This window comes from Ictalurus punctatus, chromosome 27, assembly GCF_001660625.3.
Source record: "Ictalurus punctatus breed USDA103 chromosome 27, Coco_2.0, whole genome shotgun sequence".
Lineage (NCBI taxonomy): Eukaryota > Metazoa > Chordata > Actinopteri > Siluriformes > Ictaluridae > Ictalurus > Ictalurus punctatus.
Genome location: NC_030442.2, coordinates 13,819,905 through 14,082,500, shown reverse-complemented (window position 1 = coordinate 14,082,500; position 262,596 = coordinate 13,819,905). Strand labels below are relative to the sequence as shown.

The following is a 262,596-nucleotide window of genomic DNA, read 5'->3' as shown; positions in this document are numbered from 1 at the left end:
GTCAGCGTGGGATTTGCGAAACGATTATTCATTAAAGACGGCGCCGTAATCACTTTATTTGGACCATCTTGCGCCTCTGCATCACAACCTGTAAGTATGTTGATTATTTATGTATATATTTTCTATGTATCTATTTTCCAGATGTGTAGTTTTTATGTTGTATATGTGTACAGCCAGTTGCTGTTAGCCCATTAGCTATATGCCTCTGCTAACCAGCAAACTCGCGTTACTGCCAAACTACATATAAACTTATCTCTGAGAAACGTCTTGTTCTCATCATGCTTGCGATGGTAAAACCGATAATGTTATTACTGAGCTGAAATTTAGATGCGGTAGTGGGCGTTTCCTTTCCGACACGTGCCGTACGAGGTAAACCAATCACAACAGACTGGGACATCTGACCAATCTGAGCAGAGTATGCTCTCTGAAAGAAGGAGTTTAGAATGAATGGATCCTTGAGCGAGTTGTTTGTGACACTGAGAAAAAGCAATGATGCTGCAACGTAAATTATGAGAAAATTAAAAATGTTTCTCAACCTTGGATGCATGCAAACCTATTGTAAGAGACCTCTAAAACAAAATTAGGCACATTTATATAGCATAATAGGTGCACTTTGATCATTTCCAGTGTGTTATTGTAAGGCATTTACATCTTGTGATCAGGAGATTTGTTTGTTTAAATATTTCTGATGCCAAGTGTGGCTACTTTTCTACTGTTTCGACTCAGAAAAATCATGTCTCCTTCTTGTCTCATTCTATTTGTCATTCTAAGGAACTTTAGGAGAAACATTTGTGTTGATACCTAAATAAAACATAATAATCACTAATAATCACTATTAAATCTCTTCAAATATGAAAGAGAAACATTTAAGCAAAGAAATTCTCTTCTGGGATGTGCCCTTAGGTGTTCCCTTCAAACAGAGATGACTTCAGACATGCCTGTGAGAGAGCTAATGGAGCAGGTCCATATCTAATGGACCAGCTCCATATCTAATGGACAAGCTCCATATCTCCCATATGTGAATTTTTTCCCCCCATATTTATTTATTTTATTTTATTTTATTTTTTTGCAGGTCTGCTGAAAACACATTTTGATGCATTTTGTCCTTTTTTGCTGCTGTTAGCAAAATATTATGATCCATTACAGTACAATGTGTAAGTAACCAGAGATTGACAAATTTTGTTGGTTAGACTCAGTGCTCTAATACATTCAATTTGAGAGGAAATGATGACTATGGAGTATAAAATGTCAGCCCTTTTCATACACAACCCTCCACACATAATACATATGACATTCTAGCACGTTTTTACTTTTTTACTTTTTTACTTTTGTACAAAACTGAACAAAAACAGGATTTTTTTAAATGGTTAATTCCTCTTGGATGGCTAATTCTTATTATATACAGCAGACAGGTTTTTGTCAAGTCAACACACCACATAGCCAGCCTACATAAAATTTTGTATTGTAAAAGACTTAATTGAAGAAGTCTTACTTTTGAGTTTAGTTGAAATTGTTACAACCCCAATTTAAAAAAAAAAAAAAAAAAAAACTTGGGAGATTGTGTTAAATGTAAATATAAACGGAATGCAATGATTTGCAAAGCATTTAAACCCTATATTTAATTAAATGTAAGAGAAAAAAAATAGAACAATGACAACATATTAACTATTGCAACCGAGAAATGTTATTGCTTTTTTTTTATTATTTGATGCCAGCAACACGTTTAAATAAAGTTGGGACAGGGGCAACTCATGCTTAAAAAAACATGGTGAACATCGCACAACTAATTAGGTTACTTGGCAACAGGTCAGTAACATGACTGGGTATAAAAAGAGCATCCCAGGGAATCTGAGTCTCTCAGATGTAAAGAGGGGAGCGGATTTCCTCTGTGAAAGACTGCGTGGGCAAGTAGTTCAACAATTTAAGCATAACATTTCTCAACGTATAATTGCAAAGAATTTGGGTATTTCAGCATCTGCGGTACGTAATATCATTAAAAGATTCCGAAAATCTGGAGAAATCTCTGTAAGCATGGGACAAGGCCAAAAACCAATACTGAATGGCTGGGATCTTCGGGCCAACAGGCAGCACTGCATTAAAAACGGACACGATTCCGTAGTGGAAATCACTGCATGGGCTCAGGAACACTTCCGAAAACTTCGGGTCCGTGAAATCAATTCGTCTCTCCAGAAAGATCCAGAAAGCAGCCGACTTCTCTTGGCCCGAGCTCAGTTAAGATGGACTGAGCCAAAGTGGAAAACTGTCCTGTGGTCTGGCTATTTATAATTCAAAATATTTTTGGAAATCATGGACTACACTGGAGCTTGTTATCAGCTGGAGTTCAAAAGCCAGCATCCGTGATGGTATGGAGGTGCATTAGTGCACATGGCATGGGTAATACTGGTTGCACATCCGTGAAGGCACCATTAATGTGGAACGATATACACTATACAGGTTTTGGAGCAACATGTGCTGCCCATCCAGACGACATATTTTTCAGGGAACGCTTTGCTTATTTCAGCAAGACATATTCTGCACATATTATGGATGGATCAGTAGAATGGATGGAACAGCACAGATCTGTAGTAAGAGTCTGGGTGCTAAACTGGCCTGCCTGCAGTCCAGACCTGTCACCCACTGAAAACTTTTGCTCTGTTATGAAACAAAACATACGACAAAGCGCTGAGAAACTAAAATCCTATATCAAGCAAGAATGGGAAAACATTTTGCTTTCAAAACTACAGAAATTGGTCTCTTCAGTTCCAAAACACTTACAGAGCGTTGTTAAAAGAAGAGGTGATGCAACACAGTGGTAAACATGCCCTGAATGGATGCTAATTTGACGTAATTTTTAAAAAAAATCTTCTTTGTCTTTGTAGGCATTAAAGAAAAGTACCATCAAAGACATTTTAACAGATTTTAGTTGATTTTACTACTGTTTTGCGGACAGTCTGTTAGCTAAATTATATATCCTGATACACATTGTATCACAGAAATGTCCTTAAGTATCGTGATATGATATTTTTGTCATAACGTCCAGCCCTATGTGTACCCCATGTTTGTATGATGCATGACGTATTCTCACCTTGCTCCCAGAGTTCCTGGGATGGACCCTGGATCCACCGCAACCCTCACCAGGATAAAGTGGTTACTGAAGATGAATGAATCAATCAATAAATCAGTGATAACACCATTGCATTAAATCCCTAGAAGGAATGAATGTATGATTCAGTCATCCACAGGAATGCTCATTTTAAGCTCACCAGCATATTTTTGCTTCATAAAATGACATACTAAATAGTTTTTGATCAATTTTGCTCTCGTGGCACTGACAGATCTTTGGTCCTTATTTTAAGATGTAGAGGCTCTTTTCTGCAGGAAGGATGCAATAACACACATGGCTAGTCAAGAAACAAATCCCCTAAAACAAGCCAACTGCGTGTAAATCGAGCTGCAATTCCTGATGGCCATACTTCCCGCTTGAATGAACAACCACAGCTTACGACATTAAATTTGTTCAAGCACCAAGCAAAAACAACTGAATCTGAGCTATGACCCAGTTACTTGCAGCCTGCATTGTAAAAAAAAAAACCTTTTGTAGAAACATGAAAACATTTTAGGGTTTGTAGAGTAATGTTCTTTTTGCCCACAAGCGCCAAAATAGAAGTTAAAACTCTGTGAAAAAAAAAAATCTGAAAGCAGCAAGCCCTTACAACAAATTGATTTGAAAATAAAGAAAGGCAGTGTGAGTGAGGGCTAAGGTGATGCCGTGGTGCCCTTAAACCGATGTTGCTTCTTTTTAAGCCCTAGAGACCTACAGTATTAAGCTGTAACAGGTCTCTGTAAGCTAATATCTGTAGCTATTTAATGGACACAACACACCTAATACTTATGTAGACAATTATGCTTTTAATGTTTTCATTTCTCCTATGGGTTCAGAGCTGTGGTTTCATTTTAGATACTCAGTGCCTGTGTGTGTTTCTTAGAAATCTTGCCTGCTGGATTATTACATAAAAGCTTCATTTCAAATGCCGGGGGGGGGGGGGGGGGGGGGGGGGGGGGATTTGCCAGATCTCTTCATCGCTTAATCAGTCACCCCTACACACTCACTGACACCTGTCCAAAATGCCTTTATTGATCTATCTCGATGACCAAGCAGGCTTTTATGTTAGGCACTGTGTGTGTTCGCACCTTAGTTCCAGGTTCTTTGCAAGCTCACCCTTATGCCAGACACATTGCAGTCATAAAAGGAGGGATGTGCTTGTCAGAGCACAGCATGTTTGAATTCTCATTGGTGAGAAGGTGTTGATTAAGTTTCTATAACAGCAGCACAGACAAGAGTCCCAGTTGAAATTCAAATCCCATTACTAATGCACTCATTCTAATAAGTTTTTGTTTCTATAGTAACAACTTCAGACACTTGTATGGTAGATGCGCCACATCATCTAAGGCTAAGAATGAACGCGTTAAAAAAATATGTTATTTAAGAATGAAAATGTATAATCGTTTATACAGTGACGCTTTCTCTAAGAAAATGTGTATTTAACATTTTATGTAGGAAGTCTCTAGTGTCAGAGCTTGGTAACAGTCAGTAAGGTTTCCCGCAAAGTCTTCAGGACAGAATTCTTTGTGTTTTTCGGTTTCTCTGTAAATCAACAAGCTGCATTTTTTTTATTATTATTATTATTAGCTTCAAGAGAGAAAAAACAGAGAGGTTGGTGACGGAAGAACTGTTTATGGATAAAAATACGACATGTCTTCAGGGGAGATCACAGTGGCTTAGTGGTTAGCACGTTTGTCTCGCACCTCCAGGGTTGGGGGCTCGAATCTTGCCTCCGGCCTGTGTGCGCAGAGCTTGCATGTTCTCCCCGTGGTTAGGGGTTTCCTTAGGGTACTCTAGATTCCTCCCCCAGTCCAAAGACATGCATTGTAGGCTGATTGGCATGTCCAAATTGTCCATAGTGTGTCAATGTGTGTGATTGTGCCCGGAGATGGGTTGGCACCCTGTCCAGGGTGGCCCCTGCCTTGTGCCCCGAGCTCCCTGGGATAGGCTCCAGAATGAAGAATGAAGTTATGAGTCATAGTACTTCAGCGGTTACTTCTAGAAAGTATTATTAAAGTAGTATTATTATTACTTAAAAATGTGAATTTACTTTGAATTAAAGGTAATATTTTCCCTGTAGCAGTTATCAAGACTTTCTACCATGCTGCGTGGGATTGAAGAAGATGCAAAAAACAGAGTAAAATCTAGAAGGAATTTAGTCAATACTCTAAAATTGTAATACCAGGGAAACGGGTATAAAACTATTCCTCTCCTCACTAAACTTGCCGCTCACTTGTGTACTAAACATAGGACCGCAGTTTTTTCTGTGGGTCATCCACACATTGGGAGGTCATAACTAATTGGACACCACCTTGGACACCAGAAGTTGAAAGAGTTGCAGAGATGCTACAAGATGTTTTCCATCAGAGTCTGGCAAACTTTGCAAGTCTTTAATGCCCCTTCACATGCCACCTAATGCATTTGACAGTCTGTGTCTTTATAACATCCACTGTTCATGTCAATATATAAATTCACTCCGGTCACTCTCAACCTCTTTCCTCGGCACACTAATGAGGGTTCATGCATTGGTGTGAGTTTAGCTTGTTATGGCGGGTGTGATTGTCTCGTTAATCCAAAAACATCCATTGCTTCCATTTTTTTTCTGCTTGTCCTCCTACATGGTTAAATGAAAGTCACTCTTCTTGAGGCTATTTTAATTGTAACGCCACATTCTAATATTATTTGTGTTGGCACTTATTTAATAGTTATTTCATAAGCTTGGTTATTTGCTTATTTAGGCCTTAATTAAGCAAGTTCAATAATCCAGTTAGATTTCTTCATGGTTCAGCTTAAAATCACTAAATAAATTGAATATACACTGGGCATAGGCTAAGTGCAACTGGACAGTTCAACCATTTTCGTGAGCCTGTAACAGAATTGGAACCGTATGTGGTCTTCAGTGTGTGACATGTTCGAATGTTTTATATGGGACACGTTTCACTTCACCATGGTTGTAAAGTGTTGTTTGAGTTTCCATACCATACCATACCATAACCAGGAGATCATCAGTTTAAAAAATATGTCTGGCACCAACAACCATGCCAGGGTCAAAGTCACAGAAATTACATTTCTCCCCATTCTTATGTTTGATGTTAACTTTAACTGAAGCTCTTGCCTTGTATTTCCATGATTTTAGGCATCCCACTGCACTGCAATGACTGGATAATTGCATGAATGAGCATGGGTAATGGAATGGATTGGTACCCTGCCTTGTCCCCGATGCTCCCTGGGATTGGCTCCAGGTTCGCTGCAACTCAGTAGGATGAGCTGTATAGAAAATGGATGGATGAAGCATGGGTACAGGTGTTCCTATTAAAGTGAATGTACATCGGTTCTGTTGAGCCAAAGCTGAATGGTCTGCATTAAAACAATTACAAGTTAGTTATCTAATGCCTGCACTGTAAATACCATTTTGATAATAATGTGCTGTAGAAGCACTGTGTGGAATTAGATAGTAGCTTCAATATTGGAAAGCCAGGCTAAATAGATGAGTTGATTATATCAGTTTAAGAATGTGGTTTTATTGCTAAAGGATAATGAAATTAAATGCTAATTGTTCTCCATTGGACACAATCTCTAGCAGATAAAATTAAAATGCAATTTCTGAGCCTTATTAAAAATTATATTTAAGCCCTTCATCACCATGCATGCATGCCTAATGCCTGGCTGGTGGGAGGTGACTGTGAAGTGAAGCAATTGATTTGAAGTGAATTAGCTTAGAGCAGAGAGGAATGTCTGATGTTACTTTTGTATAATTGCATTTTTTTTTTTAAACAAATTCTTTAAGCCAAGAGGGAACTATGACTCACTTTAGTGAAGTGCAATAGATATATTTTCCACTGCATATTGTGTGGTTCATCAGTCCTGTCAGTGTGACAGAGTCTACTTGTAGCTCAGCATCTGGCACTGTTACAATAGGGAGCAATTAAACCGACAAAGATCCGTGAATAAATGTATTTTGTTTAAAATATGGACAAAGTTCCACTTTCCTCCTGCTTTCTATGTACAGTGCGCTCCACTAATATTGGCACCCTTGGTAAATATGAGCAAAGAAGGCTGTGAAAATTTTTGTTGAAGCTTTTGATCTTTTCCTAATAAAAATTCACAAAATATACGCTGCTCTCATGGATATCAAACAATTGCAAACAAAATACAAAAGTATATCTTTGTTAAATCTAGGTGTGTAACAATTATTGGCACCCTTTTAGTCAATACTTTGTGCTATCTCTGTTTGTCAAGATAACAGCTCTGAGTCTTCTCCTATAACGTCTGATGAGGTTGCAGAATACATGGCGAGGGATCTGAGACCGTTCCTCCATACAGAATCTCTCCAGATCCTTCACATTTGGAGGTCCACGCTGGTGGACTCTCCTCTTCAGTTCACTCCACAGGTTTTCTATGGGTTTCCGGTCAGGGGACTGGGATGGCCATGGCAGGACCTTGATTTTGTGGTCAGTAAAACATGTTTGTGTTGATTTTGATGTTTTGGATTATTGTCCTGCTGGAAGATCCAACCACGGCCCATTTTAAGCTTTCTGACAGAGGCACTCAGGTTTTCATTTAATATCTGTTGATATTTGATAGAGTTCATGATGCCATGTATCCTAACAAAATGTCCAGGTCCTCTGGCAGAAAATCAGCCCCAAAACATTAAAAAGTCACCACCATATTTACCCATGGGCATGAGGTACTTTTCCATACAGCTACCTCTCTGTGTGCGCCAAAACCACCTCTGATATTTACTGCCAAAAAGCTCTTTTTTAACACACACACACACATGCTCTCTGCTTTTCCCCATAATAGGTGCAGAGGTAGCAGTGGGATTGAATTTCAAGTGAATGAACAGACATGTCGATAAATCTGACAAAAGATGCTTAGTGTATTCATTTGAGCGTGAGTCCTGCATGCACCAAAATATTGTAGCTTACAATACTATGTCATTGTCCATATCAGTTAATCAGCTAAACACTTTCCTACAACCACACTTTCACATATTGTAGGTATGGCAGATCTTTAATGATTTCTGTCATTCCTGTGTATCTATATCACATTAGATTGTACATGCAAGTGTACCAATGTTAATTTGTGAATTGTGCTCTGCCAATGCTGCTTTTATTTATTTAATTATTTATTTATTTTGTGCTGGAGTCAGTCCTCTTGAGAATCAATCCGATTCTGTTTAGCGAAGTGATGTTTATTTGCATAATGGCTGGAAACAGATGAAACGGTGTTATTGTTTCCCATTATTTTTCCCTCTAAAGCAGATGGTTTATAAATCAAATTTAGTGGCTTTTTGTACATGAGTCACTGCAAAGCCTTTCTTATTAAATCTGGATACCCATTTTGTCTCAGCAACTTCTTCTTAAGGTTTTCACTAGAAAAGGACCCATGCCAGCTGTACAAAGCCATGAAAATCTGAGAAAATCTGAGGTTGTGTTTCAGTAATGAAAAATTCTTCCACTAAGTACTGAGAAAAACTGTTCTCCACACCATATGTCTGAAGTGATAATGACTATGCACTACTCGTGTCACTCATTTTGAAGGTTCCACCCATCAAAATGAGTACTTAAAAGGGAGGGTGCAAATTACAAGACCCCTAAAACAAGTAAAGACATTGTGAAGTATCTCGGCGTTTTGTAAATTAGCTTGCCTGCTTAGCCGTGTAATTGAACTAGACTAACGATGCCTTCAAAGGTAATGAAATTAAAGGTTTCTACAATTGAAAATTAATATAAAGAGCACTAAACGGTATTAAATAAAACAAAGTCAATATTTGGTGTGATGACGCTTTGCTTAAAAAAAACCATTAGTAGTCTCGGGTATAGTTCGTTCCGTTTTATAGGGAAATTAGCTGTAAATTTTATTGAGCAACTTGCAGAATGAGCAACAGTTCTTCTGGAGACTTTGACTGTTGCACTCACTTCTTATTTTTGCAGCAAAACCAGAGCAGCCTTCATTATGTTTTCTGTCTGAAAAGTGGTCTTTTATGTAAGATGCTGCTTTCTTTACAGACATACAAACAGTTTTCAGTAACATTTCATTTTGTACTGGAAAACTAATGTTTGGAAATCTAAAATGTTTTCGTACCAATTCCATAATGTAGAAGTTCATCCATCCATCTTCTATTCCGCTTTATCCTTTTCAGGGTCACGGGGAACCTGGAGCAAATCCCAGGGAGCATGGGGCACAAGGCGGGGTACACACTGGACAGGGTGCCAATCCATCACAGGGCACAATCACATACACACTCACACACCCATTCATACACTACAGACACTTTGGACATGCCAGTCAGCCTACCATGCATGTCTTTGGACTGGTGGAGGAAACCGGAGTACTCGGAGGAAACCCCCGCAGCACACGGAGAACATGCAAACTCCGCACACACAGGGCCACGGTGGGAATCGAACCCCCGACCCTGGAGGTGTGAGGCGAACGTGCTATGTAGGAGTCATGAAATAAAAAATCTATAACAAAGTTTGTACTAAACAAATAGGGTGTCTAAGACGTTTGCACAGTGCTGTCGATATTTATATGATATAGATATTGTGATATAACAACATCAGAGAATCATTATTATTGTCAGTTCCTCAATGTAAATAACTGGAATTTTCTGCTCTGAATTTTATGTCAAATGTAAATAACAGGACACTGAAATCACTGGTCCTTTTTTCTCAATTTTTCAGTAAAGTTGTGTGTAAATATTTTCGTAGGCCAAACTGAACTAAAAACGTCCACCATATTTCAAGAACGTTTTGAATAATGGGATTATTTTTAATGTCTAATCTTATTTGTGCTTATTTATGGAAATCTTTTGGATTGCTTTCTTTCCAGTCTGTAATATTAAACAGCTGAGTTTCACAAAATGATCATTAAATGTGTGTGCAGTAAAAATAAATACATAATCTGTACATAGAATTGCAATAACTCATACTAATGATCCAATTTGAAGCCTATCATCTGCATTTCACATTTGTGACTAAGGAGACTTTGTAAATGTAAATTTACACAAAATCAGCAGCTTACCTAGGATAAGAACGTTTTCTACGTAATTGGATAATACCTCAGTAATACCCCACGATTTTTTTATCGTGACTTGAAAAAGGCGGTTTACGTGACTTGAAAGAGGCGGTTGTTAACAAGCGGCTAAATGGCACTACAGAGGTTGTCAGGGACATTAAACGTCATCACATCAAACAGGAAAACTCATCTACGACAGCCTCATTGTGTTTATACTCTCGCTCTTTCAAACTATTCCATCTCAAACCTTCCAACTTGTAGATTTAACAGTTTATAGTATTTTCCAATTGCCGTGTTGTTGTTTTTCAAATTGTAGCGCTATAGAGATTTGTGGTGGTGCCGCTGAAGTCACGCGACCATGGTGTAGTTCGTTTATAACCTAACATTAACTTTTCTTGGTCATGGAGGTTATTTTCTGCAATAATCTAAAAGCCAATGGCCAAGGGAACCGGGGTGATGCTAACTTCCGAGTTGGCCTACAAAAATACATCATCGCTGCAGCACTCTATTACGGCCAACATCCAGGATAAATGAAACATAATACACATATATAATTATAGAAAACCTTAGGAGTATTAGAAATAATTTTTTTTTAAAAACACTTAATAGTTAATTAATCCGACTACGATTGATCACCTTATTTCAGCTGTTGCCTATGATTTGATACAGAGCTGATTTTGCCACAATACATGTTGTGAAATTTCTCTGAACTCTGAACTTCAGTTGTCTTTAAAAAGAAAATGGTAAAAGGTCCTGTCAGCGCATCAGCACATGCATCTGAGTGAATAATGTGCTCAGCTACAAGGTGTGTCCATGTGTCCAAAATGCTTGGTATTTAAAGCCATGCACCTTCAAGGACCGGCTCACTTTGTCAGTGTCATTATAGTGTTTGTACTTTGTCAGTGTCACACTAATGTAGACTTTGAGGAGGACCATAGGAATTAGGGCACCATTTGGGAAAAATGGATTTCTTCTAACTGAAAAGTAATCAGTTAGAAGTACTGGTGATATCTGTGATAAAGCTTTTTAGTGATACAAAAAATGGTGGAGCGTGACTGCAATCAAAGAAAAGTCTATCAGTAGTCTATGGAGTCCTCAGATTATTAGAATCAGGAATGAAGCCACAAAAGGCTTTTGTGAATCTTAACTTGAGTTTAGCTTCTATAGGCCTTTACTCCGTCCTCTCAGTCTCTATTGTTATTCTCTCTCCTCCACTCCCTGTCTTTTTGTCCTCGCTTTTTTCACATATCTACAATGTTGATAGACTGGAGCTGCTCTTGTTCGTCTCATGCTTCAATGGGATAGCGTTATCCTCTCCTCGATTACTTTCCTTTCGAAGAGATCACTAGAGCACATACAGTACTATCAATTCAAATTGTCCTGAAGCTCAGAGTCGAGCATAGACTATTGCTGTTCTATCCAAAAAATACCCAATATTCGTGATGACATGAAGTAATAACATTTCATCATTATCGTTAATGGATTGCACTAATGCACAAGCAGCCTCTTTTGTAAAGCCTTTAGAGTGCATAATGAATTTCGACAATGAGTCGTCTTTCTTGTTTATCCTTCAGAGAAATCAATAGTGACTGCGGAAGAAAGAACAAGTTGGAGCTCCTTCTAAGGCAAGTGGAATTCAGTTAGACTGAATGATAGTAATTCAAAGAAGTCAAGCACAGAGCACAGGCTGGAAATGAAACAGCATGGATATGAATCAGTCCTGTTGTTTTTATAGCCATGGCATCCAAATTACGTCCTATTAGATTTAAAAGAGATGCATTTTGCATTGCTTTATTTTATTTTAGTTAGCAGTTTAAACTAAACTAGGTACTGTAAAACTTCAACTACATTTTCACAATCGCAGATCACCAAACTGTGAAAGAACAGTGAAAGAGGTAAAGGATATTCAAGATGCATGCTAATTAAACAATCTGCTCATTTATACAGTGCAGTGATTAATTCTTTTTTTGTGTATATCTTGGATTAAATAGTTTTAGATCTTCAAATGAAATACAACATAAAACAAAGGCAGCATGGGTAAACACACAATACAGTTTTGTTTTTGTTTTTTAATTGAAGCAAGTAAAAGTTATCCAACACCTATCACCCATGATAAAACTTAAAACCTTAAAATCGGGTTGTGCCACCTTTAGCAGCAATAACTGCAAGCAAACGCTTCTGAAACCTGGAGATCAGTCGTTCACAGCACTGTGATGGAATTTTGGCCCACTCTTCTCTGCAGAACTGCTTTAGTTCAGCCACACTGGAGGTTTTCAAGCATGAACTGCCTGTTTAAGGCCCTGACACAGAATCTCAATTGGTTAAAGTCAGGACTTTGACTAGGCCACTCCAAAACTTTAACTTAGCTTTTTTTTAGTCATTCAGAGGTGGATTTACAACTATGTGCTTTGGATCATTGTTTTGCTGCATGATCCAGTTGCGCTTGAGTTTCAACATACAGACTGAAGTCCGGACATTCTCCTTTAGGAATTTCTGGTAGAGAGCAGAATTCATGTTTCCCTCAATTATTGCAAGTTGCCCAGGCCCTGAAGCTGCAAAGCATCCCCACACCATCACACTGTCACCACCATGCTTGACCGTAGGTATGATGTTCTTTTTGTGGAATTCAGAGTTTGGTTTACGGCAGATGTAACGGGACCCCTGTCTTCCAAACAGTTCCACTTTCGACTCATCAGTCCACAGAACATTCTCCCAAAAGTTTTGAGGATCATCAAGGTGTGTTTTGGCAAAATTCAGACAAGAGTTAATGATCTTCTGGATTAGCAGTGGTTTTCACCTCACCACTCTTCCATGTATGTCATTTTTGCCCAGTGTCTTTCTGATAGTGGAGTCATGAACAGTGACCTTTATTGATGCAAGAGAGGCCTGTAGGTGCTTTGATGTTGTCCTTGGCTCCTGGATGAGTCATTGTGTGCTCTTGGAGGAATTTTAGAAGGTCAGCCACTTCTGGGAAGGTTCACTACTATGCTGAGTTTTTCCATTTGGAGATAATGGCTCTCACTGTGGTTCTTTGGAGTCCCAGAGCCTTTGAAATAGCTTTGTAACTCTTCCCAGACTGATGTATTTCAATCATCGTCTTCCTCATCATTTCTGGAATTTCTTTAAATTTTGGTATAGTGTGTTACTGGGTAAGATCTTTTAACCCCATGATCTTTTAACTCCATGCTGTTGAAAAAGTTCTATTTAAGTGTTGATTTGATGGAACAGGGTTTGCAGTAATCAGGCCGGGTTGCGTCTAGTCCAGCTGAACCCATTATGAATGCAGTTACATTTTCACACGGGCCCAGTGAAATGTCCCAGTGCGGGTATACAAAGTATAAGCACTATTGGAAATCATCCATTCAAATTAGTGGACCGGAACATAGTGTTGTATAATTAATGTTACGTCTGAGGGAGAAGTCAGTTCCTGTCGTCATTCATTTTCACTTATCACTTCATTCCCTCGCAAGCCTTTGTTTCCTCTCTCTTGAAGTTGATCAAATACAGCTTATCATGTTACTAGGAAACTGGAAAGTACAAATTCTTCTGTCCTTCTTCTGTCTTCCGAACACTTTCCTGTGGCAGGTTGTCTTATTAACGTCAAGAAAAAAAGAAAGGCTGTTTTTTTTTATAGCTTTTTTGCTAACTTGTTTTTTGCTAACTGTTACATTACGGTTTACATGTGTATTTGTTCATTTAAAGGGGAACTCTAGTTTATTTAAAGACTGTTAACTCTAGCTTGCAGTTAATTGGAATATTTTCATAAATGGATAAAAAGAAAGACATGATTTTTTAAAAGTTACATTGGCAATTTTTTAAATTTAAATTGGCAAAGTGTGTTTTAAGTTCACTAAGCACTTTGGAAGGTGTTGGTATAGGAAGCTTTTCCTACACTCTTACTTATCGCACCTTAAGTGTGTGGAAATGTTTTTGTGTTTTTCTTTTCTGATCTATTTGCCAGTAGATTTATTTATAGGCCTCTTCAATTCAGGCCCAGAGTCACTGAATACAGTGTAATGATAAAATTGGGTTAGATGCACAAAGGGTGTGTGATTTGAACATCAGCCCTCAGGTTAAGGCTTTGTTCCATTCTTTTATTTTGTTTTCTATCTGTAGGTGGATCATTAGTGAAAACTGTGTTCTTCTTTTAATTATCAGTGAAAGGCAACTTTTCCCAGCTCATATTACATTGTGTTTTTTTTCTGGCCACATCATTGTGTAGCTTGTAATCAGACTCAAATCTTTGTGTGTGTGTGTGTGAGAGAGAGAGAGAGAGAGAGAGAGAGAGAGAGAGAGAGAGAGAGAGAGAGAGATCCTCTAGCTGTATGTATTAGCTCTCTGATTGATTGATCTGGCACCAGGACATCACAAACAATAATTACACAGTCAGGTGTGACACATTGTGAGTGAGGGCAGGTGAGACAGGCAGGTGAGACAGGTCAAGGCAGACTCTGGTATAGATTGGAATCATAGCTTGATTTTATTCAGACATGGTCCTCTCACACATTCTCTGTAATCACACGAGATCCAGTTCCATTTTTAATTCCTCACACAAAGTTGTTGATTTTTGTTGATGCCTTTTGAAGTTTATTCTGGCATTTCAATTACAAAACACAGCTGTACCTGGAATTGAAAATAAAATTGTTGTTCTCTTGCTTGACGATTTATATTCAATTTCCAGCATCCTTAACTATGGGCCTGGCACCTGGAGAATAACTATCAATGATGTAAAAAAGACCAAATGCATTACATGGAATGAACAAATAATGTGTTCTAAACAGATGCAAATACAGATACGAAAAAGGGGGTACACATTTGATGCTTTGCTTTTTACTTTTTCTTTTTTTAATTTTTTTTTTTTTTATCTGATGCCAGAGCTCTCTTGGTAGAGGGATGGCATGCACTCCCTCTTGCACTCCAGTCCTATCAACCACAGCAACACTAGCCAATCGTAGGCATCTGTGATAGCACTTTCCTCTAAACGCTAACCTTTGACATGGCACGAGCAGCAGTTTGAAAAAGATGACGTAGCTGGCTTTATGTATCTCAGAGAAAACACGTGTTAGCCCTCACCCTCCCAGTTGGTAGTTGTAATATGATAGGAAGGGGTGGGAATTAGCAGGTTACCAAATTGGGGAGAAAATGAGGGAAAATGAACTCCACTGGTGTAGCTGAGGTTGAGGAACTGTGGTAGAAATAGCACACACCATGCTAACAGTGCTGGCATTTGTACCTCTGGGTTATTTTCCACTGTTTTCCAGTGTTGTTAGGGACAAAGTAGTAGGGTTCATATTTAATTTGAAAATTAATGACATTGTGTTACACGCATAATATCAATATCTACAATTGCTGTGTATGGCTAAGCTAAGCAAGTACTGTAAAAGGGTTAGATTTATGCTATCAGAGTGAATGATGGGAAAAAGTAGTTTAAAATTGAAGCATTTCGGATCACTATAAACAGATCCAATATTCTGTTTGAACACATTATTTATGCTTACTCGGCATGATCCAAACACATATAATTAATACACTTTTACAAGGCTCTAGTCATGCCCACGGTGGTGTCCATGTTACATTAGTTCTCAGCAGGAGCACACTGGGTCTTTGAGCTGCCTGATTAACTCTGGCTTCTGCACTCTATGGGTGTGTGAAGCATGTGTATTCCTGTGTGGAGCTGAGATAATTTTGCAGCTAATTACTCTTGGTCTCCTTCTCTCACACAAACCCACGCACATACACAGCATGAAATGATACATAGATATGTCTGTATTTTAACAGAGTTACTGATGCTTTCCAGCCATCAACAGTGCTAGTAATTCCGTCATAAAGTCATACGAGTGATTTGATTCTCTATTATTCACTTTTATATTATATTATACTTCATTTCCGTTCACTTCTGATATTTCAGATAGGTCATCAGGCATTTGCCAGAAAAGCATGTTTACTATATTTTCGTTGCTCCTATCACATATTTAATACACAGAAGAATATTTTAATACTTATCTAACCTAGAATGGTGCCTTTTATACACAGGTCATGAAGGATTTATGCTTCTACTATGAGCATATAAAATACCTCCCTTATAGTCAAGTGTCCTATATTCAACAAATAGGGCTTTTCATTATTATTATTTAGTCCATCCATGCCAATGTCACATGCAGCTATTACTATCTTTTCATTTCCCTAGTGTGATTATGACCCCTCATTTCCCACCTTCACCCAGGCTATAAGAAGAACCCAGAAGTATCTCTCTACAATAGGCCTACTTATGCACTCATTCATGAAGTGTTATTGTATTGCAGAAGGGCACAGATACCTGGCTGGAGTGAATTCTCCACTGATGACATCTCGTTATTCAGTGAAAATTGGCTTTTGTTATTTGTATCTTTGGTGAAATGTGCCTGGGTTTCACGTGTCCTTGAGCAGAGCTTTCCACAGGCTTTTTGGTATGTTTGTTTGGCTCTTGGTTGCCCCCTGGTGGACAGAAGAGTGACATACATCCTCTTTCAATTTTGCTTCATTTCACTTTTATTATTATATTATATCTGCTGGAATTTAGCTTATAAACGGTTTCTTATACTGGGGAAACCAACCTGTGACACATTTATATCCATTTGCCCTGAGAAATTGTCCACAACCTTGACTTTAATTTATTCACAGCAAACGTCCTACTTTAACATTAGACCACGACTCCACCAATAAGGCCTCTCACACTGGGCAGGATCACACCCTGCAGGACAGTATGACTGCAATAAGTGGTGCTATTTTTCATCTGGTTTTCATTCATTTTGTGGTGGGTGTGGTCCAGCAAATAAAGTAGTGTGCTGCCTGTGCAGTCTTGTCAGCGGATGCACTCTTGGGTACTTTGTGTGGCCATTAATCCCACTCCAATTTCACTTCGAGACCATCTGTCACCGCCCCATAGACCAAATTTTGCTATATTGCAAGTTGAATTTTCAAAAGTAAAAGAAAGTAAAAGAAAGCATTTTTCTTATATATATATATATATATATATATATATATATATATATATATATATATATATATATATATATATAAGGGTGCTGACTATATTCCAATGTCCAATGGACCACACTCTATGTCCCCACTTTGCACATGCTTTGACATAATCATCTATAGTGATGATTGGCAGCGGGTTATGGAACAAGTGAGGGAGATCATGAACAGATGACACAAACAGCCCAAGCAGATTGCCACTGATGGATATGGCATTGTCAGGATTATTCCAATTTTTAATATGAGATTTGGAATAATGTGTTTTGCAGTTCAGTTCAGTAGTGTGTGAATACTTTTACAATACTGGCAGACTACTGCATCAAAGGACATTGTAGACTATCGTGACTATATTATATCACATTAACAAAACTATGGGTGCTGAAATCCATTTCCCCCTAACTTTTGACTAAATACCTAGTTTCAATAGTATCACCAAACCAAGATAAGTGCAATAAGTTTAAAACAGTGGTAAAGCTATACAGGAGGCCTGGGAGGAGACTTGCTAGCTTCTAGTTAACTACTTAAAAGCCTACTAGTCTAAATGTATCTACTTAAACATGATTAATAAATAAAAATTATAGCCAACTCTAACTGATAATGCATGCTCCAGCTGGTAATCAGTTCAACTCTTGTAACACCTTGCAGCTAGACTGTAACAAAGGGCAACAGCTAACTGGTGAAAACAACTTGCTAACAACTAGCCTCTACTATTAACATTATAATACTTAGCTAGCCAAGTTAGCTAGCTAGCTATTTGGAATAGCTACTGAAGTGAACTAATTACATTAATATTTACAAATATTTTATTTTTAGAATACATTAGTAATAGTATATAATAGAATAGTAATTATGCTATCAACACGTTGTGATGCAAAAATATAGTTTTCATGCTATAAAATACAGCGCAATGTGCTAAACAAGTGTTCTTGTATGAATGCTGTAAATAGTAATAACAGTAACTACAGGACAATACTTTCGCTAGTAAAATAATAAAATAACTTTACAGGTAATTGGGTACAGTGTGAAATTTCTTCTTATGAGAAACTCAAAGCAAATGGAACATAATATATAAATGTGCATTATGTTGTATATATGAAGTGTGATTTATGGAAATAAAGCGGGGGGGGGGCCCTCCGCTCACTGTTTTATCTAAGTGAAATCATCAAAACTGACATGTCAAGGGCTTTTTATCGAATATGACTAGACTTTATTTATTAATGATCCTGCTGCTATTTGAAACATAGACATTAGATGGCAGTATAAAGCAACCCAAACCATTCAGTCACTTCAAGTAAAAAAAAATATGTATTAGAAAAAAATAATTAAAAATGGGGGGGTTACATTATGTCATTTTATGTTATTTTTGGAATGGTTTGGGAGAGTTTGGCAGTCTTTTGTTGTGCATTTTCTGGGGCTTATTTTATACACAAAATCACCTGTTGCATATTTTAATTGTTGCATATTGCGTGGAAAAGGGCTGATGATGTAAGATTTATCTGATATGTGACATTTGTGACATCTGTCTGTACCTGTTTTAGTAGACATTTTCTCTTCTAAATCAGTTTGCACTTTTTTTTGTAGTCCTGTTTCACAAACGTAGCTACATATATGCATAATCTGAAGTGATTCTACAGGCTTTGTACCTTCTGTTTTTCAACATGCTATTGACCATTGTATTCACAATAGAAGGACAAAGTGCTATCTCTGCAGTAGATGCAATAAAGTGCACTAATGGCTGTAACGATAAGAACACTAGGTTATGAATAGTGAAATGACGAGCTAAATCGTTCACTACCTCGATCTGAAGAAGAGGAGAAAGTGCTTTTTGTGTGTGTGTGTGTGTGTGTGTGTGTGTGTGTGTGTGTGTGTTGTTGATTTTCTTTACAAGAACACAATATCACAAACCACATCACGCCTCCCACGCAAACCTGCGGATACCGTGTTCTTTATCCTGCTCCCTCAAAGGTCATCAGACCCGATAAGACAGGCAGGTATTCTGAGTTCTAAACGATTAAGCTCAATAATTTACAAATGAGATCATGATAAACAGAAATTTTTCCAGACAGGATTCCCTAATGGCAGCGCAGATCGCATGCGTACTGTCTCTCACTGTGGAAAGCCAAAAAGATCACTGCATTGTCAGCTTTTATTTTCAAAGAGAAATAAACAATGCATAGGGTTGTAACATATCTTGCATTCTTATGTATGCATTGTAAATTAAGGACACAAAGCATTCTGTCATTTTCATATGCCAACACCTCAAAGTTTGCAAACTTGTGTAGGCGGTGTGTGTGTGTGTGTGTGTGTGTGTGTGTGCAAGCGTATGTCTTCATAAGTGAGTGGGCAACTTTCCAGCAAGATAGGGTATGATGAAATAAGATGTGATGACATACTGTATTTCTTTCAACCTAAGATTATGACATTATTACAAAAGAAAGAAGGAACAACTCACATGCAATGCAAAACACTGAGAACATTTACAGCGCTGTTTAGAGATATAAGTAATATTCACCATTTTGAAAAGTAAGAGGAATTCCAGACAGGATTCTGTACAAATTCCTGATTATGAGAGGCAACTCACTGTTAATTAATGTTACGTATAAGAGGTGATGATAAAAGTGCAGAAACGATCCTGTCCATCTGACTTGTCACTTTCTAGCAACCCACACAGCACAGTACTATTAAAGGTGCTCTATGAGGTTTTAATGTTCAATGTGTTGGGTTGTGAGCATGTCTCAGAGGAAATTAATACCACAGGAAATGTGATATTGATGTTTTCGCATGCATATGTGAACTTTTGCGTTTTTACGCCCACATGCGTCAAACAAAAACATTCACCGTGTCTGTAAATTCCCTGGCGCGGAGCTCTGATAAGAAAGCGCCGGCTCTGCACGTTTTAGTCTGGTTTTAAAAGTAAAGAAAATGCTGATACACCTTGCACTGTGTTTTTTTCCCCCACTCTGATAATATTTCCAGACTCAAATATTTACTATTGTTGCTTTAGGGTTAACCATAGTGTGTGATGGCTTGCTAGCTGATGTCATTATTTACAAACACTCATAGTGTAACTAATTACTCTGGATGTCATCATCAAGACTTCTGAATTAGCATGGTGTACGTGCAACGTTATCTTCAACTGCTCTCTACTTAAGTATGCAGCATCACCACTGTGTTGACCTTGAATGACACAGTATACATTTAAGAAATAAAATAACTTTGAATCTATCACAGACACCATGTGACCAAGTGTTGGACATATAGAAAAGCACAGGTTATAAGTGAGTCCAACTGCTACCAGCACCACAACCACCCCCGCCATCATCAACAAGAGCAACCAAAGCCTCAAATTCCTTAATGAAGTATAAAATGTCTGAAAATTGAGGTCTATGCAAGGATTTCTTGTATTTGTGATAAAAAAAATCGGTACGTTCTAAGTTTCGTCCTTCATATATATTGTACGCATATCACAATTGGTAGTACTACTTTCAAGATTTTATTTTATTTTATTTTATTTTAAAATAAAAAACAAAATGAAAATAAACCTATTCTTTAAAACAAATTATTGTATTCTTATTTTAATCCAATGTGTTTAATATTTTTATATATATATATATATATATATATATATATATATATATATATTGTTACATAAATTATTAGAACATTTTCACACAATGAACTTGGAAATTAGAGGATATTAGTATATATATTTACATATAAAAATATACAACTAGATAAAATATGATATGATGTAAGGAATAAAACACAATGTGGAATGCTGTTATAGGAAAACATGATCACTAGCTTTTCCTCTTATGCCACAAATTTGCCAAATATCTTTTTATTTATTATATAAACTACACATCATAATTTGTATCCATTTATAGTTACGTTTAATGTTGCAGAACAACCATCAAACAAATTAGTTCCTGTTATCACTTATCTTACAGCAACTATAAACAGTCATTACTTCAAAAACCTCTCTTCAATATGTCTCTTGAATAGCCAGAAGGGGAGAAAAAAACACATCTTGTCATGTTAATTAGAAATTGTAGCGTGGCAGAAAACTTGTTCCAAATCACTGAGTCTCCTTTCCAAAAATGTTAAATAATGTATAGAAAACTTATCAACACCATATCAACAATCATTATATATTTTTTATTTGGTAAATAACAGTACATTTTTTATTTGTTGATTATAAAACTTTGATGATGTCAAGGGTCCATCATACATCTCTGTTATATGATAATATATAAGTGCAATCTCATTAAAATATACTGTATTTATAATATATAAACTATATCATATGTAATATATCATATTAACTTGTTATTTGAAGTACAGCCTGCAAAAATGTCAGAGCTACTGTTATAGAATTTTTTTTTTTGCAATAATCATAATTGAGAAATCAATAATGCTGTAGTATGAAATAAAACTAATAATAATGAATTTATCATTTAAAATAATAATAATGAACGTATAAATAATTATGCACATCCTACATATATTTAACCAATTATTTCTGCAATGATTTCTAATTCTATTTTCTTTGAACCAGAGAATTATTTTTTGATAAATGCTTAAAAAAATATATATTTTCACGAATATTACCTGTACCCTGACAGACTGAAGAAAAAAAGTGTTATAGCTCATGTCCTTATCAGTTACTGCATTATAAATGCATGCTTCATCTTTCATCCATCATGCAGAGAGTCGTATCAATAAATGAGGTATTTGGCTGGTATAATTGAATTTGTATAGGTGTGTGAGTGTGTGGGTGGCTTTTTGCACAGTGTGTGTAACCTAAGCGAGGTCTGTATACCTGCGTCAGAATACCGCTCTCTGTGCTGGCCTTACCAGCACTCCTCCAGGTTCAGGTAGGTGTGAGATTTTGTTCTCAGAGCTTAAAAAGTGTTTACACCAGACCTTCAGTTGTGTAAATGGAATGGAGTTAAGATTAGTATTATTTTCTAGTAGTGAGTGCGATTATCTATGGCCGCTACTCAATCATTAACCCCTTCAACTCCCAGGACTCTTCAGCAGGTCATGCTGGTATCACTGTAGTTACTGAATATAGATGAATAACTGAATCTGGAAATTTGGAAGGGAAAAAGTGTTGCATGAAAAGAATCCGGCAGTCTCACCGTCACAGTATAAATCATATTTATTGAAAAATGATTCCAAAACACACTGTCAGAAATCAAGGTGCCAAACTGTATGCTGGGTTTAGACCATCATTTATACCTTTAATAACATTTTACCTAGTGCATGCGGTGTTAATTAGCGTTTAGAGTGATATTACTGTATGTACTTTAAATTATTTTCAAAGGTGAAAGATACAGACTAAACCTATAAAAGATGTCTGTTTGATAGTACCATTCCAGAGAGAAGTACAAGTAAAGTTTGGCACGTTTATTTCAGAGAGACTACATTTCACAGATTACTCAGTTACTGATTCATTATAAAGGTTAAAAGGTTTTATATTAAAATAATCTAATCTAAAGCCTACGTTTAACTCTTCTAATCTCTCCTTTTATGCAGTGACACGGTCAATCAAATTTATTACTTTATTAAGCCTGTTTATCAGCAGAGAGCATAGTACATGTAGCCTGTCCTGCATTTGTGTTCTTAAAAATAATAATAATAAAAATGTTGCCATAGCCGAGTGGTTCTCAAACTTTTTCAGCATGAGGCCCCCTAGAGTTGTCAAATTTTCGCAGTTGCGTTTTTTCACACTAGGCTCTTCTGTGTTTTCCATTTTAAATAGTCTTAGGTTTTATCAGCGTGTGGCGGACAGTACTGTACAGTGTACACTAATATATCAGCGGATGTCTCTGGTGTCTGTCTTAGTGTGCTGTGTATAATTGAGTTTGTTGATTAATATTTCTCATTTTTATGTACATAATTTTTTAAAGGTTGACAATCCTGACTTACATACAGGTCAAATTTATTTTAAAAAATCAATAATGTTCTAGAATTTCAATGCCACCCCGCCTGGTGCTACCTGGTGGGCCCCCAGGGGGCCGTGGCCCCCAGTTTGAGAACCACTGCCATAGCATGCTGAAAACCGGACTACGAGTTTGAACACAATCTGACATGGTGTTAACGTTTATTTAAAATTTTAAAAACACCTATACTTGTGGCATAGTAGCTAGCATTGCTGCCTCGCAGCTCCAGGCTCTCCGGTTCGAACCTGAGCTCGGGTTAGTGTCTGTCTGGAATCATGCATGTTCTCCCCATGTCTGTTTGGGTTTCTTCCGGGTTCTCCGGTTTCCTTCCACCTCTGTGCAACCGGTGGACTACCTATGCTAAGAACACATTTTGATTCATTAGCTTGTTGCTGTTGTGTTATTATTATTATTATTATTATTATTATTATTATTATTATTATTATTATTTCCTCGTCTGACCATTACAGCGACTGTGAGCAGCTATAACACAGAGAAGCAAACTTCAGTACCCATGAGCACCTTGCGCAAGAGCGGCGTCTGCGTGTGCGTGTGTGTGTGTGTGCGCGCGCGCGCGTGCGCCTGTGTTGTATGCCGACTTTGCTGACGTCACCGCTGGAACTGCCCTGTCACGCGCTGTTAGTAAAAGTTGGGATAGAGTGAGACACGGAGCGAGAGAGAGAGAGAGAGAGAGAGAAAGAGAGAGAGATTACAGTCTGCAGCGTTCACGGTTGTGTTGATAAACAGCGGATGAAAATATTCGGCTCACTGCAAAGTTGTTTAGGGGATCAGCTGCATGAACTCTGCATGAACATTCACTCTTAGAAAGACAGACAGAGAGAGAGAGAGCGCGCGAGAAAGAGAGAAAGAGCGCGCGCGCTTTGGGAAAAACAACAACAACAAAAAACTTGACACTGGGTCTGGTCCAGAATTGAGAAAGTTGCGGTGTTTTCTTGTTCCTGTAGTAAATGTTGTGACAGTGAGGAGTGCGCCGGCGCGGATAGACGCGAGAGAAGCCGAGCTGTCAAACCCGATGAGTAGTGCAGACTGCAGCGGGAATGAGGAGCTGGACTTCAGGCTGATCTTCGGTGAGGACGGCCAGCAGCCGCCTTCAGGCCCCGCAGGTTAGTACTGCACTTTCTCCCTGTACTTTCACACCTTCCTTCATCTCCTTCAGTTTAGTTTCCAGTGGAGAACCTTTCCTCCAGAGCTCTGCTCTCAACTCTGAGCCGGCATGCTCTCCTTCCTCTGCCGGGTTTTTGTGTCTGCACGAGGGAAGTGTTTGTAAGATAATAGCGTTGTTATAAGACTCTTGTGTGTGTGTGTGTGTGTGTGTGTGTGTGTGTGTGTGTGTGTGTGTGTGCAGGCGAAGTTTACAGAAGTAAATTATTCTTGTTCCACTAGTTCGACAGTTGATTTGGTGAAAGTTGTGATTCTAGACATACTTGTTTGTTTGTTTGTTTGTTTTTATTACACACACTTTAATTTTAAAAAAAAACAACAAAAAAAAACAACATTGTGAGGTGTAAATACTCAGACATTAAATATTCTCTAAATATTGTGATTATTGCTGTGAGATGCAGATGGTGCAGTAATACCTTCCTCTGATTTATTTATTTATCTGTTTATTTATTCATTCACACAGTGAAGTTTTAATTGTAATAATGTTGTGTTAATAATCCACTCTCGTCGATTCCTCTAACAGCGCACGCGTCAAGGTGGTTTATTCCTCTTACGCCACAGCAATCGGTAAATCTCCCAAACGTGTTAAAGGACAACATACTTTTTATCCATTTATAGTTACAGTGAACGTCGCGGAACGTCTGGGGAAACAAGTTAGCACGTGCGCCGTAATCAGTCCAGACCTCGACAGCTTCTCTTCTTTTAATAAGACAAAATCTATTCGCCTTGTTTTAATTTTCGCAAAATGTGTTTGCTTATTTATTTGCTCATCGGTTTGTTTATTTATTTAAAAGCTGTTGTGACGGAGAGGATAGGAACCGTATAGTGCCGCGTTCATTCATTCATTTATTCATTCGTTCAAAATATCACAAACAAAATATAATGAAAACCTGGATATTGTTTATTCTTTATGTTCGCAGTTGTTGTCGGTGAAATAGTTTAGATACAGTGTAAGATAATAATGTGAGTTTACTTTTTTAATGTAAAGACTTTGTGGGGGGGGGAAACAACAGTCGGAGAATATTACAGGTGAAAGTTGTTGTATTTGGGAGGATAGATCGTGTTAGGAAGATATTCATTTGTTCAGTACGTTTTAAGGATACAGAAAGTTCTGCAGGCTGTTTCACTCCTGCCAGCGTTTAATTGCATACATTATATGGAATATGCAAATTAACAAGATAAAACATTACATAAGATTGCAGTACACTTCGAGACTAGTGCATATTTCTCCGAATGTTACACTTAGCAATAAGGTTATAATAACAGCTGGGAGCAGAGAAACGTGTTTTTGTTTTGACTCAAAAAGCATGTGTGTGTGTGTGTGTGTGTGTGTGTGTGTGTGTGTGTGTTTGTGTGTACGCCAGGGCTGTGACGTTTGTAAGCTGACCAAATTTTTGTGTTTTATTTTGTGTGGTTTTTTTTCGTGAAGACAATACAAATGTGTGTTTGGTTTGGACAGTGATACACAAATCAGCCTGGTATCTGTCAGTGTTCTCAAGTGTGTCGAGAAGGAAACAGATTTGTTCAAAGTCGGATTTGTGTGAGGGTGTGTGTGTGTGTGTGGGTGGACACGTTTGAATGTGTTTTGTATTTTTTATTGTAGAAGCAAAGCCTGACAGCAAACGCCCCATCTTGTATGCAAAGCGGCGTGTATAGAGCGGCCGGCGTGCCGCCGCATGATGTAGGATATTAGCTGCTGATTGGACTTGTTTGAGTGTCATTGCTCGAACGTTTGAGTCTAGCTCGAAGTCGTTTAGATGTTAAGAGTGAGGAGAATTAAACTCTAAAACGTAACTGTCACCTCTCAAACCACTCCTTAACTGCCACAGAAAACCACCACTCGTAATATTTACCTGTAAAAGAAAATCATCGTTAATTCTCGATTTATTCATTCCGGTTTATTTGATGCACGAGCAAATTTTGCTACTCTGGTTTATTGTGAGGGAAAAAAATTAAAATAAAAATACCGTTTGATTCTACGAGTTAAAAAACGGTCACGTTTTTTCATTTTCCCTCCATTACCTTTTACATACGTTCCTGCGAAGATACATTTTGACTCAATTAACTCCTTCCTAAATTAACCAAATAATAATAATAATAATAATAATAATAATAATAATAATAATAATAAGTCATTGAAGGTTTTGGTTTGAAAATGGATTTGAGCTGAATGATGTAAACTGAAGCATCTGTTGTTCACGTGTCATCTCTCTACACCGTGGAGATTCAGTACAGATGAACACACACACATGTTAGTGTAGTGCTGAATGATATGTAGTCTTGAACGAGCCAGCACTCAGGCCTGGGAAGTGTGTCGCATCCTTGTTGAAGCAGTTTCAGCTCTGGCTTTAGCCTATATATTTTTCACACAATGTGTAAACGCCCCATATTTACGTCAATGCGTGTGAAGTGGCTAAGATAACATATCTGTGGCATTTGCCTTGTATAGTGGATAATTACCTGCTGCTGGTTTCATACCACCTGTGCCTGAGGTTGGAATTGATTTATTGCAAAAGGAGCTTAAGCACTTCTGTCTGTCAGCCACTGCGGAGGCGTTGAAAGATCAGCGTCAACGTATGGCAACATAAAACGCAGCAAATATGTTTGCCGTGAAAGATACGCATCGACCATTACGGCAGCGTAACCATACCTGTTTTGCGCTCTCATAAGCAATACGTAGTCACGTAACATGATGCTGCGTCTGAGGCGAATTGTAATTCGCCGCCTCAACTTGAATTTTCGCCTCGTGAACTCGGGGTAGGCTTCTCAACTACCGGTTCTTTCTCCTTTTACAGAGTGACATAAAATCAACATTGCTAACGCAGACTGTAAACAGTGTAAAGCACCACTTATCTACTTTTAAATTAGTTTATAGCAGTGCTGGCTTTAGATCAGTTAATATACAGACACAGTACTCAGTTAAGTCTACAACGACACTAGTAGCTGTTTTGAGAAGTCAGTCATCAGCGTTAGAGTTATCACTAATTTTAGCCGGCTAGCTTGTTGCTAACGCTACTTGCTGTTGTGCACTGTTTTTGTTGTACTGCAATTATAGTCTATAATCTTGCATAAGTGTTTGAAGTTCACTATAGTAGAACGGAACCAATATCCACTCAGGCCTGTAACTGTAAAATTGCAGTTCAAGCCGTTTTTTTTATGTGCTTTATATGCTCTAACAGAGCAAACAAAAGACACTCTTTTGTAGAGGCGTCCATGTTTTTTTGTTGGTTTTTTTTTTTGTCACTTGTCGAACATCCCAAAGTGGTAAATAACGTTATTACAACTTTACCACTTACAAAGCACCACAAATGCAGCATAAGCTCTGGTTAAAGGGGGAAATGTTGCACAGCACGCTGTGTGCACCATACTAACAACTGAATGTAGGGGCTTTCCCTGTAGCTAAGTTAGATGTAGCTAGCTTGCTAACTGTATCTAATTTGATCAAATATAATGCAGAGAACAAAACTATAACGCCTCACTCACCATTTCCACTGTTTGTTGTTGTTTTTTTTATGATTTGATTTGCTTTGTGTTCACTCTGTATTTTGTTATCTAATCTGTATATTTCGCTCTCCAGCCTGTTAAAACGTCTAGCATGAACCGGACAGTGTTAGCACGGTAGCTAAACCCACAGCAGAGGATAAAAAGACACAGCTCATGTGAGAACAGGAGTGGAATCACTCGATCTCACACAATATAACCGTGTTTCAAATACAAAGATACAGGGATGTCACTTCTGGCTGTGTTTAGTTCTCTAGCTCAGCAACTTCACAACTGGGAGATGATACAAACGCCACAGTGAGGGCAAATCAGCTATCGGCGATCATTCACTAGCTTCCTACAGAGTTAAATGAAGCTAAAACTCCTTCAGTCCTCAAAACTCGTTCCCTCTCTCACTCCTGTTTGTTTACACTCGCACTCTCTCCTGGCCACCCAGTGTGTAGTCAGGACTTCTTCCATGCCTAAAGTTGGAAGGTGATGATGTTTTAATCTACAGTACATTACACATTTCAATGAAAATGTCTATGGAAACTTTAATTAGCCAACAAAACAAACATAGAAGGAATCTGTCAGTGCGTAGATAGTTTTTAGCGTTCAATAACTTACTAACTATGATGGTTAGTGGACTAAAAAAAGACATTTCAGAAAGTGTTTTTATTTTTTTATCACAGTATGGATTTATTACAACATGGATATCATGTCGTCATATCGCCCAGCCCTAAATTCCGAGGTTGCAAACTCATATTACAAATGTGTCTGCTGCAAATGTGGATATTTCCATGCAGATATTTGCACTAAAACCTGATTTGTCACTGTATGTAAAATACTCGCGTGTAACAAGAATACAAGGGACGTCAATGGAAGTGCATTGCCTGAACTGCATGCCATTGCAGCCTGTGAAAAAAGAAATAGTTCCTCTGTGACCGTGCTTCAGTATAAGGAGCGATTGAGCATTTGACGCAGCGGTTATGTGATCTGAATGATGACCAAGTTACAGACAGAGCCTTGCTTCTTTGCTTCCTGACGTTTCTGACTTGCCTGGTGTAAAAGATAAACTAGCAGAACAAAACTGTTTGTTGGTTTTGGGTTTCTGTCAAATGGTTTTGGGTTCGAGTACTAAGTTTCTCACCTTACAGTAAGAAATAATCTACCTGGAGAAGTCGGTCTTTTGGTGTTGCAACAATAGCGTGGCCTTGAGTTCGGCAGCTTGTCTTTCATGTGTGGAGGTGGCATTAGTAGGGGCACTGTGAACTTTTAGATATGGTGCGGTGTGTGTGTGTGTGTGTGTGTGTGTGTGTGTATGTGTGTGTCTGGCTACGTGCCCAGGCATGCCATGTGGTCCTCAGATGGCAGTGGAATTTAAGGGGAGGGACAGACGAACCACCGTTTCTCTCCCACTGAGACAGGAACAGGAAAGGTAGTCTATCTCTCGCTAATTTCCTCCATCTCCAGACTCTCTCTCTCTCGCCCTCTCTCACACCCTCCTCACCTCCCAGGGCCCTTGTCTGGCAGTTCGGTTTCTGTCATTACGTTGTCGCTCCGTGCTTTAGCCCCTTTCCTTCCAGGATGTGAGAACTCGATTTAGCAAGTCAAACTACCAACAAGTTACGCAGATACGCAGCTTTTGCGCTTAACCGAGTGTGATGCATGCATAATAAAACTCACTGATTACCATAACCAACGGTTGGCGTTACAAAGATTCTTTTTTTCTTCTTCTTCTTCTTTTTTTTTTCTCACGCTCTTACTTATCAAAGCTTATAAGTCACTTATTACCTCAAAACGTGGCTACTGGTAGTTTACACACATGTGTCAGGTTGTAACGAGTCATAGTTTAACAGGAGGCAGAGAGGTGCAGAGAGACGAATGGAGAAGTCGTGTGAGGAGTAAATGGGGGAGCGCCGGTGAACACTGAGACTGTTTGGAGCGCTCGTGTCTGGCCTGCTGTCTCAGTCGTGGGAAAGACTGAAATTACATCGCTCTCAAGGCCGGTTATTTTCAGCCACGGCTGAAAGCGACAGAGGGCACACACTCGACTCCTTTAGCTCCTCTGAAGCAGGAGTCCCCCGCGAGCTCGCCGTGCCCGCAGTGCTGAATGAGAATGCTGTGTGCCACGTCCCCAGGTGAGTGCGCGAGTGTGTCTGTATGGAACGTGACAGGCGACAAGCGGGTTGTCTCAGTCAGCTTTGTAAGGAGTCGTCGGACAAAAACGTCGGACAAATCGTGCCTCGATTTGTTTCGTTTAGTACGTTAATAACCCGTCTTGTTTATTGTTTATGTGTGTGACATTAATCATACGCTGTGTGTTCAAGAGACAACAGCATCATTAGACAACGGCCTCACACCTAATGAAGCCTGCTCCTCAGCTGTTAGTGACTCAGGCATTGTTTAGGCAGCGATAAACAGACACGGGCACATGCTGACTCACTAAAGACCCCGACTCGACTCGAGTTAATATTAACCCAAACGTGTGAACCAGCATCTTGATACACATGGAGAATATACGGAGGGAACGCGATAGACTACTCAGTCCCAGAAACTCACTGAACCTTACAGATTGTATCGTGCGTGTGTATGCGTGTATGTGTGTGCGTGTATGTGTGTGTGTGTGTGTGTGTGTGTGTGTGTGTGCATATTCATATCTGTGTGCCTGTGTTTGTGATATGAGATGTACTAGATTAGGCAGATGAAAGAATCACCAAGTTCATTAATAAGTTTTAGCACTCTAGATGACATTGTAATTGGAACAAGGCCTCAAACAACTTTATTCTAGTCACACGGTGTTCTTTTGGTAAGTTTGCGCACCCCTGATTTTGTCTCTCCAATGAGAATTTGTTCACCGATGGCTCGAACATGGCGAGTGTGAGCGGGAGTCGTTTGTTTCCCTGGGCGAGGCACGAGCAGATATGTGTGGCATTTGTCTAGTTTAAATTTAGTGTAACTGAAGCCAGTGGAGGCTGCTCTGCATCAGCTTGCCTGTGCCGTTACCAGCATTGAACTCTCGCATTTAAAACTAGGCAAGCGGGAGCGCAGGAACGTGTGAGGACAGACACAGAAACCGCTCCGGTTTAGTCCTGCACTAACAGTTTGTGACGTGTGTGTTTTCTAAAACCATAGAAGGAAGTTGTTCATCTGATATTATATGTATTTAGGCCTGTCTGATTTAAATGGACTGATTAGAGATAGTATATCCGGATCAGATTATTTGTTGATAACAAATAACACATTATTAAGGAGGATTATTTCGAACTTGTATGGAATGAAGCGTGACGGCAGCACAAAATAGTTTGGAGAAAAATTCCACAGAATGGTATGAAGAAGCGACTCTGGGTCTGAGTTCTTTCTAGCCCAGACTGTAGATTCAGTGACAGCCATACAAATGATGCAAAAGAACAGCCAAGCAGAACTGTGAATTTAATCGATTTAAGTTTGAAAGAAAGCGTTACAGCTTTCTGTTTACCAAGTTTGGTGTTCTGAGGAAACATGGCATGAATCCAGTAGAGCATTACAGGCTGGAAAAGATAGAAATCATGAATGCAGCTGCCTATCTGTCTTTAAATGTTTGTGTGTGTGTGTGTGTGTGTGTGTGTGTGTGTGATAGTTTCCCCTACATTGTTTTTTTATATTTTTTTAAATTTTTTTTTTAACCTTGAGATCTTGTGATATAATGCATTGCTCAACCATAAAGGTTTCATTTTTTGAGTTCGATTTAGATCTAATATCACAACCGTCACCGATAATATTCTAGAAATCAATATCGGTGGGAGGATTAGCAAAATACACACACTTCAAAGTGTCAAGCGGGAATATTTTTAATCACAGAATTTAGTATTAATGATGATTACTTTTATTGTTGTTTTTCAAATAAGCTCTTTAATGAGTCATAATTTTTTCTTAAAAATATATTTTTTAATCGATTTAATATCCTTGTTCTGATATACGCATGGCTAAAATGATGCATTTATAATGATTTACTACACATTGATCAAAAAAAAAAAAAAAAATTATGATTAATCTTCCCTCTACGTCAAACCTGAACTCATTTTCCCACCTCGAACGATTCACCCAGACTGATCGCGTTGCCCAGTTAACGATAATCCGCTTTTCTCAGACATGACTGCATGAAGACCAGTAAAATGTCTGCATGCTTGTCTTTCATACGACCCCAACGCGAACAATAAAAAAATTCCCCACCTAAAATTCCCCACCTGCACAGTTAAGTGATTCAGTGCTTAGCTCACTGTGCTGAATTGGTTAAAACTCATTTGTAGCCCTAATTATAAATTTTAATAGCTTTTGGTGTAAGTTATGCATGTTTCTCCCCCTGCAACGTTGTGAGGTAAAATAGAAAGGTCCTGCTCCAATCATAGGGAACATATTACTCACATTCAGCAGAGAGATAACTGTTCGTTTCAGACCTGTGTGTTTGGCCTGAAAGTGGGGTGTACTACCAAAATGCAAACGCTTAATATAAGGATCGGACATTATTATTACTCACAAATAAAAAAGGAGGAAAGAAACTACAGAACACTGCACATGGGTTCATAGTTTGTTCTCTGTACGTCAGATGTGTTTAAAGGGCAAACACGTTTACTGTACTATCGTGCGTAGATTAATATACAGGGTGTCCCAAAAGTCTCCATACCTATGGGAAATGAAGACGTTTTAGCAAAACGTCTTCCAAAATCTTTCATACTTAGTTCATATTATATGATATATAATATAGGAAAAGCCTTTTAGAACGCCTTTGAGAAAAGAAGAACATATTGAGATGATTCTCGTGGCTGGATCGGGAAGCTGTCGCATGGAAGGTTGCGACGGGATTTAATAAGAAACATGGCGAACGCATCGTCACACTCGACACTGTCGCCAAACTTATTCTCATTCAAAAAGACTGGAGGTGGTGCGGACCAGCCGAGAAGGGGACGTCCACGGACATCCACTGATGAAGACACGACCGACCTGGTGCTGGTGAACACAGTCAAACATATGTATGGAGACTTTTGGGACACCGTGTATTTCTTAGACATTAGATTTTTTTATGATGTTTTAATTTGGTTCTTAATATTTACTGATGTTGGACTAAAACTGGCGTAGATTTTTGTGCCACAGGAAAGGAAATTGTGTGTTTATTCGTGAATTCTATCGACGGTCTCGCAATCATCAGAGCACTTCAAGGTACATACAATAATGGCAAATGCATAAGGGCGTAAAGTTTCAATTATTCCATTAAAAATGGTGTGCTACTAACACTGTATAGTTTAGACCTGACGTGAATCGCTGCCTCGATCATCGTTAACACGTCTTAATCAGTACGTCTGATCCCACTCAGCGCTGGGTCACCACCTCGTTTCCTTCCCTTTCTCACTGTCCCCAAGTCTTACAAAACGTTCCTCCTGAACCGTTGTGTAATTACGAGTGTGTAACTCACAGCCACATGGTGGAGGGATGGGTGATTTGTCTTAGAGGTATGTGTGAGTGTGTGATGTGTGATACTGTGTGAGTGGTCCCTTTTTATACGCCCATGACTTTTTTATATCTGAGTCACACTGAAGGTAGTACATACTTTAAGGGTAGGCATATATATGAGGGATTTTCCCTTCGTGATGATGATGTGTGTGTGTGTGTGTGTCTGTCTGTCTATGTCTGTGTGTGAGTGTGAAGGTCATTCTATATAGACTTTATAAGTAACTCACTAATTTAAAATCATTTCAACACCTTTTTATACACCAGTACAAATGTCATGTAATATCAGGGACTGAACTCTGGAGTACAGTTCCCAGCAGCCACTTCACCTCACGGCATGACGGTCACATGACCCCCTGAACCTTCATGTTAACGAGCACTTGTGTGTATATTAGCCACAGTTTGCACTGGACTCCATGTCTTACATTGGTCTTTCTTTACCGTTGTCTCTGTTACCGCGTTTATGGTCTTTGTTTTAATGTTTATTCCTAGCCTTGGTGTTTTTGCCACTAAGTTCTAATTAACTGTTTTGTGTTTGTTGGTGTTTGTATTAAAGCTATCTGCGCTTGCATCCGTCTTGACGAACAGTCAAAACATTTATGTTTGAGTCAGAGCATTAGTTAAGGTTCATTTTGAAATTGCTTTTGGGTTAGGATTAAGATTAAAATCAATTCGTCGGTTAATTAATACGAACACCTTTATCCCTGCGCATTCATGAAAGGGTCTAATCGGCTGATCATGTGATCTTAAGCATAATACATCACATCGTGCATAGACAGGTCAAGAAGTTCAGGTGACATTTGTCCAATTTTGCTGAGCATGTGTCCATTGTAGCCTGAGATTTCAGTTCAGAGTCTAATCCGACAGGGTCTTCCACTATTCTAAATGGTCTTCACTTATATAACGCTTTTATCCAAAGCGCTTTACACTGTGTCTCATTCACACACACACACACACACACACCAATCTTAGCAGAGTTGCCACGCAAGGCGCTAACTTGCCATCAGGAGCAACTTGGGGTTCAGTGTCTTGCCCAAGGACACTTCGGTATGTGGAGTGACATGGGCCGGGAATCGAACCGCCAACCTTACGATTAGCGGACGACCCGCTCTGCCACCTGAGCCACAGCCGCCCTTAATACCCTTAATTCTACCCTTAATGTTAGACGGTTTTGTGTGTTCTGAGGTGCTTTTCTGCTCACCACGGTTGTAAAGAGTGCTTACCATATCTTTCCTGTGCGCTCCATCCAGTCTGGCCATTCTCCTCTGATTACCCTCCTCAACGAGACGTTTTTTTTTTTTTGCGCCATTCTATGTAAACCGAGATCAAAGTCACCGAGATCACATCTCCCCCCCTTTCTGATGTTTGATGTGAACGTTGCACATTACAATACAATATACATCGTGCTGCTGTTATATGATTGGCTGATCGGATCATTGCAAGAATTTCGGAAAATAAAAACCACAGACATTCATCAGACCTCCTTTAACAGCTCTACTGGAACGGCTACGCTCACGATCTTCATATAAACACTTCTCAGAGATGCTTTGTGCAGGACATTCCTGTTCCTGTTCCTGCATGTTAGCTCCTGACGAGTCCGGATGTTTTTAATGTTAACGTCTGATGCGAGATGATAAAGCCAGAATATCGTGTCAGTTTGTAGAAGTATCTTTTTAGAACGATGTTGGTATGCTTCGCTAATCACAGCTTCACAGCTAATATGATCTTCACTATTATGTCAACATTTCTGTGCACGACAACGAAGCTAACTTTTGTGTTGACAATTAGCTTTCTTAGAGCAAATATAGGCTAGTCATGGTTGATCTTCACAGCATGCTAGCTTGGAACGTTTTTTTTTTCTTCTTCTTCTTCTTCTTCTTCTTCTTCTTTCTTCAGAGCAGTACGTGTTTTTAGGCTATAACATATATATATATATATATATATAAGCCCAAATTTCACAATATCCTCCTCCTACACATGATACAAAAATGATAGTCTGTCGTAGGCCTTTTGCAGTTTTAGTCGAATAGCCTCTTCCTATGATATGAGGCGGTTCTTGGCCGAGTTGAATAACTGTAATATAATAATAGCTTGTGGGACTACAAACACAGTAACTGCTTTACTGTGCATCATAGAAACACTACATCATGTCTTCATACTGTAGATCTCCATAGGAAATCAATGTATCTGTGACAGACACGGTTCAGAGTGGCTAGACCTGAAGCGCTGGCTCTCTCTGCCAGCTGAGCTTTGTTGATCCTGTAACGTTATCACAGTGTGGGACGCCTTAATCAGAGAGCTTTATTTAGAAGGCAAACATACATTCGTGTTGGCTTAGACCGCCGTCGGGCAGCTCAGCAGACGTCCGGCGCTTGTCAGTGATGTAACCGACCTCAGGTCGGGGGGAAATAGGTTGCATTTTACATCCAGTGACTGTTAAAAGGCTCGGCGCTTTAACTGGCGTTTAGAGGATTTGATCACAAAGAGGAAAGAGATTTACAAGAGAGAATTATAATCTAGACGATTTCAATCCAAAGCACAACGAATGACCTTTGATTAAGGTAGACCGAGTTTCTCACTGTTTGTACCTCTCTCACTTGTAAATTTCTCACACACACACACACACACACACACACACACACACACACACACACACACACACACACACACACAGGCTGTAGTTGGGAGCTGTTGTGTGGACAGGCCTGCAGGTGTGTGTGTGTGTGTGTGTGTGTATATGAGGGAGTGTATGTGTGTGCGTGTGCTAGTCCGAGGCCTCCGCCAGCAACTGTGTGTTTAAAAGTAAAGGCACTCTGCCAGCAGTTCTTAGAAACAGGAGCGGAATAAAAGCCTTTTCGCCAAGCTACTGCATACTCCGTGATGACGCATTTCTCCTGTTGTTTCTTTTTCGTTTTTTCATCAAAACCTCATAAATGTAGGTTACTTTTCTTTTTCTTTTTTTTTGTACGTTGAAGTGAGCAAGAGAATACTGTTGGACTGTTTTGCTGCAAAGAGAGAAGCCTGCTGTTAATGAGACAGCGCTGCTTCACAACGGGAACCCTGGCTTAGGTTACACCTGTCCCCACAGAACAAAAGTGCACACACACACACACACATACGCACACACACACACACACACACACACACACTCTCTCTCTCTCTCTCGCAGAAGCCAGGATGTTGCGTAAGTATTGTAGTTCAGGAATTGACCTTGAGAGGAAGTTAGGTTTGCACTTCATAGCCTGAACACTGTGTGCGTACGTGTGTGTGTGTGTGTGTGTGTGTGTGTGTGTGTGTGTGTGTGTGTGTGTGTTGTTTGTTTTTTTTAAATTCTGATTGGTGAAATACTGTAAGAGGAAATATTGTAATTGTAATTGTGTGTGTGTGTGTGTGTGTGTGTGTTCATCTGTATGTGTTTACTGTGACGCAGTGTTCCTTTGATAGTGTGTATTCCTGTGCTGTTTGCTTTATCCACTAATGAGCATCCCTGGGTGACGTCACACACATACACACACACACACACACACACACACACAAAAACACACACAGGTGCAGACTAGATCCAGAGAGAGGGAACAATGTCCTGCATTTACCCCACCAGGTACAACAACCCTTGGCTGCGTCATATCTCAGCGCGGCCTGTGTGTGGTGCGGTGAGCTACAGCGATTTCCTGTCGTTATTAGCTTAGGAACAGCAAAGCCGCTTAGGACTCTTTATTTAACCAGATCATGCTAATGAACAACTTCTCTAAGCAGGGACACCTCAACACACTCTTAAATGAGTTGTCCTCCTAGTCATACTCACTGTAAAACAGGTAGAGATGATATAACAATGGTGGCAATTAAGTGTACTGTTTTTTGTTGCACTTTTTATCACGAAGCCACACTTTTTTAGTATTGCAAGCGGCAAAATAAATCAAAATGAACGCATAATTGAATTTAAGATGCTTTATCTTGCCAGTTGGCTGACTTTGATGTATGGTTTTTATTTACTTTTATGTATAAGAACTTGTTCAGGATCTTAGAGGTAAGTTTCAATTAGAATTTCCATGCATACATCCATTTTCCGTGCCGCTTATCCTACACTGGGTCGTGGGGAAGCCTGGAGACTATCTCAGGAAACTCGGGGTATAACGCAGGGGACACTCTGGGCTGGGTGGAACCCATCGCCGAGCACAATCGCACACTACGGACAATTCGGATATGCCAATCGTTCTCCAAGGCATGTCTTTGGAGTGGTAGAGGAAACCCACGGGGAAAAGCACGGGGAGAACATGCAAACTCTGCACACACAGGGCAGAGGATGGATTTGAACCCCCAACTCCGGAGATGCGAGGCAAACATGCTAACCATTAAGCCACCATCAAATTCTTGCCTAAAAATGACACTAAAAGTGAGACTACACATCACTTGATTACATCAACAGCGTGATTTTCCTTACCCCCCACCCTCAGAATGGTTTCTATGTAAATCATGATTCAGTCTATAAGTTTGTGTCATTTCAGTCATAACCCCTATGACAAACTCATTAACACTTATATATACCTCGAGTTATATCAAGGTTAATGCACTCTTCATAGAGCCGATGCCTTTAGTCAGGAGAGGATGCTTACATATGTGTGGCAGCCTAGAGCCCACTTTCTGGCCTCTGATACTCAAGCTAGATAGATCACTTTATTAATCCCAGAGAGAAATTCCCAAATTTGATTTGATTTCATTTCTCAATTGGATCTTTCTAAACACGTTGCGACCCGTATTTTCTTGATTGTACCCTCTGTTTTTTGAATGTCTTAGTCTCAGCTTCTGACGACCTTTCCATGACCAAGGACCGTCTACTGCCTACTGTACATTTTTCTGAGTGTTGAAGCTTGCAATCTCAAGAGCCTATCCACACTCAGGTCTTCTGAGTAAGACGTAGTCACTGGTTTTCAAAAAGATCACCACTCATATCTTTGATATAGCTTCGAAGAAGTTAGTAGAGAATAAACGTGACACTCTCATGGGTTTGCCACTGGCCTTAGAGGAAAAATCTGTGCTTGGTCAGTGGCAGTGGTAGTCAGACAGCCTCTACGGTCCTTTTTGGCTAGTGTTTAGTCGTGAAATGTATTAAACTCTCTATCAAATGTTAAAGGTTTGGCTTGCAACCCTATACTTTCTTTGGTGTGGCTTCTAATTGCTCACTGTGGTCCTCATTTGCTTAATGTGGTCTCATATTACTTATTGTAGCCTTTTAGTGTTTTATTTTACCAGAAAGTACAGCACGACTCAGCTCAGAAAATTACACTTTGCCCCATTTTCCATTGCCAAATATGCCTCAGTACTGTGTGAGATTAACTAAGACGTAAAATGCAGCTGAAATTAATGCAAAACATCGTTGTCATAGTTACATAGTGACTTCTCTAGTACCACAAAATGCTTCAGTAGTATTAACTACACTATATGGCCAAAATATGATGGACACCTGACCAATCACCCGCATATGTGCTTATTGAACATCGCATTATAAATGCAGTCCCCCCTTTTTCTGCTATAATAACTATAAATATCCACTCTTCTGGGAAGGCTTTCCACTAGATTTTGGAGCATGGCTGCTCGGATTTCTGCTCTTTGCATTAGTGAGATCAGGCACTGATTTTGGGTGAGGAGGCCTGGTGCGCAGTTGGTGTTCCAGTTAATCCCAAAGGTTTTTAGTGGGGTTAAGGACAGGGCTTTGTGCAGGCCCCTCGAGTTCTTCCACTACAACCTTGGCAAACCATGTCTTCATAGACCTTACTCTCTCCCCATCCTCATCTGGGTGACAACGGATTAGAAATAATTCCCTTCTATAACTACATGGTCAAAAAGTGCAGTTGTGTAACCAGGTAATTCATGATAGTTTTAACATGAAGTCTATTTTGTTGAAGTTATCAACTGTTCACTGATGGAGACTTGCGTGCAAAACTGTTCATGGCAGTTGCAGTCCTAAAGCTATCCCAGCAATTGTAGTTCTAAACCATCGTATCAAAACCGTTTGTATCAATTGCAGTCCAAAGAGCCATCTTTATGATTTCTAAGTAATCTCATTTATCTCCATGTGGGGCCATTCTCAGCAGCAGTGAGTGGTTTGCAAGTAATGAGAACTCCAACCAGAAGTAGGCCATCAGGTTGGATCAGGCAGGTCCGGAGAGCAGAAGGGACAAGGACAGGTGTCCACATACTTTTGGCCATATAGTATATCTACCAATTTCTACCAAGCCATTTTTCTAGGAGGCACCATTACCATTTTATCACAATCAACCCCAGATTTCTCAGTGTATTTTTTCCCCTTGGTGTGGCCCTGCTTGCTTATTGTAGCCATGCTTTCTTCAGTGTGGCCCCTGTTTCCTTAGTCACTCAGTTTCCTTATTGTGGTCAATGATTTTTCACCGTGGCCCCTGATTATGTAATACTGTTTCCCTTGGTGTCACCCTCATCAGAGGTTTTCTTCCCGTTCCCGTGTTACCTTCCTTGATATGGTCCTTGAGTTTTCACTGTGGCCCCTGATTGTATTGTTTCAGTTCCCTTGGTGTGGATGTTAGCTGCTCGTGGCTGCTTTGCTTCGTCAATGTAGCCGCTGTTTTGTCCGTCTTCCCCCTTGTTTTTCCTCCACATCTCCAGAGGCAGATGGTCATATCCTGGCCTGAACAGGGTGCTTTCCCACTTGGCTTCAAGGTGATTCTGTAAGCAGATATCAGGTAGCTGTCCCTGACCTCACAGCATTCAAGTGTTTATGTGTTTATGTGTGAGGGTGTTTGAGCAGGGTGTCGAGGGTGAGGCTGGGAGAAGGGTTACAGAGTAGAGCTTGAAATTTCAAACACGACCATAGCACAAGAACGTTCTGTTGGAGCTCAGCCACAGCACCGAGGTTTGAATCCTTAATTCTGTCTGAACTTGACTCAGACCATCAGCAACAGGAAACAGGGTCTGTTACCATCATCAGATCATTTGTAGATGCGTCGTGATTATTAAAGAGCGTTTTTGGTCTGATGGCTGTTGTGATAGTACAGTTTTCAAGATACATTTTTTCAAGAATTAATTTCACCAACATAAGTATCCTAGCTAGAACATGACTGTTAATTAGTAGGCTACGATAGCATGAAGTCACTGTCACGTAGCTACTGGCCCTCAATTTCAGAAATGTAGCCTCTGAGATTGAAAAGTGTGGGTCAAAGAGAGTCACATAAAATGAAAGTGTGGTCAAAAATCGATAAGTGTCTTGAAAAGGCATCTGAAATTAGCGCAAATGTTTATAGTACGTTTGGCATTTAAGCGGGGGAAGAGGTAGCTCAGTAGTTAAGACGTTGGGCTTCTGATCAGAAGGCTGCAAGTTCATATCCCTGCACTGCCGAGCTGCCACTGCTGGGCCGTTGAGCAAGGCGCTTAACCCTCGACTCCTCAGCTGTATAAACGAGATCATTATAATTTGCTCTGGATAAGTCCAAATGCCATAAATGCAAAGCTCGGTCACCTTTTTATAGAAACAATAGGTTATAAAATTGATGTATCACTACCTTAAGTATTCATTAAATGCCACTGTTTGTCTTCGAAGCAGATGTTGCTCATGTCAGTCCTCAGTTACCCAGTCCGTCTCTCCGGCTGGTCCTTTCTCATATCCGTCCATCGTTTCACTCATCTGCTTATTTGTGTTAACAGAAAAGGCAAACAGTGGTGGCTTAGTGAAGTGGCGCTAAATGAAGAAATGGAGTGTGAATGTGTGGAGAAGAAGGCCAGCATTGTGTGTGCTGAGTAAACTTGGAGTTGGATGAAAGATTCGTTGTTCTTCGGGAGGCAGAACGGCAATACGATGTTTGCCATCTTCACTGAACTTCTAAGCGAATGTGAAAGTTATTGGAACAGGTCCCAGAGTGATGGAGAGAGAAAGAAGCAGAACGAGAGAGAGAGAGGGAGATTGTGTTTCTGTAGTTTGTGGTTCATATGTTAGCTCATTGCTTATTTACTATTGTTATGGGTTAATGCATCGGAGACACAGAAAATAACTGCTTTGTCTTATTAAAGACATACATGAATGAGTCATTTAATGTACAACACGGCTCCATCAAGATTACTTTAAATGGATTTATTTATTTAAAAAATTTTTTTTTTTAATTTGGCTTCGTTTTTCCAATAAAATCCAAGCCACATTTGTATCTGATTTAAAATCCGTTTAAATGTGGCTTAGTTTGATAAGTTAAATAGGATTTTATGTTGGGTTTTGTTTTTTTTTTTCTTTTCTTTCTTTTCCCCACTCCACATTACTCAGTGTACATTCTGGCATCATTACTATAATAAAAAAGGTACATATGAGAACCAGTACGGCTGCAATCCAAACAACATATCAGATAAGGTCGATTGTAGTGTGCAGAATGGACCATAAATCTATCAATCAGATCTGTCTGTAAATAAATCTGATCCTATCTGTAAATATACCAAATCCGTCTTTCAATATATACAGGTTTGTCTATAAATAAATCAGATCTGTCTGTAAAGACATCAGACATGTTTAAATAAATAAATAAATAAATCACATCTATCTATAAATGTCACATCTCTCTGTCAGGTGTATATGTAAACCAATCAGCTCCATCTATCTGTCAGATCTATTTATAAATCAGATTTCACCCGCCATGTGAACCTAGTTATTCGGAGACCTTTCGTATGGACCCTGTTCTTCCTGGGTCAAAGTGCACAGTCGTGTGTGACTTTCTGGCTTAGTATCCCTTCTGTCCAGTAAGATGTGTTGTCACGGATACGGATGTCTTGTGACATGCGGGTCATGTGGGGCTGCTATAAATAAATCCATTACAACAAAGCGGAGAGAGAGCGAGGCGCTGTTCCATATTTATCAGACTTCTCAGAGTATGAGTGCTGGTCAGAAGGGTTATGGTGTATCGCCTGCTTTTATGTGTTTAAATGTCCGAAAACGTCGGTGTTTTATTACTTGCGTGCTTGTGTTTTTTGAACGTGACCGAGTGACATTAGTAGGAAAGATTATCGAAGTGTAATCAGGTTTATGTTGCTAAATGTTGAAGGATAACGCAGGGCTAGCGTAAGTATGTGAGCTATCTTGGTCCACCCATTCACTGGAAGCTCACGAATGACATCTAATATAGTGAGGGAACAATATTGTGTGTGCGTGTGCATGTGTGTGTGTGTGCATGTGTGTGTGTGTTCCGCAGTGCTCTTTAACTGATGTTATTAATAGAGCCGGTTACCATGTGGTGACAGACTGAATCATGTGCCTGTGTCTGAATGTATTTCCCAACTTGATGGGCGGGGAGGGGTGTGTGTGTGTGTGTGTGTGTGTGTGCACTATTTGAGTAAGTGGGTGTGCTTCCTGCTTTTAGGCATGCTGACGTTCCAGCTCTAAATATGAACTTATGTGGAGCAGTTTGCCTCCAATGATTTCCTGTTTTCCTCTGCTTTTCACACTCTTCTCCTCTGACGTTATCGAGTCGTCCGGAAGGACTTTCTCTCTCCCGCCGGTGTAGAGACATGAGCATTGTTTGTACACCGCATGTACCTTCTTTGTTGACCCAGGCTGAGAGTTGTGGTCTGGACGGATTCCCTGGTGGCTTGTTTGTAGACAGCCGAACTCTTCTCCGAACAAGGACAACGTAAAAGCACTCCAATAAAGGAGAAAGAGAGAGGGGGTTGGGAGATCTGTTTGCTTTAATCTGTCTTATCAGCCTCCTGGGACGCCGGCCTTGAAAGATAGGGACAGACGGCATATTAGCCACGCTCGCACCACAGGGAACGACAAGTTGATTTGCTGGCTGGATGATCATCAGTGAAGATGATAAAAAACAAAGAGCGCATCATTCTCCTTGTATGGAGAGCCTGTTTCCATCACACGGCGTTGTTAATGCTGAAATCTGAATAGCGGGTAAAAATAGCTGTGACGTAAATACCTATTCTACGTCCTGTTTACCTGTGGAATGAACTTCCTGAGCAATGTTTTGGTCAGCCATGTGCGTTCTTATCCTCTGCTGAAGTATCGTTGTCAGCAGGTTAGGCAGTGAAAGCTTGTCAGCAACATCATACTTTAGTAACACGGGAGAGCCAGAAGTTCTAGCCCGATTGTGTCGTGACCTTTTTTTTTTTTTTTTTTCTAACCAATCAGGTTTAATAAATCAGGACACAGTGGTTCATACACTGCTTTCACTCTCTCCGCATTTGTGTGTGTAATACAGTTGCATCAAAACTATTGTATGTGTTGATGTTTTAATGATCTTGATGAGTCCAGCCCATTAGCTTCAGGCCATCTGTGTCAGTGTCAGGAGGTGTGGCGTCCTCACGTGCCCTTTGTTTAGTTCGCAACGGCGCATTAAAGTCATCTGTAACTGTTGAACTTGTTGTGTTTATGTAACATGTTGTACCGTTCCCAGCTTGCCTTTCCGTTCTTTTCTAAACATTTTCCTCCTCCTGAAATGGGTGTGATTTGAAAAGTGATCTTGTACTATGCTGCATATTGGACGTTGTAAGATAAACACATTGGATGTTTAAGACTGAGTAAGAATGTAATTCGTTTGAATTAATGTAGTCCGATTGTTTTGTAATTGTACAGGATATGAAGACGATCATCCTATCCGATTAGTTTCTTTCTCTTCTAACTTACTGGCCTCTCTTTTCAGATCTGGAGCCGGATGACACCACATCATTCTACATCCTGAACGTGGGTCAGCCTCCAGCAGTGGCGAACCAGAACCTAGGTGTCCAGAGGCATGGAGTCCAGCCTCACTCACAGCTCATCTCTACTTCTCCTACGTTGCAGCCTCTCCACAAGCCCTTTGAGCCCAGCTATGAGTCCCTGGACTCTAAATACCCTCCCAGTGGAGGTGGAGGAGGTGCAGGTAGGCCCCCCAAGGCCTTTGAGTGCCCTAGTATCCAGATCACCTCCATCTCCCCAAGCTGCCAGCAAGAGCTAGATGGGAATGAGGATGACCTTAGGTCCAAAGGTGTGGATAGGGACTTCCACGAGCAACCGCTGTCTCGGGACCACCTGTATTTGCCACTGGATCACTCGTACCGTGATTCATCACTGAGCCCGAGCCCCTGCAGCAGCTTGTCGTCACGCAGCTGGTTCTCAGACGCTTCATCATGCGAGTCCATGTCTCATGTGTACGACGACGTGGATTCGGAGCTGAACGAAGCAGCGGCGCGTTTCACACTCGGATCTCCCCTCTCCTCACCGCAGGGTGCCCCGCTGGAGGAGCCATGGCAACAACAGCACCATCACCACCACCATCCGGGTTACGCCCCAGCACTCTCCCACCCACACACCCACTCTCTCTCTCCACGTCAGTCACCATGCCACTCACCACGCACCAGCGTTACTGACGAGAACTGGCTCAGCCCACGGCCACCTTCACGCCCATCCTCACGTCCCACATCGCCTTGTGGTAAAAGGCGCCACTCTAGTGCTGATATCTGCTTTTCGGGTTCACCCCATCACTCCCCGACACCGACCCCGGGCCCCTCGCCCAGGGGCAGCGTCACTGAAGACACCTGGATCGGCAGTCCTGTACGTATAGCACCCTTCCAGTGCTGCACCTCAGACCCTGACATCCCTTCCAAGACCAGGAAGACATCACAGGACTGTACAGCGACGCTACAGTCCGGGAAGAACGATCTCAGCCGGGACGATTCGGGAAATATCTCACCGCTTCGGGATTCCCCGGCTGACGAATCCATGCACGGACTGAAAAAAGACGGAGCTGGGGAGCAATTCCTTTCCGTGCCCTCTCATTTCACCTGGAACAAACCCAAACCAGGACACACACCTATTTTCAGGTAACAGAACAGATCATGGATAACACACTCTGCTGTTTCTCACATGCATGCAGGGTTATATCATTATATATTGATTTTCATTGGCTGATCAAGTCTGGCAGTATTATCAAGTCACAGTATACAATACCGTGAGTTGCCCTAGGAATCCTTTAAAAGTAAATCAGTCATTCACAGCTGCGGTATTGAGATGGTCTCATATGGTGTGGGTATCATTGTGTCTGAAAGAATGTGTATTTTAGCGTTGGGCTGTGATCGGATCTTACAAAAACGCACACAATTAGACCACAGACACATCACTGCAGGATCACAGTGAAGCACAGTGATTAAACAGCAACTTGTAGCTAGCTAACTTTAAGCATCACACTAGCAGTACTGCTAACATTGAATATTTGTTATTTAGTTAAAAATGACTACAGGGAAAGAGCAGAGAGAGGCGTGTGAAAGGAAGTGTTAGATCACGCAAGAGCACAGTGAAATGGAAAGGAAAATTGTATTCACTTTAATTATTCCTTTAGATGACTAATTCTGTAAGAATCTGTGAGTCTCTGCCGTTAATTTGTGCGTGAGAAATTGACAATCGTAACCACTAAAGGTCCAGATACAGTGCCCTCCATTAATATTGGCACTCTTGGTAAATATGAGCAAAGAAGCCTGTGAGAAATGGTCTTTATTGTTTAACCTTTTGACCTTTTGTTTAAAAAAAATAAATCACAGAAATACTCTGCTCTCATGGATATCAAATAATCGCAAACAAAACACAGGTTTATCAAAAAAATGATCTTTTAAATATAGGTGTGCAATCAGTATTGGCATTCATATGAGAAAAATATATATGAAGTGTATTCCCATTGATATTTTTTTAGTACACCTGGGTGACTAGGAACAGGAAATTGTTCAACCATGACTTCCTGTTTCACAAGGGTATAAATATGAGGTAACACACAGGCCAAATTCCCTTAGTCATTCATAACAATGGGTAAGAGCAAGGAATATAGCTGTGATGTGCGGCAAAAAGTTGTTGAGCTTCACAAAATGGGAAGTGGCTATGAGAAAATAGCACAAGCATTGAAAATGTCGATTTCCACCATCAGGGCAACAATTAAGAAGTTCCAATAGAGCTTTTTGGCAATAGACACCAGAGGTGGTTTTGGCGCACACAGTGGTAGCCATATGGAAAAGTACCTCATGCCCGCGGTTAAATATGGTGGTGGCTCTTTAATGTTTCGAGGCTGATTTTCTGCCAGAGGACCTGGACATTTTGTTAGGATACATGGCATCATGGAGTCTATCAAATATCAACAGATACTAAATGAAAACCTGACTGCCTCTGCCAGAAAGCTTCAAACGGGCCGTGGTTGGATCTTCCAGCAGGACAATGATCCAAAACATACATCAGAATCAACATGGTTTACTGACCACAAAATCAAGGTCCTGCCATGGCCATCCCAGTCCCCTGACCTGAAACCCATAGAAAACCTGTGGAGTGAACTGAAGAGGAGAGTCCACCAGCGTGGACCTCGAAATGTGAAGGATCTGGAGAGATTCTGTATGGAGGAACGGTCTCAGATCCCTCGCCATGTATTCTCCGACCTCATCAGACGTTATAGGAGAAGACTCAGAGCTGTTATCTTGGCAAACGGAGATAGCACAAAGTATTGACTAAAAGGGAGCCAATAATTGTTGCACACCCATATTTAACAAATATATTTTTTGGGATAAACCTGTGTTGTGTTTGCAATTGTTTGATATCCATGAGAGCAGATTCTTTTTTTTTTCTTTTTTTTTTAACAAAAGATCAAAAGGTTAAACAATAAAGACAAATTTTCACAGCCTTCTTTGCTCATATTTACCATGTAAATGTGCCATGTGCCAATATTAATGGAGGGCACTGTAACTAAAAATATTGGCTTGTGTTTCATTTTTGACCATATAAAACTAGATTTGCATTTCCCGAAGAGAATACACAGTGTGTGTGTAAGGAGCTGAAAGTTGATGGGGATTAGTAAGAAGGAAGGAAGGGATGAAGGGTGAGAGGGAGAAAGACAATGCAAGATAAACAGAATAAGAAAAAGAGGTACGGTAGCCCTGTTTGGATGAGATTACACTCATATGAAGAGTAATTCCATCGTTCACAGGTGCTGCTCTGTGATTTTAAACGCAGTTGTCATTGGCAAACTCTGCAGTGGTCTAGTAACGTTTGTCCCCTCTGGTTTTCCAAGGCAGATCCTGCGTCTTACGTTTTTCTGACTGCTTGCTGCCGTATTTAGCCATCTAGCGCGCATACCCGTATTAAACACTTCCCAAATCGATCATGTGTAACCCAAACATCTGGTTTTGTAGGAAAAACAACCCTGTGGGAACTCACTCACCCACACGTTCATTTAATTGCCGTCCAGACGTGAGAGTTTTATTTCAGAGGACATGTGTAAAGATATTACAACAGACAGTCAGTGAAACTAATCCCACCTGTATAGGGCTAATGAGAGAAAGGAAACATATGAACTACAAGAAAAAAAAGGAAATAGGAAAAGACAAAGAAAGAAAACAAGTTTAAGATTAGATCAAATTGTGGTTATCATCACGTCAGCCAATATTATCAGAATTATTTTTGACAAATTTTGGCTGAGTGTTTAGCACGATTGCTGCGCACGTCCGGGGTCAGGGGTTCGAATCCCAGCTCCGCCCTGTGTGCGTGGAGTTCTCATATCCTCCGGGTACTCCGGAGGTTCCTCCGGGTACTCCGGTTTCCTCCCCTAGTCCAGAGATGTGCATTGCAGGCTGATTGGCATTTCTACATTGTCCCTAGTGTGTGAATGGGTGTGTGTGTGTGTGTGTGATTATTTCCTGCAATGGGTTGGAATCCCATCCAGGATGTCCCCTACCTTGTGCCCCGAGTTCCCTCGGATAGGCTCCAGGCTCCCGTACAGCCCTGTGTAGGACAAGCGGTACGGCAAATGGATGGATGCTTTGTGCTCAGCAAACAGCAGACCTGGTTAAAGGTCACAGTTAAAGGTGAGATTTGAAGAATTCAAATCTGAGATTCTGCAGTGTAAACTCGGAGTGTGTGTGTGTTGTGGAAAGCAGGGCAGTGGGAATGTGATGGTAGGGTTTGTGTATATACACTGGCCTCTATAACCATAAATCAGTGACGAGCCCTTAAAGGTCCTGATCTCACACATGACATGATTCTCTCTCTCTCTCTCTCTCTCTCTCTCTCTCACACACACACACACACACACTCTCACTCTCTGACTCGTTCTCATTCTGCCTCTCTCTCTCTCTCACACACACACTCTCTCACTCTCTGACTCGTTCCCATTCTGCCTCTCTCTCTCTCACACACACACTCTCTCACTCTCTGACTCGTTCTCATTCTGCCTCTCTCTCTCTCTCTCTCTCTCACACACACACACACACACACATTTTTTTTTTTACTTGCTGTCATCTCCTCTACACAAACAGGTTGTGAAAGCTCCAGTCAGGCGAGTCTGCGCTCTGTGTCTGTTCGGCCTAATCCCATCACAGCTATACTCGCACACAACACTGACATGATACATGATCCTGCCATCTGATCCTGCAGCCCCAACAACCAGACCTGCTCCTACTGTGTGTACGCGTGTATGTGTGTGTGTGTGTGTGTGTGTGTTTGTGTGTGTGTGTGTGCACGTGTGTGTGGGTAAGAGTGAAAGAGACTCTGGAAGCCTGGCTTTCAGAGCAGATGGTCTGTGTGGAACTGTTGGCAGTGAGGCGAGCTTCTCTGCGGTGTGGAGACATCTGAGATATCCTTGAATACATGGCGTAGCAGAACACACCTTTATATCAATAGTACACACCATCTTCCACACACACACACACACACACACTCATCCATGCTGCATTAATCTTGTCACGTTGAAGCACAGAGAGCCTGGAGAATCAGTTGTGCATGGAGAAACAGTGTGTGTTTTGTATAACGTTAGTGCTGGACTCAAGAGAAACATGGTACACTTTGTAGGCCACTGGGCAAACCGTCACACTGTTACTAGCCCTAGGATTCCCCTGACATTCAAACTAGCTACGGTTACCATGACAGACTTCCTCCCCTGGGCCTTCCTGTGAGCGATAGAGAGAGGGAGTGACAGTGTAGGGCTGGAAAAGGAAAGGAATAGAGAGCTTTTGGAGGAAGACAGGAAAGCGAGTTCTTGTTTGTGTTAAAATTCTTGAAGCTGTGTGTTTGGCGAAAAGGTCTAGCCGGTCGTCTACATTAGTCAGATCATCTCTTTTGGTGAAAGTAGATATAGCTACATATATTGAAGTAGCGTACCGGACTCTGTAGAGGATGCTAGAAATCTTGTGGTGAATTGTAAATGAATTTTAGGATCGTATTTCATTTAGATAAGTCATGTCAAAACATATAACTCTCTCTGTATTTAAGAGCTACTTACATTTACATTCATGGTACTGTATTTGGCAGACACCCTTATCCAGAGCGACTTACATTAAGTTAGGGGTAAGGGGTGCCGGGATTTGAACTCACAACCTTCCGATCAGAAGTCCAGTGTCTGATTATTCACTATTCACGCCTGTTCCCGCAAGATCTAGCAGATGATCCGTAAAGTTTAACTGCTTAGAACTGCGTATAACAGGGGAGTTATTCTGTATTCCCGTGCGATCCGTCTCTTCTGCTCTACAGTGCCAGGACTGCACTGACAATCTGAACTAGCACACGGTCATCATGTGATCCTATTGAGCAACATGTCAGAAACATGTGCCTTTTTTTTGTCTCTTTCATTTGCCTTTCTTCCCCATGTAAATGTCAACACTTAAGTATTTTCCATCATTCCGTTTTCCACGACCTCGACCTTTTCCTTGTGCGCCAGCGTTCTAATAAAGACATTATAAGTTTGCTTATAAAATGATTTTTTTGCTACTTAAAAAAATTTTTATATATATATATATATATATATATATATATATATATATATATATTGCAGAAGTGAGTTCAGGCTAATATTTGTGACTGTACTTGTTCTCGTGTGTGTGTGTGTGTGTGTGTGTGTGTGTGTGTGTGTGTGTGTGTGCGCTCCTCTAGGCCGTGGCATAAAGGAGTCACTTAGGTGAGGTTTAGGCCTGGAGGATATTTGCGGTAAAATTTGCTGGCCATTGAATCAGCATTTTAATATACAGACTATTACAGAGTGCCAGAATAAAGCAAAACACACGCTGAGGCCAATACATACACCTTTTCATCCCTCACACATTCAATTCACATACACGCTCTCTCACACACATACACACACACACACACTTGCTTTAATTTCTGAGAATTCCTGGTTCTGTAAAAGATGAATGGCAACATTGTTTGAAATCCCAAAGTCTTTAGCATATTCATTTTAGTGAAACTGTTAGCCCACATCTAAACAAGGCACATAAAAGACACACACACACACACACACGCAGAACTTGGCCTACTTGGTTATCACTTCGAATCTAAGGTTGAAATTATGCTGACAAACTCCTGTGCCATGCGATGCGTACACTTCTGTCCTTACATACATGCACAGGTTTGTTTTGTTTTTTTTTATAGGGCAGCTATTGAGATACGTTTTCTACTCAACCCATATTTCAGCACACATGCTCTTCTCAGGGTCTTCTGATTTGTAGCTGGTAGTCTCAGCTCGCTCTGTGACTCAGCAAGGACGTGGCCTGTGTTGTGTGTGCTCACTGTGGAGTCCCAGGCTCTGTGATTCACGCTCTGCTGCTCCATTTTACCCATCCATTACTGTCATTTAAGCGGCTGCTTTTATCTCCCAAAGTGCCTCACATGTAGTTTGTACACAGCACTTTTATTTCATTTCCTGGAATATTACAGCGTTCCTAAAACAACTCGAGTTAATATGCCTTAGTCATGGGTAAACCCCCTTCTGAGATTTTTTACCAGCAGTCTTTCATTCAGCAGATTAGATCCTGTAAGAACAGAGCCCCTGCGGTGAGAGGCGGGATTTGGGGGATAATGTATAACATCCACTGGATTTTACACGCAAGTCATAAGGATGTGCTGACGTTATGTTTTCGTATGAGAATAATTACGTATGGTCACAGAGTTCTGGAGAGGGGGGGTTGGCGAGGATATTGGTTTTGTATTGTTTTAAGATATATACAGAAACATTCCAAAAACAATAAATAAATAAATGACAGTTTGGTCTCTTAAAAATAATAAAACATCGATATGCTGGTAAAATTCAGTTCTGTGGTATAAATGATACAAAATGTACAGAACATAGTCCTAAATAATGACTAACATTTGATCAAATCTGCACGGTTCTAATCAAATCATGCTTGAATTTTTCAAAGGAAAAAAAAAGTATCATCACTTGATTATTTTTTTATTTATTTACTTGCATTGTGATCAGCTCAATTTTTAGTTCACATTTAGATTTTTAGTTATCCTTTTTTTTTTTTTTTTTGTTACCTTCACTCATGTATGATATTTTTTGGCCATAGGTGGAAATAGAGTCTGACATTTTCTATCATTTTATGTCCACCATTTTAGACAGTTACAGGATACATAAGATTAGGCATATTTATTTTCATTGAAATGGAATTTAAAAATACGGTAAGGACCCTGGCTCACTACACATTGGTACAACGATGACTCCATTTCCGGGGACATGACCCCGTACTCGCCTTGTAAAACGTCACCAGTGGCATCTAGCAACAACAGGCAGGACCGATATCTTTCTAACGTTATAAGTCATATCAATTTGTTTCCTTAATCACACGCGTTTCCGTCACGGTACTTCAAGCAGGATCGTAGGATATCTCGTGGAGTTTTTTAAATCATCAAACACTTAAAAGTCATTAGACTCAAACAGTCCATATACAGAACGTCAAATAAAGTTAAAATCGCCAAGCTACGTACGATAACGAGCTACGTACGTTCGTAGACGGATTTGGCTGAGAGTTCGTCCGCCATTTTATTATTCGTTTCGAGCTGAGAGGCTTCAGAAAATATGATGTCAGTTCCAGTAAGCGAACATAATCAGCATCGATGCGCTATGGTTTTTTGCGGTGCATTGTGGGATTTTTTTTTAAGGAGCGAACGTTCTAGTGCACTGGAATGGGATTTTGGGATTGAGACAGCCCTTAAAATGGCCGATCAGCGCCTTGACTACTGAACTAGGGAGCTGACTGAGACGCACCCAATGTGAACTGCAGTGGAACAAACTAAAGAACTGAACCTGAGTACAAAGCAAAATGTCTTAATAATCTTCTAGTTCTGCAGGAGTGCAAAATTAGCTAATGTTCTTCAAATCCGATTAAGAGCTCTGTATAAACAACTCCAAAGCCAGTTATTTCCCAGGTATCTCTTCATCTTTATTTTCATTTTTGTATGTCGTGTGAATTTAAGAGACCCAGGAGAGCTCAGATGTTTGGAACTGTTTTTTACTCTTAATCCTCTTAACCCTCAATTATAAGTCACTTTGGATAAAAGCTTCAAATAAATGAATATATTGAACAGGGTTTGAGGCTTTTCTCACTAAATATGTACAAATGAATGAGAATTAATATTCAAAGTAGCCTGGTGTAATTATATATGTTTATGTGTGTGTGTGTGTGTGTGTGTGTGTGTGTGTGTAGGACTTCCTCTCTGCCCCCCCTGGACTGGCCCTTGCCGAGTCAGTACAGTCAGTATGAACTGAAGATCGAGGTGCATCCTAAAGCCCACCACCGGGCGCACTACGAGACCGAGGGCAGCCGAGGAGCCATCAAAGCAGCCTCCGGCGGACACCCTGTCGTCAAGGTGAGTCACCACGGCAACCGGCCACCTGCCGGCGGTGATGTAAGCGCACAGAGTGTCTTGTTACCTGTTCAATGAGGACGAGTTTGTTTTACAAAGCCTCGCTTTCATGTTGGTTTTAAATGGAGGAGAGGCCATGAGCTCAACTAATATCTTCCCTAATATCTCGCTATATGTCACAGACCGTAACCTGTACGTTTATGATATTTGTGCATTATGTCATCTCACGAGTCCTCAGGCGAGTCCTTTCCGACAGAATCTGTGCCGTGTTGAACGCTTTGATTGAATCAGCACAGCTACTGTAGAGTAGAACGGATAAAGTAGGCATTTCTATGCAAAGCAGTTCAAGTCATTTGGATAGATTTGTTTGGGTGGATCGCGTGCCGTTTTCACTGGAGCATTGGGAATACAGTACAAGAAAGAAAGTCCCTGCAGGGTCATAACTGAGCAATATGAAGTCCAGTAGCCCTGTAGATACTGTATGCATTGGTTTTATTTCAGTCTGTCGGTCACAAAATACAACATTTTGATAGGAATGTGCAAAAATGAGCAACATAGAAGCAGGGTGCGCAAAAAAAACATTATTTACCTGCACAAAAATCGAACATCATTTATACTGAGCATATTTAAATGTGTTTTGATTTGCTACTATGAGGAATTACGAAAGAAAGTGAGCTGCTTTAACAAGCACACTAATATGGCTGTTAGTTTCCGTATAGTTTCTAGTCGCTTGTGATATTTTCTCTTTCTTTTTCTGTATTTAAGTTGCTTTTTCAAATGGACTTGGTTAATCAAGGTCATTTCAGATATTTTAGCTAGAGTCGATTTTTCAGTTCGCTTCCCAAACGTTTCCCGTCCACAAGGAGGATAGAAACCCTGCGCACTGCGTGTCTCTGACTCACGATCGTGATGTCATTTCTGCTATTTTTTGTTTGTTTTGAAAACATTCTGTAAATGAGTCTATAAAACCTGCTTTCTTGCTCACTACAGTATCTCTTGTATACTATACAAAGCGTTCAGACATGAAATTAACATATCTAATACAGAACTCAGCATAACAATAAGTTCCAACTTTTTTTGATATATATTACATTATTATAATATATTAAAAAATTATACAACAGCCTTCTTTGGCTGTAAGATGTATTTTCGGTGGTGGAAATAAGAATAGGGATAAGAAAAGCCATTTCAAGCAGTAGGGCTGGGCGATATATCGATATAATATTAATATCATGATAAATGATTACACGATCCATTTTTCTGACATATCGTTGGTATGTTGATGTATATTTGTATGTTTTTACAAATTAAATGGTACTGAATGGATGCCGTTGATTTGACACAATTAAAAATAATCTTCTTTGTCTTTGTGGGCATGAAATGAAAGTACCATTAAAGTCAGTTTAACCTTTTTTTGTTTATTTTACTACTGTTTTCCGGACAGTTTGTTAGCTAAGTTATATATCGTGATACACATCACGTATCACAGAAATTTCCTCAAGTACTGCCCAAATATAGCCCAGCTCTATCAAGCAGTTTGCTACTTACGGTATATTCTAAGTAACCCTAACTTTTTGACGGTAGCGTTACTACTTCCTGTGAGGGTTAAGTGGTAGTTACGTTAAAGTCCCAGAAGAACTAAATCAACTAATTCATAATCGAACTGCAGGAAAAACAAATGGAAATGCTGTATAGGAACCACTTCCCTATTACGGAGGTAGCTCCTTTTTTGGGGATTACTTCTTCTTCCTCATCTAGGGTTGGAGCTCCACCTTCAGCCATTGTTGGATTCCGAAACGAATTCATCCAACAGATCAGACTCGTGAGTTAGTTAAGTAATGATGTCGAACTTCGCAAGTTCATTAGCAGCTGTTGTAATGGATCTTAGATTCGACACGTAACTGTTTGGATCCTTTAATCGAACATGGCCAACAACAAAGTTCGGTTCAGAGGACGAGCCGATCGTGTCATTTACGAGTTCAACCTGTTTATCGTATAACGTTTGGATTGAGATTTCAAAATACGGTAGTAGATTGTGGGAATTGTACTAGAATTCTTCAACCAATCACACCAACGTTGCATATATAGCACACAAGCTTGGATTCAAATCGAATTGTGAACAGGCTTGACCACTTCACTCAAAAGAACTGGATCGAAAGAATGATTCCTTCATCGGTCGGACATCTCCAGAGCACAGATCTGGAGTCATTCTCGTGTTAAGATCATGACAAATTTGATGTGATATACTATGAGATAGTGTAGCTGATCTTAGATCAGTACTTTCAGGGGCCTGTTAAAATATTGACACAACAAATGTTAACCCAGCAAACAGGGGACGTCCCACTTAGGTCCGACTTTGGTCCGGTTCATAACGTTCGCTGGCGGACGTTCAGAGTCATAACATTAGCATAACAAAGCATAATATTACTGAATGTGTTAATTTCAGTGAAAGTCCCCTAAGCTTCCCGAATGCCACTGGACGTCCTGCGAATGTCCCCTTCAACGTCCGTAGGACATCAAGGGGACCCTACACACGGACGTTTGGGGGACGTTCGTAGAAGCCATTTAGGGAACGTCCTGGACATTTTTTGTCAACTGGGAAGAACAGTAGTTTTTTTTTTATTAATAACCACACACGCACACACACGCACACACGCACACACTGGTTAATGCCACAGCATTAACAAGTCTTATCTGATCACACACATGCATTCTTTTGTCTGCTGTCTAGTTAATTCTAGTGTTTTATGAGCTACATTTAAGCTATTTTCCTGCTCCCCACATTAGATGTCGGCTGTGCTGGATGTGGAGTATTAGGTTTGTCCTCACTTTGTACGCTGTGTGAGTGTGTGTTTGCGTTCGACTGTGCTCTTTGAGTACTTTGAAGAGGCAGTGCGTAATTACATAAACGCTTTCCCCACTTCCTCTTCCACCATGATTGAGGATGCATAATTCCAGCTTAGCACTGTAGTGGTTGGCTTTATAGCTGTTTAGCAATAAGCCACACACCACCTGCTCTCAGCCAAGGCTATGGCATTGTTGAGCGTAAGGACTTCACTCTGCGGATACTTGAAGCTACAGCGCGTAGGAATTTTTGTTTAAAATGAAATGAACAAATAAATATTCCGATTAGGGTGTCAGGGGAGAAAAGCATATTGACCCTGACAAACCTGTAACAGTAATACACACTCAGAGCTGTGTCATGGGTGAAGGGTTCGAATCGGAGGGAACTTTTATGCGCGAATGCCGTACGCCAACTCGGATACATTAGGCACGAAAGAAGTCCAACTGACAGACAGGAGTTGAAATGCGTAGAGAAATACTATACTTGTTAACCATTTGTGTCGACATTTGCCATGGTTTAAGGTAACTAACAGTTTCTAGCAATTAGGGTTAGGGTTCAATGTACCACCAGTAACAACCTGAACCATAGTTCACTTGGATACAGACCAAGACCAAACTAAGGAAGGTCCACACCAAGGTTGGTATAAAAGCTGCACAAGATATTGACCATCCCAATTTGCTCTCGTCATTCTGAGTAATATGGGTGTGTAGCGTCATGTACAGGCGTTACTGTATTTGTTTGTGTGTATGTATGACTGTGTGTGTGTGTGTGTGTGTGTGTGTGTGTGTGTGTGTGTGTGTGTTTACCAAACACCCCTTGGCATGCTCTCTGTTCGTTGTTTGCCCACCGCGTCGACCGGCTCACTCTGTTCGGCTGGCTGGAGAGCTCATTCAGTGTTATTATAAAAACAGCAATACGTCGATCGCGTCCAGGATAAACACGGCCTCGTGGCAGGAAGTGCCGTTAGTCAGTCGATCGGTGTTGCTGTGACCTGATGGTGGAATTGAGCTGAAATTGCACAGAGAGATGGTCTTTATGATGAGTTCAGGCTGTGTGAGTGTTTGAAGGTGTGAGCTCATCATATAACATCACCTCCATCTGGCCTCAGTGTGTTTTTTTTATTTATTTATTTATTTATTATGCACGTACAGACAAACAGAATTATACCCGCACATGTTTTTTTTGGTGTATCGTTGTCAGTCCGTCCAGGATTTTGCGATTTTTGCGGTCGCAGGAATCGACGCAAAATCAAGCAAACTCCGCAATATTCGGAGGAGCTCGCAATTATTCGAAATTACCGCAGATTGTCTGCAGATTTGGGCCAAGACGTGTCATGTGACGTCATCACGAAGCGCATTTAGTCCTCTTCGATGCACGTGCGTCGAACAAGTGTACAGCTAAAAGGTCTCATTTACCGACAAATATCACTGTGAAAGAGCGTGCAAAACACTTTCTTGCAATTGGAATTTTGCCAAATCTAGTAGTTATCCCCAAAAAAAGCACAAAAAAACCCCCTTCAAATCGCCAAATCAAGCTATTTGACCCGCAACAGTCCCCAAAAAAACCCTCTGTACGGACTGTTTAATATCCCAGAGTATACCGAACTACATATTAATGACAGGAATACATGAACTATCCCTGACATAGCAGTTCAAGTAGCAAAATTATTTTTAAACACATACTAGATTTGCAACTGCAAAAGACTTTTAGTTTTTAATTGACATTTTGCAACAAGGACGGCCATTATATCGGTTACTCCATGTAGAAAAGATTCCGAACAAGAGCCTCCGGTGCTTGTTGTTACGTCTCTTGCTGTCGTTTTCTTGAATCTCCGTTCATCACTCAGAGCAAGGTTTTTGACCTCAAAAGGCTGTTCAGTCGGTGTGTGTACGCACGTGTGTTGGTATGTATGTATTAGGTACATTTGTCTCTTTCACCCCTCAGTCTGCTTGCATTCCTCTGTTCCTTGTTGTGACATGTTCTCGACTGCAGTTGTAAGCTTCCACTTCTGATCCCCTGTACAGTTCGGTGGAGAGAGAGAGAGAGAGAGAGAGAGAGAGCGAGAGAGAGAGAGCGAGAAAGAGAGAGAGCGAGAGAGAGAGAGAGAGAGAGAGAGAGAGAGAGAGAGAGAGAGAGAGAGAGAGAGATCGAGATCTGCCCCAGTTGGCACAAGTCTGTGTGTGGGAAAGCGTGTACGTGTGTGCTCGTTTACTCCGGGCAGTGTAACGCCTGGAGTGTGTGTCTGTACTGCGCTTGTGTGTAGATAGAGTAGCTATAGTGTAGCTGTGAAGCTTTGGAATATTAGCATCTCAAAGGTGATGGAGTAACTGACACACTGGGGTCAGACGGTTATTGCTTGAGAACGTCACACAATTTGCATTAAATTAGCGCATAAATGGCTTAAAGTTACAACCCATTACACACACACACACAAACACACAGGTCATTAGAGTACACTAGTTAATGAGTTAGGAGCAAGAGAAACAGGTCAGTAGTCGGTATGAGGCAAAATATTTGGTTTACAGTACTACAGATAGATTGGTTGTAAACATGTGAACCCTCTTGAGTTATATTCACTGGTTTAAATTCTAGGAAACCCTCCAGGTGACCCTTCTTTGAAGCCAGTTTTGAAGAACTGTCTGCTCAGGGCACGTGCTTAAATAATTATTGGTCCCTGCGTATATTATTACTATAGCACACTGAGGCTCACATTCAAACCTCGTAAGAAATCAACAGTAATAATTAGTAGGTCTTCCTAAATTAAACTGATCCCAGTAAAGTAGATGACTCCTGTTTATATCTGTATACACAGCGAGTCAAGTAAAATTCTGTTGTCTGAAGGTGAATATTTTGAGTTGGGTATTACCTGTATAAATAAGTAGGAGCGGGCGATATGACGACGATAGTATATGGCAATTCTCAGAGGCATTTGCTCACAAACTGGAAATACAGTAGTGATGTGTTTGGGGGGGGGGAGGGAAAAAAGTTTGTATCTTATTAAAAGTCTTTACAATTGTATTTTGTATATTATTTTTTGTGGGGGGGGGGTTCAATAAATACATGAATTAATAACTACTTTACTATTTAACAAATCTGAAAGAAAAAAAAAAGTAACATTTTACAAAATTGTATAAATTAAGTACACCATTTTTAACACCATTTTCAACAGTTTTAAGCTGGAGACACGTGGGATATGTGCCGAGTTGAAAGCCATATGTAAAGCTGCCATAACAGCGGCCACAGGAGTGTGTCATACAGTAGCCAGACAAGCGCGGGCGAAACAAAGTGACACTGTTTACTCCGAGTGTTTGGACTGGTCTGATTCACAGGAGAGATCTAGGAGGAATGCTCCATATTGACCTACAGTAGCCCTAACTACCACCCCCCCCCCTCCCCCCCTGCCTTCTTGCTCTCTGCTCGAGGGCTAACGTTACAGGGGGCAAACCATAATCAGCAAACCTGTTGCTAAGAGACATGTAAGTCCCTAGCCCATCTGGCTTAGGCATCCCTGTGTGTGCGCACACATAATTAAGCCAGTTAAAAACACACAGACACACACAGGCAGCCAGCATCATTGCACACACCGCACACACACCCGCACATATTTACCACAGTGGTGTTCTCTGCTTCCCCCCCCCCCCCCCCCCCATTTTACCATAATCATCAGTCGCATACGCATGTAGCCATGATTTTTACGTTAGCAAGACATAAAACATTACATTTGTGTATGCTTAGCATGATCTTACCAAGTTTTTTAAGTGTTAAGCTGCACGAAGTGTCATTTTCCTGTCAATCTTGTGATTGGTGGCTAAATTTTATGTCACAACAGGAAGTAGGAAGTAAACGGGCTCTTAAACCCCACAACTATAGAATGGACACATATTTTAGTCATGTATACTTTTAGCCCCTCAGTACTTTTAAAGGTGCAGTCTGTAGTTTTGAAATGGGCCTCTAAACCAGCAGTAACCAAGTCCGCATAAAAGCTTGATGAATGTTGCTATTTCCTTTCAGGTTTTATATTTTTATCTGTTGGGTTTCTATCTTCTGTTCACATTTTTTTTTCCAGCCGTGAAATGAGCTCCGCCTCCATCAGAACAGAGCTGCCCCAAATCCATGGAGCTCTGCTCCCGTTTTTCCTAAAGAAGGACCCATGAGATGTCTACTAGCTGCCTGACTCAATTTGCCATTTCAAATATGGCTGATAAAAAAGAGGTTTTATTGTTTTATATGAAGCAAAACCAAAGTCAAAACTGAATTAAACAGATTAATAGATAAACCCAGTCTGTACCTACTCATATATCAGATATTATTCATATGTTCCATTCTCTGTACTGGAAATGTAATGCACACAGTGCGGGTACGAGTGTATTAGAATGCATTAAACACAAGGTAGGTACAAAGTAGGTGTGATTACTCATTACCGCATGTGATCAAACCCCTCAAAGCATCAATAACCATTCTATCTTAGAGCCAAACAGCCATATTTGCTATTCATTATATATATTATGGCCAAAAGTATGTGACCCTGACCATCACACCTATATGTGGGCCTTCTCCAAACTGTCGCCACAAAGTTGGAAGCACACAACTGGACAGTATTTTGTAAGTCTTTGTATGCTGTAGCATTGAGATTTCCCTTCACTGGAACTAAGAGGACCAAACCCGTTCTAGCATGGCGATGCCCCTGTGCACAAAGCGAGGTCCATGAAGACATGGTTTTCCAAAGTTGGAGTGGAAGAACTCGAGTGTCCTGCACACAGCCCTGACCTCAACCCCGCTGAACACCTTTCGGATGAACTGGAACGCTGAGTGCACATCAGGCCTCCTTGCCTGACCTCAGTACCTGACCTCAGTAATGCTCTTGTGGCTGAATGAACACAGATCCCCACAGACACACTCCAAAATCTAATGGAAAGCCTTCCCAGAAGAGTGGAGGTTATTATAACAGGAAGGGCGGTGTTGCGTAAGCAGAGAGTGCGGATGCTAGCGTGGCCTGACTGCAGTCCTGACCCGTCTCTGATTGAGAATGTGTAGCACATTATGAAGCGCAAAATGCTGAGGAAATGCATAATGGATGAATGGGGGAAAATTCCGCTTGCTAAACTTAACCCGCTGGTGTCTTCACTCAGCGCCCAAACGCTTAATAAGTGTTATTAAAAAGGTGAAAAGGTGATTTTTCAGTCATCAGATTTGATTTTTTGTATATTTTCAAAAATAAATAAAATTCACAAAGTAAAACATCAAATAATGTGTTTAATAATGTTTTCAATATAGTACAGGGTGAATAGAATTTTCAAATGACTCTTTTTGTTTGTTTGTTTGTTTTTTTTGCATTTTCCATACTATTCCCAACTTTTTCGGAATTGGGCTTGTAATACAATGGCAGCATGGTAGCACAGTGGATAATGTTGACTCCTCACAGCTCCAGTGTCCTAGGTTTGATCCTGAGCTCTCAGGTTACTGCCTTGCATGAACACGCCAGTAGGTAGATTGACTACACTAAATTGCTGCTCGGTGTGAATGTGTTTGTGTATGGTACCCTGTGATGGACTGGCTTCCCATTTGGGGTGTATTCCCAATTCACACCCAGTGTTCCCAGGATAGACTCCAGATCCACCATGACCTTTTTATTCCTCCATATTGCTCCTGCTTATTGCTCAACATCCTAAATCCTAGATACACAGACTGAGCTTTAATTTCATACTTCTGCAAATAGACTGTATTTGTAAAGCTAGGCCATTTTCACTATTCATAGTTTCACAATGTGATGTAAAGGTTGGAGAGAAGGACAGAGGGTGTATCAGTGTTTTTATTGCGACTGGATTTCAGATCCAGGTGATATGCCAACATAATCCAACATCCTGCACGCTATATTTGATTTGACTTGTGCACCTTGTTGACAACAAAAATGCGACTGCGAACAAGAATATCATCTGGGGCGTGTTAGAGGCATGCTCTAGACTCGCAGTGGAATTGGCTGATTATACAGCAATTACACCAAATGCAAACATTCAAACAATGCGACTGAATTTTGACTGTTTCTCAAATTATGCCCACATGTGAAATGCAATTGCAAACACAGACATGATTGAATGAACATTTTCTAATTAGAGTTTGGTTTCGAAGCCCGGCTTTGAAGCTCTTTTTCGATACTCGGTTTGAGAGACAGTTCTAGTTTGGGAGAGAAAAAAACAAGGTCAGGGCGTCAGTTATGCATGGCATGTCCTCTGCGTCTTCACAGGGCAGCCCGGTGTTGGATAACAGCAGCATGAAATCCAAGATGGCCGACACCTTCCTTAATGGTATTGAGTTACCGCTTCGGAGCGAGTTCGACATTGTTGTCGGGCTCGCAAGAGAGACGTCACGTGCACGTGCAACAGGTCAACGGTGGCTTTGCGTGTCACTGCTAATTGTGCTGATCTTCACTCCGTCGTAACGCTAGCTCTGTTTTTATTCTAATCATAAAACCGCAACGTTGTGCTTTCAGTCGTGCACCCTGATTCTCAAGTATTTTTTCATTTATCTGATGATTTGCTTTTGTGCAATCTCAGCAATTTTGCTTTGTTTTATGAGAAATTAAATTACATCACTGCAAAAAGCTTGAGCATTGAGTAACATCTTGTACGAGGTGAAGTGTTAATTCAGTGGCCCATCAAACCGTTAACCTTATCGGAAGTGGGAAGCGCACTTAATAGTCAGTGTTACAGATTTAACAATCGAATCTGGGTGCGTCCCAATCTGCTCCTTAATTCAGTAGTCAGGGTGCTGATCAGGCAGTCGGCCATTTTATGGGCTGTCTCAATCGCCGGATCGTTCTAGTGCACTGGAACGAGAGACTTCAGAATATATGACGTCATTATCAGTAAGGGAACGTAGTACAGAGTATCGAACTCCGTGGTTTTTGTGCTGCATTGTGGGATTTTTGTACGTAGATGGTTATCGTTGTTGTAGCTCTCACGTGTTTTCTTTTGTTAGCGATTTTTAACGTCATTTGACATTCTGTATATGGTTGGTTTGAGTCTAATAACTTTTAAGCCTACGATCCTGCTTGAAGTACCGTGACAGAAACGTGTGTAATTAAGCTAACAAATTTATATGTAAATGTCAGAAAGATGTCGGTCCTGCCTGTTGATAAATGCCAGTGGTGACGTTTTACGCGGGTACGGAGTCATGCCACCGGAAATTGAGTCATCATTGTCCTCAATGTGTAGTGAGCCAGGGTCCTTACCAGCGCCCCAACTCGTGTACACGATATACTGATTCACAACCTAGGGAGCGAGGGAGCTGATCGAGACACACCTTATGTTTATATGTTGATCTAAAGCATATACTAGTATATACAGTATAACTCATTTAAAATAAAGAAGCGCTTCTTTGTTTACTGTTGATGTTGTGAGCAGGCTTGACGTCACTTGACGTATCGATTGATGTAGACTTGACGTCACTTGACGTATCGATTGATGTAGACTTGACGTCACTTGACGTATCGATTGATGTAGACTTGACATCACTTGCTGAACTCGGAGTTGAGGAGACTTTCTCGAATTTACGAGTAGGAATTCCATTGTCCATCCGTTTTTTTCCTAGTCTGAGGTCGGAGTTACGATTTTGAATCGAACGCAGCGTTATTTTGACTTGAACAGTATGAAAATTTTCAGGTTGCTTGTTATTGTGGTTCTGGTCGACTTTTTTGTTTCTGATTTCAAAGATAAGCAGGTGAAGAGGTGAATTTTGTTTTTGCCCGCACTGTCGCTCTGATGCATCGCAGTCCCTTCGTATAGCAACGCAACCTGACGACAAACAGCAAACAGCTCGAATTTCACACATTGATGCATTTTACTGTGCCAGAGGGCTGCTCTGTTGTATTTAGCTTGGCTTATTGATTTCAGTGTATTTGGCATAATTACTCAATCGACTGATTCGAACTTTGGAGTGCTTTTTGCTCTTTTTTTGTTTTTTTTTTTAGCCTAATAGATTCTGCCACTTAACATTTGGTGCAATCCAAGTTCTCAGTAACTGTTCTGTCACCCAGCTATTTTATTTGTGTGTTTGTGTGTGTGCGTGTGTTTGTGTGTGTGCGTTTGTTTGTATTTTAGTGTGTTAGAGAGAGAGAAAAGCGCTTCACCATGTTCTCAGCCTGAGGGTGTGTTTAATGTGGACCTCATGCAGGCAGAGCTTGAGTTAACAGGAGGACACACTGCTGATGAGGAGCAGGGAAGGCCTTATACAGCACACTACAGTAAATGCCACTCTCAGTGCGTGTGCGTGTGTGTGTGTGTTGACCTTGTTTAGACAAATTGCTGCCTAACCTCCCAGATCTTCACTCTTTTTGTCTTACTGTGTGCCTTCCATTTACATTTACATGCACAGACCCCACCCCCCACCCACACACACACACACACACCCACACACACACACATTATGTAAACATTATGGTGCTGAACAGACCCTTCTCATTGTCCAGTACATACTGTTAGACATGTTGGCACAAGGCCACAGTAAGGGGCCACAATTTGTGTGTGTGTGGGTGTGTGTGTGTGTTTATTCCGCAGAGAAGACCAAATGTCCTCAAAAGGATAAGAATATCTGACGGTTTTGACCCTGTGAGAACATTTGGCTGGTCCCCAGAAAAAAGAAAACCTTTTTTTTTTTTTTTTTTTTTTTAAAGTTTGGAGCTCTTATAAGCTTTTATTTTAAAAACTAGATCCAGACATTTTCAGTTTGGATACCGATGTTAAGATTAGATTTCATTCTAAGCATAGCATTATGCTTACATTTACATTTGTGTGTGTGTGTGAATGGGTGAATGAGACACAGTGTAAAGCGCTTTGGATGAAAGTGCTATATAAGTGCGCCATTTACCATTAATTGGCTGCCGTAATAATTATGTCAATGGAAGGTCCTTACAGGGATAGTAAAACGTGCGTGTGTGTGTGTGTGTGTGTGTGTGTGTGTGTGTGTGTGTGTGTGTGTGTGTGCGTGTGTGTGTGCGTGTGTGTGTGCGTGTGTGTGTGCGTGTGTGTGTGCGTGTGTGTGTGCGTGTGTGTGTGTGCACGTGCCCGTGTGTGTATGACCTTGGGTGTGTAACCGCCCCTCCCCCTCGGGCACATGAATACACACAAATTCACACTCACGCATGCACACACATGCACCGGCTGGCCTTCGCCATAGCAACCACAGAGCAACACTGGGAAACAATCAGCGAGAGAGAGAGAGAGAGAGAGAGAGAGAGAGAGAGAGAATGGAGGGTGAAACTCAGGTGTAAGGAATGTATAAGAGATGCTGAACTGCTGCCATGATGAGACGCATAACTTTTAATGGTAGCAGTGAGAAAGTGTTCATATTATTCAACACACACACACACACACACACACACTCATCGTCTCCTTGGTGCTGTCCCTCATTCCATCTGAGGCTCTCATTCTCACTCTCTATTAGTGGAGCTGAGCAGCGAATGCAGCGCACACCAGACGCCTTTATTTAGCCTTCAGAATGTAACGCTAGCCAGAGGTGCTATTTCTGCCTCAGTTAACTTTGTCCAACACCGGGACATGTGACGGCTCTAATGTCACCAGATTTAACACAACAAGCGACGGGCCGAAGGGGAGAAGAAGGAGTTTTGGGGAGGATTTCAGGAGAGGTTACATGCGTACAAACAAAAGCATATCGATGTGCGTGACTGAATATGTCAGTATCGTATACAGCTCAGGTTCTCAAGTTGTTTAACTATAAATTAAGGAATGATATTAACAGCATATAGTAATGATAATGGTAAATGGTCTGCACTTATGTAGCGCTTTTATCCAAAGCGCTTTACACTGTGTCTCATTCACCCATTCACACACTCCAATGGTAGCAGAGTTGCCATGCAAGGCGCTAACTTGCCATCGGGAGCAACTTGGGCTTCAGTGTCTTGCCCATGGACACTTCGGTATGTGGAGTCACGTGGGCCGGGAATCGCACCGCCAACCTTACGATTAGTGGACAACCCGCTCTACAACCCGAACCACAGCCATCCACATGATGAGTCTTTTATTGGTCACATATACATATGCACAGTGAAATTCTTTTCTCCACATACGCCAGCATGTTAGGAAGTTGGGGTCAGAGTGCAGGGTCGGCCATGATACAGCACCACTGGAGCAGAGAGGGTTAAGGGCCTTGCTCAAAGGCCCAATAGTGGCAGCTTGGCAGTGCTGTGGCTTGACCTTCCAATCAGTAACCCAGAGCCTTAACCGCCAAGCCACCACTGCCCCCATATATATATATATATATATATATATATATATATATATATATGTATACATATTCCCTATCCAGAGCGCTTACAGAATATATCCTCATGCTAGTTCAACAGGTCAAGATCTAAGAATAGTGCATTTTATTCCTTTTTTTTTTTACCTACAGAACAGATTCGATCCAAGTAGATATAATTTATAGGCTCCTTGATTTCCATTAAAGACGTTCAATTAAAAGGGCCAGTCAAACCGGCTAATACTATAAGCGCTATCATTTTGATGTCGCTCTGTATAATCACTGCCGTCCTGAGGGCCGACCGCATCGATGTTATTGTATCTGTGCTTCATTAAGAGGATTTGTAAGAAGACACACTTCACTACATGCTGCCTCGCAACTACACTATACAGCCAAAAGTATGTGGACACCTGACCATCACCATCATATGTGCTTGTTGAAAATCCCATTCTAGAGTTGGTCACCATTTGCTGTTATAGTTACCTCCACTCTTCTGGGAAGGCTTTCCACTAGAGTTTGGAGCGTGGCTGTGGGGATTTTCGTTCATTCAGATACAAGAGCGTTACTGATTACTGAGGTCGGGCGAGGAGGCCTGGGGTGCAGTCGGCGTTCCAGTTCATCCCAAAGGTGTTCAGTGGGGTTGAGGTCAGGACTCTTGAGTTCTTCCACTCCAGCCTCAGAAACTAATGTCTTCATGGAGCTCACTCTGTGCCAGAAGCATTGTCATGCTGGAACAGTTTCGGATGGTATCAGTGGATAGTGGATACCATTATGGACCAATAATGGTAAGCGTAATGGTTTTAGTTGGTTAACAGCTGATGGTTTGTCATGGTAGGTGTAGTGGAAACCATTAGAATTTCTGTGATGGTTTCTATTGAAACCTTGTTTGCTTCATTAAAACCGTGTAGTGAGAAGACCTGCCTCTTGGAAGACCTGTGGAGCTGCTTTAGAGGTTTGCTCTCTGAGAAAATGGACCTAGATAGACGTGCCTCTTGCTCAGGCTGGGTTAGCACAGTGATTATGGCTAGATTACAGCTGGCGGATAATCACATTTTTACCAGTATCAACATTTGATTTGTTTTATAAGCATTTGCAAGTTGATGGTCTAAACTCGTAAACTCATCTCAGACGGCCACTCCTTAAACGGATTTGGCGACTTGCCCTTTCAGAAGTCCTTCAAGGCATGAGCGGTGTACCATTTGAAAGCAAGATGTCTGACTTCACATTGCAAACCCTTCTGACCGTATTCTAACGACTAACATTTCATTTTGAGCAAAAAAATAAATAAAAAATCAAAGCATATTTAAATGTTAAAGCATTCATACAACCCCAGTTCCAAAAAAATTGGGACGCTGTGTCAAATGTAAATAAAAACTGAATGCATTGATTTGCAAATCTCATGAACCCATATGTTATTCACGATAGAACATAGAAAACATATCAAATGTTTAAACTGAGTAAAGGTACCATTTTAAGAAAAAAATAAGGTTATTTTGAATTTGATGGTCACAACACGTCTCAAACACGTTTGTTTCTCAACACTGATTTTACTGTTGATTTTTCTTCTTTTGTACAAGTCATGTCGTCACTCCACTAATCAGACCACTCGGCGCAAATGGAATTTAAAATCTTTGAAAATCTGTGAAAACTCTTTCTGACTGAATGTTTGCCTCGAACCTCCAGGGTTGCCTCCAGGGTTTGTGGTTCGAATCCCGCCTCCACCCTGTGTGCACAGAGTTCTCCCCATGCTTCAGGGGTTTCCTCCGGGTACTCTGGTTTCCTCCCCCAGTCAAAAAGACATGCGTTAGACTTAGCCCAGTCCCAAGACAACACGATTGCCATTTCCAAACTGTCCGTAGTGTGTGAATATATGTGCGATTGCGCTCTGCAATGGGTCGGCACCCCGTCCAGTTTGTCCCCCACCTTGTTCCCCGAGCACCCTGGAATAGGCTCCAGGTTCCCCGCAACCCTGGTTAGGAAAAGCAGAATGGAAAATAGATGGATGGACAAGTGATTGGATGAGAAATAACAGAAGATCAGTTACAGAAGGCAAATTTGGGTCATGAACAACATGTCTACATCCCCTGCTTCTCACTCATCAGCGTCTGTGCTAGTTTGCTACTAACTTCAAGTAGCTCCCACAAGTAGGTGAAGATTTCTTAATGAATTTCGAGCGATTTGCTCTGGAAAACACTGCACGCGGTTTAACAGCATGGTTGATTTTATTTATTTGCGCTCTTTCAAGTGGTGAAAATGGGACATGGCTGGCACATAATTGAGTCCATGCATCAGAGTTCCCTGTGAGCTGCACACAATCTGACTTTGCTTTGGTCTGTCACTCCCCATTTTAGTCTGGCAGCCAGCTTCGCACACCACGAGCTTGTTTATTATTCTCTCTGACTCTCTCTCGCTCTCTCTCTCTCTCGCTCTCTCTCTCTCTCTCTCTCTCTCGCATATACACACTGGTTCTAACTCTTTCGCAGCAAACAGGAGGAAGATTAATTGACTAGGAGAGCTGGAAGCAGTGAGCACGATCCCTTAACTGAAATAAAATCACACGTCTCCCATAAGTACACTCTGAGGATCTGTGTGTTGATGGTGGAGGTCAGAGTAATGTGTGTCCCCTCAGACCTCTAAATACACACACACACACACACACACACACACACACACACACACACGTGTGCTCAAGGCCTCACTGTTACCCATCTGAGCACTAGAGCAAACAGCTCCAACAAAGCGGTGTGTGTTTTCAGCTTCCTCAAACAAGCCTCACACCTCGGTGGCTCGTTACACTACGTCCATTTGTTTTCCTTCGATTCTGGTGTTTTCTGGCCTCAGTTTCAACCTCAGTGTGTGTGTGTGTGTGTGTGAGAGAGTGTTTGTGTTTGAGAGTAAGATGAATGAATGTGACATCAGTAGCTGAGGGTTGGTGAATAGCTTCCATAATAGTGCTTTGAGAAGTTTTGGAAACTGTGGCTTCTCTGGCTGATGAATTTTCCTCGTCCTGGGTTCGAGCCTCTGTCGTCTAACTGCTTTCACAAACTGGGGATTTTAAGACGTGTCATTTCGGGTTGCCATTTCCCTCAGGTACACGTTTCCAGGAGAAATTATACCATATAATATATTCCATATATATATACAGGACGCAATTTCAGCCTGCCTGTTCTCAACATCCTATTTTTGTCCACATAGTCTCTCAGTTTCTCACATCTTCTTCTTTTCTATTTGTCCATCTCTCTTTTTTCCTTCAAGTGCATGTGACTGAGTGACACGTCTGTATGTGACGTCAAAACCTTTTTTCACAACCATGCTCTGCTGTTGGATAGCTGTGAATCAGAGCTGTCTCACGCTTTCTGTCTCTTTCCCTGTCTCTTTCTATGTTTTTTTCTCTCCTTCTCACTCTGTCTCTCTCCGTTACTGTTTCTCCCTGTCCCTGTGTCTCTCTATCTCTCGCTCTCGCCCTGCGTCTTTCTTTCTCACGCTCTCTCTACTTCTGTCTTTCTGTCTCCGTCTACTCTCTCTCTCCCGTTCTTGTTTTCATCTCTCTGTCTGTCTCTGTCTTTCTGTCTGTCTCTCGCTCTTTCTGTGTTTGTGTCTCTCTCTCGCTCTTTCTCTCTCTCCCGTGCTCTTTCTGTGTGTGTATCTCTCTCTCACTATCTCTCTCTCTGTCTCTCTCTCCCGTGCTCTTTCTGTGTGTGTATCTCTCTCTCACTATCTCTCTCTCTGTCTCTCTCTCCCGTGCTCTTTCTGTGTGTGTATCTCTCTCTCACTATCTCTCTCTCTGTCTCTCTCTCCCGTGCTCTTTCTGTGTGTGTATCTCTCTCTCACTCTTGCTGTCTCTCTCTCTCGCTCTTTCTGTGTGTGTATCTCTCTCTTTTTCTGTCTCTCACTCTTTCTGTGTATATATATCGCTCTTTCTGTCTCTCTCTCACTCTTTCTTTGTGTATATATATCTCTCTTTCTGTGTATCTCTCTCGCTCTCTTGCTCTTTCTCTGTCTTTCTTTCTCACTCTGTCTACTTCTGTCTCTCTGTCACTGTCTTCTCTCTCTCTCCCTTTCTTGTTTTTTTTCTCTCTGTCTGTCTGTGTCTTTCTGTCTCTCTTAACACTTTCTGTGTGTGTGTATGTGTGCTTGTGTGTGTCTCTGTCTCCCTCTCTCTCTCACACACACACACACACACACACACTCACACAAGGATCGCCCTCCTATATATACAAAGCTTTCCAAACATAACATTCCAGCAAAAGAGGTATTGTACAGAGTGTGTTTGGCCCAGGTGTCTACTCACACACACACACACACACACACACACACACGGAACCCCCTCCCTGTTCCGTGTGGTGGCACTCTCCTGCCTGGCAGACGTGTTGGCAGGTCAAACGCTCACACACTGGCCTGGCAGCCTGGACATCATTCAGAGACATTTACACTGGCAGGGAAGTACACATACTGCACCTCAGACTCTACAGGATACTGCGTAGTAAAAAAAAAAAACTCATCGTGATCATTTAAATTTCACTTCATTTTCATCGAACACATGCTATAGATGCTTTCTGATTTTATTTATTTATTTTCAAAAATTCAAACGCACTTTTCTTCTCCCTCAATGTTTCTGAAAAATGCTATATTTGGGCTGGAATGGTGTAAGCTCGGACTTTGGTTTTAACTGTCACGATTTGATTGGTCAGATCTCGACACTAGACGCACGCCATCAGTCGTCTCGGAGCGCCACCACCACCACCACCATCACCACACTAGACGTAGCGACAGTCCTGCTAGTGTTGCTTCTTGCTAGTCGGCGTCAGCGTGACCTCACCGGAGCACGAACTTATTCAGCAGTTTCCACTGAATTAAAGCTTTGTCTGAGGACAGACAGGGGGAACACATAATATAATATGATCTCTGACAAATGCAAGCTAGTTTTTAGTAGCTAGCTAGCTGTTAGCGTCAGCACGAGGACATGGTGGTGTTTCCAAAGTGCATATTCATGTATATTCTGAATGAGATGTACAGAATTGATTATGCTACGTAATTTTTTATTGTTTATGCTACTTTACATATTGTTTTTATATCAGCAAGCCTCAGTTATTTTTCATTTACTTTGTGTCATTTCTGTTCCGCGTCCTTGTTTCTATCCATCCTTAAAAGTTATCATTCAAGTTCTGTCTTCCTGATGACTATAAGGTGCTTTGAACCTTTAAAGGAAAAGTCCATCCTGAAACCTGTTAAATATGTTTGTATTGGAATATCTCTGCTCTGCTTAGTCATTCTTGTGCGAATGTGTTCGGTGGTGCTGTATTTTTAATTTTCCTGCGAGATATTAGCAGTCGTGCCACGCCGAAGTTACAGGAGGACGTGGCTAACGCAACGACGATGGCATTTAATAGCAGATTATACTGTATTCCAACAATGTCAAACAATTAGAGTGTACAGACGAGGAGGTGAGCAAGCTGGACAGACGATAGGGCTAAAGTGCCGCTGCATCACCTTCTTTAGGTAGCGACGAAGCAAGAGCTAAATCCTACAGACACCACGATCTGCACGTAGTCAGATGGCATTGTGGGTAGGAATGTAGGAAGACATTAAGCACAGTGAAAATAGACCAACATGTTAATTATAAAGATTAATGCTCAAGTCATTGAGGGTGGATTTTTTTTTTTTTCTTCTTTAAATCTACGGTCCAGATTGAGGTTGGGGAATTCTCAAGTTAAGAAAGTTTATTTATAAGAGGAAAAAAGGCTTTTCCTTCTTTGGATAGCCTGTAATTGTTAAGAACAGTTTACACACAAGTCTCCATCATTGAACAGTTGATCGTTTCCGTTTGAGACGATAGACTTGCAGTTAAAACTCTAATGATGCTCAGAAGGTAGCCCGTTTGCCTCGCACCTCCGGGGCTGGGGATTCGAATCACATCTACGCCCCGTGTGCGCGGATTTTGTACGTTTTCCCCGTGTTTCCGGGGTTTTCTCCAGGTACTCTGGTTTCCTCCCCCAGTCCAAAGACACGCACTGTAGGCTGTCGGGCATCTCTAAATTGTCCGTAGTGTGTGAATGGGTGTGCGATTGTGCCCTGAGATGGGTTGCCCTGTCCAGGATGTCCCCCACCTTGTGCCCAAAGTACCCTGAGATAGGCTCCAGGATCCCCCATGATCCTTAGCAATTAGCACAAAATCTTTGACTATAGTATACAGTTATAGAAGAGAAATTCTTTATAATCAGTCCATCTGGTTTCACCAAGGAGAGGATGAGTCTGGCTCCTCTCAAGGTTTCATCCTCATGTCATCTCAGGGAGATTTTCCTTGCCGCCGTCACCTCTGGCGCGTGTTCATTAGGGAATTTTTTTTTTTAACTTTATGTCCATTGTTAAAAGTGGTATATGAATGAAAAATTGAATTGAATTGAAAAATCTGACAATGATGCCGAGGCAAAAACGTTGTATCCCAGATGATGTTTCCACAGACACTGATAGGAAAAGTAACATTGAACATTTGCCCTGCAATTGTATTTGAAAAGTGAAAATGATATATTTTCGAGGCAAAAATGTGCCGTGTAATATGATATGTGATATGTGTGTGATATGTTTTTCATTAGTGCACTATTTAACATGTGCCCTCTCTCCCCCTCAGCTCGTTGGCTACAACGAGAAGCCTGTAAATCTGCAGATGTTCATCGGGACGGCAGACGACCGCTATTTAAGACCGCACGCTTTCTACCAGGTTCACCGCATCACAGGCAAAACAGTGGCCACAGCGAGCCAGGAAATCATCATCACTAGCACCAAAGTTCTGGAGATTCCACTCCTTCCTGAGAACAACATGTCTGCCAGGTAGTGTTGCATTTCACATTACACACACACACACACACACACCTGGAGATTGTGTAAAATATAGCAGCACACTGTAATGTCTTCCATTGTGGCAAATTTTTAATTGGAACCAAAAGCATGTTTGATTCCAAGGAAACTGTGTGGGCTTCTGACTAAGCAAAAAAAAAAAACCATCATTCTGTTTTCCATGGTTTCACCGTTGAGGTCATAAAAGCTAAACATCGAGTTAAAAAATAGATTTTGTTGCCTTTTTGTGTAATGAAACACTACAATATATTAATAGAATGAACACATCAGCAGCTAGTGGCCATTGCTGCCCATGATGTAATGTCTCGTGAAATGTCCAGTGTAAGAATCTGCCTTTTTTTTAGAAATGATTATTAAAATAGTTCTTTCTAATCTTTCCTAATTGAACTGCTGAAGTGTCACATTTAAAATTGTCAAGTTTATTAAAACAGCTAATAATTTGTTTTCCTCGCTGGTGGTGAAAGTTGTGTAGTAAATAGCTTTGCGTTGTTGTTTTTTGGGGGTTTTTCGCTACCATTGCTGTGTTTTACAGTATCGACTGTGCCGGGATTCTAAAGCTGAGGAACTCGGATATCGAGCTGAGGAAAGGCGAGACAGACATTGGGCGGAAAAATACCCGAGTGCGTGTGGTGTTTCGGGTTCATATCCCACAACCCAACGGAAAAGTTCTGTCCTTACAAGCTGCCTCTATCCCTGTGGAGTGCTGTAAGTCTCTCATAAACAGCCACCATATTTTTTACATTTTATTTCTTACATTAACCATTCACTTTTGTGTGTGTGTGTGTGTGTGTGTGTGTGTGTGTGTGTGTGTGTGTGTGTGTGTGTGTGTGTGTGTGTAGCCCAGCGCTCAGCACAGGAGTTACCACAGGTGGAGAAGTTCAGTTTGAGCAGTTGTCCAGTCAGTGGAGGAGAGGAAATGGTCATCACAGGTTCAAACTTCTTCCCTGAGTCAAAGGTCATCTTTCTGGAGAAAGGCCCTGGTGAGTGCACCAATCATCTGAAAAAGTGTTCCCTACTGAACAGTTCCCTGAAGAAGTGCATTATGGGTGTTTTGCATCCCCCTAGGAGTTACTGTTACCACCACCCATGTTGATTATTTTGCAGTAACAGTACATCCTAAAATGTTTTACTCCTCCTATACCACAGCAGTTTGCCAACAATTCTTTTTTATTATTATTATTATTAAAGAACTACAAATCCTGCGTTAGTTCCATATAATGTTGTGGAACATCTGTGTAACAAGTTAGTTCCTGTTAGTTAGCGGATATAGACAGTCGTTCAATTTTTACCATCTAATGAAGTTAATAAGACCTAAAAACAGAGCATCTTGTCATATTACAGAGAAGACGCGAAGCACAAACTTCTTTGTCTTCCTTGAAGTCATTCTAGACACTCTCCAAAAATGCTGAATAAACATCTTCTCACATAAAACTACACCATATCAACAATTACACACAAAATCCCTGTTAGTTGTTAGTGTTATAGAAAGGATAACATGTTAGAATGAGTGCATTAATATAACCCTTGCAGCTGGAACTGCTGTCAGAGCTGCTGTTTAGGGAAATTTATGCATCTCATACATATAAAGCCAAAAAGCAGTGAAATGGTGACTAGAGTAAAATACAGTACTGGACTGAGATTTATAAAACAAGACTACCACGGAGTATGTCTAATAACACGTAAGCTTAGTGTTTATTACTGGTTTAATGTGCTGTTAACAGTTCAGAAAAGCTTTAGAGTGAAGCACTGGACATTTGGTACAGTATTAGAACAATATATAGTTGTTCTAGTGTATATAGTATATAGTGTATATAGCGTCCCAGAAGTCTCCATACATAGGGGAAATGAACGCTTTTTAGCAAAATGAATATATATATATGTGTGTGTGTGCGTGTGTGTGTGTGTGTGTGTGTGTGTGTACACGTATGAAGGTGTGTATGTATGTGTATGTATGAAAGCATGTGCGTGTGTATGTGTGTTTATGTATATATGTGTGTGTGTGTATGTGTATGCATGTGTGTGTGTGTATGTGTCTTTATATATAAATGTATGTATGTTTGTGTATATATGTGTGTCTGTGTATGTATGAAAGCGTGTATGTATGCGTATATGTGTGTATGTATGTGTGTGTGTGTAGTGTGTTTATGCTTGTATGTATGTGTGTGTGTATGTATGTATGTATAATCTATGTTTATGTATGTATAAACTAAGTATGAAAAATTCTGGAAGACTTTGCTAAAAAGTCTTCATTTCCCCTATGCATGGAGACTTTCTGGGACACCCTGTAGAATAAAATATATATAAAATAGAACATACTATATGGACTATATTTATTTCCATTTCTGTTAGAAATAAACACTATATAAGAGACAGATGTTGAAGCTCCTGATTAAGGCTTTGTTTCCAATCATTCCAAACAAAGGCTCTGATGTCTTTCCTCAGGCTGGTTCTGGAGTATTAGGGATTTTTTGAAGGTTCTGGAGACCTAACGTTGAACGTTGTGAGTTTTGTTATTTATTAGCTCGACTAGAGGACGTGGCACTCTCGTGTCTGTAAGAGCCACGTAGATTATCAGCGGCGCATCAGCAGCTTGACCTCCCACGGTTTCCCTTTTCCTCTAGGCAGGGTTTACGTGTGTGAGTGTGAGAACATGAAAGTGTGAAGACACCACCTGAAACTTGTGCATCCACACACACACTCACAAATAGACTGTTTTTGTATGGATTTTTTTTTTCTTCTTCTTCTTCTTCAATTTTCTAGATTGTAGCTCTCACTCACCCACTCGTTTTCTCTCTCCGGAGCATGCACGTACACATCGTGTAATTTACGGCAGGCAGTAACGCTGGACTGTTAAGCGATCACCTGCAGCTTTGGTGACTCTCTGGTCAGTCACACTGTTGTAACTGCTTTAAGCTAAACAGATTTTTGCTTTAATATGTGTTTTGCCTACAGTTCATGCAGAGCTTTTTAGTTTTTTTTTTTTTTTTTTTCTTGAAAGTGCTGCATAAATCCCTGTAGTGAAACACAAGGAAAGAAAAGAGTCGAACGTGCAGCGGCATCCTGGGATTGACAAGCCCATGCCTGCCCTCAGAATGTGTGTGTGGAAAAGAAGTGCCACGTGATTGACAGGGAATTTTAGCAGATATCAATGGGTCTGTTTTTTTTGTTAGTTTTTTTTTTTTTTTTTTTGGGGGGGGGGGGGGGGGGGGGGTTAACTGCACTGACAAGCTTTAAGCCCTGTGTGTACAATGTATCCCATGTTCCTCGTGCTGCTAGTCTTATGAACACCACAGAGCTCATCTGTCTTCTGATCAGCTGCAATAAGAAAGAAAGCATGCAGCCATATTTAGAGTGTAACCTTTAGTGTTCGTCATCTTGTATAAATGGAAAGGTGACAGAGTTTAAGATAGGTGTGGTGCAAATCTGACCGATGTTCGGCGCGATAATCACTTTGTTACTCAGCGATGAGCTTAATCTCTAACGTTAAGCCTGTTCATACTGCTATTCTTCATGCTTCAGGTGATACTTCGAAAGGTGATACTTCATGTCACACAAAGTGTGGGCAAAAAGCTTCCCAGTTCAGACATGTCCATATTCCATGGAACATCATTTTCTTATCAGAATACACACTCATCCCTGCCGGGCTGGCCCATTTTTCAGACTGCTTGATTTAGCTTATTTACACTATTACTTATAATTGGAATACGTGACATAATGGTTGTAATGTTGCCCGACTCATTATGAGTCATTCTGCTGGAAGAGTTAAACTGATTCAGAAGTTGCAATGCAATGCAGTGTCGGCGCTATCGATTTCAGGCTCGAGTACAATTCGATACAATTCTAAAAGTATCGGACTTTAACCTCATAAAGCTGTAACCCTAACGCCACACAGTCTGACATATTATTAAGAACTGTTATGAGTTCACTTTGAGCCTGAATAAAGGCAGTTGGCCTACTGGTTTGTTTCCTATTTGTTACATGTGCATTCCAGTATGCTAGGGTGGCTCAGTGCACCCTGACCAGCGGAATCACAAATAAGCTGAACTGATCTGATAATGCATACAGGTTCAACCCATAACTGACGCCGCTGACTCACTCTGTGAGCCCAACGTCATTGGTGTTAGCTCTGTTTGACTAAAGGAAGTCAGTGCAGTACATTAAGTCAAGTTAGGTCACGACAAGTTGGTTTATTGCAATTCCTCAATATAGCTCATACACGTTGGAATGCATTGGTGTTTCTTCAGGACCAGGGTGCCATGCAGTGGCACAGCATACAGGTCTACATAAAAATAGCATTCACAACATACACAGCATACACAACAGTCAGTACGTTTACATGGACAACAATAATCCGATATTAACCCGATTAAGACGCTACTCTGGTTAAGAAACTAGCATGTAAACAGCAAATTTTTATTACATAAATCCGGCTAAAGTCATACTCGCAAATGGAATTGAGACGTGTGGAGTACTTCTGTTTTAGTCGCATTATCGACGTGCATTACAGGCATGTAAACACCTTAATCACACTATTAACGTCGTTCGGGAGTTTTCACCGCATTGTGCGACAGGACACGTACACACACGGCAGAACTCAACCGTTTGACGGCAAACAAGAGAGCACGGCTGCGTCCCAAACCACATACTTACCTACTATATAGTAGATGAAATACATGTATCTCGGCTACCATATACTAGATAATTACGCGGTTTGGGACGCAGCCCACGGCTTCAAGCAGTCGTCTGTTTGCACGTACAGCATGACAAATAATTAACTGCACTCGAAGCTTTCGTAAAATTAAAAATAAACACACCCAAAACTGTATACGGTACCATAACGAAGACGAACTGTATGTTGATACGTTAAATTCTGGAGGGAACGTCGGACGGCGTGGCGTCCGATGTGTGCCGTTAATCGATCTATGATCTATAACATGTAAAACAGGAACATGAAAGGAATATTCTAAAAGCGACTCATGTAAACACCTTAATCAGAGTATTGTCTTATTCAGAATAAGGTCAATAATTAGATTACTGCTGTCCATGTAAACGTAGTCAGTGTGAGACGAACGCTGTTGGTAGTGTGGACAGTGTGCGTAGTGCAGAACAGTATCAGATGAAAGAACTAGTGCAAACAATTATCTATAAACTGTAAGCTTTTCCCTACCAAGTGACTGAGTAGAAAAAAGAGATTGAGACGTTTCCTCCTCCATAAGGGAATGGGACAATCCTAAGATACATTGCAATAATTGTTGTCATCACTTAAACTGTTCAGTAAGTCTAGCCAGTTGAAATCCACCCAAAATTGTGAAGATCTGGGAAAAGAAAAAGTCACATTCCACAAACGTTCCATGTTCCATTTCAGGAACATGGATTAAAGTGGGAAAGCTTGATGTATGAAGACATACGGTCATACGGTAGAATTTGTTTTAGGTTTTTATTTCTGAGAGCAAAACCGAATCCGACGAATCGAGACATTCGATTCATTGAACGTTCAAACAGTAATGCATTCAATGTTTAAACACAGGTCAAATGCAGTTCAGAAGAATTGGTTTGGTAAATTTAAGCACTAGAAAGGTATAGAAACAACCCAAAGAGAGCGGAAAAAGGCCTTGGTCTTGGGGTCTACGTTGAGCTGAAAAACAAATTGCAAAGCACAAGAGGAGATCAGGATTTCAGATTTTTAGGCCCTAATCATGGCTTTCAGATTGCATCTAATTGAATTCAGGGACTTATTGAATCTGGTCATTAAATGGACTAAATGAGTGTAATTGTATTGGTTATTTTTGCACTTTGTCTGTAGCTCCTTCTCAAGCTGTTGATGATTGTAAACAACAGTTAATAGGAAATCTTAATAATGAATGGATGGAGAAAGAAAATCGTACATTCTTCTGAATTGTGCTGCAGTTCAAAACGATATTCTGTACCATGCGGATAATTGCACTGAGGCAGATTATATAGATGAAAGGTCACTCGACACCCATATTTTTGGAGGGAAGGGTTGTGATGGTGTACATGTCCCAGAGCCTCTGTATTTTGGTTCATGCTTGTGCTTGCCTTCCTTCAGTGCCTCTGGGGCCCACTCCGCTGTGTGTTGAATGTCAACATGTGCCGCAAAAATATGTTTCCCAGTATCAAAGGCATCCAAGGTCATTGAAGGATTAGCAAAAAGCCTTTTGACAGAGATTGCCGTAGCTAGGCCTTACTGTGACTTTCACTGCATTCTCATAGGGGCGTGGATTACCAGAAGTGTTCCTTTGAGTGTGGTTAGCTTTAGTAAAGACAGTGAGGAAACAGTAAACAGGAATTAAAGGCGTATAGTTATTTGTTATAGACTGTCTGGTAAAGCTACGGGTATACATGTGTTGTATGTAAAAATGGCTCTGTAAACAAGACGGTTGAGTGTTTCAGTGTTATGGGAAATCCTTTCTGGGAATCTCTCTCTCTTTCTCTCTCTCTCTCTCTCTCTCTCTCGCTCTCGCTCGCTCACACACACACAAAACTGGTGCACATCAGTGTCGTATACAAATTCATTCTCCACAATATGCACCTGTTACACTAACACCCATCACTTCAAACACAACTTAAAGCGGAAGACAAAGTTGACTTATTGTACACATTGAACCCTCTACTCTTTGTAGGCAGCAGTGCCAGTCCTACCCAGCCTCCCGAGCTCTTCATGCTCCGCCCTGACTGGCTCTCAGTGCTGGCCAGTTCATTATTTTACTGTGCAGTTGGAAAAAAGCAGCATGACTGCATGTTTCCAAGTCCCACAGCCCTGGCTGTATGCACATTTGACCATTTTAATACAAACCACATTGTTCCACTTTGCCACTCCATAACTCTTCCCAGGAAAGAGAATCAGCGGGACGTTTCAGACACTGATTACTTTTTAATACCTGTAGAAAGGTTCGCCACAGGCACTAGGGGGGGCTGTTTAAATCACATCGTTATCCCTTTATGGTCCCAGGAATAAATTAAAAAATCCCTTGCTTTCCCCAGCTTTTGTGGTTTCCTGAAGTCCTCCCTGTGGATCTTAACAAAGTGAGGTTGATGTTTCTATTAAGTGAGGAGGCTCTGGAGAAGGCCAGAGGAAATCACTTTCATAATGGCATCTGGGCCTTTGAACTGGGCCTCCATTCATGGAAATAATTGATATGACATTTGTTTTCGCAGTCAGCACTCTCCTCCAGTGCACAGCTGAAATGCTGAACAATCCAAGCGATTGAGTCTCAGTTCCCTCAAGGAAATCGACTTGCAGTTTGAATGCAAATACAATTTTTCTCTGAGATTTGGCATTACATGGAGTATAGCTTATACCGAGTACGATTAAATGTTCTGATCGTTAAAACACATGTAAAAATGTAAGATTGTGCAGCACAAAGCAAATAACATGAGCTTGAATCCAGAAATGTATTAGAAATATCAGATATGATGAAATAACCAGTTAAGATATGAGAGCTGAAGGCATCCTTATTGTTTTTATCAGATGGACGACCACAGTGGGAGGTCGAAGCCAAGATCATTCGTGAGAAGAGTCAAGGGGTGAGTGAAATGACGCTTCTTTAATTGTATAACGAAAGTATAATGAATTGTTTAATCAAATTTTAATTTTCAATCAAAATAATCGATAGAGATGAGAATCAGTCCTGGCTGAGATAACAACGATAACGACAGCCCATATATTGTACATTTGGAATTGTACTTGAAATACGCAGTAAAGAAAAGCTTACATAAATGTATAAGGGTCCTAACTGATATTTCTGTTAAACAGTGTGTGAATATTGATATAATCACAGCTAAAAAGGATGTACGATTTAAAAAAAAAAAATCACATATACATATACCACTCTGGCATTGTCAGAAATCAATGAAAAGCTAAAATTATCCCCCCCAAAAAAAAGACTTAATATTAAGAAAGAATATCAGAGAAAGTCAAAGAAAATGTGTTTCATAGGAATTTCTTACTAAATAACAGACATTTTGTGTTGGATGTGTGTTTAGTCGAGCATTGTAGTGGAAGTTCCACCGTACCACAGCAAGAGCATCACCTCCGCAGCTCAGGTGCAGTTCTACGTGTGCAATGGGAAGCGGAAAAGGAGCCAATCACAACGATTCACCTACCTGTCAGGTACATCTCACACACACATTCTACCTGCTGTGATTGCAGGTGTTTGTCATGTACTGAAACGTAGTGGATTTAATTGTTGTAAGTGTTCCATCTGGATGCGAAAAACCTACTGCACTCCCTTAACTACAAACTACCTGGTCAAAAATACATCCGATAACGCAGCTTTCATTTTAACATGAAAGGACATATGGCTTTGTGACTTTGCTCAGGCTGGTTGTTTGCAAGTGACTCCCTTTTGCATCTTGGTGTGTGTGGTTTGTTGGAGGGTTTCTCCAGCTAACCGTCATGCACCTGTTAACCACTCGACATTTAAGATGTTAAAACAACTCATGGAGTGTCAGTCTGTACGTTTGACATTGCCCCTTAAATAATACATTGGACAATTATTACAGTTGGGTCTTCACATGGATCACAGTGAAGCTTAAAGAGCTTTTGGGAGGCATAGAATAATGCACAAATATATTGAGTCCAAAAAAGCACATGCTTATGATGCACACTGTTCCCCCAGCTCTCATAGAGAGCTAACATAGAGCACAAGTTGTGACTTGCAACAGATTTCGGTTGTAATATCTAAGAATGTCTAATTATCATCATTATTATATATTCTATTATTTTGTCCTGGTTTTTTTGGTAAAGGTATGACACTGAGATATTAGAACAGTGCTAATCGGCAGCCGTTCACAGAATTAAGCGTTAATGAAGTCTTTCGTATGCGTGCGAGCGTACTCCGGCAGTATATCGCTTTGTTATTATTTTCCCAAGCTGACTCAAACCGAAAAACAGCGTTGGCGTAATTTAATCACACGTGAGCTTGTTTCTTTCTCCCTGTCGCGCACTGTTCTAACCTAACCATGCACCACAGGAGAGAGAGAGGCAGATACAGATAAAGAAAGAAAGTGAGAGAGGCCCAGCCTCCCGCCTACTCCCCCCGTTCCACAAACCACCCACTCGAAAGCAGGCTTCCTGTTTTCCACACTAACCCGCCTAGCCTCAGCCAATCAGGTGTCAGCTTTGGGCAGTAAAAGCTCATAGTGGGCTGTGGCGGCTTGTAGCTGTCATGGCAGCAGCCGGCTTTGGTTAGATGTTGGGGGGTTAGGCCAATCTAGGTAAAAAGCTTTAGGGAGTGAAAGATGGGCTTAGTACACACAAACATGCACATGCATTTTCTCATCAGCATAGTGAACTTGTGTACAGTGATCCAGTATTACAGCCTTTCAGCGTTAGAGAGGCAGTAAACTGGATTTGTGCTCCTATTTGGAGCATTGCTATGGGGCACAGAGCCCATCGCCTGTTTCGAACCTGACACTAGTTTATGTGGCACTCAAAACAGGCACCATATGCTCTCTCAGAGCGGGCCCTGGGTAAAAATATCCCGCCGCATGAGGACGAAGGAAACGCCAGATTGGAAAATGGGTTACTGATCACTATGTGGCATCTGTTTTTTGGGACGGCTTGTCTGCATATGGACCAGTGTTGGACTTGATGACTACGCCAACCTTCCTGCCGTATAAGCTTGTTCAGTGCTTAAGATTGCATGAACAGAAATAAACAGATTTCTTATATTTAAAATAAAAGTAGATGGTAGTAGTAAAAAAATTTTAAGTAGATATTACATTTTGAACCGAAGGTTTAGTCACTATTGTTGTTCAACTGTCTTTACCTCTCTCTCTCTCTCTCTCTCTCTCTCTCTTGCTCTCTCTCTCTGTCTCTCTCACTTTCCAGTTCTGGTTAAACAGGAGCACCGAGATGATTTGGACCCCCCTGCCATGCCTCCAATGCCCATGCCCCATGCACATGCCGTTGGCCTGGTTCATTCTCCAGTCCTGCCCTCCCCGGACCACGCACATTCACAGGATGGGCTTCTGCAAGGCCCCCCACATGGCCTGGCACCCTCCCTGCACCCTCTCCAGACAACCTGCGCTCCTCTTCACTCACCTACCTTCTCTCACCTGCCTCACCTCCAGGCCCGAGGTCTTCACCCACCTCCCGAATGCCAGATGCCCTTCCATCCAGGCAGTATGCCCCCCTCGAGACCGACCTACTCCCCACTCCAGCACAATCTACCCTTCAACGGCCAAGCCAGTCTACCTGGAGCCAGCTCTCAGGCCTACGAGCGCGTGCCCTTCCAGCCCGAGCAAGCTGGGTGCCACTCTTTGGGAATGGGCATGGTGTATGGCTCACCAGTTTCAGCTCCTGTCTCTGGAACCGGACCCTCAAGCCCGAGCCACTCTTCTCCTCAACTCCACTCTCTGGGCTATCACTGTGCCACCCCAGCTCAGGTGACCTCGCCCACTCACTCCCTCGTTCAACCTGGAATGCAGCTCCAGCGCTCGCTCGGCTACCATCCGGCCGGGCAACGTTCGGCCTCGTGCCCGACGCCCTCCAGCGCCCCTGCCCGAATGGTACCCCTGCCCCACTCGGGTCCATCCTCTCCTCAGCTGCACTCACTGCCCTACCAGTCACCCACCTCGTCCTCTCCTGCCAGCAGCCCTCTCGGTGCCCAGCTCTCACCCCAGGCCAGCAGTCCCGTCATGACAGGGATTCCCACTGCAGGACCCATGGTGCATCCGCTGGCACCACAGCAAGGCCCATTTACCAGCGAAGGAGAGAGGCTGAACATCAAGCAAGAACCCGAGGACAGAGAGCTCACATTCCGCTCTATAGGCCTGCAGGATATTACACTGGATGATGGTGAGTGCTAAAGCATTTATACCCTTCCTTCTTTCAATCTCTTTCTTTTAGTGCAAGGGTGTCAAACGTACAGGACGGGCTTGATAAAGGTTTCAGTCTGACCCCACGAAATGTATTTAGTGTCTGTGTGGAATGTAAATTAATAGAAAGATTTCATGTTCTTCCACTAGGGGAGTAAGCGAGCAATAAACTCAGTGCCATTTCAGATCCGCGTTGTAACACTACAAAACATGGAAAAGTTCAAGAAGGTGAAGACTTAGGCGAGGCACTATAAATTTGTTCTTGCAGTCTGTTCATCTGTATTGCTGGTGATGCACTATGTTCAGTCCTTTTCTGCATTGATGGTGATGTGTTATTGGTCTACTAAATTTCACTTTTGGTCCAGCCCACACTGGACTAAGCGTAATGTGCCTTCTAACCTAAAACGGGCCTCATTTAAACTCAGTGATCTCTTCCTTTCTTCCATTATTTGTCTCTGTTTTTTGGACTTGTCTATGCCAAGCCACAATCAGCACTACCTCGATGTCGAGAGATTGTATTTCCCCTCAGCGTAATGAGATTAACTGATAATTTGCTACAATGTAAACTTGCTTTATTCTGTCAGTAGCCCCACATCAGTTGCTGATGGGTGTTAATTAATCTTGCCAGAGCACAGAAGGAAATAGCAGAGGCTAATTCCTTACTCCTTCATAAGCTGGACATTGATGGGAACTGAAAAATGATTGACAGTCTTGGTAATGAAATCTCTGTGCATGTGCGTGACTGCTTGCGCTCATATGTTGTGCATGGGTCCCCAAGGCTCTAGTAGACCAGCTGGTCAGTAAATTCCTAATGCAATAAACAATCTCAGTAACAAGCACTATCATTCATAGCTAATCCTCATTAGCGTTATTACGAGACTTATTAGAGCAGGCGTTTAGCTTCGTAGAGAGAGGATGGGAACAAACAGGGAGTGTTTTCGAGTTCATTGCAACGCATTTCAGCTATGTGCCACATCTAAGGTGCTTGTTTGTTGTTGGTGCATATGACCAGCATTGTGTAACATAATGCACTAGAGCTAAATAGTGTTACTAAATGGTGTTTGCATTTTCTCATGTGCAGTCAAAGTAAAAAAGTATCCTTTTCATTAGTATGCCAATTGAGAAAGATTTGTAAGTTCTAAGTACTAAAATTGAATTTGTGATATATTATTCCCATTTTATGCCATGAAAGTTTCATAATGAAGTGTACAGGAAGACAGCAGCGTGTTAAAGAGCAACCAATCTAACAGGAACAGCGAGTGAGCGTAACCTAAATGTGTGTGTGTGTGTGTGTGTGTGTGTGTGTGTGTGTGTGTGTGTGTGTGTGTGTGTGTGTATTTGAGACACATGAACTGCTCACATCGCTGTTAGACACAGTTTTACAATCAATCCAAACCCCCAGACGCAGTGGTGCCTAACACACACGATGTAATCAAATTGAAACACAGATATACGTCATTTTGTATGTATTATTCACAACAAATCCTACACACGTTCACCCTTACGCTCTAAGCATTTTCTCAGCCTCTGTTTCTGTGGATTTTGCTCAACCTATTCTGATTGAGATATTTGCGCAACATGTTCTCACTGACTTTTTGGACACTGCATAAAAAAAAAAAAGCATAAGATCATGCAGGTACAGGTCAAGAGCTTCAGGTGATGTTCACATCAAACATCAGAATGGGGAAAAAATTGAGATTGCTGTGACTTTACCCATGGCTTGGTTGTTGGTGCCAGATGGGCTGTTTTGAGTATTTCAGAAACTGCTGATCTCCTGGGAATCTCACCCACGTCAATCTCTAGAGTTTACACAGAATGGTGTGAAGAAGAAAAACCATCCTGTGAGCAGAGGCTCTGTGGATTGAAACACCATGTTGATGAAAGAGATCAGAGGAGGATGGCCAGACTGGTCTGAGCTGACAGGAAGTCTATAGTAACTCAAATAAGCACCTCTTTACAACCGTTGTGAGCAGAAAATCATTTCAGAACTCACATCAAACCTTGAGGTGGATGGGCTACAACAGCAGAAGACCACAGCAGGTTCAGTTTGGGTGAGTCTGCGCCCATGATAACCTCAGAGTCCTGTTCTTGGCTGACAGGACTAGAACTTAATGTGGTCTTCTGCCGTTGTAGCTCTTCCTCCTCAAGGGTCGATGTTTTGTGCATGCTGAGATGCTTTTCCATTCACCACGAGTGATTATATATCCTTCCTGGCTGCTTGAAAATTTGGCCATTTTCCTCTGACCTCTCGAATCAACAAAGCCTTTCCACCCACAGAACTGTCACACACTCTGGGTTTTTTGTTTTTCGCACCATTCTGTGTGAATTCTAGAGACTGTTCGTCTGTGAAAATCCCAGAAGATCAGCAGTTTCGAAAATACTCAAACCAGCCCATCTGGCACTGACAACCATGCCATGGAGTCACAGAGATCAGGATTTTCCTTCATTCTGATGTTTGATGTGAACATTTCCTGAAGCTCTTGACCTGTATCTTGACATGGCTGGTGCATGAATGGACAGGTGGTCCTAATAAAGTGGATGGTGAGTGTGTGTACCATCAGTATCGATGAATTTTACAAAAGCAGAATGCAAAATAGTTCAATTCTGCTGAAATGTAGAAACCTTTTTTATATCTCAATAGAGTTTTTTAGTCTGTTGACATCATTTGTACCTAATTATTCACAAACTGTCAGATAGCCTTAGACCTTATTTACACTATATTATACTAATATACTTTGCAAGCGGTCAATTAGCCGTGTAACTATAACAACCACATAATAACTCCTACACTTGTACTGTCAGTAAAAAGAGAATTATAAAATGGTGAACCTGCAGCCTGTTGGTCACAAACCCCACCATGTGAAGCCAGATGAAGTTTTGTGCTGCTTTCTGGAGGCACATTCATCATCCCTCCATCTTTAGGCACAGGCCCAGGCACACACATAAACACAGAGACCGCTAGCTATAAATAGTGTTGTGTAGATTTCTGTCCATGTAATGCTTTTTCTGAAGCTGTCTTGTGATCTGTTTCGACTTTAAGGAGGTCAGAGCGGCTCTGGAAATAGACCACAGCTCCAATCAGTGAGACGATTTCACCGTATCAGTCTCTCTCTGTTTGTTTCTCTCGCTCTCTCATGTATGTCTCCTTTTCTATTTTTCTCTTCCTCGACTTCCCCAACCACCTGGGTCTCTCTTGCATTGCTTCTCTGACTCTTTCTCACTCTCTCTCTCTCTCTCTCTCTCTCTCTCATGCCATGAATCACTGTTTTACGGTTGCTATAACTGACGCATTTGTGACTTTCGGTAGGGTAACACAAAGACTTTTTGTATTATTCAGATAGACTTCTGGTTGTGTTCTTAATCAGAGTTTTCCCCTGTTTAAATGATCTTTACCACTTCCATTTTATTCATGACATTTTACTAGAACACTGCTGCTCAAGCAGGTTTTTTGGCACCGTTGGATGGGCCACACTTTTGTTCTTTCATAACGCAATTAAACCAAGCCATTAAGACCACCAGATGCCTGGTTTTGGTGTGTTTTTGAGCAGGAAGAGGGCACAAATGTAGATCATAAGGGGCCCAAGCAGCAAACTGGGAAACAGTGCACTAGGGGCTTGGTGGGTAAAAGAAGAAATGTTTGTGGCTTTTATGGTACATGTTTAAAGACTATTTATTTTAAAGAAAGCAGTTTATATATATATATATATATATATATATATATATATATATATATATATGTGTGTGTGTGTGTGTGTGTGTGTGTGTGTGTGTGTGTGTGTGTGTGTGTGTGTATGATATTATTTCACTCATTTGTTGATAGGAAAAGTTACATACATATATTATATACATACATTAAGGGAGAAGTTCTAAATTGCAAAATTGTCATCCAGGACAGTCGTTTGTACATAACTGATAACAAACAGCTAGTTAACATTATCTCTCCAGTGTTTATGCTATTTATATTTTAGAGTTTGAGAGTAAACCAATTTAATTTAACTGGTAGCACCCTGAGGTAACAGCACGGCTCAATGTGTTTTATTCCTCTTAGACCACTTTTTTTTTTTAATGAATATTTTTTTTTAAGAATGATATTTAATTCAATTAATAATGTTTATCTATTTAATGCTATAGAATGACAGCGAAGCAGGTTAGTTCCTGTTGTCATTTGTGTCGTAGCAGGTATACACAGGTGCACGCTGTTCTCTCACAAAACGCTCTTTTCTTTTCACTCAAAGTTAAAAAAAAAAAAAAAAATGTACTGTAGCTTGTCATGTCACCGAGAAACTAGAAAGCCCTCCATCCTGAAGACTTTCCTGTCTCAGGAAACTTCAATTTACAGTGTTACAAACCTCTGACACTCGAGACTCCTTCGATAAATGTTAATTAAACATGTCCTTACAGAGAATTTCACCATCGTTGATTACACACGTTTTTAACTCAGCTTATGTGGCGCATCCACCGTTTTTACTATAAACAATCATGTATAAGAACGACAGTATTAATATAAACCTTGTTGCTGGAACTACTGTAAAACCTGCAGTTACAGAAAATTCATCAATACCATCTGACCAATCAGAATCAAGCATTCAACAGCACTATGGTTTAAGTGTATTGGTAAATGTATATATAAATATATTTAAACACGTTGTGGAACTTCTGCCATAAAAAGTAAGACGGTTTAAGATTACGTATAATTTTGTGTAGCTTTTTTTTTCAATATCTATGACATTAGAAATAAATACGCTAAAAAAAAAAATGTACGCTAAAAAAAATCTTGAAATGTCCACTGATATTTTATTTGTTTTTCTCCCGAGATTGACATGTAGCGCAGTTGTAAGTGCTAAGTGTACTGGTTCTCTAGTACCGTGTTGAGGAAACGTGTGGAGATAATCTGCTCCCTGTAGCATGATGGTATCAATGTGTGCCAGCTCACACTGCCATGGGAGTCTGCACTGGCTCATGTACAGTATGACAGAGAAGTTGGTGGGTGTGGATGTGTATGGGTGTGTGTGTGTGCCTGTCTGTCTGTCTGTCTGTCTGTCTGTCTGTGAGTGTTTGTGTCAGATTTTGCCAATTTTGCGGATGCTTGAGTGTCTGTTGGTGTCGGCATATACGCACATCTGTACGGTGCCAGTCAAAAGTTTGGAACAATGGTTCTCTTTAGTTCTAGTATTTTCTGTCTTTTTGAAAAGTAGTTAAGATCCTGGAGAGAATATATATATATATATATATATATATATATATATATATATATATATATATATATATATATATATATATATATATATATATATATTAGTCACCTTTTACCTTTATCAGCTTAGTAAATGTTTGGGATTTTCTCAATCTGCTTTATAAGGTTAGATGTTAGTTGAGAAGAGTCTGATAAGAGTCGTAACACCTTGACTGCTTTTCCTTCACACTCCGGTCTGGTTTAAAACGGGATTTAATCAGGTGTATCCAGATGTTTTGACTGGTGAGGACAAAATGTCCCGATAAGGGTTGAAATATCTGATTGTTCTGACCCTGTGGGTCAAACTTTTGGATTTTTTCCCCCCAAAGTTTTTCTTTTGGTTACTGAGGTTAAGGTTAGGTTTAGGTGTAGTAAACTTGCGGACAGCTTTTTTTATTTAATTTTAATTTGGTACACCCAGACACGTGTTAGTTTGAATTTTACATGAAACATTTTAATCATTATCACGATTTTACCTTTGCGTACGAGAAGACTATATAAGTGAATTTCCCTGTTTCCCCCCCCAAACAGTCCAATGCAGAAAAAATAAGCGAGCAAATAGTGGCACAGGAAGTCTCGGGATTGCATTTGTTTCATTTTTTCTCATTTTCAGACCAGTGATTAGTTGTTTAGACCATTAAAAGCTTAATTCTTGCCAGCTGTGTATATCAATGGAAAGTGCTCTCAAGGATAGCAAGACAAGCATGTGTGTGTGTGTGTGTGTGTGTGTGTGTGTGTGTGTGTGTAAAAGATGGTTCAGGCTCTATACCAGAGTCTCTTAGCAGCAGGTAAGGAGGGAGGAGTTACACAGTGATGGACAGATGGACAGAAAGCAGGGAACCATACACACACATGCGCACACTTACTAACTACATAAGCAGACTGTGTGTGTGTGTGTGTGTGTGTGTGTGTGTGTGTGTGTGTGCACACACATCACATGGACATAAGGCATGAGTGAAGCTGCCTTATTTACTCTCATGGAGTTGGATGACGCTGTGAACAGAAGGATCAGCGTATGCTAGGTCATTTTTTCTCTTCTCCTTTCTTCTCTTCTTCTTTATCTGTATACACTCTCACACATACATCTTGTCACTTTGCGTTAAATTATTCCGAGCAGATATCTGGCATATTTTTATGTAGGCAACTGGAACGTGTTCTCAATCACAGCTCCTGGCCTGCGTTTTCCGAATTCTTGAGAGAAAGTGTGTGTGTGTCTGTGTGTGTGTCTGTGTGTGTGTCTGTGTGTGTGTGTGTGTGTGCAAAAAAGAGTGTGGGTGTGTGCAGCTTTATTTGCTCTTTACTTGGTGTAAAGTGCAGCTGCCACCTCAGCACGAGCTGGTCTGGGTTAATAATATCCAATGCCTTCTGGGCTTTTCTTTTTTCTTTTTCTTTTTTTTTGGTCATACATTACTACTGTTTACCTAAACATATACACACACACACACACACACACAGCTACAGACAACAGTTCTTTGGCACACTATAGAGATTCTCAACTGTGTATTTGGAGTTATCAGATTATTAATCTATGTTTCATGGATTTGATGCCGAATAAACTGCATTATGTTGCAGAAAAGGATAAAATCACGATGCTATCATCTTCCTCCTCCTCTTCCCCCTCCTCCTCCTCCTCATGGTCATCATCATTATCTCCAGCAAATGAATGAATCACAAAAAGTGCCCGTGCGAGTGTTTTGTTAAAGGACAGTCACTTGCAGCTCTGTCATGAGCCACATCACAAATGTCTCCATAAGTTTTGCCTTATGGACTTTTTGCGTGTGTGTGTGTGTGTGTGTGTGTGTGTGTGTGTGTGTGTGTCAGCAGATCTAAATGCACGCCTGCCATCTGGAGAATCTCGAAAACCGTTTTACAAGAAAGACAGGTTCACTGATCAGATCCATTATGATCTGTGTTCATGAGGGAATCCCAGCACTTATGTAGTATTAATAAATCATTATTACTACTTTATCTTTGTTGCTCTAATTAGCAGGTTGCATAATCAAGGCAAGGCTGGTTAGCGCTCTGATCTATATTTACTTACGCAACGCAGCCTGTCAACATCATGTAATAAACCGTTTGTCATCTTAAAGGTCAGGTCAGTGAAGTTCTTCCAACATTCATGCAACTTTACCTGAAATATCAGCTCGGAGGAGAAAATGCGGTCTCCGCCGTGCATGCGCAAGGCTGCGTGTTTTCAATTTTCAGTATCAAACAGGAAGCTTCGGCTAACTTCCACCAAAAAATTCCCTGACTACTCATTTACTAGCTTTTTATATTATTCAGTATTATATACTACAGTCATGTAGAGTATTTTATAGTGTATGTATAAACGATATAAATATTTAACACATTTCCGGATCAAGTTGTTGGTTTATTACTATACAAAACTTCTTTTTTACTGCAACAATACATTTACAATCTCTCAATATACAGTATATTTCACAAGTTCCCCGTTACTTTGTAGACAGACGCTTGCTTTGGAAGAACATGGAAGAACATCTTTTGAACATTAATGTGAAAGCTTGGAATTCTCTTTTATACAGCCCCAATTCCAAAAAAAAGTTGGGACGCTGTGTAAAATGTACATAAATGTCGATAAAAACAGAACGCAGTGATTTTCAGATCTCATAAACCCATATGTTACTCGCAATAGAACATAGAAAACAGAACAAATGTTTAAATTGAGGAAATGTACAATTTTAAGGGGGAAAAAAGAAGGTAATTCGAATTGAACACATCTCAGAAAAGTTGGGACGGGGGAACAAAAAGCTGGAAAAATAAGTGTTGTTAAAAAGAAACAGCTGGAGGAATATTTTGCAACTAATTTGGTTAATTGGCAACAGGTCAGTAAGATGATTGGGTATAAAAAGAGTATTTTAGAGAGAACGAGTCTCTCGGAAGTAAAGATGGGATGGAATCTTATAAGAGATCAAGTAAGGCTACTACTTAACTAACAGATATTTTAGGATATTTACAGCAGGTCGTGTCTCTCGTTACTTGCTACCATTAGTCAGGCTTTAACACCGTACGCTGAATTTCAACCATGTTGAATCACCAATACAAATGGGGAAATGGAGAGTGCGTGGAGGAAAAATCCAGGGGCTGGGGCTAAACTCGGCTTATTAAGAACCAACTAAAATATCAGAGAAAAAGGACATTTTTCCATGCAGCAGCTTCCACGGTGTGGTCTTGTGGATTAAGAATGAGGCATTGTGCACAGGCATGTTCATGTTCTGCAAAGAAATAATAATAATAATAATAATAATAATAATAATAATAATAATAATATCTAGTGAAAATATCAGATGATGTATCTAAGTTTTCCCATCATAAGAGTTCAATAAACAAATCTAACATTATTAAGCCTGTTTCTAGACTTTTATTTTAAGTTTCAATTTGTCTTGTTCTATTTTCAGATCGTTGTCCTTATTTCTAAAAATGAATGCCTCAAACGAGCTAAATTTTCTGTAATGAGAACAAGACAGCTTCAGGCTTAGGATCAGTAAATATAGGTTGTTTTTTTTTAAAATATGTAAAAAATTCACCCATATTCCAGATATTGTCTCTTGCTAGTATATTTATCAGCAGGTTTTCACTGAGATGCCGACGATGCGCTCTTGGCAGGAAACTGATTCAGATCGGTTTCGCTTCTCTTCGCCAGGTAGACGTTGTTTGCTTTGGACGAGTCTATTTGTAATTGTGCGGGTTTGTAATGAAGCAGAAATTTTATGCGGATTAAATACCAAGGTCATGTAAAAGTCAGGTGCTTCGTGAGCAAGTTGGCTTAATAAAACACCAGCAAGTGTGGTACAGAATCAAAATGAGTTTACACTATGACTCGTCGAATGAGTCAGTTCTGTTTGGTTGCTTTATTATCGTATTTAAGTACGTGCTACTTTGAGAGGTACTGGTGAGACTCGAGCAGTGAGACAGGGACTCAGTGATGGTAGTGGGGTGCATGGTGAGGCCAGTGGTCCTCTTAACGCCCATAGGAGGAGTGAATCACTTCCTGGACCATGAGATGGGAAATCCACTGATGAATCAGTGATCCAACTCACTACTAAACCCGCATCAACCTGCACATTCTTCCACGCCGCATTAACATATATCTCATTCTATTTCACTCTATGATGCATAACACTGAGCTTTTTCTGTTTTGATTTTATCTTCTGTAGTATCGTATCTGTTGCGAAGTGTTTTCATGACCTCATAATTATTATACAGTACTTTATGAGCACATGGTGTATCACAGAGCATTTCCTTGTGATTTATGGTACATACGGTAATTGTACCTTTAATTAGCTTTTAGAGTATTTTAAAGTAGGGCTTGGTCGTATAACAAACATAAATAATGATCCTTGATGATATTTCTAAAATACATGACCTGTATCACAGTGCATACGTTTGCTAATGAACCTCCAGTAAGACTCAGAGTTGATATTAGTGCTGAATTTTGTTGGCATTTAAGCCAAGCATTACCGTTAACCCTTAGTAGTCATAAATTCCCCCATCTTACGCTCATCAGGATGTGCCACATGGTTGTAGCCCTGAAGAAGCCATCTTAGTGGTCAGTACTGCTCAGTTGAAGCGTCACTCACCCTTTGCAGCCAATGCCGTCGCACATACATCTACTGATTCACATCCAGAGCGGCCCTGATGTTGATCTGTCATTTATCGCCCGCTTTACAAGTTTCAGTCTGGCAGTTGCATGTATATAGAGTGTGTTCGGTGTTACTGTATGTATTTGCAAAATAGGGGTGTCCCCCTGCAGTCCTCCAAAGAGGATCCCCTCTTTCTGAGAGTGACTTAAAGCTGGGTGGTACGTGTGAGAGAAGATCTAGATGAATCATGCTTTCTTACATGTGGGGAAAGCGAACGCTGAAATGTATTCTGACATCCTTCAGCGTGGCAGCAGAACACCAACTTCCCGTATTTGACTGAGTCATACAAATGTGCAGGCTGTGCTTCTTCGGCGTAATATTTATAACGGTGCACTTTAACCGAGGCACATCGGAGCAATACGGCTCGCGACATGTATACCCGTGGCATCGGAAACAGGCTACTGAACCGTTTTAGTCTGTGTGGATGGGGCGCAAACGTCCACACGTTAATGTCCACACCAGGTTATGAATAACTGCAAGGTTGTATACTTGTGGGGACTTTTGCCTGGTACTTATATTAAAATAATTGTTTAAAAAAAAACTGAAACAGACAAATGGTTTGCTTTTAGTTACTGGGGTTAAGGTTAGCGTTAGATTTAGCTGTATACGCCTAGGCAAAAATAAAAAATGGGCCATGCCCAAGATGGTCGAATATTAAGCTTTTAATGGTCTTCAAAACAAATCGTTAGTCAGGAAATGAGCAAGAAGCAAACAAAGAGATAAAGTAACTTAGTGAGGGATTGCTTTTCCCTTTTGATATCTTTAAATGTTTAAGCCTTGGGCATAAACTTACAGACAGCTTTTTATTTATTTATTTATTTATTTTTAATTTATTTTATATTTTTTAATTTTAATTTGGTACACCCAGACACGTGTTAGTTTGAATTTTACATCAAACATTTTAGTCATCATCATGATTTTACCTTTGTGTACAAGAAGACTATATAAGTGAATTTCCCTGTTTGTAGCTTTTCCCCCAAACAGTCCAATGCAGCAAAAATAAACGAGTAAATGGTGGCACAGGAAGTCTCAGGAGTGCATCTGTGTCATTCTTGCTCATTTTCTGACCAATGGTTAGTTGTTAAGACCATTAAAAGCTTAATATTTTAGGCTTTGGCCCTTTTTTTTTTTTTGGACCAGGAGCGTAGGTGTAACGTTAATTCGCTGTGTTAATAATGTCAGTTGAACGTCCTCACAAGGATAGTGAGACGTGTTTGTTTAAAGACATGGAAAAAACTGAGAGGAGGAAAGCCTGTGTTTGGGCAGAAAGTGTAATTTCCTTTTCATTAAAGAAACAGCAATATGTAGGTTTATCAGACTTTCATACTGACTCTATCCAACTGACCCATTTCCAAATGTAGAACCTTGAGTACTTTGTAGCTGGTCCTCTGATTCAGCAGCTACTTCTCCACATCGAGTCACTCTAAAAAAATAAAGCTTCATCATTTTTAACACACTGATCCTCTAAAAGATTCATTCTTAATAGAAGTTCATTAATCATTTATGAATTGAAGTCTGTATATTTATATGTAACAGAGAAATTTGAAACCATTGCTTTACCCTCTATTCTGTTAACAATTATTTATATAACACTTTTATACACTTTTTAAATTCTTAAAGAATCTTATCAACGATGAGAGTAAACAAAAATACAAATTAATGATCAAACCCTCTTGCTTTGCTCGGCAGTCCTCCGGGGTGGCAGATTTGTGTGCAAATAAGAGATGTCTCCTTTATTTAAAAAAAATAATAATAATAATAATTAGTTTTATTTATTTTTTATTTTTTATTTTATATTTTTAATTAACTTTTTTTACTTTATTTTATATAACATATATATATTTACATTTTAGTTTTTTTTACATTTTAATCCTCATTGGATTAAATGGATTTATACTTCACTTAAATATATATATATATATATATATATATATATATATATATATATATATATATATATATATATATATATATATATATTAATTTCAGAAATCGATCCACATGTTAATTTCTATCAGCAAAATAAATATTAGTATTTTTGATATACAAGCTTTATGCTAAGCTGCTTTGTTGTTGTTGTTGTTGTTGTTGTTGTTGTTGTTGTTGTTGTTGTTGATGATGATGTTTCCCTTGTACTTTGTAACCAGAATTTGCACTTTAACACCATTTGATGCACATAAGTAGGTTAATATTTTTCTAAATTATTACACCATTCACATGTTCAACATTTACTAATCCCCTAAATATTAAACAGTAACGTCATTTTAAAGAAATTAAATCATCATCACTTATCCAACTGTGCAAAAGTCTTAGGCATTATAAATATTTTATATAAATATATCAATATTATTATATATCATTTATATTGAATGGTTTGGGGGTTTTTTTTTCAGAATGATTGTGTCATTGGGGGAAACATCAAACTGCCAAACATTTCTTTTTACCGAACGCTTAAATGTTTCAGAAAGTAATTGATATTAAGTAATACAGCACTTTTCAGGTAATAGCTGCTGAAACAAAAAGTTCTACAACTATGTCAAGGTTTTTAAGACAAAAGGTGGACATGCTTAACGTTGATTTGGATCACTTTATTCCTGTTCCTTGTAGTCATTTTTTCATACGCAGTCGTTCATTTCATTTCTTTCATTTTGATGCCATCTTTGTGCCTAAGACCTTAAACGTTTATAGGCTGTACTGTATATCTGAAGAAAAATGTGCGTAACGGCAGCAGGAAAAGTGATTCAGTGTGCCCATGCGTCACGGTTGAGGTATATACTGTGTTCGTCTGGTGCTTTTCGTTGTCGTTTAAGGGTATATATATATATATATTTATATATATAGGTTGAAATGTTGTGTGCAGTTGCTTCTTGCGTTCAATACTCTGTCTATGAATTTAAGAAGGATGCTGTACTCTCCCATGGACTGCAGCGTTATTGCACCCACTCATCTAGACCTAAAATCCATGCGTGTGGTTTGTAACATCTCCCACACCCTGCTCACAACTCCCACATCCCCGAAAGTGCTGAGTTGCCTGTGTGTGCACGCCATTCCTTTTGCTTAGGTACAGAGAGGAGTATGCAGCAGTGTGTGTGTGTATGTGTGTGTGTGTGTGTGTGTGTGTGTGTTTAGGAGACAGACACACTGTCATTTAGCACAAGTCTTGACGGGCAGGCCTGTACGTGTGAGAAGCTCTTTTACCAGAGGAAGAGACACACGCCTACACGAACAGGATGATCTGAGGCAGCGGCCCGGCATTTTTAAGAAGTCGCAAACCTCTACAAAAAAAAAAAAAGAGGGGGGAGAACAACACCCACCAACAATAAGATGAAAGTCTAAATAACAACACATCCTGTAGATCTGAACACCACTAAATTAAGCCACCTTTGACATTTAGAAGGTTTTTAAGATCACAGGTTAGAGATAAGTTGTGCGCATTTAACATAAGTTGTGCGAGTTTAACGTGCGCGGATTAAACTTGCAGCTTTTCTCTGTGAGCATGCCTCCTTCCACGTTACTGCTTTTTAAAAGACTCTTAAGTATTCGATGGATTTTCCAAAACCAGGGAAAAACACAGTGGGGTCCAGAAGTTTAAGACCACTAGTCAATTTTGTATTCTTTTCTAATTTAATACAAGGTTTTCCATTACAAATGATATTATCAGCTCGAGTAAAAAGAATTTTAGAAATATTGACAGGAATTTTTTTTGAATTTCTCATTATTTAGTACAACTCAATGTTTTGCTTTAATGACATTGGGCACTCGAGCTGATATGGTCACCTCAGGCTTGTGTAGAACCTGATGATACATGTCTGATAAAATCCATCGGAGCATTTCAGAGGGAAAGATAAGACAGAAGGAAAAGCTGACCTTTTGGAGATAGCACGATCATAATCGCATATTTGCTTAAATATTGAAGTAGAAATAGTTCAGAATCTTGGAGATATTGAACATTTCCTTTCTTTGTTTTCAATTTTTCAAAATTCTAAAGCTTTGAATAAATAAATAAATAAATAAACAGATACTTTATGTGCGCTCAGAACCCCACTGTATTATCACAACTATGTGACGATTTCCCAGAGTATGTTCGCATCTGTGGCCTTGAGGGGCAGGACTGGAATGAGAGACAGAAAGTTAGTGGTACTTGGTTTTTCTCTGCCTACCGTGGAGAATTGAGCTCTTCAGATCGATCGATCCTTGTTTCATTCTCCTTTCTTGTCTATCCTCCTGTAGGTAATAATGGTGGAGTGGTTATCGTGCAGTTACATCATTGATTGACTGTGTGTCTGTAGTCTTGAGAAGACACCCACTGATCCACCCGCTGTGTCTGAGACAGTGGGGACGTGTGGTGACGTGGGTTGGCCAATAGCATGTGGAGAAGGTTGGCTCGGCCAATCGAACATTTGGCGGAAAACGGCTTCGGTTTCACTGTAACAATGAGGCCTTAATATGAGTCCTGCCAAAAAACTGACCCCATGTTGGGCTACATGCTGATTTATTTATTTAATATCTGTCATCCAGTCTGCCAAGGTAATTACTCCACTCACTTCAGTGCTGCTCGGGATATGGAACATATGTTTTACCATTTATATTCATATTTACGTATGTACATCTGTCTGTCTTTTACATTGTTCACAAAGCCGAGATGGTAGGATACTTGATACTCGTGTATGACTACGTGATGTGATTAAATTTGGCATCCTTGATACTCTCACACAAAAATGTGCACGTTACAGCTGGACAGCTTGTGGCTAGGCTGCTACAAACCGCTGAATGGAATAGTTCTGCCTGACTTTCCATTTGCACCGAGTGCGTCACATACCAAAGTCTCGAGTTTGTTTAGGCTTTTCTTTTTTGCCTCTCTTTCTTTCCGTCTTCTTTTAAGAGTGTGGTATTGGTCTACCACGCTCCACTGGCGCGTAACAGAGGTTCAGCACGACTCAACACTGATCTCTGCTGGTGACGGCGTTACACTGCGCCCACTGGTGATGGGAATCCCTGCGTTTCAGTGCTCATCAAAGAGTCGACTCTTTCAGATCCCAATGATTCGTTGCTAGAGGTCGACCGATAGTTATCGGTATGGATGAAATCCACTAAGTTGTGCAGTACCTGCCGATAACCGATTACTCAACCGAATTTTGATTTTTTCAAATTTAGTTTTTAAAATCGATACTGAATGAAAACCCAACGCTCAAAGTAAAATATCGCTGAACTTAATTACAAAAACAAACAGTACAGACTGTACCATGAAAATGTACTGTACTTTTTATAATGAAACAAATATATAAATATTAATATATATGAACTATTAATAGATAGTAATAGATATTTATTAATTTATTATTAATAAATATTCAAATAAATTAAAGATCTGCGATGGATTGGCACCCTGTCCAGGGTGTACCCCTGGTGCCCGATTCTCCCTGGGATAGGCTCCAGGTTTTCCCGTGACCCTGAAGGAAGGATAAGCGGTATAGAAGATGGATGGATGGATGGATAAATTAAAGATATACATCCAATCTGAACCAAAAAGTAAGACTCCAAATAAAAAGAAAAACAGAAACATCCAAAATGAATCCAAAATCACTTCAAATAACACAACAAAATTTGTACGTGATAGTTTTTATTTCGAGGCCGCTCTTGTACTGTATAAAGTCAGCGGAGGATTCTCAGCCGCTCCTGCAACGGACGCAACCGGGGAAAACTGTCGGTGTGGATTTTTACTGATAACCAGCAAAACCGATCATTCGATCAGTGGACTTCTGCTCATGACCCTTTTTCACCTCATAAGCGTTCCAGTGATTGGTCTTCTGTTCCTAACTAGGGCTGAAATCTCCCCATGAAATGGGGCAGTTGTGGCTCAGTGATTAAAGGCTCTGGGTTACTGATCAGAAGGTCAGGAGTTCAAGCCCTTGGGCAAGACCCATAACGCTCAACTGCTCAGAAGTATGTATGAGACAAATGTAAGTCGCTCTGGATAAGGGTGTCTGCCAAGTGCCATAAAATAATAATAAATAAATGAAATCCTTATACAAACTTTGATTAATAAAATAATGTTCATTTGTATTGTCCATCCATCTCCTACCGCTTAATCCTTTTCAGGGTCACGGGGAACCTGGAGTTTATCCCAGGGAGCATCGGGCACAAGGCGGGGTACACCCTGGACAGGGTTAATTTGTATTGTATTCAAGCATTTATAAAATCAGCCAAGTGTTAAACATGTGCATTGACAGTTAAAGTAAACACCTCTGCAGTAATGTTGTGCTGCTGTGTCTGATTCATTTCCATTTATGATCATAATTCCTATAGTTGACGACACACAATACACTGCAAGAATTATGATACTACCTACTAGCATATTGTTATTGCATATCGCTATGCTGTCCAGTTGTGTAACTATATTCGGCACAGCACTGCACAAGTGCAAAATATCATAAGTCTCAGGTGTCACTAGAGTGACCAATCACCGGTGTACGCGGAATACATGGACTCACAGGGAAAGCACTTTCTGATAGCGGAAAATTATGATGTCACATTGAGCCTTTTAATCTAAATTTGAGTCTAATCTCATCTTTTTATTCATATCATGCAGTCCTAATAAGCAAGCGGTCTATGTGTACTCTCTAATCATACTTTGCTCTGTGTTTTGTTTTGTTCTTTCCCCTTCTGCTGTAGTGAACGAGATCATCGGCAGAGACATGTCTCAGGCTCCGGGGGCGCATGGATCCTCAAGCACACTCGGTCACTCGTAGCCCGGTGCCCACTTCTTTCGTCCACACAGGAGCATGTCTGCGAGTCCTGGTGAGCTGTGGACTCGAGAGACGCAGACAGACACAGCGCTTCCATCCACACGCATCCTTTCAAACCAGACCAGACCCAGCCAGAGATGATCTACTGATGCTGATGTTCTTTCAACTAACCGAGCATCACACCCTTTAGATACAGTTATAAAGAAGAAGACGATCAAAGCGATCAAACAAAAACACGCTGGATAATTTCGGCTTCAAATAATAATCACAGTACCTAGTAGTCTTTCTCTCTCAGCTTCTTCTCTCGCAGTAGTTCTCAGGCGCCTTTTTTTTTGGGGGGGGGGGGTCAGCCATCTGATGTTAAGAGCAATCTATGCAGCCCAGTATGAATATGCAATACAAAAAAAACACACACAAAAAAAAACCACCACCACACAGACCAAATGTAGCATAATGTATGTAGATGCTTTGCTCTGGATTTTGGGTCAAATTGGATGGAAAACAGAATTCGAGAGGTATTTTGATCATGGCTCATGCTGCCTCGTGAAATAAGCGCGGTCTCAGCAGCGCCCCCTGGTGGACAAGCTGCTGATGTGCTAATAATATGCAACATTCCACACTTTTCTAGTGTCTTTGTTTTTATTTTTTCATGAACAATCGATCACCCTTTTTCCTCTTCAGGTTGAACAAATGCCTTATAAGCCTAGCAGCTTGGATTGACTGAAAACATAGCTTTTAATAGAAACGTTATATTCTTCTTCTTTTTTTTTTTTCTTTCTCCTTTTCTAGATTTTCTTCTTCATAAAGCTGAATTCTGTGCCGAGGACAGTTCAAGTTCGCGTGTTTTGCATTTCAAGCTCTAGTGTGCAGCAAAGTGTGTAATATTTTCAAACGTGACACACCCAAAACTCAATCTATGTAGGAGATCTGTACCACCGTAGAATGTTAAATTAAAATCGGCGCGTTTGAGACGTCGAGAGAATCGTATTGTGAGTGCGTTAGCTGATACTCCCGTGTGCCTTTCCAACGACAATCATGCTCGGATATAGCATAAACCACCCACATACGTTCGATAGGGTGGCCATATTGTCGTGGTTGGAAACGCTGCTTTCAGACTGTACGGGGGTTGTTTTGTTTTTGTTTTCCTTCAGAAAGAGTGCATTCTGTGCTGTGATGAAAAAGCTAAACTAACTCTAATCCTATGTTTATGCTAGCAAGTAACAGGCAATCGATCATTGTCTATTTAGTTACGACAATAGCGTCGCATTTTTTTTTTCAATTCTATGCAGATTAGCTAGAACGTGTTAAAGCAACAAATCCAAACAATTGGCTTGAACAATTCCTTGGAACAACTCTCTAGTCCGATGTTCTTCAGCTTTACCTCCTACGTGGAATTCATTCCCATTTATGGTTTGATGCACAAAATCGTGGTCCTCTTATACAAACTGATGAATTTTTATGAAGGAAAATACAGAAAGTAGCAGAGAGGGTTGCTGGATTTGCTTGCTTTGCTTTCACCCCGATTAGTGCATTTGTGTGCAACTAGGTAGTTCGCTTGAGTAGCTACACATCACTACTACAGTTTCTAATTGGAAGTAAACAAAAAAACAAAGTCAACGACATCAGTATCAGTCGCTACCAGACAAACCACAAACGACTTGGCACTTGCTAGCACAAACGTAGTGTGAAACATTGTTATGGCTTTTTGCTAATCAGCTATCCTTGTTAGCACAAAGAGAAATCAAACTAATCTTTGTTGTCGTGTTCAAATATCTCCTTACATTTCAATATTTTTTTTCTACCAGCACTCTGTGTGAATGCTTCTCCAAAAAAAAAAAAAAAAACTGCTGTTTTGTTTTTTAAGAAAAGCTTCTTTAAACGATGAATTATTTATTTTTAAAGCAGTCACATTTCATCCGCCTTGTGGCCATTTCACGTAGGACTAAAAATGTTCTGAGGGGAAAAAAACAGTGTGAAAGCAGCCATATTGCATTTAGACAATCAATCAATCAATCAACAGCTTAATGCCGCAATATATAAAGTTGTACCGTTAAAAAGAAACATTTTTCCCCAATTTACGTCTAGTTTCATAGTAGTACCCGAAAAAAAAAGCACTAGATCCTGAACAAAGCATTGTAGATAATCATGGTACCTTGTTTCCCCACTTGGGAATGAAATGAAATCAGTGTTTGAGGTTACTTATTGAAGGAAGTGGGACGTTACAGGGCAAGGACTTACACATTCTCTTGGATGCTCGTCTCAAGTAATCGATTCATAGGGAACATTGGGTGCTATCCTTCTGTAAGAAATGTATTTTTAGCCTAGCTGTGTAGCTGAGGGTTTGATAAAAAAATAAATCTGTATTTATTTAGAATTTGTATTGGATCCCTGCCTTAAAAATAATAATAATAATTGACAGTAATAACTATTGTGTATATTTTTCTATTTTAAGGAAACTGGTACAGCTACTTAGTTTTCCATGTTCGGGTCTTTGAGACCTCGCGGTATTAATGACTGTTGTTATAAAGTGAAAACATCAAAAACAAACACAAAAAAAAAGGACAAAAATTTGGAAAGAAAATTTGCTATGCACTAAAACCTGCCTGATGCCTTTTCACTAAATAAACTATTTTAAAAAAAACAAAAAAAAAACAAAGAAAACCTTGATGCCTCTAGACGTAGATGCTATAGAGCAGCATAAATGTAGAACAGTATATGCCAGGTAGCTTTTTTCTCCAGGTCAGAGCTCTCTGTGTTTGTATTTGTATGTGTGTGTGTGTGTGTGTGTGTGTGTGTGTGTGCCTGCCTTGTAGAGGACTAAAGTGTGTTTGTAACATCTTAGCACTTGTAGATTACTTTTTTAAACCCTTTTCCAGTTTCAGCAGTGAGAAGGCACACGGATACATTTAGGCTATGCAAAGACAGACAGCAACACATCAGCGCAATATTTGGTATCAAAGAAAAATGGCAGATGTTTGTTAGCTAGCTCTTGTATATACGTGCGTGTGTGTGTGCGCGTGTGTGTGTGTGTGTGTGTGTGTTTACCCGTAGTGACAGGTGACTTCAATGCCACTTTTGACTATTTAATTTAAACTATCAGATCTACAATAGGAACGCCTTAAACTTGTATTTGCTACGGAGATGTTTGACCGTTTGGGTTTGATTTAGGAATAGCTTTTAAAACTCGTCCGTAGAAGGAGGGCGAAATGGAAAACCGGGAATACTGGGACGGAAACCCGTGCTCCCAACAAGAGTCTGCTTTTGTCCCATTCTTCAAACCAAAGACCGAACAATGTGTTCCTGTTTTACAGACAGATGACAAACATAGACTCTAAAACTCTATTTTTGATACTTTGAAGAAGATGGATGTCATTCCGAATTTTTTTCCTTTTTGGAAGGGGGAGGGGGAGGGAGTACCATATATAAAAAAAGAAATATTCTACTATAACGTTTTGTAAAATAAAAAGGGAAATACAGGTTTTGCTGCTGTTTACAGAGCCTTGTATTGTCATTTCATGTACATTTTGTATTTTAAACCTTTTTGTAATTTTTAAGAATGCAGTGCTTTTTTTTTTTTTTTTTTTTGAAATTATCCAAAGGGAATAAACTTGCATTATAGGCTCTTCTGATGTAGTGTATCAATAAAAAGATGGAAACATTAACAGACTATTACTTTTCCTCCAATGAAAAAATAAGTTGTGTATTCTACACCAATGTTGTAGAAGATTAATGTATTGAGATTTTTTCTGTATTATTATTATTATTATTAATATTATTATTATTTCTAAATCCATTGTATAATTAACACAATGAGGCATGGTAGTACTTATATTTTATAATTATTAATAAACAAATATATTATTATTAAACTATTATTATTACGCACAAAATTACACCACTGATTTAACCTAAAAATCTAGTTTCTTTATGTACTTGTAAGAATTCCTGGGTGTGTTACAATACTACTTGGTAATTTCCTATCACTGTGATAAATTCATGTGATTTAAACGAGTCAAAATCTTTTTAGATGATGTACTCTCTGTTAATATTGCCACAGCATCTCTTTAGTGACTTCTCTTAATTTCCTTAATAATTTAATGCTGTTTCCAGTTTTTCTTAAGTTTTAGCCTGCTCATACACAAAATGCATACAGCATTATTTTAAAAAAAATCTGTAAATATACTTAACTTGATGTTATAAGAGCTTGTATAAGTAATATAAAATAGAAGTAGTGCCTTTAGTTGTTTGGATTTTTTTTTCCCCCCACACTTTTCCCCCCAGAAGTGTTGTAATGACGCGGTTCGGCCACAAGAGGACAGAATAGCGCCATTTTTTTTATATACCTTTTATTATATTACGTATTGAAGTAAAGAGTAAATATTGCATAAAACATTATTTTCAAGCAAGAAGTATATGCAGAAAAAGTGTTTAATGCCTGCGGCACGTTACCTGCATAATAGAGAACATTTAAAATGCAGAGCCGAGCTACAGTTCATCAATCAGCCACACGATGGCAGACATTACACCAATTAAGAGAAGACTACTGTTAAGAGTTTTTACCTTACTGTCGGTAGAGTGGATATAAAAAGTCTACACACCCCTGTTAAAATTTCAGGTTTTTGTAATGTTAATAAATAAATAAATAAACCAAGATAAATAACATCAACTAAATCACCCCAAACCATGCGGCAAAATGTGTTCTTGTCTGATGAGACCAATTCCTAAAAAGGTATGCTTGGTGCCCAAAAAAAATAAATAAATAAAAATAAACGAAACTTGCTTTAGGGTTTATTTTCTTCAGCCAGAACTGGGCTCTTAACAAGGTGGAGGGAATCTTGAACAGACTTCATATAAAAACCATAATGAACTTCCTTTTACTTTCACACCACCCGGTGTTACCCAGATGAGGACGGGTTCCCTTCCGAGTCTGGTTCTTCTCAAGGTTTCCTCCTCATATCATCTTGGGGAGTTTTTCCTCACCACCGTCACCACCAGCTCGCTCATAAGGGATAAATTCACACATTTAAAATCTCTATCCTGTGTTTATACGTTTCTGTAAAGCTGCTTTGAGACAATATCCATTGTTAAAAGTGCTGTACAGATAAAACTGAAGTGAACAGCTACAAATGGCAGTTGATTTTAGAGCAAAACCTTCAGGTGTCTGCTAGTAAACTGAAGATGAGAAGGAATTTCAGCATAACCGTAAACCAAAGCATACATCCAAATCAACAAAGGAATGGCTTAACCAATAGTAGATCAATGTTTTTGAATGGCCTAGCCAGAACCCAGAGTGGGAAGATATCACCAAGTCAAGACGTGCCACGCTGATGGGTCTCTCACCCAAATAGGTGAGTGGTGTTAAAAAAAAATTTTAAAAAATTTTTTAAAAAAGGGGCTTCATAATTATTCAAGTATTAGTTTAGGGATATACACTTATGCAACTAGGTTATTGTAACTTTATTTTTCCTAAAACGTTTGTTTTTCACTCAAGTTTGTATACTATGTAATTTCACATTGAGGGTAGAAAAACATATGAAATGATTTAGCTTGGTTTCATAACTCCACCCCCCAAATCACAAACCTGCCATTTTAACAGGGGTGTGGGCTTTTATCCATTGTAGGTACTCCTTCACATTGCACACCTGCACTGCACCTTTGTCCCAAACCAGGTGGATTAACTTCCACAATACCACTTCCCCTCTTTAATCTTACCAAGAAATAAACATAGACAATTATATCCTTTCACATCACCATTATACTCGACCGATAATGACGTCTTACTGACGACCATCAAAAGAATCGAGAAAATGAAGGAATAAAACAATCAACCGCCAGGTTTAGAAGATTATTCAACCTTAAGACAGCACTTCTGGAACACGCTACAAAATGCCGAGCCTGATCTTCATGCGTCAAGTATTACTGTGACTACAGACTGAGATACAAAAATCATTGTTCCGCTATGGTCATCTCAGATTGTAAATTTGAACCCTCCTGACAAAATGTATAGGATGGTACAACATGTCTGTTCAGTGTCCCCAAAAATAGTTAAAACATCCCCTCGAGTCTAACCTAAAATAAATAAATAAATAAATAAAAATAAAAAGTCGCGCAGTGCACGTGCTACTTTCTGTACCAATAATTATGGAGCTCATTGTATAATAAGTAATCAGGTCTGGAGATATTTCAGAATAATATTTTATTGTTTACATAACTTTTATAAATCTTATCTTTAGTTTTCATACAACTTTGTTTAAAAAAACAAAACAAAACAAAAAAAACCAAAACAAATCCTAAATGCCCACTCGGGTGCCGGAGAAGCGCGTTGAGCTTTTTACAGTTGGAATTGAACTCTGGCTCATGTAGTAATGGCACAAAAAGGAGAAGAGTAAAGGCACCGCGATGACCGAAGGCCTCTCGAGTCACGTTAGATAGATTAGGAAAGAAAATCATCTCTCAGTAATAAACGCTGCAAAAGAAAGCATGCAGATCAGACAAAAGCCACGACGGCTTGTTTCTCGCATTAAATAAAACGGCTCTGTTCTGGATTCGATTTAACTAAGAATAAGTTCGTGTAGATAAAGGGCCACGCCCAGTCTCGCTTGTGACGAGATAATTAACAAGATCTACGATGACGAAAAAAATCTTGCGTGCAGCAGGTTGTCTACAGGCACCAGGTTGAGGCATAGATTGGCGTTTTAGAAACTTGGACATTCAGTAGTGGCATTAAACAGGCCTCAGTAGTAGTTTTCATTCCTTTCTTGCAGGCTGTACTGGCTTAGCCTTTGTATATTGCACTGCCTTCGAGTAATAAAAAAAAAAAAAAAAAAAAAAAAAACCAGTGAATCCTCATTGCGGGATTTCTCCCGCAGGAAGAGCTGAAGTGATTTTGGCCTTAATGTTTAGGCTAGTCTGCATAAAGAACACAAAACTGAATATACATCAAGTCTTCCATATCCACACTGGAATACACAAGGAATTTTAACTATGTTGCATTTCATGTATAAATACATATATACATAGGAGTTCATGTATTTCCACCATGCTAGCACCTCCACCAGCAGTAGCACGTTACAAACTGAGGAAAGACTGCTCCCTGGGCGCCTGGGTAAGATCAGCATTGAGAGGGAGAGAGGGAGCGAGAGAGAGAGAGAGAGAGAGAGAGAGAGAGAGAGAGAGAGAGAGAGAGAGAGAGAGAGAGAGAGAGAGAGAGAGAGAGAGAGAATCCAGGTGAAGTGCAGACCTCGCTCGTTCCTGGAGTCGGCTTCAAGTGGTGAGTGTTTAGCTCATTCGCAGCAGATCAGGCGGACACGGTGGCCAGAGAGGGGAAGGTTGGAGCGCTCGGCCACAGCACGCCTCGCCGACTCCTCACTGGGGAAGGTGACGAGCGCCTCCCCGCTCCGCTGGCCACTCAGGTTATACAAGACGAGCACAGAGTCCGCCTGGAGCTGGGAAAGAATTAAAACGCACAAACATATCAGGTCACGCTGGTCCAGTATCGGATAGATTTAAGATTTAAACACCACAAGAGCTTGATTTCTGTTCACAAATTGCAATCCTGGTCATAGAAAGAAGGAAAAATAAAAAGAGCATCCAGGGACCCACAGGAAGGAAGAAAATCAAAAGTTAGATTTGCTGTTGGCACATTTTCAGTCAAAGCTGCAGAAGTTAGGATCTATCCTAAGGAGAATAAAAATCAGCTCGGGTTAGTGAGGACTGCAAAGACGTTAACAATCGCCAAACAGGGAAGTAATTTCTCAATGAAAGAAGGCGGTTGATGTCACCACCTCGAGGGGAAAAAAAAAAAAAACATCCGAACCCTATAGCAGAGCCGTCAATCAAACGTCAGTGTGCAGAGAGAAATTAGTCTTACTCAGGGTTAGACATCTCAATCACGAGAAAGACAGAAAAGAAAGGAAAAACCAAAGAGAGTTTAGACTGCAGGCAAACCTGTAAAATCAGGACCACAGATGAGTGAGACAGAAACAAAACACTACGGTTTAGTCCAGGGCTTCTGAACTCGCGTCATCACCCACTGCACTGCACAGTGTGAAGCTTTCTCTGTTCACACCTCACCCAAATCACCAGCAAATCCCTTACAGCCCTTAACGAGCGTGTTGGGAGTAGGAAAATCTTCAAACTGTGCAAGGGCAGGGGGTTGGGATGACTGGAATTAAGAAGCCCTGGTTTAGCCCATGCACATCTGGAGCTGTCGGAGGCCTTACCTGGAGGAGCGCCCCCTACAGGCAGAGCCACTCTTTGGGCTGGACCAGAGCACGGGCCTGATCGCTCATTCCCATCAAACTGCTGTAATCCTCAGGAGCGTACTACAGCACAATAGCCCATAGTCAGTGGCACAGCCTCATCACACACACAAACTTATCACACACGACCGAATCATGGCCAATCAGTTAATACAATTGTACAGTACTGTAAGTCCTGCACCTGCCCACTGCTGCAGTTATTTCTGGTTTCATCCACCTACGATATTTGCTAAATGAACTTAATTGTAATAATAATTTTAATTAATTAATTAATTAGTTGATTAATTAATAGAGAGAGAGAAAGAAATACAAAAAAGATTAAGGAAACATTTAGACTACTAACTGATCTAGAACAAGCTTCAGACCCAATGCACATCAGATTTGCCTTGAGAAAAGCCAATTCATTTGAATAGGAAACGGAACACAAGGGACTGGTGTCTGGTTGTGGATAATTTAGTTTGCACCAAATTCATCTATATAAATTTGAACCCAGCGATTTCAAACCTTTAAAGTGAAAGCTGATACAAAATATTTTCTTTCGGGGAAAGAAAGAAAGAAATTTAAAAAAAAAATAATAATAATAATAATAATAATAATAATAATAATAATAATATGCATAAATAAATTTGAAATGACAATGCACATTCTTCCGTTTTTTTTTTTAAAAAAAGAAATGCGTTTCACACTCAATTTTTGGGCTGACCCTAGTCCCAAAGCACACCGATCATTTACAGGTGTGTCCAATCATATCCGCAAAGGGACGGTGTGTGCAGGTTTTCATTCCAACCAGACAGGAGACACACCTCATTCCACCTGTTTAATCAGTTGATCTTGGTTTTCATTAGACTCAGGTGTGGCTCCTGCTTGGTTGGAATGAAAACCTGCACCCACACCAGCCCTTTCCAGAGAAGAATGGACACACCTTCTTTAAGATGACCCATAAGATATGTTGTAGCATAAAAACAAAATACATGCTACGTTCAAAGTGAAGTAGGCAACTGTGCAGGAAAACTGCCCCAAAAAGTATGATTGTTTTTTTAATATATGTGCAAGTAGTTACAACGCCATAATCCGCTGCCGCCTTGCAATTCTGCTTGGAAAAATAATGCACAGACCAAAAATAAATAAATAAATAAATAAATAAATAAATAAATAAATAAATATCCCACAGACAGACACTTCCTGAATTAAACCCTGAAGAAAGGGGACACACACACACACAATAAACAAACAAACAAACAAACAAACCCACTTCCTGAATTAAATACTGGAAAAGAAAGAAGGAAGGAAAAAAAAAAAAAAAAAAAAAAAAAACACTTTTCCACAGAAACACAGCAAAACAACTAAATCTAGAGACACATGCACACCCAAACATAAAAAGTCATAACTTCCACTTCCAACTGCACCACACATACAAAGCATGGAGAGAAAAGCACAAAAATCCCAGCCAATGGAAAAATTCTTCCCAAAGAGACCCACACACACACAAAGTGTGAGCCCCATCTGAGCCGCTAAAAGCACACACTTTGAGGGTTCAGCCAGGCGTCAAAGCTGAATTCAGTTCCCCCAAATCCCCCCACCCCCACCCCACTCGTGATCTCTGGCCCTCAGATAGCCGAGACCCCAAGCAGAGAGCAGTTCGTTCCACGGTGAGCGCGAGCTCTAAACACACCCTCACCTTTTAGCTTAGGTCTGGGGAATGAAACTAATGTGGCACATCAGTTCCATTTATTTCACCCCGCTACGTTACCAGGATGAAAAAGCACACAAACACCACAATCCCAATATAAAACACCAGCCAGTTATCCCCCCCCCTCACTCAACCCTCGGTCCACCCCACTCCTTAGGGCTGAAGTTCATACCATCAGTTGAAGACTCCGCCTACTTGGATGTCAGCCAATAAGGAGAAGGAAAGAAGCAAAAAATGGACACGGCAATATAGCATTATTAATACGACCCACACATAAAAGATTTATGCATACAAAATATGCTCACCTTGCTCCGTACATCACGTCTGTCTACAAATAAAGCTTAATTAATGCCACAAAGGTGAATATAGGAAATAATTAAGATCCCTGGACAAAAATTACAGGCTGAGCATCTGGATAAATACAGTGCAACTTAGTCTGACCAACAAACTAATCTGCTTTTATGCTAAGATGTTGCCTTTTGTTCAACAACTATGCCGCTGTTCCACTGTAGGATTCCACAAGCCTTACAGAACACGGCCAATCTGACAGAGACATAAATTCATCAAACCTCAATCTCATAGAAACTATGGGATTATTTTGAACAGCAGGTGAAACTTAGACACGGCCCATAAACACTAGTTGAGTGGAAGAGACGAAAAGAGTATCCAAGAACTGCTGCTGTACTCGTAAACACAGTCCTGTCCTCTTCCCAGGATCCCACTGGTTACTCTACTACAACTCCATACTGTAAAGTCAATGATTTATAATCTCACTATCTGGCATCACACAGAAGAGCAAAAAGGGTTCCCTTTTGATGCTGGTTCCTCTCAAGGGTTCTTCATAATGTTGCCTCAGAACGTTTTTTCCCCCTCCCTTTCCGATGGCTTGTTCATCAGGGATCTAAATTGACATCCAGATGTCTATAAAGTTGCTTTGTGACAATGTCTAGTGTTAAAACCGCTACACAAATAAATTGTGAATTACTCAAATTAACACAAACACACAGGACACTGGTGGAATCTTCAATTATGAGGATTAAGGCAAAGGGAAATGTAATCATGTATTAGGGAAGAAATGACATGCAGCTATTGCGCACATTTTGTCCAGTGAGCTTAAATTTGAAGAGGAGCATGGAATCTCACACACACACACACACACACACACACACACACACTTCTAGTTTATTACATACACCTACTTTGTAGCTATCCTCATTGGTGCTCATCAGGTCACATACAGGTCACCTTGTAAGGATATAATTACTGAATGTAGCCCATGTGTTGCTATGTACAGTTTATCAGACCCTCTCTATTCTGTCCATAAATAGAAAGGGACACCACAGGACCACTGCTTACTGAGGAGTGTAGAAATCTGACACACACACACACACACACACACACACACACCTCCTACGGTGTCACAAGCTAGGCGTACGTAATAAACTGGAATCTCTAGAATTAATGATTTTACTTTAATGATTTCTCAGTAACTACTGAATTGTCATGTGTCAATATCAGGAAAAATGAACAGATGTACAACATTATATACAGTTGAGGTCATAAGTTTACACTCGCCTGGGAGAACCGGCAAAATGTTAATCCATGTATAGAATTTATTTATTTTATTTTTTTTAGCAAAACAAAAAAAACAAAACCACACAAACCCCTATTACAAAAGGTGCAAACATTCACTGATGCTCAAGAAGGCATCACACTACATTAAGAGCCAGGGGATGTAAACTTTTGAACAGGATGATTAGTGTAAATTGTTATTATTTTGTTTAAAAAGATCTTAGTTTTTTCTTTTCATGACAAAATGATTTACACTGATGGGCGCACGGTGGCTAGCGCGTTCGCCTCACACCTCCAGGGTCCGGGGTTCGATTCCCGCCAGGGCCATGTGTGCGGAGTTTGCATGTTCCCCCCGTGCTGCGGGGGTTTCCTCCGGGTGCTCCGGTTTCCTTCCCCAGTTCAAAGCGTGTCTAAAGTGTCCATAGTGTATGAGTGTATGTGATTGTGCCCTGCGATGGACTGGCACCCTGTCCAGGGTGTACCCCGCCTTGTGCCCGATGCTCCCTGGGATAGGCTCCAGGTTCCCCCGCAACCCTGAAGAAGGAGTAAGCGGTAGAAGATGGATGGATGGATGGATTTACACTGATCATCCTGTTCAAAGGTTTACACACCCCTGGCTCTTAATGTAGTTTGCTGCTGTCTTGTGAATGTTTGCACCTTTTATAATAGTCATGTACGAGTCCCTCAGTGTGAAAAGATGGCTCTCGAATTCATATAGCCGTGGTTGGAAAAGGGGTCAAATATGCAGAAGATGCTGGAAAACCAAATAAAATGTGCAGGACCTGGAGAATTTTTCTTAAGAATAATATGCAAACTTCACAACTGGTTCATTTTTGTCAATTCAGTTGTTATTGTGACTTATGGACTATACATTAACATCTGTAATGTGAAATATCTTATTCAGCGCAGTACTAAATAAAATACAATAAAATAAAAGAATGCAATGTTTATGATCCCTCTATTATTATTTTTGCAGATTCTGCAAGGTGTATGCAAACTTATAACCTCAACTGTATGCACTGTGCATGTTTTCTATACGCACGTGTGTGTGTGTGTGTGTGTGTGTGTGTGTGTGTGTGTGTGTGTGTGTGTATAACCAATGCACCAATCACAGAGGACAAACAGGGACAAGCTGCACAGCATAACTATGAAAATTCTATGTGGGAGTGAGCTTCGAAATCAGAAATTGCCCTTTTTTCCACTTGTGCGAAGTGAAGCGCCTCTTACCTGGTAACCCTGGAAGAAGCTGAGGATGTCTTTAACCCCGGCGTTATAAGGCAGTCCCTGCATGCGCACCAGAGCGCCATGCTGAGGCAGAATAGCAGGAGAATGCTGTGCTGCTAGTGAGCCTGGAGGAGCTGCAAAATAACTCAATGCAGACGGGGACACTGGAGGACTGAGAGCAAAAGAGTGTAAAAAAAATATATATATATATACATTTTATGAAAAACAGACCGTCTTGGCATAAATAGATTTCACCGAAATATCAACATAGTGAAAACATCTATACATATGAAGGAATACAGGCTTACGAAGTACAACATTAAACAAATGTGCTCGTAAATTGGCTGAATAACTATGATAACTTTTTAGCCTCTATCGTGCAGCCTTGCGTGTTAAGAATGGGAACAGAGAGAGGTATGAGCTGATACCTGGGGTAATAAGTGGTGTAGTTCATGTTCATGTTCATATACAGCTGTGGCTGAGGGGAATAGTAAGCAAGGGTTGGGGCAGGGCTGTGTGGCGGTGGCTGTGGAGTTCTTGGAGTGGCCAGCAGGGGGGGCTGATACATGGCTGCCTCGGTGGAAAGCATAGCAGCTGGAGTTGGAAATGCAGCGTAGGTCGGTGGTGAAAGGCCTGAGGCGACAAGGGGAGAAAACAGAGCCTTTGAGAACAATAGTAAAACTAATCACAGAGCTCATTACTGCAATGCAGAGTGTAGCAAGTAAATGAAGCGTGACACCAAGACCCAACCCACAAGGGGGAAAAAACAAGCAGGTTGGTAAGTGCAACACCTGTGCTTCAGGTTAGAGCAGAGTGTGTCCTTCGGTAGGTCAAAAACTATTCGACACGCATATTTATATGCAAACAGTCAACAGTGGCATGCAGGAAGGGCCTGCTCACCACCTATGGGGTGTGTACACACACACACACACACACACACACACACACACACAGAGTAAGTGAAGGTCATGTACATTACATGTCCTTCTTCCAACCCAGGAGCCATCCAGTCATGCAGCCTGTGCACATAGAGACCAATCTGTCTGTCTGACCTTGGTTGGGGATCAAGTCTGTGCAAAGCAGGGAGCTTTTAGAGTTGCTTTAAGCTCAGACTTTATAAACCGCACACTTTTCAGCAGGGCCATAGGTGCTCACATTGCTCCCTACAAGATAGACTGAAATCTAATCTTTTAAGTCTGTGCTGATAGGCTTTAGGACAATCTACACTGAGAGCTGCTGAACATTGCTCAGACAAAAGCTCACTCTGGGACAGAACACTGCCATCAACTGCTCTAAACTTACTCGAAGAGTCGTACAGGACATTCCATTCTTACACACCACAGGTTTCTATCGAGGCTTTGCCACACAACAAAACACTGACAAAATGAAGCAAAGCACAATGTCCAACGCACAAACATTTTTTTTTTCTTTAATCCCAACCAGCAACAACATGTCTGTATTGATTGTGTGTACAGTATGTATACATGTATATGTAATGTAAAGTAACTGAATAGTGAGGATAAACGCTACACTGTTTCATTGTTTTGAAGTAACTAGTAATTATTTATCTGGACATTTTATTGGTTTGCATTGTCTTGGTCAATAGTCAGTTATGATAATTTGGCATCAGCGGACTTGTGCTGAATAACCCGATAAACGAGCTAAAATCGAGATGCATCAGATATCTCGGAATCCTGGAAACAGCTTTAAACCAATATAATCACATCAAGCATGCCATGTACATTTGAAGAATCTGGTACCTGCGCATATTCAGATAATGATCATAATGATTATTATTGTACATGTAAACACAATTATTTTCCCATTTTCTAACCACCACACAATCTGGAGGAAGGAGGGGGTTGCTACCATGTTTGCTCAAACCAAATATTACAACATTTTTATAAATTCTTGACCAATACAGCAGAGGACACAGCTGGATCTAAAAACCTGAACCCCAAGCAGCAGGTTCCCCAACAGCTTCACTAATTTGTCTTAATAATCATTCCAAAACACAAACAAACCTGCCATCATCTGTATTTTGAAAAAGAAAGTTTAGGGTTAATTAATTGTGTGTAAATCAGAAGAAAGCACATACAGGGCAGTTTGCACGGCGGAGGAGACAAGCCGCTACGGTTCAGCGTCCCTCCCATCAGCACAAAGCTCATCTCTTCCGTGGAGCACTGGAACACCTCCACATAACGATCCTTCATCATCTTCTTATGGCACTTCTGTGCTACCATAAAGGCTCGTTCTGCTGATTTCATCTGGATGAAAGCGTCGCCGGACGGACGACCCTGAGAGATGAACGGGAAGACGACGGGTCAGTGAATGATATGTTCATGACTGTTGTTTGACGCTGAAGTTAGCACAATGACTAAGCTGAACTGTTAAATAAATAAATAAATAAATAAATAAATAAATAAAACAGATTTCTTTCACCATCAGGGGGTAAAAGTAATGAATAAAGCCACCAGTCTCAAATCAGCTTCAAAATCATACAACACAGCCTAGGTAACCAATCTCCAATCGACTATTCTCATTAATTAATTAATTAATTAATTAATAGATTTGTTTCCTACACTGAGAGAACAATCCAAAATGTCCAAAAACAATCTCAAGTTTATCTGACTTGATTGTGGCAGTGTACTACATCCAAAAGAACGTGGCTTTGAAAATCTAAACGCTAATCAAGTTATAAGAAAATGTTCTGAAAGGAAAATACTCCCTTGAAAATGTTAATAACCTTCTCCATCATCCATCCTACACAGGGTGACAGGACAGCCTGGAGACTTTCCCAGGGAACTCGGGGCACAAGGCAGGGGTGCCAATTCATCGCACGGCACAATCGCATACATTCATACTCTATATATAATTTAGAGATGCCAATAAGCCTACAACGCATGTCTTTGTACTGAGGAAACCGGAGTACTCGGAGGAAACCCCTGAAGTACGAGAACAAGTAAACTCTGCGTACACACTGGGCGGAGGTGAGAATCGAACCACCAACCCCGAAGGTGCGAGGCAAACGTGCTGAGCATTAAGCCACCGTGCCCCCCACCACCATGTCGGCCATAAGTTACATTTCTTCTACTTCCTAATTTAGTCCTCGGCATACAAATATACAAACTTGCATATATCTGTATATAGAGCATGGTGCTGATATCAAGAATATTCCTTAGTATCATAATAAAATATGAATTTTATTGATTTATTTTTACCCAATAACTTCATTCCTCTCACCTGCTGATTGAGCACCATATGAACACCGTGGGGTTTAATGTCTACGGTGTGCTCTCCCATAAACTCCAGGATGTCCTCGATGGCGGCAGTGTATGGCAAACCACGCAGCCGCACACAGTCTCTGCTGCTGCCGGTGGTGATGAAGGGTTGAGTAGCCAGCACAGAAACAGGAAGCATGGGAGGAGGAGGAAGTGTGGAGATCAGTGGAGTGGACATGTAGCGGTTCAGCACCTGAGACACACCAAACACAAACATCTGTTTGCTTCTCAACAATCTGCTTTACAAACCGAGCTCTCGTTTCTAGTATAGACTCTCGCTGCGCTGACCTGCTGGACCTCGGCTGCTGTGCTGCGGAACAGCTCGATGTACCTCTTCCCCAGAATCTGTTTATGCTTTTTCAGAGCGTTCTGGGCGTATTCTTCACAGGCAAACAGCACAAAGGCATCACCCGTGGGCCTTCCGTCAGGATATTTAACAAAGAGGAGCCCCTCTGTGCCATCCGTCGCGGGGCTCTCGGGGCCCAGGAAACCCAGCACGTCCTGATGTGTGGCGGTGAAGGGCAGACCCCGCATGCGGATGATCACCTGATTCTCCTTCGAGAGGAACTGTGCCACCTCGTTAGATGTGCCTGAGCAGGCAGAAAAAGAAGAAAACCAAGACAGAGTCATTGCTTGAAGATACATTAGACTCGCAAACAAACCCAAGTGTACTGCAACAAGACAACAATCCGAACACAGAAATCATGAAATTAAGAAGATAATAGGATCATTGTAAACATGGCATTTTGCCATGGCCCTCCTGATTTCCAGCTCTAATTTGAAGAAGCCTGTGCATCACGTTTAGCATTTGGTTATCAGGAATAAGGTGCAAAGATTGACCAAGCAATCTGAATAATATTACAAATCACACTACTTGGAGGATCCAAAGCCTGACTAGAGGACTCAAAAGAGGTTGGAATAGGAAGTGCAAATGTTAAACATACGAGTTAATACAGAATATTTTAACTGCTGCCACAAAGGAGGAAGCGCACTTTTAAAGCGATATTTTTCACTATTTTGCTCCTTGTTATATTGAAGGAACATCTGTGAAGGCTAATAAACAAAAGGTCTTGCTGGTACTGACCTTGTTTTGTCCAGAGAGTGCACAAACTTTTGCACTCAATTCTATATCAGGAATTTTACCAGAAGGTTTAAGAAAGAGAGGGGGAAAAAAAAAAAAAAAAACCCAGGTAAAATACTGCAACACAAGCTAAATGGATTTTCCTAAAAGTACATTTAAACGTCCAGGTGTGACAGATCATGTATAGCTCCATTAGGAGTAGGCACAAAGACAAAGTGTATATGTGCCTTTTCTAGGGATCTACTTTCACCCCCCTCTCAGCGCGCACACACACACACACACACACATATCTCGGCCTGGCGCTGGCTCTTTACACCCTGCGTGTGAGAGGGCAGAGTCAGTCTTTTCAGTGGCCACTGCTCGTGCTCCGTCTCAGGGGAAGCCGCACTCTCTAAGGCACAGGTGAGGGGGCCGGGGACACGAGAGTAGAGTTTCCTCCTGAAACAGCTCGACGTGAGTCAGCATGGGCACACGGCTCACAAAAGAGGCTTTCATTCAACCCAAACAGCAGAGAGAAAACGCAGCAGAGGGAAGTGCACTCTACAAATGTTAGCGTTTTTAGTGGTTTGGTGTGCGCGCGTGTGCAGGTGTGTGTGCGCGCGCGTCATCCGTAATTGAAGACTTCCAAAACACATTACCAGCCACTCGATAAAAGCAACTCACCTCCAGCAATCTTTAGGAACTCCTCTCCAGTTGCTTTATACACCTGAAACAGACACGGGGAAAATAAATAAATAAATAAACAAACCTGGGGGGTAAGCGTGTGTATAGAGTTGGATGGGGGTGTGAAGAACATGAAGCCGAACTACATCAGCCTGCTTGTTAGACCATTAAAGGTTGTTTTAACCAAAGTGGTAAATTTAAGTTAATGTGAAATGTAACAAACACATGATCTAAAATAAAATCAGCACTTATTTTGAGCATGTCCGAGTTGAGGTGACTTTAGAAACTGGTCACGTGTTGTTCTCTCAGAATTAACTAGTCATGCTTTTTTTTTTTTTTTTTTTTTTTTTTTTTAAATGAACTTAAGCTGGAACAAATCCTCTTGAAGGACATCATTACATGCACTTTGCAACCCTAAAAACTACCGATTAAATATTTCCCAGTAAAGTGACTAGGGACTACATGTACACCACATACACGTGTGTTGAGTATCTTAGCATGCATGTGATGAATCTGGTTTTAACAGGGGGTTTGATGAAGTGCGAGACTGGAGTGCAAAGCAGCTCACCTCGATGTATCTGCTGCCCATGTGGTGTTTGTGTCGTTCAATTGCCATGTCTCTGTGTTCGGAGTTTACAAAGCGCACCAGAGCCTCTCCATTCCTGCGACCCTGAGCATTCAAACACAGTGCAACGCCACCTCTGACACACACACACACACACACACACACACACACACACCACAATTAGTCACATGGGTACTGTAGCTCTCTCTAAAACTGAAAAGTGCTTGCTAATCAACATCCCACATGGCCTAACTGGGATTTGGTTAACGCCTACACTTTTAAAAACATGCTCTTACTTGGCAATATTAAGGCCCTTGAAGAAGCGAGCAATGTCCTGGTCTGAAGATTGCCATGGCAACCCCCTGGCTCTGATCACTGTCTCACTGTCCACGGCTTCGGTCTTGCTGCTGCAGGACACACACAGAGAAGACAGTTTTCGATACGGCTTCAGACCGTTACGATGCTTGAACCCGATCCTGGCACTGGGATGTGTCTTCTCTTCTCTAGCAAGTCTCATCCCTCCTCAACACCTCTAGCTCTTCTCATTAGTTCATAAACAAGCCCGTAGCGAGTTAATCCTCCAGGGCCAGGATGGGGGAACTGCTACTTTAGCAACATACTTACCAGGCTCCAGACTCAAACTTGTACTTCACGGTCTCAAATGAGGAAAATTTGTGACCTGGGGGGAAAAAAAAAAAAGAGAACAGTTTAAGAAACCACAACCAAGATAAATACAAGTTTTGGTGCTTATTAAATTCACAGTCAACACTCCAGGTAACCGACACTCATTTTAGGTGGTTTTCACACTGGGCACGTTTGCTGTGGTCCGAATCCGAGCGGAGCAGATATAATGCACAGCAGTGGACTTCGTCTGTGACCTGCAACATTCACCTGCAACTCATGGTGCGTGTATGTTGTGGAAACTAAAGACATCGTCATCGGCTAAAAACACATGCGCAGGTTACTTTACTTCCTGAACAATTGCAGACCCGTGTACAGTTCCAATGCAAGCGCGGTGTGTTTCCTGGTCCACAGCTTTCACATTAGCATTTTTTCATGCAAACAGTGCTCTGCTTCAGACTAAACTGCCAATGGGAAAGCCTCCTTAAACAAAGACCATGGGCCATGGTGCAAAAACCACCGTGTGTGTGTGTTAAGGAGTGTGAGAGAAAGAGAGAACTATAACAGTCCTGCTTGAAGACAATATCCTTTTACAAAAGGAACAAGAGAAGCCTAAAGAACAATGCCCCTTTAAAGGTTATGGAAAATATGATCTAACGCAATGTGTGTACATTTTTTTTTTTAAAATTCTGCATTTATTCTGCAGTGTATGCACAAAAGGATACACATAGGCTAGGATATTGCTAGCGTCAGTAGCAAAAATAAGGCACGGTGTTAAGTTTTATTTACAAATTAGGACAGATATAACCTCTAAGGTCCACTATCGATGCAGTTTATTGTTGGTGACATGGTTACGGGGGACGACGACGACGACGACGACATTTAAATGTCTCATACAATAGATTGACATGCATCCAAGGTCAAAAAAACACTTTAAAGTGCTTATAATTTAAACTGCAGCATTACCTTTTTTTCCCCTCCCCAGTGTCAGAAACGACTCGTTCAATGATCCGTTCTAAATGATTCATTCTAATCGACTCCTTTCAGAGACCATACTCTAGTCTGATTGGTCAGATGTCCCAGTTTGTTGTGATTGGTCTACTGTTGTCAGCATGTGTAGAAAAGGAAACGCCCACTACCATAACGAGTTTCAGCTCAGTCTGTTCTCGAGCAGCCCATGAAGACCAGAGGCGGGGCTTTTTGTTACAAACCTACGTAGGTTAAAACAGGAAGTAAGTCTGGAATCACTAACGACTCGTTTCAACTGTTCAGAATCGGTTCCTTCTTTTGGGAGTCATTAACAGCGTTTGTCATGTACATTCACAAACCGCTCTGTAACACACTACATGAAAGGTAATATCTGAAAAACCATAATAGGTGCGCTTTAATTTCTACGACTGCAACAACTGCTAAATCCTTGAGGGACTTATGACCTACAATCTTGTTGCCATGGGCAAAGTATATTTCAAAAGCAAAACTGGTTTCACCCTACATCCTCTTTTTATAAACGCACATTTGAGCTGAGAGCAGATGTGCAAGAAAAAAAGTGTTTTAATAACATATTTAGAACAGAGTTGGATATAATTTGCTCCTCCCTGTGGTGTCACTCATTATAGCATACTTCCTTAAATCCGAAGAAATATGATCTGAAACTGAACATTGACGTAATAAACAGTATGCCAAAATGTTTACCATGCTTGGCGTCAACATTTAGCACCTGACAACACTTAAAGTGGTGCCTGTAACAGTTCGTTGCATCGAGACTGCATACACAATAGCAGTAGAGTAATAGAGGGGAAAAAATAAAAATAAATAAATAAATAAATAAATAAATGAATGAATGAATGAATGCACTGACTGTATGGCTCAGCCAGGATGTGCTGGATGATCATGGTCATGCTCTTCACCTCCCTCACTCCAGCCCTCTGCTCGCTTACTGCTGGGAGACATACATCTGAAGGCATGGGTTAAGGGACAAAACACTGTATGTCACACAGCATGGAGGTCGGGAACCAAACCTTTATATAACAATAAGCAATAATAAGCCAACTTCTCATAAGGATACATTCGAGCATTGATGGAAGGGTGAGGTCCTTCACCGGACCGGCGTTGGGACAGCATTTGTGAAACTCTCTTTTTAAATCCACAAATGAGTAAAAACACTCTGGCAGGACCAAATTCTAACAGGAAAAACAAAACCACACACACACACACACACTCCCATCAGTCTCTCTGTGGCAGGACAGGATGAAATAATAAAACATTCTCAACAGCACAAAGTTTTATAATATCATTTGCAGGTCCATTTTACAAAAAACAGTCAGGATACGGCTTGACTCATGCTTTGGATTAGTAAGCAAGCTGCACGTGTTGTGCCAAGAATTTTCCATCTATACAGCAGAGTGCAAAAGTTTGCATAACCCCCCCCCAGAGTACAAATTTAGGATAAATGTCACACACACTGCCTTTGTTGTCTGGAAGTCAGGTCTTTTGAAACTAGTTTTCGGTTTGATGTGGTTCATGTATTGGGGTCGATCTCCTGTAGGATACATTTCGGAATTCCTCACTTGTAGATCAACGGTAAAATAAAGCTAAATATTTTCCTTTTCGGTGCAAACTTTTGCCCCGCTCTGTATACGGGGTATAATTATTGTTAGTTTCCATTACACGTTATAAATGAAGGTCCTGAACATCCATCACTAACCTTCTTGGAAGCCTCAGGGTGAAGGGCCTGTCGGACGAGGAGGGGTCCGTCCACGCACAGCGTGTAGGAGCTTCTGCCCAGAGTTTTAAGTTCTGCAGATACGGCCTGCTGGAACTGCACAAAGCAAAACAGCGGCAGGAAAGAAGTTGTTTATTTAAGGTTTACCCAATTATCTTATGAGCATATGCAATAAAGTTAACACTCAAGGGTAAGCACAAGGTGGTGATAAAGCTGGTTTAAAATAAATAAATAAATAAATAAATAAATAAATAAATAAATAAATAAATAAAAGATGCAAAAACAAGTATACAACAGTAGGTAAGGTATCCAACTTCAATCGAAACCTATCCCTGCATACAAGAAAGAAAGAAGAAAAAAACTACCAAGTTTCACCAAGATATTTTTTAAGCAACATCATATGGTCAGACCCTAGCTGCCTGTCTCATGCTATCATTTTCACTCAGAACTAATTTCCAGGTGCAGGGTGAAACACAAACTTCATCTGAACTCCTGGTCATGTGATCCTCTAGCTTTATCACCCACACAGCAACACTAAAGCCAAACAAGAGCCTTTTGCACCAGAGAAACACATTTCCACCACCAAACACACCTGACCACATTGAGGTCAGAATTCACAGTTCAGAAGGGAGTGGTTGGATGATGTTTACTGACGCATACTGAAGAAATATAGCATCTTAATGATTACTGCTTCGGTCATTAATGACAACTTCCTAGACATCCAATTTGGTTATTAAGAATAACTACGGATAATAAATGGAATGATCGTTCAGGAGAGTTCATGAATTAAACAATGGGATGCACATACTTGAAATTTCAAGTCTCTGATGTTGCAATCAATGTTGTAAGGCTTAATGTTAACGTTATTACATTTCTTCCGACTATTTCATTTTGTCTGTGGCCAAGTTCCAAATAATGCATTATGTCAATGCAACAGCACCATTAGATTATATCCCATGTAGTGAGGATATATAACAAATACAGTACAAAGCCATTTAAGATTCTACCTAACTATGTGTCTGCAAAATAGAATTAACAAAATAAATAAAAATAACACTCCTGCTACTGAAGATGATGGATTAGTGTGGGTAAATAAAAACTTATGTTTCAGATTAAAGTTACGATAAAGTGTTCGAGTATCCGCAAGATCCTTTGCTTTAAAAATTTTTTTTAAATCCACGAATGTCATGTCATATCACTACTGATCATCTTTACTCTCTCCATAACTGTATAAAATATACATTTATTAATAACTTAACTATGCAGTAGTTGTTTTTTTGGGTTTTTTTATTGGTCCAAATAACCTGGAACACACGTAGATGATGAAGAAAAGTATCTGTTTAAGGCAAAACTTAACTAATCTTAGCTAATCCGCCTTAGTGCATTTAAATACTAAACACTTTGCGCAAGTAAATTTTAGTGAAATTACCAACATGCTACTTAAGCAGTTTTTGTTTTTTTTCCAGTAAGTATGACCTAATCAAGTCATATTCAGTCTTTCTCAAGTCGTTATTCCTGCGAATCTTTTGTTTTGTTTTTCCTCAGAAGCACTATCGTGGTTACGGAGGCACATTACAAATCACACTACAAGTGTTACATGGTCACCTCTGGGGAAAAAAAAAAAAAGTTCAACTCTCCAAGGTTTCCATATGTTTTCAGATATGCAGTGTTCACTACGTTTGAAGCAAACCCTAAATAGCTTCCACCTTTGGTGTGGTTTGTTGAGGCAGAGAATTCAGCAATGGGCTTCAGCCAAATCTACCAGTCTGAGAGCATCTGAGAAAGGTAGTCTCCGTCTGATTCCATGTGCAATCGAGAGAAGCTCAATTGCTGTATTTTGGGACGTGAACAGCATTTTACTTTGTGGATGTGAGCTGAGTCAAAGGACAAGGTACACCACTGAAAAAATGCAAGCTATATATATAATCTCATACTTCATGATTTTTGTTACTTGGTGTACAACCAAAAGGGTTTGTTTACATTTTTCAGATCACCAATGTTCTAACCAATCAAAGTGCATTACAAGTACGTTTCCAGCCCTACAGGTGACACAGCCAGTGTTTTTTGTTTGTTTGTTTGTTTATGTGAAACCAAAGCAATGAGCAAAAAATTCAAAGTATTAACTTCACTCTGATCTGAATCATGCGAGCGGAGCAATAGGTGTGAAAGTGCCTCAAGACATGACCCTGTACACACCTACTGGATCACAAAAGATAACCGTCTACATGAGACACTGTGGGTCGAATAGCAAAACAAGACGCAATGTCTTAGGTCCCACACAACACCTTGTACCCTCAATCACGGTTAGTGCGTTTTCAGTAAACACTAATCTGTCACAAGGGAGCAAAAAGGTTAAGAACCACTGCTTCAAAACACACACAAAGTCACACATGCAAACCAGTTACCTACATGATTTTTAGTGGATTGTGTGTACGTCTGACAGAAAGCCAAAACAAAAACAGGCCAAACCAGCTGAGCAGTGATGACAACACACTTCACCTACAGGTTCCCTCATTATGTCGTCTTTGGTAGAAAAGTTTGGTACCAAACACCTGTGTTTCGTAGTAAACCTGACTTTAAATAGGCTGTTTAGTGAACACAGACCTCCACTTACAAGTGGCAGTAATATGCAGTTCACTGCAAGCATATATATATACGCACACATTAAATAAAAATACAATGAATTTCCTGGTTACACAATTGTGCTTTTTGTCTATATAGCACACAGTTATAGAAGGGAATTTTTTTATATATAGTCACACTATCCGGTGTCACCTAGATGAAGATGGGTTTCCTGGTCCCGATCGGCTCCGTCGTTCCCTAGGTGGTGAATCAGTAGATCATGTACACGAGTTTGGGCACTGGTAAGGACCCTGGCTCACTACATACTAGGACACTGATAACTCAGTTTCCGGTGACATGATATCTACTTGCCCTGTGAAATGTCACCAAAAAGTAAAAGCTTAAATTTTTTTTTTTTTTTTTTTTTTTTTTACCACATACATACATTTATTTATATTTATACATACATTTATTTATATTTTTATAATATAATATAATATAATATAATATAATATAATATAATATAATATAATATAATATAATATATATATACACACACACACACACACACACATTTTTTTTATCTTAAATCACACATTTCTGTCATGGTACATCAAGCAAGGTCATATTGTAGCTATTGGATTGTTTAAAAAAAAAAAATACATAAATCATTAAACACTTGAAAATCGTTAGACTCAAACCGTAAAAATCACCAACGTAAGTAATCATTTGAGAGCTACAACAACGATAATCTACTTGAATTTGTAGCCAAAGTTGGCTGAGAGTTCATCCCCATTTTTTTTTCCCCAGCTGAGAGGCTTCAGAAAATATGACGTCATTTCCAGTAAGGGAACATAGTGAGCATCGATGCTTTATGGTTTCTGCGGTGCATTGTGGTAGTTTTTTTGAGCGAGAACATTCCAGTGCACTGGAAGGTCTTTAAAATGGCCGACTGCCTCACCAGCGCCCTGACTGCTGAACTAGGGAGTGTCTTGCTCGCTCATTAGGGATAAATTTATAAAGTATATATTTCGGTAAAGCTGCTTTGCGACAATGAACATTGTTAAAAGCACTACACAAATAAATAAAAAAAATGTATTGAATTGAATATCCATACACATCTACATGGACTAAAAGCGTGTGTGTGCAAGCTCTCTTTAATTATGCATGCATATTTTTATTAACCCTGAACGTAAAACAACAGTTTATAACTGTAGCATATATCATACATGGTCAACAGCTAGAACACTAAATATAATTATATACACTAAATATAATTTCTCTGTGTGAGAAAATGTGAACACACATGTTGAAGCATGTCACACACACACACACACACGGGCTGTTACTAACCAAATAAGGATCCATAATTCATCAGATCAAGCAAACCATAATGTTAAATGAAGAGCAAAAGTCACCTAATGTAAATATAGTGACTGTAGGTCGTCTGGTCAAAATTAAGTTGCATAAACTTTCTGTGGCGTTTTTATTTTACATCATTTTTAACATTAAAATGTATTTATTTTTAAAATGTTCCATCTCCAAACTTACAGACTTGGTCTACTTGGTTTTATAAGGTTCTTTCTCAATGATTGATCTCAATGTAGACAGCCCTGATCAATCAATATCCTCAATCAATTTACACTCAAAAAGAAAAGAAAAGAAAAGAAAAAAAAAAAAAAAAAAAGAGCTGAAACCTCAGTATGGCATGCTGGAGTGAAAAAAGTAATTCTAAGCTGTAAATGTTCTACATCTGGTCCATGTGAATTAACCCAAACATTTTGGCACATCAGAAAGTCTTCAGCAGAGCAGGAAGCCAAAATCATTGCCAAAATCAGATAAAGTTGGCATGAAATATTTCTGACATTAACTAGCCATATGCAATATTTTAAATAAACTGAACTTTCCAGAGTAACAGGGCCCGAAGGTCAGCAGACGTGTTTTTGTGACTGCAGAATCATGTATCGTACAGTAGGTTCTTATTTATGTTAATATTAGCAAATGTTTCACAATGAACAACTTTGGGGTTTTAAAAAAGTAAAATATACTGTATTTTAGATTTGAGAGAACATGCTGAGGAAAAACTCAAGCTTCATTGAATAGCATATTTCATTAGGATGTGGTTCTTAACAGGCCCAAAAATGTCTGAAGTTTTGTGGTTTTAGCCTTAAACGGTCTGCACTTATATAGCGCCTTTTAACCTTAGCGGTTCTTCAAAGAGCTTTTTACACACACAGCACTAGCCTGCTATCAGGAGCAACTTGGAGTTCAGCGTCTTGCCCAAGGAAACTTCGGCATGTGGAGACACGTGGGCCGGGAATCGAACCGCCAACCCTACGATTAGTGGACAACCCGCGCTACCACCTGATCCGCCCCTTAAGGTCATTTATAAGCTAGTGTGCTCCAAAACAATGACAGATTTCACATTTAGAACATATACGCATTCAAAATTTACAGTTTCTCTCTCTATCACCGATACAGATCAACAATTTTGATGACCTCATTCTGCTTCAGCTTCTCATCAGACTTCCTGTCCAGTCAAATGCGCTCTAGAATCTGAAGTGTCCTGCCCCCCCGACATTATAAAAATCATCATGCCAAAGTTTTCCAACTGTACGTTGGATTCACTTCTGAACCAACTTATAGTTATTGTGAGGTAAGCTAAATATCTTCTGCCCTGACTTCCTGTTTCATGGGAAATTATGTCAACACATTGAATTGTGCGTTTCAAGGCACTTCACTGGGACTTTCAACCTTTCATTAGCTATCTAATCTGATGAAAAGGTTACTTAAGAACAAACCTTATAAAAGGTCAAACAGTATTTGAGTATGTACACAATAAAAAGGTGCTATCCGTATTTGGATAGCGTACAAAAATTTACTTTTGAATTGCCTCAATGTTGAGCATAAAAATCTGAAGTAACCTTAGAAAGGTAATCAGTCGTGAGCTGTAAAAGCAGTTTGCAGACATTAGGGCTTTGCTAGATGGAAAGTCAAAACTTTGATAAGAACTTTATAATACTAAGGTCACAATTTGGGAAGAACTTCTTGTAATCCACTCCATAATGATGTGCTAGCAACAGTGGCTTCATCTAATAGGTCCCTATGGGTACAAAGTGTTCTGCACACGAATAAGATTATATAAAAAATAATAAGCGCCATGTTTGAGGTCTGAACCACCCAATGGAACCAGCCTTACTGGATTTCTGCTTCGACATACATACAACCATATTCAACATCCCACTTACAAGCATTCTAGTTAAACACCTGACCTGATCCTTTATTCAGGCAGTTCTGTTGAAACAGTAAGGCGTGGCGAGACGACAGTGTGTGACTCACGTCCAGCTCGAACACATTTAAGCCGCTAACATCTGTTAAAAACATCACGATGAGTAATAAGTGCACTGGCCCATAAGCACTTAAGCGCCGACTCATCGTTTTATAGCAATTCAAGACCAAGATTGAGTTTATAGTAACCTTGCATATGCGTGTTCCTGATCCAGGTAATCAACATTTTACAGATTACCTGGTGTGTCTGGGAGCTTGAAAACATGATGACATCGACAGGGTGGAGAGTTCCTTCAGGGGTGGAGCGCTGATCTGACAAACAGTGGCATTTCGCAACATGTCCATGCCTAAGGGTGTACTTATGCAGAAGGCTGAAACAATCAAAGCTGATTTCTACAATTTTTGAAAACATTATCGAATTGGCAAGCTCAGACAAGATACTGTACGAGCCGGTTTGGTTAACAAAACATTAACATGATCCATTTGGTTTCATGTTCCAAAGATACTGAATCCAAATCTTAGATAATGAACAGTCAACAAAAACGTCTGTTTAACCCACAACCTGAGAGCATATCCATCCGATTCAAACTAGTTTATTCTTCCGGATGACTGACAAGACTGCAATAGGAGACTACTCAGATGTCAGAGCGCTCCTTAAGTAAAGGTCTTCCAGTACAGGACTTCCATCATAACGACGGAAAACAAGAGCTCGGGTCGACACCGCGTCTGTGTTTGCTTACAGCCGCGGTCACAGCTATCAGGCCTCACCTTGCACAAATCAGCACCCGGATTAACTCCTGCCCCGCAAAAAAGGTTCGAGAGAATTAAGTGCCACACCCCGGTCTTACCTCAGAGCCAAAACAACAAGCAAGAGACAGACAAAAACACAGCTGAAGGCGAGCAACAGAGGGTCGAAAGCAGCGACGTTTAACCATCACACGACTCCTCAATGCATCGCGCACACACAATATCTATTCAACTTAACTCTACACACATCAAAGTGATGCACTCATTTCTGATAGGACAATGTTTTACCCCTCCGTTTTACAGTGATGAAAAGAATCTGGGCAACTAAAGATCCTGGAAGTTGGGAGGGATGGATGGATGGATAATATGGTGTTTTCACAATATCTGAAGCAGCCATGCCATCAGTGAGACTGAGGGACTTGAATTGATCTTTAGCCCTTTAGTTAAGACCTTATTTCACGTTTAGTGTGCACACATGTTGCTCAGGAAAAGATAAAGCAATGGGAGGGTCTAATACAGATCAAGAGTTTAAAGAATCAGTAATCCCCACACACACACACACACACACACACACACACACACACACACACACCTTATCACTACATTCAATTCTAATTCATCAAATACAGGAAAGCCTATTTAACCTCTAAACTACATAAGTGTTTGATTATCAGTGACTCCTCCTTTCCCTGTAGCACAGCCTGTTGACCTAAAAGCAAATTAAGAAAAAGATATCATTCAAGAGTCTATATTAGCTGGACTTATTAGCAAAATCTATTTTGAATTCGACTGATATTTTTTTTTTTTTTTTTTTAAGAAGTTAGTTCATTTATTCTGCTTCAGCTTATTTTCTTCCAGAAGAAAATAGCGCAAAAATAGCGTTGAGCCGATGCTAGAGTTTCCAGAAGACATGATCATAAATAAGAGTGGCACTAATGAGGCCATTCTACTCCCGGCGATTAACAGGAGTGGTGCCCTGCCCCATTACAGGAGCAGACATGCTACTACCAGCCCAAACCGAAGCCCAACAACTCAACAACTAACCTCTTCCTCACCCTCTACGTTCTCCTATCTCTCCCTGAAAACCTGTCTTCTTTTTGTCCCCCCCCCTTCACCACTTGCACCAACACATGCACGCACACAGCATCGACTCAAACCAATAGAGGCAGTGTCAAAAGGCAGGTGCAGAGCAGCCAGGCACAAAAGCGCCCACGGGCAAAACACACCGACTCAGTACTGAATGCGACCCTAGAGCTGAAGGAGAGTGGTGTACAGAAGAGGGAGAGGAAAAAAAAATAAGTGCTCAGCCTGACCTACAGCAGCAGGATACCAACACCGGAGTATTTTAAGATGTTTGAAAAGTGAGCTGAGGGCAGCTGAAGGACATATGACTGGCTGAGGCTATGCTGTTAAATTGCTGAAACGTTGTGGAAATAAGTAAAGCAGTTTTAGTGGAAACAGACAGCTGTCTTTTATGAACCAGGCCCTTTTAAACATGTCTGGATCATCGTCATAATCACTATTACCTTTGTCAGCATCGGTTATTGTAATCTTGCTATTGTTGGTAAATATTTATTATTTAAATTATTTAAATTGTTGTACGTTACGTCACTCTCAGTCTTTAAAGAAAGATTTTTTTATTATTATTCTCCTAAAGTTTACCCTTAGGAAATTTAGATTTAAATTTGGGGGGGGGTTAGGATTTTTTTTATTTATTTGTTGTTTTTTTTTAAGTCAAATATAATATATTTGATAAATAAATATATTTATTTATTCCACTTCCTTAATAGATGACTGCACTCAGAAGTCGCTCACCCCTGAAATAAAGGTTCCTACACAAATGAGGTGCGTAAAATGGACCAGAGTTACTAAAAAACTCTCAGATCAATAGTTCACCAGAGAGTAAAGCCTAAAGCATGAAGAGTCTCCGGCAGAGGTGGCTTTTTAATCATGGGACAGGACTAGAAGTCTATTTGGAGAGACAGAAGTATGACAGTGCATTAGTACGAGAAAGTATTTCCCTTCAGTGAGGTATGCGAGGAGAAATTGATTTTACTGGTTAATCGTTACAGGGCCTTCTGGTGACAAAATAGCATTTGAGGTCAGATATTACAAGCCTGGCTGAACGAAAACTAACGTGTGTCACAAAAATGCACAGAAGAGAGGATTTACAAAAATGCAATGCTACAGTATGTCAGGGTATAAACATGGTTTTGAGTGTGTCAAGGGACGTACTAAACACATTGGAGCGAGTGTGTGTGTCGTTCGTATCTGAGACACTGCTGCCTTTGAACAGAACTGTCAGTAAACAAAATGAAACCCCACACAGATAACATACTTCAGAAAATCAGCATTTGAAAAGGTGACGATGGGAAATATACACGGCATAAAACTTAAAGCAAACAAAACATGACATTTGGTGGGGGGTGGGGGGGTGTATAGTTAGCTGAGCATGCACAAGTACTTAATCTGTTCAAGAGGCTCAAACAGATGAACGGAAAGAACGCTTTCGGTCCGAGTACAGCTAGGGAGAACAGTCTTCCACTTCAGCTAAGAACACCACCTATAATCCAGTCCAGATAGCTCTATATCTCTGTTTGCAGGACTAGTAATGACTGGTTTCAGTTATGAAATAGGAGGGGGTGGGGACAGATCAACTGACAGCAAACAAATTCTTCTGGAAGGCAGGTTGAGAAACACGTTTGGCAACATACGGCTTTTGTCAAAACATACCTGCGCACAACACAACAAACTAGAAGCTATCCACATCCTGGTTTTTCAAGCAAGTATTCCCAGGACATAGCTAGGGACAACACCACTACGTCTCTCGCTTTCCTTGACCTGTTCGTCCATCCCCCGACCTCCCCTCAAGCCAATGACATTTACAGCAGCCAGGGAGGAGTGTTCCCAAGTAAACATTCCGTCTTACAGGTGTCAGCGGAGCTCACTGGGATAAAACATGACCAGGCCTGCCGCTTTCCACTGCAGCCAACAGCCTCCCTGCCCAGCTCCTAAAATTTACCCACATAAACTAGTCAGATAAAACTACCCACTGTTGGAACCGGCAAAACCAAATAATCAAATTGGTAGCCAGATCTCTCTCTTACAAAATAACAGAAGTCCCATCATGACTAAACGTAAATGTAACACATTTTACTTCCATATCCTATTTCCAAGAGAAATAGCATGGGCTTAGTTTCACCATCAGAATTTGACTGGAGTGTGTAAAAATGTCAGTACTGGTTAAAGTACATACAGAACTTTAAAGCCAAACAAGTCTTTGCATTTTGAGACAAGATTACAGAAAAGAAAAAAAAAGAAAAAAACAATTTTGTCTGCCAAGTATAGAGATAGTGATAAATACTGACAAAATAATTGTGCTGCAGCGACACTGCTTTACATTTTAATTGCAATACTGCAATATTTAGACACAATGATCAAGTCAATGCATTACATTGCTTTGGACTATCTTGAACAAATTTATCTACATAAGACCTATTTAAATATCGCAACCCTATTGCACAGGCAAATATTACCATAACCATTAAGAGATATTACCTTAAGCGTAACAAGTTATGTTATGGTCAATTATGGAGTTTCGGTCATCTTTAAGAAGATCAGCCCCAAATAAGAATATACTAGGCTCATCATTACACATTCACAATGCCCAGGACAAATCCCAGCACTTCACGCAGCACACACTCCTCTTAATGAACAGTTACAGTGCTTCAGTGTCTTGCCAGTTTTTTAAAGACTCAGATTTGCTTCTCAAGTGTACCTCTTTCAAAATGTCATCTGAAATCCCCTTCCTGGAATTACACAGACATTTTGGCCTGGTCCTGAAGCTGGTGTTCTGATGAGTTCTCTCACCTTATCAACCTGTCCTACTGAATTTATAGGTCTTTGTAAAACAACACCGCAAGCATTTTGGGGCTAGTCTGTCTTAGTTACTCCGACCTTACGAGAGAAATTCTTCCAGCAGAAAATACAAACAGATAGCATATTCAAACATATCTAAACATCGTCTCGTCAGGAAGTGTCTCCAGCATAATATCAGGCTACATGAAGAAGCATGAATTTCTAGGCGTGCAAAAGAGAATCATCTTGATAGGTAGGAAAACCATTTGTTTTGTAAGTCTGCCTTTTAAAATATCATCTGGAATACACTTTGTGGAATAAAAAGCAGACATTTTAGATTAAGAAAAACGACTGGTCCTGTTTGTTTGTTTGAAGATGAGGGAGTGAGATTAATTTCTGAACAGGAAATGACCTGCAACGCGCATGCGCGCGAGAGAAAACACAAAAAAAAGGTAATCAATTAAGTGAAAATGCTGTTCACCTGTTGAAGAACCGTGTCCAGAGGCTCTGCTTTACAAAGTTCGTCCACACTCAATCCTGTCTCCTCTTCACACTGATCTGTTAATTCCAAAGTGTCTGGTTTAATCAGGCGCTGCTGAAGTTTCCCCACCTGTTCAGGGGGAAATAAACACAGCTTTTCACAGCATGTTTGCGTTCTGTACAGGAGTGCAGCAAGCTAGTCTACCTCAGAGAGCATTCATGTGTCCATAAAGATGGCCTACACCATCCACACCCGCCCTATTCAGATTAAGGAATAAGGCTTTGGTTTGAAAACAGTACATTTTGTAAAAGGCGTGTATTAGAGCTGCAAAGCAGGTAGTGCAGTCTGAGCCGCAGGGTGACTGACCTCATGGCGCTGACATGCAACCACAAAAGGCACGCTTTCTCCTGCTTCAGTTTATTTCCAAAAAAAATCTCTCAGACTCATTAAAGGCAGATTTACTTACATGTACACATGTTAATAGATTGACGCCAATATATGTCAAATATATATATAAATAAAAGTAGAAAGCGTACCTCGTTGACAAATGTCAGCTGTCAAGGTGGACTGGCTTTAAAGTAAAAACAGTAAGCATGTACAGTACAGCCTGGGTGGGTAAAGTTAGGGAAAGAACCTTACAACGAGTGAAAAGGTCCGTACCTTTTTCTCATGTAGATCCACAATTTGCCACACCAACAGAATTATTTCCCTCTCATCCGACCCCAGTTTACCCCCATTTGCACCAGCTGTTGCCCCAAAGAACACCACCAGAGTATCACTGTGCGAAGCCATCAGGGACCACAAGGGTAAAAACTACAATTAAGAGCAAAGATCAAATAAAAACCAAACCAAAAAGAGTAACACGAGAGTTCACCTTTCTCCGAGTGATAAAGAGAAGCAAACAAAAGAGCTGGAAATACAATAATGGTACAGACGAAGTGGGGAAAGAAGATGAAGACTATGTTGGAGAGAAGGACGCGGCCGAAGACTCTACCTGCTCGAGTGTGCTCTATCCAGAGTTACTGGTTTGACTGGTAAAGAAGGGTGGACAAAATTACTCGTTTCTCTCACGCTAACCCCATAACAAGCCCTCCAGCCTTTTCGCTCTAACCTTTTTTTTCTTTCTTTCTTTTCTTTTTTTTTTTTTTTTTTTTAGTTACCTGCCTTTGGCTCGGCCTCCTAACACAGAGTCAATCTCCCAGAAGAGATCTCCGATTGGCTGATTCGGAAAGGTGAGGGAGGAGTCAAAAGGCATAATGCCTTATGTAACCCAATATGATTGGTCTGTTATGAACAGAGGAAGTGGTCGCAGATAAGACACCATTTTCCGGCGTCAGCTCACCTTTACAGTGGCTGAGTCCTGCATGGGTTTATAGTCACCATGTCAGTGCGCTGCGTCTAGGTGAAATATTGACTCCCTGCTCACTATCTAGTGCACTACATGTCAGACAGGGAGGATCACTGGGACTCAACCAGGAAATGTTCCAACCTCTCGCTCGGGTGAAAAATTACATATCGAAAATGTATTTATCCTAATGTAGCTCAGAGATAGATAGATAGATAGATAGATAGATAGATAGACGGACAGACAGATAGATAGACAGATAAATAGACGGACAGGCAGATAGATAGACAGATAAATAGACGGACAGGCAGATAGATAGATAGATAGATAGATAGATAGACTGACAGACAGATAGATAGACAGATAAATAGACGGACAGGCAGATAGATAGACAGATAAATAGACGGACAGGCAGATAGATAGATAGACAGACAGACAGATAGACGGACAGGCAGATAGATAGACAGACAGATAGACAGCTAGATAGACAGACAGGCAGATAGATAGATAGACAGACAAACAGACTTTATTGATCCTGCGAGGGAAATGGTTATGTTACAGCAGCATAAAGAATAACAATAAAATTAAAAGCAGAATTGCAGGGGAAAACATCCATCCACCCATCCATCCATTTTCTATACCGCTTATCCTACTGGGTCGCACCTATCACAGGGAGGCACATACCAGGGCACAAGGTGGTGTAAACCCTGGACGGGGTGCCAGGGCACGCTCACACACCCATTCATACACTATGGACACTTTGGTCACGCCAATCAGCCTGCCATGCATGTCTTTGGACTGGGGGAGGAAACCAGAGTATCCGGAGGAAACCCCCGCAGCACAGGGAGAACATGCAAACTCCACACACACAGGGCCACGTCAGGAATCGAACCCCCGACCCTGGAGGTGTGCGGCGAATGTGCCCAGAAAAAACACTGAATATTAAATAATGTTATGTACAACATCAAAAGGAGTAATAGTAATAATAAATAAAAGAAAAAAGGAGCAATAAAATCAGGTGTGCAAAAATGGCAGTGAATAATATATGTATGACATAAACAGTATATCATACATACTGATGGTTGTGCAGTAGTGTGTTCACATACTGTATCACACAGAGATGAGTTGTTGTATAGTGTTACAGTGGAAGGTAAGAATGATTTCCTTAAACAATCTTTATGCCAGCGAAGCTGAAATGTCTCCTGGTTTTGTCTGATGATAGTGTCAGCCTTGCGAATGAGTTTATTTATCCTGCTGGCATCTCTGACACTGGTGCGGTTCCACCCAGCCGAGGAACCAAGACTCAGCAGGGTGAGCCCATCCTCCTTTAACCCTTAAATCATTAAACAAAAATCATGTTCAATGAACATAGCTCAATAGCTAGTGACACGAATATACAGTTGAGTGCAAAAGTTAGCATCCCCTTGGTGTCTGAGTGAAAACATGACAAATGTACCGTTATTTTAGAGATTACCTACAAAACAGAATTCCATACTCGTGTACTTTTGGTTTCTTCCGGAAAACCTGTTACCACATGGTCTGAATATTACAGCATTTGAGTCTTTTTTAACAAGCTGAAACATTTGCATTTTCCAGTTCATTTCTTTGAATGTTAAATCATGTTTAAGTTTATTTAGAAAGCACATTTCATATACAAAGACTTTGTATACAAAGTGCTTTACATAACTGAACACAAAATGAATGAACATAAGGAGGAAATCAAAGACATACATTAGATATGTAAATAATTATAAAGAAGTGCAATGTAGGCAGAACATGTTTAAGTGCCAATGGCACAGGAAAAGAGAAGTGTTTTGATTTTGGATTTGAAAAAGCCTAAAGATGTCTCTCGCTTAAAGCAGGTTCAAAATTAGAAGTTGAAATAGGCTTGATTACTTGTCTAAAAAAAAAAAACGTAAATAAAAAATGTGAGATCTGAAAAACCGTGGTGAGATAAAAAGTCCACACGTGTAAACCTTTGTTCTCTTTTATAAATGTAATACTTATGCTAGGAAATAATATAACTTTAACTGAATCTATAACTGTGTGAAGGGCTGGTCAGTGGTTGTTATTGGGCATCAGGATGGCAGTAGTCAGATCAGGATGAGTACAGGGACTGGAAGTCCTCAGAAAGTGAGCAGGAGGGGCCTCCAAATAGGCAAGTCATAATGATTAGCATGAAAAGTGAGAAAAGAAATGATAAAAGCATTTTGTATAGTGGAGTGACATATGCAAGACTGCAGCAGACTGCGAATACACGTACTATAGTCATGAGGAGTATGTGAGTTTGATTACGATTATGTAGATTATTACTAAGACAAATAAATAGCAATACAAATACTATTAAAACACATTGTTGCAATTTAATATAATATAATATATAATAAAAATAATATATAGTAACATTTTTAAAAAAGTAACAGTCATTTTTTTCTCCCTAAATAGTCTTTGTGGTGAATGGATAAATCACGTAATCCACAGGTTCGCAGGCCAGGGAATACTCCCTATAACAACCCCGCCCTGTGCATTTTATTGTTTTCACTCGGGAAGGGATGTTAATTAGCTGATTCACTGAATCAGGTGTTTTCTTTTAAACACCTGTTTCAGTGAATCAGGTGTTTCAGCAGGGTTGGGAACCTGTTCCATAATCCTATGTTTGCTTACTCATTCTCCCATAATAGAAGACAATTACTCCCATGTGGAAGACAATTACTATTGAGCAAATACTCCATGCAAACAATAATTCAGTTTGCGGTTCATTTTTTGGGGGTTTTTTTTTGCTTATTAGATATAACCTGATAATTAGTGGTAGGTAATATACAGTGCCCTGCACTAATATTGGCACCCTTGGTAAATATGAACAAAGAAGGCTATGAGACATTGTCTCTACTGTTTAACCTTTTGATCTTTTGTTTAAAAAAAAATAAAAAATCACAAAAATTGTCTGCTCTCGTGGATATCAAACAATTATAAACATAATACAGGCTTATAAAAAAAATGAACTTTGTTAAATATGTGTGCAACAATTATTGGCACCCCTATGAATTCATATGAGAAAAATATATTTGAAGTATATTCCCATTGATATTTTTACCTTTTTTTTTTTTTTTAACTCTGGGATGATTAAGAACAGGAAATTGTTCACCCATGACTTCCTGTTTCAGAGGGGTATAAATATGAAGTAACACACAGGCCAAATTCCCTTAGTCCTTCATCACAATGGGTAAGACCAAGGAATATAGCTGTGATGTGCGGCAAAAGGTTGTTGAGCTTCACAAAATGGGAAGTGTCTATAAGAAAATAGCACAAGCATTGAAAATGCCCATTTCCACCATCAAGGCAATAATTAATTAAGTCAACTGGAAATGTTATGAATCAACCTGGAATTGGACGTGTGTCTATATTGTGTGTTTTGTTTGCAATTGTTTGATATCCATTTTATTTTTGTGATTTTTAATTTTTAACAAAAGATCAAAAGGTTAAACGATAAGGCCTTCTCTGCTCATATTTACCAAGGGTGCCAATATTAGTGGAGGGCACTTTAAGTGTAATTCTACTCATATTTCAGTATGAAATGTGAGAATCTCCTTTTAAGTCAAAGTGACAGTTTTAACTACAACTTTCCTGCAGCCATCACGTATGATCATAATAATAATTTTATTAGTCGTCTTTCTGACAATATTTAAGATCTATACTCTCTAACTAGTTCTTTCTTTTTGCAAGAAAAAGAAAAGTTTCAATGACGAACATGCACTATAGTCATTAGATTATAATTTTTTCCCCCACTGAGCTCAGGCAGAGGTCGATAGAGCGGGTACATGGAGTACACGGGGAAGAGTGGGTGAGGGAACGACAGACCCGGATGTAAACATCTCTTTACAACACCACCATTAGAATCTCTTCCATAATGTTTCTACAGTTTCGTCTTTGTGATTGTTTTAAACTCTACACTTTTTTTCAAACTCTGTTGCCTGATAATCTTTCTCCATGCTGCCGTCCCTTATATAACGGCTCCTTTAGACTTCCGCACAGACTGTTGGTTCACTTCCGCATTGCGTTCTGCTGGTCTCTCAGCAGTTTGCCTAATAGCACTCTTGTTGTCTGGGAATTAAAAGTGTGTCATGGCCCAGGGAAGACCCTGCTTCTGAGCAGTCAGGTCACTGATTTGCTTAGGTTTTCACTTTTTTTCAGTGCAGAAATTAGTACAGTTATGACGCAGTGGTGTGTAAATCAACTGGTGAAAATTTCAAATTCAGCATCTGAGACAACATATAACAGGTACTATAAAAATGACAAGAAGATGAATCATGATGACTAACTTTTTTCTAAACAAATACATCCTGAGCATATAAAACACTGCAGTAGCTGTACATGAGCAGTAACAGTCGATCATTCTGTTTTGAATGTTCAGCCAACAACATGCTCCATTTTTTTTATTTAGTTATAGTTGTGAACATTTCAGCCAACCATTAAAATTGATTATATTTGTTATAGAGCTCTTGTGGTTATTAGACTAAAGTTGTATTGAGTTGTTACAAAGGAATTTATTTTACAGTTACATTGCCCATGCCATAACACTTCCTCCACATGTTTGACAGATGATGTGGTATGCTTTGGAACATGAACCCTTCCTTTCTTTCTCCATACTCTTCTCTTCCCATCATTCTGGAACAGGTTAATCTTGCATCAGAACTTGTCAGTTCTGTTATTTCTTAGGAAAGTCTAATCTGGCCTTTCTGCTCTTGAGTGTTACCAGTGGTTTGCATTTTAACGTACACCATCTGTACTTACGTTCATGAAGGTGTGTCTTGATTGTAGATGTTGACAATGATACACCTACCTCCTCCAGAGTGTTCTTGACTTGGCTAGATGTTGAGAAGGGGTTTTTCTTCAACAAGGAAAGAATTCTGTGATCATTCACTTTAGTTGTCTTCTGTGGTCTTCCAGGCCTTTTGGTGTCGCTGAGCTTGCCAGTGCATTCCTGCTTTGTAAGAATGTACCATATTGTTGATTTGACCACGCCTAAAGTTTCTGCTGTCTCTCTGATAGGTCTGTTTTATTTTGCTTTTTCAGCCTAATGATGACCTTCTTCACTTGCATCCACACCTCTTTGGCCCACATATTGAGAGTTCCCATGAACAGTTACTAAATGCAAATTCAACGCTTGGAATCAACTCCAGACCTTTTATCTCCTTAATTTGTCATGAAATAACGAGGAAACAGTCCGCACCTGGCCAAGAAACTGCATATCAGTCCATTTTCTAATTACTTTTGAGCCTGTGAAAATGGAGGGAATGTATTGGGCTGTAATTCCTAAACAGTTAATGCAATATTTTTGTTAAACCTCATGAATTAAAGCTGAAAGTCTCACTTCGATCATTCAAATAATTTCAAATCCATTGTCGTGGTATACAGAGGCAAAAAAAATGCGTCACTGTCCAAAAACTTATGGACCTGGCTGTATGTAACATTTATATCTCCAGTGTCTCAAGAGTTTGCAGTCTAGGGGAATTTGTGTTTTCCAGTTTCTTGGTAACAATCTGTTTTGTTTTGGATTTTTTCATTAACTTCAAGAGAGAAAAAGGAGAGGCAGGTGAGGGAATGACCTTTTAGCTGTTGTTAATGTTTTAATCATTGTCAAATATCTGTGGTATAAGAGGAATACAGAATTCCTGCTGTGTTTCATTTCTTACATATTACATGTAAGTTATTAACCGTTGTTAAAAGGCTCTTACTGAAGTTATTCTCTGAATTTTGATGGGCATATAGTGCATTACTACTGTACATTATATCCTGTGTAGAGAGCATATGTATTTATTGGGAAATGCCATTTGGCCTAACTGCTGTAGGGTGTTTAAATAACAAAATTAAAAACATAAGACAAATGGAAATGTATTCCTGTATAAAGACAAGTTGGGGAAGGCTGATACTTATGTGAATCTTGGGTACTGTAAGAAATCTAATATCTCAATGAGGAATTTGTGCTTTTTTTTTTCTTTTCTTTTTTCAAAAAACATTACTATAATGAAGAAATGCATTTCATTTGCTTTTTAGAAGATCACCATTATAAATGAATGGTTATAATTTTAATATTGTGATGCATTTAAATAATGTGTTCTAAAGCAAATAAAATGTATTTGACGAATAAGTGTTGTCTCATCAACACTGCTGTAAAGAAAGTCGAAATATTCACCATGTAACATCCACAAACATGAAGCCTTAAACTTCATCATCATCCTGAAAATGAAAAGAATCTGTGTATCTGTTGTCAAACCAAGAGCACATGAGAGGGGACTAGTGTGTACCCTGCATGGGTTTTACCTCTTACTGCTTCTTGTACTGATCATTGTGACTTTGTAAGAAAGCAGCGTGGTTTAACACATAATACAACTCATTGGAAAGTCATTTATTTCCGTCAACATGTCAACAAATTTGTCTCGACACAAAAAAAAAAACCCCTCAGTTTCCACAGCAGCAGAAACACAGCAGTCTGCATTTCCTCTTTTCTCAAACACATGCATGTATGTTGCAATATAAAAAAAATGTTTTGCCGTGTAGACATGGTACACAAGCTGTCTGACTGATAAACTGCTGGTGAAGCACTTTCTGATCATCTACTAAAAACATGCATCATAAATACAAAAAACAAACAAACAATAATTTAGCTATTTTGGTCACAAATCAAGCCAAAAATCGATTGAATGAAATAATAGTCAGGATGTCTTTCAGAACAATTCATTAACATCAATCCAGATAAAAGAATAATATAATTCATACACACACACGTACAGAGACATGAAGAATTAATTATTTAAAATAAATGTTAACATTCTTTTCTAATTGAATACAAAATTATCAGCAACAACTTGAGTGAAAATCCTAGAAAAATTTACATGTATTCCACCTTTTTTTTTTTTTTTTTTTTAGTATTTAGTACGTTCCCCTTTTGTTTCATGACAGCATTGACTCCACAAGTTTGTGTAAAACCTGATGATCCATGTTAGATCAAATCCATCAGAATATTTGTCTGAACACGTGTTTTGGAAGAGATAAGACCCAAGGAAAACCTGATCGTTCTGTACAAAGGAGTTAAAATGGGCAGTATCTAAATTTTAATCTCAGACATTGGATGGCAGTGTATGCATTTACTCCTTAAGATACACAATTTTCCCAGCACTTATTTAGTCCTGTCCTTCCTCTTTTTCTCTTAAGCACTAGGCTTAGTATTCTCCATAGTACCATTTTATTTACACTACCCATCAAAAGTTTAGACACACTCACATTTTAGAATAATAATAAAGTCATCAAATCTCTGGAATAACACAAATGGAACTATGGGAATTATATTGTGATAAAAATAAAAATCCAAAATAATTAAATATTTTAGCATCTTCCAAGTAGACCCCCTTTTGCCTAGAATTTCCAGAAATGTATTCTTGGCATTTTCTTGACTGATTTCTTGAGGAATTTCCCCAGAGATGCTTTTTAAACATTACTAAAGGAGTTCTCACCTACGCTGGACACTTAACAGCTGCTTTTCTGAACATTTCGCTCCGAGTCGTCCGTTTAAAAAATATTATTTTCTAAATAAAATGTTAGTTTTCTAATGAAAGAAATGAATATGTTGGCACGATTATATTTTTGTCTACAACACCGATTTCACACATTTAATCATACACCTTCAGATCAAAAGGATTTCAAGATCATGAGAAACATTTCAGTCGAGTGTCCACAAACTTTTGATGGGTAGTGTATATATACAAATCTAATTTATCATCTAATATATATATATATATATATATATATATATATATATATATATATATATATATATATATATATATATATATATATATATATATATATATATATATATCGTTCACTCAGTAGCCAAAATTGGTACCTTCAAACATTCTCATCAGTGGCAGCATTGTTGCATATGTCCACAAGTAGGTCTATTTGTGCTTTGGACTCCATGCAGCACCGAGAAGTGTTGGTGTGAGAGCTTTGCCGTTTGGACACAAATGACAGTTCTCTATTGCCTTCGCCTGTCACTGTGCTGGACAGGTGGCGGAAAAGCTTATGGATGCCTGTGTCCCTTAGTGAAGTGCAAAAGCTCCGTGCTGCAAAAACATAAAGCACTGGGTTGATAGTGCTGCTCACAAAGACCAGTGAGCTTGAGATAATTTGCATGGCACTCACAACATCTTCAATCATTTTTTGCTCTTGGGAGTCCTCGAGATAAAGAAACACCAAAGTCAGAACGTTGATGATGTGGTGCGGGATCCAGCAGAGAGCAAACACTATCACAACACTGACAATTAGCAGTGTAGACTTGCGCTTGGACCTGAAACTCATCTGCGTGATTCGACTGTACAGGCAGCCATAGCAGAACACCAGGATGGAGAAGGGGATCAAGAAGCCCACAAGAGACTCCAAGATCAGAAGCACAGCCTCCTCTGTATTGGATTTATACTCTCGGTACAGGCAGTACATTTGTCCATTATCTCCATCCAAGACCTGAGTGATTATTACCGGGATGCTGAGAAGAAAGGACACCACCCATAAAATCAGTAAGATCTTATTGAACATCCGCTTCTTTCTCCAGGCGGCCGAGGCGAAGGGGTATCTGACAGACAGGAAGCGCTCCACGCTCATGATGGTGATCAGGAAGATGCTGGCATACATGCAGGCATAGATGACATACACCATGGCCTTGCACAGAACCTCACCGAACACCCAGGACCGAACCATTGAGTAGATCCACAGAGGCAGGGTGAAGACTACCAGCAGGTCAGCAATAGCCAGGTGCATGATGAGCAACACGGTATGAGAGCGCTGCTTCACGTGCCTCATGATGGTCCACACAACCAGCATATTCCCCGGAGCCCCCACCACAAAGCACACAGACAAGATGACACAGGCTCCCACAATAGATGGGTCCACCTCTGTCTCCTGGGCCTGCTCAGAAACCCTTACACCAGTAGCATTCATGCTTCCTGCGAACACTCCTCTGTGCACAAAAGATTCACACTTTTGAGCAGAGATTATTGAGAGCAGGCTGTCTAAACACACCACTTCCCCTTAAGGCAGCAAAACTTTTTTTTTCAGGAAATGCAGAGAGAGAGCATGAAAAAGAGTGAGAGAGCAAGAGAGAGAGCGAGAGAGAGAGAGTAAGAAAGAGTGTGAGACAGAGAGCAAGAAAGAGTGTGTGTGAGAGAGAGAGAGAGAGAGAGAGAGAGAGAGAGAGAGAGAAACCGTTAGTGGAAACATGCAGCTAGGTTTAAATTCTTTAATATCCTTTAATAATAATTCTTCAGTATAGAAATGAGAAATGTTTTATGTTAAATAAATAAATAAAAGCAAGTGCAAAGGCCAAAGTCTCCAGAAAAACTGGCACGCGCACACACACACACACACACACACACACACGTGTATGTATATATATATATATATATATATATATATATATATATATAGGGACACTGTGTAAAATATAAATAAAAGCAGAATTCAATGATTTGAAAATGCGATATGTTATTCACAGTAGAAGATAGAAAACATATCAAATGTTTAAACTGAGTAAATGTACCATTTTAAGAAAGAAAAAAAGTCATTTTGAATTGCTGGCCACAACACGTCTCACTCGTTTTGGTGAAGCCGTTCCTTTCTCAGTCTGGAGGTTTGCTTTGGCTCGTTGTCATGCTGAAAGGTGAAATTCCAGTTCATCTTAGTGTTTTAACAGAAGCCTTAAGGTTTTGTGCCAACATTGATTGGTATTTGGAGCTGTTCATTATTCCCTGCACCCTGATTAAAGCCCCAGTTCCAGCTATGACACTTCCATCACCATGCTTCCACGTGGAGATGTTGTTCTTTTGGCGATGTGATGTGTTTTTTTTTTGTTTTTTTTATGTACCAAACATATCGTTTGGTATTATGGCCAAAAAGTTCAACTTTGGTCTCATCAGACCATAACACATTATTCCACATGGTTTGTGAGATTGGATGTATGTATTTGTTATTTTTTGGTCTTCCTTCTTGTCACCCTACCCCATAGCCCAGACATAGGAAGAATTCAAGAGATTTTTGTCACAGATAGGGAGCAACCAGTACTTGCCAGAAATTGCTGCACTTCGTTTAATGTTGCTGTAGGCCTCTTGGCAGCCTCTTTGACCAGTTTTCTCCTGATCTTCTCATCAAATTTATAGGGACGTCCTGTTCTTAGTAGTGTCTCTGTCTTGCCATATTTTCTCCACTTTGCTGATTTTTGTCTTTACAGTGTTCCATGGTATATCCACTGCCTTGGAAATTATTTCGTAAACCTCTACTGATTGATATTTTTCTATTTTTCCTGCTTTGTAAGCTCTTTATGGCCCATGGCTTTTCCAGCTCAATGTTACCAAGAAGATGTGAGGAAAATCCTATAGGAGCAGATGTACTTTATTTGGGGATAATCAGTCACTTTAATTGATGGCAGGTGTATACTAATTAGTATTTAACATGTGTTTGAATGTGATTGGTTGATTCTGAACACTGCCATATTCCCAATTATAAAAAGGTGTGTACAGGTATGCAAGCTGGGGATTGGAAACATTTCTGGGTGTTTGTCACATGATATTTATATGTTGCAATTTCACAATAAAGATGAAAAAGATACTGACATGATTTAACTTGGTTTAATTTTTTATATCACAAAAACCTGCCATTTTGCCATTACACACACACACACACACACACACACACACACATATATATATATATATATATATATATATATATATATATATATATAAACATAACACAATTTTTTTTTTCAACTACTGCTTATTGCCATGTCCAAAGGTTTCAGTGGAACATACCTAAAAAGTAAGAAAGGAAATATATTTTTAACTATTTAAATTAAGATTTTAAATTATGTAGCCACAACTAACTACTTAATATAAAATAAACATGACCTAATCAATTAAAATTAAGCATTCAAAATCTATTAGATCTGTTTACATTTGCTAAAAACATTCGTGTTAATTACTACTGATAATACATTTGGTATTGTTTACATTTACTAAAACGTTGCAATTTTGTCCTGAAATACTGAAATCACTCATGTTATAAAAACATTATAACAAACTGAAACAAAATTCAATGTCCTCTTTCACATTCTTCTTTTGAGACTCACTGTCCACATATGAGGACATGAGACTTTTTCCCCTCCCGGACATCTCACATGAAGACAGTTTGTTATTTCTCTGGTTTTACACTTCTTCCTCTGTGAAGCAATTTATCCATTTGCATAGGTATCAGGTTCCAATAAACAGAAATAGTGAGGAGAAATTACAAGGCACACCACATTATAGTTCAAGTCTCAAGAGGATGAAAATATTTGATCCAAATGAATGGGAAATTTACACACAGTTGAATTAGGCATAATGTTTTTTACTTGTGTATTTCTTAGTAAGAAGACCCAGGCTCAATTACTGTAAAATCGCCCTAACCACAGTTTGTGTCTAGTCTGAACACATGATGTTTACGACATCTGGTTCTCAAGAATTCTGATCACTTCCTTTTGTCCTGGCTTAGGGTGCTGAGTCAATGAAATGAAAAAGGATGAACATCTTCTACTGTAATTCAGTGATTTGTGTGAAAAACAAATGTTAGTTTCATTTCATAAAGCAACTACAAAAGTACAACCAATTTAAACTTGTGAATGAATAAGAAGTAACGAACACCATTCTATGTATTGAGTCTGAGCATTATAATAGCAGTACCATGACAGTTCTCAATATGTGGTGCAGTCAAAAACACAGTTCAAGTCAGAAGTCATACAATACACCTCAGACACCTGTTGCAGACTCTTTTTTGAGTGTATCTTGGTCCAAACTTTCAGATGGTTGGAGCTCCGTCCCTCTTAATTGAACAGTATATGAGGCAATTTCCTGGAAGAGCCTGGCCATCGCTGACTTCCTCAAACTACCTTGGAGGTTTCTGGCAGCAAAAGCATACAGCATTGGGTTTACTGAGCTGCTAATGAACGTTAGCGCTCCAGAGATGAACACTGCTGCTTCTGACACTTCTTCCAGTTTTTCTGAGTATGTTCCAAGCAGCTGTGCTACATTAATGACATTTATAACATGATGGGGCAGCCAGCACAGAGCAAAGGCCACCACCACTGCACTGATGAGGAAGGCAGATTTCTGTTTATTCTTTCTGTGCATCTGGCGAAGTTGAGATGCCACCTTGACATAGCACACAGCCAGGGTGAGAAATGGGATGACAAAGCCGATCAATGTCTCCAAACATGCACAAAAGACCTCCAGGGCCACTGATCCAAACTCTGAGAAGAAGCAGTGCTGAACACCATCCATGCTTTCATCAACAGACTGAGTGAAAATAGCTGGCAGTCCTAGAATGAGTGCCAGGGTCCACCCTCCAGCCAGGATTAGATTCATAGCATTGCTGTCTTTCCAGTGCAGCATCTTGAAAGGGTATCTGACAGCCAAATAGCGTTCCACACTCATAATGGTGATCAGAAAAACGCTGGCGTACATGCAGGCATAGATGACGTACACCATGGCTTTGCAAGCAGCCTCACCAAAAACCCAGGACCAAGCCAGAGAGTAGATCCACAGAGGCAGGGTCACAACTACCAGCATGTCAGCAACAGCCAGATGCATGATGAGCAGCAGAGTATGAGAGCGCTGCTTCACGTGCCTCATGATGGTCCACACGACAAGCAGGTTCCCTGGAGTCCCCACCACAAAGCACACAGACAGGATGACACACGCCACAGCTCCCCCCGCAGTGGCCCATTCATCCCCTAAGACTGTGCTGTTATAGCTGGAGTAAGACGAGCTGTTCATGTTTGTGTCTGGCTCCCAGATAAATGCCAGTAACTGTTGAACCTCTAACCCTCTAACCTACCACGGCTAATGTTTTCTTTCATTATGTCCAAGAAACTTCCCACTCTTTACTTCTCCAAATTACAAACACATGAAGAGCGTAACGAAAGTGGTAATGAGAAGTCAAACTTGGATGTCCAATGACAAGCAGTAGTTTCTTACTTTGTGAATATAAGCAACCTTTCATAATTGTATTAAAAATCATCATAGATAATCACAGAGGGTGGTGTACGCATGTGTGTGCATGGTGCCCTGCAATGGACTGGTGTCCCAGTCTTGTGTCCAGTGGTGTCCTGGGATAAGCTCCGGATCCACTGCCACCCTGACTTGGATAAATAGCTTAGTGAAGATGAATGAATGAATGAATGAATGAATGAATGAACGATAATCACAGAAAAACGTGCAGAGCTCAAATTCATCATGCAATACTTGCCACTAGGTGGCAATCAAACACAATTAATACAATACTGATGGCCGCCTCATAAGACACAGGTTCAAACTCCTGGTCCTGGAGTATCCCTGGTCTTTCCCTGCTCTAACACACTCATTTCAAATCTGGAAGGGCTGTTAATTAGATAAACTGAATTAGGTGTGTTGGTAGTATGGAAAACACAACAATACAGCATTGTAGGACAGTGGGTACTCCTGGACCAGTATTGGGAACCAGTAACATAAGAGGTGAGTTTATTTTAAATTAAGAACTAGCTCATTATTTTAGACATTCACTGTAGTTAAACCTTGCTTTCACAAACATAAATTAATATTAAATCTACTTGAAACCATCTACTGCACACATGGTAGTGTTAGGTGGAAATATAGCTATATTTCTGATCATTAAGACCACTGGAAAAATTGGTGTTTAAGGCAGGGTGAGAGGGTGTGTTGATAAATGTCCCAAAGTGCTTTAGTGCCTTCTTTTTTCCTTTTTCAGATATAAACTTCTTTTAGTGAACGTTTTGAAACACTCATTAACCACTATAATACACTCACTTGGGTTTTACCAGTAGTAAAAATAATAGTAAATATATAATAAATAATAAAAACATAATGCAATGTTAGGAATAGCCTAATAGATACGATTTTGGTGTGTAATGCACACCATCGTAATATCCGCTTAGAAGGTATAAATACAGTGGGTTTGAAACTCCAGCCATCAATCCATTTTCTATACAGGATCCTGGGGAACCTGGAGCCTATCCCAGGGAGCATTCACACACCCATTCAGACACTGGACATGCACACCACTTTGAACTATGTAATAAATATATAATAAAAACATAATGCAATGACAAAATGAAATAATTATCTTTTTTTTTTTTTTTTTTTAAATGAAATTATTAGTGAACAATGCTGGTGCAGTCAATGACCTGGATATATTTAAGTCAAAATAATATTTTTTCCAAATTATATTTGTACAATGTAGTAGCCTAGTAGTAGTAGTAGTAGTAGTAGTAGTAGTAGTAATAATAATAATAATAATAATAATAATACATTGTATATATAGCCCACACACAATTTATATATTATATATATATATACACACACACACATTATATATATACATTATATATATATATATATATATATATATATATATATATATATATATATATATATATATATTATACACACACACACACACAAATATATATATATATATATATATATATATATATATATATATATATATATATATATATATATATATATAGAGAGAGAGAGAGAGAGAGAGAGAGAGAGAGAGAGAGAGAGAGAGAGAGAGAGCGCGCGCAATACATTGATGCACTTGGTTGGTTAATTGGTTAATTATGTGCGCGTGCTGTGTACTAAAATACACGTTCAAAAAACAGCCGAAGCTCGCGCGCAGTTTGTTTGTATTCAATTATGCTTTGTTACAGGTACCAACGGTTATTCATTCATTCATTTATCTGTATAAACTAAAATATATATATATATATATATATATATATATATATATATATATATATATATATATATATATATATATATATATATATATTCAGTTACAGTAATTATTCTTCGGATCTCAAGAAGGAGGAAGCAGATTCGATTAACTTCGTACACAATGAGGTTCTACTTTGTTGCTACACAACATGGCGCCGTTGGCAACTGAACTTTAGCTAGCGTTGCTAACAGAAGATCTTCATTTAGCACGCGCGCGCAGTGGCATTTCACCGAGCTGTTCTTACTGTTTCTTTGTTTGTTTATTTATTTATTTCCCCGTGTTGTTACAGTAGCATGTTGTCTAAGTAATACGCTGGTTTATGAGTTCATTATGGAAGAAGGAGAAGAGCTTCAATGCAGCTTCAATGTAGGAGGCTCTGTTTTCTCCATTCCTCTGAGCAGACTGGCCCACTTTCAGGACTCCTTACTGCTGAAATCAGCCAGTGCACATGCACAAAGGTCCACAGTGTTTATTGATCGAGATGGCTGCGTATTTAGACATGTTTATTACTACATAAGCACAAGAAAGTTGACTTCAGCGTGTGCGTCCGAAATGAACATATTGCAGGAACTTGCAGAAGATCTTCATCTAACGGCTCTGCAGCAGGTAGGTGTGGAAGAGCTCTCTGTATGGATTAAAGCTTGGGGGGGTCTTTCTTTTACTGTTCTATGAAAATCCTGCATTTCTTGTAATATGCTTGAAAATAAATAAATAAATAAATAAATAAATAAATAAATAAATAAATAAAATACGAGCCTTCCATCTTCATAAAAAGCATGCATGTGTGGTCTGTGTTTGAAAGGCTTTAGGAAAGCTCCTGCAGCTCTCTGACCCCAAACCAAAGCCTGAACCTTCAGTTGAGTCAACGCCTCCATCTGCTGGTAGAAAATCACAACACACACCGCTTCCTTTCACTTATTACTCATTTAGGGATTACATTTTAATACATGAGCTACAGTTTCCTGGTATTCACAACGAAAATTTTTTAGCATGCTTCAGATTAATGTTACAGATCACATCATTTTACATTAGCTAACCTTAAAATGATTTACATGATTTCAGTGAGACTCCAAGCCATCTCTTTCTGATATAATGTTAGTTTCTCTGATTGAATTTGTACTGAAGGCCCGCCTTCCCCATTCATCTATTTGTTGAGAGACATCTAGTGCAGTGAGGCTTTGAATGGCTAAATGCCTGGGTGGGCATAAACCAATGATGGATGGATGGCTAGATGGATGGATGGCTTTATTAATCCCTGGTGGGGGAAATTAAGGTGTCTTCGCAGCCAGGTACATTAAATACATTCACAATACTATATAACGAGTACAACACAATACAGTCACGGTATAATTTCAATTAAATACAATACGTACCACTAAGGTAGTGCATATAGAAGGATGGGTACAAATGTAGTGGGGATGCTTTGCACAGTTAAAAACAAAAACATAACAATGTGAAATAAGTGGATAATGTGCAGAGAGGACACAAGACAGGTCAGTCCGTAGATGAATAGATCCCATGTACTGTATAAATATGATATAAATAGGGCAGAATTGGCCACTGATTGGGCCAAGCATCACAATGGGCAAAGCCCTTGTTGGGTTCATTTCCTTGGTTGGGTGACAAAAAGAGTTGCTCCTGAATGGGGAAAACCCCAATGTTGATCAGAATCCCCTGGTTGGGTAAAGCCCTTTGTTTGTCAGAATCCCCGGGTTTGGTAAAGCCTCCATGTTAGACAAAGCTTCAGGTGCTCTTGTTTGGACAGAAGCCTGTTTGGGCAAAGCCCCATGTTGGGCAACACCACCTTCCAAAAACATGCTGGTGGATGGACTGGTGTCCCACTTAGAGTGTTTTCCTGGCTCACACACAGTGTACACTCCGAATCCTCCATGACCCTGACCAGTATAAAATGGTTACCTAAGATAAATAAATGAGTTACTTTAGCCAAATGTGGTTAGGCTTTAGTTTATTAACTTTCTCCTCAGATTATACTTAAGCATGATGTTGTGTTCTCTTGTACTGACAATACACTATTACATTTAATCAATCCATACAGCATTAAGTGGAATTTTTTTGTGTTTGTTGTGATCAAAAATGCTTGATTTTTAAAAAATGTTCTAAATTTGAGATGCAGTTAGCTGAGTTTTTTGTGCTTGTTTTGCGGAAAACTACTTGAATTGGAGAAATTGCAATTGCACAAAATAGTTTTGCGTGGTCTTTCGCGGTGATGTTTGTTGGTAAATGAGACCTTTTAGCTGTACTTATGTTCGACTCACGTGAACCGAAGAGGGCTTTGGCTGAATATGATGAGGTCAAATGACGTGTCTTGACCCAGATCTGTGGAAAATCTGCGATCGGGAAATTCTGAAATCCTGGAGGGACTGATTAATGGCCCTTAGATGGCACTGTATACATGTTCATATTGGATCTGAGAATGGTGTTGTACAGAAAATGAGAGTAGTAAAGTTGTTGATGTTAAGAGACGCACACCTTGTTCTCTGACTGAGTATTTAGATTTCCTGCACAAACATAACACGAATAATTCATCTCTGTTTTAAATAATTACTACATATAGTAATCTGCTGTGTATTTCAGTTCATAAGGTCATGCCGCAGGGGTTGGGATCTATGCCTCTGGTGGCCAGTAAGGAGGAAGTGCTGTACTGCTTTGTTCTTCTAGAGCATGTACGCCTGCATCCGGGCCTGATCACCCACGACAATCTGCTGTGGCTTTGTGAGGATGTGGCTATTATAGAGTGTAGCAGCCACCTCTTCAGGTTCATAGGCAAGCACTCTCTCTGGATTTAGATTTCGCTTTGATTCATGCACGCACAGAGCTTCTAATTACTTAATGCATTTGGTGTCCTTACAGCTTCCTTTTACCTCTTGCCTCAAGTGGTTTTGAATAGGTGCCATGTCACTATTATGAAGACTATACGTAGACTGAGTTTGTATTTTCAAGAATTTCAAAACCGAATACTTAAAGTGCACATGTTGATTGAAAAATTGTTGATGGGTATATATTTAAAAACCTGAAAAATGAAAAGAAAACCACAAGTAGGACTGTTAAAGGCACTTAAAAACGACAAGAAAGAGAAAGATTAGGGCAATGGAGACAGTAAAAAAAAAAAAAGATACACAGCACACTGTGGTCTGAAAGTTTAAGACAACAATGTGAGTAGCAACAGCTGTTGAAAGATGACGATGAAAGATGACCTGCATTTGTTTTTCTTCATTAAAGCCAATTTCCTGCAGTCCGGGACAGTCCTACTGCCAGAGCTGTTCAGCGAATATGGAGAACTGTGTGATGAAGCCAGAATGGTGGGCATGACTGAGTTTATAGAGATTCTGCAGGAAATGAGTGGTATGTAGTACAGTGAGCCTCACATTTACAAGCCTAAAGTGCAATGCTACAAAAAAGGTAATGCGCTTAAAGCCAAAGGAAAAACGTAAAAAAAGAAAGAGAATATTTGACTGTTTTATGATGCTTTATTTCCTATCAGATTGGAAACACTGGAGCAGCTCGAGTGACTCCTGTTCAGAAGGTCAGGTGTGCTGTGCGATGGAGCCACTCTATGTTCTGAGCTTGAGTCTTTTGGTGAAGTATCCAGACTCTTCACTGGGTCAGCTGTGTGTGGACAGCAATCTGGAGGGCAGCAGACTCTACATCACAGGCAGTGGAGTGCTCTTCCAACATATAGAGTGAGTCTGGGCGTTACTGGTGATGAGAGTTGGGGGCAATATTACTATATTACTATGGTGAGTTTAGTGTATTAAAATGGTGAGATTTTGGAAATGCGGGGTGTCATTGGAATGTTGGCTAATTGCAGAAATGGGTTATGGGTAATCGTGGGAATGGGATACTGGGAATGTTTGGGAATTTGGGTTTAAGAAGAGATGTTGGGATTTGGAAAATTAGGAATTTCATCAATTACTGAGTTGGGATCTTGGAAATTTTGGAATAATATTGGTTTATCGTGGCAGTGGGATGTTGGGAGTTTGGAACATTAGGAATTTGGCAATTATTAAGCTGTGTTTGGAGTCCATTATTTTAGGACGTTTGTGTCATTGTTGCAGTGCAGTGTTAGAGGTTTTTGGCATTATTAGAAATTTTGCCCATTATGAGGAGGATCAGGTACAGTGTCCTCCTCTAATATTGGAGACTCAGATATAGAAGATTCAGAGCTGTTATCCTGGCAAAGGGAGGTAGCACAAAGTATTGACTAAAAGGGTGCCAATAATTGTTGTTCAGGTGGGATGTTGGAGGGCATTGTAAGGATGGGAGATTTGGGGTTAGTGGAAGTGTTGAGATGTTTGTGATACTACAGGAACTGGTTGGGAACATCACGTCTACCTCTGACGAGGACTGCTGAAGAGCTGCCTTGCCTTTGTGCTTACCTCGACAATCAAGACGGAGTTTACCTCGCCATCAGAGAGGCTATGCGAGAGCACCTCCACAGGAAGGAGACCAGTGAGTGTGAGAACAAGCAGTTGTAGTCACAGCACTTTCCAGCAGTCTTTGTTTCTAAAAAAGAAAAAGAAAAAAAGAGCGAACTTATCGTGACTTAAGTGTTATAATATATTCTGTGCGAATAAATATAGAAGGCCAGATAGATCTTTAGGTCTAAGGTTATGTGCATTTTTGAGACTATTTTCCTTATCTCTTTTTAGCAGGCCATATGAGTGCTATGTCTTGGTCTGCCTCAGTGTCAACATTCACCTTTTATAAGGTTGTAAAGGTTTATGCTGGAACACACTGGTATGCTACTTACTTCAAAACCCTTATAAAGGTATGTGAAATGTGATGTCTTGGCTCCACGACTTATCCTCATGTTTACTCAGCCAAATAAAATTTTGCTTGTACTGAAACTCTAAGCCAAGATCAACCCAAATGCAATAGAGAACATAAAATACACATTTATGGGTCATACCTCCCTAATGTTGTTAAATTAAAGACATCTCCAGCACTGTAGCTCTGTGGAGTGTATAAAGAATCTGAAATCCTGTTCTTCAGCATCCCGAGCTCCTCTCCAATTCCACGAAGATTAAATGGATTGTCTTTGGGGAGAGCCTACTGGTTAACGGCGATGGCCAAATGTTCCGGCACATTCTTAACTTCCTGAGATGTGGTCGCCTGCTGCTGCCTGCAGACTTCAGGTGGGGGAAGATTTTCTGGATGGAAATGAAAGCTAGTTTATGACTATAAAAGGAAGTTTTCCATAAAGAATGGCTGTAACGCTGAAATCTAGTCTTATGTTTTGGTCTGTATCTGTGAAATCCACCCGAGTGTCAGAGTGGTGCACTGCCCTATCTTGTGTTGACACTACATATTTGTAAGAGATAAGAAAAAGCTTTTGTACGACAGATTAAAGTGCAGATTTTGTAAATGGCCATTGTGTGTTCGCAGGGAATGGCCTTTGCTGTGTCAGGAGATTGAGACGTTCCAGATCCCTGCTCTGTCCACTGCACTGCATAACTCTTCGGACTACAGGTAAAAGAGACACATAGCACAGACTGGATCGATTTTGTCTGAATAGACGCAGTTCTGTACATCACAGAACCCTTAACGTAATCTGATTAATTCCTGTCTTCCTTGTTGTGATGTATGTATTCTGTCAGGGCCTGGTGTAAAGCTAGGGCCCAACTAAGGAATCTTTCATGCAAAGATGAAGACATCATCTCAGATTCTAGTCTCGACAGTGAGGTTTGTACTTGCATGCCTGGACAAAGTCTGTTAAACCAACCATATTTAGCACCATTCCATCAGAATAATCTGCATTGATTATCAGCTGGGGAAGCACTAGCTGAGGCAGCATTATGTGATATGCTTGGAACAATTTCAGAAACACCACATGGTACACTGAGATTTCCAGGCTCTTCTGCAGGGGGGCGGGGGGTTATACTGTAGCAACAGGCTTCAGGAATTTAATTTGAAGCTGCGGTTGAATCACCAATCTCTTTCACTCTGGATCCTGTGGGGTGTTTATCAGTAGCCTCAGGTTACATTAATGAAGGAAATCCTAGGGTTAAGTCCAATCCAAAATTCTAAATCCAACATTTAGAATAAGGCTAACATTTCTAAAGCACATCGTAACCGATAAGAAAAAGTTCTTGTGACTTTTAGTGATATGGGGTCTATCTGATAGTACGTCAAAAAACAAACCCTGTTCAGTAAATAATGCACTGATTTGTAACATTTTGCCATTTTGTAGCAATTTCATAGAGAATAGTGGAGAATATTCAGTGTTCTAATGAAATCCCAACAATACACTGCTATAGCGTCCAAATGATACACCAAAGCACAGGTTCCCAATTCTGGTCCTGGAATTATGCCCTGTCCTACACATTTTTCCCCTGCTCTAACACACCCACTTCAACTTCTGGAAGGGCTGTTAATTAGTTCATTAGCTGTTTATTTAGGGGAATCATGTTTGTTGAGGTCATGTCACAGCAAACCAGTGACTACATTTCCCATCCTGCACTGCGGCCTACAAACATGGCCACCATGGATTGCAATTCTCAGAACACTCGTTCATGCTAAATCACGCACACCTGCATCCAATCTCACACGTACTCACACCACAGTTTAAAAGGACTTTCAAGGCATTCACTCTTTGTGAAGTATTGAGTGTTATCACTATACCAAGCGTTTGTACCCTGGTTCTCAGTTCTTGCCTCGTTTATGCCTGTTTGTTGAATGCCTGACCCATTGCCTGTTTTTGACCATGCTATCGTGTCATGATTTGGATTCGTCTGCCTGCCTCTCTTTATTAAAAGCTCTTATCTGCACCTGCATCCGTCCTAACCTCCATTACGTCTATATTGTGACAGTTGAGAGCAGGGAAAACACTCAGATGTCCAGGATAGGGGTACTCTAGGACCAGGGTTGGGAACCTGTGCACTAGGGAACGGGAGAAAGGCACTATTTTGTGCACAGAGTGAGAATTATAAGCACATTGGTTAAAAATCCAGTCTTATCCACAAAGAGACACGTGTTCCACCTGCTTAGTCATCTTGATCTTGGCCATCAATTGACTATCAGGTGTGGCTCCAGCTTGTGTGGAATGAAAACCCACAGCCATGGGATTTGATACCACGGCAATAAATGTTCTCCAGAATGGATATTCAACCACTTCATGCATAAATGGATCAAAGACCAAAAAAAGTTCATGTTTAATTCAAATAAAACAATAGAACAATTTTAAATTCAAAGAACTGAACTTTATGTGAAACCAAACTTGAATAGTATTTTAAATATAATTTAATCTCCTTGTAAGAGATCTCCATTTTCATCCTCAAAGTCATTCAGTGAGCCCCTGTGGATGGGGATGCCGTCATTGAAGAGACCACTACCATTTAGTGAAAGAAATGTTTCGTCATAGGATAAAGTTGATCATAAAGAAGTTGGTATTGATTAGCAGTGACTCTTCCTTTTAAGAGGACAACTACACCTATAGATAATATATGTAACCCAGCGCATAACAGAGCCACCAGTTTTTCCTTTCATTTGTCACCCGTCTGGTGAAGTCCATCAGCAAAATACAGTCCAGGATGAAAGACCGAGTGAGACAGTGGAGCAGTGAGAGATTTTCGTTTTTGTTAGCCGAACAGAATTGCTGTTATTCCCATTTAATTTTCCAGGCTAATTTTATTATCAGTAAATTAATTTGATAATCATTATAGTGAAACTAACAGGAGTGATGAGGACCCACAGACAAGGCATGGGAGTTTAAAGGATTAATGTGTGTGTTTGACTGTATTCTTGAATAAGGCTAGTAAAATAGGAAACACAAAATCTATGAAAGTCAGGTTGATTTAAAATCCCATTTTGTCTTTGACAAATACAACTTGTAGGTTCTTTGCATTTATACTATGTTGTTGAAGCACCTCTAGAATATCATACTTTCCATCCCATAATAAAAGACAATATTTACAACTCTCCACAGAAGTCACCAGATGAATATGAGCCACTGTCTATTCAAAGGGAAAGCCCAGACAACACCAGTGAAAGGTCAAGTACACACCCGGAGAACGAGGCTGTGTGTGTTTCTGTCGGTGCATCAGGAATAACAGAAGCGAGACCTGCTGCTACAGAGAAGACCGAGCAAACGGAAGAAATCTCACTGGCCTCACTCATGTGTACCTCACCTCCAGGCATAGCAGTTTCCGGCGACTCCTGTGCTCATGACGAGACGATGAATAAGAAGTGCGTCTCAGAGGATTACTGGAACAGAGCAATGGCCTCCATATTGCACATGCTGCGGGAGAGAAGGCAGGAAGAGGACAGTCCTCTGCTGGAGCGGCTGGCTTTATTAATGGAGACCTCAATGCTTTCAAAACCTGAGCTCATGAAGATGTTATCAGAACTGTCAGATACAGAAAAGTCCGCCCTGACAGTCGCACTGGTCACAACCTTCTTCAGGAACTGGCAGAGCTGCAAGGAACAACAGCAAAGCAGTGACACAGTCAGTGGAGAGAGGGAACACACACACACCGAGGAGAGACTCGGACACACCACACACATACACGGAGAACTCCGTCAGAATCCCAGCAGAGGTTTGAGACAAGAGAGTGATTTCTGTTAAAGTTCTAATGACATTACAGTCACATTTACTGACTGGATGTGTGTTTGTTTACACGGTCTGTTGCTGCAGATCAGATTGCTTTGCAGAGGGAATCTATGAGAGGGAGTGTGTTTCCCATCACCAGCTTCACATCACCTGTTGGTGGGTGGGTGTTAATGGTGGAACATCCTGCGGTGCTGGGGAGAGGAGAGGCAGGGGGCTACTTCACCCACAGCATCATCTACACAGGTTAAACATACAGCTTCAGTTTATTTCCTGAACAGAATCCAGTCTGAACTGAGCAGCAGAAAAAAAAAGCAAAAGCTAATAAGTGCATTAAGCTACCGCTGTAATCAAAACCTATATATTTTTATTACATGGTTAGCTGATCATCCTGCGTGGCTTAGAGATTTTAATTACAGTCGCCTGCATAAGTATTCACCCGAGTTGAACTTTTCCACATGTTGTAGAGTTACAACCTGGACCTGCGATACAATGAATTGGGATTACAAGCCTACAAAAATAGCCTGTAATATTCAGATGGAGGGAAAAATCAATATAGTTTGAATAGAGGTTGTGAGAGCATATGTATTCACTGTTCAAATTAGTTCTTGTGCAACCAGTTGAACTGTGTGCAATAAAAGTGTCACATGGTCTCAGTATTACAGAAGTTCCATTGAGTTTTATTTTAGAGAATATACCTAAACAAACAGTATCATGAAGAACGAGGAGCTATCAAAACATGTCACGAGTTTGATTAGAAAAACTCGCCCAACATCCCACGGAGCATCATTATATCTATTATTATATATATTATTTAAAATAGACAGACAGAGAAGCAACCAAGAAGGGTTTACGCCAAAGGTAGCACTTTGTGCCAAGGCCAAAAATGTTCGATTTTGGTCACATCCAACACTTGTTTTTTCCCCACATGGTTTGTGAGTCTCCAACATGTCTTTTGGGTTCATTTGTTTAACACAGTACCACATAATAAGCCCTCCAACAATATGACAGAAATATGGCATTATGAGTTCTAGAGAGATTTGGTTGCACGACTGATTTCGCTTTCCTCCAACAGATGAACAGCCTCAGATGGTGCAGCCTGCAAGGAAAGAGGGCAGTGGTAAGATCTTTACTCATCTTATTTAAAATCTTCTGCTCAAGCGTAATTCTGTTCGATTTCAGTTACGTTCATCGGGTGTCGTTCATCACGGCTGTCGTCTCCTTCCAGCACAACAAACACAGGGAGGACACTAGGGTTCTTTTCTTAAAACCTCAAAATTCTGCCATTTTCACGTTTGCCTGTCAAGGTCATTAAGACTGATGAAGGCCAAACATTCCTAGTGAGAGGAATAATAAACCGTAGCAGCAGTGCGGAACCGTGCAGATGTTTGTGTTTATAATCCGGCTCCAAAGCCTGGAACGCTCTGCTGTTTTCAGCCATAATTTGGTGATCCAGTTAAAGCTCATCCAGGGTCTTATTTCTGCGATTATTTTTTGGTTTCTGCTCAAAGAAATGAAGAGAGAGGTTCAACCGGAACGAACGGTCTCTTGCTCTTTCTTTGAACGCACATAGCAGTGGTTCACAAACTAATAGAGCATCTTCTTCTCCAGATGTTGCATTTGCATACTTCAATATGTCTTATGAAGAAATGGTATACGCTCGCGAGTGTCACGCCTTTCTCACTGGCACAATCTTAGACTCTAGAGGACTCGACTCGAAGGACTGCATAGTCAAGCTGGTGCATCATCTATGGGTAACTGTGGAAATTTGAAATCAGTAGTGTTGGTGCTTCATGTGCTGATTTGTAATTAGCCCCAAGGCTAAAACACCATCCAAATGCTAACTAACAGTGCATGCAGTACTGCTGAACTCTGCCCCTTAATGTCCTTTATGCCTCTGCTGCAGACAGGTCACATGGGAGTGGAGAAGTTTGTACAGGAGCTTTTGACCGTGATTAGAGTCGGGTCCCACAAACAGCTGGAAGAGCGAGAGAAGCTGGTGCAATGGGTCCAGGTAACTATCTGGGTTTGATCAGCATGTCTAAATGATACGGATATTCCAGCAATGTGGTACGGTAATATCGTTTCAGATCCCCTTTTATTTATTTATTTATTTATTTATTTATTTTAAAACAGCACTTATATTGCTAGAATCACAATTTCAGTAAAAGGTGAAAAGGGATTTAGTAAACCATCTCATTTTGTATACTGGACTTCAAATATTTCATAAGAAGATCTTCAGAAAAGAACGGTCAAAAATGGCTGAAGGAAGGGGGAGAAAAAAAGCAGAAAATTTCGTTGGCTGTTTGGAACCATTTCATGTTTTCTACGAGGCGTTTCGACAAGCACTTTGTTGAAAATGTGCTGTAAGTTTTTTTTACTGTTTACTGAATTGTTTTTTGTCTTTTTTTTTTTTTTTTTTTTTACTTCCTACCCCATTCCAAGGAATGCTTATTATTCCTCTTTGGGTTTGGCAGGGCTGCAATTTGATTTAAAAAAAAAAAATCACATTTACCTATTTTACACGTCATTTTCTCAAGAACCACGCCAGTACAAATGCGTTTTAACAACACAGGCAGAGTATAAACAAGCAGTAGATAATTAAGACAATTCTACATAAATGTTCATTTCTCATTTCAAGTTCACTCTACCACTGGCAAAGAAATACACCGAGTGTGTAAGAGAGTTACTGAGGAAAACTTCCCTCCACACAGTCTGCCTGTTTCCTCCAGAGCAGCTGGAAATCACCGTACCATAACACAAAAAGAGGTGTGTATATAAATCGCATCTTTGCGCCTTCTCGTTTCTAGAGAATGCAGATATTTCAAAATATTCTAAATCAGTGGTTCTTAACTGGTGGGTTCCTGAAGTGCTCTACCTGCCAATTTATAGTCTAAAATGATTTTTGTTCACTTGACTGTATAAGTTTAATGTTTTAAATAACAATGAATAATTATTATTTAAGACAATTATTCATCTTGCATTTCGTACTTACCATCTGAGATCAGTCATCACTAGCCTAATACTAGACAGAGACATTAGGTCACAGAGGCGCGTTACAACTTGGTAAATCACACGAACTGCAGTGTAATTAAACTGAACAGGGTCCTATTATTATATTTTAAGCCTAAAGAATAACTGTATTACTGTGTCTTCCAGGATTCTATAGGAATTAGACTTAAATCTGGCTTTTAAAAAAAAAAAAAATTATGATTATTTTTTTTATCCCTTACTGCAGTTTCATTCGATAGTTTAATTTGGTTTTATTGCAAAGACATTACAGATAAATTAAAGCTCCATGTTAATTTGGACAAACTATAGCCCCTGGATAGTTCACTACAGTATTACCCATAGTGCACCTTAAATCCACCAAGCAACACAAAGCATTCCCGTTCAGTTTGAAATATATTTAAAATGTCAATAAAAATCTTACCTAATGAACTAACGAAAACATACTTAAATGGTATAATATTTAATAATATCGTTCAATATAACGGCCTTTTAGGCTGAAACAGATGTGCAATGAAATTCGCGTTCATTGTGGATACAAACCAATCCAGTTTTATTAAATACAGTATGTGTGAACCTATTAGGAAATATGACACTTTAGAGTGACATTTATTGTCCGGCTGCAAGTTGAAATTCAACACCTATTCGCTTTTTTGAAGTGTAAATGTTTTCAAAGTTGATTATGAATGGCACTTTAGTGATTCCCTGGTTTGCGGACTAATGCTTACATGTACAATGTTATCACAGTCTTACTCTCCTACATGCTATTTACTTGATGCACCACTGGTGCTAATATTTACAGGCAATGTACAGTTTTATTTGTCTGGGTTTTGCCGTTATATATATAGCAGATACAAGACAAGTGAAATGAACTCCCTCCTCAAACAGGGTCAAGCAGTGACCAGAGTCCAGTGAGCAGCTTCGACAACCAGCTTTGGCTGACCTGGGGTCAGTGAAAATCTCTTCAGAGTTCCTCGACATGCTGGTTACACCGCATGAACACAGATCCTGGAGCAGCTGGAAACCAGCTAGCCAGTAGCATCCGAATCCAAATAACTGGCCACTGGTCAGCATAGAGAGTCCCGACAAAGAAAAGTGAATAAAAACTGAACGGTACACAGTCATCAGCTGTAAAAGAGAAGAACACACTGCTTTCGAACTATCAGAGGAGCATCGTTGCACTCTTATGCTTATACAGGTGTAGCTCTGCCTTCTGGTATTGAGGTATTTCAGAGCCAATTCTTTTGCAGTCTACAGCAAAGTGGTCAACAGACAGATGAAGGGGAAAAACAACAACTTAGAAACAGTTCAAAACTGTGTTAAACTAAAACAATAATTATTTACAGTTACTGATGAGAGTACAGAAAACTACTGTACCAGGACTTAAAAAAACAAACAAACAACCAAAAACGATAAATACAACACTTAACATTACGACTTTCTTTTAAAAAGTTATATATAAGCCATATCAGCTCAGAAGGGGCATTTAAAAAAAAAAAAAACAACAGTGCTATTTTCCAGCTCTATCAGAAGTCCGTACGATGAGATGAGATTTGCTGGAGGTTGAGCGAGACAATAAATACACGCACCCGGGGTCCTCTTCTGTGCGGAGTGACGTTGTCGTCTTCTAGAGGGGCAGCCTGACATTAAACCTACGAGACAATGAGACGGGATTATACGCTGTGCACAAATGCAGATCTGGTGTAAAACGTTCCATATGGCTGTAGCTGATGATGAGGTGGTAGTTATGCATGCGTATGTTGTGGTTGGAGGAGTCATGTGAGAGCAGAAGCAGGACTTACAGTAGCAGCTGTGGTAACACAGAGCGTCACACTATAGTGGATGGGCCTAGAACCTGTGCACCTTTCTGTGTGGGGGTGGGAGACATGGACGGGTTATTATTACAGGGTAAGAGGCTAGTTTTAGTCTTTATTGGATAAAATGAGGCTTATTAGTGTTATCACGTCAGCTTTTCAGGTCATAAATATTAATCAAATGCAAATTTACATGCCAGAAACCTTAATGGATTTACATCAAATACTAAACTAGATGCTGCCTCACTGGCTGTGTAATCAGAAATCAAATTTACACTCAGTTTACTTGGACTAACCAATCAGGCGGAAATGTATTTGCATGTCAGAGTAGCTGTTTATAAACAGACAAGAAGCAAAAACACCAGTTTAACAGATTAGGTGATGAGCCTGGGATTAAAATGCGAGTTAACGGTATACTGTATAGAAGCAGTGACAGTGAAACCAGAACTTCTTGACGAACACACGCCTCCGTTATCACCAAGAACGTCTTTCGATGGCGTTTCGTCTCTAGACGGATCTGAGAGATGGAAAGCATTTAAAAACTCGTGTGGTTTTAATACAGCTTCAATATTTTGTTCTGTAGTTCCTGATGTAATCGATTATCCTTGAAAACTGTAGCGTTAACGTACCAATCATTCCTGGCTGGGCCTTTGTCTAACTGCATGCTAACGTCGCTTACAGGAACACCACAATTTATATTTATGCATACAAGTTGAAACAGTTGTATGCAGTTAGAGACAGACTGCCTGATAGCAGACGTCATTATTTAGCGTTTTTCCTCTTGATGTTTTAAAAGAAGAGATACAGAGGTGCCACTTCAAACAAACCATGACTGCAGGGGATTATTATGTGCAGAAAAACATTCATTCAGCAGAACAATGGGAAAGTGTACTTCCACTGTGAAGCAGCATGGGAAAACTAGATTCAAGAGCTACTTTGGTTTGATATCGAAATGTTTTCTGATCAACTTAACACATACACAGACTTTAACAGTGTGCTCTGAGAAACAGTAGAAGTACATGTTTTTCATGGTCGTTATGGAGGGCCTGGAATGATTAGACTGCGTGCCAAGTCTTAAAAGGAGTACGTAATGAACACACACACACACACACACACACACACACACACACACACACACACACACATGCACTGACCGCTGAAATGTACTGGCTGTTGAAGCTGGGTTTGTGCTTGGAGGTGAAGCAGGACGAGTCGCATGGTGAGCTGGGCTCCTCAGACAGAGCCTCGGGGAGGTGACTGGACACACAGCCGCTGTCTGAACCGCTCGAGCCGCTGCCTGACAGACAGCGTGAGGACGACCCTGAACTCTCTGTAGCTAGACACAAACAAACGCATGCCGTTTTACAACTCGGTTTTATCTGTACAACACGTTTAACGATACACAATTGTTACAAAGCAGCTTAGCGGGAATCCAGATGTAGATTTAGATCCCTTAACGAAGAAGCCAGAGGTGATGGCGCGAGTATAAAACTATAAAACAGAACCCATCCCCTTCTTTAACATTTATACAGAATAGCTAGAGCTCTGCATACTTTCTGTCAAAAATGATGAAAAGGCTTAGAAGACATGCTATTTCATATTACTGAGTATATTTGCAGTGTATGTGTAGCGCTAGTCTAGACATTGAAGACTGTGCAGCACCACAGGAACACAGCGCTGTGTTTCCATACGCATCTGCTTGCCTGAGTCGCTTCTCTCTGCTTGCTGCTGATTAACGTTTACGTTCTCTGACTATTATTGTTCTGGTTATGAACACTGTTATGGAAATCAAGTACCGTGTCTTTCTGGGAAGTAAACAATCCGATAAGACTTTAATGCAATGAGACGCTTTGTAAGAAGAAAATTAAGTCTACCCTTGCCCTTTTAACTAAACACAATTGGTATTTGCATGAAGTTGAGATTTTGCGACTGGATTTTGCTGTACCAGCACATTTTCCCACTGAAATAAAGACATGCCGCATAGATAACTTGACAATGGACTCTGCCACGTGATTAAAGCCACGTTCTTAAAATGGGGTCTGTGAGAAACACTAATGTGGCCAAAAGTTTGTGGACACCTGATCATCACACCCATGTGTGCTTACTGTACATCCCATTTCAAATTTATTACCCCCTTCGCGTATAATGACCTCCAGTCTTCTGGGAAGGTTTTCCAGTAGATTCTGGAGTGTGGCTGAAGGAATATGTCCATTCAGCCACAAGAGCATTAGTGAGGTCTTTAAAAAATTTTTTTTAAATAAAATAAATTAAAAAAAATATTCACATTATGGTCATCTAGTATTAATGTTGTTATGGTTATTATTTAGCTAACTCAGCTAGAAAAGGAGTATAATTAATATTCATTTTAATTGAAATAACTGCGATCTGATGTTAATATGTTACACGGTGTTCTGGGCGAGTGGAAAGTTCAGGAATATAAAGCTCTACGGACCTTAATAAATGAATACGGTGGTACGTGTTTGCCTTATGCATGTTCTTAAAATTGAATCTTGTAAGGAGGAAATTCTGTTACTCTGGAAAGAGGCTGCGGAAAGTTTTGCGAATCCCTGGATTAACGGACATACTCATAGAAGGCTGGCTGCTGGTTTCATGCTCAAGCTCGTCCTCCTCGATGCAGGGGCTGATTAGGGGTCTGTCCCCTGCTAGTAGAGTCTGGCTGCTGTACATGTGAAGGTTGAGAGGCCCCAGCAGTGTGGAAGAGGGGGGTCCACCTGGCCCTTGGGGTCCGTTAACCGGTGCATTCACAGAGGCTCTCTTAAACGGATTAGAGTGGTCGAACAGAGAGACGGCGATGGACGCCCTCGTCCTGGCTCCTGTAGCGGAAGAACAAAGAAAGTGTGCATACGTCAAAATTTGATTTTTAGTAAACAAAATGTAAAAACCTCAGTGTTGGAGGCAAAACATTTTAAGTTGACGTCAGGTCATACCTCTGCCCTTCATGATGTAATCAATGGCTCGATCATTGATGGCAGCATCGCTGGGTTTAATATCCAAAAACGGCTTATTGCCCACTCCCATAGACACCATCTCCTGCATACGGATTTCTACACACACACACACACACACACACACATCAAATCAAATCACACTACCACAGAGATTTAAAAACTTGGACTGCAAATGTGATAAATACCAGTTCATCACACTTCCTTTCATAACTCAGTAATTTATGGTAAAAAAAAAATATATATACACTGAGCTATGCCAGAGTCTGAAAACCTGAGCTACTTTCAAAGGCCTGATTGATTTGCATTTTCTTCCCGCTCAGTGATGCCATGTCAACGTTTCGTAAAACAATACAAGTCGGATTCAAATGAGTCTTTTGAAAAGCATGTTTCTGTAGCCCTGGGGCGAGTACGGATCCAAACACAGAATTCGTTATTACCAAACTTGCTGAGGTGCTGGGAAAAAGAGACTGTTCAAGACACACAATCATCCAAGCTTTTCATCTGATGCCTTGACAAAGCGTTCAGACACTACATGGAAGTGCAACACACACACACACACACACACACACACACACACACACACACACACAGACCTTTGTTGCGTGTGGCCTGTTGCCACAGTATGCGGGCGATGTCTGAGGTCCATGCTTGTTTAATGTCAGCAGTAGCAGCCTGGAGGATGTACGTCTGGTTCTTTGAAGTTCTCCTGCGAAACCAGATCTCAAAGCGCAGCCCGTTCTCACCCGTCGTCTCAGTCATCCCCACATCGGCCGTCTATAAAATAACGAAGACTGACTATTGCACATAGCAGAAGGATAAAAGGCCATATTCGAATATCATATTTACAGATTGCTGCATTTTTGTAATGAAGATAAAAGGTATAGAGATGTTTTTGTAGCTTCTTTGGCATTTAAAAACAATGTACTGCTCTAGATACTTGTACTGGTATTGTATTGTACTTGGTTGTTCTGGCGGGCTTTAAGAGACTCTGAACACTGAAACTGGAAAAGGAATTATACTGGTGCTCATTATATGGCAAAATTATAACAAGTTGAACAGTTGTGATTTACCTTAAAGGAGTGCTTGTATATGTAGACGTCCAGGCCTCCCTCGATGCGTTTGGGTTTGCTGAACAGCACCAGGTCCTCAAGCAGGAACACATGTCTCTGGCACTTCTTCCTCCCGTACCAGATGGTGAACTCGTCTTGCCGGACCAGCTGGCCCTGCTCCTTCAGGTTCACCTGAGACACGGAAAAGCAGGTATTGCCTAAACGTCAGGATAACATGCTCACGTTGTAAAGTCTCATAATAAAAATGCCACGCAAGATGATTTCATCATGACAACGTGTACAGAAAAACAGGGTATTTTCGGGAGTAGTGACTCGGGGGTGTGTGTGATGTATACACGTGACTCACATCGCAGTCACGGATGGCATCCATCGCCAGCAGGTCGTTGCCATGGCGCAGCTGGAACTTGACCATCTCAGCAGCGGCACGTAGATAGTAGAGCTCCTGCTCCTGGGCCTCACTCACCTCCTTAATCAGATCCTTGAGCAGCAGAGCATATTTACTCATTCGCTGGATGGGCTTCAGCAAGTATGAGGCCAAGTCCATCTTATCCTCCAGCTCCAGCTGTTTATGCTGGAAGAATAAATAGATAGTGAGGGTGAAACAAGGACATGAGGGGGGAGGAAAAGATTTTAACACTGCAAATGCACCATGCACGAACAGGAAATGGCATCATCTTAGTACACTAGGTTGTTATGGGTTCTATTAAAATAAAACATTGACATTTTCCACTTAATCGTGAATTGCAACGGTCTTGGAGATAGACGTGAGTGCATACCTTACCAAAGTTGCTCTTATGTAGTTTTATTCCAACTTTCCAGCACTGAGACAACACCATAAAAGCACCCCCCCCCCCCCCTTTAATTTGGTCACCTGTCAATCAATTCCCACCCAACAGCCATCTCTCCCCTATCATACAACAGCTACCAAATAGATTTCCTAGTGTCTCTGTGATTGACAGGGGAGAGAAAAACATCATCCCTCCCACCCAGAGAGCACAGCCGATCGTGCTCAGTCGGACCTGCGAGTTTGCAATCATCTGGAGATGATCTCAAACGTCTGATCTCCCGATGATGGGGCAAATGACTATAACCCCATAACTACGATAAAAATAGCTCCTGTCTCTGAAATGAACAATTATAGAGATTACAAAACACCTTTAACTAAAAAAGTTAGCTAAAGTGTTTTGCAGAATTGTATCCTGACCACCCCCCCAACAAAATCAGGGAGTTTTGAGTAAACTGGTTTTTAATTCTTTGCTCAGTACAGTAAAAAAGTGAACAGACTCCCTCCATCATGCTCAGTCACTGTGGGATGTCGATTCTTGTGCAGGAGTTCGGTCACTCACTCACCCTGAAGAAGCTGTTTCCATGGCTGGCCAGCAGTGAATCTGACTTGGGCTTATTCTTGCTGTACAGAGCGTACAATCCGAACTGGTCTTGCTGCAAATGTAAACCGAAGTGGGAGGGGGACACAACAAAAACACAACAGTATCAATACTGCAGTTCACCAAGCCAGCATTTCTACATGCAGAAGTACTCGCTACGTCAGGAAACGTTGAGCAGATTGGAACAGACATTTATATTCAGTTTTATCTGGAAGCACTTTTTAGTGAGATAGGGATAAACCATCTTCTATTTTGTTTTATGCTCTTTTAATACCTGCAGAGAATCGTCAGTTTATCTGTGACAGGAATGTGTCAGGTTATTTTAGACTCCGAGATGTAGGCTGAGAGTGCCGCCTTACTCTGCTTCAATAAGCACCAGCTATTCTTGGATATTCAATCACAGGTTTAAAAAAAAGTTGTTCTGTGTTATGGAAACCGACCTAGATCTAATATTCATCTTTCACACACAGACAGACCCACAATTAAACAGACAGCAGAGGAAACCGTTGTGTTTAGACATGCTATTCAGCATGGAGCATGTGGGGAGACGTTCTTACGTGGCGCAGGAAGCAGTGGCTGACGCGGAGTGGATGGTTACAGCAGCTCTCCAGCTCTTTAAGGAAGTACTGACTGTGGAAGTCCACCAGCTTCTCCAGGTTTCCGAAGATGACGCTGCGCTTTCCCCGCAGGTCCTGGGGCAGGTCAGGACGCTCCATCTCAGGGAAGTAGTGATCAATGATGTAACGCAAGGAGCGGACATATTCACGCTCTGTTGTCACCATTTCATCCACGATGTGCCGCAGTTTACTGAGAGAGAGAGAGAGAGAGAGAGAGAGAGAGAGAGAGAGAGAGAGAGAGAGAGAGAGAGAGGGGGCAGGAGAAAGTGAGAGGGATGGAGACTCGGAGAACGTGTCAACATCAAACCGTGAGAAAGTTTTCACTAAGGCCTTATTTTAAAGTTACACTGTGCCCTGGTGTAGGTGAGATTTTAAACATGCAGACAAAACAATGTGAAAACACCCAAAATAGCACTTACATCAGCAAAATACAAAGAAGTTTCAATGTTAGTTTAATATAATTTGGGAACGTGCTTCCTCTGATAGCCACACACACACACACACACAGAGAGAGAGAGAGTACCTCGTTCCTCTCCCTCCTCTGTGCTAATAAATGACTGCGGTGTGTGAAACAGCGGAACACAAATGCACTTTACTGCACTTCAAAGTCCCCCGTGTGCAGCTCTCATCTGGGAGAGTCATCAGGGGCTCGGGGCTTTTTATCTCATGAGGATTAACGGGGAAGCAGGGGGCCCCAACGTGGCAAAGACATCTCTGACTAATGGAAGAGGTTTATGAGTCCGAGAAGCAAGTTTCACACAGCTACACGCGGAGTTCCTTGCACATGAGTAAAGCATTTACACACACGACTACAGCCATGATATTAACTGTGTGTGTACTGTGGGTTCCCTGTGCATGACTAAGACGCAGTATGAAGATCGCAGTATGACATGGGAGGTGGTAATAAACTCTATTAAAAAAATAATAAAATAATTAGAATTGAAGGAATTTTACAGGTCTAGCAAATTGTGTTAACTTTCCATCAGAAATGGCCGGTATGTGAATATTTTTCAAGTGTGTCTATATATATATATATATATATATATATATATATATATATATATATATATATATATATATATATAAATAAGGTTTGATGACATTTAGTTTATTGAAAGGAAAAAATAGTTATGTGTCTAAGGTTTTCACACCAAATTCATCTGCTAAAGTCTGTATTTAAAAAAAAAAAAAAAAAAAGGTGTGTTTGGTTCCAAATCACAGAAATCTCCTAGCACCAATTTGTTTGCACGAGTGCTGTTTGGTCAGAATCGACAGGGTATGCGTTGCCACTTCCTATTAGTGTTCATACAGGTTATTTTTTACTTCTGCAATCCATACAAGTGTACTTTCACGTGTTGCCAATATTACCCGTAGTTTAAAGTCAATTACAGTGATATTTCTACATGCTTGGACAGCTTTTTTCAGTAGAGATCGACCGATAATCGGTTTTACCGATATTTATACCGACATTTTTCCATAAACGGTTATCGGTTTTATAATATCGGCTCCACCGATAAATGGCGTTTTGAGAATTGTGCGCAGGACCATTAACAGCCATTAATGTACCAATTAGACGCGTTACATAAATGCTTGACATGTAGTTTAAGCAGCCTGGTGCTAAGAAACGCACTTCAGTAACAGTGTACTTAATTTTTTTCTTTTCTGCACTCTTTCAGACCCCTCTATTTATTGGTGTAAAATAAGAGTTTTGTTTTGTATGCAAGGAGGAAGTGAAATTGACCAAATTGTTATAAATGAAACGGTTTGTTCATGTCAGTGGTGCTGTTATCATTGTGTCAATAACAGAAGTAAAAGGATAAATAAATGTCGGTTCTGCATATCGGAAATCGGGCACATGAACGTGCAAATGATCGGTATCGGTTATAAAAATAAAAAAAAAATCAATATCGGTCCACCTCTATTTTTTCAGACCTGTTTCTGTTGTTCACTGGGATGGTAAATTATTCAGTTAAATGCCATTTAAGCCATTGGAAAGAAAACAACAGAAATACATATCTTTTGATGAAACACTAATGGCTGAGAATGATACAAGTGCTTATTCCCTTTCGCATCATTTGGGTGTGGACTACTGTAAATTCTTACCAATAACAATCTGAACTGCAGTTCAGTTGATTTTCAGTCCCGACCATGAGTGTGTATGTTCCTACCTGCCCTTGGCGCGTGGCTCTGGAACAGGGCTCCCTGTATGGTGTGTATCCTGTGATGCCCAGTTGTGTGCTGGTGCTAGCTGTGAGCTGGTGTAGCTGTAGGGCCGATCAGTCCCCTCTGTGCTGCTCACCTCCAGGCCTTTTATAAACACGCCCATGTGGCCCCTGCGTGCCGGCTCGCTTAGCGCCCGCTGGCACGTGCCATACCGTGTGCCCACCTCACTTCCGGCAGCATCGAAGCTCTGAGTTTTCCTCAGAGCCCTTCGCTTTGCGTCTCCTAGAGAGGATAGCGCAGGGCTGGCAGAGCAAGAAGACGAGTATGCTGGGTAAGGACACTCGTCTGAAGATGTGCTGCGGGTGAGTCTATGTGAGTGAAGGGGTGTGCTGTGTGGAGTCTGGTTCTCTGTGTGAAAGGGACTTCCTGTTGGAGTCCTGAGGGAATCATGGGCATCGGAACGAGTGCCTACTGGGCTGCAGGAGACGGAGGAGAGTCTGTCACGAGCCCGGATGCTGCTGAAGGCTTTCCTGCAGGAGAACGAAAGGCTGCTACGCCGCTCCTGGGGCACACGGGGGTTGCTGGAACCTGAACCCGAGTTGCGGGCACGCAGCACCGCCTCCAGCTTTTTCTCAAACGTCTGTTTGGTTTCCTGGCACTTTGACCAGGCGAATTTCCACTGTTTGAGGCCCTGGTCGCTCTTTAACTCCACAGCGAGGTCCTTCATCTCCTGGAAGTGTGCGTCGGGGATTGGCACATGCTGGCTGCGGTAGTTCTCCAGGCAAGCCATCACTCCCTGGCACTTCTCAGGCACGCTACAATCCTCCATACTCACACAGGCCAAGTGCCTCATGCCTTCCAGAGCCCATCCGTATGCCTGGCAGAGACACAGAGAAACATCAGCCATTATGGGATCTATTAAGCTCTCTTTCCATGCAGACACAAGCATAATGGAGGTATATTACTGATTTGGCTTGCCACTAGTCACTTTATTCTTCCTGTTAGCACTCAATCGCTATTTTCATGGTCAGAAGCGAAGGCGTCTTGGGTGGCGTGTGGAGCGGTTGAACTTTGTACGATTATAAAATAATACTGCCTCGTCGATCCGCCGGTGCATACCCGATTCGGATATTATCCGATAATGCAGCTTGATAATGTACTCACTGTGACCCTAACCCTAATACCAAAAATATATCTGCACATGGAACAATTTCAGGTGTTATCACCAAAAATATAGGGCCCTACGAAGGTTTGGATTTAAGCAAAAGCACAGAATCCGTTAGGAAGCCTACAAGCACAGGACGGACCATCTGAACGACATCTCTTTCTAGCTGAAGGTGGATGTGAGTGAATGTGTGTGAAACAGAAAATGAGATGACAAAGAAAATGGATAAGAAAAGAAGAAGAAAAGAAAAAAGATTCTCCACACCATTTTCATGTAAACTAAAGAGGTATTTATGGAGGAACTGGGAGGTCTGGACAGTACAGATTTAGCGCATCAGCAGGAGAGCTAATGGGTTTAACAGCACTCTTGTATTTAAAAGACAGCTTCCCTTAATTATTTTTCTAGCGCCCGGCTCTTACGCACTCCCTCATTCACTGTCAGTACTGTTTTAAACAGGCACAACACTCAACTTGTGCTGAGATTTAAGGGAGGATTCAGGGCGATCAAACACTCGCTCACGGCCCTGACCCTTTGACACGGCAGAGCTCTGACAGATTCCTTAAGGAGGAGAAAGAAGAGAAAAAAAAATCCTTCACCCCTCTTTTTAATCTCTCTATGCCTGTACTCACAAGACCCTCTTTCTCCTGTGCAGGGCTGCTGTGGCTGTTAGGTGATGTCACATAAACTTTCTTGCTTCCTTTTTGTCCGTCTTTGGGAATTGTTTTCCTCCAGTCTCCCTTCTTCAGTAGAAATTAGTCCATCGGAGCCGACACAGGGAACCTCGGCTATTCCGCCATATTAGCCCAGTGCTGCTTTCTCTCTTCTATCATACGTTGTACCCTTTGGACCGGGTGTCCACAGGCCAGGGTGAAGTAAATCATCCGTGCGTGTGTGTGTATGGCTATGGTGAAGCAACAGCCACATAACAATGATTGGAAGTGCTTCAAACCCAGATACTAAAGTCATCAGGCAGACCAGAGGTCAGTTCAAAGTAACAATACTGACTGCTAAAGGCTGACACAAAGTGTGTGTGTGTGTGTGTGTGTGTGTGTGTGTGTGTGTGTGTGTGTGTTTGAGAGAGCTGGGGGCAGGTTGGTGATTCGTCACTCCAAGACACTGATTATCATAAACATAGACATTTATTATCTAAACTTTAAATTCTCTGGCTCGGAGATGAACATGATTCATTCTAAAAATCAGTCCGACGCTATAAAGTGGGAAATAAACGATGTCATTGTTCTCACATCTCAGCATCTTCCTGAAAACAGACGTGTTCGGCAGAGAGAACTCCTGCGAGGAACTCCATCTAAAATCACCAACTCTACACAGTGACAAAGCCACCAAAAGGCTCTGTAGGAGCACAAAGAGGTAACAGCCTAGAGGCAAACTGTTATTCGCTGCTTCCCTGATCCAACACACAGAACTCAAATTAAACACTTTATATCAATGCAGCAATTCACTGGCTCTGATCGGGCCATTCTGATGCTTTAATGCCACAGACAGGCTGAAGATGACATCATGGTTGAGAGGGTTTAAGGCCCTTTGAAGTGTGAATAGTGTGTGTACGCATGTGTGTGTGGTGGGAGTGTTTGATTGGTGAGAGTTGAAATAGAAAGCTTGAAGGAGGTACCTCTGAAAGAAGCACTATTCAACCTTGCACAAAAGAGAGAGAGAGAGAGAGAGAGAGAGAGAGAGAGAGAGAGACAGACAGACAGAAACAGAGAGAGACAGACAGACAGAAACAGAAAGAGAGACAGACAGACAAAAACACAGAGAGAGAGAGAGAGAGAGAGAGACAGACAGAAACAGAGACACAGACAGACAGAAACAGAGACACAGACAGACAGAAACAGAGAGAGACAGACAAAAACAGAGAGAGACAGAAACAGAAAGAGAGAGACAGAAATAGAGAGAGAGAGAGAGAGAGAGAGAGAGACAAGGAATAAGAGAACAGCTCTAACTCTTTGCATGCGTGCATAAATGACACTCCTGCAGTGTAAGAAGGTCGAGGGAACAGTTTAACACTTGAAAGAAATCTCCATTTTTATTTCCTTAAAAAATAAACGCTTGGACAAAAAAACAAATTAAAAAAAAAAATAGGCAAGGCAGGGAACAGCTCTTTGGATGGCAAGCAATCTCATGTGTTTTTCCCTGAATCGTGTGCATCTTTCAGACTGGACACTACGCGTGTAGTACTCGGAAGTTCTCCGGGAGTTATTCCACCCTGACTCACCGTGCCTTGATTTCTTCATAACGCCAGCCTGACTCCATCTAAATGTAAATCACTAGCATAAGGCACTGAAGCATTCTGCAGCTCAAGGAGTACTTACTACTTGTGGCAGCGTCGGCTCAGGGCTTACGGCTCTGGATTACTGATCGGAAGGTTGCGAGTTCACATCTCAATACTGCTAAGCCTTGGATACAAATGAGTAAGCATCTGCCAAATGATTAAATAAAAGTACATGTACGCATATTTTGGCCTAATCATGCCTGAAGGAAGTGGCTAGTTGTACGAGTTGTATGCCCTGTGTAATGTTTCAACCTGCAGCGACTGTGTATTGGACTGACTTCCAAGGTCTCGCACTAGTCCTAGGCATGTATGGACGCAGCACACAACATACCAAGCGTGCTCCAGTTTAAGAACCAAACATGTCAGAACCCTGCACTCCACCAGGGGGCGGTGTAATGGACAGAGATGCATGGTTTAAATTTAGTAGTTCTGACAGGCCTCTAATGAAAATTCCAGCACATACTACAGCCAGAAAAATGTCCGTCGTGCTAGAATAAAACCATTTTCTTTAAAAACTTTGGATCAATTATTGGAGTTATTTTTTCTCCCCCCACCATTTGCTATCCTCTACAAAACACACAACAACTGTTCTATAACATGCCAGTGTAATGCTTGAGCACTTAAATGGCAGTGTTGAACACATTTATTGTCTGAATTTTAAAGCATGTTAACGGAATAAATTACAAATCTTCGTTCCTTCAGATGTTCAGGGTGCACCATCTGTCATGTGACCGCCCTGGCTAAAGGAATGCTAATTGGACTAACTGATGGTGCCAGTAGATCTGCACCTGTATGATAAATAGCTTCTGCACAATTTGACCTCCATCAGGCTGATTTTACGTAACAGCATGTTTGACTGATGATCGATCGGTCATCTGGAGGAGAATATCGTGTGACTGATGAGGGTGGTGTACATCGGTGTGGTTTCCGACTGGTGTGCACATGTCTGTTGTTTTAGGATGGCTCTGTGCCTTGATGATTATCCAAGCTGGGCAATCTGGAATGTAAATAGAAAAGCTCAGCATTGCTACACAGTGTGTAAAACGCAGTCATGCTGATTATACAGACACATGTGTACGAAACCCAGAGGCGAACCCTAAACGACCTCTAGGCACCGTCACACTCCACTGCTCTGCGCACATGTCTGAGCCTTTAGGATACAAGATTGCCCACTGTCTTTTATACGCGTGTTGCTTGCTATGAGAGCCTGTCCAGATTTCTCAGAGAGGATGACAGGAACAAACTTCACCTGCAAATATTTGTATTGTTCATGTCCTATGATAAGGAACAGATGCTAAGTATGATGATAAAATGAGGTACAAAAAGTCTGTTCCTAATAAAAGTAAGATGATGAGAACAGGGTGTGCTCTCAGCACCAGGTTAAGACTTCAGTCATGAGTGAACTGGGCCTGAGCTGCCCTTTGACCTCTGTCACCGTGTAGCACAATGACGACAAACAGAAAATGAGACAGGAGTTAAACTTTACCGAAGTATCTGTCCTTTAACCGAGAGGAGAAATCTTACCTAAAACAAATAAATAAAAAATTCCACGCCTTCCAGACCCGATGATGCCAGTGTACCACAGAACAAATTTCAGGCTCATAAAAGATCTACTGTTTATGGTTTCACATATGGAAGTTAGAATAGACCTCATGAACAATTTAAACAAAGTAAATTAGTGCCAATGACATCATACTAACTTAAACTATATAGTTTTAGAGATCACAGGGTGCATGCGTGTGTGTGTTTGTGTAAATATACTGTACGATAATTGTGTGTGTAGGTCATTTTTTAAAGTGTGTTATTTGCCAGGGCAGTCTGTGTGACCCCCAGGCAGTGACTCAGAGGGAGGGGGGTGTGTTTAAGTGTGTGTGTGTGTAAGTGTAATTTGATTGGGTTGGACCCAGGAGGGGGTTGGGAAGGTAAAGTCTGCAGTGCGGACCAATAAGGGTACATTAGAGACATCAGAAACTCAATCTCTCTCACACACACCCCCGTCCCAAACAAAGACGCACCCTTGGGGGTGTAAATAATTATGATTGTGATGGAGAAGACGGTATCCTCAGATCTGGAGCGATTTTCTTCTCTTTGTTTACTGCTCCAGGAAGCTTTAGTGATACAAAAAGATCTCGGAAGATGTGGAAAAAGTTTGCAAAAAGTCTCGTTACCGAAAACGCCACCTGAGTTTCTGAGGAGCCGTAAATCTCAGACGTGCCGGCTCGTTAGCGAGAGGTGAAGCAAGCACGCTCCAGTGATCAGTCAACATGTCATTAACGAGCCTCGCAACAGAACCTGCCAACCTTTTCTCACTCACTCGACACAGCCGAGGGCTCAGGATCTCCTCACTCACACATTAGTTTACCCTCCTCTGGCTCTCCCCATTTAATGGCCGTGGAGGTCTGTGTTTTGTACCCACAGGTGTCCACCCCAGGGCCTGCTACTACGCACGCACACACACACACACACACACACACACACACACACACACACACAAACTTGGGGACACCACAGTTAGTAACTACAATAGACTGGCAGGCCTAATTAAAAGCGCATATGCTTGTTTTCGTGCTCTAGAGGCCAATCTCCTGCTGGTGGTGTTTGGGGGTGGAGTAAAGGTACACAGGGGATGTTGGAGTAGTGCTGAGAGGGTATTTTTGATTCAGTGACTTTGTTCTTCGAGGGGGGGGTCTCCGCAATCAGACAGCGGCCCTGAAGGAGGTCGACGTGCCTCAGGACCAGTCAAGCAATAAGACGAGAGGGCATGACCACTGCGGAAGGGTTGGAGGAACCGAAAAAAAAAAAGATCAGCCCTTTCTTAAGACTCCTTACGCAGTAGCAATGACAAGCTAAGGCTAGCTGCCTCACACTGCACACAGAAAGCCAACTGATCGTAAGAGTTCTACTCAAGAGACTGACCATCATTCTACTACCAACATCTGTTTACAAATCCAACATTTCTCACCAAACAGCCTCAACACCAAAAGCATGTGACTCATCACTTATCATCAGCACACTGCTGGCTGCACTCATATCTTCTTTGAGTTCACTAAATGTAAAGAAATTCTCCAGAGTTTTGAAACCTAATCTCTATCCACATTAGAACATCTGCATGTAACATATGGGGATTAAAAAAAAGAAGGAGATAAATTTAGATACATGTACCAGCAATGTACAAATATCAGATTGTCTAAATGTACACTAAGCACATTGCTGTATTCTTACATAAAGTGAAATTCAGCTTTAATCTTTGAATTCCAACCTACAATCATTACACTTAACAAGCGAATGTCTTGGCGAGGCAGTTTTTACGTAGTTTAATCCAAAAATCAGGAAGCATATAGTACGGAAAAAGTAATTCCAGTTATTTTGGCTTTCCTTAAACCAGACGCTGTGTCACTTCCACGTCTCCTTTGAGCTACACTGCATACAAATCTCTGAAAGAACAATGGTTTCTAGCTTGAATTACACATTTCTTTGACTGAAGAATTCATGAAAGTGTTCAACACTTCCATTAGTTGAGTAAACAGGTTTTTTTTTTTTTTTTTAAATTTTTTTACAGAATACAGAGAAACTGTCCCTGTACACAGATCCTACAGATGCAGTACAATGAGATTATGATAAAAAAGTGTTATATATACACAGATCATGGTACACTCCTGGTATAGTATACAGTATTCTCCCGCCAAACACAGCAAATATATCTGCTCTACATCTGGAATTGACTTCAGGTTAAAAGAAAACAAATGAGCGTCCTTGAATAGAAACATGATAAAATGATGTCAGAGACATTTTCAACAAAAACACTCAGAATCTCACATTATCCTCTCTTTTGACTCGTATTCTCCCAGAGTATCACTGGTGTAAAGTAAACCATGTTCTAGAGAGTGAGCTGAACAACACTGTGAGGAGATACGGTGAGATAATAGATCATGTAAAGCTACCGGAGATGCCAGATTTTTTTATTTTATTATTTTATCCCCAAAGCTATGTAACGCACAGGTGTAAACAAAACAAAACAAAACAAAACCAAATCCCAAACTGAGCAGCACTGGCGGGGGAAATGCCGTGGTGACTTTCTCATGGAAACAAAACACACCTTTGAAATAACACTGCACTTTAAATTGACACAAATCTTACTGCTTATACAAAAGTCTTCCAGCAACAAACACTCCGAGAGCAAGAAAAGAGAGAAAGGCAAACAGAGAAAGAGAGAGAGGGAGGGAGGGAGGGAGGGAGGGCAAGAGAGGATTAGCGGAAAGAGAGAGTTAGTCAACTATCCATGGAAACCCACTGAGATCCATTCAGAACTGTTCCGCCAAGATTTCAATTAGTGGTGTGACATGCAATCCAAGACAAACGTACACGCACAAAATCAATGTGCACTTGCCATATGTGATATATATAAGTCAAACAAGTTCATATGCTCATATGACAATAACACACTTTTGAACTTCTAAAAAATTTTTTTTTACAAACCATTTCAAGTACTACTTTCCACACTTGGCACATTTCCTACCTCTGCATGTGCATATCCATTCTCCTGCGCAAGTAAAATGCTACTAGTTGCTTGTAAAGAGCAGGGAGCAGCAGCAGTCATCCTTTTCTCCCTCCGTTTTCCTTTCTCTCGCTCTCTCGGAGTGACGGGCTTGCTGAGAGAGCGGGCCACTGGCGCCCACTCCCCTCCTCTCCCCACCTCCACGCTATTCACAGGCAAATACTAGTCTAAATACCAGATGGGCCTGCCTCAGCAACAGAGAGAGAGAGAGAGAGAGAGAGAGAGAGAGAGAGAGAGAGAGAGAGAGAGAGAGAGAGAGAGAATGGGGAGGGGAGGATAGGGGACAGAGGTTGTCGGTACTACAAAGCCCCTCACATTAGAAAGACTAAGAGGTAGGAAAGGGGGGGGGGAGGGGGGAGAGAAGGGAAATGTAGTAGGAGAGTAAAACTTGTCATGAAGGTGCTACCTGGACTGTGTGAGCTGTGGTGTGGAAGGCAGCAAGGCAATATAACTAAGCAAATATATATACACTAACAAATAAGTAGCCACATCTGCGTGCAATTCCACATCTGTATAGCGGTCCAACTCAACCTGATGTGTGCTTACTGCAGAAAGGCTGACCGCTAATATTCAGCTCTCATTTCAGCATGAACTGCAAAATAAATAAGTAAATATGTAAATAAATAAAAATCATGGCCTGCCCGCATGAGTTTGGACGCTCTATTTGCATTGTGTTTATTTTATTGCGGTAGAAGTCTGCACGTGAGATAATCGCTCGTTTGCATATTATACGTCCTTGCACTGATCTGCCCAGTTTTATTCCTGTAGACGTCTCTCTTGGTGATTTCTGATTCGAACAACTTCTGTGTATGTACAGTGAGTCTAGGCAAAAGTTAAAGGGCAAATCCGGCAGCCTTTTTCTTGTTTATCACGCCCCCGGTGGTCAAACACCATCTGTGACACTCGCTGCTGAACACCCTGACTGAATCATTTATTTGCTGGTAAAGACAGAGATCAAATACAGATAAAATATGGAAGTCCTTTATTTCCCAGGGCAGATCTCATCTTTATAAAATCCATTTTGTTCGCATACTACTTCCGGGTTGGATTCTGTGTGGCATGCTCAGGAAAACAAAGCAAACCTCCAGAAAACAAAAGGGAAACAAAATATGAATTTAAAAAAGCAGCCTCGAGGATTTCAGAATCCACGGTCAGTTTTTGGCTTATAGCCTACTGTTAAACCTCCCAACACTACCTGGCCTCTCAAACTGTACATTTATGAGGCCTTATTCCGAATGTTTTTTTTTCCACAAGCATCAGATTTATGGGCGAGTTTATCTCAGGCAGGCGAGCGAGCACAAATATTTTACTTGTTTTAATAGCATGGGAGTAAACTACGGCGATGCACACAGTGACAATAAAGGAGTTTTTTTTTTTTTTAAATTAAAGAAAGGAGACAGGCCAGTTCTTCATTACTCCTGGCCCAGGTACTCGTCTTCCCTGCCCTGCCTTAATGCTCCTTTTCATCACGGAAAATATCCGATGTCAAAAAAATATAGTCACTTGTAGTTTAATTGTAACTGTGCAGAAGAACTTTCCTGCTCAAACTGGATATGCAGGAAAACCTAATACAAGTTCGGTGAGTAAGGACTACTAAACAGAAATAAGTAGTAAAGCTTATGTGTGTACTGGGGAAAGAGGTGTGTGTGGGTGGGTGGGGGAGGATACTAGTCGGCGGCTTACTACAGAATATTGAATACAGAGTGAAAAGGATGTGACTGGCATCCGAGTTAATGTGTGTGTTGAATAGACAGTGTCAATGGCATGCTTGGCCACACGTTTAGCCTGCGTTTTGGTAATGTTGATTTGTCAGTAGGGAGCCTGCTCAGGCTTTGAGATGCTAATCCGGTGTGATAGTGGGGAGGAGAGGAGGAAGTGGGCCAGAGAGTATGGGACAGAAGGCTGGTGGTGTGAGCGTGTACTCCTCAGAGACGCTCCGTATCGATAACCTGATCGATACTCCACCGCTCACAGACTGCTCCAAAACACACTCACGTGTGCCGCTCGTATCCCCATCAGCAATCGCCATATGGCACGAGCAGAAATGCACCGCATATGCCAGATCCCCTCTAACGACCCGAGTTCTTTATTTTGTAAATGAGTGAACTGTAATTACGATTAAAACAATATCCTCTGCACTATTTTTTTTGCCAGGATACAGCAGTATGTCCACCCTTTAAAAAGCCAGTTACTAATAAACAGAAAGTAAACACGAGTGATTCAGTGAATGTCTCAAATGTCGACCGTTCATTATTTATGGGTTTAGTAAATGGATAATAAAAGAGGTGCTATTTCCTCAGTTTATCAGTGTGTGTGTGTGTTTTAGGCTCTATATAAATCCAGCAACTCTTTCTGACTCGTTAACAAGGAGTTGAAACCATGCAGAGCAAATAACTGATCTAAAAATTGTGCCAAAAGGCATATTAAGAGTAAAACTTCAATGTCAGTGTGTTATTAGTAAAATATCCTGACCATCATTGAGGCTAATGTATAAATCATTTAGTAAAGCGGCCGGTAAATGTTTTCCTAGGCCAAATGGAACAACAACAACAAAAGTCCAAAAATGTTCTTCGTACTAACGTGTGTATGTTGATAAACGCCAATCAGCTACTAAATCGAAAACGTGTTCAACTGATTTAGATTTAGTGAGGTCAACAAAACTTCATAAAAAGCAACAAAATGATGACTAAACAGTGAAAGAGGCATGAAGAGCACGAAATCTTCCAATAACGCAGCTCAGCCACTGCAGCCTGTCGGCTACCGTTTCTTTTCTCCTAATTGAACTGCTAGTCCTATCTGTCTTCCTTTCTGGATTAGTTCTTGGATTTTTGGATTACTTTCTTGTAAATCATTCATATGAAACGGCTTGAAATGATACGGAACGAGTTTTCCTGAATACCCTGTGCACAATTCGTGTGTAAATGCGCCTGTGAATGGTTTACAAATAAATCTATTCCTATCCGGTTTGATAAATGAAGTTCCTTGTGAGTTTCACAGTGATAAATTATCCTAAGAGCTACTGTACGTTTTTGAATTCCTTTTACTTCCTTTCTTTGTTAGCACTGTTCAGTTAATTTTATATCTGCTCTCTCTCTCTCTCTTGGTCATGTCTGGCCTGGCCCACCTGTCACGCTGTTCCTTTGTTCTTCTATCAAACAACCAAATTATCGTGGTGATACTCTTTGGTTTGTACCCGTGCACTTACCATCTGGACCATCCCCCGCCCCTTCAACACAGACACGTGCGCCACAGACCCACTACCCCACTGCCTCCAGCTATATCAGACCACAGTGCCTTACCTAAATCTGAAAATCGCAGAGAGGGTCTTTTGTGTAGCTACCCCTCGGCCATCGCTTTCCCCTTTGATTTCCGCAGTAAGATCTGCAGGGCAGCCACGGAGGCATGTCAATACTGCGTTTGTCACCTAATGTGTGTCAGTGGGTTTCTGCAAGACCGATTGAGGCCACACCGAGCTGATTTATAAGACGTGACAGCTTCTGGCCTGGATTTCTTAGCATGCAGAAGCCACGGTTCTTTATTATTACTCACACTGACTTGTGGCGTTTAGCAATTTCAGTTACTGCTTGCTTCAAGATAAACTTTCACATCAACGCTGACAATTTAAATTTTTGATTTTTTAATATAAACAAATAAATAAATAAATAATAAAAAATAAAATAAAAAAAACTTTAGTAACCCAGCAGTTACTCGACTCTGAAATAAAACCGTGGCACTGTGTGTGACCCAAAGTGTTAAACTGTAGCCGCTCAGCTGTCACCTCTCTCACTGTTTACGGTGACGATGATCCACATCACTATTTCATCTGCTCAGTCTGGCCTGGTTGCTAGGAAGCTGACACACACAGTCACATTCTGACACTGGGATGGGCCCACATGTCAGACAAATTAAGACACGGGTTCCTGGACTCAGTGACTCCACACACACACACACACACACACACATACTATATTGAGTCTCACTGTCACATACAACTACATAGTCACAGATGCCAATGCTGAGACACACACACACACCAAAGGTTTTTTTTATATATACAGTCCTATGAGTATGATTAGAGTATTTTTATTAGATGCTCAACATTAAAACAGAGCTATGCATGCTGGGTAAATCCTCACAGAATTAGCTTTCTAAGCTGACCGCATTAACATGATATTCCTGTTCATTTCAGACCTGTAAAGGCTGCAGTGCTAAATATTCCATCTAGGTTAAAACAGATCAGGTTAAAGCCAGTGAGACTTAAAGTATAAAACAAGTGTTAAACGAGCACTTGCTGGTGTTTCAGATCACGTCGCTGAATATCACGTTATGATTAAACAGAGGTGAGAATCTGCACCCATCCGGTCAATATTTCAACAGATGGCAGGATAGGGCTGGATGATCTTACCATATCAACAAGGAGAGGTGTCAGAATAAGACAGAAGAGAGGCTTTGTGGGGCGGGATTTGGGGGTGGGCTGGGTTAGCTTGCTGTTAATGCTACAAGCTATTCTCCACTAGCTAGCTTGTTGCCATTTTCACTGCAATTTCAGTCCATAATGTTGCGTGAATGTTTGAAGTTCACTATAGTACAACAGAACCAATAGGCCTATAACTGTAAAAGTGCAGTTAAAGTAGCTTATGAGCTTTACGTGCACTAACAGAGCAAACAAAAGACACTCTTTCATGGAGGCGTCCATGTTTTTTTTCCCACTTCGCACACTGAACATGATGAGATGAGAAATGATGTTATTACAACTTGCAAATTACCACTTACAAGGCACCACAAAAGCATCGTTAAGTCTAGTCGTTACAACCCAGAGGTGGACCATGGGATATACTCATTTATCACCGTTATGGGAATACATCCTGGATGGATGTCACTCATGCGCACACATTTTGCATTTTAGGGCAATTTAGTGTAGACAGTCCACCTAGTGGCATGTTTTCGTGAGGAGGAAGAAAACCGGACAACCCCGAGGAAACCCATGCACACGCGAACCCACGTAAAGACATTTTTGAATCAAAATTGGTAAACTGCTTGTTAAAGCCTATTCCTTAAAATAAACTCTAGCACTACAATGAGAGGCTGTGATCGGATTATGCCGTCCGAACACAAACACACAGCTTGTTAAATGGCTTCGTATGATACGATATTACAGCCAAAACCGGTGATTAGCACCAAGTGCAGTTCACACGTCTACATGCTAAACTGAGCACAGCACCATCAAAGCACATACGACATAACTCTCCATTATTAATTATGCACGTGATGGTCGAGGTTTTTGAAGTTTAAGCAGAAAAAGACTGCTTTAAAAAAAAAAACTGCGTGATGCTGACATCACTTGCAGGTGGGGACTTCCGTGGGAGCGTGCTGCTCCTCGCGCAGACACTGCGAGTATTTCCAGGATCTCATCTTGCAGCGTCACTGTATCTCTTTTTTCCCCATTCCCTCCACTACTACTCAATCAACACTTATTGATAGAACCTCTCATCAAATTTACAATCAGATCCAGATTTCTACTGTCGAAATTCAGACAATCACTTCACAGAGAATGGCTTTCTAATTCAAGACCATTCTTTTTTTTTTTTTACAGTACTCCAGAGAGAGAGAGAGAGAGAGAGAGAGAGAGAGAGAGAGAGAGAGAGAGAGAGAGAGAGAGAGAGAGAACCCAAACTAAAGCCACAAGCACAACCATTGTTTCCAATGAGGAAAGGCTATTAAAGCCACTCTTCCAAAAAAACAAACAAAAAAACCCCCAGCACCTTGCAGACAGAAGGTGTTTTGCTAAAGAGTGAATGTTTAAATGAAGGCTGAAGACTTATGACTGCACTGAAGTTTCTTAAATACATTGTCCGGCTTTAACAAAACATACTGCAGACAAACAATTCACCGATATCCCTGAGTAAAGGTTTACTGCAGTGGAGCTCAGAGTTTAGTCCGACCGTGCACAGGCTTTGACCTTGTTTAGCCTCAGAGGCTGGTTTTATTAAAAGGCTTATCAGCTCATCCCATGCATGTTACTACATCTCCACAGTTTAAGTTCATACACAGGCTCATATGGGAGAATGCGTCAATCACAGGGTTGTTGTTGTTTTTGTTTTGTTTTTTTAACACAGATGAATTCTGAATTTTACACATCTACTGCAAAAAGTAATTTGTTTTTTTTTTATAAATATTTATATATATTGTGTTTCTACGCTTTTGCTTGACAATGATCAATGGTTTGGGTAGAACTTTGAGTCATCACTGTGCATTATACAAAATAATTCAGAACCAGTCCCTCCAGGATTTTGCGATCGCAGAAATGAATGCAAAAATCAAGCAAACGCCACAACATTCAGAGGAGCTTGCAATTTTTCAAAATGACGGACATGAGTACGGCTAAACGGTCTCATTTACCAACGAACATCACTGTGAAAGGCCGCGCAAAACAATTCTGTGCTCTCGCAATTTCACCACTTCAAGTAGTTTTCTGAAAAACGCACGAAACAGTCTGCAAGTTGCATCGCAAATTTCGAAAAAAGCCGACCACTATCATTTTAACCCGCTATTGTACGGTTGACTTAAAACTGGATGCATCATGAGTAGTACATGGTACAATCCTCAACCTGTATTTGGTTTTAACGGCAGACCTTCGTTTGTAGGTGGGGATTCAAAAAACAGCTCTTATACTTGTCCAAATATACCAAAGGTAGTCCAAATATCCTTTGAGGCAACTTCCAAAATCACGTTCATGTTGAGATTCACGTTACGATTCTCCTCAAATTCTGAATTTGCTTGACAGTTAAAGCATTTTCAACGTTTGATAATCCAGTCCATTCCATGCGGACGCGTCTTTTTAATTGGTTCCGAAAAGGACCGGAAAAAAAACTGTCAAAATCGACGTCTCACCTTATCGAAGAATTCGTAGAGGCGCACGGTCTTGTCAATTTTCTCCTTAGTGTCCTCTACTCTCTGGGAGAATTGGTGCAGGTGGACCCAGAAGGAGCGCACTTTAACGCCGTACACCTGCAGCTCAGCTGATGAGAGATCCTCCCATCGCTCTAACCGCTTCAGGAGTGCTTCTCCACTCTTACAGTGATCCTGCACGAACACACGCAGAATAACGAGCAACTCCACATGCATTTACGCTTCGTTGTTTAAATGCGGATTAAAAACGCCAATTTCCTGCTTAATGTGAATATCCTGATACCGGTACAAGTATCCATCATAAAGCAATCCAAGATCAATCGTTCCGTTTATTTCATTTATATCATTTGTACATATACTTCTATTCAAATGTGCATGCATACAATGTAGAACATTTTAGTGAGCACGATATTTGAGAATCGATATATAATATCTAGTGATTTTGCAGCGTGACAGCGTAGACTTACATAAGCCGCTGAGTAGAAGTCTCTGAAAAGCGTCTGCTTCCTGCGGAGCTGCTCCAGAGAATCTTCCAACTCGCCCAGCGTCTGCAGCCTACTCTCTCCGACCTCGTCTATCCACTGACTGACCTAAGACAAGAACAACACACACACACACACACACACACACACACACACACACACACACACACACACACACACATCAAACTGGATTCAGAGCTTCAACACAATTAAGCATCAGGCTAAACACCAGCCCTGTGTACATTTCATCAGTTTTATCTTTCCTAGGAAAGTCAAATCAGATAACAAAATGACACACACGCGAGATAACAACATCAAGATCGTACACCTGCTCGAGATTGTAGCACTATACAGATCATAAATCTGTTTGAGATATTAATCACGTTTTTTTTGACAGCGGACATTCTTCCTGCCTCTAAAAATAGTCTGCTGCAAACTCTTGGCACGCACTATGTAGGACTGTTCATTAAATTAAGCAATGTTTAGACCACAGTACAGTTGAATGATTGGTCAGAAGGTGATTCGTTCTGACTGCAAGCTTATTAACTTCAGAGTCAAAAAAAAAAAAAAAAAAAAAAAAAAAAAAAAAACACAAGAGAGAGAGAGAGAACACGAACTTCTGTCATGGATGTTCCACAACATTAAAAGTAACAATAGATGGATAAAAAAAAAAGTGTCAATTTTTAATGAATAAAACTTATAATTGTGGACAAATTTCTGTGGAGCGGAAAACTTAATCGTTGTGCTGTTACTGATAAATAGCACCACACTGTTCTGTTTTATTCCTTACTTAGCTCTTACAACTAAACTAAATGAAACGTTAAACTACCTTTAAACTCACTGGTCTAAAAATAAATAAATAAATACACAAATAAATCGTTTCTGCCTCGGTTATGTAAGAGTTCGTTTTTATGTCACAAATGAAATGGAGATTGAATTTTGCATGCTAAGCCTGCTAGATGGTTACTCTGTAGTAATGGACGTCATTGTGGGTGTTAGGGTATTGTTAAAACGATCACTGCGAATACAACAATGCAAATTAAACCTCGGATACCGAAATAGCACTTGTGGCAAATGCATGCATATTTGACATTGCCTGAATTATAAAGTTCGTAACGATATAAAGTTCAAAAGCCTTTTTTTTTTTAGTAGTTTACTAGGTCACTAAGAAAACAATTCATCACTGAACAGTTTTGTTTTAACGCTTTAAAATGACACAGCATTCAAGACCGGACGATCGAGGATCTGAGGCATAAAGACTGGCTCTCACCTCTCTGAATCCCTCCTCCAGGCCCTTGAACTCCATAATAAACTCCAGCTCCTGAGTGCACTTGTTGGACAGCATCACCAGCTTATGGACCAGCTCGTCCACCTGATTATACAGACTGCCCACACTCTCGATGGCATCTCTGCAGCGTAGCGAAACACACACACAAGCATGGTACGGCATGTTAGGAAGAACCAGGATTTTTGTACATTTTTTTAAATATATAAATATAAACAAAGCCTTACTGTTAAAGGCTGCCATGGGATCGAGCATGAAGTGCTACGGATCGAGTCTGGAGCTCATGCATCAGTTTTCTAAGTTTGTTCTAAGTAAGGTGCTTATTGGTTGTGGGTTTGAGGACGTGCCACGGATTGGACGATGTTTTCTGACTGACATGGAGTTCACGCAATCAATGTCCAGTGCCTCTGATGAGGCCATCTGAGAGCCAGCTGTGCCAATCCCAACATGCCCACTGTGTACACTTGTGCAAGTTGCAAGTGTGTGTGTGTGTGTGTGTGTGTGTATATCTATCTATCTTTGGCCTTCTCTGAGTAGAGGACCATTAGCCCAGAGCCGTAATGCAGTGACTGAGCACATTGTTTGTTGTGGCAGAGCTTGATGACTAATGGATGATTTCATATATACTGTAGCTCACTTACACAATGCTGGATTGTGCTCTGATTCAACATCCTCACAAATGTTTTCCAGATCTTTTTCCGTTTTTTTTTTTCCTTTCCTGAATCTTAGTCATATACACAAACACTTTAACGCTGACTGTCGATTGAATAGATGTGACAGTCATCGAAGCCGCAACTAAAAAGCACACACCCTGTGCCACACCCGGCCATTCAGTGGGTGCGTTAGCGAGGCTTTACCCCAGGCTTGTGTGTACTGCAGTGTGAGCGTGCTGCTTTCAAACTCTGGTGTTGAGTTTATACAGGCGCACCTCAGACTGATCCTGTTCAAATACGCTAGTGCCACAGAGAGCAGCCACAAATAAACTGACTGAAATGATGTTTGTAATGACCTTTTATTAAATATACGTATTGTTTGAAATGAGATCACTCGGGAACCGTGCATATTACGTCATAGTCATACAATTTTAGGCTCTGTAATAAAGACTAAAATGATGATCATGAGTATTTATTTTAAAAAAATTTTAAACTGTGACGAAGATTAAAATATGATTAATTGAGCATCCCTGTCTTTATATGTTAATCAAAGCTAAATGACACAAAATATGTCTTATCTCTCCAAATATAGTAGCATCTTTGAATTCTTTCTGTAACAGGAAACACACTTTTGTGCCTAAGGCATGATGAATGATGATTAAATCACCGACGTGCTTGCTCGGTGATTATCAAGTGGATAAACGGGACCTTTTAACACCACTGAATGAAACACCCAAAAAAATGTATTTGAAGTCTCTCTTGAACACTTAGTCAGAACTTTGTTGATGTACTACTTCAGAAAATTCCAAAAATATCCTGAACGTTACACAACGCCACCGTGCTGGAGTTTGAGATTAAGTGATCTAACTTCTTTGATCCTGATTAGCGCTTGCTTAAGATGTTCGTCTTCGTAAGAATGTATGATACAAGTCATAACTTTTATCTAGTTTCAACCATGTTCCTGATAAATTATTCACAGTACACACACACACACACTGGGTCAACACAGTAATTTCCTAGGGATTAGATATCAAAGACATTCCTGGGGGGGGGACAGAAACTAAAGAGATCTGCATGGTTGTTTGAGCGGACTGATAAAGAAATGATGTACACACACACAAACACACTATAAACCTATACAGATCCTTTCCAAAAACAGGACTAAAAATAAAGAGAGATGGAAAAAAAAACGAAGACGAAGACGAAGAAGAAGAAGAAGAAGAAGAAGAAGAAGAATCCTCCAAGACAGGATGTTATTTATACCCGGACCCTGACTCCACATGCCTACATGCCCAGTTTAAACATCTCCTTCAACACGGTCAATGTTCACATCCAGGATCCATGAAGGTGTTGACTTCAATACCACACCAGTTCTAAAGGCTGTGTGAGACCCACACACACACCCACACACCCACTCTTCTCAGCCTTCCTTTCACTAAAGCACAGAAAACCGGGTTTGACCATGAGCATGAAAGACTAAATATATAATCGAAGGCAAAAGAGACAAAAGGAAACAAAGCGCATAAAATGACAAGAATTATGGCTCCTGACACCAGCTCTTAAGCAGTGACCCCAAAATCCTCCAGCTCTCAGAGATGACCCTTGCCCACACACACAGCGCTGAGATATCATCAACAAGGAATCCCCTGTAAATCTTGCTAATACAGAATATCTGCTAGCAACGACAAAAAAGACTTCTATTTTAAACAAAACAGACCCCCCCCCAAACAAAAAAAAACAACACAGGAACCTTTTCAGGAACCGAGGAACTTACAAGTGTCTTGTGTGGGCATTTCTAACCACATTCCCCAAACAAGCCCCAAAACGGGCTCAAAGCAAAAGCATTGCCAAATCACACGCTTAGGAGTCGGGATCAAGCAGAATTCATATCTGGAGTATTTTTTTGTTTTCCCAGGAGACAAGCAGGTTCAACAAATCAAAGAATTAAAACCATACTTCCTGTTCGCAAACGTTTTCATTCGATTTGTAGCTTTTAAAATGTCGCAAACTGTGGTGTGACACGACAGAGCGTGCTTCTCGTACTGATTCCCACCGCCTGCCTCACTACACACATCAGCCTAGGCATGAGCTACTTGATTGTAGAACAGTTTTTACTAATGAGTAATTAGTGTGCATGAATGACGGGTCACGTTTCTGCTAGCTCAACATGCAGTCATTTTAAACATATCGAGAAAGGCTCGATTTTTTTTTTTTTTAGCATTGTGATTTAAATGCAAGGGTAAAACACTGCAGCTCAAAGCCAATACGTTCGGCAACAGCTTACTTACTTTTTATGATGTGCTACATCAAAACCTTTATCAGGTCAGGATAACGACTATGGCTATACAGTGCCGTTCCTCTCCATTCATTCATGTCAGTATTAATGCTTAACTAACTAACTAGCTAGCCAGCCATATGCTATTACATTGCATTAGCTACCAATTTTTAGGCTAGTCAGTTAGGTTTCCGGGCAACCAAAACCTCTTCAAGTACACTAATGAATTTATCATTTATCTGTGAAGTGTGAAACTGTGCTTCTGTGTGAGCACATCTGGTTTAAAAAAAAAAAAAACATTAATGCCAACATCATATTTGTACAACGAGGTAAATTCGATCAAGAAAATTCATAAATCAATGTGAACAGTAGAGAGTTCTTTAGGGTGGGTGTATTCAGACACGTCTATTTGTGCGAATGACAGTGAGAAAGATTGTGTTTGAAGGTGTGATATAGTGATGCAGTGTCTCTAGTGTCTGTCAGGACGCACGTAGGAAAACCTTTCAGAGATAAGGTAATTTTCTTGGCTCGGGTATTGGAAAAAACCTCATACACCACCAGAAACGTACTGCTGCACATCAGAGGCCTGGACATGCTCCCTCTCTTTCTCTCCCTCTCTCTCTCTCTCTCTCTCCAACAGCCTATTGTCTCTCCATCTGTCTGTTTCTGAAAGCTGTTCTGGCAGGTTGAGCTCTGCTGCTTTAAGCCCACCCTAACAGGCAGAGTTTGCGTTCTGGTGTGCTTCAGGGGAATGCTAAGGGCTGCTCGTTCATTTCACCTGTGATGAACCGTTTAAAACAAACAAATAGACCTATCTAAAAGAGAAAGCACAATAAAAGGTAGACGACTACAAAGCACTATTCATTTTATAAAGAACCAGTAATTACTATTTGAAACACTAACTGAATAAAGCATGCACAGAAACTATTTTATGTACTTTATAACAACATATCAGGATACACTCTCCCTTCTGAGAAACCAAATGAAGGGAATACGTTAACGTGCATGCATCATTTCCCCTTGCTCCTGGACTACGCTGTTGAATTTGGAGACTCTGGGGTGAGGATTTCATTTTTTATGATTTGTTACTCTTGACTTTTTTTTTTTTTGAGCTGCACGCACGGGTCGTCAATCCTTGTGTTCTGTATTTAATACACTATTAAAATGCCAGTTTGGGGCGGCTGTGGCTCAGGTGGTAGAGCGGGTTGTCCACTAATCGTAGGGTTGGCGGCTTGATTCTCGGCCCACGTGACTCCACATGTCGAAGTGTCCTTGGGCAAGGCACCGAACCCCAAGTTGCTCCCGATGGCAAGTTAGCGCCTTGCATGACAGATCTGCTACCATTGGTGTGCGAGTGTGTGTGTGAATGAGACACAGTGTAAAGCGCTTTGGATAAAAGCTCTATATAAGTACAGACCATTTGCCATTTACAAATAACACTTCAAAAGCTTTATTTCCCCCTCATCGTGTTTTTCACTTCTGCACTCTGCACCACTGTCTTCATCAAACAGTAACAAATGCTCACCACCTCTGTAGCAAGACTTAATAGTTTCTCTTGGACTGTCTTCATTTGGCTGGTTACACCATTATTATGAGAATCTGCTGTGTAATATCAGGCGCCATTTTACAGGCTAGTCTGGGAAACCAGAAGTGCACGGCCTATGGCTGAAATGCGCGTGCACACAGGTAGCTGTGACGTGCTGTTCCCATTTACAAAGGCATGCTCCGGAGGCAGTTAAACTCATCATTAAGCTCTTAGTGAGGCATCTAAAATACAAGAGTTTAGCAAGAGTCGTGTGCGTAAGTGAGAGTGTGTTGACGTGCACTATGCTCGCGGTCACCTGTAGTCCTCAGTGAGGCTGACGCTGGTGTCTTCTTTGCGGAGGCGCGACAGAGCGGCTCCTCCCTCCAGCTGCAGGCGCGCCAGCCGGCCATCCTCCAGCACGCTCCTCATCAACTCCTTATACTTGTACAGAAGCACCTGTGCCTCCTGCACCACACACACACACACACACACACACACACACACACACACACACACACACACACATAAACTTGTACATTACATACTCGGAGCAATACCTCAACTAGGAAAAACAAATTATGATAAGGGGAGTCCTTCTGGATCTCGACATGACTCATGTACTGCCTGTTCTTTCTCCCTGAGGCAACAATAAGGCTTTATATTGTCATTACAAGAACCCAAGAACCGACAGCATCATTTAATTTGATTTCTAAATGACTTCTGTCTTACTAAGCTGCAGGAGATGATCTGGCAAACGGGAAGCGTGTAATACAGCACAATTTGGGTACTAACTCCAACAGCCATTGACTGAGTCATGCACAAAATGCTCTTTCACGCAGGTGTGACTGCTTTTTTTTTGTATTGGAAGAGAAAGATTTTCTGGCAGTAATACCGTCGGACAACATAGCCCTGTAATTATGCTCTCCCACAGCTCCAAACCCCTCGCTGTTACTAGGTTTATGAGCATTCGCACTATAAGAACATGTCTTCTCAGATCAGACCCGCAACGCTGCTTTCATTCTGATTCTTTGTCGATGACAGCTCTCCCTTTATACAACCTCAGAATGTTCTGAATGAATATCGTCTCTTGACATGGCTCACAGTAATACAGGGACGAAGAAATGTTGTTGTTGTTGTTTTTTTTGACAATAAAAAACACAAACTACTTCAACATTTTAGCAGGTTGTAAAGAAAGATGCCTACTGGAGCCATATTTGTGACACCTATAATTACTCACTTTCCCGTATGGGGGTGTGCTGTGGGCATGGAATGCTAAAGATGAGCAGTGAACGTGAAGTGTTTCAGGATTGCTTTAATTGCTTCATCGCACGCATGTGTACCGAGTCAGCATTTTGGAGCGAGATGTGCAACGAGCTAAATTTGAAAGGGGGCTGAAAAACCCAAGAGACTAGGCAGATGAGTAAGTAAATACATAAATTCATAGAAAAGTGAATGGGGTAGGTAATGATATGGGGCACAAAAATATCAAGAATGAGAAGACTGAGACTCAGTCTTGTCTAAATGCCATTATCTGGAAAAGTAGAAGCAGGAGAGGTCCCTCTTTAAACATTTAGCAGAACACCACAGAGAAATCCATACCCTCATCATCCAAGCACTTTCAATCCATATACCCCTCTAAAAAAGCCTGTTTTAGTGATTTCAAAGATGACCCATGATACGCAACTCTCCAGGGGTTTTTGCCTCTCCTCATTTCCATCTCCCCATGGACAAGAAGCATCCTTCACTGACCTAACCTGTCAGCCAGGGGTCAACTGTGTTAAAGGCCTGGCACATTAACCCTGCTCTCCTAAACTGCACACAAACATAGCATTAGCAGCTACGGATACCTCTCAGTGTGGAAGAGAAGAAGAGCAATTATTGCCATGGCAGAATATCAGTCCCTCCAGGATTTAGAGGATTTTGCAATCGCAGGAAATTACACGAAATCAAAAGAACTATGCAATATTCACAGGAGCTTGCAATTTTTCAAAATTACCGCTTTACGTCAAAATGACAGATTTAAGCCTAGACACAACGTGCCATGTGACATCATCACAACATGCTTTCAGCCAAAGCTCCCTTCGAGTCACGTGCGATGAACATGAGTACAGCTGAAAGGTGTAATTTACCGACAAACATCACTGCGAAAGACAATTCAATGTGCGAAACTATTTCGTGCAATTACAATTTCACCAATTCAAGGATTTTTCTGCAAAAAAAAAAGCACACAAATTTGGACGAAAAAAAAAAGCTGCAGCAAAAAAGCATTTTTTGTCACAACAATTGCAAAAAACAACAACTCTGCAATATAATATGGCAGTGTTTACCCTAGAAACATTATTATTACTTGTCAGCATTAGCTTATGTTGCTTATACTATAACCAAAACAACCGACCAATCAGGTCTGGTTTGGATTCAGTAATACTAGAAAACAAGCTGAAGCAAGTGAACCCCCCCCACCTCCCCCTTAATACTGCAGATTTAACCACGGTGCTGCTGAATTCACAAATCTGATTGGTCAGAAGTTGTGCATTAAAAGCAGCTCTGACAGTAGTGCCAGCTGTAATGTTTCTATAGTAACATCTCATTCACAGGGACTTGTATTGAGGATGCTCCACATAATCTAAGCTTAATAATAAATGGATTTATATAAATGTGTTTTTGACACAGAAAAACAGCTAACTGTTGAGTTGGTGAAGCTTTCAGTAAGGAGATATTTGTTCAACATTAATGGAAGGACATGTCACCAGTGTCAAATTTTGGTGTGGGGGGGGGCTGATGAAAGAACGAGTGTTTGTGGTTGCTATAACAAGTGATCATAGGAAGCTGTCTTGGGGAAGTTCCACAGCATCGTTAAAAAACACATCATATCATTCATTAAGAAATCGCAATCTTTGACAAATTGCTGTGGTATAAGAAGAATCAAACACATTAGGAAGTTCTGCTTTAGGAAAAATACCACCTTAAGGTGTCGATAATATTCCTGTAACAGCAGGTCTTTATTCCTCGCTCAATAAGATACTAACCCTCGAAATGATGCTTATATTTAGCTCATTATTTAACATAATCTCAAAAAGCACAGAGTGGTTAATTTAACAGCTATCTATCCAGGCCAGGAGGTGTGTAAGCTTGGCCAGACAAACTGCCTAGCCTATTTACTCACAGCAGTATAGGAAACACTGTATAGAGCTGATCAAATGTGAGCTAAAGGGGTGTTAAACTGTCAATCTACCTCCACGAAGAAAGCATTTGACGCAAACAGGCCTAGACAAGTAGAAGATCGTTGTGCAGTAAGTACGGTACCTCGGCAGTAAGAGGCAGAACTGTAGACTTCAGGCTGCTGACAGTGCTTTGCAGAAGATTTATTGCGTCCTCACAATGACTGGTCAACTGCTCAACCCTCTGAAACAAAGAGCGTGGCACCACGGTCATTATTGATTAAAACAAATGAGAGGTGCTGCTTTATTACTTCGCTATCTATCCTTTCTATGTTTTGCCAACATTGTACGCAATACACACCGTCACATCGATAGCTATGATTTCATCCATGTATTTTATGCAAATTCTGGGATATCGCATTTTTTTTTTAAATGCTGGATGGAAGCACCAGATGTGGATAACATCTCCAAAAAACTACAATGTGAACGCATAAAGTACAATGTGAACAAATCTAGCATCTAAAATCCCTCGATGTGCATAAAAAAAAATAAATAAAAAAAAACCCAAGTGACTTTGCCTCAACTTGGATTCACAACTTGGATGGAAACACAGCTATTGAAGCTGACTTGACCTGAAAAAAAAAAGAAAAGAAAAAAAAAAGGGAGAGGGGGGGGGAGAATAAACTCAAGGAAACTAAACGTATTTTGATCTTACGGTCCTGAAACAGATCCAGCTGTTATGGGAGAAAGGAAAAGTGCCGTCAAACTCGGTGGGGAGTTGAGAAACCTCGACGTGCTTATGGAGAGACTTCAGAGAGGTCAGCAACTCCACCTGCACAACACAAAGATTAAAGAGAATAAATACAACAAAAGTCTGTTTCTGAAGCTCATCACCTTTTTGTCCTGAATACACGAACACCAATCCAAATGTAAAAACATCGGTTTGAACATCACTTTGAATCCTTAAGGTTGTCTCCTTGCAGTGATAACACGTAAGTATTTGTGAGTGTCCTTGGCAGTCTGCTTTCTGTCCAACAGCAGCAGAGACACTTGTGTTTTCAACAGTCCACAAAACTCTTAAGGACCTTGCTCAAGGGTCGAGCAACAGCAGCTTGGTGATGTTGTGCTTTGAACTCACAACCTTCCGATCTTAACCACTGAGCTACTGCTGTTTACCTGCAATATGTTCTTTTTTTTATGGTTCAGTGTGTTCTCCCAGATTCAGGGACAAGTTTAAGCTAAAGTTTTAGTTTAGGTAATGAACAACACTAAAGGGATAAAAACTAAACTAGACTGAACTGGCTTTTTAGAGACAAGGCTTCTTTATTTTAAACTTTACTCACCAAATTTGACTTTGATTCACAGTAAACCACTGATTTAGGCATAGGATTCATTGTGATTTCAAATTTCAGTCAATAGCTTATAACTCTTGATGTAAAAGAATAATAATAATAATAATAATAATAATAATAATAATAATAATAATAATAAACAAACAAAAAAAACATATACCTGAACTGCAGTAGGCTTCTCCATGCGTAAGGCCAGATCTCGATCAGCCAATACAAGGACAGTGTGGATACACCCAGGCATAGCCTCCTGAGAACACAGAATACCAGAAAACCAAGCTAATGCAGAAGTACACACATCACAAACTAATGCTCAACTCTTTTTAAAACAACTTTTTTCAGCAGTAGGTTTTGTAATAACTATTTTTTTTTTCTGAAGAAACTCTTATGTCCTACAAGAGTCAGCTTGCCAGAGCCTCATCTCCCTGTAGTTCTCGCGTGGTGTCCAACTGAAGCTAAGCAGGGTTGAGCGTGGCCAGTACCTGGATGGGAGACCTCCTGGGGAAAACTAAGTTTGCTGCTGGAAGTGGCATTAGTGAGGCAAACAGGAGGTGCTCACCATGTGGTCTGTGTGGGTGGGGCCTAACGCTCCAGTATAGTGACGTGGACACTACACTGTAAAAACACCATCTTTTGGATGAGACGTTAAACCGAGGGCCTGACGCACTGTGGTCGTTAAAAATCCCAGAAATGTTTTGGAAAAGAGTAGGGGTATACCCCAGGTGTCCTGGCGAAATTCCCCCATTGGATCTTCTCTATCATGGCCCCCTAATAATCTCCATCTCTGAATTGGCTACTTCACTCTCTCATCTCCACCAATAGCTGGAGTGTGGAGGGCGTTCTGGCGCACTATGGCTGCTGTCGCATCATCCAGGTGGATGCTACACACTAGTGGTGGTTGAGGAGACCGCCCCCATACATTGTAAAGCGCTCCGAATGACTAGAAAAGCGCTATACAATTGTAACTACAAGGCTTTACATAAAGATTGCATAACAGCAAACCCCAAAAAGCCATAAAACGCTTCAGGATTCTTAGAAACAATCAATAAAGATCCACATTTATTGTCTAGAAAAGGTCACACACTGAAGAAAAATAAACCAACACTTCATAAACTCAAGTGCTGAGTGGTTTATGTGTAATAAAGCACTCCTCGTTTGTTTTCTTCTTTTCCATGCCGTGTAAGGCAAACACATGGGTGTGTGTGTTGTACTTTCCAAGAAATCACAAGAACACTGGACACAAACACGCCTAGGAAATGAAGACCAGCCAATCAAAACAGTGCATATAATAGTAAAAGTAAAAAAATGTATACTGATGGAAAAAAGAAAAAAAAAATTAATCTTCATTGTATGAAAGATAAATACACCTAAATCAAACAACAACAAGGAAACAGTACAATAGGAAATGAATAAGAGCTTTGAATATTATCCTCGGTCAGTGTGTGAGTACCTGTACAGCTAGCAAGCCTCCAAGTACGCACTTATGAGATATTATCATATTCCTCAGACAGAACTTGAGGTGCTTCATAGGCAAATTTGAGGTGCTCCATAGGGTTAAAGGTGACTCAAGTTCTTAGATCTTCTGTCTGGCCATTATGCAGTCATGATACAGTGGTGCTCTTACTCCATAGTGTCTAGCAACATTGGCACATGACACTCCTGCCTGAAATGTGCCAGTGCCCTTCTCATTTCCTCCGCATGACATTCTGAGGCACGAAACGCAGGGAAACTGACTATGAGAAACTGATCATCTTTTCTTTGCAGCGATCCAAGCTGCTTTGAATTAAAGACTTTTTAAAAATGACCTACTTAGGCCACCTATGTTCCACCTGGACCTCATTAGGTAAAAGTGCACTTGTGTTATTTTCAAGCAGAAATGCCTCAGGCACAAACTACACTGCTGATCACAGGGCTATAAAGTAAACTAGCAATTTACTGTAAATGTATACAACTATAATTCTCATTCCAGAAAGTGTCTGGAATGTTCCTGTATGTTCCCGGACGTGCTGTTGATTTGTTCCTAAAAATATATATACGACCACCTACCTATTCATCGGGTTCCATTTATTAATTTCATGAATAGTTCTCAGTGTGTGTCAGATTTCCTGTTTTTCTATCATAATTCCTTTGCTTAATACCAAGTAGGGACTTGAGCTTTCTGACAAATGGACAGAACGATAAATCTGAGGTCAGGGCAAACAAAATGTCTGGAGAATGTGAGGATCCAGGTGAAACACTAACACACCTATGCAAACAAGAACCTGTCTAAGCAGTCAGCTAATTCTGGCTTAAAGCGGTGATATATTAAACCCTTTTATACGGTCAGCCAAGCCTGGTTTTGAACTTGATACCAGTGTTCCTGGTTCCTTTCCACTGGGCTGGGCTTGGCTTGAACAACACTTCAATAATACCAAGGTTCCTGGTTATTTTCCACCGGGCTTTGTGCTTTGAATTATGCTCTCACTTGCAACAGGTTCTCTGCATGCTTGCTTCACTGCTCCACGCTCGTGAATAGCTTCGTGTGAGCACAATTCACAGCATCTTGAGCTCATTTTCCCCCGACCCCTGACGTTGCTGTGTTCAGGTCGGCTATCCTGGTGCTCGGTATTAAAGATACTGTTTAAATGCCGTAAGACATTTTATTAGGTTACTTGTATTGGAGGAAAATAATGCAGTATCTCTTGAGGTCTGATTTGATCGCCATTAATCATGAAAAAATGTCCAGATCGTGGTCAGTATAGTACATAATATCACATGGCGTATGATCTTGGTATTAGAGCTTTTTATTTCACGAGTATGAATAAATGAATACAGTATCACACCGATACTGACCAACACCAGTATCAAAGTATTCCTCATTAGAATTGACATGGAGGTGGACAAATGACGGCTTAATACACAGGTAGAGCTTTAACAACGATGCTCAGACTGACTCCAAGAGAAAACATCATAGTTTCCAGATCTTTTCACATGCATTACAGCTGCCATTGCTTACAAATCTACCATTCAAGATGTATAGCAACAATATTATCATCAGGAAACCAAGAGTCCCTGTGTGGTTCAGGTTAGAGCTACCCAGTCGGTGGTAGGGCATAAAGTGTGCCATGTTCGCAGAATTGTTACCACCATAAACATTACGCTTTAGATACCATCAACGGGTCCAGGCTAAAGTCAGGAGAATTCACTGATATTTTCTTTAACATAGGATATCATTAAAAGGTCTCCAAGAAAATGTTTTTAAAGACTTTTTATGCCATTGTTGTCTACATGTAGTTATTAAGAGTTAATTATTGCTGTGCTTGCATGTTTTAAACTGTACTGTTTATTTCTCTTGACACCACTCTGATAATTCCTCAGCATGTGTCCATTAATGTTGCTAATGAATGTTGCATAATATTATGGCATAGTGTGGGGCTAATAATTCAGCGCGGTCTGTAATTCAAAACTATGCCCTGAATCATCTCATAGCACATGCATTACGATTTATGACTTTCATCTACATGGCATGTACATGGCATGTACATGGCACTAATTCTGCATTAGTCTTTAGTTTTAAACGCTGAGCAAGGAGCTTAAACAGAATAAATTCGGGTGTTTATTTCATAACATCAATATTTATTGCAGTGCTTTACAGCAGATGCCCAAGGAGCAAGGTTTTATGTAAGGATTTATAAACCAAAGGCATTCAGACCTAATATACTTTTAGTGGTACCCGAAGAAATTAAGGGGAGGGGGTTGTTGGAACATCCTGATATGGCATTTCTTACTGGAGGATAGTTACAGGGCTGTGTTCTCACCTGTAGAATGGTGAAGGCCTTAAAGAGAGCAGGGACAGGTGAGCACCTGCGGGCATCCACTAGAACCGTCAAACCCAACGTCTTCACTTCCTTCCTATAACACACATACACACACAATAAAGGATTATATCATTTTAACCCTCCTATTATGTTATTATGTCATTTCCACATTTGAAATGCTGGTTAATCTCTATTTTTTATTAAATGTTTTGACGTTCCTCATTTCCGGACTTATATGCAAATATTTCTTCCCGTGGCTCGTCTCGGACGAGCCATAATAAAGGTTTACTTACTAAGCTGTTCTTTGCTATTTTTGTGTGTATTTAAACTGTGGAAGTCATTTTGACCCATAGCCCACCCCCCAACATAATAGGAGGGTTAAGCATGCATGCATCATTCCACATATTAAGAAAACATGTACAGGGATCAAAGAGGCACGAAGCAGTACTGATCAAGTATTGCTGAAGCAACAGAACAAAATTACTATCCAGGTACACCTATAGCTCAGCTATTCGTTGTACAGAAATGTTACGTGTAAAGTGGTGAAAACATTTAAACTCCAGATGCCCATGTGTGCTGACTGGTCTGTTTTGAGCTCCACCTATTACTGAGCTTAGATCTATGATTTTTTTAAAAAAAAAATTAAATGTGTGTCATATTTACTGTAATGTGTTTAAATGTACAGTGTTACTATGAACCCAGCACAGGGCTGTAAAAATGATTTTCGTAAATGAACAACAAACGGTTTCTCCAAGATCAATATAGAAAAAGAAATCGTAATCCTTACATGTATAATTACTTCCCTACAACAGTACTTCCAAACAACGGCAGATTAAGAGTATGGATTTCTTGCTGATACTAATTACCAGCAATACTCCAAAACAAAAGATACTGAATTCAAGAGCTCAACTTGACATGGCGCGGTGGTAGGATGCATGTACAGAACATGCACGGCTCTGTCCGAGGTCATACCTGAGAATGGTGTAGAAGTAGACCATGATGCGCACAAGCTCACTACTGTTGCAGTTTGGGTTCAGCCAAGCGGTGTTTCTTGTCGTCACTGTTACAAGTGCATGGCCTGACTTGTCTCGTGTCCCTAGAGACAAAACAGCAGCACAATGACTTACCAGCTTTATAAATAAAATAAAAAGATCCTCAAATACATCCCCAAACATTAATACTAAGTAAGCACAAGACAGAATATCGGCGTCTCGAATATTGCAATGCAAAACACTGGCGAGACGGAGTTTGCTTTTCTGAGGTGTGTCGCGAAATTACTTCTTACACGCTAGGTGGCGGAACCAGAGTTGGTAGCATACAGAGAATGAAGTTTGCAAGTGGGAACCTAACTACCGTGAAGCATGCGTACTTAATAGTCCAAAAAGTCACGCTAATCGAAAGGAAATATTATGGTGTGTGAAAAATCAACACCCGTGTGCTGCACTCGTGTCTAAAATGATTCGGAAGCATGCTGCGCGTTGTTCTGGCAGTGGTATAATCATAAATGTATTTGGGTGGGATTGTTTTTCTCATCTGTACAATCAAACTGGTAACTGTGACGCGCTCGTGCATGTCAGGTGGATGACACTAATTTGTTATTGAGCCTAATCATTTAAGAAATCTATATCTACAGTTCAAATCAAATGAAATCTTTCCATTTTAATATCATTGCTATGAATTTTTTCAGTGACACTTGAAAAAAATCATTAATAACGGGAAAATTACACCTTATTATTTTATAAATCCTGATATACTTCTATAACGATACAGTGTATTAATATCGCAGTGGTTCAATTTGGCATCATTACAGAAAAAAATGTATTAAAATGTCAATTTTATTTGTGTCAATATCGTCTCATTGGGATGAAGTCTGCATTGGGATATGTCTTGTATCATGGCTTTAATGTAATACCCATAATGCCATGGCTTCTTGTGCTAAATCTGCGCAGTCATGACGTAGGAGTGTAGAAATTCAGTGAACAAGGCAGAAAGTAATAAATGCTACCCATTAATGCAGAGTTGATGAAAATATCAGCACTGTAATGACATCTGATTCAACTGCCTGGCTGAAAAGGAACAAAATGCGAATTTTGGAAATTGTGACCTCATACAGATGCTGTGCTGGGATTTAACATGAGCAGCTCATACTCAAAAGCAGTTCTGCCAAAACTGGCTAAAATCCCTCCGTCATGATGCGAGAATTGCTATCAAATGATAATTATACCCCCCCCCCCCCCCCCCAAAGGTTGTTGGGTAAATATTACATTAATGAATGGAAATGTCTAAAAATGTCTATATATTTGTCTATGAATAACACATAAGTATCGGAACATCCTAACAGTATATGGATCTGCTATTGTGAGTAAATATCTCTGAAATGTGACAGCATTGCTCGAGTTGTTTATTTCACACATATGCACAGTACCAGGCAGGCAGAGCACTCCAGAGCGCAGGATGTCAGAGTTGATGTTATGAGCTTCAGTGAGAAGAGGCTGATTCCTAACAGCCTGGCAAGGAGACATGTTAGAACGATCCTGCGGCGTCACAGTAGAGTCCTCCGTGTGAATTTTACCCAGAGGAGGCGTCGCTGAAACGAGACACGGCGACGGGTCATCTGCACACACGGAACCTGCAAGACGGAATCTGGGTCAGTAATGTTCTAGAAGAGCCAGAGAAACTGCATACAAAAACACAACAACAACAACAACAACAACACCACCACCACCACACCCTCACATGCATAAACACACCTCAAAACACGTCACTACTGTATGAAACATGCATTCCAGCATCACCATACAACCACAGCAGGAAACCAATCAACACTATGAATGCTGCAAAAACATTAAAAGTCTCACCTCTCACCAGATTTCTACTGTAAATTGAGCTTCTGCAATCATATGGCCAGCAGTTTTCTGTACCCTATTTATGGTTACGTGATTTAAACAACCCCAATACCTTCAAATCTTCTTAACATTTTTTTTAATTAACATCCCATAATCCTGGATTTAAGACATGCAAAGCTGCTGAAACTCTAACCTTCTGACCAAACAACTAGAAAATGGCTAATTGATCTACGCGGCATGGTCGAACTACCAACACCACCACCACGCACCTTCACATGCACTGCGTTTGTGTTTACTTATTGGATCCAAGGTCTCCGAGAGTATCCCAAAGATTGGAGTTTCTGAGAACTGAATAACAAAACAATACTCTGCCAGAACAAAAAAAAAAAAGAAGAAAAAACAAGATGTGGCCAGGATACTTCCAGACACAGCCACGAGCTCATAAACCACAAGGACAGGGAAAACAAGCATAAATCGGTTTGAGATGTAATCTGGCAGGGATCGCTGTATTTCAAAGCGGATTAAGGGTGATGCAGCGAAAGGTGAAGTTCTGAGGACCGGATTCCACAACGTAATGGAACGTTAAAGATAAGACAGCAGTGAATTTAACTAAATATTTCACCCGTTCCCTCCTTGGCTCATTCTTTGCACTGTTGAAATAAATCAAACCAACAGCTCCCAGATTTGGCTGGGACCTCAGAGAAGTTAAGTGCTGCAGAGTGGAACAGGATGAAGTTTCACATTTCTGCCCCTCTCCGTCTGGAGGGCAAATCTGGCAAAGCCCATGGGCTATTGCCCCAGTCTACTCCCCCCCACGCCTCCTCTCTCTCTCTCTCTCTCTCTCTCTCTCTCTCTCTTTTTTCTCCTTCTCTTACTTTTTTCTTTCTTGACTTCATTTATTCTCAGACATAGCTACTGACTCCAGGCTGGGTCTTTGGGGTCCCTTATTTAAACAGCTGCCTGGTGAATTCGTTTAAAGGTCCGAGAAGCGTGCACGCGTTTGTTTATGTCTGTTATATGGCTCACACAGACAGATTGATCAGATATCATTTCTCACTCATCAAGCCATTTGATCATTTCTCGTTGTTCAAACCTATCCAGCCATCCACATGCATGTGTGTTTAACCCTGTACTCACAATCCCATCTGTTTAGCTCATCAGCTCTCCTTCACAGGTTGCATAGTCATCTTGGTTTCTTAACACAGACGGGAGGATAATTAAGACATTTAAACTACTTTCCAGAGGTTAAAAAAAAAAAAAAGTCCAAGTGCTAATTCAAAGCCCCAGGTCTGAGATTTTCTTTGTCCTGCTGCTTGTTTCTACACAGAAATACCTTTAGACTGTATTCGATATAATAAGAAGAAATCAATTGTTCCTAGAAATTCCCTAGCTGATCTAAGTATAGATTACCATTCAGCGCTCTTTTTGTGCGATTTCAGCGGTCTTTTAAGATTATTACTTGTCATGTCGTACAAGACAATCCCAATAAAATCGGGGCTGAACTGTGTGTGATAACGTGTCAGATTATAGAACGAAAGTCCTTTAAAAGTGGACTTGTGCTTAAACAAAATTATTCCGTTATGTTTACGTCATCAATTGATGTGATCAGGGCTCATGCAAAAAAAATTGGGTCGCACAAACGTACAGATTATATTTCCCCTGTCCAATAGCATGTTTCGTTTATGTTTCACCATTACCATATTTTGTAGCTGTCCGGTGAGTACTGCGTAATCCTTTGGCATCTTATTGCTGGCTTTTATGCTGCACTGGACTCGGTAATTCCTCAACTCTGAGTTCAGAAAGTGAGTTAAAATCAAAATGGCTGCTCATAGAATTGAGAGTAAAACAAAAGTAGCACTTCTTGTAAATGAGTTACGCTGACGTACCAGTATTTGCTTTAGATCAACATACAGTATTAGCTTGCTAAACGTATAACTTTGACTCCACAGTTCACCGTTTTGAGGAGGTAAAGATACACTCGTCACAGTTAACTGGCTAGCTTGTTGCTAACAAAAGACGGCCGTGAGGCATCCGCTGTTTTCTTTCCACACTGTAGCTTGAATGCACAGAGGTTGAAAATGACATAAGCACTTTCGAGCCAAGTCGAACACACGGCATAAGATGAGCTTCATGGCACTGGTCTACGAAAAATAATTCAGCCACTACCTAAAGTTTATCTGCGTCTGTACTTCAGTTAAATGAGGTGCTGGTGACAGTAATGGAGGAGTAAAATGTGCTAAAAAACAACAAAGAGTTGAGTAATGGGTGCGAGTATGGATACAGCACTGAAACTACTTGAAGTAGAGAAACCCAAACACAGTCAAATGTGTAAACCACCCACCTGGAGTGGCATCCATCACAATTACCCAACTCACAACAAACAAAGACACTGTCACTGTGGCTCTCAAAACAGTGCAACCCACCACATACCCACACACCCCATCCCTCCATCCGCCCGCAGCCCACCCACCTGCACATTACTGCTCACACCTGAACGACAGTAGGAGCAGGAGACAAGTTCGCCATATCCTATACACATGTGACACTGTACTTATATTTAACTGATGCACTGTTTTAAAGAGGCATGGATAATGGATAATGCAATGTAAAAGTATTGCTCCATTGTTTACAGATGTTTTCAAAAGTGAGTCTTGGCAGTTATTTACAGTCTGCAGAAACATGGTCAACAACTACTCTAAAGCAGACACACTACCACCGTCCAGTCAAAACACGGTCACTAAATCTACCGTCAACATCAGCCTGGGGCAATAACTGTCCACAAATACAATTCAATCCAAAAGGAAAGATCTTAAATTACCAAAAACACACAGACTAGACCCCGTCTGAGTGCTGCCCATGACCCAGTCTTTCCTCCAGCATTCTCCTTTTCCATCAGGACTCTAAAACCTTGGTTATTGTTCAAAAGAGAGAGAGAGTCACCACTCATGGCAAAATCTCAAATCATACTGTCTAGAGACCGGAATATGACCCGTGATGAAGGCTGTCCTCGTAAACTACCCAGCATAAGCAGAAACAGCCTCTGTCTCTCCTTTCTTTCAGGCTTTTTCACTAATAGCAAGTGAAGAGAAAGGCTTTCATGCTTCAGCACGGGCCATTTGAGAGCCATTTGTAGGCTGTCAGTAGGCTGCTGCTTGAGGTTCCCCCGCAGGGACAGGATCGGTGCACAGGAACCATGACTTTTTGCGTGTGTTTCTAAAGTGAACAAAGCTAGGTAAACTCGGCGTTGAGGGAAAAGCATAAAATATTACACTCGGCAGAATAAACCGGAAAAGTACCTGAAAAAGACATCGGGTTTGCAGAGTGGCAAGTGATGCATCATTAAAAACATGTCATAAAATAAAGAAACAGAGAAAACATTTGAGTTTGGGATCAATGTGAGCTGAAGGGAGGAGAGAAGCAGGAAGTGATGTTCAACAGGAAGGCAAAAAAAAAGTTTTAAGTGCAGGAGGGAGAAAAGAAAAAAGGCAACTTGACAAGATAGAGTGAGAGGTGAGGTTTGGGATGAGAAAATGGAGTCTACCTTTATCCTGCTCCTGATGAGACTCCTCGCCTGATTCCGGCTGTGTACTAGTAACGGACGATACAGGCTCATCCTGCGGCATCTGCTCCTCTAGTCTTTCTTCCTGTCTGCTGTTCATCTCCTCCTCCACTCCAACCACAGGAGCGATGTTCACTCCCTCTGCCAGTTCATCCGGAGTGTGTATATTCATTTGCTCTGAGGGTGTGCTGTCACTTGCAACTGGCAGGTCTGACATAACCCCAGGGGTTTGAAAGACTGCAGACTCTGTTTTAATTCCCATGGTTACCTCAATCTCAATCATGGGACATCCCATAATTCCAACGTCCTCAGCTCCCTTGGACTCAATCTGCATACTTTCACTTTCCTCTAACTCGTCAACCTCTTTGTTTTGTCTCTCTTGCATTTCTTTTCTTTCCTCTGTACCTAAAGACCTTCCCGTCTCTTGACCTGGAGGTGAGCTTACATTTGTGCCAGATTTGGGCGTGGATTTAACCAAACCTGTTTGTGGAGTCGTTGCTTCTCCTACCAGATCAACTGCCACTCCCTCTGTGCTTGCTTCATTCTCAGTCCCTCTCCCCGATTCCTTCCCTTCTGTACCTGCTTCAATCTCATCCACGTACTGCATCTCAGTTTCTTGTTCTCCTTCAGCCTCATCCCTTGGTAGCTCCATCCTGGCACCTACATATCTCTTGTCCCTCTCACTTTCTTTGTTCTCGCTTGGCTCTGTCCTCTCGTGACCTGGAAGAATGGCTGTAACGTGACCCTCCGTAGGCTGTGCAGAGACAATGGCCCAGTCTACCTGCTGCCCCTGAGGGCTTGCTGACCCTGGCCTGCCCTCCTCAGTGTCACAGGAACTGAGGCTGCTTTCACTACTACTCGGACTACCACAGGGCCTATTCTCAGATTCTGCAGGCCAGCTAGCTGGCTGGTCTGTAGGATCTTCCTGTTTAGGCCCAGTCTGTGCTTCCTTGCTAGCTTCTACCACTATCTGTGCCTCTTTTGGAGTCTCAACAGTGCCGGAAGATGCTCCAAGCTCTGAGCTTGGTTTGCTATTGTTCTGTTGAAGAACACGGTCACTCAAGTTACCGTCTGTTTCAACCCTACTTACAATACTTTGCTTATCAATGGCATTTGTTTCGAAGTCAGTGGTATAGCTACTAACTTTAGGCTGGTCAGAATCTGGTTCTGGGGCAAGACAGTGATCTAAAGATTCATGGCCGATATGCGTCAAATTGTTTGTTTTCAAGTCACAAAGTGCTGTGTTGATGCAGTCCATGTGTTCAGGCACACACTCTGTCACAGGCTCATGCTCAGGCATACAGTCGGATGGGGCTGTACCTTTAGAAGAGGTTGCTTCGTGCTCGTTAGCCTCCTGCTGCTTGCCGTGCAGACCTGCTCGCGTCTGATGCAGAACCGGCTCGGTGAGGTTCTCCTCGATCAGCACGGTGCATACAATGCTCTGGGGACACCTGCTACTTTTCACAGAGCTCGTTGAGGCACGAGCGCTGGGCTGCTCAAGCCCTGTAGTCCGTGGTTTGTGCAAGTTTCTGTAGTTCATGCTTATAGACTGAGTCAAGGAGCCTTTCTGTGGAGAAAAGCGAGGCAGCGTGATCTCCGCAAGTTCTACATATTCACCTTCTGAATCGTCAGCGGCACTGCTCCTCCCGCTACTGTCATCATGTTCCAGAGCAGGGAGAAGCTTGACTGTCTTACATGGATCCCGTCTCTCTGTCGACTCTGCCGTTGACGTGGTTATCAAAATTCCATGCTCGGATTCAGCGGCGCGGTCTTCCTGCCCCTCTTTTACATCAGTATCCTCAACCCTTCCCTTCTCCAGTACCAACTGACCTGCTTTTGGGGGTCTGCTAATAAACTCGGGATGCACCACATCATCCCACGGCACCCTGAAAATATCATTATCAGCAGACAAAAGGCAGTGCTCCAGGGCGACTCGGCCATTTCCACTCCTCTCCTGGTTGATGGAGTCTAGCCAGGCCATGCTGAAAAGTGAGGTGTAAGCTAACTCGGGGATCTCCAGCTCCTCCACATGCTGCCCGCTTGCAGATAGGCACTTGAGGGTGATGCGTGGCGAGCTGTTGGATGATGCCGCCACCTGCAGATAGAAGTCACCAGGCTGCAGGACACGTCTGTCCAAAGACGACAGCTGGACTATAATCTTCTCGTGGACGCACAGTGGCCAGCCCTCGTGGCGGAACAGGAAACCGCAGTATGGAAACTGCGGAGAGAAACAGAGGTAGAGCGTGTTAAATAATCACCGTTGTTTCATTAGTTCACTATTTGCACTGATGGAGCACAGGTCTTTTCTGTTATCAATATGTACAGACTACAGTTGTAGGAGGATGTTGTTTTTCCAAACAGTGAGGGGGTAGTAGTGTTGTTTTTCAAAAACAAATCCATGAGAAACACAACTGTTGAGAATGTGTGCGGTGCTGTTAAACTGAAGTGGCATAACGTGTGATTTCTTTTACTGACGAGGCTAATGTGTCTACACAACACCCATCCTCATACAACTCCACCCAGACACAGGAACTGACCGGACACAATGCTGCCTGATGGTTCCTGTTCCATAACAGATACATGAAAAGATACATGGTACAAAAATTTAACACAACTTGAAAAATCTGAGCTTTATGTAGAACTGAGGAATTGTTTCATCCTGATAACAATCACAGAATAGTGTAGAGGGAAAAAATGGACTAAGAAATCATCTCTCTCTCTCTCTCTCTGTGTCTGTCTGTCTGGTTCCATTTATATCAATGAGCCACTGTCCAGCAATGGTAAGAGACCTGAAGCACGTCTCGGAGCATTCCTCCCAGCGGACTGCAACAGTGTCGCTGTAATGCAATGCAGAAGACCACAAATACGACACTGATGAAATAAATATCCTGCCGGAATATGATTCTTGGGCAGCCAAATATGACTGGCGGTTTCCTTTCAAAGCGAAGAGTGGAGGAGTCTTCAGAGGATGTAGGCTAGTGTGTCACCAAGTGGTGGACGACAGGATTTTGGGTTGGGGGGTGAACTGATAAGAGTGAAAGAGCTTTTTATGTGCAGAGCAGTCAGCGTGCTCGGGCTGCTAGTTCCCATTATGATATCCTTATTCACCTTCATATGGGCCCCTAAACACCGACTCGGTATGAAGGACAGACCGGGACGCATTCCTCTAACCACAGGTGCAGCAAGAAAGAGATTTTCCCACAGAGTATCCAGGGGAGAGGATACACACTTACAGAAAATGAAAAAAAAAAAAAAAAAAAAAAAAATCACATGCTAACTCACACACTCTCTCTCACTCACACACAATTACACAGATTAATGACCTTTAATCACACAAATCCTTTCCTAATAAATAATGGGTAAAAAAAAAATAAAAATCATTTCACGTGCCTCGGAACAAACGTTACATAACGGTAGCAGACACTTGTATGCACACACACGCAGAAATTCCCACACTCAAAAGACAGACTATAAACATACCAGTGTCAAGCCATTTCCGTTTAAAGGTCACACACAAAGACAGTTCAAAGACAGTTGGTGTGTTCCCACTCTTCATTCACAGGTGTGTGTGTGTGGGGCAGTAGAGAAAAGAAGTCCCAGTCCCATGGTTTCGGCGCAGACAGAGGTCAAAGGCTCGTCCTTCTCCGCTTCACAGGCCAAAGCAACTTAGAGACACTAAAGACGTCTAGAATTTATTTTCAGCATTTTCCTGCTCTTCTTATTGACCTTTTTATGGTTGAAAGCAAAGGTGGTCCTTCGGCAGCACCTCTAAACTGAGCTGCTTTGTGAACAGGATACTGATTGAAGAGGTCTCAGGAAAACACAGCACTCCTGTGTGTCTCTTTTGTCTTTACCCAGAGAAATGGACTGTGTCCTCCAGGTGGTGTTTCTCAAATGTATGCAGAGGACACAGTTACCCACGAGCACGCAGCTGCTCAGAAGCTTTCCGATGTAATGTTTTAATATTTCCTCAAATATATCTTAATGTTGCGAAGAAAAACAAAAGCTTTCATTTCCCCCCAAAAAAGTATTTAGTGGTAATGTATTCAGAGCGCTCATTTAAACACGTGTAAGAAAGCGGTGTATATGCGAGTTTACGTTCGACTAAAAATGCAGCAAAATCCCCCTGTCTAAATCTACTGAGGTTAATACACGTGTTTGGCCCTGTTAAATTAAAGAGAAATAACTCTCTCTTGGGGGAAAAAAAGGGGCACAGAGTTATGACTATGGCAATAAGGTATGTTTGTATGGATTGACGACTTTACAGAGGTCTTTCGTATACACGCCGTTATTCTGGTCAACACACCACTGAAATTAAAATCGTTTAATGATCTTACCTCGTGATTACATTTAAAAACCCCTTCATCCTTGAGCATTTGGTCTGGAATTGTTGTAGCAAATATATTCTAATTATCCAAATGGCTAATCGGAATATTCTGGATATAAAACCAAGCACTTCGTCCATGATGAATTTAGTAACAGTGTTCTTACATGTCTTAACGATGACTCAACCTTCACGGTAAATCTCACTGAGCGCTCTAGTCAATAATCATTCAGTATGATGGGATGGGAAGGAACTATACCGAGAAGTCTAGAAGCCTTTGAAGATCTGTAACACTTCTGTGGAAAATGACTGTATGTGCTTGTGACATGTTGTTCGACTAACCGAGCGTCATTTGTTCCTGTGCGAATGTGAAATTTAAGAAGTGATGACTGCAAAAGAATGACTCAAGGAAGGAAGGGACCTCCCTTTAAGTCTCTATCCTTTATGGAGAGCTAAAAGTGTGATGCTCCTGTCCAGGGAGAGAAACAACCAGACACACAGAAAACAACGAAAACCTCACAGTACATACAGCCTTCACACATATACTCCCAAGGACACTGCTGTATTCAAAACAAGTGTTAAGTAAAACCTCTAGCGCAAGTGTGTGGTGTATATATAGTGTACAGCCTGCGCTGTTGCCAGCACCGAGGCAGCAACGTTAAACGAATCCAAGCCTGAAGCTTGTGTGTGCTTGTGTGAGAAAGTGAGAACGGACAAATGGGGAAAAACCCCTCATCTCTGAAGTGTTGATGGGACTTTTGTGGGCTGGTTCTCAAATTACCAAAACAAGAAGCCGCTACCAAAAAAAAAAAAAATAAAAAAAAAAAAATAATAAAAAAAAAACAACACACGAGCCTGGTGGATTCTCCAGTCTTTTGTCTGAGGTGTGCGCTTGTGTGTGTTCTGACTGCACCCACGTTATGACTAATTGCGAGTCGAGGGAAAAGCAGCTCACCTAACCAAACACGACACGCTACAATGCTATCACAGACATGACGCGACACGACTGAACAGACAGAGTGTGAGAGAGAGTGATTGACTGCACTACAACTGAGAAAGCAAAAACAAAGAACACGAGAGAGACAAAAGAAAAGAAAGAAAGAAAGAAAGAAAGAAAGAAAGAAAGAAGACACTGAGTAACTACAAAGGAATTCACAGGACCATAAAAAAAAGAAAAAGAAAAAAAAAAAAAGTAGCAATCAAAGGCAGTGCATCACTCACGCATGCGTCCTGCTGGATGCTCTGGAGAACGTGCTTGGCGGGGACCAGGAAGTCGATGAGGTAGCGCAGGCCGTCTCCGCGGTACGATGACTCGACCACATCCAGCACCTGGCACAGCACAGTGCCACCGGTGGCCTCAAACGGCGGGTAGAGCGCCGCGAGTGTGCTCTGGATGCAGCTGTCCAGAGATTCAGAGTCCTGGGAGCACACACACACACACACACACACACACACACACAGTAAACACACATGTACAAGCAATTCTGTGCATCAACAAGCACTATCAGTAAGGGAAAAAATCTGAACAGTCCCAGCGACAACCAAAACACCTCCGTGAACAGCCTTGCAAAAAGGGCACATCTGTACAAACATGTACATCCTCCCAAAAAGACAGATATGCATGTACAACACACACACACACACACACACACACCACACTCTTTAAGAAGAGTTTGTTTGTTTGTATTTGGGTTTATCACCTTACCAGCTTCAATGGCTATTTCATGGCGAATACAGGTCTTTATCAGACATAAATTAAAAAAAAAAAATTCAGTCATAATAATAGTAATTAACAAATAAGTAAATAAAATAAAAGATCACAATATAATTCAGTTTAAAAAGTCAGACATTTCTCTACAACATGACGCTATAAACACTTGTTAAATTTGCTTGTGATAAAAATTGTAAAAGTTCTCCCCCCAAGACTGCCTTTCGAAGTTTGACCTGATAAAAAGCGGTGGGTTGTGAGATTAGGGCAAGCTAACATTTATAGACGAGACCTGCAGTTCGATAGAGCCAATGAAGATGGAGTCTACAGAATTTCCCATTGCAGCTGAAGCTATAAGAATCAAAAACTATAAACAAAAGCAAAATCTCCAACAGCCCTTTTCCACACACACACACACACACACACACACACACACACAGTGCTGGTTCTGGAAAAATCTAAAGCATCCGTTTGGTTCCGGCACCAAACTACTGTTCGTCTCGAACAAAATGGAGGTGTGTCGTTTTAACTGCCATCAAATCAACTTGACCAAGTGACATCTATTAAAAAGAACAAAAATCTTTAAGGAGGAATTAAGATTAACATTATTGTTTAAAATAACAACGGAATACTACAACAATGAATCAATGGTCTGCGAAGGAAACAGACAACACCGATTAGTCTGTTATAATAGTATTATTATTTTAATACTATGCATCAGGAAACTCCCAAAATTGCATAATGGATCTTAAATAGGTGAGATGTGAGCCCCTAACCAGCACCATCAGTGGTGAAAAATATGTGGGAAATACCTGTCCTACTTAATTCCTTTATACACCCATTGTTTATGAAGGTGACCCAGATTAGTATGGCAGCCTGAGAAAATCCCTTACATGGTGAAATGCTGACATTTTCTATATAAAGTTCTGGAAACTACATATTTTCCTCGATCAATTTTTTTTTTTTTTTTGCATGTATCAAAATGTGACCTTCACTGTGTGAGGAAATCGCACTTAGCTTCCAAGGTTTTAGACACCTTCATGCAACACCATGTTGGTTACCCAACAGTTCTATTTGCCCCAACATTTTGGGAAACCCTGTGAACCCTGAAGCCACTGTGTTTTGTCCCAGACCTTCAGACATGCATCTTCATGCAGCTTGTAAGCCTCCTAATAAAGATCATCTCATGCAACTTATCCTTGATGTGAAAGATTGCTTCAAACACTTGCAATAGCCTTCAGAAAACCTTGAAAACGGACTCTGATTACACTGCAGCATTTCGATGTTTAATTCCGGCTTCCTGGGACAGGCTCCGGAGTCACGGTCATTTTAAAGACCGGGATAAAGCGCTAACTGAAAATGATGGCGTGAGAATCTTCAGTTTCAATACAGATGTGTGACCTAATATTTTACCGTATATCATTCTATCTAAAGACAGCACTACTGAAAATGAGGGCTTGCCCTCGACGTGCCTTGAGAGATATAAATAAACGCGATGAAATGGCCTACGACAGGCATTGTTATGCAGAAAAGCCATGAGACAATCACTGATCATAATAACCAAGGTTAAAACAGCATACATTTCACTGTAAGGTGCAAACGGCCTAACTCGTTTCCTACAGGACATCTCTGGACTATTTCTTGCTCAATCTGAAACCTCAAACCCCCCATTCTTTTCTCTCGCTCTCTTTAGTTCAAGCCATCTGCCAGATAGAAGAGAGACTGCATATTAGGATTAATCCTTGTGGCACAGGGCTCCCATGGGTTTGTCTAGATGGGCCAATAACAGCCTCGGCACTCCGAGCACATCTCCATCGCTAGCTCGCTCTCTCTCCAAGTCTTTTCCTGCATCAAAAGTCAGGAGTTATGTGTAGGCAGTGCCCACATCCTTGCAAAATACTGTTTTGAAACTGCTCTTCAGTCATTCTTACACTACCATAACCCATTACATACTCTACCGATTACATTACATAGCCATTACAAACTCTTACACAACCCAGGTCTCTGGATACGAATTACCCCAAATGATCCATTCTGCTCTGACTGCCCACTAACACTGTTCTGACTGTTTATTCTTAGAGCATTTGTTCACTTTCTTTCCTAGATGACTGAGTGGTTAGTCATGTATGCTGGAGAACGATAAGACAACACAGCGCTCAAAGGTTGGCTCAGGTGGTAGTAGAACATCTGATCTTCAGGATTATACTGAACTGATCCAAGGTCTGGTTTGTCAGGCATATTTCCACTGCAGGCAATATTTCAGGAACACAGGAAGTATACGAGTTTCCACTGGAGGAACCAGAGCTGACTGTAGTTCCTCGGGATGTGGTTGAAGGAACCTTTTAATACCTGATCAAAAGTTTAGGAAATCAGCCCCGTACAGGATTTTGCTGCAGCTTTTTTCAAAATTTGCGATGCAACTCTGAGTTGTTTGTGTTTTTTTTTGTTGTTTTTTTTGCGGGTACTACTTAAATTAGCGAAATCGCAATTGCACGAAACTGTCTGGTCTTTCGCAGTGTTGTTTGCTGTTAAATGAGACCTTTCAGCTGCACACATGGTCGAAGTATGTGAAATGAAGAGGACTTTGGCTGAATGCGTGCTGTGATGCCGTCACATAACACGCCTGGGCCCAGATCTACAGTCATTTTGAACAACTAAAAGCTCCTCCAAATATGGCGGTGTTTGCTTGAGTTTGCGTTCATTTCTGAGATTGCAAAAAAAAAAAAAAAAAAAAAAAAAAAAAAAAAAAAAAAAAACCTAAATCCTGGAGGGACTGTCAAATATCCGGATGCCTTAGAGAATACATTCAGATGAGAACTACCCTACTTACCAGGCAGAAAAATAAATAAATAAATAAACTGTTCAGCTAACAAGTAGCTTCTAAAGCTTGTTTTACCGGATACGGGACATGGGGGTCGACATCATCGGCTGTGGAGAAGGTTTTTCTTTCCCCCTCCACCAAAGATGCAACGTACAGACCAATTAGATGGGAAGACACCTTTCTGTATTATAGAAACCGCAATACATTTTAAAGTAAAGTAAGCACAGTACGAAGGAGGCCATAATCCCTAGAGGTGTCTACAGTACTAGGTAATAAAGAGAGAGTCAGCCTAACAAACACACACACACACACACACACACACACACACACACACACACAGCCAGTATTCTGCCAGAAATGTTTATAGTTCAATCAGTACAGCCCATTTTGTATAACACACACACACCAGTTCATACTCCAGGATAAATCTCAAACATTAGGTACTCATTCACAAAAGCACGTTATCAATTAACACCGGCTGACACGTTAATGGTTGATGGGTTAAGACAAACATGAGGTCATTTTCTCGAGCCTTGCTCTAGCTAGATTAATGGGAGGAAGTCATTTAAAAGCTTGGCCAGTCCTGGTCTCTAAATGAATCGCCCTAGTCTCTGTGTGTGAATGCGAGTTTTATTATTTCAGATGGTCAAGCTTTGTACAGTCGGTCACCAAAGAACACTCAAACATACTGTGGATAAGGTGGACGATAATACATCGTACTGGTCTACTCGTCTGCTGTCAATGGTTACGCAAACACACACACACACACACACACACACACACACACACACACATAATTACACAGAATTACAATTACAAACTTATCTATAATTATCTACCTACACGATGTGCACAAACAATTATATACACAGCTGAACACTCTAGATGCAGAGACAGAAAGAAATACTACACCGGCTTCTTCCTTCCGAACATGAAAGACCTCTCTCTCTCTCTTTCCCCATTTCAGCAAACTTTCATTAGCTTTAGATCTCCGTCTACATTACTGTGCACATCCTTTTCCCATACACTTCGCCGATCCCTATCTCAGACCCTCACTAAGACACTTTCATTCAAGCCATCCATCCGCTCTCTCTCTTTCTCTCGCTCTCCCCCCCAAACATCCCTACATGGTGTGACAGTGATGAATTAAAGCCATTTGAAACTGAGAGGTCACGGACCTATTCGATCTGATGCCTTCACAATCTACAAAGCTAAATACTAAAGATCATTCAGCGTTAATGTGAGTAATGGACATTGCTGTAACACTAGCTCTCTTTCTCTCTTCGCTTAAGATATCCAGTCAACATTCAAAAAAAACAAACAAACAAACAAAAAGGTACAGATGAGCTGTAAACAATATGGGTTAAAGATTCCTGAAAGAATCCTTCACCCACTATAATCAGTGTTGCAGCCTAACGTGAAGCGAAGTTACTCTCAAAACCCCAAAGTGGATTATTATCTAATAAATGCATGCAACGAAGACTTTTATTCCTCTTTTATTACAGGAATTTATCAAAGCTAACATTCTATATTTACTAAATAATGACACACCATACTTTTTTTTTTTATCCATTTAGAGTTACATTTAAGGGTACAGAATTTCCACAATGTACGCTACAGCAGCGTCAACAGTTCGCTCGCGTACTCTTGAAGTTAATGAAGCCAAAAAAAAACTAAGAAGAAAAAAAAAAAAAACTAAGAAGAAAAAAAAAAAAAAAAAAAAACACAACTCAGCTTATCATGTTACTGGGAAACTGCAAAAACGCAACATCGTCTGTCCTGAACTTTCCTGTGGTGGAAAACATCACAGTTGCTAAGCTCCGACACTGGAGACTCCTTCCAAAAACCACAAATGTTAAATCAACATTTTCTTACAGAAAGCGTCACCACATCAATGCCTACACGTTGTTAAATACCAGCGCTTTTTAATCCGTATACCGACTAGTAGAATATGTGGAATGTCCACCGAACAAGTCCCCATATAGGTGGTTACTACAGAAACGAAAACAGACCACAACAAGCGCATTAATATGAATAATGAACATGTGATTTGAATGACAACCAAACAGTAAACAATCAGTATATTTAAACTCAACAGCACACGTTTCACTGCCGACAATCTAATGAACCTTATAAGCTAAATGTTTAGAGCGGTCACCCTTTCGAAAACATTCTTGTGCTGAAGCTAAAACAAAGCTGATGTTCCTGCTCACTGGATTGCAGCCTGTGAACTGATTATCCAGGAAGGAAACGCTTTAACGCAGCTCTCGCTCGATGTGAAAGTATTTTTAGGAGAAAGCCAAATATACAACATTCACCCTGAATGTAATTTTCCAGAGTTATCAGCTTTCCTTCTTTCCTGTTCTCTCTCTCTCTCTCTCTTTACAAACGGTAGATTGAAAATAACAGCAAGCGAATCGCTCCTCTCATTAAAAGTGTCCAGTCACCGACGAGAGTCGATTGTAGAGCGATTTAGAGCTGGCTTACAGTGAATATGGAATATTCTCCTGATCTGAATTGTCCCACAGGTATCTTTTTCTCCATCATTATTCCTCTGGTTCGTGTCTTTAATCTCAGAGGCACTGGCGTGTTAGATTGGAGAGGTCTGGGTCTACAATAGCATCGTTCTATGAAGTTCTGTAGCTATGCCGACCGAGTAAACACACTACAGCATAAGTAAATGAGAAAAGTAGAGAGAGTGTGTGTGTGTGTGTGTGTGTGTGTGTGTGTGTGTGTGCGCGCTGTCAGTTCGTCTCTGGTGCGAATGCTTCTCCGAGGATTTGTGGTTGCATTTGGTCTACATTTCACAGAACGTTCATGCACCATAAGACTGAGATCACTAACCTCAGCATGAAAGTAAACCCAACTGTTCCACAATAAACACATGCGCGAGTGCCTGTCTTGGCTTTTGACGCCGGGAGTTAAAAGCCGATTGTTTTTTTCCTAAGCTGTACGTGGCACTGGACCAGTTCGGTAATGATCCTCAGGCCAGCCTAGTTCACGGCACGTAATCAAGCATCTGGCCTCTAATGGACCGACAGACTGGCCTACTACAGCACCATATTAGATTACTTAACTAATCCTGTCTCCATAGGCCATGCTCAGGCCAATGAATAATCAATCACATCATCTGCTCCCAAGGGTGCAGTGATCCTCCTTACTAACTGTGTTAACCCCTAAAACGTTTCACACAGGAGAGACAAATACTTTTTTTTTTTTGTAAAGCCCAAGACTAATAACAAATGGCTTTGGTTGATTGGGGGGGCAGAAATAAAGGGATATAAATCACAAAAGGTGAAACTGCTGGAAAAAAAATAATGATACTCATATTAAATTTGCTGCAAGTCTAAATGAGATTAAGAGTTTTAGTCCTCAGTCCAAATCCGAGCTTAAATCGGGTTTGTGTACTATTTGGTTTGGGTTAGTTTGTCACTGCATGTAAACAGAGCACAAAGCAACAAAATGAAATGTTGGCTGAGGGTCATGTAGGACTCAAAACATTCTCATAACACTATTTCAATCATTGGCCAGAAATAGATACAGCGATGGATAAAAGATGAGCAAACCTTTACCAAGCATGCATATATAAATAACTAGGGTGCACGGTGGCTTTGTGGTGAGCATGTTTACTTCGCACCTCCGGGGTTGGGAGTTCGAATGTGCGCAGAGTTTGCATGTTCTCCCTGTGCTTTGGGGGTTTCCTCTAGGTACTCTGGTTTCCTCCCCCAGTACAAAGTCCTGCGTTGTAGGTTGATTGGCATTTCCAAATTGTCCAAAGTGTGTGAATGGTACCCCGTCCAGGGTGTTGCCTGCCTTGTGCCCCCAAGTACCCAGGGATAGGCTCTAGGCTCCCAGAAAATGGATGGATAGATAAATAACTAGTTTCAAACATTTGAGCATCATATCCACCATTTATTTTCTCTTTTTGTTAATCTGTCCAAATATCAAGAGTACCTCGCAGCGCTACAGCTTGGTCATTTGGCTCAGTTTGTACCTTGCTTCTCAAAAACAAACAAACAAACAAAAAACCCTGGAAAAATGTCACGTGAAACCCAAAATACATGGAACGCTGGGTGGACTGATGTCAGAATTGCTTTTTTGCAGCAATCAGACCGTGCTGGAGTTTGACTGGAAGCGGACCCGTGTGTGATTGCAGTGTTCTCTCTTCCCCAAACGAACCGCATCAAGCAGAAAAACAAACCAAATTCTGTTCAAATGAACTAAACGGTGAATATGTGAAAACACCCTGAGATGCAAATCGCGTGTGAACTGAGAGGCAAAACTGGCAGGAATCTATCTTGAAGTTTTCATAAGCATGCAAATAACCTGGGATGTGGTAGAGAAATGCATATCCCTGGCAGTTGTGTGAAATAACACACTCACAGACTGTTCTGTCTGACAGGCACATGAGCACACACACACACACACACACACAGAGCAACAGGCATAATGTTGGGGGGAGATCATAAGGGATCCAACCTTTCACCCCAACCCAAGTGACAGAATGAACCAGCTGTCCGTCAGAGAGAGGGAGATAAAAAAAAGAGAGAAGAAGAAGAGAAAGAAGTATTCTATTCAATAGGATATTTCCAGTATTTGTGTGAACCTGAGGTTCTTGTGTTTGTAGAGAGCAATGCAAAACAAATAGTGGATTGGTAGAACATGGACACAACTTCTGGTCCACAACTCAACAGCTCCTGATAAGTTGGAAAGGTCGTACACCGTCAGCCATGTTGGATCTACTTCCTGTAAGGGTGAAACGGACACTCGGCTCCATGAAACATGTACCAAACCAACTCACAAATAGTATCTAGTCCAGGAAAAAACCAAAACAATACTTTCAGGAAATATGTATCCAAAAATGGATTATTGGGCAAAACGTGTGCTAGTTTCTACACTTTCCAAAAGTGTGTGAGGCCTTTAAGTACATATTAATCCCCTAGGAGAGTTTTTGTTTTCTTGAACTTTCAGCATAATTCACTGATTGGAAAGGAAACAAAATCATGCAAAAAATGAAGCCATACTGTACATGTCCTTCATTTTTAATGTAATGTTGATGAAGCTAAATTGGTGGTAAAATAAAGCATTTTGACTACAATGTGCAAAAGTCAGTACACATCCCTAGTAGCTAAAAAATAAAGAAACAACAAAGTCAGTAAAATAAACTCAATATAATAATAGAATTGGCCATCAGTCAAAATGGCTGTGCAGGCAGGAAGTACAGGTTAGACAAACTGTGTACTGATTATACAGGGTGAATTCACAAGTACCTACAATCTGAGACCAGGCAGGTCATTTCAATTAAACACAGACTTTACGTTTCAGCTGGTACAAGGAGACATGCGTGATATATTTATATATGTGGCTCAGGTTTTAGAGCGGGTTGTCTACTAATTGTAGGGTTGGCGGCTCGATTCCGGGCCCACATGACTCCACATACCAAGTGTCCTTGGAGAAGACCTTGAACCCCAAGTTGCTCCCAATGGCATGCTAGCACCACCTTTGGTGTGTGAGAATGGGTGAATGAGACTCAGTATAAAGCGCTTTGGATAAAAGCGCTATATAAGCGCAGACCATTTAACACGTGCTACACTGAAAACACAAGTTTCCAAACTTTGGCTTTTCTGCTTCTCCACTGGTTCGTTCTCTTCCTTCTGTTCATCCATCTACCATTTTTTGGATAAAAGCGCTATATAAGCGCAGACCATTTAACACGTGCTACACTGAAAACACAAGTTTCCAAACTTTGGCTTTTCTGCTTCTCCACTGGTTCGTTCTCTTCCTTCTGTTCATCCATCTACCATTTTTTATGCAATCTAGGGGACGTCTACGATATCATCAACCTTTTGATGTCATCGTACTTGCACTATTTTTTTGCACATATAGAAAATGTGCTATACAAAAACGTCTCCGGTGGAAACCTTACTGGCTCGAAGGTGAAATGTACTTTGCATAATAACATTGGGACAATTCCCAAGAATGGTGCATTTGGTTAAAAACAGTCTCAGTGAATGTGTTTAGTTCCCAATGAGTGTATTATATGGAAATATTGAATATCTACAGACTTCCAAAAAGGTTGATTCTGGGATCCTGTCCATCCTTAACGCCTTTTTACTCCTATTTTCTTTACCTTCTTTACTTTACTAATCTGCTGTACAGAAATGATGAAACTACATTCAAGCAAAAGTCTACAGTATTAATAAGTATTAAACTGTGCCCATTGTCTTTACTAACCCAATCTGTCGTTACAAAGAAACTGTGCTTATATCCAGTGAACTAAGACGACACTTTAGAACCTGTTCAGCGCTTACATACAGATGACGTTACATAAACCAGAGACAACACCTCAACTTTAAAACCGAGCTGGTCTTTTTCTACCAGAGGAAATGCTGACGCTGTAACACTGAACTGTCACATTCCTGATGTGAATCAGGTGTAAAAAGAAAACTAGAAGAAGAAGAAAAAAAAAAAAAAAAAAAAAAAAAACACACGAGTGTGCTAAGACTTAAATACGTGGCGAACACTCGGAGGTCGATTTATCAAAAGCCCCCCGAGATTAAAACATCCTTGGTAGTTATTGATTAGCCAGAGGGGGTGGAAAAAGTGGTCTGATGACTCAGTTCTCGAGCAGCTGGCTTTAAGTACGTTGGCTGAGGATGTCAGCTGGAGCGCATCGCAGTGAGCATGTGACCTTGTTGATGTTCTTGAACGGTTGATCAGAAGCACATGGAAGAACGATTTAATCACTCCAGACTGAGTGTGTTCAACATTATTGAATATAATGTTTCACTGAACCAGAGCTGTTTGGCAATCATCTTTGATGTAGTGATTTTTTTGTTGTTGACCTCACCTTCCACTATATAACACTGAAATATCGCCTATTCGCCAGTGGCGTACTTTTAAAAAGTCAAGCCATGGTGCTGTGTCTGGTAAACGCTGGGCATCTTGCAAGCATTATATTAAATGAATTCAACCTGTATATGCACGAAAAGCCACACAGTCTCGTCTCATACACGCGCTTCTTACAGTTCTCAACATCAGCTCTGCTTGTTACTTCATAATGTTACTACTTAATTAACTAATTAACTCGTGGTTTACCTGTTCTCATATTTATTCTTTATTCATGATATTGTACATGGGCAACCAAGACAATTCTACACCTTGGGGGAAAATGATTTAGGGAAATAAATAAGAAATGCTGAACAGTGTTACTTTTTCACTGTTCCAATGATGGTCTTGATGTTGGACTTTAAAACAGTGTGTAATATTTGAAAGGAATAGATTTGTATTGTGTCAGTGTAAATTTCCAGACCCCGACAGCAGCTGATGACAGAAACTTTGAGAATGCGCTGATGTGGTATGGCCTCTATATTTCTGCTGTCGAAGTCTTCTTCGAACGGTGGATTGTGATACCTTCATCCCTCACCTGTGGAGGTTGTTGGTGACGTCACTCGACTGTAGTTTTTAGGTTTTTCTTCACAACTCTCACAAGTGTTTCTGCCATCTTCTTGTTTTCCTTGGCCGACCCATTTGGTGTCTGTTGCTCGGTACACCAGTGGTTTCTTTCCAAATTGTTGCACTGGCTATGCCCAATGCTTGTGCAGTGCCACGGATTGATTTTTCCCCTTTTCTCAGCTTCAAAATTGCTTGCTTTTCTCCCATAGACAGCTCTCTGATCTTCATGTTGGCTTATCCTTTTTAACCAAAGCAGTCTTCACAGATGTAACTGGATGCTAAAACCGAGAACAGATGTTCAGAGCTATTTATTATTTAAACAATCAGTCTAACAGGACACACCTGTGTAGCAAGAAACACCTGTCAGTCACATGTTCCCATATTTTTGCTCACATACAAATTGGGTGGTCTGACACAAATACCAGGAAATAAAAGCTGAAATTCTAAACTCTTCTAATATTCATCTTTTCATCTCAAACCAAAATGTCTTCAGTCTAAAGCAAAAACAATTGAAATGTCCTTGCTGTTCCAATATTTTCAGAGCTGACTCCATTTAATAAAAATGAAATAAAATAAAGTATAAATGCATTTGCCTTCCCTACAGTGTTAACACTAATGTGAACTCTTGAGTTTACAGCCTTTGTGCACTGTGGTCTAGTTCATTAGAGCTGTAAATGTACGAGGAAATGCCCAAACACTGATGGTGTCCGGCTAAGAGCTCCTTTCCGTTTTTCAGGATTGATGAAAAGCACATGAAACGTGTTCAGCTGAACAAAAGCTGCACAAAATGCTGCAGTCTCCTAAAGGTTTTGTCAGGAAATGCTGTCCAATGGCTAATTATACATGTGACCCGAGTTTGTTTGAATGTTGGGGCTGCTTTTGAAGTTAAGTCGTGTTGCTTTTGGAAGATCTGGCATCCTTCTCTAGACATGAAATGTGATCCCGAGTGGTCGGTGAAGACGCATTCGAGATACATGCAAGAGCTGTTTGTGAACAGATATCAGTCTTGTGATCCGCTCGCTCGAGATTTCCACAATTATATAACTAAAATCATGAAAAGGAGAAAATAAAGATGGCATTTAGAAATGACCTGGCTACACACAAACCAGACTGCTACAGTCTCCACTGCTTCAAATGCCTCCTCAAAATAATCTCAGCTAATTTTACTCAGTCTCTCTCTGAAACTCAAACCAGTGGTCTAAATTAACCAAGGGATAATAAACCTTGCATAAGTCACAATGCTTGCTCTCTAGAGCAAAATATCAGAACACTACAGAACATCAGAACTAGCTCATTGACATTAAAGCCTATTCATACAGCAAGAGGAAGTGACACGGAAAAAAATTGGCTTTTGGCTGGGTGCCGGAGATGGATAAAGACCGGCTCTGCTGTTGTAAAGAGTGTCTCTGTTGGCAGAAAGCTGGCCTTTATGGTTTAGCGTGTCTGGGGCTAAACTCAGCGGGATGGTACAGCATAACGGAAAAGCATTAGGAGCTTGAGCTAGGTCTGGGTTTACACCAGTTTTGATCATGTAAATATAAATAGGACCAAAGAGCATTTAGTGGTATTTATTATAACAATCCATCAGGTCTATTTGGTGGTATTTATTATAACAATCCATCAGGTTTGCTCCAGGTACTCCAGTTTCCTCCCCCAGTTTAAGACATGCATTGTAGGCTGATCGGCATGGCCAAATTGTCCAAAGCGTGTGAATGCGTGTGGCAGTGTGTGCGTGATTGTGCCCTGTGATTAGTTGGGTGCATGGTGTCCCCCTCCTCGTGCCCAGAGTTCCCTGGGATAGGCTCCAGGTTCCCCACAACCCTGTGAAGGATAAGTGGTATGGAAAATGGATGGATGGATGTATAGTTGCAGAGTTTTATACAATGTGACTTACAAGTATGAGCAAGTACACTCCAGTCCAAGCATAGAAGCAGTCAGGTAAATGTCAAGGATCTTTCCCAAAGGAACAAGAGGGAGGTTGTGGATTTGAAATAACAACCATCCAAACACTAAACATTTCACACAAGCATTTTGCCTCCTCACTATGTCTTGAACATAATAAGACAGAAACAATGCGGCTTGCTACTGAAAAACGGCAAAAAACAAGACTTTCCCCATGGTGAAAAACCTAAAGGACTAGCTTCATCACTGACTGTTATAAAACATACTGGAGAGTCCTTCTAAACATGGTAAGTAAATATTTACAGTCATGTGAAAAAATAAGTACACCTCATGAAAATTTATGATATTTTTAACATATTTGGACAAGCAAACATTTGATGCTCTTTGAAACAGTGCCTATTAATAAAGTTGATGAACATTTTCCAAACATTTATTTAATAGAAATATCAATAGATGGGAAAAGTACACCCTTGGCCTCAGAAGCTAGTATTGCCCCCTTTAGCAGAAATAACTTCTTGTAGGCGTTTTGAATAATTGTCCACCAGGCTTGCTGGAATTTTTGACTACTCTTCCATGCAATATTCTTTCAGTTACAAGATGTTTGAGGGTTTCCTTGCATGCACGCCCCCACAACATTTCAATCGGATTCAAATCCGGCTTTGACTGGGCCATTCCATAACCCTCCATTTCTTCTTTTTGAGCCATTCCTTGGTGGATTTGCTAGTGTGCTTAGGATCATTATCCAGTTGAAAGGCCCACTGTCGGTTCAGCTTCAACTTTCAGACAGATGGTCTCACATTATCTTCAAGCACTCTTTGATGTGATGCAGAATTCACAGATGAATCAGTGAATGCAAGCTGTCCAGTCCCTGATGCAGCGAAGCAACCCCAAACCATAACATTTCCACCACCGTGCTTCACAGTTGGTATGAGGTGCTTCTCCTAAAAAGCTGTCTTTGGTCTGCACCAAACATCTCTGCTGTTACTGTGGCCAAACAACTCTCTTTTTGATTCATCTGACCAGAGCACATTATTCCAAAAGGCATGGACTGTCGTCTTTAAAGGATTTTTCCTGACACGTCTCCCACGCAGGTCAAATTTGTACAATCTCTTTCTGATTGTAGAAGCATTAGATTAGAAGATTGTACTAGCAGATCCTGTGATGATATTTTGGGGTTCTTGGAGACTTCTTTTTGCATCAGACGGTCTGCTCTTGGCATCCACAACCTTTTATCTGAATGCCTTATAGAACTCTTTAGATATTGGCATGGAGACACCACACACCTCAATAGCAAACGGAACACCAGACAATAGATGTGAGAGGGGTATGAATAAGACAGGTTCCATGTGACTGTTCTATTTTTTTTGTTAATTTAAATTGTAAAAATCACTACAAAATGTCAATTTTATTTGTCATTTGATACACTATCACCTTTATTAATAGACACTGTTTCAAAGAGGATTAAATGTTTGCTTGTCCAGATATGTTAAAAAAAAAAAATAAAAAAAAAAAAATAAATAAAAAACCCAACCACTTCCATGAGATGTACTTTTTTTTTTTTTTCCACATGACTGTATATGTTTGTATTTTAATCCGTTCATTAGACTAGTGTCTAGCATGCGGCGCTCTCACTGCCATGGCCCGGGTGCAATTACCAGTCACTGAACCAACTCGAGCCACTGGTGGGTTGCATGAACCAGTGCACTCTCAGTGATGGTCCCAAGCCAGGAAAATGGAGAGGGTGGAGTCAGGAAGGGCATCCGGCATAAAACTTGTGCCAGAATCAAATATGCGGACGGGTGATCCGCCGTGGTGACCTCGAATGGGAGCAGCCAAAAGAGGGGGAAAAATTTAATCTGTTAATTCTTGTATTATGTTGAGAGTCTGCCATACAACAGATCCATATTAGATATTTTGGAACATCTTTGAACGAGCACATTAACCCTTGTGCTCTGTTTGGTATCCTTGAGACCCCAGACTCTTTTTAACAGTCTTCAATGGCTCGAAAACCATATCTAACATTTTTTAAAATCAGCTAGATACTTTTTGTGCGTTCCAGTTACCCCCTACAGAAATTTACACACAACTTCTCCATGGGGTCCCAGAGGCTCCAGCTATAAAACATTCACTGAAATGGAAACCAGAAGGGTGAGTACTGTACGTTTTTCACCCTTTTTGTATTTGTGTCCTACTCTTACCGAAGGTTGGTCTTAATCACTGTATATGCGATGGCCATCACAAAGTGATTACATATTACTGATCAAGCAGCAAGAGCATCCAAGCCCAGGATGCACTCAAGACGTCCATAATGTGCCGTACCAGTTTGAGCTATTTTTATTCCAAGCTCTTGCTTTAGTTTCCTACATCCCCCAGTTACAGACCTCATAAACTTTTATAACTTTATAACTTTAAAACTCCAGGCTAGGAGGGTCACAGTTCAGCAAAGATTTTTGTTCCCCTCTTTGACGAACTCAAATGTAACCTATAGGGCCCTTGGCGATTTGCCGAGGAGTTAAATCAAGTGATGTACAATAGACTAAACTAACTTTAGGTTCATCGTGTAATCGGACACCCTCTGAACAGACAAACAAATTTGCCTTTGGGGAAAAAAGACAACACAAAAGACATTCCTCTTTACATGGTAGAGGGAAGTTTCTTAAACAAAGTAGGGTGAAACTAACAAGTTAGCGTTCCAACCAGGATTAATGCAACACTGTGGAGAGTTCATAATGTTCATGGATTTATCGGCATGTGATAAAACAATATGAATTAATATTCATATGTTGCAATTAATATGTTGCTTTAAAGAGAAAGCAGCAGAAATTATGCAATGTGAACAAGACTCTTTGCCTATATGGTACATTTGTGTGTGTGTGTGTGTGTGCGCATGTGTTAGACATCAGTGTTAGAGAGTTTAATAAATCATTCACAATCAGAGTCTTGGATGCCAAACAAAAAAAAGCCATGTGCACATTCACTATTCTTTCCGTCCTTAGTCCCAGTCATGTCACTGTGGTCACAGTGGAGGTGTGCAGGGTCACAATCTGCTCTGATTTGCTGCTTTTTAGTCAGAATTTAATGCTGTATTTGACTTAAGTTGGATCTCCGAATTACGCCTCCGTGCGTTCAAGCTACAAAGCAAGGGAGGGAAAAACAAAACCCAGATGCCTCCATGTTTGTCTTTTATCAGCAACAATCTAACTATGATGAGTGATTTATAAATTAACCTCAAACTTTATAGTCAATGTTATAGATTTAAAAAGCACATAGTATGTGTCTATGTCGATTGATCTAGAACAAAAATATACAGCATAGTTCATTTAAAAAGAAGCGGTGCTACTTTGTTTACTTTGATGTGAGCCGCCATTTTGACTTCTCACCTGCTCAGTTCGGGGTTGAGAAGACCCTCCCAAATTGACAAGAAGGAATTTGCTGGGCGCTTCTTAGGTTTTAGTCGAACGCCGCATAACTTCCATGCCTTTCCGTCAATATTACCACATCCTCTGCGTGTCCTGTCAATTCTCTCTCTCAGTCAGTAGAAACACTGACATTACTTCCTTCAAACTTTTGCTGTGTGATGCTTCTCGACCTGGCACATACATCATGCTCCAAGATTGCGTACAGATTAGCGGGGCAGGACGTATTCAAAAATAGCAGACTGTCCACGCATCGCTACATACCACGCCTGTGGTATGCCTCGTTTTAATATAGTAAAATGTTAACGGTCATTTGCATTGCAGTGGAACTGGTCAACGTAGCACTCTAGCAAATATGTTCACTCTAGCAATTACTGTCCAAGGTACTATTGTCACATGTGGGTGTGTCCCATAACCTAAACGTATAGCGTACACTCCACTATACGGCATATACAAAGCAATTTTGTTTAAAACGCATTTAACTTTGATCTACATGTTACGTGCTAGGCTTTGTACGAGCATCTTTGGTAGATTAGCAAAGCAAGGTAGCGAACTGTAATAGCGACATACATTCACCAAAGCATCGACGATCTCTTCTGCTTCCTTCGAAACGTCATTTCTCTTTAGAAGAAAAACAAAAAAATTGTTTCTCTCATATACATTACACCACAATGAAATTCTTTTCTTCAAATATCCCAGAGCACAGGATCAGCCATGATACAGCGCCCCTGGAGCAGAGAGGGTTAAGGGCCTTGCTCAAGGACCCAACAGTGCCAGTTTGGCACGGATCAGTAACCCAGAGCCTTAACCGTTGAGCCACCACTACCCCAACAATGTCTCTACACACAATGAGTCAGAGGTTGTATATGACAGGATAAGATGAAATCACAGTTACAATGTAAACTAGTTTGTCAAAGAATGTCGGACCACACACAACAAAGGACTGAGTCAATCGTTTGGATGTGTCGCCTTACCAAAATCAAATTTGAATTCAAATGTTGCTTGTTGAAATCATGGCTCCGTGTCACACACGTCCATAGAAAACGGAGCAGCTGCTAGTGTAACCGTATCAAGTCACTCCTTCACGTATCTGGGCCGCTATGAACGGTAAGCGTTTGAGAGGAAACGGAGAGGGAAAGAAAAGAAAAAAAAAAAAAGGGAGACACATAATCACACTTTACACGCTGCACTGAGCAGAACATTCCTCTAGCACAGCAAAATAAACGCAGCCCATCACACAACACACACTCGCACACTTAAACGCCAAAACTCACGAAACCTGCCCTGTAAGGTTTCTGCTATACTCCCACACACAAACATACGCACAGGCTAAACGCTTAATCACTCAGGCCTGTGCTGACAAACACACCTGCGTGCCTGTGTCCTAAACCGTACTGATACGGTGTTTGCCATCCAGTGAGTCGGTTTTCCCGAGGCCTCGATCTTTCCCAACTAGCAATTTCTTCATCAGTCAACATTAAAAACATTCCCATTCACAGACTTTTCTCTGATGAGTTAACCAGTAACACTGAACACACGACCTCCACCTGGAGATCAGAGTCAGACCTCTTATCTCTGTCCTCTGAGCAAACACACACACACACACTGGCCAAAACACTACCTCTTCAAACAGTACCTCGATAACCCAATGGCCCTTGGACCACCTCGACCGAAAGCAATGTGGATTGAGTTACGAGTCGGAGACTGTGCAAAAATCACGTACATAATCCGACTAAAAAAAGGCCACGAGTCAAAAGCAGTGCAGAACAAAAGGGACCTATTTAAAGGCAATGACATCATGAGAAACAGCTCGGGCCTGAATGAAACTCAGACGCGACTTCATGGAAGCATTTGTTTCCGTTTAGTTCCTCTTCCTCGGACATGACGAGTGTTACAGAGAGCCAAGACTGCAGCGTTTCCTCAGGCTCTCTGCAGGCTTACAAGTCTATTAAACTGAGTTACACTGATTAATGCACTCATCATTGTATTAACGAGTACACACAGGCAGTGCATAGTCTCTGGATTTTTCTCTCTTTTTCCCCCCTTTCCAGGCTCTGGTTCAATGTCAACTAACATTGTTCTAGAACACAGAGGAGAGTAAATTAAATCCACACGCTTTCTTCTCCAACAGAAACTGAAAGAGACAGTGTTGAGTGTTGGTGTACTCACACCATTTTCCCCACTAGACAGTGTGTTAGGGTAAGGTACAGGGTATTAATCCTAACCCTGAAGCATCCATACCTTGGTTCAGTGGGCAGAGCATGAGACTCTCACGCTGTGTGTTGGCGCCCCACAAATGGTGCAAGTGTCTGTTTCTTATGACAAAAAAAAACCCATCAAGGTACACAGGAACAGTAGTAACAACAGAGGAGCTTTATAGTCCGATAAAAACGGTTTGCATTCCCAGGTGTACTGGAAATGTTCTCAGACAATAATACAGAAGACTACTACACTGTATTGTCCTGTATAAACTGATTCTATTGTATTAATTTTCCCCCCAAAAGTACAGAGATTCAAGTGACAACTCATCTTGTGTTTGACCAATCAGTGGTCTGTACTATAACTAGCTCCGCCCACATGTTCCTGTTTGGTACTGGTCAACAAAATTTTGCACTAAATTACTAAGTCCCTTACGCAACTCAGCTACTAGCTTACTGTCTAGGTCAGTTTATGATGGAAATGAAGACAGAATATTTGTTAGTGTATCCTGCAGTACTGCACCGTCGGGCCAGGAAGCCTTTCATACACTCCTCTTGGTCTTTTCTTCACACTCGTCCCGAATAGAGCTAGGAAATCATTAGAGGGAAAGTCAAGAGCAAGAGAAGAAACGCTGAAATCACCACTGTACCATGGTACATTACTTGCACACACACACACACACACACACACACACACACACACACCCCTCTGCAGGACTGACTCCTCTGCTTACATATGCCAGTGTCTAGAGAAAAGAGAATGGCACACCAGAACAGCAGGGAACAGCTGCAGTCACACACACACACACACACACACACACACACACACACACACACACACACACACACACACACACTTACACTTCTGTATGCCGAGTCTCCAGTTTAGTCACATGGGATTTTACTGTTACCTGCAGCAAGGACACCAAGCCAGCTGAAAATGTGAACACATGGCCTGCACACTATGTGTCTCTCTCTCTCTCTCTCTCTCTCTCTCTCTCTCTCTCTCACACACACACACACACACACTCACTCACTCACTCACTCACTCCATGCAGGCACATGCTTGGATAAAGCCTATGCACACACAGTTATAATTAATACAATACCAACTCTTACTTCAATAAACACTCTCGCCCTCTCTCTCGCTCTCTCTCTCTCACACACACACCTAACCAACTACATCTCAGCAGGTACACTTGGCCTCATTCTTAATGAATAACATAAGCTTATTGAAGGACAACTTTTCAGTATTTTTCAGTACCACCACCACCACCACCACCACACACAGACACACACACACACACAGACACACACACATACAGACAGACACACACACATACACACACACACACACACACACACACACACACACACACACAGACACACAGACACACACACAGACACACCTCCCCCTTAACCCCCTTAACCCATAAGGTAAAGTCATTAGCAGCTCAGCAGAGTTCAGCTCAACCCCCCAAATCAAAGCTCCAACTCACAGCAGTGTTAAACCCCAGACTCACCATGCTGTAAGAAATGTGTCCTTCCTAATCTTCGGCTCTCTTGCTTCATTGTGCTGCTAGTCCTGTAGTCCCAATAATTTTGTGTGTGTGTTCCCAAACACACCAGCTCACTACCCAGCAGGTCTCAGACACACTGACACACACTCCACACACTGCAGCAACTCTCACGAGGTAGGGACCGCCCACTCTTAAACCCGGCCCTCCCACTTGTGCTTGTGTCCGTCAGTCATTCACTACGGACCGCCCACGAGTGGAAAACTGCATGTGCGGTGCTTCTGAGCTCGGAAGCCCGAGAGGGGCAAATTAAACTAGAAACTACTGTAAATGAGAAGGGAGGTGTTTAAATAAAGGGTTATGAAAACAGCCTTCAGATATAAAATGATAGGACTTCAGAAGAATAAACAAAAGCTTAAACAGGTCCTGGATGAAGGGGGAAAAAAAAGAACATCCGCTCCTTTTACTTCGAGAAGAGCAGATTTCTTTCTATTCCTTTCTTAAGAAAGCCCAAACAGGATTTCTGCCTATGGAGGTAGCAGCTGATAATAGCTTATCATGCAGCAAAAATCTTTTCTCAGATAGCTGATTTCAATTACAGTTTGGTGTTTGGGCTGAATTTGATATCACAGAGCTAAAAAAAAAAGTACTAATTTGGAAAGGGTTTGTATGAGCTTGATGACAGTTACATCACAAACTAAACTCCACAGCTTTGGACCAAACATATCCATGACTAGAGGATCACATGGTACAGGCAAGCTAGTCAGCTAGCTAACTTAGCTGCTAATAACGATAAAGAACAAAATAGTTTTGATTGTATGGTATATTCTGACAGGTTAAATATAGTATATATAAGAACAAAACAGAGTTCGCACTAACGTGTGAAACACAAAGCTGTGATTTCGCAACAAAGCATAATAATTGATTTTTTAAAACTTTATGCACATTAGGTATGACTCAGAAAAGCGACAAATTCAATTATCTGGCTCGAATGATTATCTGGATCGACTGAATGACACGTCATACAACAGTTATTGGTCCGATCACACAGAAGAGCTATTGTAGAACAAATTGCTGAAAAAGTTCATGCTGGTTATGACAGAAAGGTGTCAGAACACACAGTACATCGCAGCCGGTCAGAGTACCCATGTTGGCCCCTGTCCAGTCTTCTTTTACATAATGTGGATGGCCAGGTGTGTGTCTCGCTTACCTGGGGAAGAGATGGCACCAGGATGCACTATGGGAAGAAGGCAAGTCGGCAGCGGCAGTGTGATGCTCTGGGCAATGTTCTGCTGGGAAACCTTGTGTCCTGGCGTTCATGTGGATGTTACTAGACAAACAAGTCTGACCAATGGAGGCCCCACCTCGCAACTTACAGGACTTAAAGGATCTACTGTTAACGTCTTGGTGCCAGATACCACAGCACACCTTCAGAGGTCTTGTGGGCCTACACAATATTAGGCAGGTGGTTTTAATGTTATGGCTGATCGGCGTATATTAGAAATTTGAAGTTTCAGTGTCTTTTTCTTTAGTTTCATTTCAGAGAAATGTTTGTATGTCGTTACAGAACAAGGCATTAAGTAATAGAACACTTTTCCGTTAAAAACACAATGGACGTTGTTTGGTTTTACCTAGAAACAGAAGTAGGAGTGTGTAGCAGCTGCAATAAAAAAAGCGCTCACCTTATCATTCAAATCCCAATGACGCCACACCCATCCGTGGACGGGAGTCCAAAAGAAAAACTGGCTGCGAGAGAGCTAGTGCTACTCATTTTCTGTCCATCAGAGTGACACTAGCCAAGAGTTCATGTATGCAGAAGAGGGCAGATAGTACTTTCCTTTGAGTGTGTTCAACGTGTGACATCCAAATATCTGTGGCAGGTTCTCCAAAATGCTTGGAAATAACCTACTAGCCATTCCCCTTACAAAACTTCACAACAGTGTACGTGGGAAAACTGATGCAGGGGTGGTCGTGACAAATACTGTTTTGGTTTAGTTAAACAATTAGTGGCAAGGCGAATCCAGACAGGACAAAACTACACTGGTAATTATTACATTACCCCAACTCCCCATGTCAAAGTAATCCCATTCAAACACGGCTACAGAAACCACCTCAAAGACCATCAAGGAAGCACTTTCCCAAATTACTCAGGAGAAAGACATTTGAACTGCAGCACCAAAGCAGTTACACATGAGGGGAAAATGCTCTTAACCTGAGCACTGAAATAACCCAAATGCAAGGCTTCAGTGAGAGGTGAAGAGTAAAAGTTAAAGTCATTTAATAAATGCCCATACAACCATTTTCTGTACCGTGTCCTACACAGGGTCACGAGGAGCCTGAAGCCTGTTCCAGGGAACGCGGGGCACAAGGCAGGGGACACCCTGGAGAGCGTGCCAACCCATCGCAGGGCACAGTCACACACACATTCACACACTACGGACAACTTGCAAATGACAATCAACCTACAACAAATGTCTTTGGACTGGGGGAGGAAACCGGAGTACCTGGAAGAAACCCCCGGAGCACGGGGGGAACATGCAAAATTCACGCAGACACCATGGAGGCAGGAATCGAACCCCCAACCCTGGAGGTGCCCCAAATTTAACAAATGAATAAACAATAAATAAACCCATAAATGGTTGGATGAGTTTATGGATTATGGTTTAGGTGATGGCAGCAGAGTAGCAACTCTGCTTAAAGAACAATACTGCAGTATCATGTAATAGTCAGACTGCAATATCAACAGGGAGCATCCATCCTGAATTGATGTTCCCCCTTGTCTCCCCGTCTCTTGCCCTCATCTGTTTCCTCAGTCATGCTTTATCCTACACTGCTGTCCTGCAAAAGAGTTCATTACAGTCCAAATGTGACAAAAGCAATGCATCTGATATGACCTGAGTTAACAGTGTAGCACGATCGGTAAACTCAAGCAGGACCGCAATTTCTGTGTGTAACGTGGCTGGGAGCCTCATGACAGAGCCAGATCATTTAGCATCTGTTTAGAGCCAGAGGGTGAATAATGAAACACTATAATCTCACAATGACAAAGCGGATTGAAGCAAACAAGGCTTCAAACACAACCAGAATGCTTATATATATATATATATATATATATATATACACACACACACACACACACATATATATATACATATATATATATATATATATATATATACACACACACACACACACACACACACACACACACATATATATATATATATATATATATATATATATATATATATATATATATATATATATATGTGTGTGTGTGTGTGTGTGTGTGTGTGTGTGTGTGTGTGTGTATAATTTTTTTTTGTCAGCTCTGGAATCACAATCAAGGCATCACAATCAATCTTATCAACCCCATACATGAGATGAGCATAACAAAAATCTGGCTTTTACCAAATGGCTTATAAAGTTTTCTGTACATGGTACTCAGGTTTGACTCAATCTCTTCCGTGCTTTTTGATGTCAGAACACAGACAAAAAAAATTAATTAATGAAAGCATGTGAGGTTAGATGTAATCTCAGCATCACGTTTTATAAACTTTTCTGGCCACAAGCTTCAGGATCTTCAAGGCTGAAATCTGATTGGCACGCTACACCAAGGGTGGGGGGACGGGGCTTTTTTGAGCTTTTCAGAGCATGATATAATCACTGGACTGAAAACAGGTCATGGTCTTTAAAAGTTATTAAAGAGTTCTGTTTGAGACGGTGAGTGACGGAGATAATGAGTTCCAGCGCTCACGAAATGAAAAATGAATTAGTTGCAAATGTCTGAGCCTCAAAGGAAAGTTGGACTTAACAGGACATGAAGGAAATGCAGCTTTTCCATGATGTTCAGACCTTTTGAATGCATTCGTTATAGGGCTGGGCGATATATCGATATAATATCGATATCGTCATAAATTATCGTGCGATACACTTTTCTGAGATATCGTTGGTATGGTGATGTATTTATTAATGTTTTTAATCATTACATATCAATCGTATTCAGCATTTTTTGCTGGTGTGCGTTAAAGAGATTCTCTTCTGTGTTTGTCACTGGGCTACAGGCAGATGTCTACTGGACGTCTGCTGTCAGTCACATTGCCTCTTTCTGTGAAAGTAGGCAGTTCTTGGTGATGTTTACTGGCAAAACACACCAGACTTTCTAGTAAACGCTTAGAAGTCTGGTTTATCAGAGAAGGGCAGATGAGTAATCTGGGCCTGGAGCGATTCCGAGATGGCGTGTCTGCTTTCTGTTTTAAAAACTTGTTTAGACACACTCCTGTCACTGTTGTATACTCCCAATACACTCCATAAAGATCACTGTACATTGCCCTTATGCTAAACATAAATGATCAATGGCAAAATAGCCATGTTGGTAGCTAGCTCACTCTAACTAACTCGGACTCGTGAGCACCACTGGCTACAATAATAAACTTTATGGAGAAGTTTGGAGAATCCCTGTTGACCCCAGGTATCCTAGACTTCCTAGAAATCCATATATATTGACACCTTGACATTCAAGATAAAGATGAAAGCAGAGTACTGATTTTTTTTTTTTTTTACAAAATAAAAAAAACAAAACAAACAAAACCAATTCGATTTATGCCTGAAATGTTTCTTCATTTTTTTTTTTGACTCATTCTCACAGCCTGCTCCTGTCAGTCTCTAAACTGTAACCTTATCTGGCACCTGCTAGCTGTGAACCGTGATTTATGCTAAGAGCTACCGAGCTCTTCCATCTGTAAACGCACATTGTTGCAGGGAAAACAGCCATGACCGGGGCAGGAAATGCAGTGAATTCATTTGCGTCTCCAGCCATTGTGACAGAAAAGTGGAAAGATTTGCCATGAGGCAAATCGCAGCCCTGCCATTGTTCTTTGGCTCAATAGATGACATGTTATATTATCCAGTATTTCGGTTTAACTGCCAACAGCAGGAAAGAAGAGGTCCTGTGCTTGTTTGCGTGTGTGTACACACTGTCGATGCTCGTCTGCAGGGCTATACAGGCCCATATCAAAGAAAACAGCGGAGTTATTCATGGCAGATCTTTCTCAGGCTGGAAGGGCATTGTTACCCAAGACAGCATGTCGGATTGCACAAAAAAAAAAGTTTTACAAGTTACAATCGCAATCTTGATTCGTTTCTGTAGGTGGGGCTGTGGTTTAGCATGGGTCAATTGGAGGGAGGTGTTTGGGAACAAGCTAGAGAGGTAATTGCTACACTGACACACCTGAGCCCTTGTGGGGGCTATAAACAATATAAAACAATATTAATAAAGCAGTACAACAATATTATTTGTTTTGAAAGAGATAAAGTTTTACGTTACATTACTGACTGACTACCATGTTAAGACTCTGAGCCAAAAACATAAAGCTTGCATGCACTCTTACCCTGGATCTGCTGTGCTCTCAAAGTAGAACACCGCCGAGTTACATACTAGATACAACTTATAGGTTCTCAGTGCAATCTGACTCAAGAGCAGTGTTCATTCTGTATCATCTGCACTCAGCCAACCATCGCAGAAAACAGAGCAATGACCAGACGCTGTATAACATGACCTCACAACTCACCTGAAGTGCGGCAACTCGGCAAGGCTACCAAAGAAAAAGGGGAGAACAACGTAAACAACGGAAAGCTAAGAGTGAATTTTAAAACAACTCAACCACCCACTTGCAGTGAGAAGAAGAAATATTTATGCACTGAATATTAAATTCCCGATTACTGAACAAACAGTGACTAAATGTCTGAAATAACTGAATGTGGTAAGTGAGTCATGGCTGCGTTTTGCTAGAAACATCAAGCATTTGTCAAAACCAATTTTTCCTCACAAGTGGTTTATTAGTGGATATTGGCGAAAGATCAAAAACAACAACAAATTATTTCCCTAGCTGTTAACGCTGCTGGTTTCCTTTTAACTTTGGGAAGATACAGTGCACCTGTGGCAATTATATATATATATATATATATATACACACACACACATATATAAATTCTGCTCTCTACCAGAAAAATTCTGGTTTTCTCGAACAGAGTACAATTCCCGTTTCCCTCAATTATTGTAAGTTGCTCAGGCCCTGAAGCAGCAAACTGCCACCACCATGCTTGAGCGTAGGTATGATGTTCTTTTTGTGGGATTCAGAGTTTGGTTTACGGCAGATGTAACGGGACCGCTGTCTTCCAAACAGTTCCACTTTCAACTCGTCGATCCACAGAACATTCTCCCAAAAGTTTTGAGGATCACCAAGGTGTCTTTTGCCAAAATTCAGACAAGAGTTAAAGTTCTTCTGGGTTTGCAGTGGTTTTCACCTCACCACTCTTCCATGGATGCCATTTTTGCCCAGTGTCTTTCTGATAGTGGAGTCACGAACGTGACCTTTATTGATGCAGGAGAGGCCTGTAGGTGCTTTGATGTTGTCCTTGGCTCTTTTTTGTCTTCCTGGATGAGTCGTTGTGTGCTCTTGGAGGAATTTTAGAAGGTCAGCCACTTCTGGGAAGGTTCACTACTGTACAGAGTTTTTTTCCATTTGGAGATAATGGCTCTCACTGTGGTTCTTTGGAGTCCCAGAGCCTTTGAAATAGCTTTGTAACCCTTCCCAGACTGATGCATCTCAATCATCTTCTTCCTCATTATTTCTGCAATTTCTTTCAACTTTGGCATAGTGTGTTACTGGGTAAGATCTTTTAACCAACTTCATAAAGTTCTATTTAAGTGTTGATTTGATGGAACAGGGTTTGCAGTAATCAGGCCTGGTTGCGTCTAGTCCAGCTGAACCCATTATGAATGCAGATTCATAGATTTGGGGAATTAGTAACTATGGGAGGAAATACATTTTCACACAGGCCCAGTTGGTATTGCATAACTTTTTTGTATCAATAAATAACATTATCATTTAAAAACTGTATTTTGTGTTTACTCAAGTTGCCTTTGTGTTTTATCGTAGATTTTGTTTGCATTTGTGAAACAATTTAATATGAGACATACACAAAAACAGAAGAAACCAGGATTTGGGCAAATACATTTTTACAGAACCGTATACTACGTATTCGTAGTTTGTGTAAATAAGAACTTATGAGCTTATGAGCAACTTATAAGTATGTGACTCACTAATATGATTAAAGATTTCTACTAAATAGCCATTATTTTTATTACCGTACAAACATGCAGTAAATCAGTAACTCAAAATGCAGACGAGCAATCGTTCACAGACATCTGTCAGAAAACTTTTTTTTGAGAATTATGACCTCGATTAAAAATTATGTTTCCCATTTTATCAGAGATTCGTGCCACACCAACAGCATGTGACTTAAGCGACAAAGTGTCCCTCCTAACTGTTACATAATGGCTATGAAGAGCTGAGATTACCATCTAAAGAACACAATGTACTAAGAAAAAAGCAAGAGATTCCAGATGTAGACCTATTGGGTTTTTTTTTGCTTTCACAATCCAAAGGTGCAGAAGAAGATGACCATGGAGCACATACTGAGACAGAGATCATAATCTGCGTGTGTGTGCGTGTGTGTGTCTGTTCTTCAGGCACTGACCTCTGGCTGAGCTCAGACATGATAGTGAGCACAAACACACACTTAGTTCTGAACCCTGAGGCACTTGGGCAAACTGTCCTCTCTCTCTGTTTTATGAACCCCAAAACACATAGAGGGCATATTAAAACTATACTTTAAACTAAGATCACATGGGCAGAGGAGAGCGATCTTACAGCACACTCTATAGTCCACAGGAAGTGTATGCAATTCCCACATTGAGCAAGACGCCCAAAAGTCACCTCTGATCTTTCCAAATCAAGATTTTCTTTGAGTGAGATAAACAGTTGTAGCTGCCAACAGACAACAAGTGTTGTCTAATTTTACTGGTAAATGACAGAGAAAATATTGGAGCTGGATAGTAACTAAAATTTTCACACATTTCAAGGTAATGAAGTAATTTGAAAATCTGAATAGCTGAAGATCTCTGCGTTCAAAAATAGTTTTTCATTCTCTGGCCAATCACATGGAGCTTCTTATAGCTTATGGTAGTTTTACTCACTTAAACCCTTCCTCAGGGCAAAACAGATTTGCGAGGTGTGGCTTATGCTACCTTTAGTTGCTAAACTAGTGCAGGTTTGGTACTTTTTTGTATTTCATTTGAGCTTCTGCTACTAGACCACTGTTAACCAAACTAGCCTTTTATCTTCCAATACTATACAACACACACAGACACACTTTATATAGAGAATATGGAATTAACCAACACACACCTCCTACCCATCTTTCTATCAGCAGCAATCATATGTTGAGAAAAGATTTCAATACTTTTGTTTCATTCCATTTGAAAGTTTTAATCACAATCATTACCAGATTATAGTTTATTCACTAAAAAAAGAGATCTGTTGGCATTTTTAACATATAATAAACACTGAAAGGTGTTTTCATAGCACCAGACACACTACGTACTTTCTACGGTATGCAATAAATACCAGTTGTAAAATAGAAATGTTTCTTTGCTTGAAGTTTCCTGCGAGTCTTATTTTTCCAATCCAAATATCCGTTCTGCTGACGTGGAAGGTCCCACACAGACACCCTAAAGATGTACACTTCTTAAATCCAGTTTATGCCCAAGTATCATCCTTCAGATAATCTTACCTACTGCTGCAGTAATCATAAAAACTGTCCTTTGCTCATCCCAGGACTCTTAGTCACGATTTGCTCATACTGAACATCCTGTAAACACACACTGACTTTATAGTGTACAGTCTCATAGAGTACTGATTTATAATCTTACTATCGCAACACCCAGAAGACGATGGGTTCCCTTTTGTATCTGGTTTCTCTTAAGGTTCCTTCCTCATGCCATCTCAGGGAGTTTTTCCTTGCCACCGTCACCTCTTGTTCATTAAGGATCTAAATTCGTATCCTGATTTCTGTAAAGCTGCTTTCTGACAAAAGCCCTATTCGGACAGGATTGTATTTATATGGGGTCCTGGGGTAATTTCTTATTTTACAGGTGCTACTCTGTGATTCCGTTTGCCTCCGGGTCAGCCATGTCGGTGTTTTTATCCATCCTCCTCTGAGAAAATTACAGGTCAAACTGCCTACTGTTTATCGCCAAACTCAGCGATCGTCTATTAATTTTAGTCTCATCCTGACAAAGTCCATGATTTTCTATGCAGATCCTTGACTACTGCAACTATTTAGTCTCGTAGTGCAGGTATCACTGACCCTCCCCCAGATATTATAAACACTTCCCATATCGAGAAACAAAAAAATGTATCCTTTCTGATATTATGATTATTAATTGTTGCTAGAACTTTAGTTCAACCCAAACTAAATAACAATCTCTTCTGTACTCCAGTGCCTCTTCAAAAGCTTGGACGCCATGTTGTAAATGGAGCATGATCATATTACCACATGGTGCAAACATCCTGGTTTGGAGAAAATACAACCTGCTAGAGACTTAGGCCCTGTTTACACTAGTGAGTTTTCGTTTGAAAACGCCGTTTTCAATCGAAAACGATCCGTGTCCACACTGGCGTTTCCGCTGTGTTTCAGAAACAATCTCCGTCCACACTACACGACTGAATGCGAATGTCACATGACCATTCATGCACACTGGGCATGCGCATACAAATGTAAACAGGAAGTTGGTTGCTTCACCGGCAGGCACAACAAACCGGCGTCCCACGTCGGGCTTACGCTGCTTGAAATGGGATTTGTTGCCGATTCCTCTAATCATAGCTCGCCTCTTACGCATGTAGCAGCTTCAGTATTATAAAATACAGAATTTAATTGCACAATGCCTGCTAAGAATGACAACAACGCCAGCAAAGCTTGCGTTCCAGTCTCCGTGTTGTCGTGGATACGATCGAGGTAGCGTAACGTTCATATGGTAGGGGTTTGTCAAAACAGGGAAGGATGCGCAATGATCCAGGATCAAATCAGGAAGCAAATGCTTCTAAGCGAAGGTCTGTTCACACTGAAACGCGAGCCCGGAGTTTTCAAACTTAAACGGGGTCTTCTGCGTTTCCGAAAGATTCAGTTTTCGAGGGTAGTGCTAGTGAGCCAGAGTAGTGAAAAGTTATGTGTTTTAAAATGTAAACGCACTAATGTACATAGGCCTTACTCCCCCTGTGGTCAGTTTATTGCTGTCCGGGTGCAAGAGTTTGATTAATGAGAAGTATATAAAAAAAAAAAAAAAAATTTTTAAAAGCATCATCAACACCCCCCTGATAAACTCTTCGAATACAAATAGGGCTATTGTTACATGCAGTATGCAAAAAATGGGGGGACTGAATATAGAACATGCAATTCAACAAACAAAACAAGGGAGCAGAGTGGTGGTGTTAGAGCACAATGTGTGTATCTATGTTGTTTGGGGGGGGGGGGGGGGGGGGGTGTTTATAAATGTCAAGCCACAGCTTTTACATCTGAGAGCCTGAACTGGGTTCAAAATTAAATCTTGTCGCACAAGCTGCTTAAAAGGGTCATGAGGGGGCACAGCTAATCAAAAGCAAGACAGGCCTGTCTGTTAATGTAATATGTAGAGAGAAAAAGGTCCAAAACAAACAGGCCTGACCTCTGTTCAGACACAAAGACAGAGTGGTTAAACCAAGCATTCTGTAGTGTAAACACTGCCATATGTTCCTATAATAATTACTTACTCGTGTCTGTATCTGATGCACACAGCTGTTATTAGCAACCTGAAGCTCCATTTAAAGCAGCACATGGCAATGTTATCTGTAATTTATTTAGATCTATAGCCCTGGGCTAACAAGGTATTCATTGAGTTAAAATACACACACAGGCACAGAGAGAGAGAGAGAGAGAGAGAGAGAGAGAGAGAGAGAGAGAGACATAAATGTGATGGAAGAACAATATAATGTTATTACAAATGAAACATGTCAGTAATAGACATGTGATGTAATAGATTAGCTGTTCAAATAATGTAAGTTTTAAAATACGCTCTGATCCCCCCACACACACACACACCTGAGACCTGCACCAACATGATGGGGGAATGATGAACAGGGGGCTTGTGTTTTGGGTTTTCCCCCCAAGCGCTTGATGAAGAAGATCTGTCACTGTTCCATACCTACACAAATCCCTTGATAGAGATGCCCGGGTCGTGTGATGGACAGCGTGTCATATCTGATGCTGAAATCCCTGACGTTCAGACGAAAACACAGGACTACAATTACAAACTACAATTACATCCTACAGAGTGAATGACAAAGAGGGAAAACTGGCCACATGCTCAAACGTGTACAGAAAATCAGCAGTGACGGGACGTGATTTACAAAACAAAAACAAAAACAAAATGTACAGTACAGGTCATGTTAAGCCTAAAACCTGAAAGCCATACAGTTGCTATATAATATACAACAGACAATGCTTCTTGTGAGACTGGTGATGTGTACTGTAGGCTGTTTGTTACATGGAACAAGCCTGTGTTTCAGAACGTGGTTGATTTGGCAAAGCTGCATGGACAGGATGCAGGGTTCGCTTTAAAACCCAAGGGAAGAAGATCAAACAGTGGGTGGGAAGGATCCTTAAGGATATTTAATCTAATCTTCTGCATATGAGCAAAAAACTAATTTCTCAATAACTACAATGCTGTAGAAGCTGTAAATCGGCAGATATTTGATATTTCCAACAGCTTTAAAAGCCCCATGGCTGGATGGAAGCTCACAGATCCTATTGTACTGGAGGAATTCCCACTGATAAAATCGTTAGTACTGTAGGGCAGTTAGTCAAAGCAGCCCACACTATTGACATAAGCTCAACCAATCACTAATGACGTCCGCCGACCCACCCTGATCTCCACAAAACGCAGATTTAAAAAGTGCTGTCACGGTCGTATTCACACCAGGAGTGAGCACGTAGTCACACGAGGAGTGAGCTACTGCGACAGTGTCACAGAGGTTCCAGATTATTAATGACAATTAATCTGAACTGTACAGTGTCACGTGTGACACTAGAATTAAAACACTAGGATGAAAAAGCTGTTACATGCTAAATCTATAACCTGAACGGATTCTTCTGTTGTCTCTCTGGGGGATTCCTTAAAGAATCTGATGCTGTGGCTGAATTCTGGCAAGACTTCTGGCAAAGACGGGTTTTACTGCATTATATGATTCCTTTATTTTAAGAAACCTTAAATATAGTTCACCGCGATGACCTGGAAATCTATATTTCTTTTATTTCCTTTTCAGTCTTGTTTAGATGATCTTTCTGCGAAGATCACTTTGGATAAGGAGCCAGTTTAAAAGCGCTCGTGAAAATAAGTGTGATTTCCTCATCCGGTGAATCGGAGTTGTTATCAGAGCTATGGGAAATACTGAAATGGGACACACCTGAAAACGCCACGGATATTTTCCAGTCCATGTTAATAGCAAAAACATTATTCATACAGATAGAAGACACATTTTAATAGAGAATATCTTTTAAAATGCATAACTGGATAATTAAAAAAAATATGACAAACGTCATAGTGGGGAAAAAACAAAACTAAACACTTTCATTAATTAAATGTTGTCACTGACTACGTGTACATGGACAGCAGTAATCTAATTATTGACCTTATTCTGAATAAGACAATAATGTGATTAAGGTGTTTACATGAGTCACTTTTAGAATACTCCTCTCATGTTCCTGTTTTACATGTTATAGATCATAGATCAATTAACGGCACACGCCATTACGTCACCACGCCACGCCGTCCGACGTTCCCTCCAGAATTTCACGTATCAACATACAGTTCGTCTTTGTTATGGTACCATATACAGTTTTGGGTGTGTTTATTTTTTATTTTACGAAAGCTTCGAGTGCAGTTCATTATTTGTCATGCTGTACGTGGGCTGCGTCTCAAACCGCGTACTTACCTTCTATATAGTAGTTGAGATACATGTATTTCATCTACTATATAGTAGGCAAGTACGCGGTTTGGGACGCGGCCGTGCTCTCTTGTTTGCCGTCAAACGGTTGAGCGCTGCCGTATGTGTACGTGTCCTGTCGCAAAATGTGGTGAAAACTCCCACACGATGTTAATAGTGTGATTAAGGTGTGTACATGTCTGTAATACACGTCGATAATGTGACTAAAACAGGAATACTCCACACGTCTCAATTCCATTTGTGTTTACTTCGAGTATGACTTTAATCGGATTAAGGTCATAAAAAAAATCGCTGTTTACATGCTAGTTTCTTAATCAGAGTATCGTCTTAATCGGGTTAATATCGGATTATTGTTGTCCATGTAAACGTAGTGACTGTGTATACACACCTGTAATCTGAATACACTCGACACAATCAAATAAAACACTTCAAATAAAGTCCTCAAGAATAGTCAGGAGTCCAGCAGATGTGAGTTATTAAAAGGGTAAATAGACCGATTAAATACATTCGCTTGCTTGTGGTTTCTCTACAAATCATACACACCAGAGTAAATATAGTGTTTTCTGTTTCGTGAATAAATGCAGATGTTCTTCAGCACATGCTCTTTTATCACACAGAGCCACATGAGGAGAGATTGTTTGCAGAGCATGACTGAAAAAACTCAAATGGAGCTACTGATGGACCGTCGCACTACTGATTAATCATGTGCATTGTAAATCTTATGTCTTTAAGTAGTGCTGTTCAATTCTTGATAAAATAGGAGTTGGTTTTTTCTTTTTTTGGGGGCTTAGAACGGCGATAATTATTCTTACGCATGATACTCTAACCCGTTTTGTAGGGAGCAATATTTAGCCTATATTTATTCAATTCTTACATTACTTTAGCAGACCATAATAGCTACATGTTCCTGGCGGATGTTTATAAATGACAGTCTACATTTTGAATTAGTGATTTACGGCATGTTAGTACTGAAGATGCTGAAAAAAAAACCCCACTATGTAGTATAAAACTTTAATCACATTCGGGTGCTATAGGTGCAGTGCATCTTCCTAAATTTCACAAAGGAAATCAGGAACATTAACAGCGGGTGAAATAACTAGTCGTCTTTCTGTTCATATGTCAATAGCAACATATAACCCACTTTTTAAGCGACAATATATAACCAAGTTTTAAGCGACACAGCGCAGGATTCACTCGTTCATTCATTCATCTGTGCAGCTCTCATTTGTTTATAAGCATTCGTTTCGGATACATTTGTTCCTTCTCACTAAAAGTAGGTGGTGCATTTCTTTTTTAACGTTGTTTCTCCCCTTTTATTCTGTAGACTCGTCGATCCTCAGGTGTGACTATGAGATCGTTTTGTATGTCTATACTCATTGTTCTCTGTGAATAAGCAGGAATAGTGGCGCTTTGTTTTATGAGATGGAAGTCCAGATTGTACCAACACCAAAATGTTCTCGGATCAAATTGTGTTGAGAAATTAATTTTTTGATTTTCGCAATTATCAGTTCAATAAACCATTGACAGGATCCTATCTGTGATATTTGAACTTTTAGCACGTAAGGCTACATAAACTTCATAGCAAGTGCAACAAGGTATAAAAATAAACACTGGAAGAACTGAAAAAGGTTCATAAATATCTTCACCACACAGTAAGTTAACATTATGAAGTTACAATGCTGTCTGAAACACAAATATCTATCTCATGGATATTCACTCCCACAAAACACATGCAGCTAGTGCGCCGAACACACACACATGCACGAGGCTTTTTTTCTGCATAGACAGGACAGATGATGTAGCAGCTTTCAAAAAAAAAAAAAAACACACAAACACACAGTCCCACAATCATTAACCTCTGACCTCTATTTCCAAACTGACAGACATTTGAGAAATGACTCTCAGGCTTTACAAAGAATCTCACTCTCTGTCTTTCATAAATATCTAATGAAAAAAGCTCAATCACCGGCCAACATGAGTGTGTATACATGTCTCGTGGATTTAGTGGGATTGTAATGAAAGCCTAATCTTTATTTCAAACAGAGTGCCTTATAAAAAAAAATAATAAAAAAAAAGACCTTATAAAAAGTAAAACCACACAGAAACCACTCAGGCTTAATGCATTTGATGGCATCAGCTGAACAGACACACAACAAAGCTCCACTATACAGGACATGCCAAATCTGATAGTAAACAATAGATCTGTGATTTACTGACGTAAGGAGTGTAAGAACTGTGAACTCCAGTCAGAAGTCATGTTTAGGAAAGATGAGCTGGAGATATAAATAGAACCAGACTCATCTAGACTATCTTGCGGAGTTGCATTAGAGGGAAGATTAAGGAAACACCTTGTGTATTCTGGCTCGAGGGAATGCTGCTTGGCAAGGGCGTTGTTAATGCCTCAGTTTTACATGGAGACCACACGGGACTGCCAGTCATTCTAATCAGGCTGACTGGAAGTGAACACTACCATTTCTTTGTGTTGCCATGACCAAAGACAATGTCTTTCTATGACAGATGTTCTAATCCATATTTTGGTATATTCTGATAACACTTACTCTATTCTGTTTTCAGAAAACCTTCCTTCTTCATGAAACATGTTTTGCTATGCAAATAAACATGATTAAGATGCAAATTAGTCTATGGAGTCATCTGTCAATTTGTAGCGTCATTTTGAGCTTGCACTGGCTCAAAGAGAAAAGAGTTGTCCACACTGGCCCAAACTGTGACCTCGTAAGGTCAAGCTAACATCTGAATAAAACTCTTCAGTTGTGGTCATTCGTACCATTTGTAAATAGTTTGGTTTCATTGTGTAGTTAGGTTCTGAAAAGGAAGGCTAAATACAGTTGCAATCGATTTTCAGTTGAATTCGGGGAAACCACTTGAAGCATTCGCTGTGTCGAACTATTTCGATTGCTTTTGTTTGATTTGTTCATCGCAAACAGCTGAAAGTCTGTCAATTCTGACAATTAACCTGATTTGCAATGGGGGTTGTATCATTTTGATCGCAACTTTGTAGAAGTGAATATAATCTATTCAAATACAAACTGACAAATGACAAAACAAATCCAAACAGAGCCGGGGATACTGTTAACACTTTGCATATATTTTGTTTCCATCACTGTGATCTGGATGAGTGCTATTGCTAAAACGACTGCCTGACTCACGCGAGGCATACTCAAAGCACACTTCTGATTACACTGCGAGGCACGTGTAAAACATACCTCAGATACATCATCCGTGCAGCAGAGAATAAAAAGAGTGAAGAGATGTGGCAAGAGACAGGCTACACAAAGACATGAGAAACCATGATGGTCTAATAAATCAAGGAAGAAGAGAGAAAAAGAGAGAAAGAGTCAGTGTTGCAAAGTCGAAGTCAGTAAAGAAGAACAAATTCACCCTCGACGGAGTGCTCAATACTTTCAGAAACAGTCATGCAGAATCTTCTCTTTCACTCTTTTACCGCTTCCACTTCTATGTCTGCTTGCTGTTTACTTACAATAACAGTGACAAAGTAATTAAATCCAGGCATTCTTCCTAAACAAAAAAATAATAATGCAAACGGATAATAAAAAGCCTTACATACTATATTTAAGGATGTAATTTGTTCCAGAGCAATATGTATATAATCCTGGTTCAGGTTTAATGATCTATATACTTTGTTAATTGAAAGAAATCATTCTGTCTAGGAGGATCAAAAACATGCAGCGATTCTGTTTTACTTAAAGCAAGTCATTGCTTTCAGGAAATAACCAGATTAGTTGTGATAGGAGGAAACTTGAGGAAACACAAACAGCTGAAACACAGAGCACGTACTTTAAAAACACACAAGACTGAAGTGCGACGAATCATCCTGTGATATTAAAGCTGAATGGACTCTGCCAATACACTTGATGTACATCACATACACACACACACGTGGTTTTCCCCAAACTGTTCCCACATTGAAAGTTGAAAGCATGGAATTGTACAAAGTGTCTTTGTAATATGAGGCAGCATTACAGTTTCCCTTCACTGGAACCAAGAGATCCAAACCTGTTCCAGCATGGCAGTGATTGGTCCTCTGCACAAAGCGAGCTCCATGAAGACAAGGTTGGCCAAGGCTGTTGTGGAAGAACACGAGTGTCCTGCACAGTGCCCTGTCCTCAACTCAACTGAACACATTTGGGATGAACTGGAACACTGACTGAACCCCAGGCCTCCTCACCCGAAATCAGTGCCTGACCTCACTAATGCTCTTGTAGCTGAATGATCACACATCCCCACACTGGATGGAGCCACGCTCCAAAATCTAGTGGAAAGCCTGATATGACCTTTCACCTTTAAAGGATAAATTTAACCAGGACTCTATTTATTCATTTAATATGTTTGTCACTCAGGGCTTTCCCATGTGTTGAAGAAATCTAGCTCTCTTTCATATCATATAGCATCTCATACCATAATGAACTTTCTTTTACTATCCGGTGTTACCCAGATGAGGACGGGTTCCCTTCTGAGTCTGGTTCCTCTCAAGGTTTCTTCCTCATATCATCTTAGGGTGTTTTTCCTCACCACCGTCGCCACCGGCTCGCTCAATTTGTATAAATTCACACACTTAAAATCTGTATCCCATGTTTATACGTTTCTGTAAAGCTCATTTGAGACAATGACCATTGTAAAAAGCGCTATACAAATAAAATTGAATTGAATATCAATATTGTGAGAAATTATGTCATGATACACTTTTCTGAAATATTGCTAATATCATTATTTTTTTTGAATATTCATTTTTTATTCAAATAGGTTCAACAACTAGAAAAAGACAAAAAATAAAAGCGGCCTACTACTTATTGACTTTCGCGAGATGAATGTTTTCATTTAATAAGTAAGCACTGTTCAAGTAAGCACACTTCAGTTTGCTGTGATGCACCTTGATGCTCTAACTATAGTGCCTTATTTAGAATATTGAAACCAGTCCTGACAGTTCTACTAATTATTGTGTGGGGACGGCAGACATTTTTTCCTAATCAGGAAGACACAGTTACATGGAAACACCAATGAAACAGAAAAAATAACGTACACAGCATTCACCAGAAGTCACCGTATGGTTAATCATATTAAGAGGTAAAATAAAGAAGCTAGCCAGACTTAAATAATATCATTCATGTGCACTGCGAGGACACAACACCATGTCTCATAGCTGAAATGTTAGCCAACTTATCACTTTTTGGCCTAGTCAGTTTCCAGGGAAACCTAACCTCAAGACTGGGCAGCACACTGAAGCCTTTTCCTTTGCCTATTGTGGTAGCTAATTAATTTATGATTTTATCCACCCCTGAGTAGGTCCATAATGTACCTAGACTGGAGTGCTACTGATCTTGTTACTGATATTGGATATGAATCTGGCTGCTGAAGGATCTGAACTGGTTTGGGTTCAGTACTGGCAAGAATGACTTGTCTACAGCCTATTACATACACTTATTAGATTAGATCAAAATGTGAGAACACGGCACTGTTTGAATTCAACAGCTCTGAGCAGAAAGAGTGACAGAGTGTGAGCGATGAAATAAAAAAATATATATATATTTTTTAAAAGACACATTCCATGTGACTGTGCTGAAAAATGAGGGGTTTAACCTAGAGTTAGGATATTTTCCCCATGAGGCAATATCTGCTTGAGAATGGTGATGTCAACACTGGAACGTTTCCCACAACATCAAGTAAAGGTGCAGCTGAGGAGCAAGAGGAAGGAACAGGCAAGAGTTCCTGCAGGAAAAGTGAAAGTCAGCAAGCAGCACTGACACTCAATCACTCCATCATTCTGTATGGATGAGCAGTTTTATCCTGTGCCCCAGCCTCTCCCTCCTTCCTCTCTCTTTCTCTCGCTCTGCAGTGGGCCTGGGCTCTTATCCCATTCCTCTCCTTTCTCAAGAGTTAATCAGGGAGTGAGTGTGAAAAACAGAGAAACAGAGTGACTGAGAGAGAGAGAGAGAAAGAGAGAGAGAGAGAGAGAGAGAGAGAGAGAGAGAGAGAAAGTGAAGAGAGCAATGTTAACATTCCCACACTCTCAGTGCCTCATGTAGTCTGCATCAGAGGCTGTATCTTCAAATCCAGCTGTAGACCTTGATAAATCACCCAGGGACAATACCTGTACCTTATACCTCACCACACACACACAAAAAAAACAAGTATAAGGAGGATCTGCAAAGATAACTATTCTTCTCTTTCTTTTTTTCAAAAACCAAAACATCTACGTGTTAATCTACATGTTAAATGACCCTCATCACTTGAGACAGAAAATGGAGGCTGAATAAATACAAATGATATATGGCATAATATATCTCATAATTTGTTGTAGAATTACATTTTATAAAACATGCGATAATGCAAGTAGTTCATTTCCAGAAGGCACTTATTTGCTTTTTCTTCTATGTCAAAAAGTGTTCTTATTTACTTGTAGTGCACTTTGATGCCATTAGGTTATACCCTATGTAGTGTGCATGCATACTCAACAGAAGGGACAGCATAGAGAGAAGTCGTTCCCTTTAAAAAAGGGGAACTAGCTAAGGCTAGAAAGCTAGAAAGCCGGTCATCTTTGTTTTGACCGTAGCATTGCGAGATCACAATAAACCACAAATAACCAATAGTAGTGTACTAACAAGCCTAAAGTCAAGCTCTTGTTGAGAGGTTGTATATAATTACATCCTCCGAGTCTCAGAGAGAATGCTGTTTGGGATGCAACCCTAAATTCTGTGCCTCTTGCACTTGTCAGTTAAATTAAGTAATTGTTTAAAAGTGCGCAGCATAACCGACGTTACAAAATGTTCTACCACAAGGAGCTTGCAATGGCATCTTTCTACCAAAGAGGGCGACCTTAGCTCCAGCAGCAAGCCTGAATGCGATTTAGATTTTTTTTTTTAAAAATGCTATAGTGTTTGACTTCTTCACCCTGCCCGTGAAATAGTGCTTAATGATGACAGCGGGAATGGGACAGTCCAGAAAAAGGTCTAAATCAGACAGAGGAGACAGGGAGAAACAATGACAAACTAACAGGGAGGGAGGTGTGAAATTGAGGGTGGCAGTCTACTGAAAGCAATGACATGAGATTTATTTTATTCCACTGTCAAGGACAAAAGCTCAATAGGCATTCATTTCAAGCCATTATTTTAACAACCGATTCACTTTGCTATCCTCCTCGGTCTGACTTTTTCTCACTGGCCTCTGACTGTTAACTGGTTTGAAACATACGTGTTATATGTGTTTTATTTTAGCCTCCACTATAGCATGGTAGAGAATATAACAACACTGTTATCTGTCATGAAAACATCAGACAGGTAGATCTGTTCTCCTTACAAAATTCTACAAACCATCCCGACATAAAAACACCACAAGCGCATGAAAAGCATTTTAAAAGCTTCATGCAATAACAATGTGGCACTGAAACATAATTATGAGAGGGGGAAATGACAGGGATTTATGCTAACTTCATTAATTGTGAGATAAAAGCATAAACAGGGAAAAGAATAATTGAACATACACTGCCAGCAAGACTCACTTTACCTCAAACCGTAGAGTAAATTTTGTGAAAAAGGTACATAGAGAGAGAGAGAGAGAGAGAGAGAGAGAGAGAGAGAGAGAGACAGACAGACAGAGAGAGAGAGAGAGAGTGAGTTACACTACTGACTCCTGAGAGAGTGTTTTGAGAGAGATATGATTAGGGGCTGCAAGAGGACAGAGTGAATTCCACAAACAGGTGGAAAGAGAGAAACAGAGAGAGAGAGAGAGAGAGAGAGACACACACACACACACAGACACTTACCCTCAGTAGAGCCCACAGCAGCCACAAAACTCTGCAACTTTCAATAACTTTCGATAAACGCTTCACTCTTAAACCATAAACAAATCCCTGTACCAGAGCAGCACTCGCAGAAACACACAGTGTGCGAGAGGCTGTATCGAGTGCACTGAGTAGATCTACACGCACGCACGCACACGCACACGCACACACACACACACACACACTCCTAACTTCACTCTGGGAATGTCAGGGAGTCTGTTAGATCATCCTGGACAAGCTCCTCCCCTTTCTCTCTAACCAACTACCCTAACCAAATCCCTCTCACTCTCCTTCTGCGAGGGGCAAAATCGCCGCTGCTCTCCTCCCACAGGCCTGCCGGAGCATGTGAGAGCCTCACTCAGATCAGACCCTCTCTTTCATATGCACAATCCCATACACACTCCTGCCCCATCAGAAAATACCCCAGGAGCATCAGAAAAGACATTTTCAGCCATTGTATTTTAGCCAAGCAATTGTTCAGACTCTTGTTATGGCTGCTGACTCATAGCTGGTAGATACAGTCTGGTCCATAAGTATTTGGACATTGACATAAGTCAAAGAAAAGGAATTTTCTTACATGTCGGAGTCAGTCACCTGACCTCAACCCAACTGAACATGCTTTTCCTTTACTGATGATAAGACTGAAGGTACAAAGACCTACAAACAAGCAGCTACTGAAGGCAGTTACAGTAAAGGCCTGGCAAAGCATCTCAAAGGAGGAAACTCAGCATTTGGAGTTGTCCTAAACGGTCCATGCATTATTTTTTGTTAAACCCCATGTATTAAAGCTGAAAGTCTATGCTTCAATAACATCAAATCCATTGTGGTGGTGTACAGAGGCAAAACAACTGTCTTACTGTCCAAATACTTATGGACCTGGCAGTATGCACTAATACTGTAAATATTTGGTTGCTAATCAGTGATGTGCATTCAGACTAATTCTGCTGAATATTTACAGCTATTAAACAAATGAAGATTAAACAGGTCATTTCTGATGGTCATGTGGTTACAAGTTAAACTTTGAAATCGTCCGGATGGTAAAAATACATGAATATTTCTTGTGGGAGTGTTTACGCAGTGACCGTTGCCACCCGACGAGCACAAAAATGTAAAAAAACATCTCATGTCATAAAAAAAAATCTTTGGTCCTGAGTTGAGACAGGCAGAACTCAAAATTTGACGTGCTCAAATTTGACATGGATGGATGGATGGATGATACTGACCTCTGTTTCCATCTCACCCGCGAATAATTTATTCTTATCTACATATTTTAGTGAAAGAGATGGCACAGTGGTTCGTGTTGCCACCTCATAGCTACAGAATCTCCAGTTTTATCCTGATTTTCATGTTCTTCCTGTGTTCATGTGGCTTTTCTCTGGGTTCACCAGTTTCCTGTCACCTCCTAAAAACATACTATTGTGTGCACTGACAACTCTTAATGGCCCCTAGGTGTGAATGACTGTGAAGACGGGTGTAATGTGAGCCCTGGACTGGTGTCCCAAGCTCCAGATCCACCACAGCCGTGAATAGGATAACGCGGTTGTTCAAGTGAGAAGCTTGTAATGCTTCAGTTCTCCTGACATACAGCAAAACATATATCATTCCGTTTCATTTCAACAAGGAATTATCTTTTTAATAAAAGAATGATAGTAGTACAGTAATTCTTATTAACTGTGGCATCATACAAATCCTGTTACGACAGTCCTCCTACATCTATTCAATCAAGACTGTGTGTTAAGTCAACATGCTAAATATATCCTGTTGGCTCCTCGTGTTTAATCCTCTGAAAAGTGTGTACGTTCGAGGTACTTGGCAGCTGCTGGGCTGCGGTGTTGACAGTTGGCCTGTATGTATGAATACGGGGGGTCTGACACAGCACGCTTGATGCCTGCTTTTCTCCTTATATTAGCACTGACATAATTACTCGGTCAGGACGCTGCTATTCTCGTTAGGAGAAACGTGAAGATTTAGAGCTGACAGGAAAAGGCTTCCTGTCTGAGTCTCTATAGACTCTCAGGAGCAGAGCAAAGACTCCATGCAGTATTAGTTACAAGTCGAGGGCTTCTTATGGCCTCCGTTAAAAAGGTTACTGCATCTGTATTATAGAAACGAAGAGCTTAAAGGAGAACAACTCAGTAAATTCAATATTAATAAATTGATATGGAGTCATCACAGTGGTGGTACTGTAAAGGAATTCAAATATATCATGTCTGAACATGATACATCAGGACATATAATTGACTGAGATTACAATAACTTGCAATCTAGACTAGAATCAAATATTAGTTGATGACTGAAAAAGAATGACTATATTATTTGTATAATGGTATAAAACCAGTAAATGCAATTACATTGTTTAAAAAAACGGCAATTTGACTGATTATCATTATGGGATGGCAGAACACACCTCCCCACCCATCTGACCGGCTTATTGGGACAGAATGAACTCATAAATGCAGTGATGACAGAGATTAAATTAACCCTTAAATGAAACCTGTTGGAGGTCTCATGAGGTTTTGGCAATATTCACGTTTACTATTAATCTTTAAATAGCAAGCACAGCTTTCTTATTACCTGACAGTGTGAACTAAACGTAGATTAGAATAAATATAGTGAATGGTTAAATAATGTAGAAATAAGTCCTTTATGGAAATAAAGGTGCTTTGACGAAATACAGCCATGTGAAATAGATGAATCAACAGATTCATTAACAGTCTAGTCAATACTAGCAATGTACTGTAGCTCCAAAAAAATTAAATAAAGCACTACAAATATTGGTGTAGTTAATATTTCTGTTTATAATGAAATACTTTTAAGATCACTGAGCACCTTCTGATTTAAAATATTATTGACAATATACCTTTCCACAATGTAGACACTAAACATCATCCTTACAGAAATGTGTAACGGGAATTATGTGCTCAGTAAAAAATTCAGAGGTGTTTCCATACCAATACAAAACCTCAAAGATGATTAGCAGAGTCATGAGATCTGAACCCCACGAATTGCAAAGCTTTAACAATAAAGCACCTGTGTGACTACATTTCTCACACACACACATTTAACCTTGTGTAAGGTCAGATTAGTCATAACCAAGCAAAAATCAACCTTCCCAACACAGCTAAAATGAAACATTACTATGAGACTTTTATCCTAGATTATCTACAGCAGTAAAATCATAGCATGAAACTGTAACCATGTTCATCATCTTGAATGTTACTTATAGTACTTGAAAATGTGGATTATAATAACCGTCTATACACTGATCAGGGCAAGCCGCGACCGTACCGCTAATCTAATGCAAGTTTGTCCCAAAATGTCACTCATTATCTCAAAAATGTACCTCTAACTAGCACCTGTCGCTCATCAAACCTTGGCCAATTAACACACAGACGCCAACATAGACCCGACTTCTGTTACAGTCAAAACCAGTCCGTTCCCGAAGCGTGGAGACCCTTTAACCTCATAACACTGGCCATGACAACATACACAATGAGGCGTCTCCTTGGGGAGAGCCAACCAGTGACAGCCAGAGGGGGGGAAAAACCCTCCTGGATCATTAACGTAGATGAATATCAAGGCTTTTTTTTTTTTTTTTATCAGAATGTTCGTTATTCAGTGCTGAATATTAAATGAATTGGGTCTTTTTGGTCAGACTAAATGATTCCTTGTCAGGAACGCTTTAAAGTATTTCTGCAGCTTGGTATTGTAGTGCTGTGTCTAATTTGTGCAGTATAAACAGTCTAGCTGTTCATGATTTTATGTCTTAAGTTTTCTCACCTAATGTGGGAAGCAGCTTGTCAGTGAATCCTCCCGATCAGTTTCCTCGATCAATCTGAAAAACAAAAAGTACAAGCAGAGGATAAATACAGTTAGAGCTCGAGAGGACGCATCGTAATAACAATTTGAATGAAAAACAACCTGTAAGAAGAATCAACGTCGGTACTATAGCAAAGAAGCAAAGAAAACAAATACTCAAATAATAAAATTTTTGTTTTGGCAACCAGTTGTTCCTTGATGACTGGAGCAACTACACTGTTATTAAATCCCTTCACTGTTGTGTTGACTTCAGTATTAAATGATTAATGCACTCGGCCCAACGTAAGATTCACAAAAAAAAAAGGTGCCACTGGAATATTAATCCAAATTCAAGACAAACTGATGGACGGGGGTAAAAACAGCTTGCCCTTTTAAGACACATCTTATTCCAAGATTATCAAGAATATTAATCACCATCACAGACATATCCAAGTTTGCATGATGTGCACTGATGCTTTTCTAAATGGTTTGTAAAAAAACTGGCAGGGGAACATAACCACAGGCATGAGAGCCATGAGGGAGTTCGACTAACTGTCTAAAATGTGGAAATTTACATTCTTTTAAGTCTTTTCTCTGGCTTGGAAGTGCACATCAGTCTAGATCGTTTTTTAAACTATCCAGTCTACTGAACCTCACCACCAAATGCGAGCACCCAAACAGCGAGAAGATCAATTTTAATCTTTTAAAAAAAAATTTTAAATCCTAACAAAAACAATAATGTTCCAGAGCTTGTAGTGCTTGGACCCCTTAATCAGACAGATATCTTACATTCTGTGGATGGTGAACTTCTGTACAATTTTTGAAATATAAGTTTGTGTTGAGCAATAGGGAATAATGTTGTCCCTCTCGCATGCAGACACACGCACATATAAACATGGTTCCCAGGTGAAAATCTGAACTAGTAATTATCTATACAGAGAAGCCTAGAACACGGGGCAGCGTTTTTATAACCTGCACGGCACTGACAAGGGTAATAACAGGGTGTTTTCTTGCACAAATATTTTTATTTCCCACAGTTATCAAAACAATGTTCTCACTAACACATGACTGACACCACCCATGCTAATCCACCAAGACATGAAGTCTCAACTCAATTAGAGGCAAGCGCAAACAGAAGGGATTAGTGTAAGAGATGCTTCACAGCTCACCTGCAAAGAAATGAAAAGGTACTCCTTCAAATAAAAAGAATAATGATAATAAAAAATGTGTGCACTTGTCATAATCAGTCATTATAGTCTAAAACAGGGGTGTTCAACTTGTGAAGGTCCAGCTTAAAAACATGTGAATGGTTATTATAGTTACCGTATAATGCTTAATCATTAGTGATTACTTCATGGCTGTAAGTCATCCGTCCGGGGTTCTCCTGTGCTCTCCATGCTTCATCCGACAAAAAGTGAAAGACTCTTAGTTAAGTGTAATTATCCTTATTGAACTGTGGGTGCCATTCACTCACAGGCTGACGGCTATGAAAAAGACTGCTTATGCCATTAACTTTCCTGCTCAATTATCACAAATATGAAATAAATTCCTGTTCAGTTGATCTGCGTGTCTCCTCTACTGTTTGTGACAAAATCAGACATGTCAGGTTGAAGTGATTATGTTTTTCCACACTTGTGCTTCACATCATCACTTCTGACGAATGTCACAAACTCTAAACATCCGAGACAATCTAATGATTGAGAATAAACGTATACTTCTCTGTCCAATCGTCTTTAAACCTTCTGTTTTATTCGTTGACTTTATTTTTGGACGATCCATGTTGTCACTTCATTAAATGAGACAAGTAAAGGTGATCGGGGGAAAAAAAATCTGTGGGTGGCACAGTGGCTGTGTCACAGCTCCAGGGTCCATGGTTTGATCTTGAACTTTCCATGTTCTCCCTCCGCCTTTCCAAAAACATCCCGGTAGGAGGACTGGTGACTTTAAATTAGCTCTCAGTGTGAATGACTGCCGTCCATTTCAGGATGTATTCCTGCCTCATGTTCAGTGTTGCTGGGATAGGCTCTGGATCCATCGCAACCCTGACTAGGATAAAACACTTACTGAATATGAATGAATGAATGAACGAATGAAATCTGGGAAAACTCTCCCATTCCAAGCTGCCTTCAGCTAAACGCGTGACATAAACGCATGTGATTGAAAGCAACAAGCTGTAACTAATGATCTTGATAGTTTAGGTTTCAAAATGCCTGGAATCGCTCTGCTATGACCACTTTTTTCAGCTCTGCAACAGTATTTTTCACGTGCACGGTTCAATCTGCGGAAATGCTTTGCTGGATCAGCATCCAGACCACAGTCCGCCAGATGAAGCTTTAGATTAAGTCCTACAAAACCATGACAAATTTCTTGGTTGCAATAATAATAATAATAATAAGCTTCATTATAACACCATTACTGCAACACTAATACAAATGAAGTCACTAAAGGTGTGAAATGGAAACAGTCCTGTTGGTGAGTCTGCAGCAGAATGGGCACATATCTCCCAACTCACTGCGCACTGACAATACAAACTATCCAGGAAGAATGTGGACAGGTTTTCCACATGGAGTAGCAATTTCCTCCAAGCCACTACGGATAGGGAGTATGCGAAGAGGGGGGGTAAGTCTACAATTATACCCTAAAGAATAGGCTTATTCATGGAGGGCTGGTGAATATCAGGGGTGACAGGCCCTGGCTGATCACATTTTGCAGGCTGATATACACCATATGGCCAAAAGTATGTGGACACCTGACCATCACACCCATATGTGCTTGTTGAGTATGCCATTTCAGATTCATGGACAGATGTCCTGACATTTTCTGGTATACTTCAGAATTCATTGTTCCATCAACAATGGCAAGCCGTCCTGGCCCAGATGCAGCAAAACAGGCCCAAATCATGATACTACCACCACCAGTATTTTTAAGAAATGGGACAAGGTTCTTATGCTGAAATACAATATGTTCCTGTCTCTAAACTTAACGCTTCTCATTTAAACCAAAAATTTCTATTTTCGTCTCATCAATCCACAAAATATTTTCCAGTAGTCTTCTGGCTTGTCCACGTGATCTTCAGCAAACTGCAGAGGGGCAGCAATGTTCTTTTTGCAGTGCAGTGGCTTTCTCCTTCCAACCCTGCCATGCACACCATTGTTGTTCAGTGTTGATGGTGATGGTGGACTCATGAACATTAACATTAGCCAATGTGAGAGATGCCTTTAGTTGCATAGAATTTACTCTGGGTTTCTTTGTAACCACGCAGACTAATACTCGTCTTGCTCTTGGAGTGAACTTTGCTGGTCTCCACACCTGGGGATAGAAACAATGATCTTAAATTTCCTCCATTTGTACACAATCTGTCTGACTGTGGATTGGTGGTGTCCAAACCCTTTAGAGATGGTTTTGTAACCTTTTCCAGCCTGATGAGCATCAACAACTCTTTTTCTGAGGTCCACAGAAATCTCCTTTGTTCGTGACAGGATACACTTCCACAAACATGACACTGAAATGTGTTGTGAAGATCAGACTTTGATAGATCCCTGTTCTTTAAATAAAACAGGGCACTCACTCACACCGGATTGTCATCCCATTGATTGAAAACACCTGACTCTAATTTCACCTTCAAATGAAACTGCTAATCCTAGAGGTTCACATACTTTTGCCACTAAAAGATATGTAATATTGGAGCATTTTCCTCGATAAATAAATAACCAAGTATAATATTTTTATACTTTTATAATCATTTGATTCACTGGGTTCTCGTTGTCTACTTTTAGGACTTGTTTAAAAATCTGATGATGTTTTAGGTATATTTATGCAGAAATATAGAAAAGTCACAAACTTTCAAGCACCAATGTAAATTAAATTGATCGCAGAGTGGACTATGAGATGATGATGATGAACTATAAACTACAGGCTGGTAAATCCATTAGTCCATCAAACTAAAGGTCAGTGTGCGTAAAACAAGTGAGAGAACGTGTCCTTCATTTAACAAACTTTTAACTTAAACAAAAACCTCATTCCTCCATGCACAAACCTTTTAAAAAGTAGAGTAAATGAATGACAATAAGGAACCAGGAGTGCATTGACAGTTGTAGTGATGGATGTCAAAATATACAGGATTTATGATAAAAAATCAAGTCCAAAACCAGTCCATAAAAAAAGAGGTTATTTTAGCACTGAACTATCAATCATCACCATGGCTGAAATCTGTAGCTACAGTTTGTTCGCTGTTCAATGCCTGGATACTGATAAGAATAACAAGAATGTTGAGACATAAACTGAAATATAAAGCTTTTGCCTTGGTCATGAACAAATGGAAACAAGTTCACAGTAAGGTTATAATCTGTAATCCAGTATGACTAGCTTGCACATTCCTATGAAATGTACAGTCATTTAAACCTCACCATATTTTCACAGAGGTTCAGGTTTGTCGTCGCTGTATTCTGACCAGCTACGGTAGTCGCCTGATATAGCACACAAACGCAGCATTTAGATTGCTCCCAGATGAAGTGCTTGGTTGCAAAGTTATATTCAGTATGTGGTTAATTAGCACTACAGTGCAAAGGTGAAGCAGAGCAGCAGGAAAAGAATCAAATGACCTACAGAGCGAAACCCTGAACAGCTGGAAGTTATACTGAACAGTCAGCAGATTCCACACGACCATTTTCCAAAAAAAAAACAAAAAAACAAAAAGAGCCGTGTTTTTAAACTGCATTATAGGGAGGAATAAAACATGATGGGGCACGTCGATATAGGAAAATAATCCACAATGGGGTGGTGTAATATGGCCATATATGAATCACACTTACTGTTTATTCCCAAAAAGTAGATTGTTTACCTTTAACAGCCAGTCCAGAAGTGTTTTACTCCACTTATACCACAGACGTTTTAATTTATTAATGAATGACACATCATACTTTTAACCTTTTATAGTTAAATTTAACGACGTGGGATGTCCACGTGACAAGTGACTTCCTGTTACGTTTACGTTTACTGACCATTACACTGGAGACTCTTTCCATAAATCTTAAATGATAACATGTTATAGGCCATATAATAGCCTTAGATTATGTTGAGCATCCACCATGCAAGTCCCTGTGAATGAGCTGTTACTATAGAAACGATAAAGTATTAGAAAGAGTGTATTGCATACGGCACTTTTGTCAGAGCGGCTGTTATAGAAAATTAATCAACACCTTCTGACCACTCAGATCTGAGAGTTCAAAAGTGCTGTGGGATATATGGTTCACAATATACCACACATACAGTCAGGGGGATCAGGGAGGAAAAGTGGAAGGGTTTGGACTGGCCAATTCAAATCACCAAGACCTTAACCCGGTTGAACATGCATTACACCTCCTGAAGGGGAGACTGAAACGGCAGTAAAAGCAACACAAAAGAAAAATGCAACACTTTGGTCATGTCAGTCGGTCAAAGACTTGATGCAGTTACTGCAAGCAAGGGATATGCAACCAAAGAATAAGTGTTATTTACTTTAAGACGTATCTTTTGCTTGGCTAAAAATTGGGTGGTCTGCCACTGGAGGTGCCATGTTTTAAGTTGTTTAACACATCTAGATGCAAACATGAGGAAACGAAAGCTAAAATTCCAATCCATCATCTCATATTCATCTTTTATTCTCTGAAATCCAAATGTATTCGGTGTATAGCGAAAACGATAGAATCGGCCTTGCTGTTCCAATACTTTCGAAGGGGACTGTACGTGCTGGGGATCATTTGGGGGGCGGTCATTGACTGCATGACTAAATAAAGTGTGTAATATTAAACTAGTTATTGCATCCTTTCTACAGACAAACAAGCGCTTCTTCCAAAAGCATTTCAATGCAAACGGTACTTAAAAAGCATGTTGACACAAACTTGGTTACATAACGGATGCACCCTGAGGGCAGATGTGTGGAATGACACATACTTAAACAGCATCAGCACAGGCATTAGCCTTCAGGAAAGCTCATCAATCAGTCAAGATAACAGAGGAATGCTATGAATAGCAAACTTACTTCAGGCTTACACCATTCACCAGGAGTCACTCAGGCTTGGTACCAAAATTTGGTACCAAAGGTTACTGAGCAACATCCTGATGACACCCAGCACTTAGCCCTGCGGAAACGCCCCTCACTATCAGTTTCCACACATCAGTAGTTTTTAAAATACTTTTCAGTCTGTATTTCAAATGAATAAATTTAGCTTTTAGGTGTAGATGTGTTTAATTCTTT

At 40.6% G+C, this 262,596-nt stretch overlaps 6 protein-coding genes and 1 long non-coding RNA gene across 14 annotated transcripts in view; 2 read left to right on the top strand and 5 right to left on the bottom strand.

Moving 5' to 3' along the window:
* Positions 1 to 23,706: 23,706 nt before the first annotated feature.
* On the top strand, positions 23,707 to 107,093 carry nfatc3a (nuclear factor of activated T cells 3a). Of its 2 annotated transcripts, none has more exons than XM_017458563.3 (10): positions 23,707 to 24,212; positions 43,884 to 45,042; positions 52,663 to 52,825; positions 72,550 to 72,749; positions 73,309 to 73,481; positions 73,616 to 73,756; positions 80,266 to 80,321; positions 80,781 to 80,907; positions 82,630 to 83,598; positions 100,185 to 107,093. In XM_017458563.3, exons 1-10 carry the CDS (start codon positions 24,122 to 24,124, stop codon positions 100,259 to 100,261), a joined length of 3,156 nt encoding a protein of 1,051 aa, XP_017314052.1. In that variant the 5' UTR covers positions 23,707 to 24,121; the 3' UTR covers positions 100,262 to 107,093. The 2 variants fall into 2 exon arrangements, with proteins under 2 accessions (XP_017314052.1, XP_017314053.1); XM_017458564.3 differs by lacking the exon at positions 23,707 to 24,212 and adding an exon at positions 29,617 to 29,891.
* esrp2 (epithelial splicing regulatory protein 2) lies at positions 106,440 to 134,037 on the bottom strand. 3 transcript variants are annotated; one of them, XR_008393680.1, is made up of 18 exons: positions 133,869 to 134,037; positions 133,535 to 133,687; positions 132,875 to 133,003; positions 121,921 to 122,034; positions 121,282 to 121,396; positions 121,075 to 121,170; positions 119,220 to 119,274; positions 118,892 to 119,002; positions 118,599 to 118,731; positions 118,031 to 118,073; positions 116,575 to 116,876; positions 116,249 to 116,479; positions 115,104 to 115,302; positions 113,434 to 113,638; positions 113,009 to 113,177; positions 110,382 to 110,403; positions 108,481 to 108,582; positions 106,440 to 107,703 (listed from the first exon to the last, which is right to left on the bottom strand). XR_008393680.1 is itself a non-coding variant. In XM_017458565.3 (17 exons), the coding sequence occupies exons 2-16, from the start codon at positions 133,664 to 133,666 to the stop codon at positions 108,496 to 108,498; spliced, it is 2,121 nt and encodes a 706-aa protein (XP_017314054.1). In that variant the 5' UTR covers positions 133,667 to 133,687; positions 133,869 to 134,035; the 3' UTR covers positions 106,440 to 107,703; positions 108,481 to 108,495. The 3 variants fall into 3 exon arrangements, 2 of the variants coding, with proteins under 2 accessions (XP_017314054.1, XP_047007639.1); XM_017458565.3 differs by lacking the exon at positions 110,382 to 110,403 and having other exon boundaries at positions 133,869 to 134,035; XM_047151683.2 differs by lacking the exons at positions 110,382 to 110,403; positions 133,869 to 134,037 and having other exon boundaries at positions 133,535 to 133,862.
* A 6,567-nt stretch (positions 134,038 to 140,604) lies between these two features.
* Positions 140,605 to 143,380, bottom strand: si:dkey-148a17.6 (uncharacterized protein LOC108190685 homolog). Its single transcript, XM_017458352.3, has one exon. The coding sequence runs from the start codon at positions 143,211 to 143,213 to the stop codon at positions 142,125 to 142,127; it is 1,089 nt and encodes a 362-aa protein (XP_017313841.1). The 5' UTR covers positions 143,214 to 143,380; the 3' UTR covers positions 140,605 to 142,124.
* A 1,624-nt stretch (positions 143,381 to 145,004) lies between these two features.
* Positions 145,005 to 147,246, bottom strand: si:dkey-148a17.5 (uncharacterized protein LOC100535037 homolog). Its single transcript, XM_017458381.3, has one exon. The coding sequence runs from the start codon at positions 147,074 to 147,076 to the stop codon at positions 146,051 to 146,053; it is 1,026 nt and encodes a 341-aa protein (XP_017313870.1). The 5' UTR covers positions 147,077 to 147,246; the 3' UTR covers positions 145,005 to 146,050.
* A 1,881-nt stretch (positions 147,247 to 149,127) lies between these two features.
* On the top strand, positions 149,128 to 161,603 carry LOC108259361 (BTB/POZ domain-containing protein KCTD19). Of its 4 annotated transcripts, none has more exons than XM_017458784.3 (17): positions 149,128 to 149,687; positions 149,884 to 149,962; positions 151,677 to 151,865; positions 152,322 to 152,444; positions 152,584 to 152,782; positions 153,409 to 153,551; positions 153,755 to 153,870; positions 154,095 to 154,237; positions 154,488 to 154,571; positions 154,700 to 154,784; positions 157,027 to 157,636; positions 157,735 to 157,893; positions 158,723 to 158,767; positions 159,259 to 159,401; positions 159,554 to 159,661; positions 160,289 to 160,416; positions 161,545 to 161,603. In XM_017458784.3, exons 1-16 carry the CDS (start codon positions 149,412 to 149,414, stop codon positions 160,403 to 160,405), a joined length of 2,619 nt encoding a protein of 872 aa, XP_017314273.1. In that variant the 5' UTR covers positions 149,128 to 149,411; the 3' UTR covers positions 160,406 to 160,416; positions 161,545 to 161,603. The 4 variants fall into 4 exon arrangements, 3 of the variants coding, with proteins under 3 accessions (XP_017314273.1, XP_017314272.1, XP_047007682.1); XM_017458783.3 differs by having other exon boundaries at positions 153,752 to 153,870; XM_047151726.2 differs by lacking the exon at positions 151,677 to 151,865 and having other exon boundaries at positions 153,752 to 153,870.
* plekhg4 (pleckstrin homology domain containing, family G (with RhoGef domain) member 4) lies at positions 161,104 to 232,153 on the bottom strand. 2 transcript variants are annotated; one of them, XM_017458781.3, is made up of 24 exons: positions 231,870 to 232,153; positions 212,068 to 212,265; positions 206,505 to 208,740; positions 202,543 to 202,746; positions 201,090 to 201,213; positions 200,118 to 200,211; positions 196,484 to 196,570; positions 195,687 to 195,803; positions 195,117 to 195,215; positions 192,130 to 192,278; positions 187,346 to 187,484; positions 186,061 to 186,183; positions 185,576 to 185,767; positions 170,680 to 171,551; positions 168,452 to 168,701; positions 167,860 to 167,949; positions 166,856 to 167,080; positions 166,510 to 166,680; positions 166,033 to 166,213; positions 165,419 to 165,535; positions 165,056 to 165,304; positions 163,625 to 163,806; positions 162,459 to 162,523; positions 161,104 to 162,308 (listed from the first exon to the last, which is right to left on the bottom strand). In XM_017458781.3, the coding sequence occupies exons 1-23, from the start codon at positions 231,870 to 231,872 to the stop codon at positions 162,485 to 162,487; spliced, it is 6,141 nt and encodes a 2,046-aa protein (XP_017314270.1). In that variant the 5' UTR covers positions 231,873 to 232,153; the 3' UTR covers positions 161,104 to 162,308; positions 162,459 to 162,484. The 2 variants fall into 2 exon arrangements, with proteins under 2 accessions (XP_017314270.1, XP_047007681.1); XM_047151725.2 differs by having other exon boundaries at positions 207,843 to 208,740; positions 231,870 to 232,133.
* A 14,661-nt stretch (positions 232,154 to 246,814) lies between these two features.
* LOC108259363 (uncharacterized) overlaps positions 246,815 to 262,596 on the bottom strand; it is a 17,687-nt gene continuing 1,905 nt past the window's right edge. Inside the window, exons 3-4 of the long non-coding RNA XR_001810879.3 lie at positions 256,344 to 256,398; positions 246,815 to 250,701 (exon numbers count right to left, since the gene is read on the bottom strand). This is a non-coding gene — a long non-coding RNA (uncharacterized LOC108259363). The remainder of the gene's footprint in view (positions 250,702 to 256,343; positions 256,399 to 262,596) is intronic.

What these genes read in the sequence shown, in the direction of transcription:
- LOC108259361 (XM_017458783.3), top strand. Translation starts at nt 149,412, where the DNA reads ATGGAAGAAGGAGAAGAGCTTCAATGCAGCTTCAATGTAGGAGGCTCT. An exon ending in CCGTCAGAATCCCAGCAGAG is followed by an intron (nt 157,637 to 157,734) that starts GTTTGAGACAAG and finishes CTGTTGCTGCAG; the next exon opens with ATCAGATTGCTTTGCAGAGG. An exon ending in TGCAAGGAAAGAGGGCAGTG is followed by an intron (nt 158,768 to 159,258) that starts GTAAGATCTTTA and finishes CTTCTTCTCCAG; the next exon opens with ATGTTGCATTTGCATACTTC.
- esrp2 (XM_017458565.3), bottom strand. Translation starts at nt 133,666, where the DNA reads ATGGCTTCGCACAGTGATACTCTGGTGGTGTTCTTTGGGGCAACAGCT. An exon ending in CCTTCCATCAATGCTCGAAT is followed by an intron (nt 121,171 to 121,281) that starts GTATCCTTATGA and finishes CCATGCCTTCAG; the next exon opens with ATGTATGTCTCCCAGCAGTA. An exon ending in TCCGCCGTGCAAACTGCCCT is followed by an intron (nt 113,639 to 115,103) that starts GTATGTGCTTTC and finishes TTGTCGCCTCAG; the next exon opens with GCCTTTCACCACCGACCTAC.
- plekhg4 (XM_017458781.3), bottom strand. An exon ending in ACTTCTACTCAGCGGCTTAT is followed by an intron (nt 185,768 to 186,060) that starts GTAAGTCTACGC and finishes GTGTTCGTGCAG; the next exon opens with GATCACTGTAAGAGTGGAGA. An exon ending in TTACATCATGAAGGGCAGAG is followed by an intron (nt 165,305 to 165,418) that starts GTATGACCTGAC and finishes CTTCCGCTACAG; the next exon opens with GAGCCAGGACGAGGGCGTCC.
- si:dkey-148a17.5 (XM_017458381.3), bottom strand. Translation starts at nt 147,076, where the DNA reads ATGAACAGCTCGTCTTACTCCAGCTATAACAGCACAGTCTTAGGGGAT.
- si:dkey-148a17.6 (XM_017458352.3), bottom strand. Translation starts at nt 143,213, where the DNA reads ATGAATGCTACTGGTGTAAGGGTTTCTGAGCAGGCCCAGGAGACAGAG.
- nfatc3a (XM_017458563.3), top strand. Translation starts at nt 24,122, where the DNA reads ATGAGTAGTGCAGACTGCAGCGGGAATGAGGAGCTGGACTTCAGGCTG. An exon ending in GGACACACACCTATTTTCAG is followed by an intron (nt 45,043 to 52,662) that starts GTAACAGAACAG and finishes GTGTGTGTGTAG; the next exon opens with GACTTCCTCTCTGCCCCCCC. An exon ending in TTCGTGAGAAGAGTCAAGGG is followed by an intron (nt 80,322 to 80,780) that starts GTGAGTGAAATG and finishes ATGTGTGTTTAG; the next exon opens with TCGAGCATTGTAGTGGAAGT.